Consider the following 288358-nt stretch of genomic DNA (forward strand, 5'->3'; position numbering starts at 1 on the left):
TGGTCTCTGCAGGCAGTTATGTGTCCACTGCTGTTACACTGATAAACCCTAACCTATGCACTGATCTATCTCTAGAGCCTAACCATGCATAGGGATGTTTTTGGGTTTTTATTTACACTGCACAGAAAATTAGGTATTTGCTAATTTTCATCAAAGTTAGTGGAAGAAAGATATTTAGTAATATATTTGAGAACGGCACCAAAAAGATTAAATTGAGTTATGTTCAAATTGCATATTGTCAGGTGGCATGATAAATCTTACAGATAATTTATCATAAAAGAACTATCTGTCCCTATCCTATTATATTTTCAAGTACTAAACAAAAAGTATACAAGATGCTTCCCATACAGTACTTTTATTCAGGAAACTCAAAGCAACAAACATTGTTATCGCCTCCAATACCCCATCAATAGTAATCTGATTTATAGTTTTGTCAATGTAAAACCCACCGGTAATTATTCTTTGTCCAACAGTAGTTTTATCAGATAATTCTGACTAGTCTGGAAGCAGAGGCAGACTTTATATATCAACAAAGCCAAGATTTACCTCTTATATTCAGGTCAATGGAGTGTATCAAGCAATCAAATGTTACTCTCATTAAACACCAATATTGTGAAAGGTTTTTATATAAAGCTCAGTAAACTACAATATGAACACACTTGAGTGTGGTATAGTGTACCATAAAGGTAACTTGATAAATAAAACTTCAATTTTACGCCACCGTATTTAAAGAAAGATGGAAAGACAATTGTAATTTAAACTATGAAAATAACATTTTATTATTAAACATTCAAGTGGTGAAATATTACACACCAAATCCCCCCCCCAAAAAAACCCTGGAACTTTTTTTGCCCTTACGAAATCTTAGAAGATACATTATTGTTTGCATGGTAACAATAGGCTTCACTTTTAGTCCTTTAATATGTAGCTATTTGTTATATGTCTTTAGATTGATCATCATCCTCAAGTTTTCTGATTTCATTTTTCAAGCAGTTGATCGTTTCACGGCTTGCTTTTAATCTTTCTTTAAGTTCAGCAATCTCAAAACTGGTTTTCTTCTTGGCAGCTTCCAGCTTCTCCCTGGTTTTTACTTCTACATTGGCAACTGAAAGCAAGAAAGACATATGCAGCGTTTTGCTAAGCCAGGAGAATTCCAAAGCACAGCTGAATAATTAGAAAACATAATGAACTCTGTTTAATCTACTGTATATTGTTTAGAATCTAATAAATTAAAACAGGCTAGATGGGCATTTAAGTGTGAACTTCTTTGCATGTGTTTGACCAGCTTGATTTCCAAGACACAATTTGCTCCAGAGGGTAGGACCAGAACCAATGAGACTTCCTGATGGTACGAACTGTTTGCCAATATAGCAGACTGCCTTTGAAAATAGGGCACTCTCCTTCGTTAGACATTTTTAAGCATTGGCTGGGTGGCCTATCAGGGACGCTGCAGTGTGGCATTCTTCTGTAGCAAAGGGTTGGTTGGGGGCACTGTTATACAGTGGTTCCGCTCCTTTCTCTGGGGCCGTGTCCAGAAAGTGGTGTTTGGGGATGAGTGTTCAGACTCCTGGGCTCTCACTTGTGGGGTGCCTCAGGGTTCCGTCCTCTCCCCCATGCTTTTTAATATCTATATGAAGCAGCTGGGAGAGATCATCAGGGGGTCTGGGCTGGGTGTTCATCAGTATGCAGATGACACCCAACTCTACCTCTCGTTTAAATCAGAACCAGTGAAGGCGGTGAATGCCTGGAGGCGGTTGGAGGATGGATGGCGGCTAACAGATTGGGGTTGAATCCTGACAAGACAGAAGTACTGTTTTGGGGGGACAGGGGGCGGGTGGGTGTGGGGGACTCCCTGGTCCTGAATGGGGTAACTGTGCCCCTGAAGGACCCGGTGCACAGCCTGGGAGTCATTTAGGACTCACAGCTGTCCATGGAGGCACAGGTTAATTCTGTGTCCAGGGCAGCTGTCTACCAGCTCCATCTGGTACACAGGCTGAGATTCTACCTGCCTGCAGACTGTCTCGTCAGAGTGGTGCATGCTCTAGTTATCTCCCACTTGGACTACTGCAATGCGCTCTACGTGGGACTACCATTGAAAGTGACCCGGAAACTGCAATTAATCCAGAATGCGGCAACTAGACTGGTGACTAGGAGTGGCCACCGGGACCATATAGCATCGGTCCTGAAAGACCTACATTGGCTCCCAGTACATATCCGAGCACAATTCAAAGTGTTGGTGTTGACCTTTAAAGCCCTAAACCCTTGACTCATGTAAGGAGTTTCGGTGGTTGCTCATGAGAAATCAGCCAAATGCAGGACTTCTAAACACTAAGTTCTTTATTGTGCAGATATTTACAGTGGAGCTAAAATAAAGACGTCCAGTTCATCCCTCTGCAGAGTCCGGGAATGTCCGTTTCTGGTTCTTTGCCCAACATAAAAGGCGCGTGATCCTGAACCCCCGCCTACCCCCTCTACGTCCTTCCTCCCTGCTAAAACAGGGTGACGGAAAGGGTCCCTCTCCCCCTCTTCCCGCTTGGCGCAGAGGCTCTCCATCCCTGCCACAGCCCCTGCGCCCACTTCCTGCCTCCAACTCCCCATCCCCACTGGAAGAGTGATCGCTTCCTCCACTGGGGGAAGATGACGAGCTGCTCAGCGGAGACGGGGGTTCCCGATACTGGAAAAAGCCCCGGGACCACTTCCAGCCCCAGCGAGGGCGGTTTCCTGACAGCCCAGTATACCTGAAGGAGCATCTCCACCTCCATCGTTCAGCCTGAGATCCAGCACCAAGTGCCTTCTGGCAGTTCCCTCATTGCAAGAAGTGAGGTTACAGGGAACCAGACAGAGGGCCTTTTTGGTAGTGGTGCCCACCCTGTGGAACACCCTTCCATCAGATGTCAAAGAGATAAACAACTACCTGACATTTAGAAGTCATCTATTTAGAAGACATATTTAAAGAATCTAGAATTTGTATACTGTTAACAAGACTCTTTTTTACTTGTGGGTAGGAGAAACCACGTGCTTTTTAAGTGCTGTAATTCTGCTTTGAGGGCTTACTTATATTGCATTTCAAAATTCCTAGTATACACAGCTAAGCCATTTACATTTACTGCTTTATATCTGCACTGATAGCAACAGTAAGAATCAGATTTCTTTTTTTAAGGGAACTGGTCACTATATATTATCCACCATAATAGATAAATAAACATTTCTTTCAAAATATACTTCATGTAAAAGATATAGACAACAGTTCACAAAACACAATTTCATGTAAAGTTCGTAGAAAATTCACACCTATTAGCACTTACACTCTGTTTCATGCTTATAAGCACCAAGTGTTAACTGACGAGATGTAGTCAGCAGCTGTTGCATCATGGCAGTAGGATCCTGAAAGATCTAATGAAATAATAATAATAACTTTAATATATCAGCTACAATGGATCATTTCCCCAAAATACTTTTATTTTCTTACCATCTCATCATAAAATTCAGAAACCACAGTTTTCTTCCCCAGGATTGCATTAGTGTCAGACTGAAACAGTTTCAGCAAGTGATACAGAGTCACCTGTGCAAGACAAAAATAATAAAAATAACCTGCACAACTGTTATTATTTTAACTGTCTACATTCCAGAGTCATAGTGGCCAGTACAAAAGGAGCATTCATTCCAAGTAAGAAGAATTTACCATACTGATTGAGATCTAATTAATTCAACTCATTTTTTAAAAACCCAACAGTATTTTCCTCACATATAATGCTTTTCACGTCAGTTCTCAAAATATTTGCTGCTCTTACTCTGACCTAGTATAAGGCACTGGATAGGTAAAACAACAGTATTTAGAAAACTAGAGTTCTTTACAAACCAATTAAGTGTATATATACAGATATTGCTTAGCACAAAAATTAGGGATGGCACTAATTCTTACACACTGGGCTATTTTCCCTTTAACAGTGGCTTAAAATACAGAATTTCCGTAGGTCCCATTTCTCTCATCATAGGTCAAACTGCACATACTATAAGCAACTTTTAAAAGACAAAGGAATCTTTCCCAATGGACTGCTAATGCCTAGTCAAACTGAAACAGAATTTGGCTTCTTCAGAATAACCAGATATTAAAAGTAGGTCTTTGCTATTCATGCTAATATGAATACTCACAGGTCTTTCATTAGGATCAATAAAAAATATCTTGATGATGATTTCAAATTCACCCCAGCCTGTTTCAGTGATTTCATAAGGTGGCTTAGTTACAACTAAAAGAGACAAAAAAGTAACATAAGCCACTTCTTCTTTGAAAACTATTTCATATGTTGTGTCAACTAATTTTTTTAAGTCATACCTCTTAATGGATTACCATAGCTTTCATGTAACTTAAACTGGATTTTCTTTACATATGCAGACATATCCTGGAACAAATACAGCCAACCATTACTTATACATTCAATAATATATTTTACAGTGTTTCATTGTTCTCTTCTAGCCCCCTTACCGCTTACCACAGAATTACTTATGAGTATTAGCAGTGTTTAAGCTGCTGATTCTTGTAACATTTGTGAGACCTCTAATCTGATTTCCCCCAAGATGCTTTCTGAAGCATGCCATGAGTCTATTTACTGAAAAGTTAAGCACATTCCACACACAATTCAGACAGCAGTCAAATACCCTATTTCTTTAGACTGCAATCTTTCCAAAGGTATTCCTTATATTTGTTCCTATGTAGTCACATTTTTTAAATTTTACTGTAGAGTTCCTTATATTGAAAGCTGCATACATAGTTATCCTAGTTTGATATCTAAAACATGAGCAGTATTTAAGAGATCAGGATTGGACAGAAAACAATTAGAATTCGCACAGGTGTACACATATGTTATATACCGTTATCCAAGAATGATTCTGTTTACCTCATTTCTGTAAGGCTTAACATAAACTGTCCACTGATGTGTGTGTCCATCTTCTTCTCGTTTCTTCCCAAAATAGCGCGCAACATTTCCATAAACAATAGGCTTCACAATAGTAACACCCTTAAAGTGAGAAAAAGAGGCATAACAATGTTTTTCAGAAATCTGCTTAAGATAAAAACTTACTTTCTAGATAAACTAATCTTTCCTGCATTATCTACCAAAATATATACTCTGAGAGTGACAGTAATAATGTCACTGGTTTTTGTTCCAACAAATTCAATGTGCCTAAGTTTAAATATAAAATATTCATTTCTTTCTCAATTTCCAAATTCACTATAATGTTGATGAGGAACCAATTTGGTGGTAGGGGCAAAAATTACCCCCCCCCTCTAAAATATACATAAAGTTTTTGCTAAGCAGATCTGGCTTGGGCTCCCTTCAACACCTGGATGGAAGACTGACTGGGAACATGAACACACACACACACGAAAACTGCCTTGAGCATCATGATGAAAGAAAAGATAGGCGTAAGCCAACAAACAATAGTGTTATGGATAAAGACTCAAAACACAATGTGTGTGGTCCAATCCTACACACACTTAGCCAATTAACTGATTTACAGCCTTCTGAATGACTAAATAACTGCACCCAATTAATGAGACACACAAACACAAAAGAAAGATGAAGAAATTCACATCTAGTTATTTAGTCAGCTATGTTGGGACCAGGATTATTTTTGATTGCTCAGAGATTCCACAGAAGAGGGGCAACCGGACCATGTGAGTACAGGGAAGGAGGTTTCTAACATATTTACAGCAATTCCAGCATTGCAGGGGGTTTGACTAGATGACCCTTGGGGGTCCCTTCCAAATCTACAATTCTATGACTCGCTGGAGACTGAATTTGTGAGGCAGCTGAAGGAACTAGCAAGGAAGTTCTGGCCTGTGAGAAACCAACAACTGTTTGCTTTTGTAATCCATTCTAGGTCAGGAGCTGCAGAGTGGCAATTATTGGAACATTAAGATAACTAAGCGGAAAACTTAAGATACACACTTTTGTAACCATCACATCAGTGTCTATTTTAGTATATTTTAAGGATATGCTGCAAGCTGCCTCGAGAACGTTGGATAGTAGGCAGAGTACCAATATGCAAATTTTTTAAAAGCCCCTTAAAAACAATGCCGTATGTGCATGAGGTGCCTAAAAATGCGACTATTTCTTCAAATCAATTTAACTCATGTGCAGATTTATACCAGTTTGATCAATTGGTCCTAGTTGATGAAACCTAGGTCTCTGGAAGGGAGGGAGGGAGGGGAGGAAGGAAAGAAAGAAAGGTTTGCAATACTTTTGACCAAATTAGAATTTTACAAAGATACATCAAACATAAATAATAAAAAACAAGATTCCAAGGAATCTCCTGGACTTCCATTCTCCCCTTTGTGGGTCCTATCATTAATCCTTTCCTCCTGCATCTTTTATGGTAATCCAAGTCCTTTACCTCTTCCCGAATTTAACCTTAAACTACAAGTGATATTCCAATCCTACTAACGATTGTTTGCAAAGGTCTTTAAGGTATGTTATAAATTTCCCCCTTAGAAGCCATTATTTAATGGGGGACATACACACAGACCCGAGGCATAGAAATCCAGAATGTTATTTTAACGACGCTAGTGAAGAGTAACAGGCAAGTGGGATGGATGGGAATATGCAACAAGAGGAGGCAAGTCCAGAAGCACAGAAAAGCGGCGCTGCCTTGGACCAGTCGTTCTCTGCAGCCTTCCTCTTGTCTATTGTGACGGACACCAAGAGAACCTTCGCATCACCTGGCCTCTTTTTAACTGGCGGCACCGAATCGAACTCGGGACCTTCTGCACGCAAAGCAAGCGCTCTGCACACGAAAGGATCTCTGCCCCCTTGGGAACCCGACAGGGCTTCGGAACCTCCCTGTCACTCAAAAGTAACCGTTAGGGAGGCGCAACGGTTTCGAATCCGAGCGCACCGAGCTGGCCCCGCCTCAGCCTCCTCCTCCCCGCTCCCGGCGCCTAGCGGCGTTCGGCTCCTACCTTCACTCTTCCCCCGGAGTCAGGCCCGAACTCAGCCATTCTCTTGAACATATTGCACCGGGGGGGGAGGGGGAGGGAAGGCTTCCTCACGCCGCTGTCGAGCAGCGAGGCCGAGCTAGTAGGGCCTGGCCTCCGCCACCCGCCAGTTCGCCTCTGGCGGCAGAGAGAAGAACGCGGCTCGCAACGGCTCGCGGCGCCCTCGAGCCGCTCTCGGAGGCACCCATTCACCTCCCCTCGGCGGCCGCTCCGCGCTCAACAACAACTTCCGGGTGAGGAGAGGAGCTCGAGGGGGAGGCCGTGTGGTTTCTGCGGAGCCGGCGCCCTCCTGCCTAGGCCTCGTGACCCGGAGGTGAAACGCCGGGTAGGCGGGCGGGACTACAGTAAATCGCTGCTTTCTGAAACCGCAGCCTAAAGGAGCGGTTCTTGGTCTGGCCGGGTGTGTGGCAAGTGCAAATTAAAAAATATATATGAATTGCTAAGCCTTGTGCTTATTGGGGCGGCTTGCTTCAAAGCACACTTCTCCCCAATGGATGTGCAAAACTGTTTTCTCTTTTGGCTCCCACGTATTAACACAAAATAATGCGGGCACTTTTTTTTTTTAACCAGAAACTTGCGACGAGCTTGGGCTGCCCGCACCGCTGTGTTGGGGAGCCAGAGATATCCAGTCCTGAGCATGCTCATTCAGCAATAAAGCTCTATATAACGGTGCTTGCGCCGAGTTAAGTGTGTATCAGACGAGGGGTGGGTGGGGAGAAGAGGTTCAAATGCTAATAATTCATCAGTTTTGAGTGATGTTGGGCCTCGATGACTCTCAGCCTCATTTCCTTCAGAAGCAGATAGGAAGAACGGGAGAACCTCCTTTATTGTCCAGAACGTCCTCGAGGAAGGATGTACAGTAACAATAACATAACTAACGTCTTAGTCATGTCGAGGCATCCTGCAGCTTTCCGATGGCTGCAAGATGTAGCGCTGTGCCAAGTGAAGAAGATTTCCTAAACCATGATATTGCGTACTAGTGCAAGGTTATAGTCCCTTACATGGTTTACCTTATTAATACCGTGCCCTTTCCGCAGGAAGCATGCTCAATTGATACTTGGCTGAATTGGTAGCTAGACAGCTTGACTTACTACTAAATCTTGGCAGTGTAGGTGCTGGATGGCTGTCTTGCCTCGGTAACGGACTGGACAAGAGCCAACAAAATGAAGCTCAATCCAGAGAAGACTGAAGCATTGCCGGTGGGTGGTTCCTTAGACTAGATGGATGGGACGTTGCCTGCTCTTTATGGGGTTACACTCCTTCTAAAGGAGCAGGTAACGGTAACCCTTTACCTTTAAGGGATCCCAAGGGTCATTGTCTATCCCACTAATTGTGGTGCTCAATTGTGGTATACCCAGCTTCCTCAGAAAGTTCAACTGGTGCTACCCTGAGATGAAGAGTATAACTAATTATGCTAGTGCTCAGCTACTGACAGCATTTGATAGCTGCACAGGGTAGTAGGATTTATCTCATGCATTTTCTCTTAAGTGCACTTTGGTTATCTAAATTTCCCCTATTAGATATATCAATGCTCTTAAAACCTAATGAGACTGCAAGGACTGCCTACCCCCACATTTGCGATGATACACATAGCTCAAGACGTTAACAAAAAAACCACCTTTAAAAACCACCTATTTTTGTTTCCTAGCACTATCATTGCCGGTAGCCTGGAGGAAATTCTTCACCAAATTGTTAGCTGCTCTTAGTCTCCTATATGCCTATCTTTTAAAAAAAATACTATTTGTAGTTTTGGTAATAGAATTCTATTCCTTTCATGTGTACAAATAAAGTCATTTTGTTATGCCATCTAGACCTATGTAATATTCGTTTCTATTATTTTTTATGTCAAATCTACAGGAGTGATGCAACACATTTACTACTCTGTTTACCTAATGGAAGGTGAACATGTAATGTATATGTGTTTTATTTTTATTTTTATAAATTTTCTATCAACTTGTTCTAAGTGTTTGGTAAGTTGCTTAGGTCTTTGTTGATTTAGTATATATTACTAACAGGTGAGGCTTTCCCATTCTAGCAGTTACGGGTAAATTAAAACTTGCTAAACTTCTAGTAATTGATGGTTGTTTGTGATTACAGCAGTGTTACAAAAAATTGCAGCAAATTTGTTAACTTCACACAACTCTTTTAGAGGGGCAGGTATGCACACAGAATAGCAGTCAAGTTGGCTGTTTCTATACAGCAGCAGAAACTGAAGACTAAAAACTGTCACTAATATCGTATTTACCCGAAAATAAGACACTGTCTTATATTTATTTTTCCTCAAGAAGACACACTATGGCTTATTTTCAGGGGATGTCTTATTACATCAGTATGGTACAGCAATCTACATTTATTCAAATATAGTTAAGTCATCGTCTTCTGGAACATCGTCGTAACTCTCCAAACCCGGAATTCCATGCCCTTCTTAACCGCTCCGCGTCAGTACGCTGCATAGCCACGCCTATCCAGCGCCGTCTTAAGGGCGCTGCTGGCGGGGCTGGAGCTATTGCTGGGAGGCGCTGCGTCCAGCCTCACCTCTTCCTTGGCGCCCTCCAGAACTGCACCTATCACTATGTCTTATTTTCAGGGTATTGCTTATATTACGCAAATGCTTAGAAATCCTGCTACGGCTTATTTTATAGGTATGTAATTTTCAGGGAAACACGGTAGGTACCATAACCTGCTATTGTTTCCATTTTCTCTCTCAAGCTACTTTGTTCAACAGGTCATTTTTCATTTCAAGTAAAAACTGCTTCATATTTCACAACCACAATCTTATTAAATAAAAAAGGTAAAGGACCCCTGACAGTTAAGTCCAGTCGCGAACAACTCTGGGGTTGCAGCGCTCATCTCGCTTTACTGGCTCAGGGAGCCGGCGTTTGTCTGCAAACAGTTTTTCCAGGTCATGTGGCCAGCATGACTAAGCCGCTTCTGGCAAAACCAGCGCAGCTCATGGAAACGGCGTTTACTTTCCCGCCAGACCGGTACCTATTTATCTACTTGCACTTTGACGTACTTTCGAACTGCTAGGTTGGCAGGAGCTGCAACCGAACAACTGGAGCTCAGCCTATTTGCGGGGATTCGAACCACCGACCTTCTGATTGGCAAGCCCTAGGCTCAGTGGTTTAGACCACAGCGCCACCTGCGTCCCTTATTAAATACTGGACACTTTAATTACATATACTTTGCATAAACATAATACAAGGCAGACAAGCTTTCATAAAAATGCACTTTATTTTTCTTCAATACAAGCTAACTTCTTTTGCAGTTTAAAGACCAATAAATGGTTGGACAGCAAATTCCTAATAGTTGCCTAAAGACTGGAAGGAAAGGTGATTTAATTTAAGATATATGGAAGTGAAAATAATTTTGACAAGCCGAAGTTTGAGATGGAGTTGGCATTTTTAAAAATAAAAAAAATCACATATACTAATGTGAAAGGACACCCTCTTCTTACCTTCTGAAGACATTTGAGTGTCCAGAAATGCAACACTACCAAGATGTTCTTTGAGCCTTCAGGCATTAGAAAGCCACTGCCCATTAAAAAAAGAATGGTTTGCTTGTACACCAATAAACCTAAAACCTGTAATGTAAGCAACTGTTTACAAACTATAGCAAATGGTATTATTCTTTATTTGCAAGTACACATTTGGGCAAAACTTAATGTAGTGAAACCCAACCAAAATCATGTAAAAATCTTTAAAGGAACATAGTTGTTCCACAGGCACTATGGAAAATAAAACACTGACAAAAATGGAATTTTAAATCTTGTTTTAAATGCAATACACTTGCAATGACTAAACGTAAACCACTGTATTACATTTATAAAATCATTCAGAAAAAACCTATGTGAAATTCATCTCCAAAGAAGTGTGTACAACATGCTACTCCCAGTGGTGACTCGGGTTAGTATTTTATCTGAAGGTTTTGAAAATGATGCTTAGCATGTTCAAGTACTGAAGTGAAAAACTAACATAGTGTCAGAAAACTCATCCATTTAATGCTGCTTGTATAAGACGAGATTACAGATGTGCCCAGATGTGCTCAACCAAACCTTTAGTGCTAGATCCTCCTCCATTCCAGCCAAGTAGAATTTGGATGCTGAATAGGCTTTTGGATACAAGGGGTGTCTCTAACACCAGTCATACTCAAAGATTCATTGACATCAATTAACATTACTGATTTTTGGTCCATTAATTTGCAATGGGCCTACTCTGAGTAGAGCTTAGGTTGGATACAACACAAAGTTTCTCAGCTGACAGAAACTAGATCACCTGATGATGGTTGACCAAACCTGGTTTTCAACTGGATATTGAGCCAAAAAGGCTTGAAAGCTAAGCTATTTTAAAAGTACACAGTACATTGTTATGGGCAGTGGCGTTCTTTTTGTTTCAAGTTAAAAGTTGACAACTACAAAGAGAGAGAGAGCAGCTTGAAATGAAATTCATGGATTCTAGGATATGTATGTGATTGCTCCTGTATGTGTATAAAATTATAAGGAGCACTAAAGTCCAATATATAAAATACTCCTAACACGTTAAAGCATCTTGCTTGTTTCCTCCCTTCTAAAAATCAGGTTTTTAATAATGTTCTTATTTTTTTAAAAAAACTCCAGTCTTTTCTACAAACTTGTTTCTCAGACTACTAAAAACTATGAATATTTCAAACATTAGAAAATTGTAAATTTTACAGAGGATGTTTAATGCTATAACTTTTTAAAGCTGCATTTTAAGGCTATATGTTCTCTGCATCATTATATACCTACCAAGTAAACGGTGTGACTAAGATCCTATATATAAAACTTGGAAAAGTTTGCTTAAACTGTACATGAGTGAAAAATGAAACCTTGTCCAATATTTACATGGATTTTTTAACTGAAGTCAATCAATACACAGGACATTTAAAGCTTGCCTTTCAGGTTCTTGGAGAAAGCACTCAAATATACAACTAAATAGACAGAGAAGAATCAAAAGTTATTTTGGCTTGCAGCGCCAGTTGTAATTTCTAGTTAGTATCAGAAATAGCAACTTCTGCAACACTGCACAACATTGCAAACTTATATTACAATACCACTGTGGGCAGATGTCAGCACAACTATCCAGGAGGAGGCCACCAGTCAGATAATTTATTTTAAAATAGCCATTAATGCTATCACTTTTATCTATTAAAGCCTATATACAGATTATTAAGTACCTCCTGAAGTTTACTTACATTTTCTTAACAGAAACAGATTTAATACAACCACTAAAGCCCACTGTAGTAGCAACCAAGACACTACTCAGATTTTAGTTTACTATCTGGTAGCTATTTACAATATTATTTCATTGGGAGCACTGTATCAGGCTGGAGATAAATGCACAAACTTCTTTCTAGAGATTATCACAAGTAAAATGCTTTCACTTTTTTTGTCTAAACGTCTTTGGACTCCTTTTTTAAAAAATTACTGAGAAAACTGAGAAGAGTTCTTGAGAAAACAAGTTTTACTCACAAGACAACTACCATGACTCTTTACTACTTACACAATTTAAATGTTCAGCCTACACATATCAAAAAGTTATTAAAATCATTCATGGTTTGATTTTTGGCAGCTCCATTGCCAGCAATGGAAATCACTATAGGAGAAAATGTAAGACAATGAATACACAACAGTATCTCCAGGGTTCATACAGAAAACTAAATTATGACTTTAAATTATTTTAATTTTGGTTACTGAATATTTGAAATTACTACCGGTACTCAAATAGCATTTGCACACCTAACTTACCTGTTTTTCCTCCATCCTGAGCCATTTCCAGTACAATTTAATCCAGATTGTCTGCCCACATCCCAGCTAGTTAAAAGCAAAACTACATTGGATTTCTTAGGGTTGGAACAACCACCCCAATATGGACATACAATTGCAAGGTATTGCAGCAACATCTAATTTCCTGATTATCTGGAGTTATCCATAGACAGACCTCACATTCATCCCTGCACAAAGCAAACAACCCCAATGTATACATTATCAGGTTTCGTAGGACTAAAAAGTCATGCAAATAAGAAATCCCTGATATTTTGCTTCATTTCACTTTGATTTCTGAACCACCCCCTTCTGTATATAATCAAACCCTAGAGTAAAATGAATTTAGGTGTTATTGTCAGATAAACAGTTGTGTAAAACATTGTGGGTTCAAAATAATATTTCAAAGTAAGCCCAACATCTCACATAAGAAACGTGGTAAATTAGGAAATCTATTAACAAAGCATGAATGGACGATAAGAAAATTTTCAGCGTACAAAATGGCTAATAGTTAAAATAACCATATTAAACACAATTTAAACAATATTGGCCAAGAAAGAGTAAATCAGCTGCATTGACCTGAACTGTGCAAATGACAAGCAGATTCTTTGAACTATATAAATCTTTAGTTGTATTGGGATACAGCCTTTGAGACGATAACTTGAGTGCTTCCATGTTTAGTAAGACACAAACTGTGATTTCATACATGTCTCTAAGGTCTGACTGATACACTGTGTCTTTGTTATACAGTTAAAATATTTTATATGTACACCTAAATAAGTAAAGCGGGAATGTGATGAACATGTTTGTAAACACATCTATTACACAAGTGCACTGGCTAGGAAATTGGGATTGGTCACGGTTCTGTTAAGGGTATGTTTGATGGTAAACTTGAGTTTGATTTAAAACATGTAAAGTGGTCTTCATTTAATTTAATATCCAAGTATTCGTATATCACAAGTAATTTAACTGAGTATTACATGTCATAATGTTTCAAATATGTAAGGTTTTTTTTTAACTAAATCAAGGGTTTCTACACAATCTGGGGAATTATTTGATCAACAAACCTTTAAAACTATAACTGAAATAATTAGAAAGTAGGCAGGAACTAGCAAAATTTTTAAAAGTAAACAGTCCACAATCAAGCAACATGTGGTAAACCTATGAATAAAATCTGCTCTCTTTAGTTTGTGGAGTGCATTAGATCACAATCTATTTGTTAGGGCAAATTATTACACTATTAGTTATACAAGGAACACGTATGCATTTTCTTTTTATGGACAGGAAATTTTGTTGCTCAAAAAAGCTTATTTGAAATCTTGATTATTATTTTTAAGGAGAAACATTTTCTTCAGTTACTTAACTGGCATATATATCTACTGTATATTATGGCGTATAAGACTACTTTTTAATCCAGGAAAATCTTCTCAAAAGTCGGGGGTCAGCTTATACACAGGGTAGAGAATCTGTGGTCGAGTATATCTCAAACTCTATATTTTAACTGGCAAAGTTGGGGGTCATCTTATACGCCCAGTCGTCTTATACGCCGGAAAATACGGTAGGTACAGAATGACTAGTGCTCTAGAGGCAGGACACAGCATTAGCACTAAAAACTGTAAATTATTGCAGCATTATTTAAAAGTGGCCAATTGTATGCTTGAAGAAAGTATTGAATGTTGCATATTGCAACAGACAGGCTTCAGTAAACCAGAATTCAACTTCAGACTTCATATTCTTTAAAGAAAGTTCAGTCTATTTGAATTATTACAGAAAGTTAATCTACAGTTTTTACAGTTTTGCGCACCGCTTTCAGCAAATTCACAAGCCATCTATGCAAAAAAGCTACAAATTAAAATGAAATGTAACCATTATTCTAGTATCAATATCAAGTGTTTGACAACTGCTAATCAATCAGCAAATACAACAAGTTGATGCATATGCAAAAAATATGCTATGTTTTGTTAGAGACATTGTTATAACACCATTAAATATTGCTGAACACAAGACGCTCCCTGAGGTGTAAACATCAAATAACTTGGAACAGCTTTACACATCAGCCCCATTAAACAGTTTATTACAACACTACATCTATTGTAATCAGATTGGTGCTCTTTACAGACATTATCATTTGAACATTTAAACAAGAACTACTATAAAAACAAGCATTTACTAGACATTTTTCAATTTGCTTGCACATTTTAATTGTCGAATGTATATAACCAGTAATAAAGTTGCAAAAAGCTATACGTTTTAAATCACACAGGTTCCTTCAAATAAAACAGCTAAGCAACATAAAAAGGTAAGAGAGCTACTGGTTACCATGTATGCAGATTTGCCTTATTCAGATCTATTCCTGTTCATTTTATCCATGAATCTTTACAGGCTCTGTTCGATCACAAGAAGCAAACTGCTGGACAAGCCTCTTTCCGTGAAGTTAAGTTTCTTGTCTGGTGAGGTGTTCCTCTTCCTTCAGCTGTAATGTGTCAAAATTTGTGATGTAGATTTTGCTACGTCCCACAGCAAACAAAAAATGTTGTTTTAACTATACATACACAAATCGTGCACCAATTTCAGCATAATGGAAATGTAAATAAGGAGACCGCTGCTACTTGCTTGAAAATAATCTAAACTACAGCTTTCAAGAAAGTAGTCCAAAGATTTACAGCAATGTAGAAAAATCATTGGCAGCATTCAGATGTCATGCTAAATCATTAGTTCAGTATGACATGAAAGTGTCTAGGTGAGCCTTAGACATGCATTTCTCCACTGGGAATAATAGTTCAGAAGAGTTCACTTCCACTTTTACTTAACCAGTTTTGCCATTTCACCCTAACACACTTAACTTCAATTGTTTCACATTGGCTCCTTTAAAAAAAGCCAATGGAAAACCATAGTTTGTCAGTTTGGATAGAATGGCAAACTGTGCTGAGCAAAAGTGGAAACCTTTACATTTTCCCTTCTGACCGTGAGATAGGGATGGGGGGGGGTTTATGCATGGACCTGAGGCTTGCCTAGATTTATTCACATCACACTGAAGTGTGGTTTAGTATGGCACCCAAGTACAGCCATTGATAACTACAGAAAATGTTCCATTTTACAAAACTAGTAAAGAAGAACATTTCCTCTGCTCAAAAATTAGAAAAAACAAAGGATAGTGCTTTGGAAGAGACACTGATGAAGTTTTCATGGGATGCAAGCTACAGTAAAATCAGTGGCCAGGATCCAAAAAGCTATTTTAGGCAAACCCAAGGGCTTGTTTATACATTCTTTTTATATATATAAAAAAACCACTTTGAGCTGCAGACCTCATGCTGTAACACAAACATTTTTGAAATCTCCCTGTTTCCAAAGAAACTTGCCCCACTGCACAGAGTGAAGGGATGGTGATGTGGAGGCAGGAATCCAAGTTCAAAGCCACCTTTCAGAGTTCTTTGGATCCTGGCCAATGAGATTAAAGGAAGCTCCACACTTTCTAATATTGACATTACTGCTGCATATACTACCACCATTACTCGTAGAAAACAAAGTACAGTTGTGCCTTGGTTTTTAAACATAATGCGTTCCGGAAGTCCGTTCAACTTCCGAAATGTTCGGAAACCAGGCACGGCTTCCGATAGGCTGCAGGAGCGTTCTGCAGCCAATCAGAAATCGCACCGAAAATTTGGCTTCCAAGGCAAAGTTCGCAAACTGGAACAGCTACTTCCAGGTTTGCGACGTTCGAGTTCCAAGTTGTTTGTGAACTAAGCTGTTCAAAAACCATGGTACGACTGTATGGCTAGGATAACATACCTGCATCTCCGATTACCCATATCTGTGCATCAGAGAACCCTAGTTCAATCAGGGTTTCTTTAGATGCAGGTTAAGTCATACATACTGGAAAGCAAGTAGTACCTACAGCAGGCATGCCTGCAGAGCCTTCCTTAAGAACATGATGCCAAAGATACAGTTAAATTGCTGAGGAGGGGGAAACAGTTACCTATTAAAAGCCATCACATTGAAAAATCAGAACTACTTATGTAAAAACCACAGTAAATATATAATAGCTCATATATGCACAAACATTACTTGGATAACTTTAAACACACATTTTCCATTCCCAACTTTATTTAGAAGCTAGCTCCACTAATTTCAATGGTGCTTACACCCAAGTAAGAGTGCAGCCTTAAACTCTACGCACTCTTCCTCAGCAGTAAGTCATGCTGAACCCAATGGAACATACTTCCAAGAAATGGGTTTAGGATGATGCAAAACTTTTAATAACTACAAAGCAGTAGGTTATTTTTCAGTGGTTCACATCTATTTCCAAAGCTTTTAAAATAGCTTAAAATCAAATTTGCAAAGAAGCACATCAATAAGTCATTTCAATCAGGCATATTAATATATTCAGAACATACAGCAGTATGCAGCTGTCATAAGGTCACCCTTAGTAAAAAACAAACAAAATGTATTTAGATTAGAAACAAATTTATGATAATAATGAGAATTTCAGAAGTTTTCCTCTTACCACATACTGTTTTTAATAAAGTCTAGGCTATATAACTAATCAATATGGAGAATTGGGATATTTATTTAGTTTCTCATGTATTCAGTACTAAGTATTCTGCTTTTTGACATAACCAAATTCTTAGTTCTTTTAAAGCTGGCTTTTAATAATAAGGTGCATCATACTGTGCTTCAGTAGTAGCCAACTGAAAAACAAGCACATCAGTTTCAGAAGAGTGAAATGACAGCTGCAAAACTGCATATTAGGATTTCCTACTCTTGCAACACTCTTATATTCTATTGGTATTAAGTGTCTATACTGCTTCTAAAGGAATTCTGAACAGGAAAAAAGGATTTCATTGTTGTACCATAATGTGCTATGTGTCTGTAGCAGTTTTCATTTGAGACAGTAAAAACATTTTTTAAATGACTGCCAATACAAGAAATTTTAGGTTTCATTACGTGGAAAGTATCTTAGGGATTATCATGAATTGATACACATTCTGTTCTTTAAAAGTATTTTAACATATATAGATTAGTGAAGACTTACTGAATTCCATTGCAGTAATCTATAATATCTACACCCAAATGAATGGTATAATACAAAATAGGCTACAAGCATAAATTATTTTTGCAGTGATTTAGACAAGGAGTTTATAGCTTTACATAAATATTGCTATTCAGTGAAGTTGTTCTAGTTTTCTGTTCAAATTATAAAAAAGCACCAACAACTTGATTTTAATATGAGTTTTGTAGGAAACCAGGCTCCTTTCTTCACAAAGTATTGTCTCTTGTCAAAAATCAAATTATAAATTTGAATTATATAACATTTTACTTGACGTTTTAATTGGGTGAATGTGTTCACAAGGTAACTTTTTCTCTGCTGCGATATGCAGATAGAAGCTGTAAAAGCAATAACCTTTTTTGCTATTCAAAGGGATGTGCAATTAACATCACTAAACAGCAATAAAACCCTAGCTACCCAAGCAATCCTTATTACTAAATCACCTCAGTGAAGATATAAAAATAAGCTTGGTTTAGGAACTGGAAATATGATAACATGCACATCCTCACCCCTCCCAGCCAATTCTTTGTCTTACATCAATTCCCCCCTCACAGTAATCTACGTTAGCAATGACCATTTGTAACACCAAACCTAGGTAAATGAATCATCCTTGTGCTCCAAAAGTCACCTGAGAACACTGATTAAATTAGGTTGTCAAAAATGAGTTGAAGAGCGTCCCCTGCACTGGCAACAATCTCGGTCTATAGGCCAAATATAGAGAAGAGGCAGGGGAAAATTCATGCAAGGTGAGGGACACTGATGGCCCACACACAACCCCTAAACCTAGTTTATTTTTATATCTGCAGGAGAATGAATTTCCCTTTTACCTTATTCACTAAGTTCAAAGTCCATAGCTGTAAACTGAACTTCATACAAATGAGACTAACATTCATATTATAACACAAGAACTTAGGGTTGTATCCAATGCTACACCAGCGGCGTTCTGCTGGCACAATGGAACTTCTACTTCTCCTCAACCCCCAATCTGCTCTGGTGGGTCCCCTAACTCTAAAGATTTGAGTTTGAGGGTGGGTGGGTGGGTATGGAGGGGACAGGTTAAAAAGAGAGACTTTGTTGTACGACAGAAGTCCATTGCACCAACAGAGCTGCAGCGCCCGACACAAATCTTATTTTTCAATCATACACTGACGCAACAACTTGAAATTGCAAGTCAATATTCTGTGACTCTTTAGGTTTGCACTTTTATTTACAACAAGCTATTTTTATAATAACTAGTCTTTCATATTTTGGCATCTCTCCCCCTGCAACTATTGTGCTTAATATGTGTATCAATCTAACCTTAACACTCAACAGCATTTTAGGGGTGTGTGGGGAAATGCATTCAACCATTTCCCCAGCTGCTTAAGCTTTCATAAAACCATATCTTATTATTCAATTTATTAACTAGGCACAGCAAAAAAAATATTAACTAGGCACAGTAAAAACTATCAATTTAGTGTTGTGTGTTCCAAGTGAAAAAATGCGCTAATCTGCCTAATAAATTTGGATCACAGTTCTGAAGCTACTTCCAATTAACTCTAGTAACAGGAATTTTGCAGATTTGTAGCATTACAATACATTTAGTCAGGAATGCACATTATTTAAACCCTTAGTAGTGACAACCCAGTTCAATGCACACAAATACTCTCATTAAGGGTTTGCTATAAAAGCTACTTTCCCTTTTGCACATGTCACAATTTTGTTATAGTCTACTTTATATATATATGTTCACACTGAGGCATGACAAAGACTAGTAGAACTCAGACTGCAACAAGTAAAATGGCAAATACACAAGTTTCTTTGTTAAAAAAAACAAAAACACAATTTGTTCTCAAACCACAATAAACAAGAGTTTCAGGCCAGTTCACTTCCCAAATAAGGTTTCCCAACAACTTCAATACCCTGCCATTACAATAATTAAGCCGCTTCAAACCAAAAAGGATTGAGGGTCTTCAATACATCTTCTTGTACATCTACTGAACAAAGTAATTTGTACTAACTAACGATTATGAAAAACAGACAAATGAGGAATCTGGATTTTCATGAAGCCCATAACACAAATTTAACAGCAAATTTTAACATGTTGGGGATTATGCACTATACCAGTATGCACTTATTTATTTCACAATTAACACTAAAAACTTGTCCGAATTGGTAGATGGTTTTACCTGCATAATGCATTATTTACTGTGCAAATGTAATTTGTAACCTATGAGCTCCAAATAGCAGCAGTGCAATCAATACTATAAATAAATGTGTTACGGCAAAAATGACGGTTAACCATATGGCCTCTTACAATGAGTTTCAAAAAACAATGAGTTTCAAATACAAATAGCAACATGTATTTTAGTAATGAAGATTATTAAAACCATGGAAAACATTCTGGATTATAACAGGGAGAATGAGAAACGTAGCCCTTGCTGTTTTGTCACTTTGCAAATAAACCTTCCTAACCTTTTTAGAATAAGCACTGCCTCTTTAAAAAGGGGTAGCAATATCGACTAGTCCAGCAGTGGTGCCCATCTATATAAAAGTAGGACTTACTAGTCTCATGAACAGAAAGTAATTAACTTCCTAATAATATTGTTGCATTCATTTGATACACAACATATAATTGCCCTATTTCAATGCCTTAATGTGTATAGATTGCATAGTGCAAAGTGGGACTGGAGTGGTTTTTGACAGATTTGACCTATGGGCTTAGATTTCATACCTGCATAATGTCCAATGAGTGGATGGAAGGTGGTCTCAGGAAAGGTAAACCATGTTCACAAAGACTACATATTTTTAACACACATCACAGGGTGTGAACAGGAGCATTCACTCAATAACCTCTCATGAACACAGACTTGTAACAATATTTTTTCAGTATTCTTACTACACATATAAAATACAGCTTGTGAACACACTTAAAAAAGAACAACAAATCACTTTTTATACAAACCAGCCTCTTGGTTGGCACACTAAAACAACTCTTAGCATTTGAAGAGTTTGCTTATGGTGGTTTGAGAACAGAATACAGAAAAGTGTTATGTCAAAAAAGGGGCTCAAACTCAACATACAGGTCAATCAACATTAGGGTACTTCATTCTTTTTCAATTCCATACCAATCTACTTTGACTTTAAAAACTTTAATAACCACAAATTAACAAATAGTATGTAGCATTTAGACTTCTAAAAACTGACAGTTTAGCTAATGTATTATTTTATTCACATCAGAGCCTAAGATCAATCATTATGAATTTCCTACAGAAGAGCACTTGCTTAGGATAAAGCATGAGATCAGTATGTACCTTATCACATGTGATTATTTAGTTTTCATGTCTGAAGCAGTCCTGAGATTGTCACTGTTCTATCGCTACACATTCAACCTTTGCTGCTAACGTTTGCTCTAAATATGACCCAACACAAACATGTTCATGATCTGCTTGTGGTTTGCACATAAGTTGCCGAAATTTCTAGCAGATCAGTACAAGAAAATAGGTACATCTGAAAATATTCACAATTTTCTTGTACTTTTATATTGACATTATACAAAAGACGTAACAAAAAATGATAGTTTCATGAACACGTTCAAAATAACCCAGTAGCTAGAAATATGTTGTCAATTCACACATCATGAAGTATAAGCATATTAAAGGAAGAGAAACCCCACTACGGGGTCATTCAGTGCACCATTCAATAACCATCAAACAAGAAGGATGGAATGGTACATCTGATTTCAGAGATTCAACTCATCTCTATGAATATACTAAGTGCGGGTGACAATGGATTGGATCCAAAATATTGTGAGGGAAAACAACATGCATTTGCACTGTTCCATGGACTTTCTTGCAAAAGAACTAATGTAAAACTTCTCACAGTGCTCTGCCTCCATGTATGAGGGATTGTGATACAACGTAAGAAACAGTAATAAAGAAAGAAGGCAGGAGAGCACTGAGCTCTAGGAGTTCTTCAGAGTGCTTGCACTAATGGAGAAGCTTCTCTAGATTTGGGCTCACTTCTCACAATTCCTAAACAAATCCCTCTCTGTGCACAGGGAAGAGCACCGGATCCAACCCAATGTGACTGATCAAAATATCTGACTGTTCCACTACAGATAAAATTTAGTGAATTGCTACAAATATTCAATAATTCTACTTCAGGTTGGATTTGGAGAAATGTGTAAATAGTGGGGCTGGTGGAAGATGACCTCTCCACCCTCTGCCACCCCCCACCCCAGCCAGTTGTAGGATATTATGCAATGGAATAGGTTGTGGCGTGGGGGGCAAAGTGGAAAATGGGAGCCCAGTAATCTGGGCAGAAGTAACCTTCATAAGCAAGAGCTCCCACTTACAAAGTCATCTCTGCCTGTTTTTCAGACATTCCTTCTTTGGTCCCAGCTTGTCATGCTAGAACTCACCCCATTCAGTGATGACCCGTGACCCCTTCCCACAAGGGGTGGGCCGGAAGCTTCCACCAGCTATGATACATGGACATTTCTCTGGATTCAACCTTTCATAAACTACCTTCACATCATTCACCAATTCAACAAATAATAAGGAGGAAAGCTGTGTCATTCTGCTGCTGGAAGCACAGTATATCTACTTAAATCTTTAGTCACTAGAGAACACATAAAATAGTTCATAAGATTATAGCAATAAAGTGACTGGCCTGCACAACAGTCTAGTCTAGTTTTAAAGGGGCATAGATGTGGATAAAAATAAAATTATGATTTTTAAATTCTCACCTTTACCCTTCCAATGTTATAAAAGTATAATCATTAAGACAGTGTAATGAAATTTTAGATGAATATACAAATTGGAATGGAAAGTCGTATTTCTCACATTAGTGAAAAATAAACCTTATAAGCTTAACCGTGTGTGTGTTTGTGTGTGTCTATAAAGTAAATTAAGCTAACTGTTCTATGGTCACCTCAGAATATGACTGTTTCCTCAACTTTCTTTATATTAATTTTGCACCATATAGCACAGATTGTACAAGTACAATAAGTACATGAAATTTAAAACTTTGCCCAAAATAAACATCTACAAGAGTACACAGATTTTACTTTACAGAAACAAAAGACCATTTTAAGGAACAGATTTTTTTTATAGTGATGTGATTAAAACACAACACTTCATTTAAATCGTATCTCCTTTTAGCAGACATTTAGCATCCCAATTCCTTTTCAAATCAAACTCAAATACTGTTTATTTTGTTATGGGACAAATTTGACTTATATCCATGTGTGTAGCGTACGAATACACAAACATGAAAATGCAGCTATTCTAAAACAAAACCCAACACTGCTTTAGGGTTTTAAACATTCCATGGTTCTTCAATCACCCTCATAATACCCTAGTATTCATGCAAATTAATTCCTCCAGAGTTAAAAGATTGGGACATCAAATTTTATGCTTAGAAATGATGGTGTGTACTGGTCTGTGATGTTAATTTCATATTTCTGGCACTTTCTAAACATGTAACACACTCTTTTGGTTTAAGTGTTTGAGATAAGAACTCCCACCATCAAACTGAAGATTCCCATTGTTACCATATGGGCAAAGTCATCACTGATTATTACCAAAGAAAATGTATTCTGTCTTAACAGTAACATCAAGAGTTAATGAGAAAAGATTGGATGTGCTATAAATTGTATAACTGAAAAGTTTATATACAATAGTAACTTCAGCTTCATGCTAGTTATAAAACTCAAAGGACACAAAATATTTTAGACCAATTATAAAACTTATTCAAAACTATTATGTTTTCCTTTTAACTGACACCTAGGCCAGGATACAAAGCTATACTTTAGAAGCCTAATGGAATGGGCAGGCCAGTGGGATTTTTGGTTTTCTTTTAAAAGCAAACCACCCATACCATAAAAAGGGCTTGCCATATCACATTAGGAGGCTGCTATAACAAAGAAATTCAAAGCTACTCCCCCTTGGAAATGCATAATTAGTAGTATTTTCCTTTGAATCTTGGTACTAGGCTTTCCAATAAAAAAATACAAAACAGCTAGAACTTCATTCAATATCTATTAATTTGAATATGCAACTGTATAACCTGCATTCTGGAAACCACAGTTAAGAGGAACAGGAAACCCTAGCATAACAGCCACACCTAAAGGTCTGAACACTTGTGGGTTTGATGTATATTGTGGGCAACTGAAAATGGGCTATGATCCATGTGTTAAATAATCCATAAAGTTGATATATATAGGAATTTAGGTACCGATTACACGATTTGTGTAATCTTATTTCCTCTGACTATGATTAATATAAAACAAAGGCCAAATGCTTGGATTAAATCAATTTAAAATAGACTTGTGGCCTAACTTTGTGATTCTGTTTCAAATAATGCAGCACCTCATAGGACTATATACGTCCTGCGAAAATTTTCGTCTAGCGGGTTTTTCATCTAGCGAAGCGGCAATGACAGCTGCGCTTTCGCTAGACGGAAAAAAAAAGACGAAAAATTTTCGTCTTGCGAGGCAACCCCATAGATTTTTTCGTCTAGCGGGGCAGCCTCCCGCTAGACGAATGCCTTCATCTAGCGAGTTTTTCGTCTAGCGAGGCATTCGTCTAGCGGGGCACCACTGTACTAGACTCCACTATCAGTGCAATGTCACAACATGTTGCACTACAATAGTGGCAGCAATTTACCCCAGTCACTGGTGCCATCAAAAACCTTCCCAGTGGCCACCTTTGGCATGTTGTTACCATGCAAAGATATATGTAGGCAAGACCACTCTGCTAAATGGTACCCCAAAGCCTGCAAGAAAGTTCATATAAATTTGAACTACTAAATGTAATGAGTACCAGACTGCCATTAACAGAGAAAATCACACGAACACATTTCACACACCAGAAGGTATTTCTGCAGTTAGCAAAGGGAGGGAGAGAGAAAAGAAATGACAAGGTATTAACACTTACCTGAATATAACATCACTATCAGGAAAGTGTCCAATATAACATACCATAAACCTTTATTCTACAAAAGTATATAAAGTTTTTTAAAGCCTCATTAAAAGATAAATATACCTACCTCTTAACGATGGCGATACTCTCGTTCTCTATCGCGCTCTCTGTCGCGGTCTCTATCGCGATCACGATGTCTCTCACGTTCACGGCTTCTTTCCCGGTAATAATCATCATGACGATCTCTGCTACGAGATTTGTGGCGCCGGCTCTTCTCTCTTGACCTGCTGTGGTCTCTCTCTCTTGATCGCTCACGTCTTCTAAAAGGAATTACTTCATTAATTCTCTCAAATTGCAACATTTTGCTGCAATAAACACAACACACTACAGTGGTGCCCCGCTAGACGAAAATAATTCGTTCTGCGAGTATTTTCGTCTAGCGGGTTTTTCGTCTAGCGAAGCGGCAATGTAACCGCGGTTTTCGCTAGACAAAAAAAAAAAAAAAGACGAACAATTTTCGTCTTGCGAGGCAGCCCCATAGACTTTTTCATCTTGCGGGGCAGCCTCCTGCTAGATGAATGCCTTCGTCTAGCGAGTTTTTCGTCTAGCGAGGCATTTGTCTAGTGGGGCATCACTGTATTTGTTTACTTCCTTGGGTATGAAGAACCCTGTCTCAATACAAAGAAAGTTAGATGAACTATGGCAATTAGGTTCATTGTGATGTTATCATCAAGTAATAGTTCTGCTGCTAATGATGTTTATATGATTTCATGACTTTTATTCTATTTTTGTCTTTTAAATCTTGAAGCTACGTTAGGAGCCTTTGCACAGCCAAAAGGCAGGACAGAAAATTCCTTTAATGATAGTGTGGTACAGGTGTCCAGAATTGAAATTTATTCCATTCCAAGTCCAGCTGATGCTCAAGATAATGGAATTTCTATGCTTTTTCTACTCTTAACTTTCCTACCAGCTATTGTAATTGGAGTCCCTCCTTGATAAAAGTCACTTTAAGAACTTATGCTTTTTTCAACAGTTTAATTAGGTTTTAAGATACTGTGAAATTTTTCAACTGTGGTTTCATTAGAAACTAACCTTCCAATTACATCTGCATTTTCCTATGAAATTAAGCTTTACAAAAACTAGAGCTACACAGCATGTTAATTATTTTAAGTGATATCCAAGTCACACACTGAATAGACCCACTAAAATCCATAGACTTAAGTACATTGCATGATTTAAATAGGTCCATTCCCTAATATAGCCCCACAACTCTTATCTGGAACTTTATTCAAAACTTGCCCCCATTTTTATACAAAAGGTTTACCTTGACCCAGAACCATAAGACTTGGACTCAATTCCATGGAGGCAATCTTGCAGAGAGCTAATAAGTACTTTGCAACGATCATCAGCAGATACTTTAGACTGTTTAATTAATGAAATTGCAGTCACCAAGGTTTCTATAGCACTTCCATACTCCGCTGAAAATTGATAAAACAATGTGAATGAACAGTTAAATTAATTCTTAACATCAGAATATCCCTTCCCATTGTCCAGCCTTCTTGAACTGTTCAAACATAGATTGTTCCACTTCATACTGACCTGGTCCGCACATTACAATAAGCCACAGTTTAAAAACAAACTATGGCTTAATGTGAACAAGTAGTGTGAGAGTTCATACCATTCAAAAGTTCCCATGACACTCTTCCCCTACTTCCCCAGCTGCCATGCCACAGACAAAACAAACTAGACTCTTTTGACTTGTCACATTGCCTAAACTTGGGCTCATGATTTGCTTCTCTGAATCAACTACAAGCAACATGACAAACCAAACACTTGCTTGTTCATCTGTAGTGCAGTAGCAGCAAAAATGGAAAAGAGGAATGCCACAGGAACTTTTGAGCAGCATGTACCAGCATGCTTCTTGTTCATATTGAACCAGTTTCAAACAATGGTTTAATGTGATGGGTGAGCTAGACTACTATAGCAGGAGGCTAATATGACTGAGTAGTCCTCCATACAGTATGTGTCCCTCTACATTAGAAAAAATAGATATAATGGAAATGTGTTCTTGCTCTAGCATTTTCATGATATACTACTTTTCTCTGTGTAATTCGTTTTTTGGTAGGGGAGCATTTAATTATGCAGGCCCCACATTCAGTCGGAAGTGGTATAAACCACACATTTACTGCTGTTTCAAGGATCTAGGCACATGCTCTATATTAGACCTTTCCAATTCCAAAAGCAAGTGCTCAGGTGGCATTCATAACTAAAGTAAGTTACAATAATGTCAATAATCAGCAAAAGAAAGCAAAGCTACAAAGCAGCTATAGAAAAATAGCCAATAAAGTTAAGAAAAGTATTATTTTAAGCAACAGATAGTTAAAAGCATGCTGAAAGGGTAAAATTTTAGTTGATGGCAGAACACTAAGATAAGGGACAGGAATTAACGTCCAATGGCAATGAATTCACTTTCTGGGTGCCACAACAGAAAAAGGCCGGTCATGTGCTCCCAAACCTGTATTTTAAAAAGTGAAAACACACAGAAGGGCCTCATCAGATTATTTTAGTAGATAGGCATATGTATGTATGTATGCAGAGACAGTCCTAGATATAACATCAGATGATCATAAAGAAAATATACTGACCAGCACTTGCATCTGATACAGCTCTTGAAATGGCACTGCTAGAGATAGCTCTGTTTCTATTCATGATTTCTTCAAATTCTGCTTCACTTAAAGGCGTCCTTGCAGCATCTATTTCTCTGCAAACACACACAAGTTCAAAACATTTACCTCCAGCGAGTTAGGGAAGTACAACTGTTTTAACAATTCTAGTATGCAATTTTAAGCAAAACAACAAATCAGAGGAAGCTTTTTCTAAACCAAGTTATTTACAATGCAAAACCTGCAGGCTAGAGAGGAAAAAGTAGACTACCACAGCAGCAACAACTCTGTTATTAGTGTGAAATGTCAGATAATCTACTTATGTTCTGCTTTCCATCTTCAGAAAGCTCCAACAGATAGTTACAAATCTGTCAAGCATGTATATGTATCACTGAGGCAGAGATCTGTAGCCTGCTCAAATCAGTAAATGAGTCTTTCAAAGAGTTCTGTCCTCGACATATACTCTATTATCTGTCACAGTGAACATAATGAATAAATGTTGCCAAGCATTAAGAATGCTCTGTTCTCTAAAGATATTCATGCTTTTAACACAAGCATAATGATGTGCCAGTTGTTAACTATTTACTTAACTAAGGTTGGTGACAGAAATACTTATTCTGCTTATGCCCCCTTGAACTCTGCAACATCTGCCAGTCTCTGCTTTAAACAGAACATCTGGAGAATGACAACAAGACTAGAGAAGGCCTTTCTCCTCCTACAGGCACCTCTACTATGCCTCAGGATGTACCACCCAACTTCCTCCTCCAGCTTCTTTGTAGCACACACTAATCTAGATAATGTAATATATTTGACTGAAGCTAGAAAGGAAGTCATGCCTTAGGATGCGATTTTAATCTTTGCTGGTGGTAACCAGTTGCTGTTCACCTGCTGATGGAAGACATCTGCCAGATGAATGGGAAGGAAATTAATTATCAGCCAGTCTTCAATTCCCCAAACCTCTGGAGAAGATGGGGAGGCGGCAGCAGCTCTAAGGAGTGAGGAGGAATTGCCAAAAGTTGCTTCTCTTCCTATTCTGCTGATGAATACCTCCCATTGGCAGGGGAACACCAACTGGACTATGTTCTCCATATTCCTTCCAGCACTACAAAATTATATGGCTTTACGTGCTTTTAAGAAATGTTTTCTTGCGAGTGTTAGTTCTTTTGGTAGAAAGAAAATGCAGAATGATAAGCAATGCTATCCTCTTAAGAGCAAGAAGTGGATCAAGATCCTATAGCTGATTTAGCATAAGAGGAAATGTCTAAAAATTCATACCTCCCTGCGTTTTGAGTATTATTTTTCGTTTGTCTCCAATACAATGGCATATGTAATTGTTCTCTTATGGGCATGTTATTTCCAGTGAAACGCCTATGATATATAATTGACAATTTAAATATAGTTATGGATTGTAGTTGAGATCATCATGAAAATATTGGACATTATGTGCAGAGATTCTACTTCTGCTTTCAACCCCCTCAGCCCTCCCTTGTTTATTAGAGTATTATCTTGATATACAAAATATTAAAAAGTTTGGTTTTATAAACTATGGGTTCTCAGCATAGTCTTCCAAGTTATTATGCCAAATGCTCTGAATTTCTAAAAAGCTGAATGATAACATTTTAAATTTTAGACAGTAATTCCATGAACCAATTAACAAAGCTAGAAACAATGTTCTCAAGTAAAAGACTAGGAAGGTTATTTGACAACAAATTATCCCAACAAAGCCTCTGTTATATGCCACAACATGCAAGTAGATTCTTATATATCACAATCTATAAACGTCTAAAAATGTGGTATAACATGAACATAAGACAAACAGCAACAAAGGGAAATTAGCAGCAAAGGGTAAGCAAACAGGAGTTTATTATGTAAGTCTGGAAAAGAAAAGGTGGATATAGACAACTGATACAACAGCTGACATAAGGTCATCATGGGATTTCTAAGCATTTAACCATAGTGATAACTTGCAAGTTGAGTGAAGACACAGAATTTAACTATCTCCTGAATAAAACTTGATCAACAATTGGGGGAGGGGTTCCTCTTTCAGTTAAAAAACAACTCAATGATTCCTCATATTGTCTGCCATCTGATATGGTTGTCTGAATCCATCAGAGTAGTCATACAAAGATTACTCTAGGTCACTGGAGTTGCAAGGAAGATGTAGGTTAAGCAGAAAGTAAAGCAGGACATCTCAAGCTGACACAGAGTGTTTTCTTATTAGAGACCAAAAATTGTTCATTTAAAAGAACATACATTTATATTAATATTTACACCGTGATTTACTTTAAAGGAACTAAATTGCAACTTTCAGCTGGTGAAGAAAACTTGAGTAGCTGAACATTAAAAAGTTAATTACACACACACACACACACACACAAGTAAGGGGAGCTTACAAATGTAGCATTTGTTTAAAAACATAAAAGAAGCCACCAATGAAAACAAAATAAAACAAATACTATACATAGCTGATGGAAATGAGGAAGGTCTAAGTACTGTTTTTAATACACTGGTTCTCAAACTGTGCAGTCACCCACACCCCTTGGAAGTTCACAAAAGACCTGCAGGGGAGAACATAGGATTGGATCTGAAGCCTTCTTTCCTTTGTCAGCCAAGATGTTGGTAGGTTAAATATCCTTTAGCAAAGGATACACTCTGCACTGGATTTGTGGGCATTTTTTGCACAAGCTGCTTTGTTCCAATGATGCTTTCCTGGGGTGTAGTTTTAGGATGTACAATCATATAGTCGTACCTTGGAAGTCGAACAGAATCCGTTCCGGAAGTCTCTTCGACTTCCAAAACGTTCAGACACCAAAGCGCACTTCTGATTGGCTGCAGGAAGCTCCTGCAGCCAATCGGAAGCCACAGAAGGCCTGTTGGATGTTCGGGTTCCAAAGAACGTTTGCAAACTGGAACACTCACTTCCGGGTTTGCCAAGGCATTCGGGATCCAAGGTTGTTCTATTCTGGTTTCTAACGACTGGGTTAGATCAGTTCTCCACTTCACAAATCTTTGCATGCAGCAGCAAGCTATATACACCACAGCAATCAATTATCTCTATGCAGTCTATTGTGGAACTGATGCTTTTGGGGCCCCTAGAAAGCATGCATTCTTAAGAGGGGAGCCAAGCTCAAAATGTTTAAGAAACTTTGGTTTAATGTCACCCCCACATTTGAGAAACACTTTTCTGATGTAACCTTACTTCCTTGAAGGAAATCAAGCCTCCTTATTAAGACTCTTTGAGAGTTTCTAAAGAGGAATAAAGATGCTATCAATGAGGAAAGTAACTCACCTGCCTGGTGGACCATAATCACCTCTATCATAAGGTGGAGGTCGGCCATATGGGTCTGAAGGTGGTGGGCCACGGCTGTCTGATGTAGGTATGCCACTGTTGGCTGGCGGGGGGAAGAAAGCTGGATTCACATGTGGAGCTGGTGGGGGAGCACCTGGTGGAGGCCCAGGTAAGTGAGGAGGAGGAGCCAATGTCAGGGGTGGCCCTAGCGGACCAGGTGGACGAGGGGGGAAAGGACCTGGAGGTGGAGGAGGGCCCTGTTGTGGGGGTGGAGGACCTGGTGGAGGACCATAGCCTGGAACTGGAGGTGGAGGGCCAGGGGGAAGTGGACCCAGTGGAGGTTGACCAAAGGGTTGCCCTGGAAAAAGAACTGGAGGAGGGGGACGGTCACCACGATTAGGGGGACCCGTTAGTGGAGGAGGTAGAACCTGGCCAGGTGGAGGAGGACCTGGAGGGCCTGGAGGGCCTAGGGGTGGACGTGGAGGTGTCTGTCCAGCTAAATGGGAAAGAAGAAAGAAAGAATAATGCCTTCTACTACTTCTAATAAAACTTTCTCCAAATTTACAGAATCATTTGTAAAAAGCATTGAGGAAGCTTACTGACATATGGATATGAATATTAAATATAAATGTAATAACAATCCACATGTTATCAAATAATCTGGCAATTCTCTTGGTGGAAAGGTAAGAAGTATCATTTACCCCAGCTACTTGCATTTCACACCACGCCAACACTAAAAACTACCATAGGTTTCCAATGTTTTACAATAAAGCTTATAACTTTTGAGTATAGACTCTGGGGAGAGAGGGACTAATGAAAATGTGCAATATTGCAGCAACAATTATCAACAGGACTAACACTATACACTTGTGGTTCTGTTTTATTATAGTGCTCTTTTATACTGTGTGTGTTTTAACTTAAGTTTTTTTAATTCAGTATAGAATGTATGTCAATATAAAATAATCCTACTGTCCAGAAAACAAAGTGCAATAACTGGCAAATCAAATTTCACTATCTTCAACTATACATAAAGGCAGCAATGTGTAACACAAAACATTTTACCTGGAAAAGGTGGTGGGGGTCCTCCTGGTCCAGCTGGTCCAGGAAATCTATCTCCTCCTGGAAGGGCACCTGGAAAACGACCCCTCCCTCTGTTACTTGGTGGAAACGATGCCCGTGAACTGCCTCCAGGAGGACCAGCTTTGCCTTCACCAGACATCTGGCCTGACTGTGTAGCTGAAAGAAGAAAACAATATACAACACTTGGTTTATTTTTATGCTGTTTTTATAATTTATTATATTTATGCTTTCATTAGCTAGTTTGAATAGGTCCAGGATTCACCAGTTACATGATGCTTTATCAATGTGATGTTTCAAATGTATAGGAACTCAAATTACCTAGCTTCATTCATGTTTTTATCACTAAAAAAAAAGTACTACAGAAAGTAAGATCCATGTCTTTCTACAATATTCTAAAAAAGTCTACAGAATCTGTAGTTTGAGCAGTGTTATTTCATTTCAGTAAACCAAGCTTTAGTCAGCAGATTCTTAGCACTTAATAGCCAAATACGAACACATCCACAATTGCAAAATGGTATTTTTCCTTCCAAAACACGCTCTTTCACTTCACTTTGAGTAGCTAGGAGCAACACTTACTTTTTCTGGACTGCAGTTCAAATTGACTCAGAAACTGCTTATTACAAGGAGTAACAACAGGATTTTGACCATGCAATTCTCGTTTAGGCAACAGATCCATTAGTTTTTTGGAAGATGCCTCAGATCCCACACCTACAAGAGCAAACCTGGGGGGGAAATAGATGGGGGAATTATGTATGGTGGTGGTAGGGCCATGAGAAAGTGTCACTCAACTGAAATGTTTTACAATAATTTTAGAAGACTTAAGAGTCAGTATTTGATTCAACAATTATCTAATTCCCCCACCCCCATATAAGCCAACTGTAATAGGCTACCATACATTTTAATTTACTGTGAAGTGTAACCCTCATTTACTATTAGCAAGACACCCCAAACCTTCTAGCACACCAGCTTTCATTTTTGTCACTTAAGCCTGCTTTCATGCAGTATTCAGAACCAGTTGCTTCACCAATTCCTTTTCTTGACCAACACAGTCTCAACTTCCTTTATGGTCTGTCCAGTTAAAGTCACCACTCCTCCCTTAAATCTTGTTCTAGTCCTGTCCCATCTTCTTAAGCTACATTCTCTCAAGCAACAAAACAGTGTCCTGTATAGCCTGTCACACTGTAGAACAGAAATGGGAATGATGTTGAATTTAAACAAAATTCTTACCCCTTAGACTGGCCATTAGCTCGGTTTTCAAAAAATTTTATCTCCAAAATATCATTTACACCAAGTGAATGAACTGCTTCAGTTAAATCTTCATCTGTGGTCCACTGGAAAATATTCATAATTGAAATCTCATTTTTGAACATAATAGCAAAAACAAAACATATAAGCAAAGCCCACACCCAAAAAACCATTCATGATCACTTTTCCACTGTACCATTCAAGCGAACAGATAATACAGCAGGCGCTAACTGCATCAGATGCATACGATATAAAAGCATTTTTAAGCTAAATTGGTTTGACTTATTGTTTTCTAAAGTTACAGGAATGATTCCTAATGCCCAGTGATATAATTCAGCAAATTATGTTTAAAATAAGCAAAGAATTTGTTAATTTACATATACTTTAAGAAGCAATGATTTGATTAAGCAACTCAAAAGTCCACTTTACAGTCATTACCTATAGCAAAACAGGAAGGGTCACAGCTCAGTGGTAGAGAATATGCATGCAAAACTTTCAGGTAGCACAGGGAAACCTGTCTATCTGAAGCCTTTGAGGGCTGCACCTAGTCCAGACAATAGTGAACTAGGTAGGTCAATGGTCTGAGTTAATGCATTTTCTTACAATTCCTATGGCAGCAATAAGTAGCGGAACACTTACCCAAGTAAGATTCCCAATGTACAATGCAATTCTCTTTCCTGTATACGTGTAGACAACATTTGGTGCTGATCCTTTGCCTACATCATCTCCAACAGATGGTGGGAGAGAGTCCATATAATCACGATCCTCTGGAGCATCGCCGTTATTGGCAGATGGAGAGATGACGTCGTCATACAGATCTATTTGATCATGACCACCATACTCAGCCTCCTAGAAGACAGAGGTCATGAATGTCATACTTTCAGTTCATTTTTTCTGGAGAGGCTTGAATAGAACTTGATTTATTTAATTAATGGTATTTATATACCATACCTTCATAATATTTATGTAGTATATATTACATTTAAAAAAACAGCAAAATGTTCAATAATTAAAAATACCAATTAACAAATAATATAAGTAAAATATTAATTAACAAAGAGTGAAAACTACATTTCCAGTGTTTAAAAAACACAGCACCATGAAGCTAGAGGTAATTGAGTCTCAACAAAACAGTACTAAACCAAAAGAATTAAATGTATGAATCCAATGAATCTCCTACTCATCACAATAACCAAGATAGCCTAATAGAATTGCTCAAAAAATTACACAGAATTTTAGAGTTCATTACACATGTCAAAGAGGCCATTGCATTAAAAGGTGTTAATTACTAAAGCACCACTGTTATCTTTTACTCATTTTCCACAGGCTCAATGTGGCTTACACCAATTTCATCAAATATCTTTCTCTGGCCTCCAGAGGGCTCAATCTGAGAAACAGGATGATTTTCCCCTAAGTTTTTTGGGGTTTTTAAGTAGATTTAAACTTTGGCAGAAGACTTGAAGGGGTCATCCTCTGCCAATGGCTTACTAACTCAAAAAATATTCACCAGTTTGCTCTTTTGCTCACAGCGGAAAAGTACAGTGGTACCATTTTTTCTCCCAAATATATGAGGAAACAGCGAGCGCACCCACCTGCACACCCACACACCTTCTCTTTCCCTGCCTCCCTTGCTGGAGAGATCTCAACCCAGTCCCTTCTACAGCACCCCAGGTGCGTCTTCTGGTACAGCTGGCTCACGCAGCACCAAATGACAAGCCTCTTTTGGTGCCATGCTGCCCCGCAAGCCAGCTGATTGTCACTGCATGGCAGCAGCCACTCAATGGAGATGTTAGTCACCAAACCTGGACCAGCCACTCCTCTCTCATGTTCCCAGTGCAAGTTTTCTGTCTCCTTCAATTCAGAGACTACCACATCTTTAATGCAAGTACAGCCAGGTCCAGCCAGACATGTGTTCTCCATGGCTCAGTTCCATTATCTCCCATACAAATTTTGCAACAGTAACTACATTATTGCAGAAAACAATTATATTAAATTTCATTTTTAAAAAATCTATACTCAAGACACCATGACCTTTAAAAATAGAGTCCCTGATAATACTATCATTAGGCTTAGATAAGAAAAATGAAGTGTCAAATAAATAACAGGTTCCACAAATGTAACCAAGAAAAAACTGAGTATTTTATACCAAAGATGTGCATACAGTAAAGAACACCATTATCGTAAACCATTATTGTCATAACTACTTTCAAATTCTTGGTGAACTGCAGTTTGCTAAGTGTGATGAGACAGATAACACAGAGACCTATTATGTCTGCAATAGTGTATATGAGAAGTGTAGATGCTACAACAAATGCAAATGTGTAGTGCACTTCAAAAACAATGTTCAATTTGCATTTCAATTTAGACGGCCAGATTATGTTACCTGACGATGACACATGAATATAGCATCTACACTGAGCAACAAATAAACATACACCTCCTGCACAGATTTTTTGGGGGGTGGGAGAACAATTTATATGTATCTCCACATTACCATATGTCCATTAAAAAAGCTATGTAACCCTTTCTTTACAGAATTAAAGACAGTGAGACCACAAAGTTGAGCTTCCTATGTGATGGCGCCTACACCATGAAATGCTTTCCACATAATTTTTTTTGCTCGTCTCTCCTTGCTTTGGTCTTCTGCCACCAAGTAAAACTGGCTTTTTCAAAGTGCATTTCTTGGTGCCTGAACGGATTAATTTTCAACTACTATATTGCTTTTAGTTAGCCAATGAAGTTTTAGCTGGCTGAGTTTGTACAGTTTTTTATTAATATTTTATACATCGTTATTTTGATTTAAATTATGTACTACAAATGATTGACAGCACAGAATGTATTACCAAATTAAAAAGAGAAAAATAGAATTGCAGTACTATACACTTCTAGAACTTCTAAAAGGGTGTTTCATCACCTCACATATAAACAGTGTCATAAATTGACAATAAATATAAATTTTTACATTTTTAAAAGAAGTGAAGCCCTGTCTCCTCCAGCACATCATTTTTACATTTAATAAAGCCCTCCAGGAGTTTGGGAGCCAAGGTCAGGTGTGAGGATCCAGAAGCATTCACAAGTAGTAGAAACTCCCCAATTCAGACATTTGCCCTCCAATTCATGAAAGACTTTAACCTGTGTACTGATATCATACTGGAGGGATCAGACTTTTCAGTGTTCCCTTGCTTCTCACATATGCTTCTACATGAGGAGTCTGAACACATAAATAAGGCCAAGGACTCCAATCAAATGGAGTATGTCAGTTCCACAAACTCAGAACACTAGTTCACCTACACTCCCTTCAGGTCTTCAGTACATATAGGAGGGGGAAGGAACAGGTGCACTTGCTCTATGACCCACCACCTGGGTTGTATGTTTCCATCACCAACTCCATGAGTTGGATGGGGATTGACTGATGTAGGGAGCCTCCTGTCCCCACAGAAGCTTCTTGCACATTTTAGAACTCTGGATTTTCCAGGGTTCTAAATAACACAAGAATCCTCAAGGAGGACAGCAGGCCCCTCACTTTGAACTGAGCAACTGGAATGCGAATAGGGGGCAGACCTAGCACATTCATCCATGTAGTGCCCCTCCCTTTACTAAACACAACTACAGTACCTGTAACAAACATGAAAAGATCAGCCTTTGAATGCAGATACTCAAGTTACTTTCCCCCTTTCCCCTTTAGTACAATTAGTTTCACCAGTTAACTTTTTTAATTCATCGCCACCAGAAACGAAAACTAAAAAGAGTTTGAAACATCATTGAATTATGGGATAAAACAAAGAATATGCTTTTAATAGAAGGCACAAGAACTACCGTACTCCAAAAGAAATAGCATAGAAATGCATTCTAGGAACACTTCCTTGCTCAATGTGGGTCTTTTCAAAATCTCCACAATACTCTTTTGAGACTACATAAGAGAATAAGGACAAAAATGGGTTAACCGATGACAACGCAGCATGGTAGAAGCTAAACCAAACCTTTCAGCATCAAATAGCTAGGTGCTTCTCCACACTGATTGGCAAAACAGTTACGGGACAGAAACAATTCTCTACTTTTTTGTCTTTCTACCCTATTTCTCAGACTTCACAGGAATAAAAGCTTCTGCCATTTTCTAAGCTTGTAAAAAAAAACATACCCATATAGCCTTCAACAGCCTGTGCAAACCGAGCCATTAAATGTTGAAAACGCAACGTTTGCAGCAGGGTGAGCTGCCGTCTGCCGTACCGTCACGCGTGTTCATCAGGAAACTGAAAAGAGGCGCGAAGGGAGGCTGTGCTGCGAAGCACCTTTCGAGGGAACTGCTTCCCATCTCCCTCGGCTTCTCGTAAGCCTCATCTCCGGCGCTCCGACCGAGCCTTCCCGAAGGACGGTAAACATCTTGTCACGCCTCCCCATCGCAGCCTCCTCCTGGGGGAAGCGGCTGCTGCCTGTGTTGGAGCCGCTGGGCCCCATGCTCCCTCCTCCTCCTCCTCCTCCTCCCGAGGGGGGAAAGTGGGCAACAACCAACAGCGCTGCAGGAGGCCCCGTCTCATTGTTTTCCAGCGCCTGAGGCCTCGCAGGGAAAGGAGAGCAGGCGGGAGAGGAGGCGGCGGCGACGACGCGCATTCAAAGCTAGGCCGCGCCCCCTACCTCGGCCCTTCTCTTCTTCCACACGAGCTTTCCCCCCCCCTCCCGCCCACTCACGAGAGCGCCAGGCGGGAAAGCGGCAGAGGCCTCTCGGCGAGCGTCGCAGACAACAATGGCGGCGGCTTCCCTCCGCTCGGCCGAGGCCTGCAGCGAGCACAGCCAGTCAGAGCCTCCCTCTCTCTTCCTCACAGCCCAGCCAGGCCCCCCCCGCCGGCCTTCTCCTCGGCCCCGGCCCCCCGGAGCCTCTCTACCTGGTTGAATTCCTCTCCCACATCGGCGTAGATATCTATGTGGTCCACGCCGTCCGCCATATTCCGCCTCTCCGCCTCCTCCTCCCCGCCTCCCCGCCGCGGCCGAAAGCCCCGCCCGGCTCTACAGCTGCCGCAGCCTACCGCCGCCACAGAGGAGGGGGCTTAGCGCAGGGAGCGACGTGAGACGTCACTTCCGGACGCGAACCCGCGGAAACTTCCGGCTGGTAAACTTCCGCGCACTAGACGCGCGTCCACCCTCGCTGCCACGCCCACTGTGGGGGCGGGGCCTGCTTGGGTCGTGAAAACCCATCCAGAGCAAACGAGGGGCTATATTCCCCCACTCTTCTGATTCGTCAGCGGTTGAAAACAAAGCTGGTGGGGAGGGGAACTCCTATACGGTGCCCAGTCGTGGAGCTGGAGTTGCCAATATATATATATAATTTTTTAAATAAAAGAAATAAAATTAGGCAGACACAAAAGTCAGACCGTTGGCCACCTTGCTCAGTAGACTCTGCAATGGCTGGCCGTTTGCAAACAGGAGTGTTTCACAGACCTACCTGGAATGAACCCGGGACTTTCTGCTTGCGGAGCATGTGCTGTTGGCCCTTCCCTTATTTCCCAGTTGGAGATTTGCTGGAGCAAATTGGAGGCAGTGTTAGAGCAGACCATGCAACGTTCGGAGGAGTCAGCTGCTGGATCAGACCTCCCTGTTAGCACACGGAAGAGAAAGAGAAGGCGCATTTGCAGAAAACTCTTTGCTTTCTTGTTCGAGAACTGCGACTCCTGAGTGCCTTCGCCCCTGCTGCAAGTCCCATGCACAGGCAGCAGGAGGAACCAGGAGTGTGCGACAGGGACTGGCAGCAAGAGGGAGGGACAAACATTATAATGATGATCGGGGACATTTGAGATCCCAGTGACAGCGGGAAGCCAGTGCTGCTGATAGGATTCAAAGGCCCACAAATACATATTAATGATATATTAAAACTCTAGTCTCCGGAGGATATAGAAGAACTAACACGAGATCCCAGGGACAGCAAACTGTAAAGGGCATTTGTCCCATCCCTGTGTTACAACTCAATACAAGCATGTGTATGTATTTACTTCAATGTCTGCTTATAAATATAAAGGAAGCTAAAGGACAATGATCCATCTTCCCGTTTTTCCAATCAGACAAGGCTTCCCTGGGGAAGGAGGGGAAGGACTCTGTGTTGTAAGTCTGCATTGTACCCAGAGAAATGATGCTGGGACCCTGGCTGGAGCAAGGGGTTGTATCCAGCGAAATCCTCCTATTAGAGAAAAAGGACTTCAGCTTGTGCAACAATATTTCCTCTCCCAGCATACCCTGTTTGGGGAGTTGCTCCATCCCTCTGGAGGCATGCAGAAAGAGGCAGTTCCATTGCACAAGTAGAAATCCCACTGCTAAAAGGATGACTTAATTGGGTACAACCCAATGTGACGTTACATGTTTACTTAGAGGTCCCATTCTCTGATAGGGCTTACTCCCACATAAGTGTGTATCGGATTCCATACTGGTAGCCCAGCCCTCTATATGCTTACTTGTAAAAATAAGTCTCGTCTCACCCACCTGTCAAAGTGGAGGACTCTAGATCCAGCCCACCAGCTCCCCACCACTACTTTACCTTGTGCAATGCACCGCCTAAAATTATTCTCCATCTTTGCTAATATAAGGACTGTAAGGCATACCTTTACTTGTGCTCTGTCCCTGAGGCAGCAATCCTAATCCCACTTCTTTGGGAGTAAATTCATTTCAATTCAACATGAATTATTTCTGAGTAGATATGGTTAGGACTGTGCTGTTACACACAAGACCTGCTTGTTATTAGAGATAGATTCAACCAGCTGTTGACTTTTTTATCCATAGAATCAGTAGTTTCTTTTTCCAAATAGTTTTTGGTACAACCTGAATTTGTGTGTGTGTTAAGTACAGCCTTGTCTATCATAAGTAAGAAGCAGGCTCCGTTAAGAATTATAACTGTGTCTCAGATGGACTGTAGAAAAATCCAGAGACCATACATCAGGGGTCCCCAAAGTAAGGCCCATGGGCCAGATGCAGCCCAATTGCCTTCTAAACGTGGCCCGCAGACGGTCCAGGAATCAGCATGTTTTTACATGAGTAGAATGTGTCCTTTTATTTAAAATGCATCTCTGGGTTATTTGTGGGGCATAGGAATTCGTTCATTATTTTTTTCCCCTTCAAAATATAGTCCGGCCCCCCACAAAATCTGAGAGACAGTGGACCGGCCCCCTGCTGAAAAAGTTTGCTGACCCCTGCCATACATAGTTTAAAGAAATTGAAGGGAATGGTTTTAAAAAAAGAAAAACTCTGTAAAATGGTCATACACTGTTGCCACAGTAGATGTCACTAAAGCTAAAGTAACATTAACCAACTTCAAAACTAATATTACAATTCCTTCCTCCAGATCATAAAGTATGAAATCTCTAGTTCTGCCAGATTAGACCAGATGTCCAGATGACCAGATGTCTAGTCAGAACTCTACTCTCACAGTGGCCAACTAGATGCCTTTGGGAAACCCACAAACAGGATTTGAGCACAACACCACCCTCCCTCCTTGTTTCCCCCCAGTAACTTGTATTATAGGCATACTGCTTCCAACACTTTCAGTAGTAGCCATTAATAGCTTCATCCTCCATATATTTACCGTATCTAACCTGCTTTTAAAGCTATACAAATTGGTAGTCATCACTGCGTATTTTCTTCACCTGTGGGGCAGAGCCTGCAAACATCAAGATCTGCAGGTCCAAAAAGGGCAAAACACAATAACTGGACCTCCATAATAATTAAATTAGGCTGCAAAGTTAATTTTGAGCCCCTTTGCGAGTTGTATCTCCATACAATTCCATAGAGTTTGAACTGCCAGAATGCTTCAGTTGTTACTTGTGTTAGCAGCTTGGACAACCTGTCCTAAAGTTAATACAGAAGTTCATTTAAGGTTAGCAGTTTAACAGGTTACATTAATTTATTTGGGCAAATATACAGGAGCTTTTGCTCACTCCATATTCCCTTCTTGTGGTACAATAAGCTATAATGAGTTTGTGGGGGAAAAACAACCTGTAAGACCAGGGGCGTAGCAAGGGGGGGCTGTCTGCCCCAGGTTCCATAATGGGGTGACAAATTATCAAGGAACAATTACTGTCTTACTAGGGCGGTTCATAAAAAAAAAAACTTTTTTTTTTTTAAAAAATGCCTGCTCCAAATGTCTTATCTTACTATACTAGGGATTATATAGCTATATATGAAATTTCATGCATATTGGTTAATATCTTGACCCTCCTCCACCAAAATAGGTGTTTACTCACTTCCGGCGGCGACGCAATCGCCGGGTGGTCGAGGGCTGCTTCGGGTCCGAAGCGCCCTGTCCATCCCGGGGGTTAGGAGCCCCGCTACCGCAAAGCGGGGCTCCGGTTGGGGTGCGGGAAGAGCGTCCCGCACCCTGGGCTCCCCGGCAGCGCCCGCGGAGGCTCCGAACCCTTCCCTCGCTCCCCCTGTAAGGGGGGAGTGGGGGTGAAGGGACAACGGAGCCGGGCTTCGGGGACATGCCCCAACCGGGATGCAAATGCGGCGACAAAGCCCGCGGTGAGCGTCTAAGTTCTACCTTTGAAGAATGGAGCTAAAGGAACCCGGTGGTTGTGAGTAAAGAATCTGATTAGAAATCGTGTTTTTGGAACGATCCGGGGGGAAGGAGAAAGGCAGCCTGCCTCCCTCCCTTCGAGCTTAAGAATCTAACCAATTTGAATGATTACTGCTACAGAACTGGCTACAATGTACTTAAAATTGACACATGAGATTGGCAAACTCTTTTTTCGGGAAACTAACTAGAGGAAAATATCTCCATTTAAAGTTGCGGTATTTGCGCTCCAGCTCAGGAAAATGGCGACGAACAAAGAGGGGAGTAGAAACATAACACCTACTTCCTCCTCCTCTGCCAGTATGCTGGGTTTCGTCCTTGAACTGGTATTGAACTCTGGACTAACGGATGAACAGAGACTCACTGCCTTGAAGGTGGAACTGCTTTATAGAAAAGTCAAAGTCTTGTGTGGGGGTCTGAAAGGGAACCAATTGCCCACAGAGGAGGCTTTTAAAACTTTTGACACTTTGGAAGAAAGCCTTGCCAAGGAGCTGAGAGGGTGGATGGAAAGATGGAGAGAAATGAGTGAGCTACTTCGGAGAAGAAATTCGCTTTTTGGGGGTGGCAGCCCCAAGGCGACGTCAAGATTTCTTATATCCAGTCCCCGAGGTGTGAGCTCGGGGGCCAGGGACAAAGAATTAAGGTATTTACAAGAAGAAAAGGAATGTTACAAAGAACCGAAGAAGCTGAGAGATGATGAGATGGACACCTCTGAACTCGTGGCAAGGAGAGGTTTGGACTGTGCCTGGATCTGTGGACGTTTGGAGAGGGAAGCTACATGGAAGTTCAGTGCTGATGCCACCAGGAGAAGAATAATGGACAGAGGGGGTGTGGGGTGAAGCATTAAGTAAAACTTAAAGTAGCCTGATATGGTAAATTGAAATCGGAGGGTGAATACTGTCAACAATATTTTGTTATACTCTTTATTTGAACATGAAAGGAGATATTTCAAGTTTTTATGTTATTAGCAGCAATCTTAAGGATAGAAGAGATAGATTTGATGCGAATGATTTGTGAAGATCTGTGAGGTGGAGTATAAGTAAAGTGAATTTAAGTGGATTAAGTTTATGGAATAAGAGGAGTAAGATTAAGATGTAGATTAAGATAAGAAATCGATAAGTATAAATGAAGAAGAATTATGACGAGGTATCATTATGACGATGCATTCTTAGTAAAATGTTGAAGATATAATTGAATGTAACTATATAACTGAATTTAATTTCTTTTTTCTTTTTTTAGGAGAAATGGTTATAAAATAGATTAAGGATATAAATTCGAAGGTGAAAAGGCAGGGGAAGTCAATGGTCAAGATATGGAAATAGAAATTTTTTTTTTCTTTTTCTTTTAGAAGGATGCAATAAGAAAACTTGACATTGTTTGTATTTGTTTTATTTGTTTTGCATTTGTTTAATTGTAGGTGTGGGTGTGGGTATATGTTGTTATAGAAAAATGCCAATAAATTCTTATAAAAAAAAAAAAAAGGTGTTTACTTGGCTGTTTTCCTATGTCGTGAAGGCTGAAATTTCAGTTCAGTGGAGCACTTACTGTTCCCAACCCTAACCCTGGGGAAAGCCATCTAATTAGACTTTAATTTGATTTTGAGATGTTTTTAGGAGGTAATTTAATTATTGTTTGATTTTATACCAATGTTATGTATCTGATGTTAGCCACCCTGAGCCCAACTTCGGCCGGGGAGGGCGGGATATAAATAAAAGTTTATTATTATTATTATTATTATTATTATTATTATTACTACTACTACTACTACTACTACTACTACTTGTTATTATTCCTTTGTAAGAAAATATGAAATAATGTAAAACTATTTTTGCAGGGAGGGGGAATCAATGGGGGGGGGTGACAAGAAATTTTACGCACCGGGTACCACCTGACCTTCCTACACCTCTGTGTAATACAATATGTCCAAGACTTCCTCAGTTTTCCAAAGGACAAAAAAGACCCCTTCCAAAACAGATGGCACTTAGGCCTCACCAAATGTATTGTTTTTAAGTTTGAATGCCAAGATTAAGTGTTCATTAAAACAACTGGCTGGTTTTGCGCATTGCCACATGGCAGTTGCTCTTCTTCTTGTTTCCAGCTTTAGGGAATTTGTTATTTTGTACATACTCAGGCCAAAATAAAATACTCTGAAATATGAAATATTCATTTGAATACACATGCACTAAAAGGAGATGGAGGAAATTTGGACTGCCCCACACACTGATTTGTTTTAAACAAAAATAGCTTTTTAAAAAGTTACAGATACATTACAAAAACGAGACAGATCAATATTAGACAGGAATACACTTAGCCAGCTGCACAAATATAAGATGGAGAACACCTAACTTGGCCATAGTTTTGCATTCAGGGTGAACAGCTTGGAGTATTCTATGCAGATTACAATGTACGATCTACTCTAATTTCTGCCTGGCAGATATGAGGAATTACGAGCTGTGAATTAGTGTTGCCATGGACAGATGGAAATGTGAGAGAGCAGAATGAGAAGGCCTTATATCACATCCCTGGAATCTCTAGTGAAGGGGTATCAGGTAAAAGGGGTGGGACCTGGGAGGACCTTTTTGCTTGACAGCTACTGTCACAACTCACTTTCTGTTGTTTTCTGTTGTTTTTTTACTGGGCCAAATGTTTAATATAATTCTATAAAGCTGCTCACCAGCAGGCAAAAAAAAACAAAAAACCCTAATAGAATGTAAAACCTTATGCTGGATTCACAGTTATTTCTCAACTTAATTCTTACACAGACTACAGTAGGGAAGAACTTCTGCATGAACCAGAACCAATTGGCTAACTACCGGTAATTCTAGAAAGGAAATGCTAGTCTTGGTATACCAGTAGGGATAAATCACCACTTCTTTTATGAAGGCAGGGTGCCAGCCTTTCTTAAGCCAACAATTGAGAGGCTGTTGCAGAAGAACAGACATTTTCAAAAATATGATGGCTCAAAACTGTTTTGGCTCTAGTCCTGTAGTGTTTGGAAAGTGTATTGACAAGGTTGCTAGGAGAAAAATGAAGAAGCCATGAACTGTGAAACAGAAGGGAAGTTTCCCCTCGAGAAGAGGGAAGGAATAGTTCAAAAGGGTCCGGTTAAACAGTTAATGAAATGTAAGGGTAGGCAGTATGTCACCCCAACACAACAGAGTGCCTTTTATAAGTGAATCAGTGGGGCATTGTCTGATGGTGACAGTATCACTACTTTCCAAAACACCATGAATGGTCTTCCCCAAAAGATATGAGAAATATCAACACCCTGTGTTGGCATAATCATGGAGCATTACAATATAGTTTATGATAGTACAGTCCAGCAGAACAATTCTATACTTGCATTGCTCCAGGACTGGAGATGTTCCGCAACTACACTAGTGGAACAGCCTCTGCACCCAATGCATGCTCAGCCCACATGTTATTGGGGCCCACATCATGTTGGTGGGACACTGTCCAGACCTCTTGGCCCTGATACGAAACTTCACAACCTCAAGACTTGGGAAAAGAGAGACCATGACTGCTCTGTGGCCCAGCTCTCCTGTCAGTGTGGGTCTAAGAAAACACTTACTCTGTCACTACAGAAGCAGATCAAGGCTGGTGAAGAGGGCGAGATTGATGTGCTTCACCTGTATCCATCTGCCTGTTTCCAACTGCTGCCTCACTGTTTCTTTTGAAGCCCTGAAGCATGTAAACCAGCCCTCCTTAGATGCCTGTACAGGTATATGCAAGGTGAAAGATTGCCTAAACTGACACAAACATCATTCCTTGCTGTCATGGGAATGGACGTACAGTAGTTCAGTTATCATGTTAATTCAGCTCAAGGATGTCCTAACCAGAAAGACTTGGATCGTGGGCCTTTTTTTGCAGTGGCTCCCCGTTTGTGGACCGGCACCCTCAATATTCTGCGGCCTGCAGTGGGTATTGCTGGGCCTCCCTCCAGCTGTGACAGATTCTGGCCTGTCTCCCTGTGGCCATGGCAGGCCTTGTGGCCGGCCACATGACATCACTTGCATGTCGTGCGTGTGACATGACATGTCACAAAATTGGGCGGAACCCAGCACCTGTGCTCCCCAGGGAAGCTCACCTGGCAAAAATGTTCATTAACCAGGCCTTTGGCTTATTAACATTTTATATTCCTTTTAAATGTGTTTGTGGGAGGGGGCATTATTGCTTTGCTTTGTTTTTGTTTTTATTACATCTCTTATGTTTTCATTTTTAACTTTTATGCTGTCAACTGCCCTAAGACCTTCAGACAAAGAGCAGCATGCAAATTTAAATAATAAATAAATACAGGATATAAATTGAATAATAATTAAAAAAAAAAAACAAGAAAAATGTTACATTTTTAAAGCAAAATAACTACATGTTTCAGTAGAGGGCACACAACCCTGGCCCCCTAAAAAAGAGGTGCTGAGTGAGTAAATTATTTTGTCTTAATGGTTTGTTAGGACAACACAAACATCTATCGTGAGAAAAAAAACATTGTCAATAGACGCCATCTGTGTCATTCTTCATGTACACATTGGTTCCGAGAAGTAGATGTTTTCCAGCTTACTTTTCATGATTTCCGTACTATCATTTTCCCAGGGGGATTTGTCTCCTATTTGCAAGATTAATTGTTTATGTGGACTTTCCCAGGGTCCCTTTCCCTTTATTCCTCTCTCACTCCATCCCTATATAATATGAATCTCTGAAGCCCAAGAGAACCTTAGCCAAATCAGCATTCCATCTCTGCCCCGTTTCCTCCAAGCAGCAGAAATGGAAAAAGTTAAGCTAGAAATGGTTCTTGTAAAAAGAAAGAAAGAAAGAAAGAAAGAAAGAAAGAAGGCATTGTTTCTTAAGCAAGACCTGTGACTTTAGGATAGTGTCATCGTCCCCAACTATATCACTATGAAAAACTTGTGGTATTGTAGGCATTTAGTGCCCATCTATATTTTATGATCATTTATTTCTATAATATGATGCAGTATCTTTATTTGGTGTAGGCATTTATTTGGTATGTAGACTATTGTTTCAATAGCCTGTGATGGTGCTGGGCCTTAAGAAGAAATCAAACATCAGCATGAATCATAGCAGGTGGCACGGCAGTTAACTAAATAAACAGGATTGATAGACATTTGCAAATACACTACAGCACTATCCTAACCATGCCTACTTGGAAGTACAGTACCGGTAATTCCTATTTGGTTCAGCGGAGCAATGGAGTAGGGTTAGTACTGCAGCCTGTGCATTTACCATGGGCAGGATTCAGGTAACGTGCCCCACCAGCAGAAGCCCATGCAAGGGCTTCCTGCTAGTGCAATGTGGCTTTCCCATTCCTTGCACCCGCCTAAATTGACTCTGGAAAGGGTCAGATTATTCTGTCAGGCAAGCAGAAATGCTTGGGCTGACTGAGGGAGCCGCTTAGTGCTATGCTGAATTCCTCTCCATCCATTTGAATTAGTCCACAGAAACTAGAAGTGAGATGAGTCACTGTAACAGAGACTGGCCGTGAGAAGCGGTATAATACCGCCAACTAGTGGCCAAAAGGAAAAGTTCTATTATTGATGTATATTCAAAGTTAAGAGTTAAGGGGATTCTGTGCTCTGTAAATTGGGGGAGAACTAAAGACCTCATGGATGAGTAGGAGGGGGGGAAATGTTAAGAGGTGTAAGAGTGGAAGGTCTGTTATTTGATATACGAGTGAAGTGATATTGAAGTGAATATTTTCTAGCTGTCAGGGTTGGGAGGGAATTGGTTCTATCTTGGCTCTGAATTCATAGGGGGGAATCTAGTAGACCGGCTATACCAAAGGACTTTAAGGTAATGTCTAATGCTAATAAGAAGACTTCAGTCTCTGCAGTGGCGGGAGTGACAACAAGCACCAACAGAAGAAGCTCGACCCCGGAACTGAATCTAAATATGGAAATGAAGGAGTTAATAATGGGGCTGAAAAAAGACATTTTTGATTTAAAGAAGGAGATGAATGATAATGCTAAAACCATTGATCAAAAATTGGACGGTATGGGGTCAAAAATCGATGAAAATGCTAAGATGGTGGTAGAGATTACAGGAAAGATGAATGAATTGGTGCAAAAAAATTCAGAGATTACCAAAACAGTGCAGGAACTGAAGGGGAAAACAGTTAATTTGGAGGAGGGGGCAAAAAAGATTCAGAAAGAAAATAAGGAAAGAAAGGTGGAGATAGACAAGGTTAAGAAGGATCTAGAAGAGATGAAGGAGACACATGAGGCGGTGCTAGATGCTATCTCAATGATCGAGATGCACAGGAGGGAGAGGACCTTGAGACTAAGGGCTATCCCAGAGGAACCTAACGAACAGATCGAACGTAAAATAATTACAGAGCTGGCCAAATGGCTCGAAATAGAGGAACCAGAGGTGGCTCACAATATAGAAAAAGTTTACAGAATAAGATCAAGTCATGCAAAGAAGAATAACTGGCCAGGGGATTGCTTGGTCTCTTTTGTTTCAATGGAGATGAGAGATAAGATCCTCCAAAGGAGCAGCAAAAAAAGGCTTAAAATAAATGGAACTGACATTATTATCCATAAGATCGTACCCCCGAGACTACTCAGAAAACGCGATAAATATAAACCATTGGTTGAGGCCTTAAGAGAAAGATCTATAGCGCACAGATGGGAGTTCCCTGAGGGGATCTCCTTCTATTTTAAGGGGAAAAGAAGGAGATTTACGACATGGGCAGAGGCAGATAAATTTAGAAGAACGTATAAAGAGGAGTTGGGAGGGAAAAAACATCTAGGGAAGGGAGCGGAGAATGCTGGGTCCCAATTGGAAGAGGAGGAAGGTTAGTAGTGTGAAGTAGAAGTAAACTATTGAATACTGTAAATATCCTTATAACTCTCTTTTTCTTCTGTTCCATACTTACAGATAAATAAAAATATAATAAACAAATAAATAAATAAGAGATTACTTGGAAAATCTACCCCAAAGCTGATTATTAAAATTGATAATGGATTTGAAAACACTGACTTGGAATGTAAATGGGCTAAACGAAAAATCCAAGAGAAATAAGATAGAACACATATTATATAAACAGAAATGTGATTTAATATGTTTGCAAGAAACTCATGTCGCGCAAAGACATATCAGAATCTTAGTTAACAAAAAGTTGGGAATGGAATTTGCATCATCAGATGAAAGTAAAAAAAGAGGGGTTGTGATCTATGCAAAAGCACAATTAGATCCGAAGATGCTATATAAAGACACAGCAGGTAGAATCGTAATCATCAAGATAACAGCTCAAGGAGAGAATCTAATTGTGGTAGGTGTATATGCCCCAAATGAGAAAAAGATGGAATTTTTCCAATCCTTGGAAGAAGTCTTAATGGACTATATAGGAGAAAAGATTATACTAATGGGAGACCTTAATGGGGTGGTCGCCCCGGAATGGGACAGGACCCCAAGGGTAAGTAGAAAAAAGCAAATAAAATTACCAAGCACCTTTTTCTCCTTGGTAGAAACATTAAGTCTGGAAGATGCCTGGAGAAGCCAAAATCCTCTTAAAAAAGAATTTACGTACTTTTCTTTCCCGAATAATACAGCTGGGAGAATAGATTCTATCTGGTTATCTAAAGAACTAATATCTAAAATATATAAGACAGACATCCAACCAAAAACATTATCGGACCATAGTGCGGTCATGGTATGGCTTAAAGGAGAGAGGAAAAGAATAACTAGATGGAGACTTAATGAAAAACTGCTAAAAGATGAAAAAATTGTGGAAAAGGCGAAGGCAACTTTAAAAGAGTATTTTGAGCTAAATTCCAAAAGTGATATAGATGCGAACGTGGTATGGGACGCAGGAAAAGCGGTAATCAGAGGCTTTTTCATCCAACAAAATGCCTACCAAAAGAAGCAGAGGGAGAAGAAAATACAAGATCTAGTGGAAGATTTAAAGAAGAGAGAAAGGGAGCTTAATCAGAAAGCAGAAGATGAAGAAATAAAAAGAAATATAAAAATACTGCAATCGCAGTATTCTATGTTAATTAATGAAGAAATAGAGTGGAAAGTGACACTTATGAAACAGAAGAATTTTGAACAGGCTAATAAATCAGGAAAGCTTCTGGCATGGCAGTTAAAAAAGAGAGAAGATCAAAGAATAATTAATAGGATAAAATTGGAAGATCAAACTATAGTTAACCCCAAAGAAATCCAAAAAAGCTTTGTGAATTTTTATAAGGATTTGTATAGGGAAGGAGAAGAAACATTGGAAGATATTAGAAATTATTTAAACCAGGCTGATATACAAAAAATCTCAGACGATCAAAGAAATATATTAAACAGCCCAATTACGATGTGTGAAATTCAGAATGCAATTAACAGTGCCAAAAGTGGGAAATCGCCGGGACCAGATGGTCTATCGGCGGTCTACTATAAATACTTGGAAGATGTGGTGGCGACTCCACTCAAAAATATTATGAACAACATTATAAATGGGGGGAACATCCCAGATACGTGGAGGGAGAGTTATATTACTTTAGTCCCGAAACAGGGAACGGATCACCAAATAATATCCAACTTCAGACCGATATCACTCCTTAACAATGATTATAAGCTATTTGCCTATATATTGGCTGAAAGAACTAAGAAGATTCTTCAGAAAATTATTCACAAAGATCAAGCAGGATTTCTCCCCGGAAGGCAAATTCGAAATAACATGAGAATCATAATAAACTTGCTGGAATATTTGGATACCAGAATAGATAAATCCGCTGCCTTCATGGCAGTGGATGCGGAAAAAGCTTTCGATAATTTGTCATGGAAGTTTATGATACATACGGTACAACAAATGGGAATGGGGACCAATTACTGCAATGGTATCAGTGCAATCTATAGGAAGCAAAAAGCTAAAATTATTATAAATGGCGACATCTCCCAGGAGTGCGAGATTAGTAAAGGGACAAGGCAGGGATGCCCATTATCACCATTGATATTTATATTGACCATGGAAGTACTTAATAACCAAATAAGAAAAGATAAGAATATCAAAGGAATTCAATTGGGGAGGAACTGTTACAAATTAAAGGCCTTTGCGGACGATTTGATAGTAACCACGGAAGATCCAAAAGAGAGCCTGGTAAGAACTTTGGACGTCATGCAAGAATTCGGCAGAGTTTCTGGTTTCAAACTGAATCATAATAAAACTAAACTATTAGTGAAAAATATATCAACAAAGGAGAGGGATAAAATCGCACAGGTAACGCAACTCACAAAATGCGAAGGAGATCGTGAAAGATACAGGAAATTAAATGCAGATTTCCAAAGAATAGGAAGGAGAGACAAGAGGGCCTTTCTAAACGAGCAATGCAAAGAAATAGAGGAAAATAACAGAATGGGAAAAACCAGAGATTTATTCAAGAAAATTGGAGATATGAAAGGAACATTTCGTACAAAGATTACCACAATTAAGGACAAAAGTGGAAAGGACCTAACAGAAGCAGAAGACATCAAGAAGAGGTGGCAAGAATACACAGAGGAATTATACCAGAAAGATATGGAGGTCTCATACACCCCAGGTAATGTGGTTGCTGACCTTGAGCCAGACATCCTGGAGAGTGAAGTCAAATGGGCCTTAGAAAGCCTTGCTAACAACAAGGCCAGTGGAAGTGATGATATTCCAGCTGAACTATTTAAAATTTTAAAAGAGGATGCTGTTAAGGTGCTACACTCAATATGCCAGCAAGTTTGGAAAACTCAGCAGTGGCCAGAGGATTGGAGAAGATCAGTCTACATCCCAATCCCAAAGAAGGGCAGTGCCAAAGAATGCTCCAACTACCGCACAATTGCACTCATTTCACACGCTAGCAAGGTTATGCTTAAAATTCTACAAGGCAGGCTTAACCAGTATGTGGACCGAGAACTCCCAGAAGTGCAAGCTGGATTTCGAAGGGGCAGAGGAACCAGAGACCAAATTGCAAACATGCGCTGGATTATGGAGAAAGCCAGAGAGTTCCAGAAAAATATCTACTTCTGCTTCATTGACTATGCAAAAGCATTTGACTGTGTCGACCACAGCAAACTATGGCAAGTTCTTAAAGAAATGGGAGTGCCAGATCACCTCATTTGTCTCCTGAGAAATCTCTATGTGGGACAAGAAGCTACAGTTAGAACTGGATATGGAACAACTGATTGGTTCAAAATTGGGAAAGGAGTACGACAAGGCTGTATATTGTCTCCCTGCTTATTTAACTTATATGCAGAATTCATCATGCGAAAGGCTGGACTGGATGAATCCCCAACCGGAATTAAGATTGCCGGAAAAAATATCAACAACCTCAGATATGCTGATGATACTACCTTGATGGCAGAAAGTGAGGAAGAATTAAAGAACCTTTTAATGAGGGTGAAAGAAGAGAGTGCAAAATATGGTCTGAAGCTCAACATCAAAAAAACTAAGCTCATGGCCACTGGTCCAATCACCTCCTGGCAAATAGAAGGGGAAGAAATGGAGGCAGTGAGAGATTTCACTTTCTTGGGTTCCATGATCACTGCAGATGGTGACAGCAGTCACGAAATTAGAAGACGCCTGCTTCTTGGGAGAAAAGCAATGACAAACCTAGACAGCATCTTAAAAAGCAAAGACATCACCTTGCCAACAAAGGTCCGTATAGTTAAAGCTATGGTTTTCCCAGTAGTAATGTATGGAAGTGAGAGCTGGACCATAAAGAAGGCTGATCGCCGTAGAATTGATGCTTTTGAATTATGGTGCTGGAGGAGACTCTTGAGAGTCCCATGGACTGCAAGAAGATCAAACCTATCCATTCTCAAAGAAATCAGCCCTGAGTACTCACTAGAAGGACAGATCCTGAAGTTGAGGCTCCAGTACTTTGGTCACCTCATGAGAAGAGAAGAATCCCTAGAAAAGACCCTGATGTTGGGAAAGATGGAGGGCACAAGGAGAAGGGGACGACAGAGGATGAGATGGTTGGACAGTGTTCTCGAAGCTACTAACATGAGTTTGGCCAAACTGCGAGAGGCAGTGAAGGATAGGTGTGCCTGGCGTGCTCTGGTCCATGGGGTCACGAAGAGTCGGACACGACTGAACGACTGAACAACAACAACAACAACAACGCAACTCAAAATATACCCTAAAATTAAGTATCTGGGAATATGGCTAACGAATAAAAACATCAACCTCTTTGAAGACAACTATAAGAGCTGTTGGCAAGGGATTAAAAAAGATTTATTATTATGGAATAAATTGAAACTCTCACTTTTGGGAAGGATAGCGGCAATTAAATTAAATATCCTGCCTAAGCTGCTTTTTCTATTCCAGACCATCCCAGTAATTGGGAAAACAACTTGTCTAGAGGAATGGCAGAAGGAATTATCAAAATTTGTGTGGGCGGGCAAGAGGCCAAGGATAAAACACAGAGTCTTAATAGATAGGAAAGATCGGGGTGGATTTGGTCTCCCCGATCTAAAACTATATTACGAGGCTGTATGTATGGTATGGCTAAAGGAGTGGTTTATTCTCAACGATAACGAATTGTTAGATATAGAAGGCCACGACCTAAGGTTCGGCTGGCATGCGTATTTACAGTACGGTAAATCTGCTGTGCATAAAAACTTTACAAGTCACATCTTTAGGAACGCGCTATATAAAACCTGGGAGAAATACAAAAGAATACTAGAACCTAAGACCCCAAAATGGATATCACCCTTAGAGGCAAAAGCAGTTAAAAGAACAAATACGAAAGCCAGCTGGCTTACATACAACTCGCTAATAATAAAAGATAAAGGAGAGATTAGGTTAAGAGAATATGAGGAAATAAAAGATCAACTGGGCGGGTGGCTGGATTATCATCAATTACACGGAGTCTTTCAACAGGACAAAAAGGTAGGATTCCCCAGTGAACCAACAAAGCTAGAGGTGGAGGTAATAAACAACAACTACAAGATAATTTTGAAAAGTTACCAGCTTTTATTAGAGTGGGAAGTAATGGAGGAGACAGTTAAAAACTTTATGGTAAGATGGGCTCAAGATATTGGACGGCCTATTATGATGAGCGAATGGGAACATCTATGGAAGGTTAATATGAACTTTACAGTCTCGTCAAGTATAAAAGAAAACATGATGAAAGTTCAACATAGATGGTACCTAACACCTTTAAGATTGTCAAAGATATATAAAGGAGTTACTAGCGCATGTTGGAGATGTGGGGAGAGTAATGGAGGTATGTTCCATATGTGGTGGGCATGCCAGAAAATAAAAGCGTTTTGGGGACTGATCCACGATGAACTCAAAAAAATATTAGGAATTAATTTCCAAAAAAAACCAGAAATTATGTTACTAAGTATAATGGACAAAGAAATACCAAAGAACCTGAGAGAGGTCTTCCTGTATGCTACAGCGGCTGCCAGAATCCTAATTGCTGGGAGGTGGAAGGAACAAGAGGTGCCTACAATTTCAGAATGGCAAAGTAAATTGCAGGAATTAGCAGAAATGGCCCAGATAACAAACAATATGAGAGGAAGATCAAAGCAGAATTTTCAAGAAAGTTGGGTTAGATATACGGCGTACGTTAAGAAATACAGCAGGGGGCAGATACAAATGATTGCTTTTCAATAACCTTGGTAAAATGGAAGGGAAGAAAAAGGGAGGGTTAGGAATTTAAAATTCGGTACTGGTAGATAACGTAGTGTTGCAGAATGGATATAAAGAGAGATAAACATATGGGCTACACTCGTAAATGAGAGTTAGTCATGCGGACGGGTTCGACAGGAAGTCAAAGGGGGGTGGGCCTTTTTTTTATACTTTTCTTCATTTTTTAATCTATTCTTTTCTTTTTGTTTATTGGTGTGTGTGTGGTTTTTTTTCCTTTTTTTCTTTTTTTTCCTCCTTTTCCTTTTCCTTTTTTTTTTTTTTTTACACTTAGCCTTACATATGGGTTTGTAAATAACATAATACGCTGGGTTTGATGGAGATAAATAAAAGGATGACTGAGTTTAATTGATAAACATCGAGAACAGTAATCAAAATGATAGAGGCTAATTTATTTGAGATGTACAAGGCCTTTTCCTTTATATATAAACAGAATGTATTTGTTATATTTGTATTGGTGTATGAACATTGTAATGTAAAGCTATGTCATATGATGCAATAAAGTTAAAAACTAAAAAAAAAAAAAAGAAAGAAACTAGAAGTGAGAAGTTATTTTGTAGGTAACTAAAGTTTGCACCAGAGATGCCACGATCTGTTTATAATTGGAGCACCATGTCCCATCAGTTATACTGGCATGTTAGTTTTGTTTTAATTGGCGAGTGTAACCAGTGGAACATTCTCATGGATAGAATGTAAAAAAGAACAGTTCTATCCTTAATGTAGGCTCATTGCTGGGATAGGATTGCACATAAACTTCCTTTCCCACAATGCTTGTATCCTTTTGCTTTGTTCTTTTCTGCTGAGCTATTAGCCCGGTCACAGGGCTGCTACTGATGAGATCTTTTTTTAATACAGATTTTTAGAAGTATACTGAGCTTTTCACCACGTCTGGCGCCTTAAAACACAGAATATACACAATTCTGAACATAAATTAAAACATTGGAGAATAAAACTTTAGAATACCATTCATGTCACGAGGGCCTGAATTGAAACCATTTTTAACCTGAACTTGGAAACTTAATCAGTGAAACTTGCACTGCACACTTCCTCGAGCCCAGCTGGTAGTCGGGTCCGAAGAGGAAGTCAGGATCACAAGACAAGACAAATGAGGCTGTACAAAGGGCAAGCCAGAAAGCCAGATCACACCAGAGCCTGTAAAGACCTCATTGCTTGAGCAACGCTCAGCAGGAATAATTTACTCCTGGTGTCCCCTCAAAGACATGCCTGTGGGCAAAATGGGCGGACTTCAAAGTACCGTGTGGGGAGTTTGAAAGGCCCATGCTGGTAGGAGAGAGAATCAGTTTCCACTGGATATTTTTTCTTCCACTTTAACAGCTGTTTTGATGGAAAGTGCTTCCCCCTCCTGGAGCAAGGGACACTTGGTGGGAGTGTGCCTTTCTCCAGCAGAGGATCCACAAGGAGCTCACTTTAAGCTTCTGGTTGTTCCTTTGAAGCCCCGTCCTTACCTGCCACACACCTGATATTACATAATCATGTCAGGTGTGGGGTGGGTGGACTTACGAACAGAGTGCCTATAAATAGAGGAGTCCGACAAGGCTGTATATTGGCTCCACTTCTTTTTAACTTGTATATAAGCGACATGAGAAAACCCCTAGCTGAGTCAACTGCCAATATCCATGCCCCCCGCCTCGCGGACTATCGATGCCCACTACTCTTATATGCAGATGATGCAGTAATTCTTTCGTACTCCCGAGTTGGTCTAAATAGAGCACTGAAGACCTTTGCTTCCTACTGTCAATCTAACCATCTAGTCATTAATCATTCCAAAACTAAAATAATGATTTTATCCAGAAGTCAGAAACAATATACTTGGAAGCTTGATGGAGTGGTCGTGGAACAAGTCACCAAGTTCCAATACTTAGGCATACTTTTTCAACAAAACATGAAATGGATAGCGCAGATTCAGTATCTTCTTAATAAAGCGAAAGCCCTGATGTTTGCACTGCTCCAATTCTACTTCACGGATGGTGCCCTACATGTGCCCTCGGGGTGCATAAATTGAGAATAGTTACCACGCCATGTTATGCGGTGCCACTTTGGGCTACCTTGGCAAATTTCTCCTGTCTGGAATCCCTCCAAAGCCAGTTCCTCCGGCGTCTCCTGAAAGTTCCCACCTGTGTGAGTAATGAGGCCATACGTGTGGAATTGAGGATGTCTTCCTTGGAGACACTTCTGTGGAAACGTGTTTTTATCTATTGGTTAACACTTTGGCACAGATTACCTAATTATTATCTAGCCCAATGCCTATGGCGAGATGAGTTCACTAGCCCTTGGGCTGGTAAGATCCATGCCAAACTATCGCTTATTGGAATCTCGCCTCTAGAAATTATGAATTATGATCTCACTATAGCAAAAAAAATTATTACCCAAAGATTGGACGACATAGAGATGCAACGTAATTTTATGCTTGTTGGGGGGACATGCTCACCGCGACACCTGGGCATTGTTCCCTCATTGCAAGTGCCAGCTTATTTAACATCTCTCTCTATTGCTAGCCACCACTTTGCTTTTATTAAAGCACGTTTTAATGTCTTCCCCTCAAATGTCCTTTTTCATAGATTTTCTAAGGGCCAAGTCTTGGATTTATATGCCTGTGATAACCGCTCGATTGAAACCCTACATCACTTGGTGTTTATTTGCCCTCTATATTGTGCTGCCTGAAAGAATTTATTGCTTCCACTAATTCAAAAACTGCCGGGGTATTTGGAAGAGTCTCATCTTGCTCTTTTGTTGCAAGAATCTGATACGATTGTAACTCTACAAACGGCAAATTTTTTAACCTCAGTAGTGACACTCAAGAGACGCAATGGATTGTTTATACACAACTTGACATTTTTAAATTTCCATTATAATTTATTTAATTTGTATATATTTTAACCTATTTTGTTGTTAGTAATTGTAAATCAGAATGTGCTTGTTTTCTCTGTTCTTGTTTGTGATGTCTATGGCTTAAAGCCGAAATAAAATAAACGAAACCAGGTGGACATGGTTTGGCCAAAATGTTCTTGCAGGTCAAATGAAGAGGCGTGGCAGGCCAAATTTTGTCCACTGGCCTGAAGTTCCCTACCTCTGGGATAGATTATGAGACCTGCTGGTATCATATTCAGTAGCACTGCCCAGCGGACGAGATATCAGGTGTCCAATTGTTATTTATATATGCAACAGGTACATAAAGGAGTGCTAGTCTTTCATCAAAATTGCTGAAAGCACCAGAGTCTGACAAGATCAGAAGCCCCAAGTTATCTCTTTCCCATCCTCTATCTCCAGATGATGTCCTCGTCTTCCATAGGCCCACCCCACACATTTGTGTTTGCCCACACATAAAATGAAACCCTACATTTTTAACTAAGCCCATGCACCTAAACTTACACTGCTCTGGGGACACCTGGCAATCATCTTCTGTTTATCAGGTAAGTGTGCTGGAATCAGCATGTGGTGTGGTAGATTACCTTGTCTTCCCCATCCTGACCACAAGATTAGTTAATCAGATGACCAGCTTCAAGCTGCTAGTTGAGACTTAGCAGCACTGCATTATTTTTCTAGAACAAAATGTAGGAACACTGCACATTTGTCCTACTGCTCTATGCATTCTTTGTAATTCAGCTAGAGTGTGATTGGTTAGGCTATCTTTGTGAGTCATGCACACAGCTCCAAGCATGTATGCTTGCCTTAACTCATCCCTGCATGACATGATAGTGATCCATCATTCCAAACACTAGAAAAATATTTTAATACCAGATATTTTCAGTAGGAAGTCATTTTTAATTGCTACCCTAGCTGCAGCAAAGGGTTGCGAAATATACAAGTTGATTTTTCACAGCTGGATTAAAATGAAGTTTCTTCTTCAATTAGAGGGATCTCAGTATAATCCTTTCTGCTATTTTGAGTGGTATCGGGGCAATAATATGTTATGCTATGCTGTATCTGTTTGCTCCTCATTGTCTTGCACTAATCTGTGTGCGTTTCTCCTACTAAGTATACACTGCAATGGAATTTATGATAGCCTGATCCCTCCTATGAGTTCAGTTTTAGAGGAATGAATGGAAAAAACCAAACGGCGCCGCTTTCCATAGTATATCAAGGGCATTTATTGAGTAAATGAAAAATTGTGTCTACACACCCTACCTTCTGTTGCTATTTTCCAGCTGGCCATCATCATGCAATAGTAGCACATTGGGAAGCAGAGTCAATGGACTGTGAATTCTGCCTGGTAAACCTGTTCCTTAGGCAAGCTGATGAAATGGAGCTGAGGGACCTCTGGAAAAAAAAGCAGAAGACCAAGTAAAGCCAGAAGGAACTCCCATCAGCCCAGCAAGAAAGGTAATGGGTGATGGTGTAAGTGTAAGAGGTGCTCTTTACATGAAGGATGGTGACCAATCTACCGGTACTTTATTCAGAACAAACCCTTAGTACACATAAGGCATAAGGAAAGCCCACCAGAAATCTCTATCTTCAGTGGCCTCAGGGCTCCCGGGCTTATAAAACCTTAACTAGAACTGCTCCAGGCTCTGGTGAGAAGGAACACATAATGCATAGACTAGTACTTCAGATGGGTTTGTAGTTCAACAACATCTGCAGGGCCACAAGTTCTCCATCTCTGTCTTCACAGTCTCGGGGGATCAGATGCTTTGGAGCAGAGGATAAAGGGGGCCTAATAAGATTAAAATGGCACTGTAAGCATAGAATATTTTTTTTTAAAAAAAAGCCACTTGTACCCCACTATAAACAATTACCCGAAAATGCCAACGCAAAGGAAAATAGAGTTTGCAGGCTGTGCTGCTGAGTTAAGGGAGATGGGTGATGGGGTGTCAGTCTCTAGGTGTGTCCTAGAGGCTGGTGGATCATCATTCCCAGGACCCAGCATGCTCCTCCTTTCCGGAAACAGCACCAGCTGTCAGTGGCACCCACTGGGAAAGCTGCTGCATGAATGGGATGTGCTGGGAAGGAAGGGAAGCAGAGCACATACCGGTACCACGTTGAGTTTTCCGACAGCTGACAACGTGGGAGCACTGCTCCCACAGCTGGCCTCTGGCCTCCACCTGTAGGTTCTCCATTGATTCCCTCTACCAACTGAGCGAAGGGGCTTTCTCGTTCCTTCTCCAGGCACCTGGCTGTATATGTTGGCCTGGTTCTTAGTGGGGCACTGCCTACATATTTAAGTGGAAACTAGGAGCTTGTGGGTCTTCCCTTATTTAATGTGGTTTCCTCCCTGGCTACCTGGTTGTACAGAGTTCAGTGTGTGTTCTAGGTTCTGTTACAACATGGGGGAATTCTCTGGTTGCCATGAGTTCACCAGTGTGTTCTCTGCCTGGGTGATATGAGGACATCATCGGTGCACAATGTTATGAGTGGTAAGTGGTGCAGGAGTTACCATGGACATTGCGAGCATGACCCTTGTCGCTGCTACAACACCTCTCCTTTCTTCTGGTATGGTTTTGTTTTCTACTTTGTTGTTATATGTGTGTAGGATTGTGTCTATGTTATGCCACAGAAGGCTGATATAGATGTGGAATAGCATCCAGTGGCAAGATGTCAGGGACTGGCTGGTTGAGGAAGAGTGGTGGGAACTGCCTGGACAAGAGTCCCCTGGGGAGGACACAGAAGAAGACGACTTAGATCCTGGTGGTGGGACACTGGAGAGCAGTCTGCAGAAGGCATGAGCTGAGAGGTGCTAGAAGCAGGAGGTTTGAGCCATCAAGGGAGGTCCAGAGAAGGATGTCCTTCCAAGGCAGGGTTAGAGGCTGAGAGTCACAGTGTGAGCGCAGACTCGGATAGAGAGGAGTCAGAGGCTACCCTTGCTACATAGCAGCAGAACAGTCTGTCTTGCTGGCTCTCCTCCCCCTCTGATACTCCACTCAAGGAGAGTCCTGCACATTGCTGAGCAATGGGCTAGACAGGCCCAGAAGAGGAGCCCACTCTCTTGGTGCAGTCTTCCTTTGCTTTGGAGGGGTCCAGAGTGAGAGTCTAGAGGGGGGAAGGGCGGGGCTAGTGGTCAGTTTCAGCAACGTCTCAGCTGGGTTAAGACAAACCAGAGGACTCTACTGTGTTGTTATTTTCTGTTAATAAAAAGCTAATTGCATTCTGTGTCTTCTGTGCTTCCCTGCCCTGTGGCTGACCTGGGCTCGCTTGACACAGAGCAGGACTGTATGTTCTACAACTTCCCTCACTCACAGCTACTCTCATTTTCTTATTCATCACATGGGGACAGAGATTCAACTTCAAACACAGAGATTCTTTGGGTAATAAAAGTACTTATTTTGCTAAATCCATACCTTGGCAACCTCTAGTTTGTTGGAAATTAGCCTCATATTTCCAAGTTGTAGGGCTTAGAGTATTCATGGCAGGTATTAACAACAGTAGCATGCGATCTTATCTCAATGTTCTAAATGCATTCTAATTCTCACATGTGTTCTAATCTACAACCTTATTAAAAAATGAAAGGCACTCCCCATCTGATAACTCTTGTATAAAAAAAAATTAAGTAAGGGTTAACCTTAATGTTTCGTACACAATGCATTGTGGACTAGATACTTCATACTGGGGAATATGAACATCTGAACATTTAGTGTGCACCTTTTAAAAGCGCCTTGATATGTGTGTGACATGTAGATAAATTATTCATCCCACTACTCTTTCTCAAGTATGAGTAATGGTTCATTGACTTAGCAAACAATCAGTGAGACTTATTTTCTGCTAGGATGCCTATATCAAATGCTGGCCCACAAATGGCTGTCGGACGATGGAGCAAGCTTGTTTTCTTCTGCTCCAAAAGCTAGGACCTGAACCAATAAATTCAAGTTACCAAAAAAAAGACATTCGGACTAAGCATCAGGGAGAACTTTCTGACAGCCAAAGTTGTTCACCAGTGGAACATACTCCCCCTGAGAGGTGGTGGACTCTTCTTCCTTGAAGGTTTTTAAGCTGAGGTTGGATGGCCATTTGTCTTATATGATTTGGTTGAGACTAGACAACCCTCAGCTCTACAGTTCCTAGGATTCATCTCCAAGAGAGAAACCTTTATTGAGGTAGTTTATTGCATGGTGGTGGATAGCTTAATGAAAATGTCAACCCAGTATAAGGCTGTTGGAATTTGCATTCCCCCCCCCCCCCCCGTGTTGGGGATCATTTAAAATTAAACTGCCAATATCACATTGCCCTTATACAAATGGTGTGACCACATTTAATAATTTGCAGAGTTCTGGTCTTTGTTGTGCCCCAAAAGGGATACTGGAGAGCTGGAGAAAGTGCTGAAAGGTGCAAACAACACGATAAAGGGCCTGAGCAAAAGGGACTGTGAAGGATATGCTGTTTGGGGCTATTTTAGCTTAGAAAATGATTGAGTAAGGAGGGCAATGATAAGAGGTTGATGGTGCGGGGAAAGTGGTAATATGGAAGTTTATCTCTCACACAATACTAGAACACTGAGGTCCAGTGCCGAGGGCCTTCTGGCCTGGCGGTTCCCTCACTGCGAGAAGCCAAGTTACAGGGAACCAGGCAGAGGGCCTTCTCGGTAGTGGCACCCGCCCTGTGGAACACCCTCCCACCAGATGTCAAAGAGAAAAACAACTACCAGACTTTTAGAAGACATCTGAAACTAGCCATGTTTAAGGAAGCTTTTAATGTTTAATAGATTATTGTATTTTAACATTCTGTTGGAAGCCGCCCAGAGTGGCTGGGGAAACCCAGCCAGATGGGCGGGGTATAAATTATTACTATTACTATTATTATTATTATTATTATTATACCCTGCAGTCAGCCAATGAAGCTGAACGGTTAGAGATTCAAGACAGGCAAAAGGAAGCCCTTGCAGCAAATAGTTAAACAAAGGAACTCACTGCCTCAAGATATGGTGATGGCCTCCAACCTGGACAGCTTCCAAAGCTTTCATGATAAAACAAATTCATTCATTGCTATTTATGGCAAACTAGACAGGAGGGCTGTGCTGTAGTTAGTGCCTCCTGCAACATCACAGCCTTGGAATGTCTGTTGCTGAGGAAGGCGATTGCGAGAGCACACACCATCCCATGCGTGTTCGGATTGTAGGCATCTGACCAGCTTTTTGGGGACATGGTGATGACGGACATTTTGATCCAGAGGGCTTTTCTTACGCTCTGCCATCTTTCATGTGAATACTAATAAAAAGGTATCAAGGGGAGGGGGACACACGAATTTGGCCCTGCTTGGTTTTTGCTGCAGCGCAATCGGTGGTGGAATGTGTTTGTGACTAGTGGTGGAGCTGGGCAGCTCAGTTTGTTAGAATCATACGACGGTCGCGGGTTCGATCCCTGCATGGAACAACTGCATGATATCCCTGCATTGCAGGGAGTTGGACTAGATGATCCGGATTCCGGAGGGTCCCCCTTCCAATTCTATGATCCACATTAGAGAAGAAGCGCGCCAATCCCCGGCGGCGGGGCGTGATTCAACTCTGTCGCTTTGGGAGTGTGCCGGGGTGGTCTCCCTGGAGGCCTTTCCGGCACCTGCACACGTAGCAACTTGCCCGCCGCGATCCTTTCCGCCCGGAGGTTGCCAACTTACCTGCCCGCCGGGTGCACGGCTGGTCGGAGCTTGATAAGGACACCTTGGGAGAGAGGGGCGGGTCCCTTCTCATGCTTACTGGCTGCCTCCGGCGTCACTCAACGAGCCCGGGGCGGGGCTCGCGCGGAGGGGTTGGCCCAGCGCCTCTTCAGGAACGCCCGGAGCAGCGCTCGGGCTCAGTTTGCGCTCAGAAGCGGCGCGAGCAGCAGCTAGAAGCGTGGGTGGCGGCAACAGCAAAGCGCGCGACGAGTCCCGTCGGAGCTCCGAGGAGGGAAGCGCCTTTGCTGTTGCTTCTGAGGTAAAGGAGGCGCTGCGGGCAATTTGCGCCTCTCTGGCACCAAGTGCCACTTTTGCCTCCAGCGCTGAGGAGAGGAGGAGGAGGAGAAGGCAAGGAGCTCCACTGCCGCCCTGGGCTCTCTTATATACCCTCTTCGCCTCCCTCTCTTCGCACTGCCCTGACTTGCTCGCTCCTCTTGCTTCTTTCCAGGAGATGGGCACCCTCAGCCTCGTGCTCCTGCTCCCTTTGGTGGCCGCGCTGGACTTCAACTACCACCACACGAAGGAGCTGGAAGCTTTCCTGAAGGCTGTGCAGAAGGACCACAGCAACATCGCTCACTTATATAGCATTGGCAAGTCGGTGCAAGGTACGGCTCCTGCTTCTCTCGCCCTCCCCCCCCCAAGGTGCCAAGGGTGGGATGGGGGGTGGGAGAGAAGTATTAACTGCCAGTCTCCCCTAAAAGTACAGGTTGGTGGGCTGAAATGACAGTGGGACTTAGCGGCACACGCCAGTGGCTTCTTCCGACAGAGTGCGCCACGCCCAAACCCCCGTGATATCTCAACAGTGGGGTTTTCGGCAGGACCTATCCAAGATCAACCTTTTCTAGTCAGAGTCACCAATTTGTTTCTATACGCTCGAATGCAGTATATTCTCATCATTTCTCTGAATGAACAGTCTGGCATTCAAACTGTTTTGGAGGGGTTGGGGGATATTTATGCCATTTAACCCATAACTGGAATGATTAACTACTTGAAATGCACTTTGCAATACATGGGCAATACCCAGAAGCTATTTTTAAAAGATACAAGTTCCACTTTAAACCCACCCCCCAGGACCCTTCTACATTATTATTATGCAATCAATATGCAATTGGTACTGATTTGTTTAGAGAGGGATCCAGATATCTTTTCTGCAGCTAGCACATTTTGCTGTGAGGGGAAACAACACTTTCAGAATGCTCAAATTACATTTTCCTTGGCTAGTGGCTATTGTTAATTTATCCTACTAGAAAACTTGCCTATTATAATTCAACATACTATTTGGAATTATGTTGTATGATTGCTGACTAGTACCTGTCCTATGATATCAATAGCTGGTAAGTGGCACCTTCTCTCTCCATGCTATTCTATGAAATTTCAAAATAGCAATTGCTTTGTTGTTGTTCAGTCGTTCAGTCGTGTCCGACTCTTCTTGACCCCATGGACCAGAGCACGCCAGGCACGCCTATCCTTCACTGCCTCTCGCAGTTTGGCCAAACTCATGTTAGTAGCTTCGAGAACACTGTCCAACCATCTCATCCTCTGTCGTCCCCTTCTCCTTGTGCCCTCCATCTTTCCCAACATCAGGGTCTTTTCTAGGGAGTCTTCTCTTCTCATGAGGTGGCCAAAGTACTGGAGCCTCAACTTCAGGATCTGTCCTTCTAGTGAGCACTCAGGGCTGATTTCTTTGAGAATAGATAGGTTTGATCTTCTTGCAGTCCATGGGACTCTCAAGAGTCTCCTCCAGCACCATAATTCAAAAGCATCAATTCTACGGCGATCAGCCTTCCTTATGGTCCAGCTCTCACTTCCGTACATTACTACTGGGAAAACCATAGCTTTAACTATACGGACCTTTGTCGGCAAGGTGATGTCTTTGCTTTTTAAGATGCTATCTAGGTTTGTCATTGCTTTTCTCCCAAGAAGCAGGCGTCTTCTAATTTCGTGACTGCTGTCACCATCTGCAGTGATCATGGAACCCAAGAAAGTGAAATCTCTCACTGCCTCCATTTCTTCCCCTTCTATTTGCCAGGAGGTGATGGGACCAGTGGCCATGATCTTAGTGTTTTTGATGTTGAGCTTCAGACCATATTTTGCGCTCTCTTCTTTCACCCTCATTAAAAGGTTCTTTAATTCTTCCTCACTTTCTGCCATCAAGGTAGTATCATCAGCATATCTGAGGTTGTTGATATTTTTTCCGGCAATCTTAATTCCGGCTTGGGATTCATCCAGTCCAGCCTTTCGCATGATGAATTCTGCATATAAGTTAAATAAGCAGGGAGACAATATACAGCCTTGTCGTACTCCTTTCCCAATTTTGAACCAATCAGTTGTTCCATATCCAGTTCTAACTGTAGCTTCTTGTCCCACATAGAGATTTCTCAGGAGACAAATGAGGTGATCCGGCACTCCCATTTCTTTAAGAACTTGCCATAGTTTGCTGTGGTCGACACAGTCAAATGCTTTTGCATAGTCAATGAAGCAGAAGTAGATGTTTTTCTGGAACTCTCTAGCTTTCTCCATAATCCAGCGCATGTTCGCAATTTGGTCTCTGGTTCCTCTGCCCCTTCGAAATCCAGCTTGCACTTCTGGGAGTTCTCGGTCCACATACTGCTTAAGCCTGCCTTGTAGAATTTTAAGCATAACCTTGCTAGCGTGTGAAATGAGTGCAATTGTGCGGTAGTTGGAGCATTCTTTGGCACTGCCCTTCTTTGGGATTGGGATGTAGACTGACCTTCTCCAGTCCTCTGGCCACTGCTGAGTTTTCCAAACTTGCTGGCATATTGAGTGCAGCACCTTAACAGCATCCTCTTTTAAAATTTTAAATAGTTCAGCTGGAATATCATCACTTCCACTGGCCTTGTTGTTAGCAAGGCTTTCTAAGGCCCATTTGACTTCACTCTCCAGGATGTCTGGCTCAAGGTCAGCAACCACATTACCTGGGGTGTATGAGACCTCCATATCTTTCTGGTATAATTCCTCTGTATATTCTTGCCACCTCTTCTTGATGTCTTCTGCTTCTGTTAGGTCCTTTCCACTTTTGTCCTTAATTGTGGTAATCTTTGTACGAAATGTTCCTTTCATATCTCCAATTTTCTTGAACAAATCTCTGGTTTTTCCCATTCTGTTATTTTCCTCTATTTCTTTGCATTGCTGGTTTAGAAAGGCCCTCTTGTCTCTCCTTGCTATTCTTTGGAAATCTGCATTCAATTTCCTGTATCTTTCACGATCTCCCTCGTATTTTGCTTGTCTTCTCTCCCCCGCTATTTGTAAGGCCTCATTGGACAGCCACTTTGCTTTCTTGCATTTCTTTTTCATTGGGATGGTTTTCGTTGCAGTCTCCTGTATAATGTTACGAGCCTCCATCCACAGTTCTTCAGGTACTCTATCCACCAAATCTAAATCCTTGAACCTGTTCTTCACTTCAACTGTGTATTCATAAGGAATTGGATTTAGATTGAATCTTACTGGCCCAGTGGTTTTTCCTACTTTCTTCAGTTTAAGCTGGAATTTTGCTATAAGAAGCTGATGATCTGAGCCACAGTCAGCTCCAGGTCTTGTTTTTGCTGAGTGTATAGAGCTTCTCCATCTTTGGCTGCAGAGAATATAATCAATCTGATTTCGATGTTGCCCATCTGGTGATGTCCATGTGTAGAGTCGTCTCTTGTGTTGTTGGAAAAGAGTGTTTGTGATGACCAGCTTGTTCTCTTGACAGAACTCTATTAGCCTTTGCCCTGCTTCATTTTGATCTCCAAGGCCAAACTTGCCAGTTGTTCCTTTTATCTCTTGACTCCCTACTTTAGCATTCCAATCCCCTATAATGAGAAGAACATCCTTCTTTGGTGTCATTTCTATAAGGTGTTGTAAGTCTTCATAGAATTGGTCAATTTCAGTTTCTTCAGCACCGGTAGTTGGTGCATAAACTTGGATTACTGTGATGTTAAGAGGTCTGCCTTGGATTCGTATCGAGATCATTCTATCATTTTTGAAACTGCATCCCAGTACAGCTTTCGCCACTCTTTTGTTGACTATGAGGGCCACTCCATTTCTTTTACGGGATTCCTGCCCACAGTAGTAGATATGATAGTCATCCGAACTGAATTCGCCCATTCCTGTCCATTTTAGTTCACTAAGCAATTGCTTAGGTTTAGGTAAATACTTGTTCTGAAGCCAGTTGCTTCTAGATGTTCTGTTTGAGTATGGTACAGCTCACATACTCTTTTGAGAGAGAAGGCAGAAACTACGTGGTAACTACCTCCACTTAAGCATTCCATCTTAATACTTGTTAAGACGTACATTTCAATCAACATGGCATAAATTAACTGGAGTAATCACATTTACTACCCTAGCAAACAGATGCATAAAGATCAAGCCACACATTATGCTGGGAGAACCAGAGCTGATATTTCTCTGTGTGTGTTTGTGTTTTTCTTCTTCTTCCTGAAATGCAAACAGGGAACCTGCATTCCCGGCACCCACCCTTACTAAAACAGAACAGATGAAAGGATTAAACCCTATAACCTAGGCTACTGCTCTGAACAAATTTGTAGCCCCACACTATGGAATAGAAAGACAGGATATTACCGGTAAATCATGGGCCTCCTAGTGTGGTGTGTTGTTTGTCCTCTAGATGTAGATTAGCTTTAGGTGGGACAGCATAATTATGAGATTGTGAACAGGTGTCAGTGCCGGTTTTATTCAAAATTTGGATAATTATTCATTACAATACACAAGAAGTTTGCCAACAACTGCTCACTGACAGGTAATTACCGGTATTTTTTATTTAATGAGTTGTAAATTTTATCTCAGCAAATAAACTGCTGTCTACAGTTAATACATGGTGACTTAAAAAAAACCACACTATCTAAATTGACCTCTACATAAACCAATGAGTTCTGGCAGGCGGAGTACTCTGTCTGTTTGTTGCGCCATAGGAAAACCCATTTAGGACCAAGTTATTTGTACTTGTGCAAATTTATGCCATGCTCCAAGTGTCATAGTGAAATTAATACCAAATAGTTTTTCCTTGCCTAATGAATGACAGTTATTCTAAGAGAAACAGCATAAAGTTACATTCTTGAGAAGTGCATCATCTGTCCACATAATCCTGTTTAATCTGGGTTTGCTAGGAATAATCTGTAATTGCATGCACGGAGGCTTCTCAACAGGAAGAACCGGCTACTGTGATTTTATCATTTTGGGTAGAAAATGTTAAAGGGAAATATGCACAGTGTCTTATTTTGTAACTGTTTAGAAGAACAATTGAATAATAATAATATTCTTTTATTGTTTATACCCTGCCCACCTGGCTGAGTTTCCCCAGCCATTCTGGGCGGCTCCCAACAGAATATTAAAAACACAGTAAAACATCAAACATTAAAAATTTCCCTAAACAGGGCTGTCTTCAGATGTCTTCTAAAAGTCAGAGCGTTGTTTATTCCTTGGCATCAGATGGGAGGGCGTTCCACAGGGCGGACGCCACTACCTTGAAGGCCATCTGCCTGGTTCCCTGTAACCTCACTTCTCACAGTGAGGGAACGCCAAAAGGCCCTCAGAGCTGGACCTCGGTGTCCAGGCTGAACGATGGGAGTTTGAGACGCTCCTTCAGGTATACTGGGCTGTGGGCTGAGGCTGTTCAGGGCTTTAGAGGTCAGCACCAACACTTTGAATTGTGCTTGGAAACATAGTGAGAGCCAATGGGGCATCTTGCTTCCCAGTTGAATAAAGCACTGTAGTGTAGCATTTTACTTTCTCCTGTTTTGTCATTCGGTTGTATGGTGGAGGCCAACCTTCCCCCTGAGCCCTGGGCAGTGGGCACTCGAGCTTCCTTTGCCACCTTCTTTGCATCCCTATTGCACTTCCTGGATCCGTTCCTTCTCCTCTGCCCATAGTCATGAGGTATTTTGATGTGTGCATGCCTAAACAAAACCTTGAATCCTGTACACATATTAAGAGCAAACTCATTTTCTATGTATTTCTGCTTTTGGAGACAAAGCAGCAGCATCCACTCAAGAGCAAGTTTTCAGCGGGCTGTGGAGATCCTAAGGTTTCAGTAATACAAAAAAATATTTAGCAAAACAGGGCTAAACATGCTTAGTGTTCACAGTATGCTGACTAACTGTTGTGGGGGTGGAAAGCCAGGGGGAGTGAGAAATAGGTTCTATTAAACAGAAATTTTATGAAAATGCATGGCAGGTTGAATCCTTGAACACTCAAAAAGAGTACTCCACATTGCAATAGTTTCAGGTCTCAGTTGTAGTTCATTCAATAAAGAAAATGTGAGTTAAGTTTCCTGCATAGCTGATCACGTTCTACTTCTCTTCCCCTCCCCACCTTTTACACCTTAATTTTAATTGCATTTACTTGGAATGAACAACCATGGAAACTGATGGGTCGTAGTTCCAAATTGATGTGGCTGGAATTAAGCTGCGACTCAGGTGAGCCTTGCTAAAACAACTTGCACACCTAGCTGGACCCTGTAGTAGGGTGGGGGAGGGATGTAAGCTAGGTGGGATTGCACCTCTAATGTTTTGGTGCCCATAAATATTCATCACACACCCATTTGCTTTGAGAAACAGTACATTGCTTTTACCCCTCATATCAGCTCAAGAAACCATTACAATCTGACCCAGATAACTAACTCTTCAAGAGTGCTGTCTGTGTCTCTGCTAAGTACAGGGTGTTGTCTGGCTGCATTAACTGTTTCACGATGAAGTGTCATTTCAGCATCTCTGTTATTGCTGAATTTATATGCGTGATTTACGAAGATTGCATTTTATTACTACTGCCGTGCCCTTGGTATGGAATGAGCAGAGAAGCAGGCATAATTTAAAACATTACAAGGGTTCCTCCTATAGCCTGGCTAGCTTCCTTTTTCCCATTAAAGGGAATTGCGGAAATGGTACTTTTGGTTGTTACATTTGTACCCTGTCTTTCCACCAAATGCTACTAAAATAATAATATAAATATTGGATTAACAAGAGTTCATGCATTTTAGTACTCGAGTGTTGAAGACGAATTTTAATATGTTCAGTTTTGATCATGGAACATCATTACAAGGCAATACTTCCTTACTATTCTTCTATTATCTTGTGCAAGGTACTATCAGTACAATGCACTGAAAGCATGTTTTGTGTGGATGTGTCCCAAAATCAATAATGGGGGGGGGGGGAGTACCTTTATTAGAACCAACCAAAACATCACAAAATCATGAGCAAACTTCCAGGTTATTCAGATCCCTTCATCAGGCTGGATCAGATCTGCAAAATACTAGGCGGGAGACATAATATTCCCAGGACTTGGTAAAAAAAGAAAAGTGAGTGTTGAATCCAACAAAGTTATTGCTATGATAGAAGGGACTTTCGCTCATCCAACAGAATTTCCCCTTCAACTGCTCTCCCTCCCCCTCAAAATCCCTGCCAGTGCTACAGAGGAGTATGGGAAATCCCGAGCAGATTTGGGGAAGGGGAGAGAGGGAAAGTTTTGTTGTGCGAGCTAAATTTATTCTGTATATATGGCACATATACACTCATGTTTCTCTTGAAAAGGCGAGGGGGTAGACTGTCCACTCCTCTCTGCAGCAGTATGTAAGCCTTTAAAAAAAAAAAAGTTATTTTTCCAGCTTTGAATAATATTCTGTCTGGAGCACTGGGGATTACACATCTTCAAAAGAAGGGCCAAAGGGCTTTTCCACATCTCAAAGCTTTCTCTTCCCGTTCCATTTGTGCATCCAGAGCACTGCTAACTTGAAATTGGTTGGCTATTAGTTAAGAAACCAAGCCTATACAAGTTCTAATTGCTGGGCATAGGTGCTGTGTTTGAATGTTGAAAACCCATCTCTCTTACCAAGAGCCATAAGGATGCAAAACAGAGAGAGGGACTTGCATGACTACATAGCGAAGGTTTACTTCCTTGGCTTAGCAGGCACTAACATATTTGTGAACATCCTTAACTGGCCATATTCCTTCCATACTAGCCGGGGAGTTAAGTCCCATGGAATTCAGTGGGACTTATATCTTAGAAGACATGCATGGAATTGTTCTATAAATTGGGCTAAGATTGGGCAAGCTTTTTAAATCTAAACCTGATCATGAAAATTGCATAGAGTTTTAATATAGAAAATGCCCAAGCAGATCCACACTCTGGGACTGAAGATCTGTGTCAAACTTTCTCAGCCGGCACCTTCTGTGTCACACTTTTCAATGCCTGCTAAAAGCTTTTCCATTCCAGGAAGCTTATGCAGGCAATTAAGAGTACTTTCCCCACAATGGTCTTTTGATGTTTGCTTTTAATTTCCTTTTGCTTCTAACTTTTTATGATGCTATTGTTTGGTTTTTATGTTTTTATATTGTAAACTGCTGTGACACATTTTTATGATACAGCGGTATGTAATTTTTTTTTCTTTTTAAAAATGAATACATATAATTACTGCTGTCTTTGGAAGCAGGCAGAGTACATTCGCTTAAGAATCTTCACCGCTCTCTGCAAGATATTTTAAAACGTCTGCTGGCTTAATAGGTACAAAATGAGCCAGCAAAGTAAAAAAAAAGTTGGCAATATGTTTACTCATGCATAAATTTCTGACTTAGCCCAGGAATCTTCTGTAAATCAGAGGAAATAAATGTTGTTTTTGAAAACAACTTTTGATTTATGTACAACTGTAGCCTAGTTGTAAGGAATCAGGGGGTTGTTTCACTGCCCACAGCATCCCTTTACCACCTCCATCCTGGAGCCTATGTTTAGTTACCAGTGGCTAAAGTCTCTCTCTCTCTCTCTCTCTCTCTCTGTGTGTGTGTGTGTGTGTATATATATATATATAGAGAGAGAGAGAGTTATAGAACATTATGCTATTTTCCCTTTTCATAACAGATTGGTTCTTCTTCCCCTGTTATCTTTGTAACTGCTTTGAGGTCTTTTATTGACCAAGCAGTACATACCGGTAGGGGAAGGTAAAGGGACTCCTGACCGTTAGGTCCAGTCACGGACAACTCTGGGGTTGCGGCGCTCATCTCGCTTTATTGGCCGAGGGAGCAGGCATACAGCTTCCGGGTCATGTGGCCAGCATGACTAAGCCGCTTCTGGCGAACCAGAGCAGCGCACGGAAACGCCGTTTACCTTCCCGCCGGAGCAGTACCTATTTATCTACTTGCACTTTGACGTGCTTTCGAACTGCTAGGTGGGCAGGAGCAGGGACTGAGCAACGGGAGTTCACCCCGTTGCCTGGATTCGAACCGCCAACCTTCTGATCGCCAAGCCCTAAGCTCTGTGGTTTAACCCCAGCGCCACCCACAGTACATACATTTTGTAAAATGAACAAATGGTTAAATAAATCTGTAATGGAAGAAAAACTCCCATTGACACCAAGTGGGAGCTTTCCTTTGGCTGCAAATAGCAGTTGTGGAGGTTAGGTTGGTTTCAGGGATGCAAGCTGCTTCTTTGCAGCTTGTTCCTTTGCTGACACCATCATTTCCCCAGCCCCCTCCGTTTCCCCTCTTGTGACAGGAACAACTTTTGCCTGTTTTGCATAAGGGTTTTCTGCCCTATTGAGTCAAACAAAGGCAGTGTGACAAACCTTTTTTAAGGTGTAGGAAGGAATTGAGAGCAGAGCACATGGGGCGGTGAGGTTTAATCTTTCATATCCCAGTTGCAATTCCAACAAAAATCTCCTCCCACATTCCTCTTAGGGCTTGTCAGGGGGAATCTCCCTTTGCTTAACATTTTTCTAAAACTCATAGCCACATGGATGGGCAGGGGGATTGTGGTAGTGGGGAGTTTAAATCTTCAGTTTCACACAGACACTGCAGTTCTGATTAAACTACCGGTAACCATGCCCTGCTCTTATTATTTATTTAAACCCTAATGTTCTTTCTAATTACAAGTTTAGCATGGCGTCTACCTTAGCGTTTATAGCACGTTAGCCAATTATTATATGTCTTTCTCTCTCTCTCATGTCAGCAAGCTTCTAGTACTGATATAAATGACTGTCACTCCTCAGTAACCTTTCTGGAAGTATCTTAGATTTCAGGTCACTGTGTATGTTATGGTAGTTTCACTTACAAAAACAACCTTATCCTTATTACCACTCCTGAGTCCGTTTGTTTCCTTAGCACAACAAAATCCTCTTTTGGTGATAAGGACTACATAGATATTGAAAGAGGTAAACTTGCATAGCAAACTTAAGTAAATAAGTAAACATGCATCACATTAGGGTAGATGTTGCCATAAAGGGATGAAGAGTATTCTGGAGACTCTCAAGCTGATTTGCAGACAGTTTCATTGTGACGTTGTTGTAAGAATATTAAGGTCTTTTATTTATATATAATAATTTTTATTAATGTACCAAACAAAAAAGGCCACATGTCTGAAGCAGCAGGCCTGACACCATTTTTTGACTCCCAGCTGACCAGGCGTTTTCTCTGCCAGGAGGGAGGAGGTGAGCAGCCCTCTGCCTGAGTGCCAGATGATGGGCCATTTCCCTCACAAAGGACAGCCATTAGCCTCGCATTAGCCCTACCAGCCAGGGCAGGAAACCTTTTGTTTTGCAGAAATGTGTGTCTGGGAGGGGTCAAGGAGGGATGGCAACAGGTGTGAGAATTCTCAGGTTACCTCCTCTGACCCTCCCAATTTGTGATGTAATTCTGATGTATGTATGATGTATGGAGGGGTGGTCTTGAGCTGGAGGGGGGCAATTTCAAAAGTCTATATAGGAGCTTGCGCTCCATTGTTCGAGGTCTTTTTGCCTACAAAAACACCCTGTTGCAACAGCGATAATAAAGACTTTGCTTCTCAGTCTTCTCTGGTTGGCCTCTGTTATATTCTCCTACCGATGGAGAACCTAAAAGGGCTCTTGTATACCCCATAAGGGAATAAGGGCAGATTTTTTCTTATATCAACGTGAAAGGTTGGTGATAAAAACTAATAAGTAGCTGACTGGTTAGGAAAGTTACATCTCTACCAAATACACTAATGACTACTGAAACATTCTCACTACACAAAGAGTGGCCTGTTGTTCCTTTCAGTTATAGACAGAACTTAATGCTAGATCAACATTGCTATTTTCAGTGCTTTCATTTCCCAGAGGAATAAAAGCAAAGTTTGTCCTGATGTCTGAAAGAACATCATGTTTAGATGTCTCACTCCTTCTAGCTTAATATATACAAAATGAGCCAACAGAGGGGGGGAAAAGTTGGTAATATGTTTACTCATACATAAATTTCTGACTTAGCCAAGGAATCTTCTGTAAATCGAGGGAAGTAGATGGTGGTTTTTGTTTGTTTGTTTGTTCACATAGCCTGTATGTGAACTTTTTAAAATCAACAGTAATACTTTATTTACTGAAAACTGCTAAAGAACGCAGCATTCACACGGGCTCCGGATCCTGTCAGAAGGCAATCACAAAAGTTTAAATATAAACAGTGCAATAATCTTATATATCTATGTGCCCTCAAAATTAAGTCTCATTTGTTTCATTTGGGCTTACTCCTTCCCCTATATGTGAGTTCAGAATTGCAGCCTAACTGTCTGATACAACCAAGTGAAGCTTAATATTATTTAGCTAAGTGTTTTGGCTTCCTCTGTCAGCAAAATGTAACACAATCCAATGCATGTTTACTCTAATGTATACAATGGGTCATACTCCCAGTTACGCATGTGTAGGACTGGAGCCAGAGAGAGAGAGAGAGAGTCAAAATACATGTTATTTAATTCACACATTTTATAAAATAGTCACTTTTTGGGAGGTGGGAGACAGCCACATGGCCCTGTTTGGGAATGTGCTCCTGATCTGGGCCTCTTACTAGTTTGTTGCTGCTATTTTCCAGCTGCTGTTTGCCCCCAGAGGTGTTGTTTGCTCCCAAAGGCACAGTTTTCTGCAAAAGCAGCTAGGCAAGTGTATTGGTCAGCAGTTGGGTAGCAATTACTAAGTGGGAAATTACCAAGAAAGCCCAGACAGTCACATTTGATTTCAAAAGAGGAAACTTGGAAAAAAATATATGAAAGGGATAGGCTGAAATTGAGAGTCGGGATATTCAGATCCAGGGATAGCTACCATGACACCCTCCAAATGTTGCTGGACTCCCAACTCCCATCAGTCCTACTATAATGCTGGGAGTTGTAGTTCAGTAACGTGGGGAGCAGCATATTGGCTACCCCCGGTCAAATCTCTTCAGGGTGCTTAGAGGTTATTTATAATATAATATTGTATTGTATTGTATTTAAAGCTCAAATAAAATATTTGCTATGTTCAGCAAAGGTACAAATAACAGAATAGCAGTGTGGATCATGCGGAGAGTCAGACTAAGAAATGCAATGCTTCTTTTAGTAGAAAGTGGAACTTTTACTCAAATGGGGGGGGGAGGAAGAGAGACTCTTGCAAAACAAATGTAAGTTGCCAATAAAACTAAAAATAGAAAATGAGGACGTGTTGCTAAAAACATCAATACACCAAACCCTACATATATTAAGTAAAATGGAAACATTGTCACTCCACCCCACCTATCTCCCCATCCCGCCCACCTCTTTCCCCCTTTTCTTCCTAATGTCTCAACAAACGAAACTGATTTCTGTAATAAACAAAATCTGCTCTTATTCCCTTATGGGGTATACAAGAGCCCTTGTAGAGTCCTTTACAGGTTCTCCATTGGTAGGAGTAAAATAACAGAGGCCAACCAGAGAATATTTAGAAGCAAAGCAGCTGGTAAACTTGATCTTTATTAAGGCTGTTACAACAGGGTGTTTGCCCCACACACAGGAGAATAGTGGAAAAGACCTAGAACAAAGGAGCACCTGGCCTTATATAGAAAATTGAAATTGCCCACACTGGAGTTCAAGACCACCCCCAGAATCATCACACATACATCACAGAAGAAGGCAGTCTCAAACAGATTTCAACAGAAATCTGAGTGCCCTTGTTTACTTTCTGCCTGCCAGTTTACCTGGCAATGCCTTCTCTGATTGCCCTTCCGGGTATGTGTGGCCATTCCTTTGAAATGGTAATCATTTTAATTTTCTCACCCCCTCCTTCCTTGCAGAAACATTTTGTCAGTTTGGGGGTGAAAATTGGTTTCAGGGCTGTTTCCTTGTGCTACTTCACACATGTGGCCCATACACTTGTGTACGTGTCTGCTTGGTACATTAATGAACAATTCACACACACACATATGACCTTAATTTATTTCATTTGTAAAAATATTACATGGAAAAAATACGAGAGAGACATTGCACATACCTTTGTAAATCAAGAAAATCTTCAATAAAAATACTTTAAAATAATAATACAGTGGTACCTTGGTTGTTGAACAAATTGGCTCCCGAACAACACAAACCTGGAAGTGAGTGTTCTGGTTTGCGAACGTTTTTTGGAAGCTGAACAACTTCTGCAGCTTCCGATTGAGTTCAGGAAGCTCCTGCAGCCAATCGGAAGCCATGCCTTGGTTTCCGAACCGTTCCAGGAGTCGAATGGACTCCTGGAACAGATTAAGTTTGACAACCAAGGTACCACTGTACATCAGAAGCAGAAACAAGACAGGGAGGCGGTTGCACTATTAGATGGAAAAGGTGAAAAAACGATTAAGGAACAAGGATTGGTAGGTTCCAGAGATGAAATTCTTGTTACTGATCTATGTAAGATTTTTGATAAATACCCACACCAAAACCACTTTCTATGAAGAGAGAGACTGAAGAACGAAGGTGACAAAAGATAAAGTCAAGGACTGGTTGACAATGAAATCAATGAGACACCAGACCTAGAGCTCGTATGGGAAATTAAGCATTTTCTACAAATATGTTAAAGGCAAAGGGACCTCTGACCGTTAGGTCCAGTCGCAGATGACTCTGGGGTTGCGGCGCTCATCTCGCTTTACTGGCCAAGGAATCCGGCGTTTGTCTGCAGACAGCTTCCAGATCATGTGGCCAGCATGACTAAGCTGCTTCTGGCGAACCAGAGCAGCGCACGGAAACGCCATTTACCTTTCCACCAGAGCAGTACCTATTTATCTACTTGCACTTTGACGTGCTTTCGAGCTGCTAGGTGGGCAGGAGCAGGGACCGAGCAATGGGAGCTCACCTCGTCGTGGGGATTCAAACTGCCAACCTTCTGATCAGCAAGCCCTAGGCTCTGTGGTTTAACCCACAGCGCCACCCATGTCCCAAATAAGTAACAAATAAGTTACTTTCCATTAAATCTCCTTGCTGGAGCATTCACACATTACGGTAAATCATTCAAAGTTTACTGTTCAGTGTGACTGTGCAGGTTCATTCGTCCCCTAGTGGAAACCACAGACCATTGTGTGAAGCCAAGGTTTACTCATGGCTTCTTGATCACGGTTTGTTCCAATGAAGCAAACTATAATCCTTGGTTTGGACATTAAACTATGTGGTTCGTCGCACCGAGTAGAGCAAAGCAGGAGTGATTTCCATGTTTGCACTAAAGCATTAACTATGATTTATCATGAAGTATGAATGCGGTTGGTGTAACAGCATTTTTCTTAATGTTATATTGTGGGACCTAGGAAATCAGCCTAACCTCTTGGTGTAAAGCATTATGAAACCAATAATTACACCCAAAAAAAGAAATGTTACTGAGGTAGAAACAGCATGGCTTCTGCAAAGGGAAGTCCTGCATCATCAAGGTTTTAGAATTTTTTAATGGGTGGCAGCAAATGTATACAGTAGTTAATCTGATATAATTTATGAGACAATGGAGTGCGCCTCCAGAGGTGAAGTCAAACCATTGCATTAGCAGCACTGAAGTGGCCAACCTGGGGCGCTGACCTGGGCAGAGTGTATGGAGGTCCTGGGCAGCCCAGACTGCCTCAGTCTGCCTCGTAGTTTGACCCTGTAGTTGCCTTTAGCTAAATTTGGTTTTCCAGTTTCAGACCAGAAATTCATGCCAGTATTTGTTTGTTAAGAAAGTCAATTCTCGTGCCTTATATGCTATTCTGTTGCTTTTTAGTAAGCTCCTTTTTTTTTTTTGCTTTACTTTCCCCCCATTATTCCTTTGCAGCTGATTTCCTGTTGATACATATTTTTAAGTCTTCTTCTATTAAATAAGTCTTTGTTTGTAGAAGTGGGTTAAGCTTTTAAGACTAAGGAAACATTTCTGACAGTTTTTATTTAATAATATTGTTTACATTTTATTTTTGGCTTAAGCTAAAAAAGCAATGTTTGGGTTGCAATTCTGTACATAGTTACCCATACTTGAAACACAACAATTGCACCAAAAAATTCCATGGTGAATTGCAGCCCAACTGCTTATCAGTCAGGAGACCCCGTGCCTATTATTCTAGGAAGTTTCTTTTTTTTTTGACGGGGGGATTCAATTGAGCCAAAGGAGATATAGCCCTTCATTTGTTTACTTTGCATTATTTTGCCATGGTATATATATATAAAAATTTCTTTTCACTTAAAGGTAGAGACCTGTGGGTTCTTGCTCTGGGAAGGTTTCCAACCCAACATAGGATTGGCATACCAGAGTTCAACTATGTTGCTAATATGCATGGGGATGAGGTACGTCTACTACTTCAATTGTTGTGGTTTCCTTTACAGCATTGTTTGCCAGATATCTTGGAAGCAGCTGAGATCAGATACTCATGGAAGTCTTACTTAAGTTTTTGCCAAATTGCTAGAGATGCATTTATAAAGTCTGGTAACATTTCTCTCTCTCTCTCTAGGGATTCAGAATCAAAGGATGGAAGTGTCATGGGGGAATCGAAGTGTGTGTGTGTGTTTGTGTGTGTGTGATGTGATAAATATTATCAAAGGGCCTGTCACACGTAATATTTAGAAGATCCATCTGTTTCGATCATTCCTCAAGACTTGGTTTTAGACTTTCTTTACCTCAGTTGATAACAGCTGAAGAAAGCAATAGTGGAGAGAATGATACATATGATCCTCCTGGTGAATTTCCTAGGACCCCTAGGAAACAAACAAATGACAGAAAAAGTCATAATCTGACTTACTTTGTGAATTTTTGGAAGCCTTCACTAATAATTCGAAAGAGCATACCAAACAATAATTGTCCTGCTAAGTTCTCCAAGGCTAGTTTTATCTTGTTGCCAAAGCTGAATTCTGATTACATCAATATTGTCGAGACAGCGTCTCAAATGGCAACATGAAAAGAATGATACATTATGAAAATAATGTGTTAATAGTAATTGGAGCTTTTTTGTAATGGTAGTCACGGGTGCAGATTACTATCACCTCTCTCTCTTTGCTGCCTGTGGCTTGGAACCATTGTGTGCTAGCATTTATCAAGATATTAGTACTGGCACCTCGTTTTTTTATATAAAAAGAGCATTAATTGTACTTGGATATTATGTGTGCAGGCCTTCTGTAGTATGATTACAGTAACAGCCAGTGTTTCCTCTATTTTAACCTGGAGTGGACTGATGCTTTTCTCTTCTCATTCTTTTCTACTTTTAACTCCTTTTCTCTTCAGATGTATTTCTTTCCTTTACCTTGATGATAAACAACACCATTTCCCATCTTCTACCTCTGGTGAAATTGGTGCACTTTGGTAAAGGGGAATAATGTATAAACTATTTGGATCAATGGGTTCCTTTCTAATCCCATATTTATGTCTCTGAGGTGTTTCTTGTCCCTTGCAGGGGAAGGGACACAAGGTTTTCAAACTTTTTGTGTAAATGGACACCTAAGGCCAATTAAGAGGGAGAGAAAGAGGTGCTCTGTTCCCCTTTCCTATTTTTCAAGATGTGTTTCTGTGTGTGTTACTAATAGTGTGAGGCTGAATTAAAAGAAATAATGGGTGGCATTCAGCTAAGTTTTACTGAGAGTAGATCTACTGAAATTAATAAACATGACTAAATTAGATTCCTTAATTTCAATAGGTCTACTCTGAGGAAAACTTAGTAGAATACCACCCAATGTAATGATTTCTTGTGACATCACTCAGCTCCAGTCGTTCCTTAAAAGTTTATTTGAACTATCATGCATTGACTTCGTTGGCAATTTTTATTTTAGAAAGGTCAAACTTTTAAGTGGGGTGGATTATTCTATTTTGTAAGTAATCCTGGAGTTTTTCTGTGCTTTGATCCATTTGAATAATAATTTATTTATAAAAGACATATCTAATCCTTAGAGGAATTCCTATAGAAGATAATTATTTTAATCCAATGAAAATATCTCTCAAAGCATCACAATAATAATGAATAGCACGGGTAAAACTAGGGTTGCCATATTTCAAATCGTGAAAATCCAGACTTTTTGGCAAAGTTGATTAAAAGATTTTTTTTTAGTTTGGGAAAAAGTTGTTGAGCTTTTTGGGCAAAATAGCTTCTTTTAAAAATGCTTTTAAAGAGCTATTTTTTATGGGAAAACATGAGTTGTCATACAGTGGTACCTCGCTAGATGAATGCCTCGCTAGACGAAAGGCATTCGCTAGCAAAAGGGTGCTTCACAAGATGAAGTTTCCTATGGCCGCAACTCGCAAAACGATAACGTTTTGTGGGTTTTTTTCCTTTCGTAAAGCCGCGCTTCCTCCGACCGTGCTTCGCAAAACGAAATTTCCGCTATACGATAGCACTCCCGGAACGAATTAATTTTGTCTTGCGAGGCACCAGTGTACGTCTGGATTTTCCTGGACATTTGACCAATTTCCACCCGGACACTGCTGCTTCCCAGATATCCAGGAAAATCCTGACGTATTTGGGCATGGGAGACAATGGTTTCTTTGGGCAAATTTTTAAACAAAATTCTTAAAAACATTAGGGGAAAATATTGACAGATTCCTATCTACACTCTGAAGTGCAGCGTGTATATATTTTGCCAGTGCAGTAAGGAATAATTGTGGAATGTCTAGGATTGGCTGCGGGGGAGAGAGAGGTTAAGCATTTTAGCCACACAATGGTTCCTTTCTCTGTCCTCAGTTCATTCTCAAGTTTCAGCCTCAATTCAAGAGGCCTGACTGAAGCGATACATTTTGCAGGTAGAAAAAGCGTTAACAGTCACACAGTGCTAATACTGGAAGGTAAAGCAGAATATTTTGCATACTGTACAAGCAGTTGGTTCCTCAAGTAAGGAATGTGGAAGGGACGGGGAAAGAAGGATCGAGAGCTGGCCTGGCAGCACTAATAAATCCATAAAAATGATAACCAGGAAGCCCTTTTCTAGTGTTTTCTAGGCCTTCACCAGGTTTCCACCATGATCCAAACAAGCGCTGACAGAGCTTTCCCAGTGGAACATCTTGGCATTTGTGTTTTGCTTTTTAACTTTCCATAACCATCTGTAGAACTCAAGTACTTACCGTATGTGGCTTGTCTGATTGCTGTCGCTTCTCAACCCCACAGATTTATCAGCTGGGGTATTTGGCCACTTCATTCATTTTGGGAGCGAACCAGTCCACATGGCATGCTCCGGACTTTGTCCATCAAGATTATTGATTGATTGATTGATTGAATTTATATACCACCCCTATACCCGCAGGTCTCAGGGTGGTTCACAAAATCAAATCAAAATATAAAACCACAAAATACATAATCAAAATAACGACAACAACCCAATAACACCCACCCCCCTAGAGATCCTCAGGTGTGCAGGAATTCCACACATACCGTATTTTTCAGTCTATAAGATGCCTCCTATTTTTGGGGACTCAGATTTAAGAAAATGGGGGGAGATGGCCCCATGTATAAGACACCCCCTACTTTTTGACATTATTTTTTAGGAAGAAACCGAGTCTTATAGATGGAAAAATACAGTACATCACATGCACAGAGAGTTCTATCCTGTTGGATGCCTAAAGGTTTTGGACTCTCTTTATGCAATAGCGAGGACTAAAAACATTTATATATAATATGTATGTATGTCTAAATGCTCAATACTGGTTTATTATATGGATGTGATATCACCTATACAGCTAACGTCATATGCTGCTAGCCAGGGAAAGCTTCGTAATAAGGGGACTATGTCTTACTGAGGATACTAGGAAGGCAAAGAGCAGTTACCGTGGTTGCCTGCTTCTGGCAATTCACTCTTCACAGGTTGAGGGATGATAGCCTTTAAGGAGCTTGCAGGTTGCAGAGAAGAAGATAAAAGAGACTGGCTAGCTCAGGGTAAGAGGTTGAGGATGTGAATTTATACAGGTAGGTGCCACAATAACGGAAAACAACCTGCTGCTGTAACAAAATGCTGTCTTAATATGGATTGCAGCCCCTTCTCCTCCAAGGCACACTTCTCTTTCATCCAGAACCGGGAAAAGGAGAACCCAGCGTGTAAATCATTGTGTACTCCAAACAACAAATTCTAGTCGGGTTGAAAATATATTAAGGACAATCTCTTTCTTGACAGCAGTAAAGTAATAGCATTGTTCTAAATTTTTGCTGATGGGGAGAGGCCTGACTGTGCTAACAAAGAAGCATTATTTTTAGCAGCGCTTGACAGTGCCAATATGAGCATGGCTTTTTTTAAGCAAGCAAACAAAACCACATATGACCCATATCAGGGTGGTTGGGTTGGGGGGAACAACAGGAAGAAGCTTTTTGGGAAGTGTTTGCCTGTCTGCTGTGAGATATTTATTTATTTATTTATTTATTTATTTATTATGCAGTGATAACATTCAATTTGCATTACTGAAGAGCTTACCAAAGGCTAATTTTATTACTTGGTGGTGTGTGGTTTTAATTAATTCCATAACATGAAACTTGTGTAAAACTATAATTTAGTTCTATGCAAATTGAACAATGCCATATTATGGCATGGGTGAAGTAGGCTAACCTTATTTTCCATTTTAAATGTGAAAAATGAAGTGGAAAGGAAGGTAAGCCAAATAGTGCGTTAGACACCCCCACCCCCAATTCAATAGACATGGATATCTTCTCCCGTTACAATTAAGGGAGTGGAAAGAGGGACCAAGGAGCCATCAGATCCACTCACCACCCCAGGGCAGGACCATCCACCCTACTTTCCCACACAGAGTACGCTATGCAATTCACACCACCCTGCATTCTGAGGGAAGAGAAAGTGCACTGCAAAGCCAGTAGTTTCAGATAAGGATTTCACCTGATGCCAGGTGATTGACAGAGGCCTGTGGGGTTTGGTGTGGGTGGTAAGGCACCCTAGTTCAGAAAGGTTCCCCAGTCCTAGTCTCGCCATTCATCAAATACGAAGTTATTGATTTCCTTGTGCTAATGCTCACTTCTGTACTTTCCTCATGTGTGGGGCCTGGCTTTTCATTAATTCCTACCCCATCCTCCCCCCCCCAGTGATTTAGTATGTTGAATACTTTAATTGCTGTTTTATGGCTTAGCCAAGTTTAGTTGCTGCTGTTTCTGTTGATGTTATTTTACCTTTGAATGTTTATTGCATAGTTTTACTCTTTTCGCTGTGTGTGTGTGTGTGTGTGTGTTGCTCTGTGAGCTTATGCTAAAGGGTAATTATGAACAGATACCTGCCAACCTTTCTTTTCATCCTCCTTTAAGGACTCATGTCTTCTCTTGCATTTCCCTCTTGATGAGGCACTGCTTCCTTTGAATAATTTTTATTGTCAGCTAATTGTAGTGTAGGTTTAATTGTAAACCCTTTAGTTATGCCTAGCAAAGTTTTCCTTATTCTGCCTATCTCGTTCTTTTTCCTTTTAGATTGTGAGCACTGCAAGCAGTAACCCGTGCATTTTATTCATATGCAGCACATAGTATATGTTTGGTGCTTTAATAAATAACTATTGCTGCTGTTGCTGCTGATCCCCACAACATCTCACATTATTTCCTTGAAGTTGCAGTTTGACACAGAACAACTGCTTCAGGAGCAACTAGGAATTAGGTCCCTACTTTATCATTCATGTGTGAATACAACTACAATGTTCCTCAGCTGAAGTGGGATCATGATGGTACCAACAGGACAAAAATGACTTGTATCTAACAAACTTTATAATTGGGCTTGGAAAAATTGGCTGCAAGGGGAGCCTGTTTTCAAGCATAATTGCTGTGCATGGTGGACATTTTTCAGAGGAGATGAGCTTCTCTTCCCTCTGTGCTTTAACTCTCCTGCTGACACCAGTGATTAGAATTGCAAAAAAGTAATTGGAAAAAAGCCTTTCATAATTAAATGTTAACTAGAATATGCTCATCGTCGCTTAGGAAAGGTGTCAGAGATCCCGCGGTAGGAAAAAACCTAGAACATCTCCCTTTGTTTTTTTGTGCACCGTGGAATGTGACAAGATGCATATTGAAGAGCTATGGTGACATTTATAAGTGGATAGGGTGGTGATGTTCTGTTTTTGCAATAGAACTATTTTTAACGATACAACATTATGTCATTGCTATCCTATTTAAAATGTTGAGACGGAAGCAAACATCCATTGAACTATGTATTATTCTATTATGTCTCTGAGTGCCTACTTTACTGGCTTGCTTGGGCCTGCCCAGCACTGGCATTCAGCATTTGGAAGGTTTACCAGTTCCGCTCCATGGTAATAGACAGAACGGGGCATTTTTAGCAAGTGATATCAAAGTGACCCTTTGCCCCCTCCCATCACCTTTCCCTCTCTTGTCTCATTTCTGCTTTTGTCTCCATCCTTTGGCCTAACATAGCTTTGGTTACAAACTTGGATGATGCCTTACTAAGGGGCTGCTTCCTCAAAGTGTGCACATATAATTCACTAGCTGAGTTGGTTGTCTTATCATCCTGCCAGGTGGTAAATAAAGTTGTTTCCAGTTACACATAGGTGTGTGTGGAAACTCTTGCCTGAATCTACCTTTGGTCTTTTAGTAGGATTCAGTCATTAGGGAATCAGAGAGTCATTTAATTCAGAGAGGCTATGACATGCTTATTAAACTTTTGCCACATTCTCTTTTTTATTTTCCTGCTGAAGTTTCCCTTCCTTTTAGGCAGAGCAACTTCTGAAATGTGTCCCATTTCATTAAAGATCTGATTAAAGGTCGTTCTGTTTTGGTCATGAGAAATATTGAACGAAGTAGAGCTATGTATTTACAAAGCCATTCCAGCTCCGTTAACTAGAAAATGAAAATAAAAATACACACTCTTTCCCCTTGCCTCTCTGTCCCAGAAGCCAGATCTCATCTGGCAGTAGCTAAAGTGCTGAACTTGTAGGAAGTCCACAGCATTCCAAACTTGTTGGACACTTTATCATGCAAGATAGTTTGCATTGTAACAACACAATGTCTGCAGTATAGACAAAAGAGAATAGAATGTGCTGCTTTAAGGAACATCTAGGGTACATAGCAATACTTTATGATAATTATCTGTGAAGTCCCCAAGAGTGGAAAATAATTATGCTCTTAAATTTGTAGGCAGTAATCTCAAACTGATGTCCTCCACCTGCTTTGGGACTACAGCTCCAGTAAGCTCCAGCTACCCGGTACCATGACCAATGGTCAGGGGTGATGGCTGTTGTGGTATAAAACCTCTGAAGGGCACCAGGCTGGGGAAGGCTAGGCTATAACATCTAATTCTCAGGCTTGTAGTCCTTGCTGAAAACTGCTGCTTACTGACTGTGATAGGGCCAGCTCACACTGTGAAAATGTTTCCATTCAATGTGTTTTGGTTGTCTGTTGCCATATGTGTGCATATGATTGTGTGGGGGAATGTAAACGAATACAGCTACAGGGATTTTTCCACTCACTGGTGCTTTTCTCCAGCTGCAGTGATTGGGAGGGAAAACTCATTGTTCGCTAGCTGTGCCTGTGTCTGTGTCCTGTCTGGTTCACTTTCCACATGGATAGCATTGCTTGGGCAACGGGCATTTTTGCTGGAGCTGGTTTTCAGTGGGAAGCCCCACCCAGGCCCCAAAATGCACCAAAGCATTCACTGGCACAGTTTTTGCTCAAGCCATAAGAAAAGTATTGCTGTGTTTTTCTTGGCTGTTTGATTTCTGGGGGAAATATATTTTAGCCCAATTCATGTTGGCCATCATATTCTGCTTGCTATTTTAAGGAACACGGTGCTTTGTATTAGGTCTGCATTATGTATTATCTTTGTACCTCAGGCAAACTAAGACCTGTCCTGCTCCTTATTGTCCATTGCATTTAAAACACACACAACTCTGTGCTTCTTAAAACAGGTAGTCGGGAGGGAGTTGCTGCTCCATCTTATAGACTTTTTGGTAACCAGTGATCAACGTGATCCGGTCATTACAAAACTCTTTGACAGCACCCGAATACACATCCTGCCTTCGATGAACCCTGACGGATTTGAATCAGTAATAAATGCCAGCTGTGATCCTTTTATTGGCAGGTGAGAACAGAGCGAAAATTGTTATGGGAGCACCTTAGGGTTTGCTTTCAGTATGTTTCAGAACCCCACATTACATTTGCCCAAAGGCTTTTACCTTCTGTTCCTGGTTGCAGGACCTCAAGCTCCAAGGTGTCTTGAATCTGGGTCCTTCTAAGAATGGGGGGTGAGGAACCATTTCTTTATTTCTCCTCTCCTCCTTCTTCTTCCCCGTTAAAGAAAATAAAATGTTGAAAGAAAGAGAAAGAGAAAGAAAGAAGACAGCAAAAAACACAAGGATATATATAGTACACTAAATATACCGTATTGGCCCAAATATAAGCTGCACCCGAATATAAGTCGCACCTTTGAAATTGGAGGAGGGGGGAGAAAAAAAGGGGGGAACCCAAATATAAGCTGCTCCATTCCTCGCTGCTCCTGGCTACGTACTGGGGGTGGGGGCATGCTACGTTGTCGGCGGCCTTTCCCTTCCTCGCTCTCTCCCTTCCTCGCCTTGGAGAGGATGGGGAACTACACGCAGGGCAGGCACCGCTTTGCTGCGCTCCTGGCACTGTTTGCCCTGCGCTCCTGGCTGCACACGTAAGGTTGCGAATATAAGCCTCACTTTAAACTTTTCACGGTTGGAATTTGGGGGAAAGTGAGGCTTATATTCAGGCCAATACGATAATAAGTTATATTTCCATACATTATAACTATACAGCTTTTAGAGGGCATCTGAAGGGAGCCCTGTATGAGGAAGTTTTTAATGTTTGATGTTTTATTATGTTTTTAAGTGTGTTGGAAACCACCCAGGGTGGCTGAGGCAACCCAGCCAGATGGGTGTGGTATAAATAATAAAAATTGTTGTTGTTAGGCTGCATTTTCATATCTTCAGGTGGTCTAGTGGCATGGGTGCTACAAACGCTACCTTGCACTGCAGGGGTGTTTGAGTAGCATGTGGGGTGGTTGTTTAATTCAAACTCTGCTTACTCAACCACCTTTCCCAATCCTTGAAAAGTATGGCTAGAGGTTATAGCTGTTTTAGTTTCTGTATCAGCACTTCATTCATTCTTTCAACTGGACCAGATGATTGAGGATAATGAGGACTATGAGGTATCCATTGGATATTCCATTCATTAGTCCACCTGTTAAGCGACGCCAATAATTAATTAATTAATCCTGCAACTGCACTATTGCTGGTGGTCACTCAGCTTTCAGCTGGCCCACATCCTGCTGATACTTTTTTCCTGGAGCACAAACAGTAAATCAAGACAACAAAGCAAGCAAACAAACAGACAAAAAAATTCTGACAAGGTGTTCAAATAAACGAAAAGGAAGAATTGTACAAACGATTAGCCATCTCCTTGAAATACAAGATTCTTCTGCAGTAGGCTTCCCGTACGCAAGGGTGGGGAGATCTTTCAGCCTGAAGGCCACTGGTGAAAGAGACAGAGGCAAAAACAGGCAGAACAACATATGAAATGTTTACCTTTGTACAGTAGGCTAGTCTACATCTATCCTCCATTTAGGTAAGCAAAAGGCATTAGTAGGATTCAAAGATACAAAAAGTTTGAGAACCCTTGCCATAGGCAGCTTAAAACTATGTCTGAATAGCCAACAGTATTCTAGGGCCCTACTAAAAGAGGCTCTAAACAGACAGATTGCAACCAAACACTTGCAATCCTAAACTCACTTGTTTGAAAGTATGTTCTAGATGACAGCCCAATATTTTTTTTTATCCCTCTTAAGATTCAATGCTAATCAGAAAGATCTGAACAGGAACTTCCCGGATGCCTTTATCCAAAATACTTATGACATCCAGCCAGAGACTGAAGCTATAATGAACTGGTTAAAGAATGAAAGGTTTGTCCTCTCTGCTAATCTGCATGGTGGATCACTGGTTGCAAGTTACCCTTTCGATAATGGCAATTCAGGTAAGCTATTGCTTGAGTGTAGGGTCACTAAAACCTATTGGCAACCCATAACTGATGTTGCACGATGTACATGCAAAGGCAGGTCTTCAATTCTGTCTATGATACAAAGTATTTGAAGCATTTGATCTCGATCATATAGACCTAGTTTGAACTCTCATCAGCCCCAGCCAGCATAGCCAATAGTCAAGGTTGATTATATACCGGCAGCAGTGGCGGAGTAAGCGTCCGCGGTACCCGGGGCGGCAAAGGAAACGCCCGGGGCGGGCGCGTGACATCACATTGTGACGTCATGACGCTCCGCCCCCAGGGCGGTTCCGGGGGTGCCGGCGCCGCTTCTGCAGCCCTCTTTTAAGCCGAAGAGCTCGCTTTTAGCTCTCCGGCTCAAAAGGAGGCTGTGGAAGCGGCGATCCGATGACAGAGTGCGCCTGCGCGTGTAGCGCACTCCGTTGTTCGGGCCGTGCGCTGCCGCTCCCATGTTGACGGAGGAGTGGCAGCGCGTTGAATGGTGGGAGGGGCTGGCCTCTTGTCCCCCCACGTGCCGCGTTCGCTCCGTTGCCCCAGGAGCAGCAGCACCGCACACAACCGTGCGCTGCTGCTCCCGGGGGACGTAGCCAGCGCAGCGCGTGCGGGCTGACAAGCGCCGGCCCCTCCTGCCACTCCCCACGCTGCCGGTCACTCGCCGGAGCAGCAGCGCTGCACGGACGGGGTGCTCCCTCGGCCGGGTGCTCTGTTGCTCCTGGGGTGACGGAGGGAGCGGCAGCGCTTGGTAATGCGGGAGGGGCTGCCGCTTGTCACCCCCCATGCGCCGCCGCTCGCTCCGGTCGCCCCGGGAGCAACAGCGCACGGCCGAGGGAGCACCCCATCCCGTGCAGCGCTGCTGCTTCCCGGGTTGACCGGCGTTGCCTGGTGAGTGGCGGGAGGGGCGCCGCTTGTCGCCCCCACCCGCCGCTTGTCGCCCCCAACCCCGCCGCTTGTGGCCCCTGTCGCCCGGGGCGTACCGCCCCCACCGCACCCCCTAGCGACGCCCCTGACCGCAGTATATTCAAAACAGGAATTCATAACATGGAGTCCTACTCGTAGCACCGGCCAACACTCCCACAGACTTCCAGCCAAGCCACAACAGGCACAGTTGCAGTGGTACTTGCTTACACTGCCTTTGATCTAGTCTAGAGGGAATTTGCTGTGCCAGTAATGTAAGTTTGAAAATGTGGCAAGCTATACATGCGACTGATAGTGGTGGGGGTGGCCCGTCCTGCTTTGCACCTGAGATGTCGTGGAACTCCTCACAAGATCTCACCAGAAACCACCACCACAGCTTCTTCTCACTTCTCTGGTAGTGGGCAGAACTCACTGTGGGATTCCACCACTCGAGGCAGCTGCCTCAGTTGCCTCATGGGTGAGCCAGCCCACATTTTTTTAGCAATCCTTGCACTGGGAAGGATTTCTAGCGGCAGAAATTGCCTATGCTTGTATGATGCAAGCTATACTTACTATTTGTGATATGTTGGTGCAGAAACCCAGGGAAAACGCAATCTATACTGTAACCAATTTCCACTAGTGGTTACTTTCTTTCCACAGTTACTGTTAATTTTCTGGATGAGAGCCGAACTGTGGATAATGATGTTTTCAAGCACCTGGCAAGAACATATCCGAGAAACATGCACGATGCATAAAGGGGAATGCGTGTAACTCTGCAGAATACTTCCCAGATGGTATTACAAATGGATATCAGTGGTACATGCTTTATGGTAAGAAATTCCCCTGTTGTTCTCTAAGCTCTCCCTCTTTTTTTGTATATTCTACACTGCGTACACAGGTATAAAAACAACGAATCATTTAAAACAGTAAAAATCCACAAAGCAATAAAAAATACTGCAGCAATCCAGTGCAAAGCAATGCATAATACATTGCAATCAAACACAGTGAACACCTGCAAGATCAGTAGGCCATGGTGGGGAGACAGGATCCAAATGACAAGCCAAATCCTGAGCTCTTCCACTCCCCTTTCCCGGCCATTTTGACCCACTTGTCATTATCACAGTGTCAGGTGGTCCAACAGAGCTTGCTGAAAGTGCTGCTTAACCAATGGGAGCTTAGTGGCAAGCCCTGTTTTGGGGCAAGATTGGGACACTATGGAGTTCCCTTTGGAACTTGGTAGTGCCGCTGATCCTGTGGGGGCCTGCTGTAACTGCCATCAGATGGTCAGTGCTTACAAGGCCTTGTTTGCCAAGGAGGAATCAGGAGCACATTAAGAGCTCCTGGTTGTTCTTTGCAGCCGTTTCCTTACCTGCCCCACACCTAATCTCTGGTTAGGCCCTCGGCTAGACCCGATTTTGCCCATGAGCAGGGGATTCCCCACTACTTTTTGGACCAATTTCCTGGCAAAAATCCGAAATTCCGAAGTTCTTCAGTCTTAAGGTAGATGATGGGGGGTGGGTGGATTGAAGTGATATGAGGTGCCAAGTGACATTTGCATTCCAAAGTGGGTGCCCAACACACTTACAGGCATTGAAAGTGTTTGCTTGTATTGATGTGTGTGTGTGTGTTGTGTCTGTGTGTCTGTGTGTGTAAGTGGCTTGGGGGTGTGCAGAATAAATTTTATGAGGATTGTGCCTATTGTGTGCATAAGTTGGATAACTCAGGAAAGTAATCCTACATTGTAGTTGATTTGCCACTCAAGCAGACAAAAAATGTCCTACCCATATGCCTTTTGCAGTCTTCTTGTTGGAAAAGTGAGCAGAAAGGTGTTTCCTTTCCTTCTTACTTCATTGACATGAGCTTTTAAGCTGCATGCAGCTGTGTAATGAGGGTAGGAGACACAGAAAAACTGGGGGCAGCCTACTGCCAGTGTAATAATAATGGCTTAAGACAGTGGCTTTCAGCCAGTGTGCCGTGGCACCCTGGGGTGCCTTGAATGATGCTCAGGGGTGCTGCGAGCAACACTGGCCTCAGACCCTTTCCTTCCCTCCCTTCCTTGGATGCTGTCTCACGTTTCTGCCTCCCAAAGGCTTGCATAACTGTTTGTTGCAGCAGCCCTGGCTGTGAGCTGCCCGGGCAAATGGTGCCTCTGGGGCTGGCCAGGGGGTGCTTACCAGGCCACTGTGAGGCAGTATGAGGAGGCACCTCTCTTTGGGGTGGGTGTGGGGGCAGCTCAGAGACTAGGGGCAGCAGCTGTAGCTGCATGGAGGACCCCCAAGGAGAGGGAAGAGGAGAGGAGGCTGAAGGAATGCTCCACAAGGGATAGTGTTTGAAAAAGGATGAGAGGCTTCCAGCTCTGCAGGCAAGGGGTGACATAAGTGGGCTCCTGAACCCCACAGGGATGCCACAGAAAGAATGTAGCTGCATCAAGGGAGCTGTGGACTCAAAAATGTTGAAAACCTCTGACTTAAGAGAAAACTGTCCATGCCTAGTCATTTGCCACTGGCAGATTCTACAGGACAGTCTAGGGAGGAAGAAGCAGTGGGCAGCTGTAGCAGATCAACAAGCCGAAGTGGCAGTGGTGGCGGCTGGAGGACTGGAACAATGCTGACAAGCTGTTTGCTGCTCTCATGCCAAGCATGAGAGCTTCCTGGGGACATTTGAACCAAGGCTGATGAGTTGAGGCACCTGGCAAAGGAGTTTAGGACAGTATTTAAAATGCTAACTTTTTCTTAATGGCATGTAAACTGTGCATTTAAATACATACTCTAGGTGGGATGCAGGATTATAGCTACATCTGGGGACAGTGCTTTGACATTACTCTGGAAGTATCGTGTTGTAAATTTCCACAAAAAGATGAGCTTCCATCCTTCTGGAATGACAATAAAAATGCTTTTGAATACATTAAACAAGTTCATCTAGGTAAGATGGCTCTACTCAGTTTTCTTCTATCATAGCTAATACTCTGGTTTGCATGTTGTGGAGTAAGTTCATTAATGAAAGAACAATGAAGAAAACATCTCTGATAAATACTGTATTGTTTACTGTAAAAAGGAGTTTCTGCAGATCTGCACGCAAGCGCTTTAGCGTTCTAATTAGTATGGTAATTGCTCAGGAAGGGGTCTAAAAGTAAAGGATTTCTGAGAATGTGTTGCCAGAAAGCGACTGGAAAGGTTTCAGTTCTGTTTCGGAGAACAAAGCGATTTTACACAGTGAAAATACTATGAGGATTGGTAGCGTTCAAGGAAGAGAGAAAGGAGTCAGTGACTCTACTCATCAACTAGGGGACAGATGGGGAACCTGTGGCTCTCTGAATATAGTTAGGCTACAGCTCAAGTACTGAGCTACTTGGGCTAATGGGAAACAGCGACCAGAGTGAAAACAGATCAAACTGATGTGTACCAGGATTTGCAAAATCGAATTGAAACACAGCTGTTTTTTTAAAGCATGTTATGTGTACATACCTTTAGTGTTACGGAAGAGTACCCTCCAGTGGCAATGTTCACGCATGATCCCCATTAACATGAGCAGGAAACCATGTTTGCATGCTATGTAGTAAAGCAACACTGCCCTCCCATGGATTGCCAGGGGCAAAACTTTTAAGCAGGCTAAAACATCAAGTTCACTTCCAGACATGGCCTGTTCATTGAGCATTTGTTCTGCTTTGTTTCCAGAGGAGGTCATATGAACTCACATCAAGCATTTCTCAGTCACTCTCCTTATTTAATTTATACTAATTGTTTTGTCGTGCAGATCCAGTTTAATTGTCCAAATTGGGTTTGCCACAGTGTGATTGAATCCCACCCACAAAAGAGCAACAGCCTGGAATCAGCCTAATTCTGCTAATCCTAATATTCCGAATAAGGTTCTACCCTCCTACAAAACAAGTTCCCTTAATTTAAAACTAGGTTTTCTCTTCTGGCAGTGGTGGCTAACTTCAAAAAGGTTATTAGTATTATTGCAATTTAAAAACATACAGATCACCATCATATTTTCTTCTTCTTTAATGTACAAAACATACGAATTCTATTCATCTATCTAATCTCATTTCACTAATACAATAGTCGACTTCCTCCTACCCCTATTACAGCTTCATTTCTTTTCATTTCATTATCTTTCTACTGCGTTCAAACATGTTTTCATTCTTTTCCTTATAAATTATATTCCTCTTCTTTTTTCTAATTCCATTTTGTGAAAACAAATTTATACACACCCAAATATTGCTTTGAGAACCATATTTACACAGATAATTTTTAAAACAATCCCATTCTTTTTTATTTTTGTATTTGAGTGGTTCTTATTACTTCTATCTATTTGGCCATTTCCACATATTCACATAATTTCATTTGCCACTCTTCCTTCGTTGGCACCCGTTCTCCTTTCTAGTATTTGGCAATTAGAACTCTAGCTGCTGTGGTTGCATACAGAAACACTCTTTCAGTTTCTTTTGAGATGTTTATGGTCATGATGCCCAGTAAGAAGGCCTGTGGCTTTTTAATAAATGTTTGTTTGAGCGTTTTCTTTAGCTCTTCATAGACCCATGTCCCAATTTTTTAAAATTTGGGGACAGGTCCACCATGTGGTGGCAGGTGGTGCTGTGGTCTAAACCACAGAGCCTAGGGCTTGTCGATCAGGTCAGCGGTTCGTATCCCCACGACGGGGTGAGCTCCCGTTGCTGGTCCCTGCTCCTGCCAACCTAGCAGTTTGAAAGCACGTCAAAGTGCAAGTAGATAAATAGGTACCGCTCTGGCAGGAAGGTAAACAGCATTTCCGTGCGCTGCTCTGGTTCGCCAGAAGCAGCTTAGTCATGCTGGCCACATGACCCGGAAGCTGTATGCCGGCTCCCTCGGCCAGTAAAGCGAGATGAGCACAACCCGAGTCGTTCGTGACTGGACCTAACAGTCAGGGGTCCCTTTACCTTTACCACCACATGTAGAATAAAGTTCCTTCTTTTTGTTTACATCGCCATGTGTCCTTGTTTTTATATATTTTAGCCAATTTGCATGGGTTATATACCACTGGTATATCATCTTCGTAAAATTTTCCTTTTATTAAATAACAAGCTGTGAAATTTGTCTATTTTCCATTAATATTGGATAGCCAAAGCCTTGTGCCAATTTTACCTCCTTCACTTCATCTTTAAGTTGCCAACCTAATAATAATCTGTTTTTGATATTTTCCTATTTATTAATTATTTCTCTATTTTCAATGTTTCTCAAATCCATTTTTTTGTCTGATTTGAAGATTTCCTTCAATTGATAATACTGTAGCCAAGCCAATCCTACTTCAAGAATTTTTGTTATTACATTTTTTTACTGTTCCTGTGGTCCCTACTTTGATGCCAAGTTTTTTGTGCTCCTCCCATTTACACATTAAAAAAGTGACCATACACACATTGATATGCTCTCTGCAGGGGATTGATTGTGGATCAACACAGCCCTTGGCCCATAAAAGGTTAAGTGCCCTTCTGTTGTTGTGTTTTGAGTCTGTACATTTCCCCCATACCTTCAATTTACAAATTTAAGAAATTGGGATAGTCAAGTTTTCCTAATAAACAACAAAAAATATCCTATCCAGTATAAGCAGTAGATAGTTAGAGCAACGGGGTGATCTCCCGTTGCTCGGTCCCTGCTCCTGCCCACCTAACAGTTCGAAAGCATGTCAAAGTGCAAGTAGATAAATAGGTACTGCTCCAGCTGGAAGGTAAATGATGATTCTGTGCACTGCTCTGGTTCGCCAGAAGTGGCTGTCATGCTGGCCACATGACCCGGAAGATGTACGCCGGCTCCCCTGGCCAGTAAAGCAAGATGAGTGCCGCAACCCCAGTCATCCATGACTGGACCTAATGGTCAGGGGTACCTTTATCTTTACTTCAGTGCTCCATACGTGCATTGCCATGGCTTTTGTCCAGAACTTCAGTGGAATTGTAGAGGCATGTGCTGGTCTTGTTCTAGACTTCTAAGGAAGAATAGTGATTTTTGCCTCCACTCAAGAAAAGTGTTTTGGTTCTATGTAAATTTGTTGAGGAAGGGCAAGTTTCCCCCCTCTTATCTACACAATAAAAATCAAAACATCAGCCAAACATTTCTTCTCTTGGAGAATGTGCAAGTGTTTAAACACGTTACTATAGAATGCATTCGGTGACAAAGGGCTGTTACTAGATTGCGAGTGGCTGTGCCATTTGGTCCTGTTGCTGTACTTCCTTGGCAGAAAACTACATTTCTAGTTACATGCCAAAAACGAAAAGAAATTGCTTCTTCCTCTTTTGACTTCTTTCTTGCCATAGGTGTAAAAGGTCGTGTTTTGGATGAGAATGATGAAGCTGTTCCAGGTGTGATAGTGGAAGCTGTTGGAAGGAGACACATATGTCCTTACAGAACCAATGAAAATGGAGAATATTATCTTCTCCTCCTGCCTGGCACCTATACAATTAATGTAAGTCATCTTGTCTTAGACCTGCAAGTTGCTGTTCTGCTAAACATGGCCAAAATCCCTAGACAATTATGCATAAAGAGCTTCTGTGCTCTTGTGAGGGTGGGCTTGTTTTTCCTTCTGGTGCTAGTCCCCTTACACCTCAACTGAAAACTGCAGCATTTTAGACCCCCAGAATATGTGATTAAGATTGAACAGGACTGCTGTGTTGATATGTCAAAACAGACTTCTCTGCAATGGAATTCTAGGCTCCATAACAGATTCAGCAAACACATGTCCAAAGGTCAATTTATGAATTAAAAAGATAATGCCATCCTTCCAAAAGCTTACCTTAGTGTTTAAGGGAGTGACTTGCTTACACTCGCACAGAGATCCTTTCCATACTTATATTAAGAGAGAAGAAATTTTATATATTCAGATTCCACTGTGAAATTAAAATGGTCTACATATTGACAAACCAAACTTTTTTTTCTAACTTTATTGGTCTTTAGGCAACAGCACCTGGCTCTAGCTCATTGCTACAGAAACTGCATATACCAGATGGCAGAGGAAAGTTCAGTGCCCTCACGTATGACTTTGTTGTCCCCGATTTAAAGACCAGACCGGAGCCTGCTTCATGCCCCACAGAGCCACTTTATTCTTCAGATTATCAGAAAAACCTATCTGCGACACTGAAGCCTGCTATTACCTCCTTGGTTTTAATTAATACCTTTTATGCAGTGTTGAGATGAAACTTTTATGTGCATACACGCACACATATTCAAATGGACTGGACAATCAAAAATTGGCTATTTCAGTGTAATGTAATAAAGTACTGTATTACATAAAGTATACATTTCTTAGAGAGAAAACTAAATGTGTTTTGTGCTTGCACAAAAATATGCAATGGAATTTGATTATTACAACTCACCTTCCAGCAATTATGCTAATTTTTATTATGACATTTATGAACCACTTGGTTTTAGTGTGTAAATTTTGATTCTACCAGTGGACTAAGCTACCTTTTTCCAATTGGCACCTCATAAAAATGCATGAAAGCCTCCTAATGAGGATACTAGATGAGTACCATGAGGTTGCAACCCTAAACACAAGGGGGGGGGAGAGAGCCCTACTGGACCTAACTTCTGAGTACAGCTGGGTGGACTCTGTGTTTGGTTATAATTACAAAACTCCCATGCATGTTTATTCTGCCGTTACTAAAGCAACATAGGGGGGACCAGTGGCCCCTCCAGGTGTTAACTTCCTTCAGCTCCAGCCAGTACTCCGCTATGAACAGGGTATCAATTTTCAGCAATTTACTAAAAAGATACAATACTGGTATTCAGTGTTATGGCAGCCGAAGTTGGAGAAATCTCATGTGCAAAACATTTGTAATAGTGTTTTGGAGGCCCTCCTGATGATAAAGAAGAGGAGGAGTTTGGATTTGATATCTCACTTTATCACTATCCAAACAAGTGGCTAACATTCTCCTTTCCCTTCCTCCCCAACAACAAACACTCTGTGAGGTGAGTGAGGCTGAGAGAGATCATGACCCATTCCTGCCCCTATACAAGGGGACACAGTGCATAAAAATAAGGAACCAAAGTAAGCAAACTGCTATGCTCAAGTCCTGCTTGGCTGCTGACCAGAGTGGGACCTTTGGTGTAATCCAGCAGGCTCATGTCCTTAACATAAAATACAAAATGTTTTGATCGCATGATTTAAATACAGAAGGTAACAAGCCAGAGCCAGAGAAAGCAAACCAGCAAGATTTACTGAAAACGGGGGATTTGTTTAATTCAAATTTTGTACATTTATTGCACCGAATTTCAATATTTTATGTTTTGCTCAAATGAACTAAACCCATTACACTGGAAAAAATGGAATGTTGTCTCTCGCCAACGAGACTAAGAATATACATTTAAAAATCTGCTCTTTGACCAAGTTTTCACATAATATTTGAGGATGAAAACAAAATTTAATTTCAGTTTAACAGACTTTAAACCTTTAGCAGAGAAATGCAGATATGGTGGCTATGATTCAAATAACCCCTTTAAACACTCTTCACTGGAATTTGCACACTAGCTATTATTTTCCATCATCCAGGGAATACTGATTTCCCCCATTAAAAAACACTTCTAATGCTCTGTGTTGCAGGCCTGGCAAAAGGGTGTAGGCTTCCAGAAAGGGAAACTGGTGATTTAGTGCTGAAAATCTGTTAACTCTTCATTTAAAATGCTGCTTTCTACCTGGCCCCAGAGCAAATTCATTCCTCCTGCCGTAACCACGTATGTGCAAACATTGGCATTAACACTAACAAAGCTGCACTGGCACAACCTGCCACCCCAAACTGCAAGTGATTGAACAGTCTTCATATACACAAATGGAGGAAAAAATGTATGAAGACAAAGCAATAAAAGGGGAATGAAACTAGGTTAATTTGTATTCTCGAAAACTTAAGTAAAATATTTATTTTAAAAAAGAGACACTAACCAGGCTTCCATCTACCTTGGATTCAAACCATGCTTGAGAGAGAAATAGGTTCTGTTTCTGCTAATAACCACTTAAAGTGCAATGGATTCCAGAGAGGAGGCGAAAGAAATACCCCCAGTCCCACAGCTTGCTTCTGATCCCTTAACCAGAGTTAAGATATTATCAGTGTAGTATCTGCAGTGGCCCAAGACCAAGAGTCTCTCTGCACAGGGTTTGCCCTACAGCCTTTTGACTAAAATCATTTTTCTGTAAATGCAAGATGTATATAGTCTTAAAGCATGGTTGAAAAGACAGCGGAAGCTAGTACACTTTTTAAAAAAATGCTGTAATTTCAATCTCTTTTCTGAATAAAGAGTGCAATTTTTAGAAACAGAAGATTTGGACAGCAAGAATAAGACTAAAAAGATCTCACCACAAACACTAAATCCGTTCATTTGTTGCCATGCTTCCATACATCACTTTGCTTGGGCTAATTGTTTGCTACTGGGGCTAAAAAGGAGGTTGTGAACATTACAATTAAACCCATCAGTTTCAGTGCAATGTTAAGTCTCTTGTAGGAAAATCCTGTGATGAAGGTATAAAAACTTTTGTAAACTTTCAATATTTTTTGTACAAAATTTTATTTTAGGGCTGTAGGAATTCTTGAAGCAATTCTGCTTGTACTGTATCTCAGCTAGCAAAAATAAGTTAACAGGATCCTCTCAATTGGCTGCCTGCAGACCAAACAAGGCTTGTTCCGCTTCTTTAACTTTTTTGCACATGTGAAACATGACAGGAGGGTCCTGTCCTTCCGTGCACTATGCAACCATTTTTGGGCCGAGTTTGGCATATGACACAGGGCTCCGCACCAGTAAGGGGTAAAACTGAATCAGTGCTTTCTTCTTTGATTTCAGCCTCTTCGTTCTCAGGTTCTTCTTGGCTTCCACAAAGCATACTGCTAGATGTAGATGGCTGAGAATAGTCCTCACTTTTCTGAGATTCAGAGCTCTGTTCTGAGTCTTCCTTCACTTCATCATCTTCAGGTGTTTTCCCTTTCTTACAGTCAGGAACATCAAAGCCCTCTGCAGGATCCAGTGGTGTGTCAATTTCAATTTTGCCCTCTACAGACTTTTCGGTCTTCTTCTCAGGAAGCCAGTCTTCCTGAAGAGCCCAGCATTTTGGGCAATGGCGTGGAAGAGGCGGGTTCATTTTATTGCACTTGGAGCATTTCCAATAATCCTGTAGTCAATTAGACATGAAAAAGTTAAGCTACCATTTACCAAAATAAAAAAAAGCAAAGATCAACCATTTTCCTCCTCTGCACAGTCAAGAAACATTGGTGATATCAGATTAAGACATACTGAAATCAGTGGGCTTAGGTCCACTGATTTTAGCAGCTCTACTTCAAGTATTACGAATACCGGATATCATCTGCAGATATTACTACACCCACTGGGGAGGAGGAAGGATGCTCAAGATAGGAAGAATGGGCTGCAATACCACTAGCCTTCAGCATCATATAAATAAGTGTCAATTGTGCAGACTGTGGGCTAGCAGGTCTATCAGTTAATGTTGCTCAACAGAGGAACAGTTGCACTAGCAGAAAATTGTTTTGAAAGATGTGCAACGAAGTTACCAGCAACTTGCTTATAAATAGTTTTGTGCAACAACATTCCATTGGTGCAAACCATTTTACTTGTGCTATGCTATACTGCTAAGCGACTTAGCGCTACAGTCAAATCTCGGGTCCCAAATGCCAAAAAAACCGGAAGTAAATGCTCTTTTTTCGAATTTTTTCTGGAAGCAAAACGTCCAACGCAGCTTTTGCTTGAGTGCAGAAAGCTCCTGCAACCAATCGGAAGCCGTGCCTTGGTTGTCAAACATTTCAGAAGCCAAACGGGCTTCTGGAACAATTACGTTCGACAACAGAGGTTTGACTGTAGTACATTGCATAAAACCCTTTGTCTAGCTGGCATCTACTGGGGAAAAGTTGCATGACTAATTGGCTCTTGTGCATTGCCTGGTCAAATCTGACCTTCTATCTCATTGGCATGACACCCATAACTTTTAAGAGATCAACAGTCTATTCCTACTGTCCAACACACCCAGTATTCCCAATGTTGGCTGCTTTGATCTGCTATTTTACTGTTTTTTGCTTTGGACGTACCCATTTTCTAGCATAGCCTACCCACTAAAGCAACCTTTCCCAACCTTACCGTCCAAAACATCTGGAATGCACAACTCCTATCAGCCTCAGCCAGCATGACCATGCGGTCTGTGGCTAATGGGAATTGTAGTCAAACATCCAGAGCTCACCTGGTTGGGGAATGTTGCTCTAGCAACATAAAAAACTAATTTAAAAAGCTGCAATTTACTCTAAATGAAGAAGTTACTTACACCTGATGAAATTTCAGGATCATCATCAAATGAATCCACATCACTGTCTTCAGTCTCATATATAGTTACCTCATACATCTGATGTAAGAAAATGTTTAGAGATTCCAATTACACAAATATGCAAGGTGTTAGCACTCCAAAAAAACAACAACAAATTGCACTGGTGTTAACATTGTATTTCTCTTCCATGAATTACTGAAGTATGATGCAACTGGTTCCAACACTGCAAAAGATCACTGTGGTCCTCTCTACCATTAAAATCACTTGACTCATGACTGGCTTCAATATGTATTGGGACTGTACTCATTTGATTCCAACCATACTTGAAAGTTGTGTTAAATGGAATCTGCCTGGAATACAGACAATACTATATCAACAGGTCAACATAATTTACCCTGTTGAGAAATTATGCAACTTTTTTTTGGGAAAAAACAATCAACAGTAAAAACTGGAGGGAAAGAAGACGATGGTATGAAAAACTGTCAGAAAGCTTAACAAGGACTTCAAGTCAGTCTCTATAATCATCTTTTTAAAAAACCATTTATCAGATAACTATTTGTGCTTCCCAGAAACTTTTAGGAACTATAACTGTTAGGGGTAGGAAACTTATAAAAAAAACCCATAAAGCATATTTGGAGAAGGTCCACAGGACAGTGGCAGACAGCACATACCGGTATTTTGATTCAATCCCAGTTAAATGGATGTCATTGGAAAGGTTTTGTTCTAAGATAAGAGTGGCTGCCAGCCTGAGTCAAGTATTCATAGATTTTCTTCACTACCATTCCAATTAACTTTAATTCTCCTACCTCATCTCGTAAGCTCGGATTCTTCTTCATTGGTACTGTAGTTTTCTGAACAGATAGATTCAACCTCAAACTCAACACTGAATTGATCTGAAACAGAATCCTCATCCAGCCAGCTGTCATGATCCTGGAAGAGGCCAAGGTGTAATAATGTCATTTTAGTCAAGTTTGTAACTAGAACTAACAGTAATGAAATTAATGGCTTTGAATTCCATAGATAGCTACCTATTTCTGTAAAATACATTAATGCAGTAACCATGGAAATAAGGGAAGAGCTGCTTGAAGTAACAGAAATAAACCTGTGTCAATATGGTGAGACTAATAAATTGCAGCAAAATTATGTGTGACTGGTTTGCATTTTCCAACCAGACTAGTTTGTTACCAGTCAGAGATGAACGAGCTGAGGCAGAATTCCAGTGAAAGCAAAGCTGACCTTTTACAGTCATACCTTGGGTTGTGAACGCGATCCGTGTGGGAGGCACGTTCGCAACCCGCAGCGTTCAGAGCCTGAAGCGCCGCATCTGTGCACGCACGACGTGATTTGGCACTTCTACGCATGGCATCATTTTGCACTTCTGCACATGCGCCAAAACCTGGAAGTAACCCGTTCCAATACTTCCGGGTTTGGTGCGATCCGCAACCTGAAAACATCCAACCCGCAGCGTTCGTAACCCGAGGTATGACTGTATTATCTGTTGCAACAGATCTTTCTCTCCCGTCCCCACCCCTTGTCAGGAGGTGAAGGACCCAGAACAAGGAAAAACCCATCTTTTTAAAGGTTTGCATTTTTGGCATGGGGGAGGACACCCTCTTCTGCAAATGTCAGGGTCACCTGGGATAAGTGTCATGATTACATCACATACTAGGTGGAGTCAGGCAGACTGGGGTGTGAAATGCCTGAAAATCAGCATGTTTCACACAGTTCCAGACAGCGTTTACACAAAGTATTGACACTGAAAATAGAGCTTGGGGTAGTCAACATGATAACAGCAGTGCTCAGCAGGATCCGGAGATTGATTTTATGTAGAGTATCTGAGCAAACAGGGCAACCTTCTAGGGCGACTAACACTTTGCAGATTCTGGGAGCTTCCCTGATGGGCATCCTGCCAACATGAATGACCCTACGCTTCGGAGATTATGGAAGACCCGAAAATTCTCACAATGCAATATAACACACACACACACACATACACTAGGCTCAAGAAAAAACATTTACAAGTGATCTTATACATAGTTCCATAGAGAAATTCAGGTTTTCCTTGTCTAAACAGGCTAGAGTGAAAATATCTGGCTTAAATGTTGCAAGAAAGGTGAGGGCATGTGTAGGATGGTGCTTTGAGTCGACGTAAGGATATACTTATTTAATGTGCATCCTGGAGAAGTGGCAGGGCACACAACAATGTATAGAGAGGGGAAAAGAGGGATATGTAATGGGCATTTTTCTGGTAATAATCCTTCCTTTGGGAGCATGGTAAGCTTTTCCTATGATGAGATACAAATCACTTCATGTTAATAGCTGTCCAAATATGAACAGATTCTGACAACCAAAAATATGTACCACCACAAGTTAAATGTTTTGCTGCAATGACTATCTCCTGCAGCACAGTAAAAAAACATTATCAATGGGGTTTGAGAGAGAGCAAGCAGGAGCATGGGCCTCTGCATGAAGAGGTGAAACTGGAATACTGGTTTACATGAACAGGCTGGTACAGTGGGACATTGTAAGTTATGTGTCTCAATTCACCCAGGCAGTTACCAAGTGATTTTAAGCTTTCAAGTTAGATCCATATATTTGCTTTGACTAGGGTATTATACATTTCTGAAAACTTAGAGCTCATTCTGTTTTAACATTTACTAAGCACCAGTAGATTAAGATACTGAGAACAATCAGCTCAGGCTGCTCCCACTAAGTATTCAAGCACTAATTCTGCTACATAATTGGAAGAAGGTCATCCATACGGGAAAAGTTCAAACTTTAATAGCCAGCATTTCAGACAAACTATCTTTTCTGATGCTGTTATTTCTGTTCAGCAGAATTTGGTTTCATCACTGAAAATTGTCATAACCATTATCAAATGGAAACTATTCAGGCTGTGATGAAAACATATTGGGCGTGGGTGCAAATAGTTTTCAGTAGTTGTTCAAGTATTCTAGACAGCTCAGCACATAAAAAACCCATTAATGGACCTTACTATTTCAGAATACTTCAGATGACTGAATGCTTCCTGTATTTTCTGGGGTTTTTTGTTTTTTTTGGCAGGGGGAGGGAGGGGGAGAATAGCAAATTGCAGAAGCGTAGCCTAGAGAACTTCTCTCTGGCATACTACATTCTGTATACATGGGGACAATTCTACGGTGCACTGGAAGGGTAGGTGAAAAAGAGGGCAGGGCTCCAGCTTGTTTAATTACTGCGCAGAAGAGGTAATTTCAGCAGGTAATTTTCATGACAAGCTATAACTTCTGAATTTCACTCTTCCGCACAACTATGAAATGTGCAGGAGCACTGTCCTCTATTTCATCTGGTGATACAATTTTAAGACACAATGAGCACCTAAAAAAATTGGGGGAGATTTCATGAAAGTCCATTACTACTTACCGGACTTGATGAAGAGCCTGTGGAACTGCTGATGTTGCTAAGATCACAAGATAAACCGCTTACTACACACCATGAAAGACTTTCATCAAATGTAAGGGAAATGCTTTCTGATCTATGCCGTTTCAGTCTTTCATTCTTATCTTCTAAAGGACTTTCTTCTGCAGGATTAAAAAAAAACCCAACCTCTTAGCAAATACTTCTACAAGTTTTGCAGTTCCAGATTTTGGAATGGGATTTCTTGGTTCAGTCTCTCTCTCTCCCCCTGCTTTCTGCCATGTTATCCTAAAGCATCCAAAAGTATTGATGCCCCTAAGACTTCTCACTGCAATAGTATAATTTTTATCACTCCACATTTACCGTATAGTGTTAAGAAGCTTGCACAGAAGCCACTGGCATTCCAATGTAACAAGCACAGCAATTATATAGCACAATCACATACATATCTACTCAGAAATCATTTAATTCAATGGTGCTTACACTGAGGTGAGTACAGGACTGCAGCTGTAAAGATGCAGAGGAAATCTTACATTTCAGGTGTTAGAAGAGATAATATTTAGATAAGTGAGGTCCATATTCTCAGTACTGTACAGCACACTTGCTTTAAATAACTTTCTCAGTCTCAGGTCACATTTGGAAAATGCAAATAATCACTTCCTCTACAATGCTATTATGGCAAATGCAAATAACTATAATGCACACAAGTACTGTTATGAATATTTCAAAAGGCTGAAGTAAAATGACAAGCAACTTAAATACAAACAGCTAACATTAAAAGCACTTGTGGGCAAGATGATTTCAGTTTTCACAAGTTTCTTGGGTGATAAACTTAGCTGAAATAAGGATTATATCCCCACACAAGCTAGGGAAAAACAGGAATCCAGAAGTGTTTTTTGCCCACAATGACATCCAGTTATAAGTACGCAGTTATATGTCTAAAGGACGGTAAGCTATGACAAGTTATCACCCAGCACATTGGAGTGAGATATGCAAAACAGAAGGTGTGGAACTTTGGCCATGGCTCGAAGGGTTGCTGTACTGGGATAGTCAAATAATCGCTTCCACCGAGACACCGGGAAACCAACCCTCAAACTTGAAGCAGCAAAAAGTCACTCTTCTCACAAACATTTAATTTTTTGTGTTCTATCACTGACGAGTTTTGGATACCTGAGCTACTAGCTACTATAAGCACTGAAAGAGATAAAGCAGAAGGCTGTGCTCACCTGTTTCACTGTGTGTTCTTCTCCTAGAAGAACTGGCTTCACTGATTTCTTGCACCGATTCCTGTTTAATTAAAAACAAACAAATAAGCCAAACACTTCAGAGATATCTTTAATCTTTACTGTTCCAGATGTTACACTTGAAAGTGTGGAAATAAAGAATGTAACGTGTAATTAAAATTACCTTTATAGTATTTCCATTTTCTACTTGCCACCTGGAGTGATTCACAGATGTGTTAAAATTACCAGAACCTTCAAAAAGAAATGCATATTGGAAGTCACCAAAAAGCGACAGCAGGAGGCTCAAATACACATTTCAGAACAAACGGATTAATACATTGCAATTCCATAAATACTTTATTCCTGAATTAGGATTTTGAGCAATTTGTATGTATTGGAGTTATTGCACACAACACACGAACTGCAAAATAAATAAATAAATAAATGTAATAGCCTATAAGACAAATCAATGAGGCTGATATTGCCTTACAAGAGTTAATCCTCAAATTCAAGATCCTTTCTATGTTCATTTAAAAACTGAAGCCAACTAGAACAAATTTTTGAGAGATTTGGGGATAGAAAAGGATTACAACTGGGGATCACACTTATATTTTGTATGATTTGTGCATACGATTCACAAATGACAACAACGGCATGGTGGCAAGCAGGTGCATTCTAGAGGACTGGATTCATCCAGACATTTTGATCTTTTCAGGACCTTATTTGTGGTATTTTAATGAGTGGAATACTAGTTCTATTTTCAGCCCACATATGGGTGGGTCAGCTTTCTTACTAGCCACTTATTCATCACCTAACTGTTCCTATTTATAATTCTTTGGGAAAGCCCAGCAGATAGGTACCCCAATCCAAACAATCCACTTTAGGTGGGGCAGTACAAACTCCCAGCTGTTCCTCTTATAGATTGTTGGCTCTAGTTTTTTGCCCACACTGACATCCAGTTATAAGTATGCAGCTATATGGTAAGTATGCAGCTAAAGGATGGTAAGCTATGACAAGTTATCACCCAGCACATTGGAGTGAGATATGCAAAACAGAAGGTGTGGAACTTTCGCCATGGCTCGAAGGGCTGCTGTACTGGGATTGCCAAATCATCACTTCCACCGAGACACCGGGAAACCAACCCTCAAGATTGAAGCAGCAAAAAGCCACTCTTCTCAAAAACATTTAACTTTTTGTGTTCTATCACTGACGAGTTTTGGGTACCTAAGCTACTATAAGCACTGAAACCGATAAAGCAGAAGGCTGTGCTCACCTGTTTCACTGTGTGTTCTTCTAGAAGAACTGGCTTCACTGGATTCTTGCACTGATTCCTGTTTAATTAAAAACAAACAAATAAGCCAAACCCTTCAGAGGTATCTTTAATCTTTACTATTCCAGATGTTACACCTGAAAGTGTGGAAATAAAGAATGTAACGTGTAATTAAAATTACCTTTGTGGTATTTCCATTTTCTACTTGCCACCTGGAGTGATTCACAGATGTGTTAAAATTACCAGAGCCTTCAAAAAGAAATGCATATTGGAAGTCACCAAAAAGCGACAGCAGGAGGCTCAAATACACATTTACGAACAGATTAATACATTGCAATTCCATAAATACAGATTGCTCAAAATCCTAATTAGCCTATAAGACAAATCAATGAAGCTGATATTGCCTTACAAGAATTAATCCTCAAATTCAAGATCCTTTCTATGTTCATCGTTTAAAAACTGAAGCCAACTAGAACAAAATTTGAGAGATTTGAGTATAGAAAAGGATTACAACTGGGGATCACATTTATATTTTGTATGATTTGTGCATATGATTCACAAATGACAACAACTGCAAGGTGGCAAGCAGGTGCATTCTAGAGGACTGGGTTCATCCAGACATTTGGATCTGTTCAGGACCTTATTTATGGTATTTTAATGCTTCCAGCGTTTTCAGCTGTACTCAATTGTTTTCCATATAGTTTCAGTTACAGCTGAAACAATAATCCACACCAGTTAAAACTGGTGAAGGATATATGGATTATCCCAGTTACAAGTAGGTAGCCGTGTTGGTCTACCATAGTCAAAACAAAATAAAAAATAAAAAAATCCTTCCAGTAGCACCTTAGAGACCAACTAAGTTTGTTTTTTTATGAGCTTTCGTGTGCAATTATGGATTATCCCATTTACTATTTATTTGTTTTCCATCATGGAACCCAGGGCAGCATACATGCAGTTCTTGGGTAGTTACCAACCCAGACACTATCCAAAAACTGACCTGCTTAGCTTCCTCAAGGTGATGTCAAACCACCCTAATCAACCTTACTGTACAACTTAACTTAGAATTATCATGTCCTTCCCTCATCTAGGATAAAGAATAGCATCATTATAGCAAACTAGCTTACCTTGCTGACTGACTGCTGTCAGGTTTTTAGAAATCATCAAACGTAGTTGCCTTTAAAAAAAAAAGTTAAAGTTTAAAGGATATGAACTAGATATTTATATGGTTTCGCCATCTTGGTTTTTTAAAAAATGGACCCACCCCATACCTAATAGCAGTTCAAATTATGTGATCTTTCCCCCATCAATTACCTAATTTGTATATTAGCCTCTGTTAAAATACAGAGGGTCATTTTATATCAAGTGATCCAATTTTTTTACCCCATGTCTTCCAATTTTCTTAATATGTTGTACACTTGTTGAATGCTCAAGTTTAAATCTAAAATTTAAATGAAATGAAATACTAACAATAATTATTTCCAAGTGTTACTTCTATCATGCAACAGCAAGCTATCACTCTGCTTTGGAACACATTTTTAAAAGAAAAGCTTGACTAGCTTTTCAGATACCTTTTATTGAATAATTTTCTAAACAAATGCCTGAAGTAACTGATATTATAGATTGTTTATTCTGTTATTTTACTCTAAGAAGACCCATTTATCCTAAATAGAACTCAAAAAGGCAGGCATGTAAAAATTTTTTTCTTAATGTGATCCTATTGAGATCCCAAGATGAAATTTTGCAGGTAGCTCTTAGAAATATTAACTAATCAATACATTTTTGGGAATTTTTTAATCATATTATTTTTAATCACTTTTAAAAAAAATTAATGTTGTAACTTAACTTTAAAATCTAAAGCCCATCATGTGACATGTTAAAGCCAAATAAGTTCTGAAGAGATTGGTATTTTTATTTTTGAAATATCTCAATTCTGGACTGTTTTTAAGGTTTTTGTGTAGTCTGGTGGCAAGGCCAAAATTGTCAAATTTTTGAAATTTACAACCCTCATAACTCAAACATAGGATGAAATAAAAAAAATTAAAATTTTAGATTTAAACTTAGTTGAGATCATTCAACAAATGTACAAAATATTAAGAAAACTGGAAGACATGAGGTAAAAACCTGGATCATTTGATACTGATTGAATCTTAAAGGGCTAGAGCCTTTCAAAAATAAAGCATTACAAAGGCTTTGCTTACTTTACATCAATGCTTTCCTCCTTTTGTTCAGACTACTGAGATTGTTGGAGAGTAGATGCTTAGAGTCATAATTCATTAACATAAGTAGTTCTCCAAACCAAAATTAAACACAAAAGTTAATTACGTATGGAGACAACACAGTTTAAGTGGGATTCAGGTCTAAGAAATAAAGGCACAGAACTGGACATCCCAGTCACCAGGCAACTCAAAGGAGCATCTAAAGGAGGAATAAGCATTCTCCAAAAGATCTTAGATACAACAGGGCTGTTTCAATATGTAGGCCTGGTTCACACATCATGGTAAGCCAAACTGAGAACAAACCTTGGCTATAGATAGTGGTTAAGGAGAGCACTCGGTGTGTTGGGGTGGAGGGTAGAAAACTGATTATCTGGCATGTAAGAATGTGCCAGTAAGATAACACATGTGCTCAGCATTTAATACCAGGCTGCAAAAATATTTTTACCTGCATTCTTTTATAGAAAAACTCTGTACTCCAAAGATATCACCCAGAAGATCATTTGCACAGTGGACCATATGTTGCTGCTTTTCATCATACAAACGTTTAGACATAATATATTGACCAATATAGAACATTACCTGTAAGAGTAAACATAAAACAATGCACTTTTTTGTAATACAAGATCAACTAGCACACTTCCTACTTGAACTCAAGAGGTATTACTATACACATTTTAACTAAAATTGCACGTAGCACAAGCCGTAGCACAATCAAGAATTAGAACCTAAGGTTAAGTTATGTAGGTAAAAAGGCAGAATTGAGAATAACCTACAGAGATAAACTTTTATTTAGCTTTTAAGCATTTTGTTTAATTGCAGTTTCATTTTTATATGAATTTCTATTGATTGTTGCAAGTTACATATTAAGTTTCACAACAATATTCTCTGCTCTCTGCAATAACCGTAACTTACCTCCTTCATAGTAAAAGTCTCCTTTTCTGCACCAGCAAGCTTCAGAAGTTGCAGCAGCAACGGCTTGGGTTTAACCTGGAAACATAAAAAGATGCAGCTCGATTCAAACGGTTGTTGTAAACAAAATCTGCCCTTATTCCCTTATGGGGTACACAAGAGCCCTTATAGAGTCCTTTGTAGGTTCTCCATTGGTAGGAGAAAATAACAGAGGCCAACCAGAGAATATTGAGAAGCAAAGCAGCTAGTAAGCCTAATCATTATTAAAGCTGTTGCAACAGGGTGCTCCCCTCACACACAGGAGAGCGGAGGAGGACCCAGAATAAAGGTGTCCCTCCCCTTAATAGAAATATAATTTATATATATAAATTGTCCGCCCTGGAGTCCAAGAACACCCCCAAATACATCATACCTACATCACAGAAAAGGTGGTTTACAACATAAATCTGAATGCATTGTTTATGTCCTGTCTGGTAAATCACCTGATTGCCTTATCTGATTGCCTTTTCTGGTAGTCTGGCCATCCCTTGAGATGGTAATCACTTAACAGAGAAACTTTTGGTCAGTTTGGGAGTCAAAATGGTTTCTTCCTATGCTGCTGCAGACATGTGGTTTATATTTATGTAAATGTTTGCTTGGTAAATTTATGAACATTTATATATATATAAGACCTTAAATTTTTGTATTACACGGTTATGTTCCTGTTCAAATTTTTTTTTTGGGGGGGGGGGGAAGAGGCGGTAGCACCATAGCAAAACAAAACAAAACGAAAAAAACCACAGTGGAAGAGGCAAGTCATTTAAATGAAACGGGTTTGCGTGGTCCTAGCAGGTTTCCTGCAAACCCAAAAATCTAACATTTGCAAAAGAGTCCCCAGGGCAAAGGCTCCCCCGAATACTGACCAACTTCTCCGGACGCGTTTGGCTGCTGCCCGATGTGCCCTCCATGGGCTGGTCGGTAGTAGAGGCCATCTTATTCGTATTGCACGTTTCCCTGTGAGGATTAGAAGGAAGAAACTTCGGTTAGGTTCAGCAGTTACGGATTTATGTGTCATCGTCCCCCGATGGTGTCCCCACCAACAAGCGGAGCCGTAGAAAGCCCTCCGGTCGCCCGTCGCAGCGAAAAGGCCTCGCCTTGGGTCGAGTATGAAGAGCGTCGCCTACCGGCCGGCCTACCGCTTTACCCGGTACAAGTCCGGGCTTTGCTCCCCTTGCTGGCCGCGGCCCGACATGCCCGAACATGACTCGCAAGATCAACACTGAGTCAGGCGGGAGGGGAGCCCCGACGCCGCCATTGGATCCTCCCCCCCCCACATAAACAGATACACAAACTGCCCTTTCCCTCCCTCTCCGTACCTCAACGAGTCCCCCTCAGGAAGGGCCCTCGCCTCAGTTCTCCCCAAGGCAGGCTCCGCTTCACCCAGCCACCCACCCGCAGGGAAAGGCACACGTCTACCTCAACAGCCGAGGAGGCCGAATTCCACGCCAAAGGCCGCCATTTCAGACCCGACAACACGGCCATGCCCTGCCTGGGTTTTGCCGCGGCACACGAGCAACTAGTCTTGTGGCGGCGTCTCTCGAGCGCCCCCCGCGGCCCTGCCTGCCCCTGCAGCCGGTTCTTTGCACCAGTGGCGCGCTTCGCGGGGCGCGTTTCCTGCAGTGTTTCGGGGGGCGTTTTTCTTCTCGGTAGGGTGCGTGTTGAAGCGGGCCTCAGTCGGCCTATTCAGAAGGAACTGTCGAGTACATTGTCCGTGAAATGCCGCCGCGGCTTTGTCTTTCAAGGAGCCTGACTGTCCCGACGAGCGGGCAGGCGGCTGAGGCGGGTTCCTCCTTGGCGCCACCCCAGGAAGGAGCGGGGCGCCTCGCGGGAAGGGAGGGTGGCGACGAGGTGCTTCGGCTGCAAGGCTGCCTCCTCACCGCCACGCTGCGCTTATACCCGAGACAGTAAGTGGCTGTACAGTACTTCACTTGTAGTGACGGTGTGTGTGGAGATTCAAAGTCCTGGGGTTTTGCCCCCCCCCCCCCCATAACTGTGTTTGGGACTCCGCTACGCAGGTGAGACTCCTCTTCTGATCTATCTTCTCATCTGTGTCCCACATCACACCATTTAAAGTGACACATGCAGCCGCATATGCGCCAGAGTCATATATACACACACACGCTCAAATCCTCAACCTGATTCTCTGTGTTTTCTGTTACCAGAAAAATGCCCATTGCATGCCCCCCCCACTTTCTGTCTCTATACATCTTGTTTTGTGCCGCCCTGCGTCCCACATGTCCCCAGGATGCACATAAAGGAAGTGCGCCCTTATGTCGCCCCAAAGCACCACACTGCTATGCTCTCCAGGGAATCCACCTTGCTCCCCCTTCGTTTGCCTGGTTCTAATGGAGGCATGGACCCCCCCCCCAACCTTTCTTCATCATTTAAGCTAGATACTTTCACTCTAGCCTATTAAAAACAAGGGAAAGTTTAATTTCCCTACAGAACAATGTATAGAATTGTTTAATAAATGTCTAATTCTCGCTTTTGGAACTTACTGGTGTAATAAGAATTTTAAGGTCTTCTTGTTGTTGTTCAGTCGTTCAGTCATGTCCAACTCTTTGTGACCCCATGGACCAGAGCACGCCAGGCACGCCTATCCTTCACTGCCTCCCGCAGTTTGGCCAAACTCATGTTAGTAGCTTCGAGAACACTGTCCAACCACCTCATCCTCTGTCGTCCCCTTCTCCTTGTGCCCTCCATCTTTCCCAACATCAGGGTCTTTTCTAGGGAATCTTCTCTTCTCATGAGGTGGCCAAAGTACTGGAGCCTCAACTTCAGGATCTGCCCTTCCAGTGAGCACTCAGGGCTGATTTCTTTAAATATGGATAGGTTTGATCTTGTTGCAGTCCATGGGACTCTCAAGAGTCTCCTCCAGCACCATAATTCAAAAGCATCAATTCTTCGGCCATCAGCCTTCTTTGTGGTCTTATATAATAATAAATATATTATAAGGTCTTATATATATAATAAATGTTCACAAGTGAACAAGCAAACAAGGCCACATGTCTGAAGCAGCACAGGAAGACAGGCCTGACACCATTTTGACTCCCAGTTGACCAAGTGTTTCTCTGCAAGGAGGGAGGTGAGGAAATCTTCCCATTGTCTCAGGAACAAAGGGGGGGTTGCCCCTCCAGCTACTCAGCAGCCCTCTGCCTGAGTGATAATCCCTGGCATTCTGATACCTGAGTGCCAGACAGGTAGCCATTCCAGAAATATCGAACCCAGATGATGACAAAAGACTGTGATTAACTTGGCTGGGAAACAGGGAAATGTAAATATCTCTTTTGTTTCACTTGATGGGTGGTAACAAAATAAAAAATTAAAAAATCCTTCCAGTAGCACCTTAGAGACCAACTAAGTTTGTTCTTGGTATGAGCTTTCGTGTGCATGCACACTTCTTCAGATACACTGAAACAGAACTAGGTGGAGGGCAAGAGGAGGCAGGGGGCAGGGTCCAGGATGCTCAGATTACTGCCACCAGACCTCCCCTTTCATGATGTAACCATGATGTTTCTGGGGGTGGTCTTGGACTCCAGGGTGGGAAATTTAAATGTCTATCTATACTGTCTATTCTGACCCATTGAGCCAGTCTCAACTATGGGCAAGTGTTCTTCTAACCTCTGCCCTTTCCCCAAGCAGCCCTTCAGATTTTATCAAGTTGGAAAAACTAGCTTACTTTTGAAATAGGATTTTAAAGGAGGAAGTTGGAAGGGGGGCAACAAATTATATTGCTTCTGCAAACAGAATGCTGAAGGCTATAGCTTGTGAAAGGAGTCACAAGGTCTTCAAAAAAAAAAGTGCTGTCCCAGCTAAGTCACACACCAGGCTAAACGGCATTTCAGAAATTATTAAGATGTTTTTGCTTTTAAAAAAACCCCAGCAGTCATGTTGTCAATGAGGAAGTTAGCTTTCTGAACACATTGGCTTCTTGTAGAAACAAGACATGAAAATAAAGTCAGTGAATTGAGAGAGAAATGGTAATTACTTAAGCAGTTACCCACCAATTCTATTGAAGTCCTAGACAAAAGTTACCACTACAACTACTAAAGTTGCTTGTAACATAATGAACACTCATTTTGGACTACCTCCAGTGGAAAACCACCATGGTGACCCAGTGTGCTTGCTTTAGTGTTGCCCTAAGTGCACACAGTACCCAAGCATAACCCATGCAAACTCTTGAGTCAATGTCATGCATAATGGATTGTGCAATTTTCAACTGTTTGTACAGGCAAAAGGATAGCAATAGGGGGCAAAGGTATTGTTTGCGAGTAAAAAAGTAAGAGGCAAAGGACCCCTGGATGGTTAAGTCCAGTCAGAGGCGACTATGGGGTTGTGGTGCTCATCTCACTTTCAGGCCAAGGGAGCCAGTGTTTGTCCACAGACAGCTTTCCGGGTCATGACTAAACCGCTTCTGGCGCAATGGAATACCATGACAGAAACCAGAGTGCACGAAAATTAGGTAATTTTTGTTGGAAGCCGCCTAGAGTGGCTGGGGTATAAATAAATTATTATTATATTATTATTATTAACGAAACAAGTTACTGGCAAGGTTGATTAAACAGCTGAGTTTCACAAGGGATCCATGAAGAAAGTCTAGACAAATTTCCCGAACAAAGCTGAAGACATAAACGTAAGATACATTAGGAGCACGCTCTGTTCTAATAAGTGCATCAAGTAGGTAAGGTAAAATAGTGGAAAAGTACCACATATTTAATTGTGTGTGAAATCATGTCATTTCTACTGAGATCGGATTCCAAATATTTATTGTGTCTTATAACATCAGGCTCAATTCACTTGGATTCACAACCCATCATGGGCTTTGACCCATGTTAGATGGGGATTTAGTTCCCTAATTCTTAATTTCTGAAGCAAATTCCAGAGATTTCCCCACGACTCATTTCACCACCTCGCTCCCCATGCTTACTGTTTTTATACCTCATTGAACCACTCCTCCAATCCACTCTCTAACCTGGGAAATACACACTAACTCACCTTTCACAATACCCAGCAGTGAAGGAAAGAGAATAATGAAGTTAGCTGGACATAGCAACAGGAGAGGTAATCATCTCCGTCTTTGGAAGTCTAAGCTTCATAACCTCAGGACAGCTCAGAGGGCATTTAACACTATTTGTGGCCATGAATCATTTCGTAATTTTCAACAGGGAAAATGTGCAATGTGCCTTAAGTGTATTTTCTGCCTCATACATTCTAAACATTTGCACCAGGCAGTAAGACATTAAGGAATGTAGGTTGCTTCTGTTTTTATGAAAGAGGCCTGTGTGTCTGTAAGACAGAGATCTGATTCAACAGGAAAGCGTAGTGCCTCTACTATTTATAGTTAACGTTCAACCAAAGAAAGTGCAGTACAGAGCTGAGATGTACAACAGTTTTGATAAAGATTGGAAAGACATGTCAATTTTGCACTAGTGGAATGGTTAGAAATCTGTTTATGGCAAAGTGAGCATATGACTCACTTCTCATTCTATGATTATGAAAAATATATATGGGAACATCAGATATAGAATTGCAGAAGTGCACGTAATATTAGTTTTGCATTGTAGGGGCAGCAACCTTTAACAATACTGTTCTCTTAAATGAAAGCACTGTAATAAAAAAAAAATCTGCCCTTATTCCCTTATGGGGTACACAAGAGCCCTTGTAGCGTCCTTTGCTGGTTCTCCATTGGTAGGAGTAAATAACAGGGGCCAACCAGAGAATATTTAGAAGCAAAGCAGCTAGTAAGCTTGATCTTTATTAAGGCTGTTACAACAGGGTGTTTGCCCCACAAAGGAGCGCCTCCCTTTATATAGATATTTGGAATTGCCCACACTGTCGTTCAAGACACCCCCAGAAACATGATAAACATGTCACAGAAGGAGTGTAACCCAAGACCCCCCCCCGATACATCATACCTACATCACAGAAAAAGGCAGTCTCCAACAGGTTGATTTTCTCCTGCCTGCCAGTTTATATGATAATGCCATACCTGATTGCCTTTCCTGGGTAGCCCCATTCCTTTGAGATGGTGAATACTTAGTTCCTGAATCTCTTACGCATACAGTGGTACCTCGCAAGAGAAATGCCTCGCTAGACGAAAAACTCGCAAGGCGAAAGGCATTCGCTAACGAAAGGGTGACTCACAAGACGAATTTCCCTATGGCCGCGACTCGCAAAACAAAAACGCTTTGCGATTCCCCCGTCAAACCGCGCTTCTTCCAACTGTGCTTCGCAAGACGAAATTTCTGCTGTACGACAGCACTCGCAGAACGAATTAATTTCATCTTGCGTGGCACCACTGTATTGATAGCGTGCTCAGCTTAACAGATACTTGCCAGACTGTATTTACAGGGAGGTATAAGTCCCAAAGAGAATTGGGAAGCTTTTCCTATAGTCTTCTCTCCTTGCAGAGAAATACTTGGTCAGCTGGGAGTCAAAATGGTGCTGCTTCAGACATGTGGCCCATACATTCATGTACATGTTTGCTTGGTACACTTACGAACAATTATTATAATAATATATAAGACCTTAACAGCACCACCACCATAGCCATAGCTCTTAAATCTTAAAAGGGAGACAAATTATACTGCTTCAAAGAAAGTCCTTAGGCAAGGCTAATAATTAAGAACTGTTTTATTCAATCAGCAAAACCAAGAATTTAAATAAAACCTCTCTTCATTCTCACTACAGAATGCGTACATTTGGGTCCTTAAATAGTTTGTGCATTTCATTTACATTTTCTGCCACTGAGAAGACCAACTCCAGCGTTCAGTGCCATTTGTACCTTATACATTCTTATTGTACACTGTGTTTACAGTAATATCCTACAACTTCAAACCATGTTACAGCTGAATGAGAAAGAGAGTGTAACCATTTTATGCTACCTTTTCAGACATAGAATTGACTTGCAGGAACATTATACCTCTTGAATCCACGTTGATAGAGGCTACTTTGTGTCTTTATACTGTAAAGGCATCTGAATTAGTCTTTTGTTTTTAATTAAACAGATCCTTGTGGTATTTATCTTTCAGAAAAGCTTGTGCACAGCACAAAATTAGTGCAAAATTGTTTTGTCAGTGCATACATTGGAATACGCACTTCAAGTTCATGCTGTTCTGAACATATTTTTCTGCAGCCTATTTTTAACGCTAATTACAGATATTTAAGAAAGTAACTAATTTTGTCAAGTATCTAAAGCTGTTGGACATGAAATGAAATGGTCTAGCAAAATACAGGAAACCCCCCCCCCCCGGTATATTAGGCTACTAAAGGGTTTGGGTTACAAACACAACCAAAACATTTGAGAACTGAATAATCATTGAACACTGGCCCTTTTCTGAGGTGGTTGTTTCTACATTGTATTGCTCAAATCACTGAAAGAATTTGGGATCTAAGATCTGCCACATACCGGTAGTTGTGAAGGGACACCTTTAGCAAAAGAAATTAGTATACAGTTCATTTTACAGGAGTTGCAGGATTCTGTTATTTGTTCTTGCTCATATCTTCCTAAAACTACATAGACAGAAATAAAATACAGGCAGCATATGAAGTTCTGCTTTTGATCATACAAGGCATTTTTTTCAAACAAACCAACAAACAGCATTTTAATGTATTTATCAAATGAACTTTGTAGCTTGTGAGGCAAAAACTATACACCCTTTCAAAGCAAATTTCTTTTTGGAATCAGAGTCTTCTAGTTTTACATCTCAGGCTTACAGCTTCAGTCTTTTTATCAGAACTAGCAGCTATTCATAACAGTGGAACAAAGGCATGCAGCAACCCCTGGGGCTTGTTCCTTCTATGGAGTTATTCCTTGTATGAAGTAACAAATGACCAGGCTATTCAGATAGATTGCAAGGACCTTTGGACAGAAATTAGTCTGTTTCTTTTTTATTAAGTGTAACATCATATTTTATTGTTCCATAAGTGAACAGCTCTGCTGGCATATTGAAAAATATGAACTTACTGCTCAGACATTTTATTAAATGGTTACGGTATATAAAAAATGTAGTTTGGTTTAGACAGCAACTAACTACTATGGATGCTTTATTTTCCTTTCCATAAATTTCCCCCCTCCTGGAGTGCTTTACCACCTGACTTTAAAATTTTGCAGAAATCTTTGTTTGTCAGTTAAGACATAATCTGCAAAAGTCTGGAAGCATCCCCATCTTCCTGTTTAACCCCGTGTAGTTCCATTATAAGAGGCTGGAGCAGATTGAATCCCTTAATTATGTAAAGGGACCTGTAGGATCTTAAGTGCCACCCTACTAGCTCCCCCCCCAAGCAAATCCTCCTACTGCTTAATTGTCAACATTGTTAACTTTACCCTGGGTTAATCTTAACCAGCAGTTGAAACCCAAAAACTGAAACTGATTAAAATCATGGTTATTTACCAAATGCTGCTTGGCATTAGGCATGGTTAACCCTGGTACAGATGCAATTCTTAATCATGCTTAAAGCTTGGGGATGGATAGGGGGGCATTACACAAACTTGGGAGAAGTACACAAGCTCAGTTCAGGAACAGGTAATACTATATCCATACTGGCCCAAGGAATCTGCCCTCTTCTATGAAAAAATTTGGGACATTAAAGGTGGCCATGAAGAAAAGCATTTCAGATTACAGGAGCCAGCCCTGCAGCCAGTTACATTTTTTTAAGAGTTTAGAAATCTGATCATGCTGCAAAGGATCAGACTGTTTTAGGTGTCTTAATAATACTAGAATACCGTAATTTTGCTTAACTGTAAATGAAGAAAATGTAATTCTCAGAAACAAATGCTTTCTATTGGATTGTTAAAAATAAATTATGCATGATTATGTTATACAATATTTCATTCAAAAAATAAAGAATACAAGAAAAAACAAATTTTGATTTTCCATTCTTTACCAGATCAAGAAGATACAACGTTCATTTGACTTCACATTATCAGCAGACAGCTTCCTTTCTAGAAATGGTAATACTGACATAATCAAAAGGGCAGAATGAATTCCTTTGGCAATTAATGTCACATCTAACTTGATGAGTCCATTTGGTATGAAATAGTTGAGTTCTCTTAGAATTGCCACTTTAATTATGAACCATATTTTTAAATATAGAAATCACTTAATAGAATAGAAAAAACACCATAGGCCAAGATTGTAGAAGCTGAGTTTTTGTAGTGCTTGGTTTTTTAAAAACTGATCCTTTATATAAAAACAACAGAAATGCACTTCCTTAACAGCAACAGGGCGCATCTATTTCCTTATTTTGCTTGTTTCAAAACTAATGCATATTAAAAGGACTCATTAACCATTCATATCAGTACTTGTTCTATGGACGCTGAACCAGCTTGCTCTTGCCCTCTTCTTGCTCACTAAGTTTGAAGTGGGTATAAGCTAAAATTCCAAACAATGTGCATGTAATCCCAAGGCCTTGATTAATTGATAAAGGGTCCTTAAATAAGAGGTACCCTCCCATGAGGGTGATGCAGAATTTGAAGTGTCCGAACATATTATAGCTATGCAGATCTGTTAAGGAGCATATACTTGTCAAATGTAAAACTTCCAAGTTCATTTATCCACTTAATTGTAAGTGGATACAATCCTGTGGCAAGTTTGGCTGCTTAAACCCTACTGCAGTCAATAGGCTTAATAAACAGCCTAAAAGTGCACAAGGTTGCAGCCCATGCCTGCTCCCTAGGTATCCCCATCACTTGCTTAACCCAACTTCTGATTATTTTGTTTCTATACCTCTTAATAGATCAAAAATATTTGTAAGTGGTGTACAGCACACTGAAACAACAACAGGCAACTTAAACAAGCCTGAGTTTTTACTCAGGGTCCAGACAAACTCAGCTCACCCACAAAAGTTTCACAAGAAGAAGAGTTTCTGAAAACAGCAAACATCACCCTAATCTCTCACTCTAGACTTTCTTTTATGGGCAGGTCCAAGGTGGATGGGACTTCCTCAGGTTGCCCACAGCAGTGTCCCATTCAGCTGCACTCTCCACACTCAGTTCCAGCTACAGCAGTTTGGCGAGTTTCCCAGGGGGTCCAAAGAATGGGAAAGGGGCTCCCCTCCACTCACAGATCTTTCTTCACCCTTTCCTCTCCCCCTCTAGCTGCTTTTTGGGTTTTTAGCTACATCTCAGCTACTATAATCAACACTTTTATGCTATATGTATAGCAGATCATTATCTACAAACTGTTTAATTACTATGAAATGATAAATGCATATCCAAGCACCTGAGCACTGAAAAAATGTGCTAGTAGAATTCAATGCAACTGCTTTCTGGGCACAATTTAAGGGGTTGGTTTTTACCTATAAATCAGACTGTTCCATCATGCTGGCCACTTCTGCCTCCAGTTAAAATGGATCTCAAGCAGCAGAGCTGGGGGGACCAGTCTGAAATACTGGAGGATGCTGCCAGTCAGAACAGACAATGCTGGACTTACATGGGCCAATAGTCTGACCTGGTATAAAAAGCCTTCTTATGGCTGGTGGGTTGGAGGATTCCCCATAGCAACTTTTGTGACCAGTGAGGGGTACAGACAGGAGAGGGTAGAGTAACAGTTACATTCCCCCACCATAGCTGAAGTAGCAGGACCGTGGGTTACAAGCCACTGCATTTTTGCAGTCTTGTAATCAGAACAAAACATGTTCATTATTAGTTGGCTGGCACCCTAATTTCTTTATTAAATATACCAGTGTGAATACTGAATAAATATTTTTTTTTCAACTGAAAGTGAGAAATAGGACCAAAAAAGAGAAAAGGATACGTGACTGGTGAAGTATTCCCAATGATCCAGTAAATAGATAAGTTCACCATAAAGGCTATGATTCCAGACAGCAGCACCATAAACTGTGGGTAAGTGACACACAAAACAAAACAAAACAAAACAAAACATGAGCACTGCAACATGTTTCAAGACATCGCTACATTAAAACATTTGAACAGCTGTACGACATAATACAGTATAGCAAATTCACAATCACATAAGCAAATATGGATTGTAAATGAACAAAACCCATACTAGTTTGCAAAGCAGTGTTCTTTCTGGAAGTGGATTGAACAGTTACTACAGGAAGCATGAATTCTCTCTGACCCTGGCAGACACGTTTGGGCCTTGATTGGGCCAGAAGCCCCAATGCCATTTGTTCACTCCCAATAATTCCACATTAACATAATGGATTCTTATGTTGTTGGCATATACATTGTACGGATGGACTTTATTTGAAAGCATATTCCTACTGGAACCTGTGAAAGGACTTTCTCTATTAAGGCACCTAGCCTATGAAACTCCCTGCCTCAGGAGATCCGTTGTGTTCCCTGTGTGAGGGAATATTATTATTTAAATTTGTGTATTGCCCTTCATTTGAAGATCACAGGGCTGTTCACAACATAAAAATACAAAATGAGAATACATAATCAAAGAAAAACCAATAACCCCCCTCCCACAAACACTTAAAAGGCAATAATGTTAATCAGCCAAAGACCTGGCGCCTAAAGATATGTAATGAAGATACCTGATGAGCCTCCCATGGGGGGTGCAAGTTAAAGATCTTTTTGTTCTAAGAGACTTAAGGCTCCTCTATTAGAATGTACCAGTACTTCACCCATTTCCTGTTCCTGATTTTGTCTACAGCTTCCATGTCAGCTTTTGTTTTAAGTTTGTTTTTTAAATGCTGATGTTAGCTACCTTGGGAGTTTCAATTGTTTTATGTCACTGCTGGGGAAGGTTTTATTTTTTTATACTGATTTTTATTATTACAGAATTGTACTGTATTTTGAATTACTGTTTGCTTGTATTTATTTTTCAAGCTGCCTAGAGAATCTTATGAATGGGCAACCACCTAAAATAAATAAATAAATATAAATAAATATAATTTAAGTGGAATATTAATTTTATTTTTTTTAAAGTTTTTGTTAAGTTTTTTTTTCTTTGAAGAGTCTGACATACCTGTTCCCAAGGAGGATAGAACCATCAACTTAGTAGCCTTATTACTAGAGAGCAGAATGCAGTTCTATCCTATGTTTACTCAGAAGTAAACTCCCATTATATATGGTACAATTCCCTCCAAGTAAATTGATATAGGATTACAATATGAGATGGGCAGAGTAATACTAACCAGGCAGATACACTAGGGGCACATATGCTGGCATATCTTCTGTGTAAATCAAGCCCCACTGCTTCTGCCCAAGAGGTCTGTGGCCGGGGCAGGGTAAACATTATTTTATTGCCCTTCCATCAACTCCTATACAGTAAATTTAATTACACCTGTATTTTGGGTGGTATAAGCTGCACTGGCCCCTATGGGCTTTAGAGTTCATGAGTAGCTCTGCGAAGCTTGGGACGCTCCCCCACCCTCTATTTGAAGTGGATGCTCTAGAAATTATATTTGGCTAAGCGGTTTCTACTTTGAGCACCACTGTTACTATGGATTGTCATGCTGAAGATACTACTCAAATGTGCAGGCTCAAAGTTTAACTTTTTTTTTAAAAAAGGCAGATGCAAAACAAAGGCTTACCACAGCAGAAAGTGTCCAGGGACCAAATATTCCACCATCGCCAAATACTGGTTCAAAGAAGGGAACGACACACAACAGCATGCCACAAGACATGGGAGCTTGATAGTACAGCAACTGCATAGAGTTTACCTGTAGCTCATGTTGCTTCGCTCCTACCCACTAAAATCAAGAAAAATACATTAATAACCTGTGACATCTAAGTGTTATAGGAATCTTTTAGCGCCTTCTACAAAAAAGGTAACGTAGATATATACATGAACAAAAATCTATGCGTACATTAGAAGATAGCTAAGTCCAATTTAGCCAAATTTGGGAGGAAAGCTGAAACATTTGGAACTTCAATGGGTTTTCCTTTACCCAGGCTTAAATGACACACGGTTTGGGTTTCTGAGAGATTCAGCATAGATTTAGATCATCAAGAAAAAAATGCCATGTTTAACTACGGAGTCAAATGACTTTGTGAACAAGCATTAATTTTAAACTGGTGGTTATAACAAAAGATACTTCATATAATTTATTTTTTTAATCTTGCAGTACACAGAAACTGCAAAATTGTAGCTGCTTAGACAGCAGAAAACTCTCTGTTTAGATCTCTTCATATGCAATGATATGAATCAAGATTATGTGCTTGGAGGCCAAGACTTCCTAAATAAGGACTTCTAAGTACCGGTAAGCTTGCTAACATGGATGGGCTCCGATTTTAATTTATTCATGTATATACTTGCTTAGTGCCAAAATAGGCTTCTAATTAGTTTGCAAAGTATAAAAACTATTTATACAAACACACACAATTAAATACAAAAGAAAATAATTCAATGAAAACTTCACAGCAATTAAAACAGGTGTCTTGGGTCAAGAGACCAAGGGGATGCCTGTGCACCTTCAAAAGTTAGCAGAACACTAACACAGATGGAACCTCTTGTATTTCAGCATAGAGTGTATTCTATAACACTGGTGCCACTAGTGGAAAAACCCACCTCAGGCAGCAGCACAAACTATCAGGCCAGGACAAGATTAACCAGTTTTCCATTTGTTGATTTTAAAGCTGTTACTGGGCAATGGTGGGGTAGTCTGTCTCAGGTAACCTGATCCAGGAGTTGTTCAGGGTTTATATTCAATGCACCTAAATTGTTGTTGCCTGTACAAGACCAGAACAGAGACTCCTTCCTTTTAGAAAAAAAAAGCAACCTAAATTCAAGTATCCCCTCTCTCATTCCCATTGTGTCTGGTACCCCTTTTGGACTCTTAATCCTAGCCAGTTTATTCAGAAGTTAACCCACACTGGTTATTTGCAGGGGCGCGCTAGGGGGGGGCGCTGGGGGCGGTACGCCCCAGGGGCGACAGGGGCCACAAGCGGCGGGTGGGGGCGACAAGCGGCGCCCTCCCGCCACTCCCCAGGCAACGCCGGTCACCCCGGGAGCAGCAGCGCTGCACGGATGGTGTGCTCCCTCGGCCGTGCGCTGTTGCTCCTGGGGCGACCGGAGCGAGCGGCGGCGCATGGGGGTGACAAGCGGCAGCCCCTCCCGCCATTCCCAAGCGCTGCCGCTCCCTCCGTCACCCCAGGAGCAACAGCGCACGGCCGAGGGAGCACCCCGTCCGTGCAGCGCTGCTGCTCCCGGGGTGACCGGCAGCGTGGGGAGTGGCAGGAGGGGCCGGCGCTTGTCAGCCCCACGCGCTGCCGCTGGCTCCGTCCCCCCGGGAGCAGCAGCGCACGGTGTGTGCGGTGCTGCTGCTCCTGGGGCAACGGAGCGAACGGCGGCACATGGGGGTGACAAGAGGCAGCCCCTCCCACCATTCTCACGCGCTGCCGCTCCCTCCGTCACCCTGGGAGCGGCAGCGCACGGCCCGACGACGGAGTGCGCCTGCGCGCGCAGGCGCACTCTGTCATCGGATCGCCGCTTCCACAGCCTCCTTTTGAGCCGGAGAGCTTAAAAGCGAGCTCTTCGGCTTAAAGAGGCTGCAGAAGCGGCGCCGGCACCCCCGGAAACGCCCTGGGGGCGGAGCGTCATGACGTCACAATGTGATGTCACGACGCCCCGCCCCCGGGGCGTTTCCTTTGCCGCCCCGGGTACCGCGGAGCCTTACTCCGCCACTGGTTATTTGGCCTTCTTCCCAAGTAAGTAGGTTTAGGGCTATAAGCTCCATATATCACTTATAACACCTAACTTCAGACATTTCCCCATACTATTTTTTACATAGAAAAGTAGCCCTTTAAATCAATGTGTTTGAGAGATGGCCATGACTGAGTTTTATGAGACTTTAAGCGTGAAAGTGTTAATATGTGGGTTTGTTTAAATCCAGATTTCACTTTGAAAAATATTGCATATTTAACCCCAACATAATGTAGCTACATAATACCACATTTGCCTACTGCTTGCAGACAAATAGTTTGGTGTCAATGCCACTGTTCATATTTTACAGTTGTCAAGAGTGGTAAGTGTACAACAATATATAGTGGAGTACCTGCCATCTGAGATAGACATAAAAAGGTAGAAGATTTAGGAGTGTTACATCAAGACAGTTATTATTTTGCATCAAAAAATTGCATATGATAAAAGGTCATTTTTTTACTTACCACTTGATAAAGAGATGTAACTAAAACACCGAGGGAAGCAAATACCATGCCAAGAAAGTTAAATTTCACATCATAATAGGAATTTAGAAAAACACCTAAAGTAATAGGAATCTGTAAAGGAAAGGGAAAAGAATATTACATGTTCTATGCATTTGCTGCCCACACAATTCAACAGGACAAAACTTTTCTTATCTACAAGTCTCAAAGTCCAAATTTCAGCCGTCACGTCCAGAGATGCTGTATCAATATATACGGTAATTTGATGGAAGAAAAAGACCACCAATAAAAGTAAATGCTAATGAAACTTGCCCAATGCTCTGAGTAGGCGATGCATTTTTAGTGGTAACTGCTTTCGTTACCACTAAAACTGCATCTCCTACTCAGTACATTGGGCAAGTTTCTGGTGAGGTAAAAGATTTTCTTCAAAAAAACAGCCTAAAAGACCACTGTTTTGCACAAGTGCTGTAGCAATTGCATTACATGCAGGCTCACAAATATATTGGCTATGATACATCTGCTGAAATAAACACATATTATCTAAAATTCAAGTGTAATTTTTGTTTCAATGGTATTATTTTTTGCTCTTATGGAAGTTTATGCAAATTCAACCCACATATTAATTTACTATAACCCAAACAATTAAGATTTATTTAATCAGGGAACAGCCCTAATTGGGGAGCTTAATATGCTTTCTAGTTTTTTTTATGCCTCTATTGTATGGCTTTTATCTTTTCTGTGTTGTAAACTGCTCCGATGTTTTGTGCTTTAGCGGCATATAAGGATTGAAAATGCAGACAACTCACTACAGTACTTCCTATTCTTTCTTATCTCATATACTTCACAACCTCAGCTGTCCACCTTCTCCATGAGCTTCAGAGGACCAGCATGCTTTTGAAAAAGGGAAGGGTCACCCCTTATTTAACAGGACTGGACCAAGAAGGCATTTGCCTTCACGTAACATCACTTCCCTGCATTAGAAACGGGCAAACCGATTCTTTCACTCAGAACCAGCGAGCAGGGCCGTTTGCGCCAGGCCCCCTTATTCGGCAGCAAGCCTACCTGGGGCAAACGCGGTAATAAAAGAAAGGGCCTCTGAGCTTGTGCAGAGTGAACTAACGGCCTTCATAAACCTAGTAAAGAAAAAGGCGGGAGAGGCTTCCGGTATTTTTTCTGCCTTTCCCTTCAGAAGCCAAAGCTCTTTTTTGTGCGCAGGGGTGCCAACTTGAATTAGATTATGGGGGGGCAGGTAAGCCCCACCCCACCCCACTATCACATGATCACTATTTCAATAGCAATACCTATTAAATTGGGGGGGGGCAGGCTCAAATATTTCATTGGGTGGGAGACGAAGACCCCTCGGCCCCTAAGAGTTGGCTCAAAGTGTTTGAGGGCAGCGATAGCCTGGACGAGCGAGAGCGACTGGCTTCCCTTTCCCTCCCCCCGGGCCTGAGGAAAGGGTTTCGGGGCCGCTCTGCTGGTGCGCAATGGCCCCCTCCCGCCTTTCCTTCCTCGCCCTCTCGCTCCCGCCCTTCTCCTCACCAGGGTGAGCTTGATGCGGGCGGGGAAAGTCTTTCCGTAAGCCACGCTCTGGATGAGGACGATGACCGGCGTGGTCATGGCCTTGGCAAGGATGGTAGGTGCCGATGGTGTTGTTCTGCAGGGACAGGTTGGTGAACACCACGAATCCGCAGAAGCTGAGCGCCAGGGGCAGCACCTGGCGGGGCCGCAGGGCTCTTCGGGGAGAAGATGCCCAGCGCCTGGCACACGTACAGCCCCAGCCAGGTGACGGCGAAGTGCACCAGCGTCAGCGTCAGGTTGGGGAAGCCCATCCGCACATACAGCCACTTGTTCAGGAACACGATGCAGATGGACGCCGCCAAGTTCACCAGCAGACCCGCCGCCAGGCGGCCCCGCTCCAACGCCGGGCCCATGCTGCCGGCGGCCTCCGGGCCCAGCTCCTCGTCCGCAACCGGCGAGGCAGCAGCAGTAGCCACCGCTCCTGGGTGGGTAGGCGGCGGCGGCAGCAGCAGCACTGGCCGCCGCCGCCACCACTACCACCGCCAACTACCGGGCCACGTGGCCCGGCGTAGGATCTTCCGGGGCCAACAGGCCGGCGGCTCCGCCCTGGCAAAAAAGCAGCTCGCCTCACGGCGGCCCTCTTCCCCTCAGACACTCTCGCGGAGAGGAGTCCCGCCCCTCTGGCAGGCTTAGCGGAGAAGAGCCTCCGCCTCTCCCTCCGTAAGAACAGAAACAAATCCTTACCTTTCCCTTTAGCTCGGGAGAAAGGGGGCGCCTGTGCCGAATTGCGAACCCGCCTCGAGAAATTCGAGCGGGACCGTTATCGCCTGAGGTGAGCTCGCGCGTTCGAACGTTTCGAGCGCCACTCCCTTAAACGGCTGTTTAACGGCCACGCGCTGCAGAAGGCGCCTTAACGCAGCCCTGTTGTGCCGCAGTTGCTGGCTCTCGGCCGAACGAGTTAACGGGACTACTGAAAAGCGTAGGGCTGGGGGGGGGGGGGCAACGGAAAAGTAACGGCTCCGTCCCCGTTTGACAGCGTAGCCAGCAAAGGTGGTGCATGGCTCAAACTGTTTTAAGATGTATTTATTTTATAGCGGCCTTCCAGATTCCCACCCCTCCAAACTCCCATCCGTCCTGACCATTGGCATGGTGGGAGTTGGATGTCCAAAAGAAGCTGGAGAGTCCCAAGCTGAGAGGTTGCTTCAGAATCTTCCAGCTCCAGGCAACGGGGTAAGAGACAAAATACTGGAGCGTTTGCATGGGCTGAATTGCCAGAAACAATTTGGAAGGGCACAGGTCCTTATCAGGCCTTAAATGTATATATAATATATATATTTACCCATACTTAAATAGGTCTGACTTTTTGTTCCAAACTGGTAGGTACTCAACTACTCAAGGTCATTATTAGAGGGATTACTTAGAGCCTTATTTGCCCCTACGGGTTCCCATTGTTGCGCCCGGTGAGGAAAACATGGAAGCAGAAAAACACCTGAGGCTGCTGGCTTCAGAGAGAAAGATTTATTATTCTGCATGCAGAGGTACTTGCTGTGTTCAGACAGCTAAGCAGTACAAAAAAGTCAATTTTCAGACAGTTATTATAGACAGTTCTCTGGCTCTCTTCCCACCCCAGAAAACTTCCTCTTGTCCATATAAGAAACATTTCTGTTGTACATATAAGGCAAAATGACATTTAGCCAGAGTTGGTTCATGCACACTCCAGCAAGGCCATCCTATCTCTTGACCTAAACAACAGTTCCTCTCTGCAAGGACAGTTACTCTCTGTGTAAGGTCTACTGTTATCTCCAGACACTTAGTCATCATTTGCCAGTGCAATGCAGATCAGAGTTCACAGCTTTACAGAGCAGTTTCATACAGAAAGGCTTAACAGAGGCACTTTTATACTTCTAGACTAACAATACATTCAGGTAAATATATACAGGTTAGCTAATTAACTCCTTCCATACTGAAGAAATACCAAAATTTGAAGGTGAGCTAAGGCCCGCCTCATACATTTGATACTTTTGGCTTACAACAATACAAGTTGTCTGCATAAATATACACACTCGCTGGCACTTACCAGTCATTTTGTGTTTATAATGAGACATGTAGGCATGAAGGTTTGTGAACTAAAAAAACAATAGGTTTTTTTGTCTACAATAGATTTTGTCATATCCTTATCCCTGTCTGGAGGAAAATGTATAAACATAACAATATTCTAGCAGAGTCCACATTGTTTACATTGTCAAATGGAATTGTTTGCCTGTAGTTGCTCAGTTGATGGCAGAAAGTGAGGAGGAATTAAATAACCTTTTAATGAGGGTGAAAGAGGAGAGCGTAAATATGGTCTGAAGCTCAACATCAAAAAAACTAAGATCATGGCCACTGGTCCCATCACCTCCTGGCAAATAGAAGGGGAAGAAATGGAGGCAGTGAGAGATTTCACTTTCTTGGGCTCCATGATCACTGCAGATGGTGACAGCAGTCACGAAATTAAAAGACGCCTGCTTCCTGGGAGGAAAGCAATGACAAACCTAGACAGCATCTTAAAAAGCAGAGACATCACCTTGCCAACAAAGCTCCATATAGTTAAAGCTATGGTTTTCCCAGTAGTAATGTATGGAAGTGAGAGCTGGACCATAAAGAAGGCTGATCGCCGAAGAATTGATGCTTTTGAATTATGGTGCTGGAGGAGACTCTTGAGAGTCCCATGGACTGCAAAAAGATCAAAGTTATCTGTCCTTAAAGAAATCAGCCCTAAGTGCTCACTGGAAGGACAGATCCTGAAGTTGAGGCTCCAGTACTTTGGCCATCTCATGAGAAGACTCCCTAGAAAAGACCCTGATGTTGGGAAAGATGGATGGCACAAGGAGAAGGGGACGACAGAGGATGAGATGGTTGGACAGTGTTCTCGAAGCAACTAGCATGAGTTTGACCAAACTGCGGGAGGCAGTGAAAGATAGGCGTGCCTGGCGTGCTCTGGTCCATGGTGTCACGAAGAGTCGGACACGACTGAACAACGACAACAAGTTGCTCAGTTGGTAGAGCATGAGATTCCTAATCTCAGGGTCATGGGTTCGAGCCCAACACTGGGCAAAAGGATTCCTGCGTTGTAGGTTGGATTAGATGACTCTTAGGGTCCCTTCCAACCCCACAGTTCTATGAATCTATGAATTAACAGTGTGAGGAGGTGTGTTAATCTGAATTTATATGGTTTATCTCTGTAGATCATGGCATAAGTATAAGATTAACATAGTTCTAATATGACATGAGACCTTCCATAATGAGTTTTGGTGACCATGGAACAAGTCTGAGTCAAACTCCCTGCTGAAAGGCATTCAGGAGTATCTGACTTAAGGATTAACACTTGCAAATTTAGTTGTCAAGTACAGGATACTCAATGAGATTGTGGACAAAGATGGTCAGGTTCAAATAATGGTTTACTATCAAATGTCACCCTTTTGTTAAGCAAACAGGATGGCCAGTGTCAGGGTTGCACCAGACAAGTAGGAGTGGTGGCAAGCCCCCCCCCCCCCAGGTGAAGCAGCAACCACGGAAGAGTCCGGAGAAATGGAGGGATTCTTACCTGAAGAAGACTGGTGGCAACACTCCTCAGAAGAGGAAGAAGCAGATAGGGAAGAGGGAACGCCAGAACAGGAGGAGGAAGAAGTTGAGCCAGAATCAGGCTCTTGTGAGGAGGAGCAGGCAGGAGCAATTGGAGGCAGTTGCAGCTAGTAAAAGGCGTGGTGACGAGCTGGCTACTTAAGGAAGGCCGGCTGCTTCCCTTGCCAGCACCTGCAACTGCTGTGCTGAAGTGTGTGGTTGTGCCTGCTCATCCTGCTCCTGATTCTGTGTACATGACTTCTGCTGGTTTCTGACCCGGACTGCTCCTGGATTTGGCTTCTCTTGATCCCCAGTACTGGCACCTGACTTCGGCTGTTCTTGACTGATCCGTTGAACCTAGGCTCCGTCTGCCGGCTTCGGCGTGCCATAACAGCCAGTTTAAACCATTTCTCACCAATTATGGAAATTGTAGGAACCACTCATTTCACAGCCCCCTCCCTTCCCCACCTGCAGCAAATGGACCACCACACCACACCCCCAAAAGGCGCTCCAGGGGCAGGGCCTAAGGACTGAGCAACTTCAGGATCTTGACAGCACTAGGCCAAAGTGCTATGCCAGCTCCAAGCTGGTGTGACTGCCTCCTCACCTTCTTTCCCAGCTAGCATGCTCAGCAGGGCTGCCAATGTGGTGCTCCAAGCTCCAGTAAGCCCCACTGGGGAGTGGTGTGAACTAGGGTTGCACCCTAAAATTTCAATCTGTCCTTGCAATGGATTATGGGTACTTTTTCTTGATAATCAGAAATTCTGTCAAGTAAGTAAGGTAAAGGGACCCCTGACCATTAGGTCCAGTCTTGTCTGACTCTGGGGTTGCGACGCTCACCTCGCATTACTGGCTGAGGGAGCCGGCGTACAGCTTCTGGGTCATGTGGCCAGCATGACAAAGCCGCTTCTAGCAGCGCACGGAAACGCAGTTTACCTTCCCGCCGGAGCGGTACCTATTTATCTACTTGTACTTTGACGTGCTTTCGAACTGCTAGGTGGGCAGGAGCTGGGACTGAGCAACGGGAGCTCACCCCGTCGGGGGAATTTGAACCGCCGACCTTCTGATCAGCAAGTCCTAGGCTGTGGTTTAACCCACAGCGCCACCCGCATCAAGTAAGTAGCCCGACACTAAGGCTGGAATCCCAGTGATGCTTGTATCCTAAGCATCCATTGTTTTAAGCAGCAGTGTTTTATATAAACACATGTATATATCTGGAACGCTTCACTCTCACTTGAAAATCACACAAGGCCTTTGGTTGTCAGACTGAATATGGTAGAAAGGACTTCTGTTCTGAGAAAAGGTGCACAGGCAACATTATTTTACCTGGAAGACAGTAAGCTGTACGTGAACATCTGTCAAGGTTCAACCATGTGATCTAGCAAATAAGAGGCATCTATTTATAGTGCATTTTGCACATTTCATAGTAAACCAAACAGTCATTTCTAATTTTATTGGTAAAATACAAATGTCAAAACGGTTTGTCATTTTACATACATAGAAAGTAATTTTGCTAGTGTCAATGCACTGCAACATCTTTAAAACAAAAATTCTATGCCAAACTTTGTGGATTGAATCACAAAGTATGAGAACCTTGACACTGCAACATCTTTAAAACAAAAATTCTATGCCAAACTGTGGGTTGAATCACAAAGTATGAGAACCTTTGGACCCAACCTTACATTTACTTGTGCCACCATTCAACATTATTTTTATAACCTAGAATGGTGGAACTAAGACTGGATTTCATATCCAAGAGGATCAAGACCTTGATCCAAAAGCATGAGGGAAGACTCCCTTAGCTTCTGCAGCAGCTTCTGAAGTTCATCCTTAGAAAATACCTGAAGAAGAAAAGAATAACTTAAGGGTATAGATACAGATACCTCTGTAAGCATTTATTATATGAGAAAAAGGTTAAACAGTCTAAGTACGGGAAAGAGTGATGGTATTTTATTTACAATAATCCTAAAACATGGGGCTGAGAATTTTAATTGAATTTGGTTCAGGAATGCTTTTTTAAAAGATACCGTCCAAAAAATATACAACCCCCCCCCCCCCACCTGTGCATTCCCTGCCTAAAAAGTTGGCTTTCTCGGGGGGGGAAATCATTAAATTACCGGTACGTAGTCATAAGGACTGTTCACTCTCATGGGCGCTATACTGACCAGGACTGTCTGTTCCTTTATTCTGTTAGTGTACTAGTGTCCTGCATTATTCCAATTTATCTTGGAAGTTGTAAAAGAAAGCCCCAAAATAAACATACAGTGTTGTATCCAATACTGCACCAGCAGGGTTCTATTAGTGGTATAAGACTTAGGTTGCCCTGCACACCCTCCAGATTTGCTCCTAAAGGTCAACCAACTCTTCACAGCTAATTTTGAGGGCATGCAAGTATCTGGAGAGGAAGTTCTGTTATGTGCACCTAAGCTCCTTGTGCCAGCAGAGCTGCAATGTTGGATGTGTACCACACTCAATTTCTTCCCAGAAATTTTAAACACTATTTGATAGACTGACTAATGTATTGTGTGCTTTGGAATTTGACAAATACAGGCAATAAGACAAAAGTGCTTGTTACAGCGTGGATTCTTTCAGCTAAATAGGCAAGCAGAGTATTTAAAACTTAAAGCAAATGAACTTACCATGTATAGTTTATGTCGATCTGATGAAATCAAGTCAGCAAGCCTTAGGTCTTCCTGATACTGTCTTGTGCTATGCAATACAGTATGAAGGAGGAAGCACATCATTGGCAAACAGAGTTTTCGCAGCATGATCATCTGATGGGTACGCTCAGGGTCATCTTCAGCACCCTTGGTAAGAAAGTGGAATAGTCTTAACCAGAAGTGTCACATTCAGTTTTAACCAACTCTACTCTAGTGTTTTAACAATCATATGGAAGGAAACTCAAAATTGAAACATCATAATGCTAAATCCTGCACCAACACAACCATCATGGGGGTTATCAGTGGCAACTAGTCATGAAGATTATATTATCTCCAGTATCAATGGCAGTATGCCTCTGAATACCAGTTGCTGGGAGTCACAACCAGGACAGTGCTGTTGCGTTCATGTCCTGCTTGTGGGCTTCCCACAGGTAGATATTTGGTCACTGAGATAACAGAACATTGGATGAGATAGGCCTTTGGTCTGACCCAACAGGGCTCTTCATATATTCTTAGGATGCTGACCTCCAAAAACTAGCCAAATTAGAAGATACTGCAATAAGTCAAATTTACAATTTCAGTAAAGTATTTCAGTATAGCATTTTAAAATAGTTGTCATCTTGCAGTTAGTTCTTAAATGTTAAATATTCCTAGGTTTTCCATGAACAAGCATTACCAAATCAGCAATCAATCCATAGGTAAATGAAAACTAAGCAACAGCACTGCAGCATGTTAGCCTGGGAAGCAATACTGCTAGCCTATTACTGGGTAGGGTCAGCTTCACAGTCTACTTTAAATATGTATGGATTACCTCTCTGACATCAACCATCCATCCTCCATCAACAAACAGTAAGACATTGTACATTTTTTCTTTCACATCAGCTGTAAGGGCATCCAGGAGACCTTTCCAAATACCATAGTCCATCTGAAAAAGAAAAGTCTAAGTGAATCTTTCAAATCTTGTTAACACACATTGTTGCTTCACCACAATGTATTGCATGCTTTTCCATTAATTTAAGAATAAGCTCAGAGTGGGAGTGTTACAGCACAGGTTGTTCCAGACAAGAGTAAGTGGTGCAGCTGACATTCTACTACACTGCAGTTTTAACAGTTTGCCTCTCTTCTGCAAAAGAGCAGCAGATTGCTGATTATTTAACTGCAGTTGTCAATGTGCAGTTAAATTTGCCAATGAAGTGGAACCCAGAGTTTTGTCTTACCCGCTTGTTATTATGAACTGGGTCTATCCAGAAATCTACAATTAGATGACTTCCATCAGTCCTAGCTGGTACAGCCGATCATTCAAGGTTGATATGAGTTATCATCCAACATCTGGAGGGCATCACATATGTGATCTTGCTAGCACAGGGTTAGCCAATTGGCAAGATGGATGGATGGGGGAATTTTACTTTTCCTTTCTATTTACCTCATATTTCTTCTCTTTAAGTTCATAGGCAACTTCTTCAGTGAAACTTGCTTGTAAAAGCTGACCAGGCTTCTGTGGCACCGAGTTCATGTGTTTAAACCATTCATTGAAGGCTTCATGGGCTTCCTAAATTGGTTTGGAAATGTATAGTCATTTTCATGTAGGTAAGTGTACACAGGTAGATGTAGTAATGGGTTTGTTGACATCCTGATCCTTGACAGACTACTATTAAATATGCATTTGAAGACCACTGATTTAGAGAAGATGGGGCCCGGCTCTAGAATATTAGTTTTTTTTTTTAATGGGTCCATATGCTTGAATAGAGTGTATTCCTCTCATGTCTTAGTAAGATTAGCCCACACTCAACAAATCTGATTAGGAGGCAGGTCCTCTAGGTACCTCTTTTTTGGACCTAAGTCACAGTCTTACCAGGTAAGCTCTAATACATAAATGCTCTCTAATAGCGTTGTCATCTTCAGCTGGAAGTGGACTATCCATTCCTTGCTCTTCCCATTGATTGTATATTTCTGCTATAGAGTCTTGTGGAATCTTTATAAACACATCCTTGGCTGCTTCATGTTTCTTTGATGCTGTATTTAAAGAGTATCAGTAAGTCATTTTCAGATTCATTATACTTCCTTAATATTTTCTCTAGTTTCAAACTGATGGCTAATATTGTAGTACCTAAGAATTTCCTCATTATAGCATTGCTTTGTTTAAGTGCTTCAGCCCTCTGAGCAGGATTGAATACCAGCCAGTCAATTACATCAATCTTCAGCTGATCTTCCTAGAAAAAAAAGTTCTCTATTCAGTATATATAGTAAACAAATTTACTAGTTAGCTTTTGAGGATACAAAACAAATTAAAGACAGTGGTCACAATCTAGAGAACTACATGACTAGCTTAGCATGGCAAGCAGAGCACTAGACCTATGCTTCTCTAACAGCAGATTTCCATCATTGCGACAAAATGCATTTAAATCTTCAGTGTTTCAAGAACAATTTGTGACTAAGGCATGGGTATTACCGTTCCAAGAAAAAGAGGAAGCTTTGTTTGACTTTCAAACACTCCTTAGTATGGCCAAAATACCTCTCTGGGTGGTAACCACAGATTTTTCAATATAAACTCCAATATAAAGTTACTTTCATAGTAACTTTTCCATGGATGTCTATTAAAATTTTTACTTTTAAACAGTGGAAGTGTTTGAAAAATTAGCAGTTCACTATTATCCAGCCTCACCCACAGTTCATTGGAACATAAAAATTGGGTTATGCATCAGTAATCTTGTGAGAAATAATGTTTAAGTACTGGTGAAAAACCGTACAAATGTGTATTTTGGTGGACAGCATAAATTACAAGTAAACGCTCTCAAGAACTGCAACATGATAAAAGAATCCCAATTCTCCCCTTTTACCATAGCTGTGGTCTGAATCCCTGTCAATACTAATACTGTGAGCAGTACTTGGCACATACTGCTGTCAACAGAATTCAAGGGATACAATTTATTTTAGAATTATGAGTATCTCTTCCACAGCTGTTGATTCCCCCCCCCCACATCTTCTCTATTTGGGGAAAAAGTGTTAAGAAACACAGTTGGCACCACGGTTCACCTCTGTTGTGCCTGTATCTATTGCAAGATCATGATGAGTGAACTCGCTAGCATCTTTCTTGCGAATATTTTCAACAACCGTTTTAGTGATAGTTGCAACTTCCAGACCTATGTTTAAATAGAAAAATATACAACAGTTAGATATGAGGAAACAGGAGGAATTTATAGGAGGAACTTTGGGTTTTAAATAAATGTCACCAAAAGAAAAAAGAAGAGCACATCCACTGAGCAGGAGTACCAATAAAGATACATCAGCAATATTGATAAATATGCTCAGTTCGGTTAGATTGGTATTTTTCAAGAACAAAGGGTTGTAGAAAATGGAGGTGAAGATTTCAAAGCAGGGCACAGTCTCTCTTTAAAAAATTAAAACAAGTTTATGGGTGCTACAAAACTAAATCCAATGCTAAACAAATTTAAGGTTATTATTTATAGTTTTGTATTCAACTAACTGTTACTCAGATTGGACCCGTGACTAACTTAGGTGTATTGATTTCATTTTGTCTACCCGGAGTTAGTTGAATACAATCGGTAGTATATACAACGAAAGAAATACTGAAACTTGGACACAGCTGCTTAATAATACTTGCCCACTTAGAAGATGTAATTAAATGTTCCCTAGGAAAAGTGAATACCACTCCTAAATAAATATTTCACAAAATTTCTTACCTGCCTCCTTTGCTAACTCTAGGCAACGGTGGCGTTGTTCTGTCTCCATGACATCTTCCAAGAACGCAGCATACTGAGCAATAGCTACATCCTGAGGCAAGTGGCTGACATAAAAGGCTATAAGATCTGTGTGCTTCTCACATATTAACCACTGCAGCATAAAAATAAATTTGTTTTATTGCACTGCCCAATTTATATTTCATTTGTGCACACGCGCACACACAAGAGAAAATCAGAATAACTTATCTCTACATGTTTTTAAAAACTGATAATGCTTTTTTTCTTTCAACAGTTATTCCAATGACACTCTGCAGTTACGAAGACCATCCATAAGCTATTTGTACAAACAATGGTCATCCTTGTGAAGGTGTGTTAAAAATAGCCAAAATATTTCAGCTAACAATTTGCTATTTGTGTTTCCATTTTAAGAAATGACAACTGTTCTAGTAATTTTAGAGCTTATTGTAGATGATATATTGCATCTAAAGACTTACCTGAATGTAAGTTTTCAAAACGTCCACTGATACTTCCTCCTGAATGGAAAAAGTTATTAGGTTTAATAACATTACTTAAGAATGTCAATTAAAATTCCAAGTCACTGTTACCTTTCTATACTATCTGAAAATCGCTAGTTACATCCAGTTCTCTTTAAGACACATGACTGAGTCTAGATTGCAAACAAACGAGTTACAGTTGAGCATTGTCAGATGTCAGGCATTCCATAACGGGTGACACTATTCTTACCATGTGATATTTGATTTTCAGTCATTCTATATTAATACCTCTGGGAAATAGAATAGTGTTATGTATTGAGTTGAATAGGATCCAAAATGCAACAGTCTGATTGGTCCTAGAATAAGAGGATCCAGAATGCAGCAGTCTGATTGGTCTGCAGGAGCCACCCAATCCAGCTCCAAGTGGAAGTGTATCCACAACCTGATTGGCATACAGGAGTATCCCAGAATTAGCCAATCACGTGGGGCCCATTGTGTAAATAATGTATACAAAGCAGACATTTTGGGGGAACTTCCATTCCTTGCTACTATGAGCTGAATAAAGAGCATGAAATCCACACTTGACTCCGAGTATATTTCAAATAGCTTTGCAGCGTCAGCAAAAACTGAAAATTTGTTACATTACAACTGGAATTTTGTTGTATTAACCTTGCACGTTTCAGGGATAGACAGAAAATGAAGACTATGAGGATATTGAAGTTAACTCACAGACAAGAAAGGCTTTAGTTCTTTTATGGTATTTACTTGTACAAAAGAACCTGATTTTCCCTTAATCAGGTTACTCCCACTGTAGAGGTACAGATATTGTTTGCTTACATAGAACTACAGTTCGTAAGACTACATATTTTTAATTAAACTAGCATTACATTCAGAATATGGCATGCTTCTTTTTACTACTAGCAAAATGGGGAGGGGAAGAAGCCACTAAAGAATCACTAGCAAAAAGTTTCCCTTCCAATCTAGCTCTTAAACCCAGCTTGGTAGCTGGAGAAAAAGAATGATTAGGTTGCACAAGTGAAAGGCGAGGAAACACCAGTTCTTTCCTATATTCCAGGCACCATTACAAGAACTTACTTTAGTCTGCAGTCCCAAAGTGCGGAAAAATAAAATGAGATGTGTCATGAACCGAAGCAGGTGCCCTGGGAGCACATTTCTGTCTTTGGAGAGCCATTTGTTAAATTCTTCCATCAAACCTGAGAAAATAAGTTTCAATTCACTTTACCACTAATAAACAGATTGGGGGGGGGGGGGCTTGCTGTGCTTTACTTTAAATGGATAGTGTAAATCAGGGGTCGCCAACCTTTTTGGACCTGCAGGCACATCTTAAATTTTGAGAAAGTGGTGTGGGCACTAATCATAAAACAGCTGCCACTGGGGCATAGCATAACACAAAATTAGTGAAAGTTCAGTTATTGCTGGAAAAAACATAAATCAAATTTACCATCCACATCTCCCAGGATAATGAACTTCTGAATCACATGATAATGTTCTTGATGCTCTTCCAAAACTCTCTGAAAAGCAGTTTATAATTTGTGAAGACATACCATATAACCATAAAGATTCAGACAATAAAAGAGGAAGTACTTCTTTGCAGAACACATGGTTAAATCTTTATTTTATTCACCTCCATTTTAAATATAAACAAGGTAAAATAGAAAAGAAATACAAAAAAGTAAAAAACAAAGCAATACAGAATAAAAAAGAAAAGCAGGGAGAAGATGATGATCTATTGGTAAGTTGCTGAAATAACTTTCATCCTATTTTTAGAAAATATGAACATTAAGTTCTTTTCAACCAGAATGGATGTACAGGAGGCGACCATTTTGTGCACATCTGATTGACGAGTGACCGCTGACCGGTTTCGGCACTGGAATGGGGTGGGGTGGGCTTATGCACGATTGCTGACAAGCGCAATGACCCAGAACACAACCTCCGCGCAAACAAGGAATTGCCTGTATTCTGAAGTTCAGGTACATCCAATATGCATGAGTAATCCACAAGCAGTAGCCAAAAAAAAAACAGATTACTAGGGAAACATTTTCCTGAGACTTAGGTAACTTTCATAGTACAGAAATGCCTGCAGTCTTTTGGGCTTGAATTATACTATTAACTAACTATGTTTATGTTATAGGATTATATTAACTAATTAGGATTAAGGCTGCACTCCCATATCTATTTACTAGGAAGCAAGCCCCACTGAAGACAGAAAGTTACTTCTGAGTAAACATATACAGGACTGCCTTGTAAAAGTGTGCAATAAAAGAAAAAAAGTTTTCTCTCTTCTGATTAAGATTCAAAATTACCTTTTTATCTGTTGCTTGAAGTTCTTCAAACACCTTTTCTAAAGTCCAGCTTCAAAATATAAAGGAAAAAAAATACATTCAAACACGTAAGTAAAACTGCAGTTAACAGCAATTAATCCAATATTACATAATGGCTAATTAAGTAACAAATAATAACTTACTTTGTTTCTAAATACTCTCTGGGGAGGTCTTCTGTTTCCTCTGTGGTCATCACTGATGAACGGATTTCCTGTTCAACAAGTGTGTCCACCATGATCCTGAAATGTGCCCAAACTGTATCTTCCCAGGTGTCACAAACTGGAAGAAGCTTTAGGTTTGCAAAGGAAAATCGAGAGAGAGCCAAAGTTAATAGTTCTGGAATAAGCATATTAACAAAAGATGTGAGCTATCCTGGCCGCATTCACATTTCAATGTAAGCCACTGCTTGTCGTATCGCAATGCACGTGTGCTAGTCTCAACTTATGTTATTTATCTCTATATGAAATCATTAATAATGCTAAGAATAGGAAATCCAAAAGAACTGTACACTGGTACCTCAACTTAACGAAATTAATCCGTTCCGAAGGCGCGCTTGTAAGTCAAAATCTTTGTAAGTTGAAGGCGCCATCTCGGAATGGGGGGGGGGAATTTGGAAGTCGAAAAAAGCACATTCAAATTTTCGTAAGTCGAGGTATCGTGCCGCCGCTTTACCTTCGCAAGTCGAAAATTTTGGAAGCGGCCATTTTTTCGCTTCCAGAGGTCATTCAGAAGTTGAAAAATAAAGAAGTCGAGTCGCTCGTAAGTCAAGGTACCACTGTATTTAAAAAGTCATCAAAATGTTAACAGTTTTTGAGCACAAATAAAGGCTAGCCTAGCTTGTTTGCCTGCTACTGCAAGCAAGCACAAACTTAGCTGAGCACCATCTTCTGGTGTAAAAGGAAGAAATCTACCCTATTTGTGAAGCCATGAAAGACCCAAAAGCACACTATACTTTTGAGTTTCCCAGTCACAACAGCCTGTGTGTTGGCCATTCTCCATCTATTCTACTAAGCTGTCTCAACAAGATAGTATTTTATATATATATATATATATATCAATCATACCTGTTTGAGGTTTCCACTGAGTGCTGCATAGATTGCTCTCTCGTATTTGTCAAACTGCTCCTAAAATTGTTCAAAAATATTTGTGATCATTTTATGTTTATAGGTATTTAAGAAATGTACTAAACACTAATTCACTCAATCATGATACTCAGTATCTTCTGAAAGGTTCAGGGAACAGTTAGTAATATAGTATTAGTTAGTTAATGAAATACATCAGCCACCACTACCAGTATACCTAATTCAGCACCTAATACAGGAACCATTAACTTCAATGGGTTTACTCTGAGTAGGACTAGCATTGGCTACCACTCCCTGTCTCCAGTTCCTTATTTGTTAATAAATTAATAATTTCTATTAATATCAATTGATTAGCTACTGCATAAAATACTATTTACCTTCAGGTCTGTTTAAGCCATGCTAATGATATGGTTAGAAATTTAGTGGCAATAGACTATATACAGCAACAGTAATACTTCTGCCAATGAAATAGAATAGGAAGCAATTTTCAGTTATTCATCCTTCAGCTGCCACAAAACTGCCCAGATCTGCTCCAGAGGGTTGTGGTAACACCCAGAACAGTTTTAGGGAGATGTGGGCGACTGCAGAGGGAATAGCTAAAAATTGCTTCCCTTTCTGTTCAGCTGAGAGACTCTGTCAGATACAATTCAATATGTACGGAAAGTCAATGACAGAATTCCCCCCCCTTAAACAGAATCTATTACAACTACATGCTTCTTACCTTTTCTGCCAGTCTCCAGCAGCTTAGTTTCCAAATGCATCTGTATGGATTCCCTTCTACAGGTTCCAGCTCTGTTCCTATGTGTAGAAAGTAATTTTATATGTGGTTAATTCAGCAACTTAGGAGAACTGTACTGTCCAGCAAAGGTCCACTTTCAGTTTCTCTGAAACTTTCCTCAAAGAGCAGTCAAGATGCTGAAGGCTACCTAATCTGATGAGCAAAGCAGTTTCACTATCCTACTACAGCTACGTTCACGTAAGAACAAAGGGTACATCTAAATGAGAATGCTGATAGAGAAGCAATGCTGGTAATGAATCGTGTGCATGGGCTCTATTAGATAGTTTACTACAGGGTCCTCAAGCCTTTCAACTGGTGACAAGAGCAAGCCAGCAGTTCAAGTTGGAGTTAACTCGTTTCTTAGCAAGAACACAATCTGCACAGACTTGGCAGTGTATCAATACTAAAGAGCACAGCAGCTCATCCCTGGTAGGTCTTCTTCCCATAGATCAGCTGACAAGACAGAAAGTCCCTGCCTCTCCAGAGTTTTTCCCAAGCAAATGGAGACTGTGCTGTGTTAAGCCAACCTCATCAGTTTCTGACATCTCCCAATCTTCTCCATCTGACCACTCATTGTTGTTCCATCACACATTTGGGTACTTATGTGATTCCTCCTCCTATCACACCCTCAATTTAATAGATAACCTATTGGGTTGATCAAGCTATAGTTTGATGTTACATTGGAACTGGCAGATAGGGCTGAATTAGTCCTTTAAACAAGGACTATAATTCCTGTTTTGCAGTCCTGTTTCAAGGGCCTCACTCAAACTACAATTTGGATATAACTGCAAACAATGGTTTGGCTCAAACCAGGAGGTTATCTATTTAGTCAAGAGTGCAAGGGAACAAGAAACACAGCATTCATTACAGGGCTCATTATAGCTCCCTCCAAACCACGATTTAAAAGATGAAAAACAAGAAGTCTGAACGCAGCCTGCTCCAGGATGTCAAGATCTACCTGCTGTTATGCATATTCAATCCAAGATATCTGGACCCTTATTCCAAAGAAAGTACCTAGGCAGGCATTATAGCTAAGATTTTATAAGCTTATCCTATCCTATTGTTGCTAGATGGACCCTAACCACTTCATCAAATTTTCACTAAATTTGATGGTGTGCATCCTCAGATGGTTCCAGAATAAATCTTTGAAAAGATAGGTAAAATGAACAAATGTGCACACAGGACCATGCATCTTTTTTCAAGTTTTTGTTTGTTTCATTTAAGTACCTCCATTCACATTAGGATCATGGTACAGCTTCCACCCTTCAAGCGTTGCAGCTCTCCAAGCCTGTCCACATCTTTTGCACAATCGTTGGGCCTACAAAGTAAGCAAAGGAAGTGGGCCAGTTTTGAGAGAAACACATTTATTGTATTTTCCCATGTAAGACACCCCAATGTAAAGCAACCCCTATTTTTTTAAAGCCAAAATAAAGTTGTTTAGTTTTTTGGTGGGGTGGGGGAGGTCAGTTTCGCCACTCACCCGCCTGCCACTGCCAATCGCTTGCCACAGCCTCTGCCGATTGCACACCTCGCCACAGCTGCCAATTGCCTCCTTGCCACGCCACAGCCACCAATCTCCTGCCCAGTTGCCGCAGCCACAGCCAATCACCAGCAGGCCTTGCTGCAGCCACCAATCACCTGCCCAATCGTCACTGCCAATCTCCTGCTTGCTGCTGCCATTAATTGCACATCCCCCCTCTGCATTCACTATCCGTGTATAAGACAACACCCAATTTGTGACTTTTTTTTTTTAATCAAAAAGCATCGTCTTATACATGGAAAAATACAGTGTATTCCACTCATGTTAAAATCACATGACATGCAAGGACCGAATTATTGTGACGATGATACTACTAATAATAATGCTGTAGTGCATCTCCAGTCCCCTGAATGAGTGCTCCTGTTCAGGGTTCCAGCCACCCTAGATCAGGAACCTTGAAGTGCTCTTTAGGGCTTAGAAGGATAGTTCAAACAAACCAGGATCAAACATGGCTTCAGATCTTGTTTTGCTAACCTACACTTAGAATAAACCAGTTTCCTAAATTAAGGTGTAATAGGAAACTGAGATCAATTCAAAGTTAAAACTAGAAACTTTCAATCTCCTTCGTGTATAAAGGGTGATGTGGGGAACTCAAGTTCTATGGCTTTTCTTATAAAAGAGATTTTATGTGTGTGTGTGTGTGTGTGTAGAACTTTATAAAGCCAATTTCAGCATTCAAGCAAACAAGCATGTGAAGATAATTAAATCTTTTTGCTACTTTTGTTTGTGATTCTACTCTCAAACTTAATAGCATAATCCATAATTATTTTCTCAGTTATGTAGTTTATGGCACTTAATAGCATTTTATGGACCAAAGATCTATGTACAAATGTGCCCATTCTGCAGAGGTTTCACTAGATGCAATGCAAGCATTTATAAACTGTATGTGTGCATGTTCTGTCCCCACTACACTGTCTGGTGACACATGTAGCTTGACAGGCAGGTAAACCCCTCTGTCCTTTATAAAAGAGACTGTTTCAGCAATCTAACTTTATTTAAAAGACAAAGATCGGGTAAAACAATGATGCGATACCATCGGTGGAAAACATGTAACAGAAATCCCTCAGGCTCTCTCACCAAATGGAACCTCCCTCCCCTCATACACCTCTGTCAGCAACTGCCAGCAACTGCCATCCGTTGCAACATTCTTTCTGGCCAGTAGGTGGAGCTGCATCAATAAACGTACAATAGCAATAATATACAACTTAATATGTGCCGAAGGCACAACAGTGCATGTGCATGCATGTGTATCCAATGACTTACACACACCTTTCCCCACCCCTTTAAGTAAATGGAAATACATTTCTTTTACCTCATCCGTCATCCCAGCTCTAATGAGTGTGAAAAGGAACTTAAGCAACCGTGCATCATCTTCCCGATCCAAATCATCAAGTGGCATTTTCTGCCTTATCGGAGCATCTGGGTCCTAAATAGAAAAACTGTACTGATTCTTTTGAATTGCAAAAGCACATTTCTCCCTGCATATTGCTTTTAAGCTAAGTCATTGAAAAGGACAGTAGGTTCCTGTTGGAGGCTGTTCTGTTTCCCATTTCCAGAGGGACAACAGTGTTAGTCTCTGCCGGCAAAAACAACAAAGACCGCTACATTTACTATGGCATAAGCTTTCATGAGCTACTACATTTCATAAGATGCAGAGATTTGTATTAAAACATTATAGGCTACCTTGACTTGCTACATTTCTGGGTTCTCAGCCAGAGTATATCTACTCTTGTTTTGGTTTTATTAATTAATTGCCTAACTCTGCATAAAATAGTTGCACAGTAAAATCTCATACAAGAAGGAGACACAGGGTGGACCATAGTTTGATAAAGTAGGGCAGTATATCTCCATTTAAAAAATATCTACCCTGAATACTGATGAATTTTCATCAAACAGAGAAAACTGCTAATTGTTCAATTAGGGGAGAGGAACCTCTGGAATGTGGGCCAATCCTGGCCCACCAATCCTGGTCTAATTTGGCCTACAAGACCATTTCCTCCAAACCAAGCCCAACCGCACATCTGCTGTCATTCCTGGTGACCTCAACTGATGGGCAGGAGGACAGGATTTAATCCTGCATTGCCTGCAAGATCCGTTGCACAGCCAAGGGAGCAGGATTTAAACCATGCTCATCAGTGGAATGGAGATTCCTGTGCAAAACCACCATTTCAAGCAGCTCTTACCCGCAAGCTACTTCAAATAGGTTTTTGGAAAGGCCTGAAGACAGCCAAATGATCAAACAGAAGTGCAGGGGCTGTCTCAATGTCTTTTACAAGATTCCCTGCTTCTCCTTCATATTGGAAGCTTAAAAGGGAGGTGTGGGGAGACTTGGAATCTCATCCTGCTACCCTTTTAAGTCTGAGATCAGGGAATGGGGCAGGGGGGACTTGCAAAGCAAATATGGCCAACAAGTAAGATCCTGATATCAAGGATCTAAAAAGATTCCCCATCCCTGATTTAAGGTCTGAATTAGTAAACTGCACTTACTAATTCAGTCACTAGTGGCCTTGAGCTCCCAGAGAAAGTGTTTAATTGTCGCTGCTTCAAGATGTGCAGAGTATTCTCCCTGAAAACCCAAGGCATATCATTACTTCATCAGCAATACATACTAAAGTAAAATATTCTATTGTCAACACTATACAGTGGTGCCTCGCAAGACGAAATTAATTCGTTCCGCAAGACTCTTCGTCTTGCGGAAATTTCGTCTTGCGAGGCACCTTTTCCCATAGGAACGCATTAAAATTTAATTAATGCGTTCCTATGGGGGAAAAAGTCCGGGGGCCCCTCCCGACCGGCACCGGAGCCAAGCCAAGCCGCGTTTTAAGACTGCAGTGAGCGAACAGCAGCGCTGCTGTTCGCTCGCTTCAGTCTTAAAACGCAGCTCCGCGGCTCCGGGAGGGAGGGAGGGGGCCGTGGGATGATGCCCGACATCGGGCATGATGCCACGGCCCCCTCCCGACCGGCACCGGAGCTCCGCGGTGCTGTGTTTTAAGACTGCAGCGATCGCTGCAGTCTTAAAACGCAGCTCCGCGGCTCCGGGAGGGAGGGAGAGGGCCGTGGGATGATGCCCGACATCGGGCACGATCCCACGGCCCCCTCCCGACCGGCACCGGAGCTCCGCGGTGCTGTGTTTTAAGACTGCAGCAATCGCTGCAGTCTTAAAACGCAGCTCCGCGGCTCCGGGAGGGAGGGAGGGGGCCGTTGCATCATGCCCGACATCGGGCACGATCCCACGGCCCCCTCCCGACCGGCACCGGAGCTCCGCGGTGCTGTGTTTTAAGACTGCAGCAATCGCTGCAGTCTTAAAACGCAGCTCCGCGGCTCCGGGAGGGAGGGAGAGGGCCGTGGGATGATGCCCGACATCGGGCACGATCCCACGGCCCCCTCCCGACCGGCACCGGAGCTCCGCGGTGCTGTGTTTTAAGACTGCAGCAATCGCTGCAGTCTTAAAACGCAGCTCCGCGGCTCCGGGAGGGAGGGAGGGGGCCGTGGCATCATGCCCGACATCGGGCACGATCCCACGGCCCCCTCCCGACCGGCACCGGAGCTCCGCGGTGCTGTGTTTTAAGACTGCAGCAATCGCTGCAGTCTTAAAACGCAGCTCCGCGGCTCCGGGAGGGAGGGAGAGGGCCGTGGGATGATGCCCGACATCGGGCACGATCCCACGGCCCCCTCCCGACCGGCACCGGAGCTCCGCGGTGCTGTGTTTTAAGACTGCAGCGATCGCTGCAGTCTTAAAACGCAGCTCCGCGGCTCCGGGAGGGAGGGAGGGGGCCGCGGCATCATGCCCGACATCGGGCATGATGCCACGGCCCCCTCCCGACCGGCACCGGAGCTCCGCGGTGCTGTGTTTTAAGACTGCAGCGATCGCTGCAGTCTTAAAACGCAGCTCCGCGGCTCCGGGAGGGAGGGAGAGGGCCGTGGGATGATGCCCGACATTGGGCACGATCCCACGGCCCCCTCCCGACCGGCACCGGAGCTCCGCGGTGCTGTGTTTTAAGACTGCAGCAATCGCTGCAGTCTTAAAACGCAGCTCCGCGGCTCCGGGAGGGAGGGAGGGGGCCGTGGCATCATGCCCGACATCGGGCACGATCCCACGGCCCCCTCCCGACCGGCACCGGAGCTCCGCGGTGCTGTGTTTTAAGACTGCAGCAATCGCTGCAGTCTTAAAACGCAGCTCCGCGGCTCCGGGAGGGAGGGAGAGGGCCGTGGGATGATGCCCGACATCGGGCACGATCCCACGGCCCCCTCCCGACCGGCACCGGAGCTCCGCGGTGCTGTGTTTTAAGACTGCAGCGATCGCTGCAGTCTTAAAACGCAGCTCCGCGGCTCCGGGAGGGAGGGAGGGGGCCGCGGCATCATGCCCGACATCGGGCATGATGCCACGGCCCCCTCCCGACCGGCACCGGAGCTCCGCGGTGCTGTGTTTTAAGACTGCAGCGATCGCTGCAGTCTTAAAACGCAGCTCCGCGGCTCCGGGAGGGAGGGAGGGGGCCGTGGCATCATGCCCGACATCGGGCATGATGCCACGGCCCCCTCCCGACCGGCACCGGAGCTCCGCGGTGCTGTGTTTTAAGACTGCAGCGATCGCTGCAGTCTTAAAACGCAGCTCCGCGGCTCCGGGAGGGAGGGAGAGGGCCGTGGGATGATGCCCGACATTGGGCACGATCCCACGGCCCCCTCCCGACCGGCACCGGAGCTCCGCGCCGCCGAGTTTTAAGACTGCAACAATCGTTGCAGTCTTAAAACGCAGCGGCAGGGCTCCGGGAAGGAGGGAGAGGGCCGTGGGATGATGCCCGACATTGGGCACGATCCCACGGCCCCCTCCCGACCGGCACCGGAGCTCCGCGCCGCCGAGTTTTAAGACTGCAACGATCGTTGCAGTCTTAAAACGCAGCGGCAGGGCTCCGGGAAGGAGGGAGAGGGCCGTGGGATGATGCCCGACATTGGGCACGATCCCACGGCCCCCTCCCGACCGGCACCGGAGCTCCGCGCCGCCGAGTTTTAAGACTGCAACGATCGTTGCAGTCTTAAAACGCAGCGGCGGGGCTCCGGGAAGGAGGGAGAGGGCCGTGGGATGATGCCCGACATTGGGCACGATCCCACGGCCCCCTCCCGACCGGCACCGGAGCTCCGCGCCGCCGAGTTTTAAGACTGCAACGATCGTTGCAGTCTTAAAACGCAGCGGCAGGGCTCCGGGAAGGAGGGAGAGGGCCGTGGGATGATGCCCGACATTGGGCACGATCCCACGGCCCCCTCCCGACCGGCACCGGAGCTCCGCGCCGCCGAGTTTTAAGACTGCAACGATCGTTGCAGTCTTAAAACGCAGCGGCGGGGCTCCGGGAAGGAGGGAGAGGGCCGTGGGATGATGCCCGACATTGGGCACGATCCCACGGCCCCCTCCCGACCGGCAGCGGAGCTTACCTTTTCGCTGCGGTCGGGAGGGATGTTGTCCGCCTCTGCCATTTTGGATCGACTGCGCATGCACAGTCGATCCAAAATGGCGGGCGCGGACATCACCCCTCCCGACCAGAGCGAAAAGGTAAGCCAGCTTACAGTGGTACCTCGCCAGACGAATTCGTCTTGCGAAAAACAGGCATAGACGAATTCGTCTTGCGAGTCAACTAAAAACTCGCAAAACCCTTTCGTTTTGCGAGTTTTTCGTCTAGCGAGGCATTCGTCTTGCGGGGTACCACTGTAATGCATTAAGGTTCTTTAACAAATTATATTTAATTAATTAGTCCTGATTTTTTTTTTTTTTAAAAAAATTAACTGAGCTTTTTAAATTACAGCTGGTGAAAGTTGATGGAATGTTTCAGCAGCTCTGTCTTCAGCAATTCTGTGGTGTAAGAATAATGTATAGCATAATTTTTATAAACCTTTATGAGTTTAATAGATTTGCTAATACCTACCATATTTAAAATAAATTAAAGCCCAATATAAATAACAATTTTATATAAAAAGTTTATTCACCATGCTTTTTAGGAATCATCACAACACTGATATAGTACAAAAATGCAGTATTTCTATGTCTCTAATATTTAAAGAGGGACCCAGGTGGCGCTGTGGGTTAAACCACAGTCTAGGGCTTGCTGATCAGAAGGTCGGCGGTTCGAATCCCTGCCACGGGGTGAGCTCCCGTTGCTCGGTCCCAGCTCCTGCCCACCTAGCAGTTCGAAAGCACATCAAAGTGCAAGTAGATAAATAGGGACCGCTCCAGCGGGAAGGTAAACGGCGTTTCCGTGCGCTGCTCTGGTTCGCCAGAAGCAGCTTTGTCATGCTGGCCACATGACCCGGAAGCTGTCTGCGGACAAACGCCGGCTCCCTTGGCCTATAAAGCGAGATGAGCGCCGCAACCCCAGAGTCGGACACGACTGGACCTGATGGTCAGGGGTCCCTTTACCTTTACCTTTAATATTTAAAGAACAGGGATTGTGGTCATGTAATAATTGCAAAAAATATATATTCTTGAATCAATTGCTTGAGATGTTTATGTAGAATATAGTATAAAAAACGAGCAGCATGCAAATATCAAGAGTGATCAGTAGTTGGTCAATAACTTACCAATATACAGACTTTGCATAAAATTCAATATTATCAGAGAAGTCTCCAACTTCATCCTTGGCAATGCTCTCTAGCCAGTCTACCACCAACTGAAAATTAAACTAAACTTAACAATAATGTAAAACAAGACTTTCCCCCAATTTCCACTTTGATTATGGGGTAGAGAATGATGCATCATACCAACACTTTGCAGGGTCTAAATTCTATGGCATTTACTCCCAAAGATGTAGTCATAGGATTGCAACCTCTATCAAATGCTACCCTTTTAAGCGTTTCTCAGAGCAACAAAAAGTTTTCTTGCAACACATATGGGAAGTATCCCATTGGTGTTAAGGAGACTTGTTCCTAAGTACAGTGGAATCTTGGTTCTCGAACACCTTGGTACTCAAACATATTGGCTCCCGAACGCAAAAAACCTGGAATTAAGTGTTCCGGTTTTTGAATGTTTTTCAGAAGCCGAGCGTCCAATGTGGCTGTTGGCTATCATTTCTGGGGTGTCTGTGCCAATCGAAACAGTGCCTTAGTTTTCGAACGTTTCGGAAGTCAAACGGATTTCCGGAACAGATTACATTTGAGAACCAAGGTAGCACTGTAAATGTATCTTTGATATATAGAGGTATATATTTAAATAACATATACAGGTATATATTTAAAAAACAAGACAATCAGTTCTGACCTCTTGCAAGGGGAATGTGTTCTCCCTTGTTGGCTTGCTGAACAAGGAGAGAAAAGTGGGCGGGCCCTTTTCTGATGCCCTAACCACCACTGGCATGTCCCCCCCCCCCGCAACAAATTACTCCCACCCAAGGGAATGGAGTGCTTGTAAGAAAGCACGTTCCACATCCTTACTTTGTGTCATACCTGGCTTTGTCGAACCAAAGCATCTCTCTGGAACAGACTGTTTATAATGGTCTTTTCACTAGCATTTATAGCCTAGGGAAGAACAAAACTTATGCTCAAATGACTGAAGCATGATTCATGATCAAAAACTATTTTCTATTTGAAACTCTTTGAACACTTCAACCATATCTGACAATTATATATGCTTAACTGATCGCTAAACAATGCGGGTGCTTAATAGGATTTCCCTCCCTTCCACAACAAATATTGTTAAAGCTGATCCACATCAACTATGCTTTGTGAAACTAATAATAAAGGTAAAGGGACCCCTGACCATGGAAATGCCGTTTACCTTCCCACCGGAGCGGTACCTATGTATCTACTTGCACTTTTTGGGGTGCTTTTGAGCTGTTAGGTTGGCAGGAGCTGGGGCCGAGCAACGGGAGCTCATCCTGTCATGGGGATTCGAACTGCCGACCTTCTGATCGGCAAGCCCTAGGCTCTGTGGTTTAACCCACAGCGCCACCCGCTAATAATAAACTAATAATACAATATGCTTTTATTAGTTCTGTAGTTTTTATCTCTATTACGTATTTTTAACAATGTAATACTAGGGTAAAAAGCAATGTGGGTAAGTTGTCCCTTAGTAGAAAAAGACTGTGACAAAACTTACTGCAAGGTCAAACATGGTTTCTTCTTCTAGAGCAGACTGTATCCTATCCCTGGATTTAAAGCAAAGAGAGAGAAAACAATACTGAGGATTAGCATTGCATATTATTTCTTAGTTACATATATCTCATTGAAATCCACAAGTACACATAGGGCACAATTCATACACAATGCCTTGGAGGGTCTGAAGACCCTATATCCCCTTGACCCCACTGGCACAGATACAGTGATAAGCAAATTGCAAGGTCTGTGTGTACCTGCCATATCCCCATCCTGGTCTCCCTCCTTGTACCTTACAACTTGTATGTGCTCAATGTTCTACTGAGGATTTTAAAGAGTTCCTATTGAGGATGCTGTTATAGTGCAGTTAGATTTATTTTTTTAATATTGGACAATATCCAAGGTTAGTCATACTCAGAGTAGGGACACTGAAATAAATGGACTTTAAGTCCATTTATTTCAATGACTCTACTCCCAGTATGACTATATCACCCACTGTATTTGGACATATTCCAAAGTAAGTGACATTGTGTCATTCATTCAACTGCCACATCCTATATTGGTTTGCTAATGTCTGCCAAGCACACTTTAACTAACCTAATCACTGGCGGCTTAGGTGGCTGACTTTTTTCAGTTACAGCTGGTTCACCAGCTAGAACCCCTCGATCAGCACACCGGCTGTGGAAGTCTAAGGATACTCATGCAAAATATTGCAGGAACTCAGATGGCCCTGTGAGATATTGCGAGAGTATCTCAAACCTGGCATGCTGGGCAGGCCTTTTCCCCTCAAGCAAGGCTGAGAGCAGACTTGGCACAAAAAGAGATTTTATGCGCTGTCTTGCTTGGATTTCACTTCTGCAATTTCAGCCAGTCAGCCTTCAACCACATATGGCTGAAATCACACAAGTTAAATGTATATTAGGTGTGATTGTACTGCAAAGTAAATTTAAGCGTTGAGGGGAAAAAACACAAGCAGGCTTTCAGGAGAATTACCTGTAAATTGAGGATAATAGTCTCCAAGTTACCATCTCTTGCTTGAGAAGCCACAACACACTGGCAGTTTTTGAAAATTTCTGCTGCCCAGGAGTAGCTCGGTACACTATTTTTTGAAGAATGTTTACCTGGTATTTAAAAAACAAATCAACAGTTGGGTTATATCATCTGGTAACGGGATTAACGCAACCAAAGGCAGTTAAACAAATGTTGTAGTTAGGGACTAATACAATGTGCTTATTGCTAAAGATGTTCAAATCTTCATCTTCAGCTACAAATCCCAAACAATTACATGAAACTAATAAATTTGTAGCTTTATACAAAATTTGTCTATACAGAAGCTATTTTTGAGAGCTCTCTGTACGAACTACAGGCACTCTCAACAGTAACCCTCTTTTCATATATACGGCAGTGACATTGCCTGTACTAAAGGTAAAGGGACTCCTGACAGTTAAGTCCAGTCGCAGATGACTCTGGAGTTGCAGCGCTCATCTCGCTTTACAGGCCGAGGGAGCCGGCATACAGCTTCCAGGTCATGTGGCCAGCATGACTAAGCCGCTTCTGGCGAAACCAGAGCAGCGCACGGAAACGCCGTTTACCTTCCCGCCAGAGCAGTACCTATTTATCTACTTGCACTTTGATGCGCTTTCGAACTGCTAGGTTGGCAGGAGCAGGGACCAAGCAATGGGAGCTCACCCTGTTGCGGGGATTCGAACCGCCGAACTTCTGACCGGCAAGCCCTAGGCTCTGTGGTTTAGACCACAGTGCCACAGCACATCCGAACAGTGCCTGTACTACTCTATGCTTATTCACTGAGGGAAAATGATTTTGGTTAAGCAAGTAATGAATACATAAAGGGACATAACAATATACCTGGTTATTGCAAGTATCTTCATACTCATCTACAAGTTCAAAAATGGTAGTGGAAGTGTGTTTTAAAAGGGAATGTAGAAAATCAGAGTACATACTCCTCGTTGCTAGAAGAAGAAATGTGTTAATTAGAATTGCCTACTTTAGAACAAGTCTAGCTTGTAACAAGTTCACCTTTATTATATTTTAACACTTGTAGTGCCTATGTTTTGTACATATATTAAAATATATAAAACAAGATTTTTAAAATAGCTGTACAATAAGCACAATGTTTCAAAGCACATTTTACAACACATTCTCCTTTGCAGATGTTCTTTAGAACAATAAAATGGAAGTATTAATGGGGTGAAACTGACATAATCTAAGCATTCCTTAAAGCAGTGGTGGGGAACCTCAGCTCCCACCATCCCTGACCATTGACCATGCTGGCTGAGGCTGATGGGAGCTGAGAGTATAGCAACACCTGGAGAGTCACAGGTTCTTCGTCTCTGACTTAAAGGGGGGAAAGTCAAACATTTAGACACAGGAAAAGAAATGTAGCTAAATAAATTCTCAGCACTACAATTCTGAAATCATGCGCCAAAACCCCAGAACTGTACAAAAACAACATCAGGCCTGTGGAAATGTACAATGTGGTTTAACCAACTTCATAAGATGTACATATTTTATATATGACACAGTTAGCGTAATAGTTATTATGGCTGTCCCCGGCCATGGTACTGTTCTTCCAAGATTATGATCTACTTAGAATCATGGAATTGTAGAGTTGGAAGGAACCCCTAGGATTATCTAGTCCAACACCCTGCAATGCAGAAATCTTTTGTCCAACATGAGGCTTGAACCCATGACCCTGAGATTAAGAGTCTCATATTCTACCAGCTGAGCTATCCCTTGGATGGGATGAAGAAAAACTAGACCAGGTACTTATCCTACAACAGAATACCTTATGCATTTAACAACAGGCATCAATGCCCTAACAGATAGTAAAGGCAAAAAGTGAGCTCTCACCTGCTTCCCCAGGATCATCCTCTTTCAACAGAACAGCACTCTTAGTGATATCTTCTGTAGCACTGTACTCTAAATTTGTGAACATGATTGAATGTGGAGGGGAGAGTGCAGTTGTCCAATCATTTTCATGTAACTAAAACACACAATGATACACAGAATAAAAACCCTATTAATATCATTGCATTGTGTATCAATGATCTGACATTGTGATTGCTTATGTACATTTTTCTTCAGAAAGTAGTTCCAGCAAAATTGATGGCCTATTGCAACACAGGAGGTTGAAGTTGATTAATATGGATTTCCCTTCAATTTCAGATTTCAATGTCAGCCATCTACTACTTATGGTGAAGTCCAATCCCCCTTTGCATTGAACCATGTGTGCTAACAGGGCAGAAGCAACCCTCAACTCAGCCCCATCAGCCTCTACCAGCCTTTGCCTGCAGTGATGCCAGCATCACTCTGCCACTGAAGAGCTCCTTATTCCACTTGCCAAGTGTGTGACTGGGTGAAATTGCTACCAGCCATGTTCCTTGCCAGTGGATAGCTCCAGGACAGCTCAGTTAAGCCCTGCCAGCCAGCACCAAGAGTTTTGATTGCAGACTTAGTCAACAGCAAAAGAGACAATAATCACCATTGTAGATATTACAGTTTTCATGAAAATGTACTCTGGTTGAAATAGGGATGGGATGATTGACTATAGGTGGTGATGATTCTTTTTTCCTTAAAAGAAAGGAGTCACCTGTAATCTTGTGTCTTGCTCCAACAAGGGAGTTTTACAAAACTGCATCCTACTGGTACATGACTCTCCTATGCATCCCTGGATTTCCTAATGATGTGAGATGAGGGAGAAAAGTTCCTTCTAGCCATTCAGTCTTCTACCCATCTAAACACTGCATATTATCCTTAAAAGGTGTGCTGTCAAGGCAAGTTTTTATGACATACAAAATTACAGCAAATTATCAAGATGGTGAGAACCCAGCTTTCAGTAGCAGTATATCATTATCTCCATCTTCCATCTATCTGAGGGCTGAAAACTTCTTACCTTAAAAGACTGACTAGATTTTGCAGCGTTCAGTGTGACAGCAGGGGAGACAGTGATAGACTAGCCCAAAAGCAGTAGCCAGTGCAACAAGCCTCTGATATCATAATCACATAATAGGGAGCAGTAGCCTCAGTAACAGTAGCTAGAGCAACAAACCAGTGATGTCACAATGATACAACAGGGAACATTTTTGTCTTTCTAGTTTCTGGACACATTGAAGTACTGTATATCTAAGAACTTAAAATAACCAATCTTAGCTGCTCTTCTCATCACTCCTTCTAATAACAAACTCAGATGAGTGAATGCTGATGGTCAGAGCTGAAACAGGGGCACTGAGAAACAAAAGGCATCAGCATGTTTAGACCGAGTCCCAAGATTTGATAAAGTACAACTTAAAAAAAACAACACTAAAGTGGCCAGTCCAATGAGGAGTGAGCATGTTCAGTAGTCACAGAATATAGTGTATCAATTGGGAAATAAAAATGGAAGTTGCGGGATGAAAATTCCGTTCCCAGGAATGGATAAAACCCTTAACAAGCACACATTTGTTAGGAGAGTAGACATTTCTCTCCTAAGCATACTATATTATTTTTTATTCTCTTGACTGGAACTCTAGTTACATCTTCACAGGTACCTCACTTTAGAAAGGACAAAAAAGAAAAATATTAACCTGCAACTTTATGTACACTACTTAGGAGAACACCTCACTGAATACAGTGGGATTTACTTCTGAATAAACATGCATAGGATTTCATAGACTCAGAACTGTAGAATTGGAATAATAGAATTTGGCTGTTAAATGTAGCAAAAGTACCCTTTGATAGGTGAAAGACTCAGTAGCCTACACTCTAAATGCTGCTCATTTGTACTTTGCATGTTCTTACCATTGACACATTTCCAAGGTGCCCAGGAGTATGCACAAGATAAGGAGATTTTCCTCCTGTGCCCATGACGGTAGACATATTCAGCTGATTCATGGAACTCCGGCTCTGTGGAGTAACTGGAGAAAAACTGTTTTCAATTATTTTTTTAACAGGAACAGGAGCAAGACATGGCGAGAGGTGGGGTAGCCCCTTGCTGGAACTAATACACTATTCAACTCAACAGAGAGATGAAATAATGAATAAAACTTCACCCTCCTACAGCAAACTAGTATCATGCTTAGTACTTAATGCTATTTTAAATAATTTTAACTAAACTATTTAGGAGTGAAAAGAATAGTGGATGTAAACACTCAGAAGTCTAGTAAATTTAAAGTACTAAAGTGTACATCAAATAAGATCTTACAGGAGTGTGAAATCCGCCCCAGTCCTGGAGTCCTGGGGACTGTCAGTCCTCTTGTTGTCATGCCACTTGAACTGTCATCCAGAGAAGCAAGGACTAAGAAAATAGATTCAAGCTAAGAAAATAAGCTTCAAAGTTCTGTCTCAAGTTTGCAGGTTTCCCTGGCCATCTTAAAGTATAAGCTCTGGTAAACAGACAGTCTATGTCATTATTCCTTCAAATTCCAACTTTCCCAGGAAGCCTATTGCTTAAGTGCAGGTTTTTTTACAAACGCAAATTGAATCAGGTGGAGGATATGCTGACAATTAACAGGATCAGAACAAGAATATGTGGTTAAATGTTACCTTTTCCACTCCTGCTGCAGTTCTGAGAAATATCTCATTTTCTGAAGCTGATATTCGCTTTGGGTGTAAATTTTAATACCTTCAAATCTTAAAGTGTTTTTCACCTGGTCTTACTACATATTTGTCACAAAAAAGTAACAAATCATGCAGCAAAATAATGGTCAAAACCATATTAAATTATATGACTATGTGTAACAGAAAATAAATTAGAAGTTACTCTGCACTGCCCTGAATTAACCTTTCTTTATATATAAAGGACACTATCACTTAAAGAGATAATGTCTAGCTCCCAAACCATATGAGTATGCTTTTAAGTTAAGACCAAAGGAAAAGGATACTAGAAACTTTTTTTTTAGAACTCTGCTTCCGAACTGGCCGAGTTGCTTCTTGTGGAGTAGGCATATTCTGAAAATCATTCCTGAAAAGAATACAAAACTACTGAAATTATCAACATCTAATGTTATTTTATTTTAATTATTTCTAAATAATAAAAGTTTAAAGTGAACCTAAAATTTCATATTATAATTCGAAAAAAGAGACACTTCCAAAAATAATTAAACAAAATTGTTTTACAATGCATGTGTGAGATCTGAAACTTTACATCTAATAAAGAAATATCCTCAACAGAAAAATTCTAGCAATCAGCTAATTATAATAATCTTCAACAGAACCAGATGCTGAAAAGAAGACTCTACTAGCACATTAGATAATTTCTGCCATCTTTGGACATTTAGGGGTGCATCAGTATACACCAATCTCGGTATTCACCTAGGTACTTTTCCTATACGGTTTACTAGCATTCTTTTCCCAATAGCTGCCAACCAAATGCCTCTGGAGGCTCATAAGCTGGGCATGAAGATGGTTTTCGCTGTTATTTTCCATATTTTCATGTATTCAGAGACATACAATACATTTGTATCTCTTTTTTAAAAAAGCAGTCTTTAGGTTGTGGGCTTCACTGCACCTTGCAGCAATTAATTAATTATGTGTTTTGTGAAGAATGCAACATGGTTTTGTGACACTGCTCAAAAAAATATGTTTTTCCTTTTCTCTCTGCAAACATGGGAAATTGTGGGGAGGAAGAAAAACAATTTGAAGCACGGAAAAACGTTGCCTCCTATCAAACGAATGGCTAATTTTTGGAGGGGAAATAATTTTTGAGATTTAGACCCCACCTCTCTACCTTGAACTAATTTTGTGGTGTCTCTTCTCCGTCTAGTCCAGCACCGTAGCAATAGCAGCCAAATGTCTCTGTGAAGTTTGCAACACAGAACGGTAGGAAGTCAGCTCCAGCATCTGATACTCAGATGGCCAGGAGTCTCCATTTAACTTGGTCTGTGAAGTTAAGGATAGGTGGTGGGAGTTTGCCTTGGTAAAATGTGCTTAAGTGTCATGACAGAATTTGGTTACTGTATTTTGCATCTTCAACCTAAATGTATGGTCCCAGGGTAGGTTACAAAAGACACAAGGTCATAACATAACACATTATGTCACATTACATTAATATCATAACGTAATGTAATATAACACAAACTAAAAGCAACAGTCCACTCAATCACAGTAAAGCTCAAATTGACTTTGAGTAAAACACATAATTTGGCCAGACACCTAAATGATACCAACAAGACTGCCAGGCAGACCTGCCTAAGGAAGGCAAGGAGCCACCACTGAAATGGTCTAGTCATCTACCTGCAGCACTTCAGAAAGTAGGACAGCCAGAGAAAGCTTCCAACATTTCAAGCACCTTGATGGAGGGGAAAGCAGCCCAAGAGATATGGGGGGGGGGGGGAGTTCGTCCTAAATCATGGAGGTTTAGTGGGGTTTCTAACAACCTGACTTTGCGGGATCCCCTAATCCTAAGCGCCCCACCTTAAAACCACGAAATAAGCATATGCGAAGGGATGAAAGTGGAACTGTGGGACTCATTGCCACAGGACTTGGTGGTTGACCATTAGCTTGGAGCGCTTTCAAGAGGGGTTTAGGCAGCTTCATAGAGAACAAGGCTATCAGAGGGAGACGGCTATATTTATGTCGTCTCCAGGACATAAAGGGCAGCTCAGGGAGGCTGTCCAATACTGCCCTCATGTCCACTGTGGGAAACAGGAGAGCTGGGCTGGGCTGGCCGGTCCGCTGCCTGGCAACCTTCCGAGCGCCTATCAGCTGGCGCGCGAGGTCCAGCTAACGGCTCGCTCTCCCTCCCACACATCCAACGGCCAACGGACGCGCACGCGGACAAAGCCCACGCTCGCTGCAGGCTGCCCCCTCCTGCTTCAGGAAGTGCCCGCGCGAGCGCACCGGCTGCACCAGGCAGAGAGAAGACTTCTCGCCTAGCCTCGCCTCGCCCGTTCCTCTCCCCTCGTCCCCTCGCGTACTCTGTCAAAAGAGCCGGCTTGTCCATCTCGGAGGCGCGCGGCAGGCGGGCCCAGCGCCGGTAGCCGCTTCTTGAGGCTTCCCGCTCCCCGGAATCTGGTGACCCGGAGCAGGAAGTGGAAGAGTCAAGGCAATGAAAGCGGAGGTGGGCCGCGGAGGGGCGGGATTTGTGGCAACGCCTGTCTTGAGGCGAGAAGCCGCTTGAGTCCCACACGGACCTACATGTTTCAAGGCAGAGAAGCCAAAGGGCATGGGAAGCCTGGCCTGCGGGGGCCGTCGCTTGGACCTCTTCGTACAGAGAGGCAAGAACTCTTCAAAATTTCTGTAACGGCCAACACAGACAGGCTCCTGGGCAGGAAGAGTGCCGCCTGCCGCTTGGGAGGACCATTCCCATATAAACCCATTTCCCGACGGCAGGCGCTGAGCGGATACCCATGTATGGTTTGGGACCGCAGAACTCGGCAAAAGCCACGGAACTTTGGCATTATAATTTCGGATATATTAAAAGGACGAGGATGCAGAACGGATCCTTTCATTACATTTTACCACGGAAGTGACGGACTTTAAATCAGCGGCTGGGCACTCTCGCGGAGAAAAAGAAATGGGTGTCTTGAGGTTTTTATTGGTTTTATAATAGCATCCATAGCTCTTATAAGTCTAGAGCAGGGTTTCCCAAACTTGGGTGTCTAGCTTTTTTGGACTACAACTCCCACCATTCCTTGCTAGCAGGACCCGTGGTCAGGGATGATGGGAATTATAGTAAAAAACAACTACTAGAGACCAAAGTTTGGGAAACACTGGTCTAGTTAGGAAGAAAGGGCTTCCAAGTATAGCTCAAGCTACTTCCTTACTGTCCTCGAAAGGCCTGGTAAGCTACCTTTGTAACGGTACATAACTATTTCACTGGTAGCTTCTCCTCACTATGGGCCTAGAAGAAAGGCCCCTGCAATTGTATTCTGCCTTCTGTGTAGCTACTAAAAGCATGGAAAGAGTCCTGTCTTCTAGTACATTGGTCTAGACCTGCTAACCTTTGCTGAACTCCCCCCACCCCTCTATTCTGAACAAAAACGCGGTGTCAAAGAAAAATCAATTTCCTTTATTAGCATTGAAATTAGGTTTACAGGTAAAGCGTCCGAAATACCCACCCATTACAATTAAATTGGCAAGAGATTAAACAGTTCTCTTACAGAGCAAGAACTGGGAAGACATGTTGCAGGGAGAGTAGGGTAGGCTAGCTAATGGGTTTACACTAAAATGCATTTTAACAGTTGCTAGTGTAGCAGTAGGGCTGGTCATTCATGGAACTGTTCTTTCAAATACAAATCCAACACACACCACCCAGACAGAAAAGACAACCCGGCAAGTGGAAATGCTAGGAGATAGAGGGTCACCTCACATTGAAAGCTTCTGCCTTGACAAGGAGACACCACCACATACAGGGCTGCTTCTGCCAATGCGAGCCCCCCACCCCACAGCAGTACAAATGTCCTTTAAGATATCCTGACAGTGATAATCCTAACTCTATACACAGATGTTGAACTGCAGATCCAATGAGCATGGGTAAGTTAGAAATAAACTAGGCACAGAAGCCAGTAATAATACAAAAGGAGAAACTCTTCCCCACAAAGCATGAACTTACCGGTACTAGTTTTGGAAGTCAGCTTTTACTCAAGAAGCAATATTCTACAGAATGTGAACATTAAGGCAGCTGAAGCAGCGTGCACAAATATTGCTACCTATCCGGCACTATGAGGAAGACCATGGTGACAGATAGGAAGTATTTGTATTGTGAAAGTTTAAGATTGCTCCTGAAGGAACATGAATTCTGAAATGCCTTGAGCTGTAATAAAACCTCTTATGCTGGCACTTTCAAGAACAAGTTTCTCCTATTGCATTCTTCTTGGAGATGTTTGCTTCAGATTTGCTGTGCCAAGGGAGACAGAAAGTACATAATCATGAAAGACAAGTAGCTAGTAATACCTTGCCAAAAACCTAATCCTGTGAACTAGGATAAGCATTAGAAATACAGAACTATACTGAGTTTGAAAAGTGATGTTACACAGTATGTATTAACCTGGAAATACTAACTTTTTAAAGAGTGAGCAATGAATTTGAGGGGAGGGTTATGATTAACTGCAATTATCAAAACACAGCCAGTTATTTAAAAAGACACAGGCAGTTTGGTGTTTATTTTTTTAAAAAACACCACCACCACCACCATGGTGAGTTATGAGTTTGGTTCCCACTGAAGACTCATATTTGAAAACCCAGGAGGAACATTTTTGGGCCATGAATACATACTGTATCTTAAGCTGCAGGAAGGCTGTATGAGTCTTTCCTGCAACTTTAAGGTACGTGCACATACACGTTTAGGGTTGCTTAATGTTACAGCCTGTACTGTTCTGCAAATGAACAGATGTGAGAAAATAAAGGATGAGATATGAATAAAACAATCCTATCCAAAAGCTGTGACAAAAAGCATAATATATACGATTGTTTGGCACTATCTTTTATACTGTACAGAAAAGTCATGCACAATCTCTTAGGAAATGCTGTAGCTGCAGAACCAAGACTAATGCATTTTGGTGTAGTCATCCTTTCCCATATGAATGCAGTTAACCGGCTACGTTTCTCTGTTGGCTCATTTTCTACCTAAAATCCAGTGATGGTGAGAAAAAAGCCCAGCTGCTTCAAAATTGGCAGAGCTCTGCAAAAGCCCTATTTGGAGCATGGGAGGACTAGAACTGGCAAGAGATTTCTCCTACACAGGGCTATGTACAAGGCTGCTTTGTACAGTAGTCCTGCCTGTCCAGACTACCAATAAGTACAGCAGCACACACAAGTTATACTCACCCACGAACAGTGCCAGAACTTACCAGTGAAACAGACTTCTTTCCAACTAAAGGATGTTAATGAGCATTTTTCAGTATAGTTAAGATTCAGTTCTCAAAGACAGCCAAGGTTGCAAGAAACTACCAACCAAGCAGTAACCCAGGCCATAGTATCAATTATTGCCTGTGCTACCTGCTTCACATTTATCAAAAAATGAAAGGCTTTATAAAAAAACAAACCTTTTGCCAAGTCACCTGCATGCAGCTGGTTTCTTTAGCTAAGATTAGAAAAAATCCCAATACTGTACTGTGATTCAGCATTCTGAAATACAGTTCCTGCCCCAGTAACTTCAGGTTCTTGTGACTGGACTTCAGTAGCCAAGATAAAACAAATACCCAACTCATAGTTGGTCAACTTGCGCTGTCCATATTTTTGCAAACTACAGCAAGCATCTGGGGAACCTTGCCTGTACATTTCAGATACCCTATGCTTCCATGTGTTTGTGGCTCAATTAACCTGGTGTTTTTTACTTGAGAACAAGCAGACTACATAGGATTCTTTATGCATAGCCAATAATAGTTTTGAATTATCTAGAAACAAGCAGCTTGTAAGACTACTCCATTTGTGCATCTGATGTCTTTCAGGCTTCAAAGTATTTGTAAACTTAACATAATTCTAGGTTTGGCTATACCAGTACCCTCTTGGGACAAAGAAGGTTGGTAAAAATAATCCCACTCTCTTTTTCCTTCTATCACATTTCTTAGCAAAGATACTCAGCAACGGAGGCTGACCTAACTCTGGAATGTTTCCACTGAAACCAGTAAATTATGGCAACATTAGTGGTCAGAGCACATCCATGATTATTTAGGAGAATGTGTTAGTCGTCTGACTTGTATAGGATGGACAAACAATGATTCCTTGGGGTTTCAAATTCTAATTGCCAAACACACATTTTAACACATTACTGATCTCACTGAAACATTACACAAAACATTCAATTACAGGTAGTTGTAATGCAAGCCCTTGCATGGCAATCCAAATTTATTGAACTACTGATGCTAAGTCATACAAAATTGCACCACTTTTAATTAAGGCTTTTAGTTTACATTTGGCCACCTCAAAGCAGTTGTAACATTAGGTTGGTCAATTTAAATACTGTGGCTCCCTGTTGGATTTTACACGCAATCTTTACACCCAAACGTTAATGCATACAAAGCAACAAGGCATTGTTAAATAAATCTGCAAAAAGGTAATTACTGCAACTTAGGCCCTGGGACCAATTACACATGATTAAAATTACTTCCCACATTCACATCCACAGTACTCGTCCACCATTTAACATCTCAACCAAAACGTTACACATGTAAAACAATCACTAACAGGCAAAAGTACTAAACCTGTATATTTGGTATTGCAAATACACTTATGCATGAGCAAGCAAGGGAATTCACAGTGAGAATCTACAGCTGCAGAAGCCAAAATGATTTACAAAAAATTGTTAAATCATTAAAAAATTGTTTTAAAATATACACTTCTTGTTGTAGACCCCCACTGTACACACAACTATAAACATTGTTCCCTATGTAAACAAGGAAAAGGAAACATACAATAAAAGGTTGAAAAATCTGGACATTTCCTTCCCAACAGATATTAAAGGCAATGTCTTTAGACAGACATTATACTGAAAGGACTCATTTTAAAGACTAGATCACTGTCTCCACAGGTTTTTTATCCTAAAATTAAAAAACTATATAGCTGTTGAGTTAATCAAAGCGCTTTTGTACAATACAATGATGATCCTGTATTTTTCTTTTAAAAAAGTTACAATAAGCTACAAATACCGATGAAGCAAAGTTATCTGGAGTAGTCTATATAGGAGCTCTTTGGACTTTCTTTTATTACGCTAAAATAGTGGTGCTTTTCGGATTTACATTATTGTACTCTCCAATAGGAAGTATGGGGTTTGTTGCAGTATACAGTACAGTTTTCATACATGTACAACATTGGTGGATGAACAATGTCTCTTATCAGTAATACTGGATGTAGGCTCTGGTTTTACCAGTTGCATACATTTAGATTATTTATAAGTAAAAATCTCTCGTGACACTGGAAAGTGATTAGAATGTGCAAACTGATGTAGTAGCTGTCATCCATTTCACAAAGGGTACCACCACAGGAAAGTCCATTTTAAGATGTTGGTAGGTTTAATAAAGTTGGAATGCTGGCACTGTTGTAGTCAGCAACAGTTCTTCAGACCTGGAACATAAAGAGAAACAGAGATTAACACTCAGATAGTATTTAAGCAATGAAAGAGAATCACTGTATTGAAAAAAGATGTTCTGTGCATTAAATGTTTCAGTTGCATTAACATTTGTTTCGTATTTCAGAAGTTCAATTCCAACTACCCCCAAGTGAAATTCTGCTCTCAGAACAGGATTTTTCCACCTCTTTCCTACTGCAGCCCCTGAAAAGCTGCTCCTGAGGTCCAAGAGAAGTGTCACAGTAGGCTGCAGCAATAAGCAATAGCCAAAAAAGTCAGATCCCCCACAACATTGGCAGAAGTACCTTTTACTTGCACAAGGCTATGTCTGAATCCCAAGCCATTAACTTTGAATTTTTGACCCATCCTATAAAGAGCTGGCAATCCTTCATGCATATTCAAGTGCACATGGATGCAGATATAGTGTTATAATTTAAAACCAGATTGAAATGATCAAAAGCATCTCAGCATGGTGAATGTGAAGAAATCAATTAATCATTTAAAAATGCAGCACTACTTGTTGCGGCTTTCAGTGTGGCAAGACTTTGCTTCCTCTTACCTGGCTCAGTGCTACAGTACACACATATATTAAAGTAGCTGACAAGATGACTTTTTGCGTGCTTTCCCAGGTACTGGAGTTTTTCTGTTAATTTGTCGCACAAGGTCGTAGAAGATCTGTGAACACAAAGTTTGCTTCATATATTCAATGTTTTTCGAGTGGGATCATTTTCAGGCTTTATAGCTTTTAAACATGACATTTAAATACCACTGCAGATATCTGCTGCCACAGACAAAATTCTGATGTGTAGCACTTATATTCTGCCTTCCAGAGTTCTTAAAATTAACAACTGCTACTTTCCCCAGTTTTTCCCCTCAGAAGTGCAAATCATGTAAATAAGACCATGATTCCTTTCAAGGGGGTTGACAGACAAGACTGAGGTTGCAATCCTAAACACTTTCTAGCACCACTGAAGACCCCTTATTTCCAAGAAATGCACACAATACGCTTGGATTTTAAGGAAAGCTTTTCTTTACATACAATTCAGCATGAATATTTGGGGACCAATTTCCTTCTATGTTAAGCAAAAGAATCCTGCAAATATTTTGGGCCAGTTTTGTACATCAGCAGTAGGGAAGACAGTTTCAAAGGGAAAATCAGGAGCCTTAAGTGTGCTCTCAATTGTTCTTTGGCAAGCAATGCTGACCAAAGCCCCACTTACACCAAGCCCACCAGAGAAATGCAGCCATTGCTTGCATAGTTTGAAATCAAACCACTTGAGCAAAGGAAGTAAAGTTTAAAATCACTGATAAGCTGCAGAGACAAAAGAAAACACAATGGAGATAGTGACATCATGTAATTGACAGGTGAACAAAGAGCTGATAATAGTGGAGGTGTGGGTTTAGGATAAACAAAGTAAAATTAAATGTGTAAAATTATTTCTTTACCTCATTAACATTTATTTTTGATTTTGCAGATGACTCTAAGAATGCACAGTTATTCCATTGCCTTGCTAAATTCTGTCCTTGTTCCTTTCCCACAACTCTTTCATCTTCCAAATCACACTTGTTGCCAACCAGAATCATTGGTACCTAAAATGATAAACATTAAGTAAAGATTTAAAATGTAAATTAAATAACTACTACCGTGAAAAGTTAAATAATTTTCGATACTAATCAGTCACACTCTGAAAGTTATATCTGAAGTCTTGATTGAAAATTGGATTCTTACACAATCAAACTAGAGGTAATGCATTTAAAATGCATCATATCATTAAAGTAGTTTTAAAACATCAACATTTGAGAATGAAGCCACTAGTAGCTTAGATTTGGAGTTCTCAAATCCAAGTTATACAGCACTGCACTTCTGTACTTGAATCTACATTTCATTTTAACATAACATTTAGGGCTGTCATATTATCTAGTAAAATAATCCACTGTCTTTGTATGATTCACCACTTTCTGAACCTAAAAGAGCAACTTATTCTAATGAGATAATTGGAATCTGAGACAGAGCAATATGGCACAATATAGTAATGCAGTAAAGCAAAGCACCAGCTTCTTTTGAATCCAACCAGCAGTGTTCTACCTTCTGGCTCCAAATTAACATCACAGACAGTACTCATTGTTTTGTAATGTTTTAAAATGGCCAGCTGCACACACGTCTCTACTTAATCAAGGAACTGAATATCCAAGCATTGTTTATGTTTTCAAATGAAATATGAATCCTGATAGTCTCGGCCTGTGTGCTTATTTTATCTTCCAAAGTCCCATTTTAAATAATAAAGTCCCACTTAAAGAATATCCTTTATATTTCTGATTCTTGCTAATTCTATATTTAAAGCCTTGCTATTGAATTTGTGCTAGTTCAATTACATTTTTGTACAGTAGTCATAAAAGTAGCAGATGATCTTCTGTTGAGTGGCCACATATCAATGAAAGAGACAACAGGAATTCCATTTTCACCCAAGGCAAGTTACTATGCATACATCTGATCATGTCCTTACTGTAGAACACTGGCTATAGAAGAGCCATAGGCTGTGCTTCTAAAGAGAACTTCCACTGGCCATTTGCAAACAATGCTTAGGAAGACTGCTTACATCATCAGTGTCTTTGACTCGAAGAATCTGTTCTCTTAGATCCTGCAAATCATTAAATGTGGACTGTGCTGTGATGGAATATACTAAAGCAAACCCTTGACCATTTTTCATGTAGAGGTCTCTCATGGCTGTAAACTGTTCCTGTAAAATACAATGACAGAAACGGAGAACTCAGAACAGTTATCTGACAAATGCAGCCTGACTTATGAGGACTGATCACATGGCAATTCCCCCCCCCCAAAAAAGCATGAGTTTACTTTTCCTATCCTGTTTATTCTAAACAGGAGCTGGCTGGCTTTCTGGACACGTAAAGTTATCAGTTGACACTTACTCAAAAGAAGCTGGAAGCATTGTGTCAAGAATTACAGATTTACAGAAAAAAGGCATCAGTCTAAGAAGCAGATGGATTAAAGACACTGTAAATTAGTAGTGAAACTTCAGAGTTCCAGCTATCTTTAGTCAGTTAACCATTTTTTCCATCTTTTCCCGTTCTTTTCAGGCAGCACCTTACTCTATACCAGCAGTGGGGAACCTCCATCCCATGGACTAATTAGGACCAGGTCTCCCCATTTGGCTTGTGAGGCACCCACCTGCCCTACACCTGCCCTACATCATATATGACACCAGGTCTGGAGCAGGTAAACACTCAGCTGTGCTAAAAGGGGCTTTGCAGCTGATCAGTGGCACTTGTAAAGCCCTGTGCACAGAGGCGCTGATGATCAGCTTATCATCAGGGCTTGTATATCTGTGTAATATACCCAGTTTTGCTGTTAGTCATAGTTTTCCAAAGCCCTGTGCAATGTTCTTTGCAAGTGTCACATTGGGGCTTGTAAAGCACTGAGCCTTTTCCTGTATGGTTTTTGACACCAGGTGACTGACAGGTAGGCAACCCCAATTTTCAGTTTTTAAAACAGCCTTGTCCTCCTAAAAATTATTGGTATAATGAAGGGATCCAACGTTAGTCAAGTTGGGTAGTCGGAATGGATACAGAACAAAATCAAATATATAATCAAAGTTGTATTTAACTTTGTGGTGACTAGAGAGCAAATATTCATGTGCACTGCTCTTTAGGCATGTTTAAATTGGTGGGTGGTACATGGCTTAAGTCATACTCAGAGTAGACCCATTGGAATCAATACACAAGTTTGCCATTCTTGGTAGGATACCACCTCAATTGTTTATAGTTTCAGTGCCTTCATTTCCCCCGTTAAATAATGTAAGGGGGAGGGAGATATTATTTAGTATTTTAAAAATCCCAAGTACATTTCTGAATTTATTTACAACATTTCTGTCCTGCTCTTCAGCTGAAAAGAAGTTCACAGACCAGACCAACTAACAAATATCAGAATTAAGTCCCTGTGCTTGGGATTACAATCTCAAAAGGCATACCACAAAGAGATACGGGTTTCAGAAAAGAGAAGGGAAAAAACAGGTCTGAATTACAATTGGTATTTGCTTGCATAATAATTAAATCACATGAAATACACCTTCTTGCTTTCCCCCCCTTAGTCAAATATTTTCACTGAACTACTTTGGGCTACCGCAAACACTTTGAGATATTTACACAGCATGTAATATATGGCACCCCTCAGGAAACATAACAATATAAGACAAATAGATATGGTTACTCTGATTTTTATTTAGGACAGCAGAATATTTTCTGGGAAACCCACAGCACTGCTTCATATGTGGTGTCAGAACTGACAGACTATCTTAAGAATGATATTGGGAAGGTGGTGGAAAGCTGAGTGAAAAATACCAACTCAGTGAAGAGCTGCACTATAAAAGGCATAGGAAGCGACTGAAAATAAAGCTTGCACCTTCTGCAGAACTATGGTGCAGCCACGTTTTTTTGTGTGTATGTTTTTGGGAGGGAGTCACAGGGTGGATCCAAAGATTGGTGTACTGTTTCTCCTTATATGCAAGGTATAATTAGTACAGGTTTGAGTATGCAGATCGGTTGCTCTACATGTACAAGCTTCATACCACAAGCTTAAGTGTGCCTGCTGGAAAACAATTTTTAAACAGATGCCAAACACCAAGATGCTGAATTGATTGTGTGTGAGCATTTAATACCTTTCAAACATGTACAGAAAACTAACCCTCTATCATTTTAAAATTCAATGCTCATTTCCTCCACCACCACCACCACCACTGATATTACCCCTTCTACTTACCAATAATGTCACTTGTATAGTTTTCTCAAATAGGTTGGGGAAGAGCAGCAATTTATTTGTAACTTAGCAAAAAAAGACGGTGACATGCTGACTGTTGTCAAGAGACCCTGATAAAAACTTAGTTCTGTAGCTCAATCTTTTTTTAAAAAAAATTCATGGATAACATACACACTCTTAAATTAACAAAAATGAAAACAATCATATACTAATAGTCTTATGCATGTTTACAGAAATTAACTGGAATGGCTTGTTCTGTAGCTCCATCTATTGCTCTGTAAACACTTTCATTTGTAAAAGTTGACGTATAGTAGTTTTACAGTTAGTCTTATTTTTACATACCGTTCCTGCTGTGTCTAAGATTTCAAGCATACATTGTTGTGCATCTACTTCAACTTGCTGTCAAAAAAGAAGACACAATTTTGTACTGAAGTATAAACAGTAAGACTTCAAATACTCATTAACTTGCCTTTACAAGTTATACCCACAATGCACAAGATTATTTCCCTTACCATAGTCAAAGCAGTTGGCAGGCTGAAAGAGAGTTTGAGAGTTTATAATAAAATAGCAAAATAGATATGTTAATTTTGCTTGGTCGGGGTTTATTTTGTAGCAAGAACTGCACACTAAATTCGAGCAGAGGGGAAGGCTAAAGCAGAGGAAGAACAAGATGACAGCGAGAAAGTGTTACCATTTAAGGACATTTTGAAAAAAGAAGTCCATTTTTCCTAATACCAAATACCCCAATCTACCACTCCCAACAACCCCAGCCAGAATATCCGATGGTTAGGGGTTATGGGAGTTTTATTCGAAAACAGTTGGAGGACACCAAGTTGTAAAATGCTCAAGTAATGTGCTACAATGCAGGTAAAATGCATGCCTTTTAGAGCTCAAGGCATCTACTGTTGCCATTAACACCATATAATTGTGTTTATATGGTTTATTCTTATGTTTTATTTACATCCCACCACATTTTTCCTTTTGGAAAACTCAGAGCACTTCCTGACCTCTCCCATTCTGGTAGTGAACAAGTCCACCCTCACTTAGCTTCATGAAACATCACTGGGTACTTTCAGATCATTCACAGAAAGTTGGTAGTTTTTTGTCACTATGGTATGTTGTGGACAGTTGCTTTATGATCTTTGTTCAAAAGTGCTCAGTGCTCAAAACAGAGCCCAGTAGCCTTCATGACACAAGCTAACCAAGCTGCCCTACTTTTACTTTTTGACTGCCGGAAGCTAGGTCAAGCTTCTTTCCATCTTGAAAAGGACCTATTCCAATCTGACTAGAAATGCCTTCTCAAGTTGGGTTGGGTTGTAACTTAGCCACATCAAAAAACAAAGCAGGTAACTTTCACTGTTGTGAAACAACATCCACAGCTTGTCTCAACCAAGTACATTTGGGTGGTAGGATACTGTTTTCAATAACACAAAATATGCTATTCACTTAAATGTATACTACAACTTAAAATAATGTGCATACCTTTCGGTAGGAGTCTTCTATCGTAGGATCATACTTTTCAACAAATATTCCTTGAACAAACTGTACAGTCTACAACAAAAACAGCATTTTATATATACATACCTTTTAATGCAATTTTTATAAATATTCCTATTAAAAGGAACATTTAAACTGCAAACAGTTCATTACACATTATATTAAGTTTCTTCAGAACACTGACATATCAATTTAAAGGTTAAGAGCCAGCATTAGTTTTGAACTTTGCTTCAGAGAAACTGTTCAGCCTTGAACAATGAAGGTGCTACTAAACTCAGTTGCACTATAAATCACATCAGCCACTATTAATTGATTCAGACAATGCCACAGTGTCTGTCCGTTTCTCCCTTATAAGGTGCTTAAATCCGTTTCTCTCTTTTTCTTTACTACCACATATTGAAGACAGGAAGCCTTCAAGGCAGCTGAACTTAATCTTATTGCATCTGAGTGACATCTGCACCCTCTCTGCATACGTATCTGATGGCATGAGGCTTTTTTATATTGAAAGTGCAATGGGACTTCCCATTCTTCTCCTCTGGCTCTGCAGTCCCCAGATCTTCTCTAAAGAGTTGGAAGACCTTCTGGAGTTTAGGACGAGTGCAAAGGGAAGGGGAAGAAGTGAAAATGTGCTCATGCAATTTTGGATATCACCCTCCACACTCTGCTTTCCTACAAAAAATAGAATAAAGACTAGCATAGGGTTTCTTTAACTGACATTTACCATTCAGCAATGTCTGATCTGAATATCCAAACCCCATGCTGAGACACATTCAAAAGGTCACCAGATTTTGAGTGACTTCCTCAGTGTCTCCCAATTTTTGAGGCATTTGCCAGCCTAATTTTAGACAGTGAAAATTCAGAATTGATTGAGGCAGATGATCTCACACCCCTAGTAAAATCTCTTTACTGGTGAGAGAGGTAGTTTGGGGTCTTTTTTTCCTTTTTTGTTTTTTAAAGCAAAATAATGAAACAAAAAGGTTATACAAATTCTTGTCATGATGAAGTGACAATAAGTTGTATTACCTTTTATAAATGATTGAAGTAACTCAAATGACTAAATTTTTAAAAAATGAATCCAAATTTTAGGCCCAAATAAGGTGCTACAGATAGATAAGAAGAGCATCTTTTAAAACATTCTACCTGTTAACTTTTCAAATTCATGTTTAAGCATTAGTATAATTTATTGGAAGCTGACCATTGACCTATTTTTCAAATATTGTTCAACTGAGATTCAAAAATAAATGAAAATTTTGGGGGTTTCCACACCAACCACTTCTACTTCCAAGTCCAGCTTCCCAACATTGACAATTTTTACTTAGCATTAATTTTTTTCTTAAAGCAAAATGAACAGCTTTCCAACCCTCAATAAACACAATTTTTACTTAGCATTAATTTTTTTCTTAAAGCAAAATGAACAGCTTTCCAACCCTCAATAAACACAAATGGGGCACTCCATTGACTGAACTACAGGTAGAGAGGTTAAAAACAGATAAATAAAATTGGTGTAGAACATATGTTCATATTATACACCTGAAATGCTTTCCAGCTGCCTATAACGTATTGGTTTGTTAGAATGTTTAATAGAGAGACTGATGCTTGCAGCAGGAAAACAGTGCTTTTCTTGGATTGCTTGCCAGGATCTGGAATCCTATGACTTAATACTAAACACATGCTTCACACACAACAAAACTGGACTCGGGCACATCACAGTGCACAGAAGTCACCTGAAACATCCAGACACCTCTTACTGGGAGTTTCAGATGAAATATACAAGTTTTATATGCTTAGACATAGTCATAAGAGGCCAAAAATATCACTTACCAAAGCAGACTTTCCAACACCTCCTGAACCAAGAACCACTAGCTTATATTCACGCATGGTGAAAGTGTTGAGTCACCGTCTTAATACCTATAAGAAAAAAAAAACCAATCTGTTACACTGAGCTGCATATGGTACAAGTTTGGCTTATCACTTTTATATTCTATTAGTACAGAATACAGAGTGTTTATACTATTGCACTAAAACTTCAAACAAGCAAAAAGTACAGATAGCTTGTTTTTAAATGGTAAAAAAAAATCTATGTGATAGGCAGTCTGAAAAGTATGTTGGAAGAAGTTTAGCAAATATCGTCAAATAAATAGTCACTTATCCACTGCAGGTAATATATCTAGCAAAGTGTCCTGATACAACTATAAAGTCAGTGGCAGTTGATATACCCTTTTGTGTAACCTTACGAGTCTTTGATCATGTCTTACTATTAAAATAAAATGTTACAAATACTGATTTTACCTGGGAATTTTTTCCAGGAAAAAACAAGTACCGGTATCAATAAATGCAGCACCATAAAAACAGCAGCAGCATAGCATCTGTAAAGAAAATCATTTTAACCCAATGCTAGGGGGTGTTAAGAGGAATGGTGCCAGACAGATCTTTCTGAGGAGGGAATTCTAAAGATGGGATACCCTGACCCCCCCCCCAAAAAAAAAGTCTTATACCCAGTTGCCACCAGACAAAACTCCAAAGTCAAGGACACAGGGACAGGCCTCTAAAGGTGATGATAATGTACAGGCAATTAACATATAGGAGCAAGCCATTCTTTAGAATGTTTGAGTGAAATGGCAAAGAAATCAGCATGCTTCACATGGCTTACTCCACTAAAGCAGCTGGCCAGGTTTAGGGTGTAGAAAAGTCCAAAAAGAGGGTGGGGGGATAGGCCACCACAATAATAGGGGTAGGGTGGGGGAGATATAGTGGCCTAAATCTGAAATATAATGGGAAGGATCCTACAGGAGTTGGGAAGACGAGAAAAGAAGAGGCTAGGGCTGGTTGATATATCAACATATTGTCCAAAACCAATTTGAAGTCCATATCATGATGTTGGTTCATAATTTTTGACTTGGCAATATATGGCGAATCATGATGTGTATTTGTGCTATGCAAAAATCACAATGTGGAGAAACTGTGAAGCCAGCAGAGAGAGAAAGCATGCAGGTCCTTTTTCAGTAGATACTGAGGGAAAAGTTCCCCCAAAGTCCTGGCCGCCCTCAATTGCTTGCTCACTCTTTCTCACTGCAGCAGACAGAGTAGAGGAGGAAGCCCAGCAAGAGCAAGTCAGGAAGGGTAGGTGCAGCCCATGCAGGAGGCAGCAGTGACTTTACTCTAGAGTCGTGTGGGGAGTCATTTCCACTCCCGCACCCTCAGAGCCATTCAGCTGACCCATGCTGTGGCGCAAGCGGTGACAGTTCACTTGGGCAGCAGGCAGCAATTTTAAGCTCAAGTCTCAGTCACATACATCATGACAAGACTTCTGAAATTGCTCACAAACAGACCATTCCCTATCATGGAACGTGTCTAATGCCTAGCTTCGAACACAGCAGCAGACATCATGGCTTTTCATTACCAAAAGGCTACACTCAAGTCAGTCAAGCATAGGAAGTCTAGCAGCAGCAGCAGCAGCTACAACAACAAAACAGTTGAGGGTGGCATTAGGGGGTTAGAAAAAAACAACCTCCTAAATCAGGACCCATATACCTATTGCGCTGAAAATAGCCAAATGCAAAGCTGAAGTTCTAGAAATAAGAGTTCTTCCTTATTAGATTTGCAAAACCAAGTATATATACAAGTATATAACAAGAGTTATGCAAACAAAATTTTGATGTGTGTGCATATGAGAAATATCCATATCTAATGCTTCAGACTAGTTCAACAGTATCATAAGTTCAGCAGTTCCACCAACTGAATTGCACAACATACACTGCCCTAGCCTCAAATGCAACTGAAAGCACCCAAGGAGCATGTGACAGAAGAGTGTGTGGGAAACTGATTGACAGCAGGGGCATAGAATGGAAAGTTGGATGAAGTTAAAGCAGGGTAGGAGGAAACATTTTTGCCTCTGGGAACCAGATTCTTATCAAGATTGGCTTTGTGTGCCAAAGTTGATAGGTGGGCACCAACCTATCAATAATATGGTGTCATTATGCCACCACGATTGACAGGTGGGCAGAACCGCTCACTTGTCAACATCCCTCCAATGGTTTTGCAAGTCTCCCCATGCCTCTCATTTAAACCCAATGTCAGGGTTTCCTGGCTTAATGCTAAAAAGCAGCTTTTGAAACAGCCTCCATGCCTTCCTGTGATGTGCACCCACCAGCTACATGCCTTTCAGTGATGGAACTCTGAGCAGGGCTTCCAACAATTACCACAGAAAACAGGAAGATATATCTGGAAGATGGTCCTTTAAAAATCCTTGTTTAAAGCAATTTAGTGCTTTGAAAATGTGGGTTACAGCACATGTGCCTCATTTGAATACATAAGTATATGAACTAGATAGAAGAAGAGGACTCATCAACATTCTGTTTTCATTACAACACTTACTCAGATTCTTCATCAAGTGTTCTGACAAGAACTAAAAGTTTCTTTGACCTATAGGTCAAAGAAAATATTTTGCATGTGTGCCTAAAAACACAAATGCCACAGTTGCGTAATTCTGTGTCTATACATTCTTGAATCAAGTGAAACTTCAAGTCTTGGGAACAAAAGTGCTCTCATCACTAAGTAGCCTTTTCATCCACATCCATTATCTACTGGGCAACATACTTTCTCTCCTTGCTTTGTGATCTTTTCACTACTAAAGTACAAAGCAATAGGAATGTGCTTAGGTTACATAGAACACTGGGGTGGGGGTGGGGGGAGAGAGACTGGTGAAGCTGTCAGGGAGAATGTAGTCAAGCTAACCTTGCTCAACACACTGAATTTAGCTTTGGGCTTCACATTTAACAACATTAGTAGAAGAGTCTGTACAGGGTAAAAGTTATTCATGAGGTTAGAAAGATAATACAGTTCCAGACTGGTTCTCACAAAAGTGAAATTTAACTGATAGTTGAAATTTGCTGGTGTGAACCCATAAACAGGAATACCGGTATTCTGGAACAGCTTACAACAGTTAAAAAAGATCTGACAGTTAACAATTCATTAAGTCATTGTCAAACATGTGTTTTATACATGAAACCATTTTTGGAAATAAGTTATAACCCAACTTCCTTTCTGAGAAAAGCTAAGCTAGACCAAAGTGACAGATTAGCAATAATTAGGCCTTCCTGTTGTGCAAGTTCCACCGAAGTAGTGGAAGACATCACATTATTTACTACGACCTTAGCAGAACAATTTGAGCATTCATCCTAGTAAAATTGAAAGCAGCACAGACCTTAAAAAAAGTGGATCATTTGCTAATATGGGTCTTTTTTACTAGACAAGGTGAGCAGGCTTAGTATTATCTGCTGAAACAAATAAGTTCTAGCTCCCAGATGCAGCAAGCTACATCATTTAATTGCCACTTCCAGCTTGTGATATTGATTCCCTGCTGTGCAAAAAAGCCTTTGTGTTGGATTCCCTTGATGTGAATGGCCTTTATTGACATTAGATGATGCTCTGTCCAATTCAGGAACTCTGATGCTATCCTGTTGTGACTGAAGTATTTTGTTCTTTTATGCAGAACAATCAGATTTCACATCACTACCAAGCACTAGGAACGCCCCCCTTCAACCATGAGCTAATGAGCTTTTCCAGAAAACATGCTCCCTCTTTTTCATTTGATTACTTATTGGTCCAATAGTAAGTGTGTGTCTGCCAACTATCTAGATTAACCCTTAAACAAGAAGCCACTGCACATACATTCAAAAAACTTTTGTTTCAGAACTAGCTTATGGATAAGTTTATTTATTGGACTACATCAAAGTTTATTGCATGTAGTCTATCACATAGTGCACTATTTTTAGCCATCTCTACTCAGATAACATTTTGCTTTGTGTCAACTTTAGAGAGAAAGCAATCATAAAGCAATTGCATAACAATACCACACACAGCATATTAGTTAAGTTTTAATGTGTCCATGGAAATTCATTTTAATTTCTAACAAAAACAATCCTGGATGAGGTTTTCCAAAGCGTCAAAGCAAATATATTCATTCAAAAATTAGTATTGATTACCTTCCAATAACAGAGGCATCATTAATACAGATGTTCACAGTCAGAAGTAGAACTATATGGGTCAACAAAATTTAGCTGACTATGTAGCCAGCCAAAATTTCTTCTCACTATAACCCTGTGGGAGTTCTGCTGGTGTAAAATCCTTTTGCGCTATTTTGAGTAATTCCCTTCTCCCACTAAAGCCCTGTACAATATACATCCCATTGTTCGGGGCTCCCTGACCGAACCCTCTGAACAAAGTTTTTGGGGGCCAAGGGGCTTCAAGGGAAGGAAGGGAAAAGGAAGATTAGATCCTTACACCACAGATAAATATGTTAGTGATTCTGGGCCTGCACTCTTCCACTAGGGCCTCCCCAAATTCCTGGAGAGCATTTCCCACTCCCACCCCCCAGCAGCGGGAGAAGGTGAAGAGAAAGATCAGCTGCACAACCTGATATCCACTCATGCAGACTCTGGGTACAACCCTTAAAGCAGAGCTATGCCTTAAATATGACCCTAAGTGTGCATTGTTCCACCAAAAAATGTCACCAGAAGAGGGCAAGCATCTGATAGTGCAATGACCTGATAACTCAGTTGGTTAGAATGCGGTGCTGGTAATGCCAAGGTTGCAGGTTTGATCCCCCATAAGGGACAGCTGCACAGTCCTGTATTGCAGGGTGTTGGCCTAGATCAGGCGTGTCCAGCCAGTAGATCGTGATCTACCGGTAGATCCCGGCTGATTCTGGTAGATCACGGGACCCTTATCAATTGTGGGATTAAATAAAGTTTACTGAAAGTTAACAAATAAAAGCTGAAGAACTCTGGGCAATCCTACCCTGAAAACACTCAATAAATTTGGGCTCAACAACTCTGGGCAATCCACCCACCCCACGAACGCTCCTCCTCCCTCCAATGACAATGGGTAGATCACTGCCAGTTTTTTTATACTGGGAGTAGATCACAGTCTCTTGGGAGTTGGACATGCCTGGACTAAATGATCCTCAGGGTCCCTTCCAACTCTATGATTTTATTATCTATGATTAAAAATCAATAATTTTTAATTCACAAACTTTATACCATGTCATCTACTCTAGATGTTGTCTCCACCAATTTCAGAGCATCCAATAATTGTTCGATCACTCAGTCCTATATTGACTTCAAAGCTGTGGAATCTTCAATGTGGCATTCCTCAGGGTTCAATTTTATTTTCTATGCTGTTTAATGTTTACATGAAACCAGTGAGTGAGGTTATCCAGTTTTTGAATAAATTGTCAGCAATATGCTGGATTATTACACAGAGCTCTACTTCTCTTTTACATCTGCAGGTGTGACAGTGGATGTACCGGCCCATTGTGTTGCTTCAGTAACAAAGACAAACCAATCACAGTGAAAGGAAGAGGTCACTGCCTAGTAGCCCCCCTGGATTATCAGGTGAATTTAAGACCAGGAGTTAACAGGATGGCACAAAGCAGTTCCATATAGGGCAAACCCATTTAAACTCCTCGGGTGGAGAAGCCCTCCTTATAAAGGAAAACCACTCCATGCATATTTGCATATAAAGTAAGCTGCATGTATATGATGAAGTATGTAGATTGATTCATAGAGTTCAGCAGCTCTTAAATTCACATATAAATAATCCTATGCTTGCCCTGCATACTAGCCTTGGCCCAGTATACCTGAAGGAGCATCTCATCGTTCAGCCCGGACACTGAGGTCCAGCGCCGAGGGCCTTCTGGCAGGTTCCCTCACTGCAAGAAGCAAAGTTACAGGGAACCAGGCAGAGGGCCTTCTCAGTAGTGGCGCCTGTCCTGTGGAACACCCTCCCATCAGATGTCAAGGAAATCAACAACAATCTGACTTTTAGAAGGCAGCCCTGTTTAGGGAAGTTTTTAATGTGTGATGTTTTATCGTGTATTTAATATTGTGTTGGAAGCCAAACCCAGCCACATGGGAAGGATATAAATAAATTATTATTATTATTATTATTGCCATAGAACTCAATACTACCCTACTACCTTGTTTCTTTCTATTATCCTTCAACTATTTTAGTCTCCCTCCCACCTAATCTACACCCTTCAATGAAGTCTTTCCACTCCCAACATTCCAGTTTCTTTAAATATTATGTCATGTGTTGCCCTCCTACCTTCAACACATTGGCCCTACAAGTTCTGCTCTCTTCATTAGACTTTCTGTAACTCCTCACTCCTATTGCTAGATACTAAGTTTTTCTCATTTCCTTGGGATAGGCTATCAGTAGTCAACAACCATTTAAGACAAAAGAAAATGCCTCCACCCTGCATGTGTTATCCATTCTTAATTTTAAAAGCCTGATAAAGGTAGTGGTGAGAACCAAAGTGTGTTCTCAGTAACGACCACTTTTGAGGGCAGACACTTCTTACACACCATTCTGATTCACAAACCGGGCAAATATATTCAATTATGAAAGCTGAGTAAGTCCTGCAAATTTGCACATTTATTTGAGCTATGGAATTTGTGTTCTAGGGAGTCTGTTCTTTGATGAACAAAGAGGCAAGGCTGTGAAAACTTAAAGAGTTTGAAATCTGTGCTACAATTGCTGTTCAAGAATTGTAAGAAACACCAACATAAGAAAGCTTGCACATGCACTGTTGACCTTATAAGGTGCTCACCCTGTCTACTGCCCCAATCAAGCCCATGTCCACAAATGTTCACAAGACAATTCACCATCACCTAAGAATCATTAGTATGTTTGCATGGGTCTTGCCAAGTACTTCATGCTAAAGTCTGCTTGGCATGCTCCATCAAATGTCTCACTGACGCCCATGGTGCCAATAAGTTAAGGGGAAATAAAACCAAAATAGTATTAAAGAAAAGTCTTGCAGGAAATTTCTTACAGCTGATAACACAGAGGAGTCAAACAAAGTTAGGTTTTACTACTAGCAATCTGTCTTAGAAGAGGTTCTCCTTTACCCTGAATTTTCTGACTCTGGAAACCAGTTTGGTCAATTTTGAGACCTGTGAAAGATCTCTAAATTCTTTTTGCACTGATGACACCAATAACACCTTTAAACAGAAGACGCAGCTCAATAGCATCTTTACAATGCACTGCACCTTGGTCATACATTTACATGGACTGCTCAAGAGCAACTTACATACTGCCCAAGGGATTGGGTGGTTTACTTTGATTTAGAATATTTGCAAAGAATTGTAGCAAACAAAGGCAAAAATATGGAGGCAATGAACTCCACATTAATCTCAAAGAGGAAATGGGGAAAACTGCATTAAGAGAATAAATAAGGGGGAAATGTAAACTGCCATGTAAACTCATGGTTGGCTTGAAAACCACGGTGGAAGGATAGGATATAAAATTTGACAAATGTAATTAAGATTTGTTAAGCTGAACACCTTTTTTCTTGATATTAATATTCCATTAGCCAAGACTGGCACAGTTTAGTTGTTGCAAGAATAAAAACCAGAGAACTATTTAATTAATCATTCACATTTATAGAGTCCTTACTCAATATTATAGTTATAACTCATTATAATGTTATGGTTAACAATGAAATCAATTTGTTTTTGTAATTAACCAAAGTATTAAGCAGCATCTTTGTAGTATCTACTTAAAGTTTCTTCTTATAAAATTAATGTTTTAAAAAAATTCTGACCAGTTATTTGAAAACTTTTTCTATTGGTCCAGCAATAAATAAAGGCGAAAATCTTCTGATTATGATGTATGGAAAGGCCTTCCTTTCTTTTAGATGTGTCTTTCTTTGAACAGCTACATGCAGCCTTCTGTCAGGTTACTGATTTCTGACAAGGAAGAAAACTCCACTGTTCTCTGACTGCAGACTCACCAAGAATTTAGAAGTCTGCTATCTTAATAAACTTCCAATAGTTTCATAAATTAGAACTGTTTTTAGTATTCTGTATCACAGAGATTGTTGGAGGTTTCAATAAATGTTTTCATCTGTAAACCGTAAATACATTTACCGGTATTTAGGCAGCAATATTTCTTTATCAATTCATGGCAGCATGAACACGCTTCTTCACAATTATTTTTACTACCTAACTTTGTTCAAGGCATGTTACCTAAACAACCACCTATCTGCCATTTCTATCACATTAATCAAAGTACTAAAGATGCCTTACTGCCACCAAAAGGCCTTTCTTTAGGAAAGCTGATTTCTCTTAAGCTGAATTTTCAAGAGTTCACCATCTGAAAACAATATTTGGAACCACATGCTAAGCACAGCCACTATTATATAAACTATCCATCACTTTGTCTCCAACATAGGCACCAACACCATCTCTTCAACTTCTCAATTGTCAGGAGTTATTCGATACCATTTAGATTACAGTATTTTTTTCTATCTTCCATGTTTTAGAATTAAAAATACAACTTGAAACTGCTTCAATGCCATGCAGCCAAACACAACTTCTATGGATGTGCATATATGTGTAAAGGGGGCAAATGTATGGGAGACCTTTCTCTGTGAAGAGACCAAGTGCTGAAATGAACTGATGTTAAGGCACAAACTAGACAGGGATGGCCCATATTTGTTTATTCAAGTGTCTACCTTTTTAACTTTTCTCTAGGCCAGCTCACTTTTAATACTGAAGTTGAGATGGGAGAACACTGACCAATCATGGACAGAGGAGGAGGGTTCAGCTCTCCTCAACCACATGCCTCTTTCAATGTGAAAATTAGCCACTACTGCCAACTTTATATGTAAACAGGGAAGACACGTGAATAAAAATAGGCAACTGCCCTCACATGTAGTTTGGTCCTGTTGCATTCAATTGGTTCTGAAGTCCAAATGATAGTTTTATTTCAATGTCTTGCACAACTTGTCCTTTATGTAATGTCATGTTCTTTGCCTTGTTTTGCAAAACTGAAGTTCAAGTCATTTCTTAAGCTTGTTTCTTCTTGTTTGTTTTCTAATCATTCTTTGCAAATACAACTATACAAAAATTATCAAGATATTGAAACATGTAGCAATTACTTTCATATTGAGCCAGGTAAATCCTTTTACTAATACAGTTAACCTCTTCTTACGTCCGCCTCCGCTTGCATCCAACGTCCATGGCAAACCTGGAAGTAACCGGCGGGTTTGCCGCTGTTCACACATGCGCAGAAGCAGTGATCGCCGCCCGTGCCTGCGCACAGCGGCGCCTCTCCCAGTGACCTGTTTCAACCTCTGGATGGACCTCTGGAACAGATTATGGTCGCAGGTAGAGGTTTCACTGTACCTGATCAAAGCAAGGAATGCATACTGATGGCAATGGGTTTCAACTGGCTAAACTAGGATGCAAACTCCCACACCTAGTTCAACACTAAACTAAAGCAGTGCATGTTCTGCTCCTAGAAGTCCACCAATAAAGCTTCATACATCTAGATGACATACTAGATGTATGGCTTCAATTCTAATATTTTTCTCTGTGACTTGAAGGAACTTCCATTCACAGAAGTTCAGCACACAGAATGAGTCCTTCCAAGAGTAATTGTACTTTCTTTCCATGAATAGAACTCCTGTTAACAGAGTAAGAACTTAAGATGCAAGTCTATGTTTACAACTAAGCATTAATTTTGAAGATTAACTAGTATTGTGCAAAGTCTGCAATTTTATTCAGAAGAATAAAACAAACTTCCCACATTGGAATATTTGCTGGAGAGATATGAGGATTCAAATATTTTCTCAAGGAAAAATGGAGAAAATTGGATCTTATGGAATCCCAAGTATTTATAGAAAATCAGTATTCAAAACAACGTACCTGAAGAAAATTGATGAAAAAATATTTCACAAGCCACTATACTAGCCATTCTAAACCCATGACCCATCAATGTATTTTTTTTTGCGGGGGAAGGGGAAGGTTATCAAGGAAAAATAAAATTCACATTAGCATTTCCACTGCTATAGTTGGTGAAGCTGTTCACTGCACTCTTATAACTAAATTGTGATTTAAAGTTGTGTCCTATCAAATTCTCATGGCTCAGGAAGGATTATTGTTCACATTTACAATACTCCACGGGCTTAACTGCAAGTAACAAAAGTAAAGCAGAAACAGAATGGTCCTCCATTGCTTTTGCTAAACTTCCAGGTGTTGTTTGGTAAGTTCTTAAGGGGAAGAAGTTTCTATATTTGTGGAGTAGTCATAAAAAAGTATCTATATATCTTTGCCACTCAAAAAAGAAGAGCAGGGCTGCTCTTGACAGGACAGGCTCTTGTTTGGATATGGGGAATGAGAAAGTATTTATTATAAAACTATTAAGGGCTTTATAGAACAAAATAAAGAAGTATGCCCAGAAGGGCGCAAAAAGCAAGTGCATGAAATTTATCCCACTGACACATCCCATTTGAGAGATGTTTCCAAAGCCTCACCATTCCGAACAAGTTGAAGCATTCTAAACTAATCTTCATCTAATCTTCATTTATAATCTTGCCAAGAAGCAACCATAGTGGTCACACTACAAAAGTATAAAAAGTATGCCTTATTAGATTGAATGTCTGAGGCAGATAGAATTGGTGAAAAACAGTTCCAGGCACACCTGTATCCTTTCTGAACATGGTGCTAGTTTCAAGAGCACCTCAAGGCCACTCTCCACCTCCAATCAAATCATGGGGTTTGACAATCATTTTAGTCACATCTGGATTTAGTTTCTTAGACAGGAAGTTACTCTCAGATAGTGATATAGGACACATCAACAAAAAACTGTGCAGACATCCAGCACAGCACAAGAAAGTGAAGAGAGACTGCGTGTTAGGCAGAGATGCCACTAAAATGCAGAATAGTTAAGAAACATGGCCACCTCCTGTGGCATATTGGGTCAGGTGTTTCTGGTTATTAACCAAAAGGTTAGTGCTTGGAGCCCGGACGAGCCCCCAATAACAATGGGGGACACAATATCAACAGATACAACAAATACAACTAAGGATCTTTTACTTCGAATATTCCTAACACTAATTACAGAAACTGTTCAACTGGTCACATTATCTGGTAACTGGTCAACACAAATTAAGGCAATATGATCACTCAGTCCTCCCATTCAGTGTTCTTTTCCTTCCTTTTCTTCCATAGGCGTGCACAGGGCCAATGCTGCTGTGGCAGCAGGCCTTTGTTGCTTCTTGGCCTTTGTTGCTTCCCTGGATCTTCAGCTTCAAGGGATGTTTCAGCACACTGTGGCAGGTCCTGTCTCTACATGAGGAGTCAGACACCAGCCACTTTCACCACTGGCAGTGTTGTCATAAAGACTGTGTAGGATCTTTGCCACTTAGGTTTCAGAGTCTCTGCATAGGGATAAAACTAGCATAGCAAAGCTACATGGCATTAGGGCACCTGCTAAAAGAATAGGAGATAGTTACAGAGATTATATCTGTCCTTGGAGGGTGGTGTCTTGGGCCCCTCCAGCCTTTCTTTTGCCTCACAGATTAACCTCACAGGTATCGATATTGATCACACCTCAGTCCTCCTCCCTGTTGGAGGCAAGCTAGAATAACCCAATCAAATAAGGACAGCCTCCCATACACTCACAAGATATTACTGACCATGCCGGATCACTATCTCCTCGAAATACAATATTCTTCCGCAATAATTATCCCATAGCTCTTTGGTCTACTTCTTTGGCCCAGAATAATAATTTAGTTCATTTTTCCAATCCATGCAAACACTCTAAACTTAGAATACACACAAATATAAACAAATACACAATACAATCATACACAATATAAGCACTAGCATCCCCACAATTTCAGACCAATTTAACATAAAACTCTGCTAATGTCAGGGAACAGAAAGATACAATTTTCCCCCCAAATAAGATCCACTTCTTCAACATCACCTTCCAGACACACTACTAGAGCCATTGCAATTCTCACTATCTGGACATCCTTCAGAACATTCTCCTAGCAACTAATCCTCTCCAATATAACATTGTACAAGTGATCTAGGGTATTTGGGTATAGCTATTTTCTCCTTACTGTCTTCTCTTTTCTAATGTTCCATTTCTCCATCCCAATTATATTACCAATTCCAACAGCCACATCAAAAACTAACTTTCCCTCCTCTTCTGTTTCCTGCATCCAAGCACCAGCCATTGATCCTTAGTACCTAATTTTCTACTTACCACCTCACCAAGCCTATCAGGACCTTGTGTCCAAGAATTAACTCACCACCAACCTATTTTTGACCTTCAGGAGGACTTAAGGTGGGAACAGGGCAGTAGGGAACAAATTCTGACAGAGTTGGGTTGTCAGACAGAATAGAACTTGGCCTATTTATCTCGCTTCAGAGCCATCGGTTGGTCACTCTCATCATCTCACACATGGCGGCCAGCTTAGCAAAATTGCTAACTCCTCACAACGGTGTTTCATTTGGACAATGGAGTTGAACCCTTGATGTGCTCATTCAAATAGTGACAATTTTCAGGTTTCTTTTAGGTAACAACAAATTATGGACAGGGCAATAGGGAAAACTCCTGTCTTTTTAAAACAATCTTTGAAGGGCTTACTATATATCTACCACCTCTGAAGCAGAGCCATCTTCAGGCCTCTCTCATTGTCTCACGCTTCCATGGCAACAACCTGGCGGTCCTCTCCATGGTTTGGACAATGGATTCACCCCCCTAGATGTGCTCTGCAACCTTGGCATGAAGGGTGGTGTATTGCCTTCAATATTGTTTCCTGCTGGGCAGGGGGTTGGACTAGATGACCCTTGGGGTCCCTTCCAACTCTATGATTCTATGATTCTGTGATATGTATACCTTCACTTTATCATCAATTTTTCTTCCAATCATTCCAAAATTTCTGCCCCCTTTTCCTTCTGAGGTTCAAACTTACTCCAAATCCTAACTTACACTGTCAGGGCTACACTGTCAGTTGCTAACCATGAGCCCCTTCCCATTCTACTTCAACATTCTCTTCTCCTTCATTACACATCCCACAAACCTACATCTACATTCCCAAATAACTTTCTGCCAAGAAGCCATTTCTTCTGTTTCAAAATCTTCCCTGAAAAACTTAAAACCTGGGATATAAAATAAAACTTTTCCCCTCTAATCAACTTCTGTTGAAAACAATCAAACTGCTCAGAAGACATAATCTTCTCCCCCCCCCTTGTGGGTGGCAAATTCCCTTCCTTTGCAAGATTCACTGCTGCAAAGAGAAAAAATCCTTGCTGTTTAAACTAAGGCTTCTCTCCATTTCTGTCCATCTCCCCACTCTCATTGCTTTACCAAAGGTCAATTAAGAAACAAAATAAGACTGTACCAACTTTAAAAACAAACTAACAAACATTCCTTATTGCAAGAGCAGCCCTCCTTTCAATGCTTCAGACACACTTTTACATTCACCTTAACATTGCAGAGAAATACTTTTACAGCCCATTCTATTAAAGACACATACCTTGGCACACAAACAATTTCCAAAACACACTCACCAAACCCTGGGGTTCAAACAGATTCCTTGAAGGGACAGCAAAACAAAACAACAAATACAAATTGTGCAGCCACATATACAAGGAAAAAAACAGACTTCCCAGACTTCATTGGCAATGCAGCAAGAAATGAAACAATTTTGGGAACACAGAGTTTGGGAACACACATTTTAGGGCTGCTTTCTGCCCCACCTTTCCAGAATGAATGCAAGCCTCAAGCAGGGACCAACACACACACACACACACACACAGGCACTACAGATACAGACAAACTCACAAAAATCACACTGCACAATCACTGCAAACACAGATCTCATACAACACACACATAGTGAAGGAAAAATCATAAAATTATTACAAGTCATAAATTTTTACACAACAACAAAAATTCCAATTCCCCATCTCAGCAAGCTCAGGTTCAACCTGGGACAGTGGGACACTCCTTCCACCTAACCAGACTTTTTCTCATGCACACACTCTCCGCTTCGCTAGGGACACTGAGTTCCTGCGTCTCATTCACTCAATACATCCACTGGAGCGTCCCCACACACCATTCACCATACACAGAGTAAAATCACAGAAAAATTCTTAACCCCCTTCTCTCTCTGAAAAATTCTTAACCCCCTTCTCTCTCCTTAGAGAGGGCACCCCCCTTCTTTTCCCCCTTCCTGGCGGCCCTCCACGGCTCACTGCCAGGCTTCTGGCGGCAACTCTATTGCACACTGCCAGGCTCCGGTGGCAACTCTATTGCACACTACCGGATTTTAGCGGCGGTCCTCTACGACACACTGCCGCTGCAGGATCGATCGCATCCTGCGCTTCCCCTTCCCTGGGAAGCTGCTCCCCCTGTGGAGCTTACCTGTCCTCTGCAGATCTTACTTCCCTTCCCCCCTGCGGCCGCTTTCTCTTTCTCCCGTCGCCACGGTGCAGTTTGGCTCTCCCCCTGGGGTGAGCCAGTCCCTTCCCACAAACAGGCAGGAAGCGCGCTTGGGGCCAGCAAACGCCAGACCAGGAGAGCCTTTTCTGCTGTGCAGCGACGCCTCGGACTCCCTGTTTTCTCAATCCCGGGGAACAGCGAAGGGTTCCCGGCCAACGCACCACGTTATGGAGCCTTATTTGCCCCTACGGGTTCCCATTGTTGCGCCCGGTGAGAGAACATGGAAGTAAAAAAAACCTGAGGCTTCTGGCTTCAGAGAGAGAGAAAGATTTAATTTCTGCATGCAGAGGTACTTCGGTGTTTAGATAGCCAAGCAAGTACAAAAGTTAGTCAGTTTACCAGCAGTTCTTATACAGTTTTCCAACTCATTCCCCCCACCTTCGGAAAACTTCCTCTTGTCCATATAAGGAACATTTCCTGTTGTACATATAAGGCAAATGACATTTAGCCAGAGTTGGTTCATGCGCACTCCAGCAAGGCCATCCTATCTCTTGACCTAGACAACAGTTCCTCTCTGCAAGGACAGCTACAGTACTCTCTGCGTAAGGTCTACTGTTCTTATCTCCAGACACTTAGTAAGGCAAAGCTCGCCAGAGAGAAGTACAATGCAGATCAAAGTTCACAGCTTTACAGAGCAGTTTCATACAGAAAAGCTTAACAGGGGCACTTTTATACTTAATACATTCACTGGACTAACAATACATTCAGGTAAATATATAGGTTAGCTAATTAACCCCTTCCAGTATCTATATATCTTTGCCACTCAAAAAAGAAGAGCAGGGCTGCTCTTGACAGGACAGGCTCTTGTTTGGATATGGGGAATGAGAAAGTATTTATTATAAAACTATTAAGGGCTTTATAGAACAAAATAAAGAAGTATGCCCAGAAGGGCGCAAAAAGCAAGTGCATGAAATTTATCCCACTGACACATCCCATTTGAGAGATGTTTCCAAAGCCTCACCATTCCGAACAAGTTGAAGCATTCTAAACTAATCTTCATCTAATCTTCATTTATAATCTTGCCAAGAAGCAACCATAGTGGTCACACTACAAAAGTATAAAAAGTATGCCTTATTAGATTGAATGTCTGAGGCAGATAGAATTGGTGAAAAACAGTTCCAGGCACACCTGTATCCTTTCTGAACATGGTGCTAGTTTCAAGAGCACCTCAAGGCCACTCTCCACCTCCAATCAAATCATGGGGTTTGACAATCATTTTAGTCACATCTGGATTTAGTTTCTTAGACAGGAAGTTACTCTCAGATAGTGATATAGGACACATCAACAAAAAACTGTGCAGACATCCAGCACAGCACAAGAAAGTGAAGAGAGACTGCGTGTTAGGCAGAGATGCCACTAAAATGCAGAATAGTTAAGAAACATGGCCACCTCCTGTGGCATATTGGGTCAGGTGTTTCTGGTTATTAACCAAAAGGTTAGTGCTTGGAGCCCACTTAGGGAAGCTATGGGTAGGAATCCAATATTGTAGGTGTAGGACTGTATGACCCTTGGGGTGCCTTCCAACTCTTTATAAGAAAGAGGTGGTGGGTAGCACTGACTTCCATTTTGTGAAGTTAACTTCACTGCGTTAGCCCAGCTGGAACTGCTCTAGTTCCTCTTTACCTGAGCCTTAAGTCTATTTTAATGAAAATTAACACCCACTGACTTTAATGCAGTTGCACTAAATCTCATACTTGCTAGAAATACCACGGGGGGGGGGGAGTAGTACAGGGTGGATCCCCACACCCACCCTCAATTTCGCTCTCCTATTTGTCTCGTTTTCTGTAATGGGGGCAGATATGCAATCAATGCAGCACTCCCCCGTCAACTCTTTCCGAGCGGTCCCTCTTTCTCCTCCCCTAATATGCAAATGTGAGTTCAACAGAGCAGGGCCCGGATCTCAATTCAGATTCGGCCCGATTTGACGCGTCTGACCCCGCGTTCAAATGCCGCTTGTTCTTTTCTTCTTCTTCTTTTTTTTTTTTAGGGGGATGCGAACAGATTCTGGCAAGAGCCTGGAAAGCGGAAGAGGCCTATCTCCGTCAGGGAAACGGTCGCCCTGCTTCCCCGCTGGGGCGGATAATGGAAACAGTGAGCCGCTTCGACCCAGCAGGACTAGGCGGGGCGGCGGCTTCCAGCAGAGGCCGACGCCACGGGAGTCCGGCGGAGTTTCTTCCAGGCTACAAGCAGGGCGGGCGGGCGGGTGGTTGCTGTTGCTGCTGGCTGCTGCTGCTGCTGCCGCCGCCCTCTCCTCCTTACCGGCAGGTCCCAACTGCGGGCGGCCTTGCAAAAGGGGCTCCAACTTTCCCCTTCCGCTCTAACTTCTCCTGGGGAGGCGGCCATAAGGAAGCGAAGGGGTAGGGGGAGGGAAGAGAGAGCTGAGGCAAGAGGAGCCCGGCTTCCCCACCCCCTCTTACCGAGGGGAGCGGCTGGGCTCGGTTCCGCCTCCGCCATGTTCTCTCTCAGGAGCCTTGTCCCGCCTGCAGAGCGGAACCGCTGCCGCCTCCCCACCCCCAACACACATCCCGGCTCGCCCTCGCCGACGCCCCCCACCCCCACCCCGCTTGTGTCAGACACTAACCGCCAACCGCCAACATCCCCTCACACGTTCGGCGCCGGGCCCACTTCCCTCTCGTCTTCGTCGTCGTCGTCTCCCACCCCCCCTCCCGCACACCCCCGCCGTCATTCCCGTGGCCGCCGCCGCCTCTTACCTACCGGACGGCGCTGCCGCTCCCCGCGTCCGTCGCCGCCTCCCTGGCCGAGCCCTCGGAGTCCTCCCCGCCCGTGCGCGCGCGCACACCACACACACCCGCGCGCGCGCAGATACTCCCTCCCTCCTCGCTGCCTCTTGCCTGGGCGAGGCTTGGAGCCGCCGCCGCCGTGACGCTGCACGCCTGAGCCTCACTCTGGCTCGGTCCGGTGGTGATGAGGGGAGGGGAGGGGGGAATGACCTCTCCGCTCCGCACCCAGCGCGCACGCGCGGCCGGCCGGCTCAGTCCTGACTCCTGAAGACACTGCAGCCTCCCCCCCCCCCGCACCGCCTTATTTCCTTTCTCTTCTCCGCCTCTCCTCTCCCCCGCCCTACGACACACACACACGCATGCTGCCCCGCAACCTTACGCAGGGCCCCATCCTGCCGCAGCTCCAGCAAGCAGCCCCGAGAGAGAGAGAAGTCGTCGCCTGCAAACGCGTGGAGAAGGAGCGAGCAAGCAGCACCCCATTGCCAAGGCGCTATAGTTAGGGGTGAGGTGGGGGAAGGGGAGAGAACCTGGTTTGCAAGGAACAAGTGCGGCTGCAGGGCATTGAAGGGGGAGCAGGTTTGATCGCGCCACGTTCTCGGGCGGCGAAGAAAGGTTCTGTAAGAATAAGGCTGGCATTCTAAACATCCTTATCAGGAAGCCCCATGGAACCCAGTGCGGGGATCAGTTCCGAAGGGACATGTTTAGGACCACCAGACTGTTGCATCCTCAGTGGCCGTTCCATTCGAGACTCTTGTTAAAGGATCGCGATGTACAACGCCGGGGAGTTTTTCATGCTTAGGAAAGCCATGCTCCTTTCGCGTCCCCGCCCAGTTTTACTAACCGTGTCAGTTTTCCCCTTCTGGTATGACATTCCTTCTACAGACTCCCCAAGGGGCAGCTCTTCACGGAACTGTTGGCAAGAATAGCCCGGTTAGGCATCCATCTCAAAGCCGATGTGGGAAAAGAACTGCTTTATGTTGTTGTGAAATAATTATGTGCAGTTCGAGCAGAGTTAGTTATTGAAACGAGTAGGAAGAGGCACGCCTAACTCGACCACGAATCCAAAAAAGTAACTCATGAAGACTTAACAGCACAGCCCTAAGGGTGTTACTAAATCCTGCTGCGTCCAGTGGGACATACTGCCTGGGAAAGCATGCATAAGATTCCAACTTAAGTCCCGTTGAAAGCAAAAGGGACTTGGGCTTCAATCCTGTGCACACTTAAAGGGGGTGGGGTGAGCACTGCAGATTTCAGCTGGACTTACTTCTGGTTCTGGGTAGACATGCACAGGAGGTCTCCTTGGTCTGCTGGTTTGAATGGGATGTTGGTCACACCACTCACTCTAGGGGGATTGGGAGCACACTGTTGTGCAAAACTGGCAGGAAATTGCAGTGACAGTGACACTCCCAGGAAAGGGAGTGGGTGTGGTGGCAGAGGAAAGGCAGGCAGTTGCTGACATCAAATACAGAAAAGAAGAAAAGCAGCATTTCCCTAAAGTGGCTCTCTTATCTTTCATTGTTTATATATGATATTTTTACAGCCTGATCTTAATCAGTTGACAAAGCAATGAAATTTACTTATCTGCAAACTTGGTTAGGATAGGACTACAAATATACTGTACAAACTGATTGACATTTGTCACTAGTTTTATCTTCACCAACTACTCTGTGGCATAAGATTAATATAATCAACATATTCAGAAACTGAGACAGGTCCCAAGTTACCCAGAATGTAAATGGCTATGGACTTCAGCTCAAAATGCTCAGATGATCCTGTACTCTGGCCCATTTTCTTAAGAGAAATCGTTTTTCGTAATCCCAGCAGTCTTATCAACATAACATGATCGTACAATAAAAACTGTACAGAAATTCAGAAATAGTAATTCATCTAAAAGCACATCTTACTGTTTGAATAGTGGGTGAACATTTAATCCCAACCACTTTAAATCCCATAAAATTCCAAAAAGGCATTTGGCACATATAAATGATTAGCACTGCCTAAATTCAGTTTACCACATAAAATAGAAGTGCCTCATGATCTACTGAGATATAAAATAATTCGGCAAAACAATCCTTACATTATACTGAAATGGGAAGATATGTTGCTACTGATGTATTATGTATTTATTTATATATATATATATTTAAATGCACCAGATCTGGGGCTGGCATAAAGCTACACACATGGCCATGAATTGAAGGGACATAAAGGTACTGTATGACATCTCTGCTTCTCCTCTATGCCATCCACATCCATATTTTTTCTTATGGGCCAGCATGACTGTGTCATACCAGGGCCACTCATTCATTCATTCATTCCACTTATATCCACCTTCCTTCCATCATGTGACTTCCCTTTTAATTCTCAGCATTTCCCATAGGCTTTCAGTAGCCCAAACAATAGTATCACCAAAAAAAAAAACCCTCATTGTAATTTGTGGATTTGAGAGAACACTGGACAGTAAAGGTTCAGTCTTATGTACTCTTTCCTGGGAGTACACTCCATTGCTGTTAGTGAGTCTTACTTCTGAGTCATGTAGGTGATTACACCGTAAGGATTTCCATGGACATCCTGATTCAGTATTTACTCCCTCCCTCCTTCAATTAAGACTTCAACTTTCTGCGGGTGTTGATGAACCATTTTGTTTTAATTTTTGCATTTAATCAGTTAATGACTTCGGGGCGTGGAATGTCACTTCTGAGCCCTCAGATGCTGCTTATCTAAGGAACACTGCACCTTTCTCTAGGTGAACACTATATTAGATTAATAATAATAATTCATATGCAGGACCTCTATACATAGCATATGTTAATACCACGGACTTATACTTGGATCTGATCAGCTGTGATGAACGGCTATTTTCTCCTGTTTATGTAGTGACCAACGACAATCATTTGATAATTCATACGTACGTATCCTTACACTAAAAATGGATAGCATCTACCACATACTCAAAATCACTTAGGTGCAATGCTGGGCCCACTTAAAGCCAATGAGCTGGTCACTGCTTTAAGCCCCATTGGTTGCACTAAGATGTTTGTGATGTTAAACTCCCTAGCGTGGCCAATGAGCATGGTGCTCATTGGTGCCCTGCTTGCCAAGAGTGTGCTTGAACTTCTGGTTGTTCCTTTGCAGACACATGTCCACACCTGATATCACATAATGTTGTCAAGCGTGGGGCAGGTGGGCATGGAATGGGGGAAATGGCACAATGGCCAAATTAGGATCCCTACTGGGCCTAGTTAGGTTTGTGGACCAGAGATCCCCCTCTGCTGGTTTAAAGGCACAAGACTCCTGCCAGAAGAAAGGAGGCTAAACATACTGTAGGCTTATAGCATGAGATTATGATATTGATGTTGTGCATGTGCCATCCTTTGCCTCAGACACCATTTATGGTTTATGGACACTCAAGAAATTTAATCTAATGGCTGCTGTGTTCCCCTCGCCTTACAAATGACAGTGACTATCAGTGGTTTTCTAAAGTATTTACACAACTTGATGAAACCACAATAGTTAAATGTCAATATGTGCAGAAGGCTTAATAGCCAAGATATATTGCCTATTACTTCTGTGTATGAAGTTCACCCATAGACTGTAGAGGACATTTATTTATAACCCAGAGTGGGTTAGCTCATGCCACAGCTCCCCGTGGTACTGATAATGATATAGTAGAAGCTGTTTAATGAAAAGATGCTCCCAAAATCAAGTTTGGGAAGGTGTTTAAAAACAAACAGTTGTTGCTGTATATTCCTAGATTCAGAGAGGAAAGGAAGTTTAATTAAACTGCCCCATCAAGAAGAACTGTAATGATGAAGCATGATTAAAGTGACGTGGCAGAAACTGCAAACAGAACAGGAAGGTGAGCAGGATTGTAGAAATGTACTTTTAAACATCGCTTGCCTAAGACAGTATATTTATTGCACTGTTTAGATGGCTCAGTACTGCTATTCTGAAAATTAAAAGTGAAAAATTAGATTTTGTTTGGGAACCGGGGGTGTTTCAAAATATATTTCCCCCCATGGCATTGTAGAGCATTGTATTCTCTGTACACACTTCTTGGAGCCTCAGTATATTAGATTTCTTTCTTTCTTTCTTTACTGGCTTAGAAAATATATTGAAACAGAAGTCAAAAAGTGGAACAATGAGAAAGAAAATGGAAGTTAATTATTGTCTCTCATATGAAGGGTCAGCAGCAGCACCCAGCATCCTTGGGCAGCTGCTTTGGTGGGGACAATTTGCTTCAGCAAAGCCTACCAGAAATACCTTCTCTGGGTTCCCCACTTTGCCCAATCTCCTCCCCAGACTCACCAAGAGCAGGGCCTTCTCATGCAATTTCTTTCCCATCCAAACTTTCACCAGTTCATAGCACCTACTATGCAGGGGTTCCGCTTAATTTTTTGGGCTGTCATCCAGCTCATGACTGTCTGCAGACATTGGTCGAGTGCCTGCCCAGCTTCACCTGGTTGAGATGATAGGGAGAAATGGATGATGTCCGCATGCTGGTGACACCTCACCCCAAATTCCATGAGTACCTCTCTCAGTGGTTTCATAGAAATATTAAAAAGCATGTGAGGCAGAACCATCCGCCATGAAGCCAAGCGGACTCCCTCCACACTCCCACACCACTTCTTTCTGGAACCAGCCCCATAGGTAGAAGTGGAACCATTGTAATTCTGGGACTCCTACTTTCAATCCACTAGAGGTTCAATGGCAGTGGTTCTCAAACTCTTTGCAGTGTGGGAACCTTTTACTTTAAACAAAACTCGGTCAAACCTTTGCAGTAAATTCTTTTTCAACTTTTTTTTTAAGTGTGTCAAGCAAGGGAGAGCCAGCCAGAACAACAATTTTAAAAAGCAGCAATGCCGAGACTTTGAAAAACGGCGCTTTCATTGCCCTGATCTCATCTAATGGGAGCAGTTTCCATCACTCCTCCTCATCTAGCCAGTCCCTGACACACATTCTGGATTAGTTGTAGTTTCCCTTTAAAGGTTTCTTGGGTTACCAAATTGGTCCCTTGCCACCAAAAGTTGGAGACCCCCACTCTACACTAACCACAGTACTCCAGGATTTCAGACAGCTCAACCTGGAGATGCAAGAGATTTTATCTGGGACCTTTTCCAAACTTCTAGTTACAGGTAGGTAGCCGTGTTGGTCTGCCATAGTCGAAACAAAATAAAAAAAATCCTTCCAGTAGCACCTTAGAGATCAACTAAGTTTGTTATTGGTATGAGCTTTCGTGTGCATGCACACGAAAGCTCGTACCAAAACAAACTTTGTTGTCGTTTAGTCGTGTCCAACTCTTCGTGACCCCATGGACCAGAGCACGCCAGGCACTCCTGTCTTCCACTGCCTCCCGAAGTTTGGTCAGACTCGTGTTGGTAGCTTCGAGAACACTGTCCAACCATCTCGTCCTCTGTCGTCCCCTTCTCCTTGTGCCGTCAATCTTTCCAGCATCAGGGTCTTTTCCAGGGAGTCTTCTTTTCTCATGAGGTGGCCAAAGTATTGGAGCTTCAGCTTCAGGATCTGTCCTTCCAGTGAGCACTCAGGGCTGATTTCCCTAAGTATGGATAGGTGATCTTCTTGCAGTCCATGGGACTCTCAAGAGTCTCCTCCAGGACCATAATTCAACAAACTTAGTTGGTCTCTAAGGTGCTACTGGAAGGAATATTTTATTTTCCAAAGTGTTTGCTCCCCTTCCTGTATGGCCCAAGCATACATATGCAATTCGCATATGGAGTCCAGGGTTAATTGTTTCTGATGCACCCCCTCAATGCCTCCAGATGGCTCTCTGCCAGCAATGGAGCCAAATTAATATATCAAATCATAGCAGGATTGTGGTGCTTTAAAAGCACCCTGCTGCTATCCTAGGAAAAGAAGCTCACTCCAGTATTTTTTTTTTAAATAATCAATATGATAGGGATCTAAAAGTCGTCTTTAAAAACAGTGAAGCCAAGCAGCTTCTTTTTTAACTTATTAATGCCACTCAAAAGATGTATCAAGTTACCCAGGATTGTTAGGGTAAGCAGAATATAACAAAAGAGACTGGCAAGAGTTCTACTGCAGCAAGCTTTATTGTGCAAAGCCCAGTCTATTATTCTCAGATCATGTAGATGAATTTCTGACACAAAGCTGATGTGCCAGCCCGGCTAGATGAAGACAAAACTGGCTCTTTTTTTATTTAATAGGACCAAAGAAACTGGGATAACATTTCATGCACATCGATACCTTGAGGGAAAATATTGAACAATCTATTCATTCCAGGCAGTTGCAAGTGGGGGGGGGGCACTTCGCAAACCCAAAGCATTAGCTCATCTGCATTATTGCACATCATAGCTCAGAAGTAGTATTTTATTAGCGGATGGTCATAAACCACATTGTATAACAACCTGACTCTTGGCAAATAAACTGGGAACTGTTTGTCCCTCGCTCCTTTGAATCATCCCCACACAGTTCTTTTCATTTGTGGCATAAGCTGGTGCTACTGGTTAAAATCGGATGCATCCATTTCAGCAAAATAGCACACTCCCTGCCACCCTTTCCTGAGTGATGGGGATTTCACACTAGATGTTCCTAGTTTGGAGGAAAGAGCACCTTTGGTGTCAAAATGCCCAAATCTGTCTCTCTATGAAGGAACAAAATAGGAAATTCTTTCCAGTAGCACCTTAGAGACCAACTGAGTTTGTTCTTGGTATGAGCTTTCGTGTGCATGCATACTTCTTCAGATACTATGAAGGTTTAGTGACAAGGCTGTGGCTGCCACGAGACAATCTCTCTGCGTTACACTTCCCAAAGTGAATTGTGTGGGTTACCAGGTGGATCTGAGGGTTTTCAACAGTACTGAATGCGAGAGTCCCAGATGTCTTCAGATTGCACCTGGCATCCCTGCAACTGCAGTTCCGATCTTCCGATACGGAGGACACAAACAACCTGGCTCTATGTTTAGGGCGGCATCAGGAACCCAGGCAGCACCCCACAATTTGTGCCTCATCCATCTAAATAACACTCCAGAACACCCAGTTAACCGGAACATGTTGCCCAGCCTGCCTCAAAACTACTCATTTTCAAATTACATAGGAACATAGGAAGCGGAGTCAAACCATTGGCCATGTAGCTCAATGTAGCCTACACTGACTGGCAGCAGCTCTGTGGGATTCAGGCAGGGTTCTTCTCTCCCAGCGGCCCGCCCGCCCGTAGATGATGGGGATTGAACCTGGGACCTCAATTCTTTATTCCATTAGCATTCAGCCATAGCCCAGCAGGGTAAAAACCATACAAACAATACCAAACAGACACAGCAGAAAACATAATTCAATCAATACTGCATACCAGCGCTGGCGTAATGTGAATTACAGTGAAATAAATAATGCTAAGATTTAGATGCTAAAACCAATATCTAAAATTACTAATGGATGTGTTACAGGTAGGTAGCCGTGTTGGTCTGCCATAGTCAAAACAAAATAAAAAATAAAAAAAATTCCTTCCAGTAGCACCTTAGAAACCAACTAAGTTTGTTCTTGGTATGAGCACTTCTTCAGATAATGGATGTGTAGCATATAAGAACCTGGGGTAGCCTCTATGGATTAAGCTAAAAATAGAATAGGGGGAGTGAAGCAGGTCCAGGGCTGGGACACACTACCCTGTCAGAGGAACCCTGAGTTTCAACGCCTGCAAGATGAAAACAGCCACCCCGTGTGAAATTTGAGGATTTGCGTCCACAAGTAGAAATTTCAAACAGTCTTCCTTGAATATAATGGTGGACGGAATCAGAAGAAGGAGTTTAGGTCTTATTGGCTCGTATAGGGGCAATAGAAAAAGAAATGTGGGGAATCCTCTATCTCTTTCATTTTGCGTGGGCAAAGACGCTGAACAATAGGGATCTTAGAGTATGTGCCCTGAAGGAAGGCCGTAGGTATGGTATGGAATCGGGCCATAGAGAAAGTTCTTCTTAATTCCAGCTCCGTCAGATTGCTCAAATAGTTAGCAAGTGATCTTACAACCTTCACTTTAGGGAACCACATAGAGAGGAGGCGGGCTGTCTTGGACCGTGCCAGGTCCATAGCTTCATCTTTGGCAAGGGTCCAGTCCCGGATTTTGTCTTGATCCCATGATGACAGCGCAACAAATTCCGGCAGAGAGTAACGTGTATGGATGGTCTCCTTGCCCTTGGACCATGTGTTGCTGCGAGAAGAAGTTTTTAAAAGCCTGCTTGGCTAATAGGGAATTTGGAGCATCTGTTAATTTATTATAAAAAATAATAATCCTAATGTGGGCTCTCGCTACAATGGAGGGGAGGCCCAGTTCCGTTCTTAACTGGGCAGCTACAAAGCCCTTGGGAAGTCCTAGTATCTTTCGCGCAAAGGAGTTTTGCAGGATCTCCATTCGTCGTAATATTTTTAGGTTCCACCCCTAAATTTCAACCCTGTAGCATCGGGAGTACTTTGCTAATGTATGTTTTTCTGATTGGCGGAAGCAGATGTTCTACCACGGAGCTGTAGCCCTTCCCTGGCTTAATAATCAGTGGAGTCCCTACTATGCAATGTTTCTTTCTGGAAAAAAGATGGGGGAACTCACCACGAAGTTTGTTTGTTTGTTTATTGTGGGGCCAGTTGCAGTGCCACACCCACCCACCCTGGGCAGTGGCTAAATGTAAGATGTGATTAATAAACTCAAGCAGACCGATGATCTGGATTAAAAATGGCCACGGCTTTGTTGATTACAGATATAGATGGGTTTTTGGCTCAGGCATTGGGTGTATATCCATTCTGGGTCTCCTCTCCCCCCCCCTACACCCGGCCAACAACAACAAAAAATAATTATTTGATTTTTAAAAGGTAAGGGAACTCAGTTCACCCAAGTTCCTGCTCAAAAAAAAAACAAAAAACTTCTGCCACTTCACTGTGCATCCCTAAATGACATATTGAAAACTTACAGCAGATGTGAAAATGCAAAACTATAATCAGGAAAGAGATAAGAAGATAAAAAGAGGAAGATCAAACAGGAAAATTAACAGGAAGGCAATTCTCATTATATCTAATCTTAGATGGTACGTGAAAGGGTGCATTTTATCAAGTGAATAGTTGTGGGCATTTAATATGAATAACGTACACAACTTTTTATACCTTTATCCCTTTAAACCATTTTCTGTGTTTCTCCCCAGTGTGTCTGTAAATCTCTCTTTGTTTGTGTGTGGGGGGGGGGGTATGGCAACTGGCAGTGCGATGAAAATTTGTTTAATGCACGTAGTTCATTTGAAATAGCTAAAATACTTGATTGATTTAATTATTTACCCAGCTTGGCTTGAGAAGTAATCTACACAGAGCTCAGGTACACTAAAGTGGTATAAGTGGGAAGTTTTAGAAATTAAAAAGAGGGGATGTGGAGAAAGGTACTATTGGTGAATTTTTTTATCTTATAACAGACGGTTGGAAATAACTAGGTTGGAATAAAGAGAAGCTAGAGTGTCAGATATAGAACCAGATTTTAATATTCAGAAATTTAGGAATTAACTGGTTCCAGACTTTAGTGTGGGCTTAGATTAAAAAAAAGGAAACAAAAAGTAGCCTCATTACTCCTCTGTACCAGGGGATATATTTCCATGGCAACAACCCCAAAATTCCATAGCAACATTAATCTGGTTATTTGCCAGAAAGCCCATTTTACAAGGTAAGTAGAAATCTCAACTTTCACTCCTGCCCTTCAGTGAAACAAGAGTAAAAACTAAAACTCCCTGTGGAAATTCTCACTTCTGTAAGATGAAGGGAAGATCATTTTACAATAATGGTCATGCAATGAATGATGATGGACAAGTGGCAATGGGCAAATAGGATTGCATGTGGCCGTGTGGGGGAGAAGACCACAATTAGTGTGGGCAAGCTCACCTGGTCCGTGAATCCAATGCTGGGAGGCAGGGGTGGAGCCGGGCCACATTATCTTGGGCAGACCCTTCTGGGGGCTGATGTGTGATGCCAAAGTAGATGGATCAATGGATGTAACTGTTACCTTTGTACAGCAGGCTAAGATGCAGCCGTAGAAACATCAGAGGTTTCTGCATCTACCCACCTCTTTCCGATCAGTCAGGCAAGTGCCATTATTACAGTTAAAGGCATATCCCATCTAGACAAAAGCATTCAAGGAGGGCATGAGGGAGGGCCAGCGAGGGGTTGGGGGGATGGGATCTAGAGAGATCCCAGAGGGCCACATAGAAAGGCTAGGAGGCCCACATTTCGCTCCCAGCCCTTGAGGTTCCCCACCCTTGCTGTAAACTAGTCCTGGTCAACTGTTGCTTTTGCTACTGCCTTGCTATCTGGTCCAACCACATCCCCCCCCCCCAAGGAGAAAGTGTGATACTGCATGCTTTGCTATGCATAAGACCATGTGGCATAGACTTGTTTGGGGCTTTGTCCTTTTCTTTAATATTAAAATTTTTATAGAAAGTATTTCATTTATAAAGAAATAAAGTGATACAAAGGAAAAAAGGGGAGAAAGTGAGGGGGGAAGCAAAGATGTGTATAAGAAAGATAGAAAACAAGATACAAAAATCCAATGTAATATACTGTACCGGTACTCCCATACATTCTTATATAAACTGATATGGTGTTATTATCCTAATACAAATGTTGATGTTAACAGCCTCATGATGTTAAACTCATTCCAAATGATTTCACATTTGTCGAAACAAAGTCTACATCTATAAGCAATCTGTTTATAAGTTGCAAGTGTTGTCTCATTGTCGTTCCATTGATTGAAAGGTATCATATCTTTATTCTTCGGGGCTTTGTCCTTGACGACCTGCTCTGCACTTGCCTTGAAAATGACAACATAAAAATGGGGGAAAGGTAAAGTACCAACCCAAATGCCATGGCTTTCAATAATACATGGAGATTATGCTCCATTTGCACCGGAAATAGGAACACAACAGGTTCTAGGGGCTCTGGCTTCTTGCATCTTGCTTGAGCTCTTTCTTACTTTAGCAGAGAATGAGGAGGGGGGAAGCGCATCCATAAACTGTGAACTGCAGAGCATGCAGGGCGCTGGGAGTGATAAATGAAGTGGGTCACACCTCTCATAAGTACTGTCTGTGGCTGTCTGCAGCGTCTGACAAGCAATATGGCCTCAGTTGGCAGCCAGTACTTTTTTCAAGGTTAGGTGTTTGCTGTTAGTAGATGGGATTTTGGAACCTTAAAGCCCTGAAGTGTTCAGAGGAAGATGCACATTCAAACGACCAGCTCAGTAAAAGAATGCAATTGCCACAGAGACATCAGAAGAGCCCTGCTGCATCAGACCAAAGCCCTATCTCGACTAGAATCCTGTTTTCCACAGTGACCAACCAGATGCCTCTGGGAAACCCACAAGCAGGACTTGAAACCAACAGCTACCATCTCCTGCTGTTTCTCCCATGCTGTCTCTGATTCTGGATGAAATATGCAGCCAACAACATCATTATGACTAGTTCAGCAACGTATTGGTTCAGGTCCTGTGGCAAGCAGGGAAGAGCTGACCCAACTTCCACCATAGCCTCTGTATGTGAAACAGCCAGCAAAGATTTTATGGTTCCATTTACCATATTTCTTTATCACACACTGCCTTGAGAAATGAAGAAATAAATGACGTTGCATTCTGAGCTGATGTGTCGCCTTGCCATCATTGCAAAAGAGATGGCTCACATGTTCAAGTAACTCAATACTAAGTAGTGAAAAGTGGATTGAAATGCCTACATACTGTATGTGAACAGTGAGTCCTAAGATTACATGCAGGGTTACTTTGTTAGTGCAAATCTTTTAACATGGAACTTTGCTCCAAAGTCGGAATATTTCAGATATATTTCCTGCAATATTTATAACCCAGCCACCTAAGTGTTCGCATAGTATAACGAATGTAATATACTCTGATGTAAACTATAACCGAGACAGAGGAACAGAGTTACGGTTGCTATGGGAACCCTAATACTGAAGACACTGTAAGCACCAAGTTATATTTGAAGTATAATTTAATAGTTTGAATTACGTGGAAAGTGATATGGAATGCTAATAGTTGGAATATCAGATATGGCATTTGTAATGTTAGTGCCAATTATAGCCAGACATACTGTTTTAGTTCTTGGAGGTGTAAATATAGAAACTTGTCTAGAACTTTACTAGAAAAAGAGAGAGTTAATAATCCTGATCAAGGGAGGGCAATCTGTTCATGGGGGAAGAAGATGGAGCTTTCCCCATCCATTATTTGGTTCCAGAGATGGGGAACCTGATGGCCCTCCATATGCCCCTCATCCCTGACAATGCTGGCTGAGTCTGACCCTTCCTCTGCTCAGGTCAGATCATGATTGTTCTTCCTTCAAACCATGATCCCTGAGGTCAGCTACTTCAGCCAGAGCACAATTATGTTGGAGATGAAACCTAGGGGTTGGGGCTTGATGTTTGACATGCAGAAGATGGCTGTATGCCCGGGTTCAGTCCACGTCTTAAGCGCTTGCATGGGCTAGGTGACTAGAGCACCTTCACCGACCTTCCGATCACAGGATCATTTCTGGAGAACAGGTTCTGGTGCAGTGGACTCACGTTCTGCTCATTGTGAGCACCAGACTTAGCAGAGTAAAAACAAGCTGTGGAGGTTTTGAAGCATACCTTATTTATTTCTACCACCAGTTACTACAAATAACTAAAGGCATACATGAGAGGGGCAGTTCTCATGCAGCCATCTTATCTCTACATAGATAAGAGCGAAACACTTTCTGTGTCAGGGACAGAAGAACAGATGAGCAGTTTCCACCCCCTCCTTTTTCATAACATAAGATCAGCAGATTCTCGCAATGGGAGTGATGAAAATGCCAACAGAAGATACTGACCAGGCAAGGACAAAACTGGGGCGATGATTACTTTAATTGATTAATTGTAAGTTTTAGGCATGTGGGTGGCACTGTGGTCTAAACCACAGAACCTAGGGCTTGGCAATCAGAAGGTCGGCGGTTCGAATCCCCCCGACGGTGTGAGCTCGGTCCCTGTTCCTGCCAACCTAGCAGTTTGATAGCACGTCAAAGTGCAAGTAGATAAATAGGTACCGCTCCGGTGGGAAGGTAAACAGCGTTTCCGTGCGCTGCTCTGGCCACATGGCCTGGAAGCTGTACGCCGGCTCCCTCGGCCAGTAAAGCGAGATGAGTGCCGCAACCCCAGAGTCATCCACGACTGGACCTAACGGTCAGGGGTCCCTTTACCTTTAAGTTTTAGGCAATGAATTTATTAATTAAATTTACTTGTGTAAAAGCAATATTTCTGAACCAAGCACCATGTTTTATTTGTTTTATGTGTTGCAATAGATGTCAGCAAGGGCTTTTTATCAGCCAGAGAACTGGCACCTCTCAGGTGGGTGCCATTGCCATTATAAGAGTTCCGGCACCTCTTTTTCTAGAAAAAATAACTCCGGTGTCTGCTTAGAAGAGGCATTCCTCCTGCACATGAAAGAAGAGAAACCCCACTTTAAGGTGGTTTTGGCTTTTTATGTCATGCCTACTGCAATTCATGTCTATTGTATCCTGTTAGCACTATTATTTGTTCTTTGTGTTACAGAAGTCCAACAGGCCTCAGCTATAAGTTGGGCATACACTCCTCCAGAGGGCATCATATAAATATTTTAATATAATATTTTTTAACATCCTAATATTATTTATAATTAAATTTGAGGCTTACTACTTTGTGAGCGTGCATAGGATTGTATCTTATGTCACCCTCAATTTTTCACAAACCCCAGAGTTTCTTAACTTCAAGACAATAGATATAGGTGTGATGGTAATATTGTTCTGTAGCTCAGTTGGGGAAAAAAATATTGTGTGGGGCTTGCTATAAAAGGTTGCCATAAGGAATGCTCCTGTTCAGGGTTCCAGCCAGCCAGCCACCACCTCGTCTAGGATACCTTCATTCCCTTTCCTCTCTGCCTCAGTTTCCTTGTCCACACTTCCACTTCTTCAACATTCCATGCCTGCTGAGCATGCCATGTTCTCATTGGACTATTTTGATTCTCTCCTACCCCTCTCTTGGTCCCCCTCCCTGCAAAAAAATGTATTTTTTTTGTATTGTTGCAAACTTGTGGGTTTCCCTGAGGCAGCTGATACCTTCTTCTTTTGTGTAGGTGATGCTGTTTTGGCTACAGAAGCTCTCACAGTGCTACATTTCTTCCAGTAGCACCTTAGAGACCAACTAAGTTTGTTCTTGGTATGAGCTTTCGTGTGCATGCACACGAAAGCTCATACCAAGAACAAACTTAGTTGGTCTCTAAGGTGCTACTGGAAGGAATTTTTTATTTTATTTTGTTTTGACTATGGCAGACCAACACGGCTACCTACCTGTAACTAGGGCTACATTTGTCAAGGAACATCTGACATTAGTTGCTTTCCTAGTTTTTACTTGTTAAGCAGCAAGAGAAATATAGAAGGGGGCAGATCGTGTGGAACATGAGGATCCAGAGCAAAAGAGAAACACACCCAATCACACCAGGGTTATGCACTCATTGGGGAAACTGATAAGTATTCACAAAGCATATGCGACATGTAGTTTGACCATTAGAAACAACACGTTAGTGGGCTGGCCCTTGTGCAATGGGAGATACAGAGATGTTTGGATGCCAGATCTGCTGGACCGCTGCAACACGTGTACATCACGGCACTGCAATAATGCATCATGACACCTGGGACATTGGGAAGCAACTCGGGGTGATGCAATTGTGCACTGTGTAGTCGATTTCCAAAACACAGGTGACAGATCCCATAATTTTGCGGGCCTGGATTGGTTTCTTTCAGGAGCTCATGTTTCCTGCAGCTCCTAAATGATGTAGGGAGGGATTTTGGTTGAGTCGGAAAGCACCCTGCAATAAAGAGATAAGAGCGTTGTGCTGTAAGCATAGCAAAAATGTCCAGTCAGGTAGAGAGAGAAAATGGCATTTAGACAAGCCCCTCAGCAGCTGTTGATAGAATCTGGCCAGCCACTTGTTTTATGACTCGTGAAATCATCCACAATGGTCTCTCTTCCTCTATCTCCTGCTTATCTTAAGAGGAGTAGCAGCTAACTGAAAAGCACTTTGAGATGTTCTGCATCATGATGGGGGGGAATTGAATGAAAGATGAAATAAATATGGAAGTGGAAGTGTGCGCACGTGTGCTGGGTAATGGTTAAACTATCAGAAAGCTGGAACAGTTCTTGGCCTTATTCCCTCCTTGTGGCTACTGATGCTTGAGAATGAATATTTAGTCTGAACCACTTGAACTCTTATTTCGTTACAAAAGTGCTCTAATATCACAACTCCTTTTGCATACATTCAGGGCCAAACTACTTGTGATATTGAATGTGCCTTTGTATCCAAAATGCAAATTGCATCAACTTGGGTGGGGTGGGTGGGGTTGACATTTAAGTGGATAAGAGCAGGTGCAGAGAATGTAGCCCCTCCCCTGCTGTAGCCCTAATTTTAAAAACGGCTTCTTGGAAGCTGTTATTTGCATTGGTGGTGGGAGAGGAAATATCTCATTGGCACAGATGGAGGGGTTCCCCCCCAATGCAAATAGCAGCTTCTGAGAAGTTGTTTTTCATGGGGACTATGGCAAGGGGGGGAAAGGGTTAAATTTTCCACAGCTGTTGTGATGCACCAATGGGGAAATTTTCTCCCCATACAAGGTTCAGAGGAGGTATTTTCTTCAGGAACCCAATAGAGGGAGGGAGGTTTAAATTCCTGCTCGAAGCATGCTGTGATCCCATTAATTCTCAGTCTCCTCGACTGCTTCAATTTGACTGTTTCGAAAAAGCTGCATGTTAAATTAGTGAAGGTAACATACAAAAAAATGCATTAGGGGAATTTGCTTCGCAGAAATCTGTTATACTAGGTAAAATGTCATGCAGACATGTGCATGAGGAACTCGGAGGAACCCAAACTGACAGTTACTGCCGTCCTTTACCTCTGCCTGGATATATGTGTGTGTATGCCTGGGGATCATTGCTGGCTGTGACATTGAGGCTGGTGGAGAGGAGACCCGTTGCATTGTTGCTTATGTTGCAGTCAAAGGGCATGTGTGCTAGGGACACATTCCCATCACTGTGAAATACGGTAGACATCGGTGGCATTTCCAAAGACATCTGTTTGTGTGATTTCCTTCTCCCCTCCCAGGTTAAACATGCATTCCCTAGGCTGCATGTTCTGCTCCCACAGTGGCATTGCATATCCACCCCCAGTGTTATGTGCGTATAGGATACCTCTGCCCATCTAACTCATGCAGCAGCAAGGAAGCTTTACAGCCTTGCTAGGCTCTAATGTAAGGTGCATCTATAATTGATGAAGCCAGGAGGTAGTAACCACGGTTGCAAGGTATTTAAAATGTCTTACAACAGATGCTAAATATCTCAAGCTTGTGCTAGATAAAAAGTGCTGATTTGTGCACAAGTCATTCTCAAACTACTAAGCAAAAACCATCACAATTTGTAACCGAATGTGGTCCATATTATAAACCCAAATAAAACATTTATAATGATTTGTCTTTCAAAACAGTACTCTAGTGGCTCTAGACTCTACATCCATGACGGCAGATGACAAAAGAGTCTGTATGTTGAAAAAGAATATCATTGGGACCTACCTGAATTCCTGCTTGGCAGGGGGTTGGACTGGAGGGCCCTTGTGGTCTCTTCCAACTCTATGATTCTATGAATTGCCTAGGGTTACTTTGAACACTTATGATGTGGCTAGGCTAGTGGTTTTCAACCAGTGTTCTGTGGGGCAGCAGTAGGTGCCCTACAAGTCAAGGTGCCATTGCACCCGAAGCCAGTCAGGTTATTTTGACACCCGAGGAAGAAAACCGCCACAAGTTCCTGTCCTGCTCCCCAGAAATAAAAATACAATGGGTGGAATCCCGTGTTGCATGAGGGGACTTCCACTCACTCAGTGGGACTTCACCTTTCTCTCCTCCTCTCTACATCCCTTCATACACCCACAAAATTTGCTGCAGAGCGCCCACAACTTGTGAGCAGATTTTGTAGGCATGGGGGGAATCTGCATGGAGGAGGAGAGGAAAGCAAAGTCGCACATTTGTGACCGGACGTTGGTTCTGCTCTCACATGGACAACTTTGGGTACAACCCTATAACCGTTAAATAAATAACCAAAAACTTGCTGCCCTTTCATGATGTCCCAAATCAGCTACCTGAGAGATCCTTCCCACTCTGCCCAATGGTAGAGCTGGCCCTGCATGCATATTTGTCACTCCCACCCTTTTGCCATCATTAAGTAACACAACTCATTCCAGCCCTCAGCAACTGCAACTGTTCTGTATTTATTTTACTAAAGGGTTTATTATTATTTTTTATTATTATTATTATTATTATTATTATTATTATTATTATTATTATTATTATTGCTTGCAAATAACTTGTGGCAAAAAACCTTCATGGATTATTATTTTCATGCAGAAGTCAGAAAATAGGGCATTCTGTGGCATCAGCTGCACAGCTGACTTCTTTCTGCATATGTAGCAGCTTGCCTTGTCATCGAGTGCAGCAATGACCTAAATGATTGTAATGATGGCAGATTAGACAAGGATGCCACGTAAACTGAAAGTTCCCCAATGGTCTGGGTTAATCAGTCTTAGGGAACTACTTGCTTCATTTATGGGTGATGAAATCTGCATGAGTTTGAAAAGTGCAATCAAATCTTTGATGCATGGCAGACTTGCGGAAGAGTCCACTCAAAAGGAGAGCTGTTAACCATCATAAATCCGCATTCAGTTTGTGGTTTTGTTCAGTTTCCCCCAAAAGTTTGTACCAGTTTGCCATTCTTAACCCCCAATCCGCCTCCTGAGAAAGAATACAGAGGTTTAATCAATATTGACAACATTAAACAATCCGTTTCCCGGGATACAAAGTGGAACAAGTTGCAATTATAATGAAACAAAAGCATGCAGAGTTTAAAGAGCCAGACCAAAACAGTAGCAAAGTTCTAAAGTACTGTTATAGATTATTTTTGGAGGGGCATAAACCCTAGAAATTCATAAATGGTTGGATTTTGATTAATTGGGATATGGATGAAAGTATAAACTGCAGAGCTGTGCAAGATAGGGAATCCCTGGGCTGGCTCATGCAAACCAGCCTAGCTGGCCTAGTGAAGAGCAAATCTGTTAACATGACAAAAAGGTGTTGATGGGCCATCTGAGAGGAATCCTTTGGCCTGGGGAGACAGATGTTGCCAAAGTGATAGGGTGTGTCTTTGAAGTGATTGGAAAAGGGAATTTTTGAGCAAGATGTTCTGGGAAGAAGAAGGGAGAGACAAGACTGGGATCCATCTTGGGCAGGCTGACTGGGAAAGATGCCTTGGACTGGACGGCTGCACTACTTGGGGTGGGGTGGGGAAACAAGCCCCTCTTGAAATAATGTAAGCTCTGGACTCCCTCCATGCAGACTGAAGGTATAAATGGGCGAATAGACCATATTTCTTAAAGCTATGACAGTCTCCAAGATGCCTCAGTTCTCCAAAGGAACACAGACCCCGGGTGAGTGGCTGGAGCTACCTGAGATCTTGCTATCACTTGGCAGAGAGTGGAAGTGGCATCCAACTTTTGTAACAATACTTTTAATATGGCAGCTTCTGGCATTCTTCAGCTCATGATTCCGAATAGTGTTTGCACTATTGTGAAGAAGCAATGAAGAAATTCACACACACCCCACACTGATAATTTAATTAATCTGGAGTACTTTGATTTATTATTATTTTATTGCACTCAAGCAATCTACTCTTCCCTCCTATTTGTTGAATCTAAACCCTTGACTTCTGCTCCAAACTCCTCCCCTGATGACTCTACTAATATTCTTCTATAATGTTGGGAAAAGGTACTAGCTGCAGTATGTCCCTGCTCTTTTTGTATTGCCTTCCTTATATACTTTAATTCTTGCTCTCTAATTCTGAACTGGAGGGGGTGAGCACTAGAAGCCCCCAGCCAGAGGATCCTTAGATGATTACTTTTTTAAAAAAAAGAAAGAAAGGTGGTGTTAAATCGGCATACACTTGGTGCGTCTATTACAAACCAAAGGAGGCGTGCTCCACTTTAATTTGTTGATGCATGATGGTAAATCAAAGCAGTGTCACAACCAGCAGAGAAATTCCTTAATGAATTGGCAGTGTTTGAAGATATGAGAAGAGCACATAGAAAAAACATCAAAGCAGTCAGAATAAAAATAGCTGGGCAAGGAGGGAAAACAGCTGTTTAAGAAAAGACTTGCCATCTTGCCAAACGATCCATGAGTTTGCAAAGAATAAGTGATAATGAAGCGCAATAGATATGGCAACCATGAGAGCACATTAGTACTAGCCACAAATATGGTTATATAATAATAGATGCTCAGGAAATGACTGGAAGTTGGCTTATCTGCAGCTATATTTACTTGTCAGGGCAAATGGTTTGGGACGTGGTTATTTAAAGCAACACTTTCTGCCATGTGAACTTGCCAGGTCTTTAAGATCAACTTCAGAAGACAATCCTCCGGACAATCTAGTCTTTTCAGTGGTGGCACCCCACCCAGATTCAGAAAGCACCCAAAATATTGTCATTTATGTGCCTGGTTAAGGTTTTGAAGAATAGCTCAGTTGGTTAGAGTGTGGTGCTGATAACGCCAAAGTTGCAAGTTCGACCCCCAGCACGGAACAGCAGACTGTCTTGCCAGAGTGGTGCATGCTCTAGTTATCTCCCGCTTGGACTACTGCAATGTGCTCTATGTGGGGCTACCTTTGAAGGTGACTCGGAAACTGCAATTAATCCAGAATGCAGCAGCTAGACTGGTGACTGGGAGTGGCTGCCGAGACCATATAACACCGGCCCTGAAAGATCTTCATTGGCTCCCAGTATGTTTCTAAGCACCAGGGCCGTCTCAGGCACATCTGCTGCCATGGCGCAGCAATCCTTCCAGCGCCCCCATGCGTCCGTGGCATCTGGGGGAGAGCACAGGCAGCGCAAGCACCCGCCCACCCGTGGGGGCGGGGGGAGGCCGCCGGCGGGGCTGTGCGGCTCCCCCCGCTCGCTGCGCTCAAAGACGGGGCTGGGTGGCCAGCTCACAACCTGCCTGGGAGCAGCATGGGCGGCAGCAGCTGTGCCGCCGGCACACGAGCGCCCGCCCGCCCACCCGCCCGTGGGGGCGGGTTGGGGAGGGGGCGCCCGGTATGCCAGCGGGCTTGCGGGGGCGCCCCTGTGGGGCCGGCGCCCTGGCGGGCTGCGCCACCAGCCCCAATGGACGAGACTGAGCACAATTCAAAGTGTTGGTGCTGATCTTTAAAGCCCTAAATGGCCTCAGTCCTGTATACCTGAAGGAGCGTCTCCACCCCCATTGTCCAGCGCCAAGGGCCTTCTGGCGGTTTCCTCGCTGCGAGAAGTGACGTTACAGGGAACCAGGTAGAGGGCCTTCTTGGTAGTGGCGCCTGCCCTGTGGAACACCCTCCCAGCAGATGTCAAGGCAATAAGCAATTATTTTACTTTTAAAAGACAACTGAAGGCAGCCCTGTTTAGGGAAGTTTTTAATGTTTGATGCTATATTGTGTTTTTAATATTCGGTTGGAAGCTGCCCAGAGTGGCTTGGGAAACCCAGCCAGATAGGTGGGGTATAAATAATAAATTATTAATGTCATTATAGCTGGACTAGTTGATCCTCAGGGTCCCTTCCAATTCTACAGTTCTGTGATATTTATTGTTTATTGAAAAGTTTTCAATAATTTTACAGTAGAAGAATTTACTCCTACTTTATCCAGTTATATAGCTGGAGATACAGGAAATATGAAATTGAGCTTCCATTTCCTATGCTGTCATTCTCCTGCTTCTAATTCCTCTGGCTAGGTCACTGTTATGCGTTAAAATGTCTCTTTAACATTTCAGACTAAAAAAAAATTCATTTCTGTTTATACGTATACCAGGTTGATTTAAATTCCTACTGCTCAGTTGGCTTTATTGACTGCTGCTCTGTTTTATTTTCTTACCCATTTTAAATGGATAAACTACCTATTTTTGTAGTGTTTTCGTATTTTAATCTTAATCTTACAGTGCTATTTTGGTTATTTTTTATTGTTGGTTGCTTTGAAGACTTCGTGAAAAGCAACAGTTAAATATTTGAAACGCATAAGTACCCATAGAGAGGCTTGCCTGGGCTGCAGGAAATTATGATTCAAAGCTAGAACTCCTCTTGTGCTCTTAAAATATTCACTTTGCTTTATTTTTAACGTTAGTAGCCAGTCATAAAGTCTCGGGTGTGAATTGAGCTAAGCAGTAAACTAGAATGAAGGCATGGGCAATGGTCTTTGTTTTATGAGAAATCTCCAAGGCTGAAACACTATACACACGTACCTGGGAATATGGATAGACCAATCTGTCAATTTTAGTTTCTGTCACTTTCTCATTTTTCCAATCTTAAGTTTGTTTCTAAAAAGAAAATGAAAATTCATTAGCATTTACTACAAATTTTTCCTAATATACACATTTATTGCAAAGTAATTTCCTTTAATATACTGCATTTTTACATGTCTGGAGAGCCAAACATCAACATTTGGAGAAGTGCAAATTTTGAACGATGGCTGTGTTTTGGGTTCACATAGTATTTCAAAAGTGCAAATTCAGTAAGTTCACATTGAATTAAATTTCTCCCACATCCCTTCCTGAGGGTATGTGTGATTGAACTTGGTGGGCTTACTTCTGAGCAGTTGTGTACTGTAAATTTGCCATTTGGAACTGATGGTGGCTCTTATGAGCTAAGGACAAAAGGATTCTAGGTAAGCTTTGTTGTTGTTGTTGTTCAGTCGTGTCCGACTCTTCGTGACCCCATGGACCAGAGCACGCCAGGCACACCTGTCCTTCACTGCCTCTCACAGTTTGGCCAAACTCATGTTAGTAGCTTCGAGAACACTGTCCAACCATCTCATCCTCTGTCGTCCCCTTCTCCTTGTGCCCTCCATCTTTCCCAACATCAGGGTCTTTTCTAGGGAGTCTTCTCTTCTCATGAGGTGGCCAAAGTACTGGAGCCTCAACTTCAGGATCTGTCCTTCTAGTGAGCACTCAGATAAACTTAGGTAAACACAATTGCACATTCATTTGCAGATTTACTCCACTGGGCTGGCAGGGCAATCCTATACAAAACTATCCAGAAATACCCAATTTGGCTTACTCCCAGATAATGGGGCTTATTCCCAGGTAAGTGAATGTAAGATTACAGCATTACTCTCAGTAAGTAAGTTTAGTATTTGCAGACTAAACTATATTATTAGGATCCTGGCATAAATTTGGAGAGGAAAAAAGTATGCATGTTTACATCTTGCACTCATGCTTTGTAGCAGGGGTCAGCAACCTTTTTCAGACCATGTGGTGGGCTGGATTACCATATATATATTTTTTGGGGGGGGAAATGAATGAATTCCTATGCCCCACAAATAACCCCGAGATGCATTTTAAATAAAAGCACACATTCTACTCATGTAAAAACACCAGGCAGGCCCCACAAATAACCCAGAGATGCATTTTAAATAAAAGGACACATTCTGCTCATGTAAAAACACGCTGATTCCTGGACCATCCGCGGGCCAGAATTAGAAGGTGATTGGGCCGCATCTGGCTTAGGTTGCCTACCCCTGCTTTGTAGGGATTCATCAATAAACGTTGTATCCAATTCTACAACAAACAGTATCTTTAGTCACTGTGTCACATGAAATGCAATTACAGTATACCCCCACCTGCTAAAAAACCATTTTATCTGAAATATAGCACAGAACTTATTTTCTATGCTATATGATTACACCATGATTTTTAAGAGTAGATTCCTATTTTAATAGCAATAGCAGGTCTTTGCCTAATGTTTGTCAAATGTTTGTGCTGGAAGTCATAAACAGAGCCCAACAATGATTCACTATCAGTAATTTTCCTGCCCTTGCAAGTCATTTCACCCACGTCCTTTGCAATTCTAAGAGAAGTGTCAAGTGAGGGACTCAGCTGTAATCTCTAGCCACATGCGGAATATAATGACATGCAGTCTAAGCAACTTGTAAGGAAATGACAAGGCACATCTCCTTTGCCATATGGACTGCACAATTATCTTGAGTTGTCTATTTCAAAACCAGACTTATCTTTCAGCAAAAAGTTCCTTCTTGTTTAGGACAATTCAGGCTCTTGATAAACTTGATGGTTCAAGCAAATGGACAGGACAGAAATTTAGTGACATTCAGAAATGCAGATTCATGGCTAATTAACTTACTTGCTTAAATGATGGCAATAAATAATCTATCTTGACACAGTAAACATAGATGGGGCAAAGTGAATAAAGATGGTGCTATTCACTTGGAATATCCATACCACAGAGGTGTACTTATTTTACAAAACAATATTTGCTAGAATGTCAACCATCATAAGATAGGCGTGAGTTATAAATAATGTAGGGTTGCCATACACCCGGAATTTCCCGGACATAGCCAGAATTCTGCAGTACCTATGTCAGCAATGTCATTTTGGGCAGTTTTCCTTAAAGTAACTAAAAAACCCACAAAAAACTCAACAACTTTTGTGTCCGGATTTTCGCTTTTTGAAATACAGTGGTACCTCGGGTTAAGAACTTAATTCGTTCTGGAGGTCCGTTCTTAACCTGAAACTGTTCTTAACCTGAAGCACCACTTTAGCTAATGGGACCTCCCGCTGCCACTGCGCCGCCAGAGCACAATTTCTGTTCTTATCCTGAAGCAAAGTTATTAACCTGAAGCGTTATTTCTGGCTTAGCGGAGTATGTAACCTGAAGCGAATGTAACCTGAGGTACCACTGTATGGCAGCCCTAAATAATGAAATGTTCTTAGTCAGCCCAAATGACATATCTCTGTCATTAGAAAGGCTGCCCAATGCAGAGAAATCTCCAAATAAAAGCAGGTGTCATTGAGATCAATAGGGCTCTGTATCTGAATTTTCTCTGTTTGTGTTTCCATTAGGATTGGTTTCTTTTATCTTATTGTTTTATGAAAAAGCTTTAACAAAATCTTATGGAAAAAAAGTAAAAAGTCCTCCCAGGTCAGGGGGCATGAAACCAGCTTTGTGCAAAAGATCTCTTCTAGAAATGAACTGCTGGGGGGACGTCCATGCAGAGGGTTTTGTGTGTGGGAGAGATACCGTATGTGACAGCCTTGCGCATCTGACACCTGCAAGTCACATTGCTAGTCGAAGCAGCACAATGCAAATGGCTAGCTGCAGTGTCAAACTGAGGGCACATGCAGTGTGCAAATATCTTCAAGTGTACAGCTTGCTGGATCCAAACTTGACCTTCCTCTGACAGAAGGAGTCTTCTGATGGAAAGACCCCTTTCATCCAAAGACGCAAACGTGCATCAAATCCAATCCAGTGTGCTTATTTACTCTGCTTACTTTGTAAAATAGGGAGGGATACTCATGAACGTGATAATCTGCAAGAATCGTGCTTTGTCAAGTCCAAAACTCTGGTCAGGAAGGCTGAAGGCAGCTCACACAGTGACAGTCCTGTTCACAGAAATCTGATAAGAAAGCCATAACAAGTACTTATGATACAGTATTGCTGCCATGTCACCAAAGTGCAGGAAAATAAAACAAAGTGCGGGCTCCAAGGGCCCATGTTTCTTTAACACTCTAGTTAATACTTGGCCTTTGGCCTCTTGTTTTAAAAATCTGATCCAAAGCATGTAAAGCAACATAGGAATTCTCTGCCTGTGCCATTGCCTAATCATTTACTCTGGGTGACTCTACACCTCATTAATCAGTGCAACACATAAAGTTTAAAATGGGAGCATTCCAGATTCGTTGTGCTTTCCATCTCTCAGATTGTCATGAGCTGATAATGACTGTAGCCAAAGCTATTGGCTGAGGCAGGATCAGGTAACCTTGTGCCCTAGAACAGTAAAGTCTCAGAAGAAAATAAATTAGGGGGTTGATTAAATCACCATGAATTTTATTTTCGGTGCAGAAAATGTCAAGCAAAGCTATAGCATGCATGAGTTGTTCCAGTTTAATGGAATATTTCAACACAGTATTTCAAACTTCGTGTCCCGCCCCCCGCCCCCGTTTACTTGCATCGGAATCCTATGCCTCTAAAAGTCCCTGCATGTGCTTGTGTATGAAATAGGCTTGTTGTTGTTGTTGTTGTTGTTGTTCAGTCGTTCAGTCGTGTCCAACTCTTCGTGACCCCATGGACCAGAGCACGCCAGTCACGCCTATCCTTCACTGCCTCTCGCAGTTTAGCCAAACTCATGTTAGTAGCTTCGAGAACACTGTCCAACCATCTCATCCTCTGTCGTCCCCTTCTCCTTGTGCCCTCGATCTTTCCCAACATCAGGGTCTTTTCTAGGGAGTCTTCTCTTCTCATGAGGTGGCTAAAGTACTGGAGCCTCAACTTCAGGATCTGTCCTTCCAGTGAGCACTCAGGGCTGATTTCTTTGAGAATGGATAGGTTTGATCTTCTTGCAGTCCATGGGACTCTCAAGAGTCGCCTCCAGCACCATAATTCAAAAGCATCAATTCTTCGGCGATCAGCCTTCTTTATGGTCCAGCTCTCACTTCCGTACATCACTACTGGGAAAACCATAGCTTTAACTATACGGACCTTTGTCAGCAAGGTGATGTCTTTGCTTTTTAAGATGCTGTCTAGGTTTGTCATTGCTTTTCTCCCAAGAAGCAGGCGTCTTCTAATCTTGTGACTGTTGTCACCATCTGCAGTGATCATGGAACCCAAGAAAGTGAAATCTCTCACTGCCTCCATTTCTTCCCCTTTTATTTGCCAGGAGGTGATAAGACCAGTGGCCATGATCTTAGTTTTTTTTGATGTTGAGCTTCAGACCATATTTTGCGCTCTCCTCTTTCACCCTCATTAAAAGGTTCTTTAATTCCTCCTCACTTTCTGCCATCAAGGTAGTATCATGAAATAGGCTACTTAGCTCTTAATGCTACCACTGAAGACTTGTGCTCTCATAGATGTGTTTATTAAACAACATACAGGATGTGAAAAAGTATTTGACCCTGGCTTTGTAAATGGAACTCTGCTTGGCACCATGAGCCACAGCCATATATTATCCACATGCACAGTATCTTAAAAATGAATTATTCAGCATTATTACTTATAAATTATGCCAATCACGGAACAGTCCACTTTCCAATCCTGAAGGTTTCTCAGTGTCAGAGACAATTGCTTTCTAGAGTGATGATAACCCCTGAAATAAAGTTATAGAAATGTGTCAATTATTAATTTAAATTTAGCTGCTGGCATTAATGCTCAGGATATAATATTTCATCATCAAGCACAGTTGTGTCATATCTTGGTTCAATAAAACCTTTTTTTTTATTTCCTTTAGTGGCATGCTCTTGATTTCCCAACCACGGCTACGTGATCACAGACATTACAGCTGCATTTGATCTATGTGCTGTTTGCGTGATATATCGACAGGCAATTTTCTAAACAGCGTGCAAGAGAAAGACAATGCCATTAAAAGAAAAAATACAGCACAAAACCAATAAAACAGCAGCATAAAAGCATATATATAGAAAAGCAAGGATACAGGGGATTCAAACACACAAAATGCGGTTAGGGAAAACGTGAGCCAAAATAAGCCTTTACAAGATGTGTGAAGCAATTGATGGTGGCTGCTTCATGTATGACAGAGGGCAGGGCATTCCCATAGTGCAAGGGCAAAAGCGGGATATGCCTGTTTTTTGGTCACCACCTGATGGCATTCTGTATGGTGCAATGCCATGGGAAGAATTTCCTCAGCTTAGGGGCAGGCAATGTAGTTCCTTCCAACTATTGCTGGATTACAACTCTTGTATGCCTGATCATGGGCCATGCTGACTAAGGCTGATCGAAATGGTAGTCCAACCACATCTGGAGGGCACCAGGTCAGTTATTGTTGCCTTAGATCAGGGGTCAGCAAACTTTTTCAGTAGGGGGCCGGTCCACTGTCCCTCAGACCTTGGGGGGGGGCGGACTATATTTTGGAAAAAAATATGAACGAATTCCTATGCCCCACAAATAACCCAGAGATACATTTTTTTTTAAAAAAGCACACATTCTATTCATGTAAAAGCAACAGGCAGGCCCCACAAATAACCCAGAGATGCATTTTAAATAAAAGGACACATTCTACTCATGTAAAAACATGCTGAGTCCTGGACCGTCTGTGAGCCGGATTGAGAAGGCGATTGGGCCGCATCCGGCCCCTGGGCCTTAGTTTGGGGACCCCTGCCTTAGATTATCAACATGATACTATAGGTTTATGCATGTGATCTTTCAGGTAACCTGGTCCCTAGCTGTTAAGGGTATGATGTAAGAACAGTAGTGGGGTGTCCCTGGCACTTCCCCAGGCATTTTGGCAAACAAACAAAAATATATGTGATTTTTAATTGGATAGTGCAATTTGTGACTTTGGACCCATCAAGCCAAAATCAGGTGAATTAATTCAATCCAAACTCATGTTTTGGTCCAGCATCTTGATTTAAAATGGTGCCTGGCATCCAAATATCACTGAAAACTGCTGCACCCACTTTGGGAACCCTCATGCCAAGTTTGGCAATGGTATCTTCAAGAGGCAGCCTAACCTATGCCCCACCCAAATGGGCAAAGTCATGCCAAAATCACATTTTGGTCCACCATCTTGATTCAAAATAGTGCCCAGCTTCCAAACAGTGATGAAGAACACACCCACACCCATCTTGGGAACCCTCATGCCGAGTTTGGTGCACATATCTTGAGAGGTGGCCAAACCATGGGCAAGGTCTTGCCAAAGTCACATTTCGATCTGCCAGCCTGATTCAAAATAGCAACCAGCTTCCAAATGTCGACAAAGAGCACCTCGGAAACTTTTGTATCACTGTATAGGAGATAACCTATTTTTTGGTATGGTTGGTTTGAAAGAAAGAATCAATCTTGGTCTGTTTGGGCCTTGGGGGAGGCATCTCCGTCTCCGGGTCTCTTGTACGCTTGCCACAACCCATTTACGACCAGTTTATCAACGTCCGACAAGCGCTGGGCAGGTTAGGAGGGAGTGTAGAAGGAATCTTGTGGGGGCCGAGGAGAGGTAGGAGAAGAAAACTTTAAAAGGATACCAGACTATGATACAAACTCCAATGGCAGAGGTAAAGACCACTTATCTTGTCTTAGTTTCTCAATTTGAAAGCAGGCAGGCAGCTCTTTACCCCATTAATCCAAGCCCAGGGAGTCTCCGCTTTTTCACTCAAATGGCGACGGGTTTTCGTATGGCAACAGGGATGTGCCAGAAATTGTGAATAAAATACAGAGGATGATTAAAGCTGAATGGGGATAAGAACTGATAAAACTAGTGAAGAACTGATAGAACTGATAAAACTAATAAAACAATTAAAACCACAAAGCTGGTGTGGAGCTCAGGTCGTTGCTTCCTCTGTTGACGCCATCTTTCAGTCAACTTTTGTATCAAGTTTGGGAATGATATCTTGAGAGGAATCCAAACAGAGAGAAAATAAACAAACAGGCAGGGAAACAAACAAACAAACAAACAAACAATAGGTAAGAAGAGCCTGCAGAATCAGGCAATGGCCCATTTAGTCCAGCATCCTGTTCTCACAGTGACAAGCCAGATGTCTGTAGGAAACCCACAAGCCGAAACAGATTAACATCAAGACCTTGAACATGCAGCCTCAAACTCAGCTCCTCAAGATCTTTATCCATTTTGCAGTTTTGGGCGAAATGCTCGTTAGATATTTGAATAACATGGCCAGAGCACAATTTCATAACCATGACTTGCCTGCTAGGCCTCTTGGTCTTAAACTACTTTCAGAAGGATTAATGAATAAACACAACATTGCATAGATACATATTTGTGTTTTGATTACTGTTAAACATCAGCTTTCTTTATTTGCAGCATTGCCATTAGTGAAAGGCCTTGATGATACAAATATCTACCATATGCTAAATGTTTTCCGTTTGGGTGTCTCCCTGCAGTAATCCAAACACAATTGGTGATCCTAATGGATTCAGACTTGGCTGCAAATTCAGCCTTCCATTATGTCAAGGCCTTCTGACTTAAACCCAATTTTTTTTCTGGAAGCATGAAAATAAAAATATTCACTTGGAGGCAAATCCCATGGATTTCAACAGAGCTTACTAGCAGGAAGCTTAGGAAGGCAAATGGCAGAGAGCAGTTGTAGTAATTAAAAAACCAGAGGTGATATTGAAAGCCGCCAAAAGGTCCAGCAGAACCAACAGGGACACACTCCCCCTGTCCAGATCATAGCATAAATCAAGGTGACCAAAGCCATCTCTGTCACATAACCAAGCCTGAAACCAGATTGAAATGCAACTAATCAGTCCCTGCCACAGTCCCATACACACACTCAAACCCAGCAGACCACGGGAGAGGGCACCTGGGCAGAAAGATGCAATCATGATAGGCCACTGCAACTCTCCTGCCTCATCCCCAGAATCTAGCCTGCTGCTGTACAGAGAAACCTAAAGCTAAGAGAGATTCCCCAGTCAGCCACCCGCACCCACACTTTCATCCAGTCTGGTCTTTGTAATACAAACCAGGTCATTATGCCAGTGTTTTTCAACCACTGTTCCGCGGCACACTAGTGTGCCGTGAGATGTTGCCTGGTGTGCCGTGGGAAAAATTTGTTTATTTGATTCCTATTCAAGAGAATTACTTTATATATAGTCAATATAGGCACAGAGTTAAATTTTTTAACATTTTCTAATGGTGGTGTGCCTCGTGATTTTTTTCATGAAACAAGTGTGCCTTTGCCCAAAAAAGGTTGAAAAACACTGCATTATGCTCATCCTAGATAGGTCTGTTTTGTCATTCACCAGCTTGGCACTGAGCAGCAGCATTTTCAACCCAGGGGCACTATTTTCAAGTCTATCCGGGTTATTTGAATAGGGAAGGGGAGTATTGCAGTGCCCCCTTTGATGGTAATGGAACTGTCTCCTCCCTCCACAGCTACGTCTGCCTTTTACAACTCTGAGGGCCATTCCCTGGGTTTCAACATCTCCTCCCCCTCCTTTGGAGACACTGCCCTACCTATCTGTACCTTTACCAGTAGAAATAAGGTGCAGATTTGATCCTAGGTGCAGGCAGTCCTCCTCTGTTCTGCTGGCCCTGGCCCTGAATTGGATAAGAAGAGACTGCTTCTTTGGGAAAAGCAGGAAAGCAGTTGTGCTGAATTCAATGTGACTTGATCTGGGTGCATTCATTAATAGAAGTTGTAGGCACAGGTGAGAGTAATGTGTGGGCAGGGAAGCGACTGCAGGCCACCGATAAGCAGACTTCCATATGTGCAATGATGCACACAAAGCAATTTTGTCGGAGATTAATGATAGTGGGCTTGGGAATAGCTTTCACTGGAGCTGACCTTGATAAAGCACTTCCCTTATGTTCAGATTTATAATCATGGGTGGGCTAGTGGATCGTGTCTTTAAGAATGCCTGCTTGACATTAACCACCCAGAAGCATCAAATTTGGAAAGACTTCTTGCACATCACAGTCGGTACGTTTCTTTTATATTGAGCCAACACCTTAGCGGTTAAGAAAAGCAACAGTGAGCAGAGCTGTTTCACACAGCACCTCAGGCATGGCTATTGTGAAGTGTTTTGACAGGGGAAAAAAAATTTCCTTAGGGAAAATAAAAATAACAACAAACTCTCGCTGCTAAGGCAACAGGTTTTCTGCAAGTTACCTACACATATTAAGAGCAGCCAGAATTTATTTATTTAATTTGAAAATGGATAATATGCTTTTCAATTTAAGTAAATTAGAACAGCAGTCATAAACCCCACACACTTTGTGATTTATAATCTGGACTGGGGGTTGTAGTTAACAACATCTAGATTCTTTTTTATTTTATTTTAAGAAAACTACTGAATAGCAATAACAGTAACAATAACAATCAGTGTTTTATTTTGACCAGCAGGATAGCTAGTAAAACTTCCACATTTGAATCCCAGCATACTGTATATTTAACATTCAAACTCTGCCTGAAAAGAGAGCAACTAAATGGGACAAGAGGGTCGTCTTACTCGGAGGGATGTGTAGGGAAGCAACAGTTGGCCCAATAAAGAGGAATGTATATCTGGGAAAGGGAGCTCTCTCGGAGATCCTGTGCTAGACCATTTGGCGCTTGGAAGGTAAAAAACACTACCATGAACTTGGCTCATAAACAAACTGGTAGCCTTTCCCTGAAGAAAGGAGTCGGCATACTTAGGTCCATCTTAACTTAGGGTGGCCATATTTCAAGAAGTAAAAATCCGGACACAGATTGAGTAGGTACCTGTATAAATATAGGTACTACTACTACTACTACTACTACTACTACTACTACTACTACTATTTTGCCATGGTATACCTGCATCAGCATAATCATTTGCCCCACCTGCAACAAAAAACGTCTCTCCCATATTGGAAAACAAAATAGAAAATTCTTTCCAGTGGCACCTTAGAGACCAACTGAGTTTGTTCTTGGTATGAGCTTTCGTGTGCATGCACACTTCTTCAGAACATATTGGTCTCTGCAACCACAGAGACCATATTCTCCCATATTGGTCTCTGCAACCACAGCAGGCACTGTAACTCTACCACAGTTTGACTTTATCCCCAATGGCACACTCTTCCATTGCCTCCTGAGACAGTTGGATGCCAACCACCTTATTTTGCACCCCCTTGGATTAGTGCCCTGTGGGGGGGGGCACCTGCACCACCCTATATCCAACTCTGGGTTATAGTATTTTTGTGTGTGTGTGTGTGTGCAAGGCTTCCACTTGTTCATCTTAAATATGTTTTTGGTGGCTGCTCCACCTCATGGGTTGGGCTAGATTTATCAAAAGGCTGAGTCTGGAAAATCTCTAAAGGGGTGCGGAATAGACTCTAAGTAAAAAATTGGCAGAGCCAAACCAATTTAATAGCCAAATGTTCCTACAATGCACTACAGAAGAAAGCTTTGCGGGTAGATTTCACGACGCCAAAAAAATAATCTAAGAAGGTCACCACTCATGTTATGGTAGACCCCATATTTCTTTTTGTTTTTTGCATACACAGTATGTTTATTATTTAATCATACAATGGGACTTTGATTTGAGTACATGTGATTGCAGCATTATTTTGTGCTGTAGGGCAGTCTGCTGCAGTTTCCCCCAAATAATTCCATCCTTCAAGCTGTTTTTGACTGCCTACTTCCTACATGGCTGGAGGTCAAGGAAGTCCATTGGAAATGTTTATGAAGGAGGCTGGAATCAACCGACTGATTTCTCTATGGAGATGGAAGGCCACACACACACACGCTGCACTGCAGCTACATCTGTGCTACTAGAAATACCATATTTATTTTAATGTAATCTGAGAATAGTTGTATGTTAATGTATATCTCAAGTCAATGTGTTGATTGGTGAAAACACAATACTGTATAACATTCTGCTTGATTGTAATCCATGAAGCCGGAGTTTTGATAAGGCTGTTTGCAATTATTAATACATAATCTGGCTTCTGTGGCAAGTTTTCAAGGTCAGCAGAAATGTATTGCCTTAATGAGAACAGGGTGGTTGCAGACAAGGTGACTGCAAAATGAATAAAAACAAATAATCTAGCATTTATTATGGGCTGATTTATCTTGCAGAGATATTCACAGGCTGACATTGCTTTGTTTCTGGTTACAGAACTGAGCAACTGTCCACTGCTGTTGTTCTCACCATGGCGAAGGCTTGGGGCCAAGATTCTCAAAGACTAAAAAAAAGAGGGGGGGGGAATGTGACTTTGAACTCCTGCAGGGGTCAACTAGCTGGTTGACTTACCACCATCAAGACATATTAAGGATGCCCTTCTGGTTTCCTAGATGAGTAGTGAGATGGTAGAAGTAAGGCCTTAAGGACCACGTGTGGAAATATCCAGTTCAGGATCAGGTTCATTTAACTGTGCCAAATGTACACAATCATTGCACTGTTAGAAAAGGATCTTCAGATCTTTAATCTCAGTTGCTTTGTTTATATATTTGCTGTGCTTTCGTTGTATTAATTTACAACAGAAAATTGCTTTTGTCAAATATGCATGGTACTATGATATATACGTTTGTTGGGCTTTTAGTTTTGTTCTATTTTTTTTTTTGTAAACTGCTTGGATACTACTTTTTATATTGTGGTATGTAAGCTGTAAATTAATAAATGATGTCTACTTTGCTCACTGTTCTTTAACATTTCATGCAAAGGTAACTATTACTTTACGTTCCCACACTGTGATCTATGGACCACCTGTAGTACAAGAGTTTCATTCAGGTGCTTTGTGGCATTGTCTGTGGATTTGTGGTTGAAGCCGGGAGACAGCACATCCATCACCTTCGATATTCATATTGGTTTTTAATTGTATTTTTATTGCTTCTTTTCTTATATTGCATTTCATTGTATTGAAGTTCTGTGAAATTCAAATTGTAATACAATAAAACACAGTATCTAATAAATAAAAGAAGCAATTGAAAATACAATTAAAAATCACCCACCACAGAACATTACAATAGCTACCATACAGCAGGCAGGGGAAAAATATTAAATGGTCTGCCAAGACCCTTAGCAATTTTCAGGTGGTCCATGGGGAAAATTAAATTTTAAAATCTACTGTGCAAAACCAACATTCACTTCCATATTCTGGTGGTAACTTACAGCTGATTCACACATATATTAACATTACTTGATAAACTGAAAGCTTCCATTGAAAAGCATTGTATTTGAGATGAGGTCAGGTAAGACAAAAGCTATGTCTGTGATGGGTGGTGGCTCTTAACAGATCATCAATTGATGCTGCAGTTCATTGACTGATAGACATGCATACATTAACTCCTTCTTGGAATCAATATATGTGGCAGAAAATTTGTCCTGCTAGTGAGTTCTATGAGCATAGTTAAATATCTAATTATACAAGTCAGATAGCCTTCAACTTGTGATGCTGAAGATGTACATGTTTGCTGCTGGACGTGAAATGTGTATACTTCTGTCACGGAGAGAAAATTCAGCTAATTAAAATAATCATATGTGAGTTATGGTGCAATTTTCAGAAGGCCATATAATTCAAGGCAAGAGACAAAATATGCTACAGTGAATTGTGCTGTATGAGTTTTGCTATGCAGAAACAGAAATCAGGCACCAGAAACATTGAACCTTGATGCAATATTTTCTGAACTTATTCTGGTCTCTTTTTAAGCTGGTACCAAATACATTTACTGGCATTTATTTAAACCTGCACACACGAAACACAATGTATTTCATTAATATAAGATGGAGATAATAGCCAGGTTTCTGAAACATGGAATGAGGACATGTGAATGTTATACAACCTTATCTTAACTGTTAGATGCAGATTTTGCTGAGTGATTTTATTGTACTGAACCTTACCAGAATCTTGTCTATATGCCATTAAAGGTTTAAGAACTGAATTGCATTGCATTGCATTAATGGCCTGCCACCTACTGGCAATAGCTCATATTTTGTTCATCTCGCTGATTTAAATTGGCTAATTGCCAGTTGCTCAGTTGGGAGGGAAGAGAGCTTTTGAAGAAAGAGGGGGCCATTTCTAGTTGAACAAAAGTTCTAAATCTATGATTAAAACCAATTAGTGTATTAAACATTGCAGCCCTGTTTTAAATTTGTGTTCCATAATAGTCCATTTTCCACAGAGACAAGCACTTTGTGGACCACAGCCATTGTATTTACCATAATTAAAACTTTCACAGCAACAATATAGCTAGTAAATTTAGTTTAAAATTCAAAATTTTACCACTTTTGATTGTCACCATTTATCAGAACTGGTTTGGTTACTTAGTGCTGTTCAAGGTCTGAGTTGCAAAATTCAGGCTGTAACTCTATACAGAATTGCATGAAAGTAAATCCTGCTAAACTAAATGGGGTTTACTTCTCTGAAGGCATGCAAAGGATTGCACTAGAAATGATTATATTAATCCTTGCTAGCAGAGTTAACAATGAAGGCTATAACCTATTCACTGAAATGCCAGCTACATGCAGGGTTTTTTTTGTTTTTGTTTTGTAAGGAGAGACAATCATGATTAATATAGAGTCCTTCCCCTCCCCCACACACTTTTAAGCTACCCAGGCTATTTATTGATATGTGAGTGAAAGAGAAATATTTAACAATAGCGATAGTCAGCTCCCACCTGTGTTTTAAAAATCAATACAGCCCAACCAAGCCCAGATTTACCATCTTGGTGAACAAGGAGAGAGGAGAGAGGTTATAGTGCTGAGTCCTTTGAGATTTTTTTTTTTCATTTTTCACAAGTGTATGGCTGAATCGTGACATTCTGCCTGGTTTCCCTTGTAATGCTTTAAAAATAATGGAAGCTGATTTGAATAAAGCAAAAGACTATGCACATTGCCAACATCACTTACGCTCCAGAAACTTATTGTAACCTGTTATTTGTAGCTACCCTGTGTAATTTTACCATTGTTATGGGTAAATTCCACTTACTTGTATAAAAAGATTGTAATTACATTATGAGACATCCTGTGAATAGGTACTGGGGGAGCATGCAGGGCTGTGTGAACAGCACAATTTAATAACCCGGCCCCTGACCGAAGAATGATTGCATATTTACAGCTACAAATTGAACATATACTTATTTAATGTAGGGCAAGCAGCTGCTGTTTCACTGCAGCCAAAACTAAACATTAGTACAATAAATGGCACATCATTTATGTTCTGCTCAATTTTCCTTCTCCTCTTGAGTAATTTGCAATGCAGTCACCCTCTGCCTCTTTTCCACTGAGATGTACCGTACGGTAAATTCTACTGATGCATTACTGAATAACAGCAAGAGATCATAATTCCTAAAAAGAAGTGGCAAAGTAAAACAGCAAAATATATAGGCATCCTTTGTATTTTCCCTATAAATTTCAGTTTGCTGTATATCTAAAGCTGTGTTCTTTTTAAGTTGATGACTAAACAGATGACCAATAGATATAATTTAATTTTTGCTATTTCTAGGAAGTGGTAGCAGAGGTTACAGAATGCAGAGAGAAGAATGAACAGCCAATATGAACAGTACTTATAAAGAAAACCAACAAATATGACATATGCAATTTACTCCTTCTAACAAACAGCCTGTTTTGCGGTCGGGTTACAGACTAAGCTTATTTACTCTTAAGTAAAGATGCAGAATATTGTGCCATAAATATTCTTAGAACTGCAGATGAAGGCTGCAATACTGTACAAACTTACATAGGAGTAGGCATCATTGATAAAGCCAAAGTTGTGTAGCTGGGGAGAGCTAGGTTTAAATCCATGTTCACTCAAAATGTGTACACCTTGTGCATTTAAATCAGCCCCCTGAATCTTGGGAATTGTACATAGCTACAATTCCCAGCACCAACTACAGTTCCTAGGTTTGTGTATGCAGCCTAGGTCACCTTAGGTCAGTTACCATATCACAGTAGGGTGTGTCATTTTAGGGGGTTGAAACTTAATTTTTGCAAATTTATTCAGTGCGAGGTATTAAAAAAGTGTTTTTCGGCATGAGGAATTCAAATTGGCTATTATTTTTGTGATTGGACAACATTTAGCTTGGTAAGTCCATGTTTGATAAAGAAGCACATATACAGCTTCCACAGAATCCTAGCAATAAAATGGGTCCTTAATTTTATCTTCTGAAAATGTCAGGTAACACTAATACTAATACTAAAATAAATAAATAAAATTAATATATAACTGCTTCCCCTGAATGTGAAGACTGGCTTGGGTGGATTGAGCGGATGATACCAATAGTAGGTCCAATGGTTAAGAAGGCAGATTTTGCACATGCTGTAGGGGGAAGTGAGGGGCACATGGGGGTTGTCAACCTGGAAAGGTAGCCCATCAAGGAGAAAGAAAACTCTGCTCCTAAACCTCCACTGCCTTCCAGGATATCTTCTGGAGAAGAAAAGGCCAAGGAGTAAACCCTATACAAATCCTGGAGTCCCTAAGATGGTTGGGTGGCACCTCCTTCCAGTAACTCCTGCAGCCAAGCTGCTGCCAAATGTATTGCTGTTTTCCTTTGGACCACATCAGCAAGGCCTGGGGGGTTGGGGTATCTTGTCATCTGGGCAGCCCAGGACCTCCAAAAACACTGCCCAGACTTGCGCCCCGGGACGTCACTTCGGTGCTACGCAGCAGGTTCACTTCAGTCCCAAAAGCGAACTCCATTGCCTCTAGAGACAGACGGATGCCAACAACAAATATAACTGCAAGTACTTGGCAATCATTTTATTATTATTTCTATGCAATTTTACACACATTTCACTTACCAGAGCAAACCTAACTTAACCAAAATATCTTTTGACTGCCCAAGTCATGTTTCAACTTTTTAGCACCCTTCATTTAGGGTGTGTGTGTGTGTGTGTGTGTAAAATTCAAAATACATCCTAACCCTAACCTACCTCGCAAGGACCCGTTTTATTGCTAGGATTTTGTCTTTAATTCTGCCATCTTTCAACCGCAAGCTCTTTTCAGCTTGATTTCCATCACAAGGAAAAGGCGGAAGGGAAGGAGACAAATGTCCAGACTCCAAAAACGATCTAGTTACAAAATGCATCCTCTCTAGATGCGATAGTTACACAACACCCCCCACTCCACCCCACCCCGGCAAGATGCGCAGAGCGGGGTTTTCAAGCAACCCCGTTGCGCGAGCGAGGAAGAAGAGCAACAACTACTCCTTCCCTCTCTTGCCAAGATGCACGGGCTGAAGTCGGAGAGCTTCGAGGCTGCCAGGAAGCCCAACTGCGGGCGGAGACACCAGCGCCCGCTTCCTTTCTCGGGGCAACTTTGGTCCTCCTCCTTCGTGCGCGGAGGCAGCAGCAGGACCAGGCGAAGGGCGCAGCAGAGACCATCCCTCCGAGAGCATCTTCAAGCGGGGAGATAGATGATGGAGGCAAGCCAAGCCGGGCGCTGCGATTGGTCGGCTCCCCGCGCAGGCGCCGAGCGGGCCTGGTGGGCAAGGCCGCGGCGCTTCGCCAAGGCGACGGCTGTGTTTACAAGCGGCCGCGTCCTCCCTCTGCCCCCGTTATCACCCCGCCCCGTAACTGTCCCGGAGCTCCTCAGCCGCCCAGTTCCGTCCTCTGCTCCGTTTTAAAGCCATGCCTGTGCGCTGGAAGGTGAGACGCGGCTGCTCCTGTGGCCGCCACCTTTTCTTCTATCAGGGGCTTCTGTCCATTTGCCTCCAATGGCTTCTGCCCCTATTTGGCCCTCCCGTCAGTTTTAAGGGCCGTTTGTGGCCGCCGTAGGGTTGCATTCTGCAACAAGGCTCCTCCTGCTGCTACTGTTGCTCCCTGCTGTCACTCAAAGCTTTATGCCTGCCCTAACCCCAGCCTGGGGTTGGAGCATGCAGCAAGGGTGCCCCCGAGTGAGCGCAGGGGTGGGAGTGAGTCCGCTCCCACTGGAGCTCTGAATGGGTTAATATGGGGGCACCAGCCGGGCTGGGTTGGCATGGAAAACCTTTAGGGCTCTGGCATCTTCAGTAGTTGTGTGCCCGATGGAAATTCATTTCTGCCTGGCATGGAGGTGGGTTCGTAGATAGGGAAACTTTTACTAAGTTGGGGGTTTCATGCCGGTGATGCGATGCTTAAAACTTAAAGGTAGCAGAGCTTGCAAAAAAAGCAAAACAACGTGAGACACACATAGGTTGGATATGTATTAAACTCCCATGCAGATGACCCCCAATATGACCTGCCCTTCAAGAAAAAAGATCTCGTAAAGAGAGTGCAAGTGTACTCACAGGAATCTTTGCGGTAGAGTTAGGTTCAATGGAAGCTGTTGAAATACGGCATCAAATCACTGGTTTCCACGTTTTTGTCTTGCTTTAGGGATTGAGTGAGTACAAGAGGAACTTCAAATGGAGGAAATCGGCTCAGTCTAGGCTTTGTAGCTCTGCACCTGAGCAAAAATGCAGATGGGCTGGACTTCGATCGGATGAGCTCGGTAAGCCAAATTAGGCCTTCTGTCCTTCTATGGCTGTATAATTACCTGTACTGCTTTGTGCGTGTTAATTTTATAAAGTTTACCATAGTATAGAGATAAATTACCCCCCCCCCCGGACATCCTGCATGACAGCAGTATTATTTTCTAAGAGGAGAACAAAAAAAAACCCAAAAACTTTTTTCCAGAAAATATGGAGGCACAAAGTTGCATGTTTAAATTAAGTGACTACAGGAGAAGGACATAAATGATGATGCCTTCTGTAGCAGGGAGACATGGTTGGATGCACCTCTTTATGTATGGCAAGGCTGGGCAATCTGTTGCCTTGAGCCCAGTTTTATGTGGGTAGCAAGGGAAGTTCAGAAGTGCATAGCAGAGAGAGAGAAAAGGATGCCCTGCTCACTTTTGGCTTTGATTTTGTCACCACCAGCTGTGTTCCAGTTGATTTCAACCACTACAAAAAATCACACAGGTGTTTTTGCAGGATCTTCTAAATTAGCACTTATTTATGACGTCCATTTGCATTTTCCTTTCTCTCCTTTTCTAACTGCTTCTTAGAAATAACATAATGCTTTGAGAAGTGGAGACCTGTGTAGGATTTTCAAAATGCACAGATTTGACGTTTCCTGTTTTGCAGGAATTGCAAGAGAACCCAGTTTTATTTCTAAGAAAAGAGCGCCTTATCACAGCACACAGATTTCAAAGTCCTTTGAATGGTTTGGGGACAATAATTCGGAGAAAGATACGTCATCAGAATATGAAATCCACCGGCCACTGGAGTTGCGCACAAAAGATAGCAAAGATTATGTAAATCAGGATAATATTAAAACACCTGATGCACCCAGGCTTCCTGAAAAGGTGCATTCCAGCTCTGCAAGTTCTAGATCTGAATCGACTGTAGCTCTTGAAGAAAGCAAGATGCCACCACCCAAAACAATAGGGCATATAAACAAAAAACCACTATTTACCAAAAAGGAATTGGGAGAAAAAGACGGTGAGGTGAGACTACTTAAATTTCTTTTTGTTTTGATGTTGGAAGCAGAAGCTAAGACACAAGAGCAGCTGTTGAAGTGAATTTCTGCGTGAAATGTTTGAAAATTGCTCTTTTAAAAATTGTAGGCCTATCCTAATTATAACACATTAAGGAGTTTGGTTATGGTACTGTTGAAGCACATTTTGTCATTGATATGAATGGAAGCAAGATTTGTCTTTGAAATGTATATGTTTCAGAGATGTTTATACAATATGGTGGTATGACATTGCCTTCATCAGCTTTATCCCAGAAAATATTTACACTAATTTTAAACAGTTAATTTAAGGTTCAAACACTGTTAGAGGAAAGGAAGTTATATTTTCCCCAAGTTCATTGCCAATACTTGTTGACAGCTTAACAGAGTTTTGCAGAGGAAAGCAGGCCTGAATATTCCATGGTCAAGTAGCTTCCCTAGAAGCTCTGAGTATCAACGGCAATTTATTTGGAAAACCCCTCAAAAGTTGTCTCCAGTGCTTGCAGCAGACCAGGTAACTTTCAAGCATATAGAAAGTAGGGTTCTTATTGTAAAGTATCATCCTGTACCTGGAAGTTTTCTTAAATGTAAGCCTCACTGAATTCACAGGGGATTTCTCCAAACTTAGGTTTGTATAGGAGTTAGGTTTTCACAAAATAATATTGATATACCTTCATTGCAATTCAGGTTTACTCGGAAATGTTCCACTGTATTCAGTTGAGCTTGCTCCCAGTTTAACGTGCATAGGATTGCTGCCTTGATACACCAAACCATGGTGCACAAAATGTTACATGAGTAGTATATGATGAATCTGGGCCATTCCATTGTCACGGGTGGGACACTTGAACCATGTTTTTTGGTATTCACACATGTGTAACAATGTAAATATACATAAAAATTAACAACCAAAATTCAAACTATGTTCTTAATAAGATACTGAACATTTTATTTTATTTTTATTTTTTTATGGATATTTTTGACAATTTTATTAAATGTTAAAGTATTGTCACGGATGGGACAGAAAAAGGACATGGAGCTTGAGATAAGTTTGATTTATTGAAAAACTCTGTGAGTTGGGAGGTGAATCAATTATAAACTTAGCATATCTATTTAAATCAATGTTTATTGGTTACAACTATGCAATCAGAAATTAAGTTTAAGAAATTTAACGATACAAAATTAAGGGGAAAATGCTGTCACGGGTGGGACAATCATCAGAAAACTTTTAACTTGAACACTTCTGTGAAGACTACGTGGGTGGACTTTTGAAAAGAAGGTCCATAAACTAAACTTCTTTTGTCTGTAGCTTTAAAAAAATGGTTAGACTGCACGTTTGGAATCTTCCTCACCAAAGTCCAGCACTCATCTAGCATTCTTATCAGGCTCATTTTTCATGGAATGGCCCATCTGTATTTTAGAATCATAGAATTGTAGAGTTGGAAGGAACCCTAAGACTCATCTAGTCTACCCCCAGCAATGCAGGAATCTCAACAAACTACCCCCCATCAAGTTTGAAACCATACTGGGCCCTTCTTATCTTTGCAAATATGCTAGCAGTTTTATTTACTTTTATGTACAGTATTTTACTAGGTAGAATCCCACAGATAAGCAGTTATCATTGGGGAGCATGACTTGTGTTTACTTAGCTGGATAACAACTGAGAAGTATAGACCTCCCAATTCATTATAACCTTGTTGAGTGATCTTGGAGACTATTAAATCTCACTTGTTTCAGTGCAAGAGCTAGGCTGCAGTCCTAGCCCCCTTACCTGGATATAAGCCCTCTTTAACTCAGTGGAACTTGCTTCTGAGTAACTGGTTAGGATTGCACTGTTAATTTAGCTTTAAAGGTAAACCTCTGACCGTTAGGTCCAGTCGCGGACGACTCTGGGGTTGCGGCGCTCATCTTGCTCTATAGACTGAGGGAGCTGGTGTTTGTCCACAGACAGCTTCCGGGTCATGTGGCTAGCATGACTAAGCCGCTTCTGGCAAACCAGAGCAGCACACGGAAACACCATGAAATCAACAAATTAACATATTTAGAAATCAACAAATTAACATCTTTTCTCAACCAAAGGTTATACACAGTTCAAGTAAATCCATCCCTCCATATAAGTCTCCTGTCATTATTCCTGAAACTGAATATGAAAGGAGTTTCAAAGCTTCACCCCCTGTGAAAGAACTGAAACAGAGATGCTGTTTGGAGGAGAAAGAATGTCCTGTATCTGAACCTGTAGAAATTTCATATGGAGAAAAGGTATTACAGATTCATATTTAAGTAATTTTAAACAATTTCAAATAACTTTTGAAGTTAATACTTTGTATATATGAAGATTATCAGGATCACATTAGATTCTCAGCTGGTGACTCTGATTATATGGGGAAAGAAGTATTAAAAAATAATAACAAGGATTTTTTAATTATAAAGTGTTGTATTTTATCTTTTCATTGAACCTTTAGCAGTGGATTGATAATATTTGTGATGCCATGTTTCTGTGCAAAGTTACTGAGCGAGTACAAGAAGCCTGGAACCCCAATGTTAAGAAGGATGTAATGGCACTATGATTTTCATTTATCTACGGTGTGGAAGCTGTTTAAGCTTTTAATCACGTTCCAGTAAAGTACAAATACATATTGTTTTCCCCCCTGTGTTTTGGCTGCATAACTTACACATGCAAAGTCTCCTAACAATTAGTAAGCTCCCCCTTAGGCTGTATTCTTCTAATTACCAGTATTCCAAAGGTTTACCCATGATATACAGTGGTGCCCCGCTAGACGAAAATAATTCGTTCTGCGAAAATTTCCGTCTAGCGGGTTTTTCGTCTAGCGAAGCGGCAATGACAGCCGCGCTTTCGCTAGACAAAAAAAAAAAAAAAAAAAGACGAAAAATTTTCGTCTTGCGAGGCAGCCCCATAGACAAATTCGTCTTGCGGGGCAGCCTCCCGCTAGACAAATGCCTTCGTCTAGCGAGTTTTTCGTCTTGCGAGGCATTCGTCTAGCGGGGCACCACTGTACTAAAGTGAATTTCACTTTCCTCTTAATTAGTAGTAATAATAATAATAATAATAATAATAATATATTATTTATACCCTGCCATCTGGCTGGGTTTCCCCCGCCACTCTGGGTGGCTTCCAAAAGAATGTTAAAATACAATAATCTATTAAACATTAAAAGCTTCCCTAAACAGGGCTGCTTTCAGATGTCTCCTAAAAGTCTGGTAGTTGGTTTTCTCTTTGACATCTGGTGGGAGGGTGTTCCACAGGGCGGGTGCCACTACCGAGAAGGCCCTCTGCCTGGTTCCCTGTAACTTGGCTTCTCGCAGTGAAGGAACCGCCAGAAGGCCCTCAGCACTGGACCTCAGTGTCCGGGCAGAACGATGGGGGTGGAGACGCTCCTTCAGGTATACTGGACCGAGGCTGTTTAGGGCTTTAAAGGTCAGCACCAACACTTTGAATTGTGCTCGGAAACGTACTGGTTATCATGTATTATGTGTGTTCTTCCTTTTTGCTGCCTGTATTTTTAAATTTAATTCCATAGTAAAAAAAAAAATATATTCTTTTTTTTTAAAAAAATAAGTCTCTAAAATGCAACTTCATTAAAACAAAACAAAACAAAACACTGGGGTTGATATTACTTCTTATTTCATTTCATTTTGATGCTTTCCATATGCCAATGGGCCAAAGTTCAGTAGTGAAAGCAACTGCTTTGCGTGTTGATGGTTCTAGGTCCAATCTCTGGCGTCTTCAAGTAAAGCTGGGAAATATCCCTGTCTGAAACCCTGGAGAGATACTGCTGTTTATAAAATATTTCAACTAAGCATTCTCTCAAATAAAGATATCTGAACATTTTCACATTTCATATTTTCCGAAACTGCTGGTACATTGAGAAGTGTCCAGACTTACAATAATGTCTGATAGAAATGTAGTTTGTAGAGGCCTCTCGAAAAGTTAATAATGCGCCTCTTAAATTTTGGTTTCAGAAAAAGAAAAAGGAAACATTTTTGAAGACTGCAGAAGAGCAACCAAAGCTAAGCAAATTGGAAACAAAGCCGAAACAACATAAACAAAAACATAGGTTACTTGGCTTACATAGAAATATTAAGTAAGTATCATATGACTTACAGTTTTAGAGGGGTAGCCACATTAGTCTGGTGCAGCAAACCCAACAGCATCTTTTGGCACCTTTTAAAATCAGAATTGTAGAGTTGGAAGGGATCATGAGGGTTATCTAGTCCAACCCCCTGCAGTGCAGGAATCTTTTACCCCATTCATTTAATCTAGCATCCTATAGGAGGAAGCTAAAGATTTATCTCCAAATTGTGGCTAAATAGGATATCATAATTTTAATAGGGTGTGGTGCAGTAGCTCTATCTAAACTAAGTGAGAGATTCGCAGATGCACAGAGGACATTAGTGGCTGATTATGCCCTGAACCATCTTGATCATGGCTGAACTAAGCCAGAGGTAACAACAGCTCATCCTAGGAACCTATATTCAATAAATGAAACAATATAATAAAAGAGCAGTGCATCTTAGAATGTGCTGAGTGGTCTTTGTTCTGCTGAGTGAAGCCAATCCCTCCATATCTTCAAGGTGGACTTGAGACAGAGTGTGCCTCTTTTTACAAATGAATTGCTGCTAATAGCTCTCTTCTCCTACAGGTAATGTTTATTTCCCAGTTTTTTGCCTGGATCTATATCATACAACATTTTCTCTCACTTTAGTATTAGGGAGAAAGATTTAAAGGGGGAGGGAAGCAATGACAAAGTTTATCGGATAATTGCAAAATAGTAAATCTCTCTCCCCACCCTGTGAACTTGCTTTTCCCAGGAAAATGAACACAGAATACAGTTCAAATTTCTTGTCTCCAGCACAGTATATGTACAAAGATGGAGCCTGGTTACATATCAGGGGGAAAAAACCTGATCAGGTGAGTCATCACTTTGAGTATTTCCATCTTATTTGTGAGCAGAGAAATTGGTGGTAGTGGGAATCATTTCACTGAATTTCTCCAGGAGGAGAAGTTATGCAACAGCACCAGTGAGGTGGGGTTTCTCATTACCTGTGGCAGTGGTTTAGGGCTGAATCCAACTAAATCATTTCGCAAGGGATGCTGCTTTCACAAGTTCAGTGGAACTTCCCCTCCCTCTCCTCTCCCCATGCATCCCCTGCACTACTCCCAAAACTGCTGCAGAGGCTTGAAAGGCCCCCCCACAGCATATTTGGGGTGGGTGGGGGAGGAGAGAAAGGGGAATCCTGTTGCAGTCACGGAAGTTGTTTTGCTTGCACAGTGACTTGCTTGGATACAACCCATAGGTTCCTGACTACCATTTTGCACTGTCCAGCTCCACTGTCCTTTTGTTTAAAGTGGTACAGTATAGTCATACCTCATGTTACAAACGTGTGTTGCGTTCATCACAGGTTACGAACCCTCCGAACCCGGAAGTACCGGAATGGGTTACTTCCGGGTTCGCTCATGTGCAGACGCGTCAAATGACATCACACGCATGCGCAGAAGCGCCAAATTGCGCGGCGAGCATGTGCAGACACGGCGCTTGGGATGCGGACTGTTTATGATGCGAATGCGGCTCTGGAACGGATCCCGTTCGCATCCAGAGGTACCACTGTACTGCTTTAAATGAATAGTTCAGGTGTGGCTTCTGTGTTTAATTTTCTCCACCCTCTAACACTGGGCTTCAGGCCCCAAAGAGACACTTTGCAAATTGCTGAGTGACAGTGTGAAAATATGGTTATAAAGCCTTCCCAAGGGAGCTGTTGCCTGAAGGCAATTGCTAATGTCTTTTGTAAAGTGTATGTTTACTTTTGGTATAAATTCACCTCAAATTAGATTTCTGAAATATTAATACAGGGCAATTCATAATCACAGTAGGGATTTCTGGAGCCTATGACCTGCTGGGATAGCGAAACTTAGGTGTTCTTTGTGTTTCTTCATAATTCACCACAGGCATTCTCAATATCCATTCCCATCTCCTCCCAAGGCGCCCAGTTGCTCTGACCTTGCATCTCTTCTGCTACAGTTTTTTTTGCTTTTCAATCAATTTTTTGCAGGCAGAAAAATGGATCTTTAAAATAGCAAATTCCCAAATCTGTGTTTAGTAAAAGGGTACTAAAACTTTACAGATAGATGTTTTTTTTTTTTATAAGAATTTATTGACCTTTTTCTTATAACAACATATACCCACACCCACACCTACAATTAAACAAATACAAAACAAATACATTGATAAAACAAATACAAACAGTGTCAAGTTTTCTTGTTGCATCTTTTCTTTAAAAAGAAAATTTCTATTTCCATATCTTGACCATTGACTTCCCCTGCCCTTTCTCCTTCGAGTTCATATCCTTAATCTATTTTATAACCATTTCTCCTGAAATTCAAATTCAATTATATAGTTACACACAATTATATATTCAACATTTAACTAACAATGCATCATCGTAGTAATATCTCATCATAATTCTTCTTCCATTGAAATCTTCACCAATCATTTATATCATATCTATCTCTTCTATCCTTTAAACTGCTGCTAATAACATAATAACTCAAAATATCTCCTTTCATATTCAAACAAAAAATAAAACAGAAAGATTGTTGACAGTATTCACCCTCCGATTTCAAAATTCCATGACAGGCTACTTCAAATTTTACTTAGTGTTTCACCCCACACCCCCTCTGTCCATTATTCTTCTCCTGGTGGCCTCAACACTAAATTTCCCTGTGGCTTCCCTCTCCAAGCGTCCACAGATCCAGGCACAGTCCAAAACTCTCCTTGCCACGAGCTCCAGGATGTCCATCTCGTCGTCTCTCAGCTTCTCCGGTTCTTTGTAGCATTCCTTTTCTTCTTGTAAAAACCATAATTCTCTGTCCCTGGCCCCCGAGCTCACACCTCGGGGACTGGATATAACAAATCTTACCGTCGCCTTGGGACTGCCACCCCCAAAAGGCGAGTTTCTTCTCCGAAGTAGCTCACTCATTTCTCTCCATCTTCCCAGACACCCTCTCAGCTCTTTGGCAAGACTTTCTTCCAAAGTGTTAAAAGTTTTAAAAGCCTCCTCTGTGGGCAATTGGTTCTCTTTCAGACCCCCACACAAGACTTTGACTTTCCTGTACAACAGTTCCACCTTCAAAGCAGTGAGCCTCTGTTCGTCCGTTAGTCCAGAGTTCAGTACCAGTTCAAGGACGAAGCCCAGCATACTGGTAGAGGGGGAGGAAGTGGGTATCAAATTTCTACTCCTGCCTCTCTGTTCATCGCCATTTTCCTAAACTGGAGCGCAGATACCGCAACTTTAAATGGAGATATTTTCCACTAATTTACTTCCCAAGAAAAAAGTTTGCCAGTCTCATGTATCAATTTTAAGCACATTGTAACAGTCCTGTAGCAGCAGTTGCTCAAATTGGTTAGCTTCTTTAACTCGAAGGGAAGAAGGCAGGCTGCCTTTCTCCTTCCCCCCGGATCGTTCCAAAAGCTCGATTTCTGGTCAAATTAGTTACTCACGACCACCGGGTTCCTTTGGCTCCATTCTTCAAAGGTAGAACTAAGACGCTCACCGCGGGCTTTGTCGCCGCATTTGCATCCCGGTTGGGGCATATCCCCGTAAGCCCGGCTCCGTTGTCCCTTCACCCCCACTCCCCCTTTACAGGGGGGGCAAGGGAAGGGTTCGGAGCCTCCGTGGGCGCAGCCGGGGAGCCCAGGGTGCGGGACGCTCTTCCCGCACCCCAACCGGAGCCCCGCTTTGCGGTTGCGGGGCTCCTAACCCCCGGGATGGATCGGGCGCCTCGCAGCCGAAGCAGCCCCGACCACCCGCTATGGCGTCGCCAGCCGGAAGTCCTACAGATAGATGTCAGAAAGATCTCAAATTTCTTGATACAGGTATTTGGAGATCTCAGTGTGTGTTAATTTAAGCACAGAGTGACTTTCTCATTGATCTTTGCTATCTAGTCAGATTGTGCTGCAAATACCAGCAATCCTATTCCCTGAAATATATAAAGGTAATTTAAAAAGCATTTTAAAGCTTGCTTAGGTTGATTAATATGTTAATATACTAAGATTTTCCGTTCCTTAGATTTTGTGAGGTGGTTTATAATAATAAACATGACCGTACAGTGCCTGCAAGTAAAAGCTATGGGTTGTAGCCAACTAAATCCTACATGGAGTAGACCCATAAAAATTAATAGACCATTAATATCAGTGGGTCTTCTCTCAGAATTTAAATACAACCCTATATTTGTACTGTTTCTAACTATTAATATAATGCTAACAATTTGAATGCTTTGATATTGTAGTGGTGTTGTTGCAGAAATTATGATACACCAGTAAAAATTAGGGCTCTGTTTAATTCTGTATATTCATGGCTAACATTAACTAGCTGTACATGAAATACACGTGCAAATATTTAATCCTGCAAGTGTCAGATTGGTTACTGATAACACATAGTTTTAAATAGGGCTGTTTATTAAGGACGCCATTCAAAAAAAGCCAAAAGGAGAGTAGATTACATTCTTTGTAAACTGAACTGTAGGAGGCAGGATAACACCACGATCCCAACAGAAGGAAAGGGATCGTTTTTCATGTGAGAATGAATCTCATTTACTGTAACATAATCAAATGAGTAAATAAATGCTATTTTATTTCTGTATTACTTTCTTTAGGGTTCTCAAAACACCCTAAATACCATGTGGTATATGGAGGTTGGTTGCATCAAAGTTCTTCTTGCTTGGAGCAATTATAACATTTCTGAACCTTCAAAATGAAATACAATGTGGTATTAAGCAAATGCATAGCTGGTAGGCTTTTTGTGCTTGCTGCATAATTTATTTAACAGCTGTGCTTGGGCTTGGCTGCTTGTAATACTTGCTTACTTTAAAAACTGTATCTGCACTCTTTCCCTTTGTTACATATGCTGCTCCTTGTTGGTGCTGTGGCTGGTCATGTATTCTGTGACACACTGCTCTGTGTTGTCAGTTGTGACTATTAAATGATCAATAGTTTTAAAGAAATGTTACAAACCACAGTAAAAAAATCCAACTTTGTGAAATCTTCATACCCAGGTGAAAGAACTTCGAGAGAAAGCAGAGGGCTACAGGCGAAGGGTCCAGGGAACCCACTTTTCCAGAGATCATTTAAATCAGATTCTTTCAGCTAACAACAGGTTTTGGGATTTGTCCTCTAATTCCAGTGCTGAAGAAATCATTAGCAACAATGTCAGAGCTCTAGATCTTGCAGGGTAAGGGATTCTGTGTGGAATAAGCCGACCTGGAATATGATAGTTTAATAAATGGAATATTCATTTCACTAAATGAGTGCAATTTGTGGTTACAGCCTCTAATATTCCAATCATATCACTTTGTGCAATGATCTTGACTTCATTTAGGACTGCTCTAGAAAATGTGTGCTAAAATGGCCATTCTTGGCATGAAATTCTCCCTTTTTTCATCTCTACAATGTTATGAATGAAACATATGAATGCTTTTTGTGTATATTAATATTTTTTTGTGGCAGAAAACTTTTTAAACCAAGAAGTGAAATCAAGTTCAGTGGGGTTTATTACATAGCTATGTTATTAACAGCACAACCCTAAACATATTTATTCAGAAGTAGAATCCTTTGTTTTTAATGACAGATACTTCCATCAAAATGTGTTAAGTGATTGTAGCCTAAGTAAAATTGATTTCAAGTGCTCAGCATCTCTAGATCATGCTGGAAGTATGTGTGTGAAGACCGGTTTTCGCAGGCAGCACACCTGTGCTTCCACACAAGAACATGCTACATATGGTGGTAAGAGGGGAAATAAATCCAGCAACTGAGTGCCCCTATAGTGCCCTCCAGTTGTTGTTGGGCATCAGCTCCTATTAACCCAACCCAGTATGGTTAATAGTCAGGTATTATGGAAATTCTAGCTGAAAACACCTGAAAAGGCACCAGGTTGGGGAAGGCTGCCCTTCTGGCACTATTCAGTAGGAGGTTCAGTAGGAAGCAGCAGTCATATCCAACTCTTCTATGTCTAAGTTTGAAATTCTGCATTACATTACAGTACATACATAGGAGTTGGAATTCAAAGAGTTACTTTAGGCTCGGGCACGTCCAATGAGCTTTTGGCTTCTTTATTTAACCAATAATCCTCAGTGCCATTCTGCAAACTTGCCTTGAAAGTTATCTCAGTTTCAAGAGTTATTTCGTGTCACCTGAAGACCCCCAGAGCACCCTTGATCTTACAGAACTGGTTATGCAATTTTTTGAATACTGGCTGTAAAGGCTTTAGTTTACAAGTTTAAAACCCTAGTGGATTCCCTACAAGCTGAACTATGTGTATGTTGGTATGAAGTATAAAACTTATCAGAGTTTATATGATAGTTTTGCTTTTAATTGTATGTTTGAGTCCGATCAGTATATTTCTGAATACATAAGGGAACATCCTGAGTTCACTGCACTGCTTGCTTCCTCTTTATAAGGGTCCGTGAGAGAAAGCTCTTCCCACATCCTGAATTGCCAAAACAGTTCCAGCTGAACAACACTGGGAAATTAGGCATGTCAGATGCTGCCACTGTTCCAGTCAAACAGCGTTTGGTTTGGGACAAACCAGGCAATGATGAGCAACTGGAAAATCAGTCACCAGCATTAGAGGAAGAAGAGGGGGCGAAACGTAAGCCGGAACCGGAAGAGATTGAAGAACTGGAAGAAAACGATAAGGATGCCAATACAGATGGCCAGCAAGTGTAAATATCTAAAATTATGTTTCAAACCAACGTCATTCAGTTATGACAATTACACCCAATGTCTGTTAAGTAGGGCAATGACAGTTTCACTATGTAATGGAGAAATCAAATCGATTTACATGAATGAGGTTAGAAATTACTATTTCAGTTTGAACTAGATTTTTTTAATTTATTACTAATTAGCCACAGGAGACATTTCAAGCATTGCTATTCATTCAGAAACTGTTGGTTGTCACTTGTTGCTAATCCTGATTTGCAGGACTTAAATAAACCATGGTTTTCCTGTTTGGGTGCAGTGATGAGCTAATTAAGCATAGTACGCCAGGGGACGTTGTGGTGGGAACACATGAGTACAAGGCTTGTTTATGTAATGCCATACCATGTTTTGAAGTTGTATCAAGAAAGAGTGATTAACCTCCTCCTGCCATACATACATGGATTATTTTACTCATATTGCAAGTTGGGAATTGCTCTAAAAACCATGCTGAAAGTTACTTTCCGTGTTAGTTTTTTTTCCTCCTTATGGGAAGCAGCTGGAAAATGGCTGAAAATGCATGTCTTGGTAACATGAGAATCATGAGATAATGGTTTAGAGATATAGCTGGTGACATTCTTCAAAGCATATTAAATATGAAAGCATCATTTTTTTTTAAAAAAAAGGTATGTGCTCATTCTTTGATATTGATAAAGATCACAAATGGGAATAGTTAACAAGGTAAATCCAACTTCATTTGCTGGTATACAAATTTAACAAGGAGCATAATGACTGTTTTGTGGTGATACTAAGTTAGGACACATTCTTAAGATAGAGAAGAGCAGGAAAACTAGGTAGAAAATCAGTATTACTGGAGGTTGAAGTTGCACTAAAGATAACACTATGGGGCCATAATGGTGAAAGGGAGGAGGCTTTTTGGAAATCTGTGAGGCCAGTGAATAATGGGTGTAAGACAGCCATTAATAATTTATATTGGATAAAAAGAATGATTCTATCTATTGGACCGAACATGTAAAATTCCAAAACATTCTACCTGGAGTATTTGTGGGAACCAACCAAACCCACAGAAATGAAGATATAACTGTATATTTTGAAGGATCTCTTGTGGTTTCCATTCTGTCTTGTTTATGGCCTATATAATATGTAGAACTGGGAGAGCAAACAAAATAAGACTTTTGGATTTATTAATTATGCCCACCAATAAATTAGAGGATACATTTTTTACCATGCATATATTTGTATGTTTTGTCATATTTTTCAGAGAAGAAAACATGAATTCTCCAGGTGATAGTGCAGAGTCTTCTTTGGTATCCTCACGAGAGGGTGGCAGGCTTCCTACTCCACAGCTAAGGGCACTTGGTGGAGCCCAAAGAACACATCATGACCTTACAACACCAGCTGCTGGTAACAATTTCATGATTCTTAGATACAAATACAGCATAGAGATAGAGACATATAGATACATCCACCCACCCACCCACCCACACCCACACCCACACCCACACCCACACCCTTACCCTTAAATATAAAAAGAACACAAAGCAATTTATTTCTGTAAATTCAGCATTAACAAAAGTGTGTTCTCTCTATTCCTTTAGGAGGTGCTGTTTTAGTATCTCCTCCAAAAGTGAAGTCTTCATCCTCGCTGCACGTGAGGCAGGGGTCTTCAGAAAAGCATGCCTTGGCAAATCAAATCTCAAGGGAAGATTTGAAAAGAAAATCTAACAAGGTAAGTCACGGCAGGTGTGTGAAAAGGTAAAGAGCTACAGGTACGTTTTGCTTAGACTTTCCATTTGTTTTCACTTTCTTTGTTTTTACGTCTACTAAATAAAAATTACAAATTATCTAGTGTTATCTGTTGAAGACAGTGAAGCAGTTATGTTTTTATCAAACAAATGTCATGGAAGTAACTGGGGAAATAACAGACAATGTATTCCAATTGCTAAACATTGTACGGGCATACACTAGCCCCTGATGGAGTGTTTTAATGCATGCTTTAGACTGAAAGCACTTCCTTTCAGCCCCTCCACAGACGCTCTGAGATTTGGGGAACCCTTTTCTTTCCACTATGCTTGAGGTGTGGAAGAGGAGGCAGGGGTACTTGGCTTCCCGGCCGTCTCCTGGATCACCCAGGGTCTACCTACCTGGGACATTATAACCAATTTCATATGTGGGAGGAGAGAGAGGGGGATCTATATGAGAGGAAGCCTCCGAGGCCCCCAAATCAGCTTATGACGTTATTCCTGATCCTAATTTTTTTTTGACTAACAGTGCTATAGGCCTGTAGCTATGCAAAGCAAATGGCCTTCCCTAGACCATTGACAGCCTTTGGAAATGAGTGCCAGTGATACATTATCTGCAGGAATGGGCCAGCCTGAGATTTGTATTAGATGCTATTGAATGCAATTTCCAAAGTTTATGTGCTAAACAGGACAAGCTCAGCCTCAGTGACGGAAGCCTCTTTGAAACTAATTCACCACTGGTACCTCACTCTGGTGATACTAAGTCATAGTAAACCATCCTTATCACTTTATGGTTGGAGATGGATGCTTGGAATGAGGCTCCTACCTCCACTTATGCGATTCAATCTTTGATCATTTCTAAAATGACTAGGTAAAGGTAAAGGGACCCCTGACCATTAGGTCCAGTTGTGAACAACTCTGGGATTGCGGCACTCATCTCGCTTTACTGGCCAAGGGAGCCGGCTTCCGGGTCATGTGGCCAGCATGACTAAGCCGCTTCTGGCAAACCAGAGCAGCACACGGAAACGCCATTTACCTTCCCACCGGGGTGGTACCTACTTGTACTTCGGCGTGCTTTCGAACTGCTAGGTTGGCAGGAGCTGGGACAGAGCAACGGGAGCTCACCCTGTTGTGGGGATTTGAACCGCCGTCCTTCTGATCGGCAAACCCTAGGCTCTGTGGTTTAACCCACAGCACCACCCGCGTCCCCTAAAACGACTAACTAGATTATCTCAAAAGTAGTCCCTTCAGCTCTTTCCCCCCTCTATTTTCACTGGCCCAAAACTCCTCCATACACAGCTAATCACCTGCATTTATGCACTCATGAAACTAATTTGAGGGACTCATGTGTAGAACTGATCAGTTGAATGTGACATTCATTTAAAGTAACTTCAATGTCTGCAGCCAGACATAGCTAATTAAGTGGAAAAGGACAGTAGTTGTTCATTTCCTATGTACAGCATTGGCACAGTATTTCACAACGTGACAGGGTCTTTTTTCAACTCTGTCTTTTCAGGATGAAGAGGATACACCACTGAGTCCTTCCCCAGCTGCTGGGCTGAAAACTGTGGATCCTTTGCCCCTGAGGAAAGATCAGTGGTTCAGCCGAGATTCGTCTGGTGCAAGACGCTCTCCAGCTTCAGCATATTCACGGCAGACAACAAAAGCTACTTGCTTAAAATCAGCCAAGGATCCTTCTCTGCCCCATTGGAATCCATCATGCCGCATTCAAGGAATGCTCAGAGATCCTGAGTTTCAGCATAATGGTTGGCTTACTTTCTACCCAATCTTGCACCTTTTTTAGATAGGTTGAATGGCTTTAAATAAGAGCTTCTGGGTCTTGGCAGGAGCAGCAATAGAGACTCTTAATTTCTGTGAATCTGTACATTAAAAAATACCCAAGTATCTCCTATTACTCTGCAATGTGACCCCACACTGAAAAACCAAAACAGCCAACAGCAGATGGCTCCCTTAAGCATTTCTCAACATATTTATGTACCATCCACTGATACAAAATATTAAAGCAGTGTACAACAGTTTATATGTTGAGAGTAATGCAAGCTGAACAGCTAATGTGCCTAACAACTGGCTGTGCTGGTCCCAAGGGTAATGCAAGAGGCGAGGTCCAAGTCCAGTCCGAAGTCCAAGGAGTCAACGGGTCAGTCCGAAGTCGATGCAGGGTGCAGAGCAGGAATCCAGGCAGGGTCAGGAACAGGAACACAGGCAGGATCTGGCAAGCAGCAATGTTGCTCCCGCAACCTGGGACGGGGTCTGACCGCCCTTTTATCTCTGACGAGGTAATGGCTGGTCCTGATCCCCCGATGACTCACCGCCCTGTCTCGCCTGAAGGTAAGCACTTCTCCTGCGAGTACTCAGGTCCCTCCTTCTCTCAGCCCTGAGTCTCTGCAGCTCTGGAGATGCCGGAGGGTTACTAGACTCAGGGGCCGCCTCAGCCTCTGATGGCCCAGCTGACAGCAATGAGGTATCCTCAGCACCTGGAGCTGGTGCTTGTTGCAGGGGAACCTGAGCAGACTGAGGCTGTTCAGGATCAGGCCCCAGATTAGGTTCAGCTGATGCCTGCGGCAGAGGATCCAGTGCGGACTGAGCCTCCTCCGGTTCTGAGTCTGAGCCCGAGTCCCAGGCCATCACACCGGCTGGCATGCATACTCATCAGGCCACTTGATAGCATTGGATCCAATTTGGGCTCAAGCCTGGCACAGGGATTTTCCTGGCCCCTCCCACCTTTTGCCTCATCTGGTTTGAGCAACAGGTCTGCAAATGCATCCCTGGCCCTCCTATTCTGTTAGGCGGTGATGCCCCTGGTCAGAGTTTGGACTATGCATATAGCCTGTGTTTCTGACCTGCTAGCATCCGTTCCTAGAGCCTTGAAAAGACTACAGTGGTACCTTGGGTTAAGAACTTAATTCGTTCTGGAGGTCCGTTCTTAACCTGAAACTGTTCTTAACCTGAAGCATCACTTTAGCTAATGGGGCCTCCCACTGCCGCTGCGCTGCCAGAGCACAATTTCTGTTCTTATCCTGAAGCAAAGTTCTTAACCTGAAGCGTTATTTCTGGGTTAGCGGAGTCTGTAACCTGAAGCGTATGTAACCCGAGGTACCTCTGTATATCAGTGGAAGCAGGAGCATGCAACCCTTTCCCCAGCAGGACCTGAATTCTCTTGGAGGTGATCTGCCAGCAGTGGGGTGGGACCACAGATATTTCATGCTCTTTTTGTTCCAGCCTTCTTTTGCCTGCTGGGTAACCCTTCCTCAGCTGGTTAACTCTTCCCTCGTCTGCAATTCTGATGATGATTGACCCCATGGTTGGTATTATATTCAGGATTGTGTGAAGAACAGGGGTGGCTTACAGCTTTCCTCTTCCTGCGATCCCCACTGTTGCTGCTCAGGTGACTAGGGAACAGCTGAGAGTGGTGAAAGGAGGCTGAGCTGCAGGGAAAAAGTCAATCTTTATCTGGAGGCCTACCCCTTCCTTTTCTTCTTGACTGATCGTTGGGAGAGTATGTTGGGGGCCACAAAGGATTAGGCAGTGGGCCAGAAGCAGTCCGAGGGGTGCAGATTTCACACTTCTGAACTAGAGAAAGAAAGAAAAATGCATGTTTCTTGAAGACTATGTATACTGAGTGGAGAATGTGCATATTTCCCAGGAAGTGTAAAAGATTTGGTTGAGAGATCCGCATTCCCCAAGGCCTGTTGGAGATTGTGTATATTTACTTGGAAATGTGTACAGTTGATTCTTCATGCACAGATTTATGTGCACATTCTCAATGAAGCCTGATGAATACAGATGATGGCTGGCTGTTACGCACACTAAGCGCTCGATTTGCACCACCTCGACCTATACAAATACAATAAAACAATGCAAAATAATCATAAAAATGATTGGCTCATCTTGAAAAACTTTTGAAACAACCAAATTGGCCCGTTGGCGTAAAAAAAGCCTTCAAGAGATGTTGGAAGGATAGCTACAGGGATACCTGCTAACTAAAACAAATAGGATTGAAATGGAGGCAGTGACAAATCATGGATGAAAATAGATTATGAGATTCAGTAGACTGCCGTAGCAGCTTTCTTTTCAAACATTTCACATTGAGAGAATACAGTTGGACTACATGACCCTTGGAACCCCTACCAACTCCACATGTCTATGATTCTATGATTGTATATACAATATGGATATTTTTCTTTACATCTCAACACTAATCTGAAGGGGTTAATAGGTTGGGGGAATGCTTTGTTGACCAACATTATTGAAGAACGTTGACCGTACATTAGTACCGTATTTTTCTGTGTATAAGACGCCCCCATGTATAAGACGACCCCTATTTTTTTAAACCCAAAATTACGAAATTAAGTTGTTTAGCTTTTTTTGGGGTGGGGGTGGGGGAGGTCACTTCTGCCAATTGCTCACCCGCCTGCCTGCTACTGCTGATCACTTGCCACAGCCACTGCCGATCGCATACCTCACCGCAGCCGCCAATTGTCTGCCCGCTCACTGCCACCAACAGCCCACACACCCACTTGCAGCTGCCAATCGGTTGCCCGCCTCGCCACAGCCACCAATTGCCTGCTCAAATGCCGCTGCCACAGCCAATCGCCAGCAGGCCTTGCCACAGCCACCAATCACCCGCCCATTCGCCGCTGCCAATCTCCTGCTTGCTGCTGCCATTAATCACATGTCCCCCCCCCCCTCTGCATTCACTATCCATGTATAAGACGACACCCAAATTTTGCCTATTTTGCTGTTTCTTTTTAGGCGGTGTTGCAAGCCCCAAAAGGAGCTGGATGCAATTACCACTTCAGGAGAGAAACTATAATGATGAAGGTATTTCCCCTCTTTTATCCTTGTTAAATATAACTAGAGTCGTTAATAAATTTTAGGCATTTATTATTAATGTAGTCATTATTAATAACAATAACAACAAATAATTCTGTATTTCAGTTTCCCCTGCTTCCCCCCCCCCTCAGTAGGAACCATACAAACCCTAAACTGTGGTTAACCTTAATCATGGTCAGTAGAAACAAGCCAGCTTCATTAAGTACGGTTTGAAGTTGGCTTGTTTCAATGCACAGTATTCAATATTCATCACAGTTAAGTATTACATCCGAATAAAGCTGTTGTGTAGACCTCTGTAGCTTTACCATTCTAAGATCATAAGTACGTGGGGAAAGAATTTTAGTATGCCCTGATTTACTAACTCCATTGGTACTTGAAGACTACAAAACTTAACACCATGTCTGCTATCTGTAGTAGTCCCTTAGCAACCTTACCATCCCTTATCTGTGCATAGCATCTTAGGTTTGGTTTCTGTTAAGAGCAGTAGACTCGTAATCTGGTGAACCGGGTTCACGTCTCCGCTCCTCCACATGCAGCTGCTGGGTGACCTTGGACTAGTCACACTTCTTTGAAGTCTCTCAGCCCCACTCACCTCACAGAGTGTTTGTTGTGGGGGAGGAAGGAAAAGGAGAATGTTAGCCGCTTTGAGATTCCTTTGGGTAGTGATAAAGCGGGATATCAAGTCCAAACTCCTCCTCCTTCTCCTCCTCCTCCTCTGCATTGTTCTCTTGGGACGACAAAGCACATATTTGATCAAATGTTTTCAAACTCTACAACCTCCCTAAATGCACCTTTTAGATTTGAACTGCAAATAAGATCAAGGAAATGGTTGACTGGAATTATGATGCTAACTACCATCTAGAACCTAGGACAAGGAGAGAGTAGGGTCATTCAGGTCTCCACTGAATTTCTTAAGGCTCATTATATATCAATCTCAGATAAACAAAAAGTGGATAAATAGAGGAGACCGCAGGCTAAATCACACAATTATTTCTGAAGAAGTGTGCATGCACATGAAAGCTCATACCAAGAACAAACTTAGTTGGTCTCTAAGGTGCTACTGGAAGGAAATTTTTTTATTTTTTTATTTTGTTTTTACTATGGCAGACCAACACGGCTACCTACCTGTAACTGGAATTATTTCTGAGATGGTGAAACCTCTACAAAATAACGATGCTACATAGTTTTAAAATGGGCAACTGTTGGTGAGAAACGGCCCTCACAACCACATAAAAAGAAATACTCACAGTTTTCTTTCCACCTCTGTAGCTTGGCAGCTTTTGATGTAGGGTCATGACTTGCACACACACACAAAAACGAGGCGGAAAAATCTGTTTTCATTGGTTTTAGCACCTCTGAACTAAATGTGTGAATCATCCCTAACACTTGCCATTGAAGAGGAATTGTTTAGCTTGCAGTGCCCCATTGCACAGATTAAGACGGGAGATGCTTGGAAGTACTTGCTCAGAATTAATGGCTGCATATGCAAATATCATAGAAACACTTGCACCTTCTGAGTAAGGTCCACCTGATACTTGGCTCTTTTAGCAGCTTTCAGTAATAGCTAAGACTGAAAAGTGTGTGGGCTGTGCAAATTGCTCAGCAAAGCAACTATAAATGTTCACAGAAAGCCTCTTAAAGTCAACCAGGTCTTCAGCAATGCCCTGCAGTCTCATCACTCTTCTTGAGATGACAGATTGTTGCCAAACAGTTGCTCTGCTACTGAAAACAAATTATTAGCAGCAGAAAGACTAGTATCTGAAATTTTATCTAATTTCAAATGCACGCATTTACTGTGCAATACTTAGGTGCTGAGTCTTAAAAGGTAAAGGTACCCCTGACTGTTAGGTCCAGTTGCGGACGACTCTGGGGTTTTAGCACCTCTTCAATGGTAGTTTCAGGAAAGAAACTGTAGTGATGGAGGTAGTTTGTAATTTTTATTGCATACAGTGTTTTTGAACATTTCTCAGGCAAGCTCTTTCAGAAACTTAGTGCAGCTTTGTACCATAAAACTGACATATAACTACAAACCAGGCAGCTGCCCTTTCAACAGCTTTCCTGCTTGGTCTTTTGCGATTGTGGCAGGCAAAACTCTGACAATGTTGTATCACAAAAACAGTGACTTGGTAGAAACTCTAAATTTTGTGCAGATTTGAACAACATATGGTTCATGGGTAAGTATGTCCATCTATCATGCAGCAGGATTGCTTTACTCTCCTTATATGCAACACATAAGTTACATGGTAGCCAGAGGCGTGCAGCCTGCTGAGCAGAGCACTCAGAGTGCTCATTGGAAGCGATGCATGAATCAAGAGTGTACCTCAGAATTCTTTACAGTGTTGCAGAAGATGCTGTGGCATGCCTCTTGGCTCATGATTTGATTTCCTGGAACTGGGGTGCAAGCAATATTTTCCGCTGCAGAGTCTTCCGTAGCTTCAATCCCCTTGCGTGTGCTGTTACTACATCTGTATCTTCTTACAGCTAAGCTCACCCCACGCAGTATGGTCAAAGTGTGGCCCATGTTAACTGTCAATGAAAGTAAAATGGTATTTCCACTGGACCAAGTTTGCACCCATATGAGGAAGCATACTTTGGAATCAGAAATGTTCATTTATGCTTTTGGCCCTTTCAGAAATGAAACAAAGCACCTCTACTTTCAATACTAATAGGTTGCTCTTAAAAAGTATAATGGTGTTTTTTGTTGTTGTTTTTTTTTAAGTACCATACAGTTCAAGAAGCCCTGTGTCATAATTTTAAAAACCAATCTAAATTTGGCTTCACTATCCATATAGACTCCTAATCCCCCAGTATAGAAAATAACTATATGTTTGTTGGTAAATTTGTGTTAACCTTACAGCTCCTAAAGAGGACAATGTCCTTTTTAGTAGGTCCCTAAACATATTTTGCTTATTTTGTTACCATGCATCTGATTGGTTCCCCCCCCCCTTTGTTATGTTTACAGATGATGATGACCGATTGTCCCAGCTATCTGCTCGATCTGCTGCTTCTAGTTCACTGGCATCTCAGGTTCTAGAACGAGCACAGAGGAGAAAGGAGAACTTCTGGGGCAATATGTGATTGTGTTCAGCTGTACCCCCGAATTGTTTTGGTATTTTAATACCAATTTGTGAGAATTATTTGAGGCTGAATTCTGGTTGTTTGCACTTACCACTTTGGTTAAAGGGTCCCATTATAGGAAATGCTGGATATTCACATCCCTTTATCTTGGATAGGACAGGGATAGATGACCTGTGATCCTCTGGGAGTTTTTGCATGACATCTCCTCTCGTCCCTAGTCATTGGCCGCACTGGCTGGGACTGATGAGAGCTGAGAGTCCAGCAACATCTAGAGGTCACAGGTAAGGTACCTGCTGGCATGGGTTCTGGGAATGCACAACCTGTCTGAGATTTCAGCTCTACCTCATTTGGTCACAAATGTTTTTAGCTACAGCAGTGTCAGTTTTGTTCAAATGGCATTATAGAAGAGAAGTGTTGCCATGCTACAATGTGTTCATCTTCATCATCCATCACAAAGTGTAGATCGTCAAGTATTCCCAGTGAAGTAAGAGTAAATAACATGAAGCATGAACCCAGGTGTAGGTTGCCAGCAACCTTCATTAATTCCTGACCTCAGCATCTCTTCTGGCACTCACTGAGCCCCAAAATCCTTTAATCCCACCCATCATATTCATATAAATAATTAAGACTCCTCGTGTCAGATTCATTAGCACTGATCTTTATCCTCCAATGCAGTCTTGGCATTTATCCAAAGCTATTATGGACCTAACATGATTTTTTTTGACTTGGTTATGTCTGTGCAGGTTCCAGCAGCATTCAATGTGGCTTCCGTGGCTGCCTTGGCAATACCAACCTGAGTCAGTTTTCATTATGAGAGTGCCAAGTAAGATACAGTCACAAAAGTTACTCTCATGACCAAACACCACAGCATCCTGTTATTTTGGTTCTGTCCTCAATATACATTTTCAGGGTCACTCCCCTTCACCTGCTAGCAGTTTTATCATAAAGACGAAGCTAAATCTCAGTCCATAATACTCCAGGTAATGAATAATACTCAAGGTAATGAAGCCCATGAGCAGTATCTGAACCTAAGTGTTCTTCAACATTTCACAGAAGGAAAAGTTATTGGCAGTCTATGAGCCGGACAAAGATTTGTTGCCATCCATTCATCTAGTGGTTGTTTGAGTAGTTGTTTAAAAGTACATTTTAAACAGGCTTCTCACTTGGATTGCGACAGCCATCGGGGGCAAAGAGTTAAAGCTGTGCTGTCCCACACCAATGTCCCACCTGCAACTTATTTTTTAAAATGATTCATATAATTGCTAATTGTGTGAATAGAATAGTGCCTCGTTTGGCCCTAGTTGTATTTAAATCACAGTTGTGTTTCTCATGGTAATTTTCAGGTTTGTACACATGATCACCGTTAGCCATATTGATGACAAGATCAGTTTTAAATGTTGTATTTAGATCACCACAGTGGATTCTTTTCAAGACTCAGGGAATTGGAAAGAACTGAACTTGATGACAATGCAATGTTGTCTCGCTGTGCTATTTCAGAATTATTAGCATTGTGGAAAGATTTTAAAAGCTAAAATGGGTTTATTCTTTCACAAACTGGCCCACAGCATTTTAACATTTAACAGCACTGTTTATAAAGAAGTGATGGGGCTTTCATTATTATTTTTAATGTTAGATTTTTATGATTTAAAAAATCACTTTTTATGTGTTCTAAAATAAAAATCAAGTTGTATACCGGTATTTGTGTACGTCAGATCCTTAATTAGAAATATCCCTGTTATAACTGGAGATTTAACTTTTGCATGCTTTTACCCATAATTCTGTTTTATTACCACACTAATTGTGAAAGGTACCTCTCAAAATCCATACCATAATATTTGAATTAGTATTTTCTCTAAAAATAGCTACATTGTCAGGCTGGAGCCAGCAAGTGAGCAACAGCAGCTGCCAGACTTGGACAGCAGCCCAGGGCATGAAGGGAGAATTGTTATGGGAAGACCAGAGGGAAGTACAGGGGGGAGTTCATAGCCCAGAGAAACACAGGAGTTATCAGACAATAGCTTGTCTGAGCCAGTTTCCAAGCCTCTCAGCGTGCAGGAACACAGGAGAGGAACGGTACAAGAAAAGGGGAAAATGACATCACAGAAGCGACGGAAGAGATTTGTTTTCTCGCGTTATTTCCGGAGGAAGAGGAACAACGCTGAGGATTTAGTTGAGTCATCATCAGAGTAGCCATAAGTCATGGGGGCAGAGAGCTCTGGACAAGTGGCATGTTTTTTTCTGGAATAAAACCAACTTTTAATTGACTGTACGTGTTTGCGTCTTGCTGCCGCTACATACATGCATACTTTGAGACTTTTAAATGACTGATAACTTTTTTGCAAATTCAAAGAGTACAAAATCCAGTGGTTAACTAAATTCTTATCTGCACATTTGTCAATATGTGAATCAGGCAATTTCATACAGGAATTTGCAATTATTTAATCATCCCTGATTGTAATTCAGAAAAGACTCACTGAACAAATAAAAATTATTGTTTAAAATATGTTCAATTAAACAGAAATCTTCTGCTGAAACCATTAATCTAGTCTTTGAAACTAGTGGCAAATGATTGTTTAAAAGGAGATAAATAACAGGTGTGTGTGTGATGAACCTCGTTAACTAAAGTTGCTGATATTTGGCCAGGACCCAAACTCAGTTTTGGGAGCAAGCAAATTTAGCCCAGCCCTGATGACCTGCCCAAATGTGTGATTCATGCTAACCACCTCCTTTGAGCTAAGGATGAGGACACTGCAAACACTGAAGAATGGAAAGGTTTGCAAAACAGCAATCTTATATTGTAGTTCATGGTGAGTCTGATTCACAACCACCATGACCCTGGCTTGGAACAAGAATAGGGGGATTTCTTCCACACCTTTCACTGAGATATAGAGATGTTTGTAAAATGTCCTTCTGAGGAATGTTGGAGAGTATCAAACAAAACGAAAAGTGCTTGGTTGTGGCAAGCACATTTATAGATCCATGTATATAGTATTAGCAAGAGGAACCTAGAACTCTATAGCCAGGGCCAACAGTAGAGGCTATTTCTCTTTCTTGAAAGGAGTATCCATGGAGGCTACTGTAGTGCCCTAGAGATTGCCCACCTGTATATAGAAGCATTTGAAATTAAAAGACTCATAAAGCAGGCTATTTAGAGAGTTTCCTTCTAACGTGTGTGTGTGTGTGTGTGTGTGTGTGTGTGTGTGTGTAGGGTCTTGGTTCAATTAAGTGACTTTTCCCAATTATTGGGTGATTAAATACATTTGAATAAATAACACACAACACCTTTGTCTTTTGGGGACTTGGCTTCACTGCCTCCAAACAATGAAGCCTCTTTCTCCACAGATTTTTACCACCTAAGAGAACAAGATCTCTGAATTTTAACTTGCTTTGTTTTGTGTTGTTTATTGCTGTATAGATCATGTAAAAAGTTGTGTGCTACTGTGTGTTCAGCTTCATTATGTGGACCAAGTTCAGTGAATAAGATGCCAAAATAAAGCAGGAAGTACAGAAATGTCACTACAACTGAAGTGGCTTTTCTCAATAGTTGAATAAGTAGGTCATTAAATGGTATGGTACAACAACATGAAATCTGTTTGATTGTTATAAATGAAATGCATTGCATGAAGTATAGAATAGACTTTGGTACGACCACTGCAGCAATGTGGTCCATGAATCACCCCGGTAAAAATGAGAACATTTTTAAGTATTAGCATTTACTCTCTTCTTCCCGTTGGTACTTGCTTCTACATGAAAATTGATTTTTACAGGTTTCTGAACGTGTCACAGATTATCCATTGGTCATCTACCTTGGTATTGTCTGAACCGGGACAGCTGATGTAGTATTCTCCACATGTTGGGCTACAACTCCCATCATCCATGACCATTGGCCATTCTGGGTCAAAGTGCTAGGAGGTTTGAGACCAACTTCTACAGCCACCATGTCTATCATCTGGTCTATACTGATTGGCAGTGACTTCTCAGGGTTTCAGACGGGAGGGTTTTTTTTTTTTGTAGCGCTCCCTAGAACTTCCTTCATGCTAGGGAGGATGTGCTGTACCTTGAACTATGGCTCATTCCCACAGCAAAGCGGAAGGATACCAAATAAGCATAAAATCCTATTACATTCTGATTCTTTCTTCCCATGGGGAAGCTTCTCCCTGTGTACTGGGAGGAGGGAATAAAGGAGGGAGGCAGGAGTAGCGGGCGGTCCCTTTCCAAGGAAGAAGGAAGGCCAGAAAACCCCAGCTGAGCAGAATCATGGGCTCTAGCAGAGGCGGAATTGGGCAGTGTGACCGGTTGCACCGCACTGGGGCCTTCCAAGGCAGGAAAGGGCTTTTGTAATTTCCAGTCTGGGTGGGGAATGAGACCGTTTCACTGCCAGGACGCTGCTCTAGCCAGCATTTCTGATAGCTCACCATGCAGAGCTAGGTTCCAACTTCCAGCCCCAGCAGTTTCTGGTAGGAAGATAGCTGGCAATTTCTGGGTATTGAATTGATTATGGAGAAGCCCACAGAGCTTGCAAAAGCTAACAACTTATGCCTGCACTCGGATAAGGAGAGGGTGGTTTGTGTGTGTGTGTGTGTGTGTGTGTGTGTGTGTGTGTGTGTGTGTAGATGCAAAAGGACGGAGCAATTGGGAACAGATGGAAGAAGTGGAGGGGGGAGGGTTGTGAGTTAGTAGGTGGTTAGAGGTCCTTTGTGGGTACAAGGTTTCTTCTGCCTGTATGAGGGTACTACTGCTTGCTTCCACACACGTTATACTTTGAGGATACCAGCATGCTGGCAGTGTGCCTGTCAGAGATGCAGTTCTCCAAGTGGTTTCACTGGTTTGCCTCTTTTTTCCAGGAGATGTCCTCTTCTTCAGATGTAAAATTTGAGACAAATCACATTTATTTGCTTTGAATGGCTGTCATAGCATCCTCTCTCTCTCTCTCTCTCTCTCTCTCTCTCTCTCTCTCTCTCTCTCTCTCTCTCTCTCTCTCTCTCTCTCTCTCTCTCTCTCTCTCTCTCTTCAAAATACAGCAACCCACAGTCAATCTTCCTTCACAGCAAACTGCAGAATAGGGGGTCTACCAACAACTCTTAGCACCTTTGACAAACAACAGCTCCCAGATTCTTTGGCAAAAGCCATCACTGTTTTAATTGCTGTCGTAGTGCTTCAAATGCACGGTGCGAATGTGGTCTTGCATACAAATCAACCCTGTACATCCCTATAAGTTATGATTATTATTATTTTTGTCTCATACTGAGTGAGACCAGCTGAGCAACAATGCCTCCCTTGTGGCTGAAACTATGAAAAAACCTGCTGCCTAGGAGTGCTGCTGCGGTTTGCAAGGGAGTGCATGTTTCATGCAGGGCTAAGGGAAGCCAGTGCCACTTCCGTTGTACTCAGAACTATGGAAGAAGCTGCTGCCTAGGTTTGAGTTGCTGCCTTGGGCGAAGAAAAGTCCCTTCCCAGAGCCCAGCAGTCATTATACTTGATTTATTATATGTTCATATTGAACTGCACTCCTCAACTTGGCCTTAGCCAGGAGCATATTTTGGGCATGTGCTCTGTGGCAAAGGGAAGCCAATTTCCTACTGTATTGAGCTTCTGCATTTGCTCCTGGCTGATCATGCAAGTAGGGTAAATGCATGACATTTAGGTGCCCAGGACTGATGGCAAATAATAATAATAATAATAATAAAAAAAAAAAAATATTGTGCAGAAGAGGAAATACCAGCCTCAAAGTATCTTAGTCCTATGACTGTCATCTGATTAAACGAATTTTAGTTTTTACTGACGAATGATCCAATTGATCACATATATGTGTGCGAGTAAATGAACATTTCAAAGAAAACAGCGTTATCTCTTTGTGTTATTTGTTTTTCCTCCTCCTTTTATCTTTTTAACCAGTGTTCTGTTTGCTTTATTTCTCTGTTTTCTCTTTCTCTTGTTTTCTCTGTTTATGTTTACTATTTGGTATTGGAAACATTTTTGAAAACTTGGGATGGGTGAGAGAAGTCCTTAACCTTGGGCCGAGGAGGACACAAACAGGAAGGAAACAGTCGTTGGGAGGTGGGGCATTCACTGCGTGAAAGGCAGGGTAGAAAGGGTCTCCCAGGGTGAGAGACTGGGAGAAGAAGTAAGCTCCCAGGTGGGTGAATGGGAGTGTCTACCTCTCTGTGCATAAATGACAGGATATTTTATATACCACCTTACAGAGCAACCTAAAACCCCTTTGCAGTGGACGGGGTGGTGGGTTGGGTAGTAGCAGTAGTAGTAGTAATAATAATAATAATTTATTTATATCCCCCCTAACTGGGTTTCCCCCAGCCACTCCCAACAGAATAATAAAAACACGATAAAACATCACACATTAAAAACTTCCCTAAACAGGGTTGTCTTCAGATGTCTTCTAAAAGTCAGGTAGTTGTTTATTTCTATGACATCTGATGAGAGGTGTTCCACAGGGTGGGCGCCACTACCGAGAAAGCCCTCTGCCTGGTTCCCTGCAACCTCACTTCTCGCAGTGAGGGAACCGCCAGAAGGCCCTCGGAGCTCAGTGTCCAGGCTGAACAATGGGGGTGGAGATGCTCCTTCAGGCATACTGGGCAGAGGTGTCCCACTACTGAGCCCTGTTCCCTCCATTTGTAGAGGCAGCCAGTGGCAAGCCCTGTGGGTGCAGAATAAGAGCTACAGAGCCCAGTGTGGTGCCATATGGCTCAATGTGGGCCTCATAATTGAGCCAGCTCCTCACCTTCCACCCTGGTCTATAGCTCTATGGGTGTGTTGGTGGTGCTCTGTTAAGCCCCACTGGGTGGTGGCCAAGCTTAGGATTGGACTCTGACATTCATTTCCACCTCAACGGGGAGGAATACCTTTTCTAAGTTGCCACCCACCACCCATGATTTTCCGAAGGGTTTGTTTTTTAATTTAAAAAAAAAATATTCTAAAATTTTGCTGCCTAATTCATCAGGCGCATCATTTTGATCTATCAAACATATTTTCATCAATTAATAGAATGCATTACTGTAACTAACAGTGCACTGCATATCTACTCATAAGTAAATCTCACGGGATCCGATTAGACTTGCTCTCAAGTAAGTGTGTACAGTCTTAACTGCAGACTAAATGTTGCAACTCTATTGATGGTATTTAACACTGAGTAAATTGGCAAAAATGTATAAATCTAAATCTAGTAAGTGTTGGAAATGTAAAGAGAAAGAAGGTTCTTTTTATCATATGTGGGGGTCTTGTAGTAAGGTTAAAGCTTACTGGGAAATGATATATAATGAATGGAAAAGGATGTTTAATATAACGTTTGTAAAAATAAATAAATCCAGAAACTTTTTTGGGGGGAATTATAGGGACAGAACTACTTAAACTGTATAGAAACTTATTCATGTATGCTACTACAGTGACAAGAATGTTACTTGCCCCAAAATGGAAAGAAGCAGAAGTCCCATCAAAGGAAGAATGGATACAAAAACTCATGGAATAAGCAGAAATGGCAAAACTTACTGAAAAAATAAGAAATCAAGACAATTTTTTTTAAAATAGAAGAATGGAAATGGTTTATTGAATATTTACCGACAAATTGTAAACAGATCAGAACATTGGCAGTATTATTGTAACAAACTGCAGTTATTTAAAGTATTTAAAGTAGATGAATACAGTAAATGAACAAATTAAGTTAATTTGGATATGCAGAAGATATTAAAAATAAATTTAAGCAACCGGAGAAAGAGGGGGAAGGAAGGCAAGATTTGAAATGTTAAAATAACTGTAAAATTATTGAAATGTATAAACCTGAAAATCATAACCCCGCCCGCCCCAAATAATAAAAATGTTGCAACTCTATTTAGCTATAGCAGTAGTGGGAGACTGCCAACTGCAGCGCTTTGAACATAGAGGTGCTCAAACATTGGTAATGTATCTGATTACCTGTATGTTGTCTATATTTTGTGAATACAGGAAGCCTGCAACTTAGGCACATTTCAGTTGTGTGCATTCATCTTTAAAGTGCTTGGCTTAAAATAAAATATTAAAAAGGGGTCAGGTGTCCAGGAAATAAAGACTTTGGCAATCCCACCTGCAATTGCACCCAGTGTGTTTAGACTATACAGTACATGATTTTGCCTTCAGGTGTGATTTCTGGAAAGTAACCCCAGCGTACATTGCAGGTTTAACATTGGGAAATCTCACCCAAGAACTTAAAATGTGTCAAATTCATGCTACTAAAACCAGGTAACAACTAAAAACACAAATCAAGTTATCAGTGCTTTTTTCTTCTTCTGGGGGTATGCCGGGGTAGGCATACCCAGGGCTGGTGCTAGGGTTTTTTGCGCCCTAGGTGAAATCACCTTCTGGCGCCCCCCCCCCGCCAATCCCTAGCACCGGCCCTGCAGAGAAGCCCGATTTTGGGCTGCTCCCACCTCCCCGCCACTCTGCCACTGGTGGAGGGGGCAGAGAAGCCTGATTTCGGGCTGTTCCCCCTCCCTGCCACTCTGCCGCTGGTGGAGGGGGCGGAGAAGCCCGATTTTGGGCTGCTCCCCCTCCCCTGCCACTCTGCCGCTGGCGGAGCAGCACTGGGCGGGCAGGCTGGCCAGCGCCCCCTCCATTTTGGCACCCTAGGCAACTGCCTAGTTCGCCTAAATGGACGCACCGGCCCTGCGCATACCCCTAAACATTTCTGTAAATCTTTGTACTCTTGTCCATTTGCTGTATTTATTTGAACTATAAAATGGTGATTTTTCTTGAGTCAAAAGGAGAGTACAGTGATACCTCAGGTTACATAAACCTCGGGTTACAGACGCTTCAGGTTACAGACTCCGCTAACCTGGAAGTAGTACCTCAGGTTAAGAACTTTGCCCCAGGATGAGAATGGAAATTGCATGCCGGTGGCACGGCGGCAGCAGGAGGTCCCATTAGCTAAAGTGGTACCTCAGGTTAAGAATGGTTTCAGGTTAAGAACGGACCTCTGGAACGAATTAAGTTCGTAACCAGAGGTACCACTGTACCCCTAAATATATATTTTTTTTAAAGAAAAAGAAAAAAAAGAGCACTGCAAGTTGTTAAGCACAGACAAGTCTGTGCAAGTCCTAGAAGGTTGAAATCAAGGAGGAAGTGTTTGTGGCTTCTGGTGCACATGCTATTCCTCCGCTTCGAATCCTCTGTGTTTTATATGGGTCAGTTGTTGAGAATATCAAACCTCTCTGACTTACTAGTCAGCTAGGGAAACTCAGTGTGTAATTGTGGTTCGAAGTATTACCCCAGAGCCTGTGAGTGGGAAAAGGGTGATTTCTGAGACATTACTGGAAAGGAAAAAGGGGAAAAGAAAACCCTAAATGGGGTTGAGTACCACTTTGCTGCTTACGTGATTTTTACTACTATGCTGTGCACTCTCTCTCTCTCTCTGTAAAAAAAGAAAAGAAAAAAGAAACAAGGAGAAATCAATATTATTTCTTCACTGATGAACTCTACATTAAAAAAAAATTTTTTTTGCATTAAGCTAAAAAATATCAGATTTAACAGAAAGCTTCTTCTTTGGTTAAGCACTCGGAGGTTCTCGTGAACCTGCCATAGACATAGAGCTTAGTCACAAACACACAGATCTATAAATTCACTGAAATCAAATGGAAAATATACAGTATTTGTGTGGGTAAATGCTGAGGAATGTATCCTAATCTGGAGTAGACATCGCTGAATTGTCTTCTCAGAGCATCTTGTCAGAATCAGCTGAATTTGGATCTACTATATCAGCAGCACATGGAATTAGTTAATCCCTATGTCAACCCTGTGAGGTACCGTAGGTTAAGGGGCTGTGACTGACTCCGAGGTCACCAAGTGCTCTTCATGACTGTGTGGGGATTTGAACCCAGATCTCCCAGGTCCCAGTCCGACACCCTAACCACTACACCACCCGGGCTTCCTATAGTCTTTCTACTATGGGGCAACTCTATAAATTAAGTAGGCAAATAAATATGGGGAAAGCAAAATGTCACTTACGAGAAGGTTCTGAAATATTTACCTTGAAGCTTGCAATAGTTTTTTATTCTGGATTGTTTTATTTGATATTTATAAACCACTCTGAGTCCCCCCCCCCTTGAAATATAAAGTGGTATAGAATGAAAATCATAACCATAATAGAAAACTGGTCTACAAGGGGCTAATAGATGATTTCACTCATCTTTGTCTAGGTCGGACCACATCTGTCCCTTACATTTAAAGCATCATTATACCACAGTCACAGAATAGAAAAAGTGGATAGAGAAAAGTTTTTCTCCCTCTCTCATAAAACTATAACTTGTGGACATGCAATGAAGCAGAATGTTGGTAGATTCAGGAGAGACAAAAGAAAGTATTTTGTCACATGTGGCATAGTTGAACTATAGAATTTGCCCCCACAAAAGGCAGCGATTGCCACCAACTTGGATGGCTTTGAAAGAGGGTTAGGCAAATTCATGGAGGATAAGTCTATCAAGAGCTTTTACCAAGAACATTTGAGCTTTAAACAATGTGAATAATTTAAATAAAACATGCTCCATGCATCACAATCTCTATGGCCCTCAGGGCACAGTCAAGAACTTTGAAGCTGAAATGGATTGAGACTGCAGAATATTGACTTCCATAGCAACAGGCCGGCGTTGTACTCTTGTGGATCATGACCATGCCATGGTGGTGTGCAACATTTTCCCGTATTGGTATACAGATAAGTAAGAGCACATGCTCTGGCTGTTCTCATCTGACTCTTGAACTGTCACCACAATTGTCATATATACATAATTTTCTGTTTTACAATTTAAGGTACTCATTTTTACACCCTTAAGATATCAATGACTTCGCCTCCTTCTCTTTCTATGGTTCATTTTACATATCAAAAATCCCTGCATATTTTACAAAAACGATACCATTCAGTATTCCATTATTACATCCATCAAAACTTATTTACACTGTTGAATTTATCTTAATGCTGCCAGCGTTTTCAGCAATACACAGTTATTTCCCATATATTCAATAAAAGATTTCCAATCTTCTCTAAACGTATGTTCTTCTTGTTCTCTTATTCTATATGTTAAGTCTGCAAGCTGTGCATATTCTGTCAACTTAAGTTGCCATTTGGTTGCGACCTCACTTGTTTTCCATTTTTGGGCTAACAAAACATGGGCCACAGTAGTGGCATACATACCGTATTTTCTGGCGTATATAAGACGACCCCCAACTGGGCATATAAGTCGACCCCCAACTTTTCCAGTTAAAATATAGAGTTTGAGATATACTCGACTGCAGATTCTCCACCCGGTGTATAAGATGACCCCGACTTTTCAGAAGATTTTCCTGGATTAAAAAGTAGTCTTATACGCCAGAATATGCAGTAAATAACCTGTTTCGACACCCGGGAGTTTCAGTCTGAATTATCCTCAACAGAAAGGACTTTGGTTTTTTAGGGAAAGCACTTTTAAAACATTTTTTCCCCAATTCATTATGGATCATTTCCCAATACTCTTTTACCTCTTTACAAGCCCACCACATATGAAAGAATGTTTCCTCAACCTCTTTGCATCTCCAGCAATTATCTGATTCAGTCTTATACATCTTAGCAAGCCTACTCAGAGTTAAATGTCACTACAAATTTTGTTTAGGAAGTCAGTACAGCATCCCAACATGGGTCTACAGGTTACAAATGCATGATACACAGCTCGGCTTCACTTAAGATGTTGTTCCAATGATTTACATGTCCCTTACACTCTCCTTAGGAAGAGTGGGTGTTATGTACTGAGCTGAATCCTAGAACAATAGGATCCAGAATGCAGCAGTCTGATTGGTCTGCAGGAGCCACCCAATCCAGCTCCAGGTGGAAGTGAATCAGCGACCTGATTGGCCTGCAAGAGCAGCCAATCAGGCTCCTGGATGAAGTGAATCAGCAACCTGATTGGCCCACAGGAGTAGCCCAGAATTAGCCAATCGTGTGGGGCCCATTGTGTAAATAATGTATATATAGCAGACGTTTTGGGGAAAGATTCATTCATTGCTACTATGAGCTGAATAGAGAGCAAGAAATTCACACTTGACTCCGAGTACATTTCAGTGGGGCAAGCTAGTCATGCGGTTGACATCCTAAGGCTTGAGCCTGGGTGAGCAAATGGGTGCTCCTCCATAGAGACTGTGCATGTAAGGTTTGTTCATGTAGCACTGCCACATCCATGCCCTTGGAAACAGAAATGGAGTTGACAGAGCCAGTTCACCATTGAACTTATCCCCAGGTGCCTCCTCAAAAGAGAAAGACCCTTCACTGACAGAGGAAGGTGCATGAGCCTCCTTAATGGGCCGTGACGGTTACACCAGTGGTATCCAATAACACAGAGGTGGTACATTCTCCACACAACCTGCTCAGGCCTTCGCTAGGATCCAGATCTCCATCTCCCAAGCTGCTAGGGTCCCCAATAGGTTAGTCTCCTCATGGCATCTTGCATTCTCATCCTACAGCCTGCTGGGTCTTCTGTCAGGTCAGTCCCCCCTAATTCTCTGATCTTAAGTCCCCCCACCCCATGCCCTATGCCAATCACAACATTTAGTTGTTGCAGTGTTACATTTCACATTTTAAAAGTTTCATTGATGGATCAAACTCAATGAATAGATTCTTAATGGTAAATAGCTGGTGTGGGGATAGCTGTATGGATTGGGACCCTGGTGGTGGAGGAGGAAGGACTTTATTCTTTGGTCCCCTACCATGGTCATGATGATCCATATCAACACACAAACACACACCACCAATGCCTACTTTTTACACGCCAGTCACACATTGGTCAATTGAGTGAATGCTGTCACATTTAGTTTGACCCTATGTTGTAGCTGTGTCGGGAACAAACCCATCTTTCTGCCCCCAGCCTCATCAACAGGGGCACTTCATAAAAATTACACAGTAAAAAGGTTGTGTTTTGTGGCTTGCTTTTTTTTTTTTTGGTGTCGTGGTTAGGAAATTCTCAGAAGTGATGGTGGAAAGTAAGAGACTCGATGATGTCATTTTAACTCATCGCTACCTATCTCTCGAACAAGGTGGCAATGGGTATATATAGGGGAACCCTCAACTCCTTCACAGCACAGCAAAAACATCACAGGTAGGTAATAATTCCAAGTGCTTATATAATTATATTGCTGCATGTTGAAATGTAAGTTAGATGCATAATATAAAGCAAAACTATTTTTTTTCACTATAACGTTAATACATCTTTGTCTATCTTCATTGGGAAATTCTCCTTCTGTGTGTCTCTAGAAGGTTCAAAGACTGCAGCTGCAACTTGGCTGAACTTGCCACTTTTCTTGGAGAGTCATGAATCCACTTGAGAATGGGACCAGATGTGTCCTTGTCTGGGTCTTCTGCTGCGGTTGCCTCCCTCTCATCTTCTTGGCAAGCCCTGTGCCCTTGAAGGATGCAGTGATTCGTACTAACCACTCCTGCGAACTCATGAGAAACAACTTCCAGAAAACCTACTTCAGGAATCGTACATATACTTTAGCCAGCCAGGTAAAGCAATTGGTCTGCGTGCTGCATTTTTATCTGCTGAGCTCTCATATGCTTTGTACTGTCTTGAGATTTTCCCACTTTTGCTCCTTGACATCCTTCCATCCTGAAAGGATGCTAACCTGCCTTCAGGTATGTGCATACTTTAAGTATGTACGCCGCTTTGGGAAACCACAACCCACAGGACTATATTCAGCTGTCTATGAAGTGTAGCCTTCTAGAGCTTGTTTTAAGAGCAAAAAGCCACTCATGGTTGTCTTCTACCTATGGGACTGGCAAGTGTGGGGCTTTAAACGTTTTGTTTGATGCTCTCAGTTAGTTCTGCTTTTCGCTTCCAATCTGTTAGGTAGCTCATTGGGCCTGCTTACCTTTGCAGCTTTCACACCTACCAGGTCAACACTAACACTATAATACCTTGGCATCCTTCTCTATAGTTCCATGTCATGGGCAGCCATCTCCTCCAACTCAGTTGTGGAACTGGAGAGCTATATAGATTCAGGGAGCTGGTGTGCCACAGTGCAGAGCTTTTAAAAAAGTAGAGCCTCATCTTTCTGCTACACTCTCATTCTGTCTATCTCTCTTTTTTAAAAAGGGAAGAAACTTTGATAAGGACACAGATAACAGATTTGTTGGGCAGCATCTGTACACCAACGTCAAGGTGAGATTCCCATGTGCATTAGACAATATTTTTTATTCTCTCTTTGTACATTCCTATTCTCTTGTTGTTCAAGGTATGTACAGTAATTTCATTATCTTGTCTTTGCAGGCAAATGATCGCTGCTACCTAATGAAGAGATTAACTGATATTGTGGTGACAGATGTCCTCATGACCCTCTCTGGGGACAAATATCCCAGTGCCCAGGAAGTTGCAAGTTTCTTGGTCGATTTGAATAGGAAACTGAATGGCTGTGTAAGCGTCATCTATAGCTGTAGTCTGTCTCTGTTTCCCACCCATGATCCTCGGCTACCTTAATATTTCACCTGCTTGGATGCTTTTCCTCTAGGGAAGTGGCGAGCAGGGTTTTCAACTTGCGCCTGTGGTTAGTAGTTGGCAATATACTTCTAGGCAAGGCAAGGTAGCAAATCACCAGCACCGAAGGTGAAGGAGGAAACCTCAAATCAAAACATCCACTCTTTCTGCAGTCAAGTTCAAGACAAGCGAAAGGTGTGAAATGAAAAACCACATTGTGACTTAGCTGCATTCCTTCCTTTTCAGAAACCACTGGGAAATAAAGAACACATTGAAAGGAACCTGCAGCAGATGAAAGACAAATTACAACAGGTATGCTGCTTTTTAAAATTTGTTCTATTTTATTTATGTACCACTTGAATGAAAACAACAACAACCCTCAAAGCAGTTTATGAAAAAGATTTTTTTTTTTAAAAAATATTAATCTCCCTTTTTTGTTCATAGTTGAGTGCTAATTCAAATGTTTAGAAAAGGCATGTTTTATACAGTCTTCACAGGCTGTAGTCCCTCAGAATACATGCAGGGGAACAAGGTTTGAATATGATCCATGTTAAATGAAAGCTGCATTGTAGGGAGAGCTGTAGCGTATAGCGGAGGGATGGTCTATCTGTGGACCCCCAGATGTTGTTGGATGGCAAATCTCATCAGCTCTAGCCAGCAAGGCCAATGGTAAGAAACTCCTCCATGTCAGCCAGCCTTGCAATGTAGCTGCATTTGCTTAGCTCACATTCATATCTGTCCCCTTGAACTATGTTTTGCCGCCTGAAGGTGGAATAAAAAAAAAATGCCAGCCTTTTGAATTTCATTCAGAGGTGGAATTATCATCATCATCATCATCATCATCATCATCTGTTTAGTTCAGTATTGAATCCATTGAGGTTTGATAAGAAGAAATCTGTCAGTTTTGGTTTCTCATAGTTTCTCATTTTTTTAAAAAAAATCTTAAGTTCAGGTTCCACATGAGTGACATTTCCACTTTTTAAAAGTGCTCCTGAAAATTAACCAGCAGTTTAGTCCCTATTTCATAAAAAATACATACAATTGCATGCAATTCTTTCTCATATATGCATTTTTGTAAAGCACATTCCCCTTATATTCATATTTCCCCTAATATAATGTATTTTTGCATGCTATTTTCACCAATATATGCATTTATACCCATGATTTATCTTGGTAAAGGATGGCTGTGTTTTGGTTCACATATTGTTTGCAAATACAGTGCGAATTAGGTAGTTTTGCTTTTAGGCAGATTTGCCTTTAAATGTGTGCTAAATTGAGGTATTGTCTACTATCCGCTTCACCCAATCCCCTTAAATAAATCATTATGCAATATATAAATGAAGTAATTAATTCTTATCAGAATCTAACAGAACTCAATGGAAGATCCAAAATGACCCAAACTGGATCAATACAGTAGTACTATAGAGAGAAAATGTTCAGGCTGTTCAATGAGCATTCTTGCAGTGGGCTCCTGGGTCTTGTCTCATTCCGCTCAGGTGAATTGTCATATTAATTCCCATTTGGCCACTGTGGCTCACAGAAGGCAACTCTAGGAAAGGCATACCTGAGCAGAAGCTGATCTCATGCCTTTGTGTTCCTCCATTCACTGAATCCAGCACAAAAGAGAAAAATACCGGTACCTGTGGCATGTTAAAAACAAACCTAGGAAGGGAAGCCTCCATTGTGACTCTTTCCTGTTTAACTCTTACGCAAGAACCCCGTTGCCTATTGCACAGAACCTGTTCTACTCTGTTTCTCACACTGCTGTATCCTCCTGCAGATCTTGATTAATTCAGTGAGGCTTATGTAGAAAAACCTCTCAAGGAGTTGTGCTCTAATTCTTAGAGTACCCCCATTTTCCCCTGTGTCCGCCCCCCAAATTGTCACAACATCTTTTATAATCTATATTGTCCATTCTGATGAAGAAATTGTTTTTGCTTTGATTTTACAGTTGGGAGAAAATGGGAAAAACAAAGCAGTCGGTGAGCTTGATTTGCTGTTTGACTACCTGGAGGATGCCTGCACTGCAGCACTCAAGGCCCCCAACAAGAGCCACAAGGGCAAGAAGAAGAACAACTGAGTGGGCAATCAGGATCATTGCAGCTTCCTTCGGTGGTGGCCTCTGTGGAACAAGGACAAATGCAATGGTTTGCTTTTAAAGGCAGTAGACACAAATGTTTTTACCCATACAGAACTCAACGGAGGTATGCTTTCATGAGACACATTTTAAAGTACCAATCCAGCAGTTCTCAGACTGCTTTATCTGGATTAGTGGCAAACTTTGACAGAACATCTCTACAGAGTGAATTGAGGGCTGGCAAGTTAGCCTAATGCAAAACAAATTTACTTGAAAGGAAGGGCCAGCTCAGACATGTGATTGGAAACTCCTCTAGACCTGTCCATAAAATACAACTCACGCCAGTCAGAGTTTAGAAGTATTGTGAAATGGACGGATTTAGTACTGATTAAGGGGGGTATTGAGGGAAGGTTGGGAGATTAAGAAGTCCTTTAAAAACAAGGCCACTACTCAACTTGTGACTCTGCTGGGCCCAGAGGAGCATCTATTTTGTTACTTAGTGCCTCTGTAACAAAGACCCCAGTTTTGGTACTAGCAGAAGAACTTTTTGAGCCACCACCATCATGGGAATCAGGGCGTCAATGTTTAGATCAGCCCTCCCACAACCCAGAACCTTTCAGATGCTTTGGTCTACAACTCGTATCATAGCGACGTTGTCCATACTGGCTGCATCTGGTGGGAGTTGTATTTCAAAACATCCAGCAGGTACCAGGTTAGGGAAGTCTGATACAGACAAGCCACATGGAAGCATCTCTTCAACCTGGACCTCCTTATGAGCCTGGTGGCCCTGCATCCATTGATATGCTTGCTTTGGGATCTTTTCTTGAAAAAGCCCAGTGGTTTCAATGGAATTCATTTTCAAGTACCGTAAATTGAAATCTAGGGAAAACGTGCCAAGCACTCTGACTGAAAGTTAAGTTCTTTTTTTTACACATAAAATTAGATCTTCCGATAGCAAACTTGCTTAATTACATCTAGTTACCAGGTATCTGAAGAATCTCTCCCTTTTGTGTTTACTTCTCTCCAGAGGACAAAGTGTATTGTCTTATTTAAAAAGCATTTTAGCAAATAGTACTATTTAATTATAATTTATTTAAAATTGTATCACATAATTTATATGAGTGGAGATTTATTTATATGATGTGATATTCTGTACCATTCTAGGAAATGTTTATGAGTTAAGCTTAATGGCAGCTTTTATGTAGTAATGATGCCCTGTCAAAGTTGATCATGTCCATTTTATTTATTATGAAAATATGTATTGACTTAAAAAAGGAGTTTCACAAATGTGGTTATTAATTAAAAAGAAATAAAAACCAAGCTCAGTGATATATTTGTTTTGCTTCAGAAAATGACATGGACAAGAAATCAATAGATTCCCCCCCCAAGCCTGATGTGTAAAATCAGCATGGGACAATATGTTATGCTAGTGGTGTGTTAGTTGAAGACTCTAGAACTCTAGAATGATGTTCCATGGCCCAATTACTCCCAATTCACAACTTTCCTGTGTCTTATCATTAGAGGTTCGAGAAAGAACCTAGCTCAGTGGTCCCAGGTTCAATCCCTCACATCTCCTAGGAGGGCTGGGAATGTCTCCTCTCTGAAACCCTGAAGATCTACTGCCAACCACATAAGACAATACTGAACTTGATGGACCTGTGAGCTGACTTGGTGTGTGATAGATCCACATTTTTCTAGGGTACTTCTACACTAGGTACTTACACTGGATTGTTAGTCTTTATCCACTCACATTTAGTATGCAATGCCAGAGTTGGTGATGTGTTGCAGGAAAGTTTGGAAAGCAGATGTGAGGAATCTTTGGTTATCCAGATCTTGATGAACCACATTGGCCATGCTTGATAGAGATGATGGATGCTGTAGTTCACCAAAGGTTCCACACTCCTGCTGGAGAGGAAAGGGCTTTGCCAGTAAGAGGGAACATTCCTTACTCTTTCCCTGAAGTCAGGTGCAGGGTCAGTAGCTTAGGGGAACTGTGGGAGTGCAGAACTCTTGGATTACTTTCAGGAAAGTGGTGGAGGTAACAGAGGAGGAGGGAATTTTTCATATGGGGAACGACTTTGTATTACACCATCCCAGCACTCCCAGCTTCCAGACCTCTTTGCATGAGTTCTGTGCCCTGTTTCCTCAGATATTGTATTAGCTGTTCTTCTATTAGAGCTCCCATAATAGCCTACATCAAAAGAAACTTAAAAACAGATTCAAAAGTACAGTTCCGGTGCTGGATAAAAAACCCCCAGAGAGCAACCTTTCCCTCAGTTAACTGTGGCTTTGGGGTACACAGGGGGGGATTTGAGGGTAAAGGGTAATCCGTTCCACCCCCAGTGTCTGTTCTACTAGCAGATGGGCTTGGTTGGGTTTCACCCACAGTTTTATTCTAGTAAAATTTCTCTGCCTAAAGAAATGGAAATGAGGCTTCACCTGCAACTTTGTGAGAACCACAGCATGTCTCTATAATAAAAATGTACATTGGTACTATTTTATCAGTCTAATCCTCTGCATTTTCACATTTCATTATTATACGGTAATTCCCTTGACCTTTTACTTAATTAAAGCAGTCTCAATAACCCAATAATACTGCAGTCTCCTGTGCTATTTCTAGCCAACCCTTATGGATTAAATACATAAAGCAGAAGACTAAATAGATTATTTTATTCATATAGTGTTTGTTTGTTTAATAGAAGAAGAGAGAGAAATATACATTTTCTATTTGTTGGGCTACAAGGTACTTATAACTTGCACTAATAGCTTAAATGGGAAGCCCCTCCAATAAGGAATTCCTGTAGCTTTTAGCACAACACTGTAGCATTAGAATGATCTGTGGCAGCCCAAGGTCTCTGGGGATAGGCCTGAGAAAACATTGATAATTGAAGATTCATATTTAAGATCACAGATGTTGCTTAGGGCATTGGAGATTGGATCGCTGATTTTATATGTCATGGACTGACTGGATGAAGGGGAGTGGTGGGAGCCACCAGCTGGGTAACCCCCAAGTGAAATCCCAGAGGACAAAGGCTCAGAGCCCGGGGATTAGTGGTGGGACACTGAGGAGAGGTCAGAGGGAGAGAATTGGGAGGAAGGCCTGGATGCTGAAGGGGGAACAGGGTTTAGTGAGCAGGAAGAGCCTGTGACAGGGGGCAGTTCAGACTCCAAGGCTGAAGCAGAAAAGCGGGGGCAAGAGGCTGCCGAAGAATCCAGGGAGTCTCCCTCTTCTGCTGTGACAAGTTTCCCTCCCCCCTGGTGTTCAAGAATTGCATGATAATAAGGAGGGCAGAACAAGGACCAGAGGTGTGCAGACGCAGTTTGAGACTGCTAAGGGAAACATCTGGCAGAGAAGGAGCCTTAGAGAGTAGTGGAAGGTAGGAACCTTCACTCCTGGCAGCTGCTCCATAGGGACAAGGCCTACTTGGAAGCGTTGCTGAGGCCACTAGGCGGAGTTGTATGTTTTTTTCCTTGAAGAAAGAGTTAACTTCACTGACAACGGAGGTCTGCTTCCTTTATTGTTGACCTGCAGCGAACTCCAGCCCTGACATTCTACCTTTCAAATCCCTAAGCACTGAGAATGAATGAGTTTCTAATTTTGTTTGATAGACAGCATTAAGACAAACAGCAAAGGTAAGGATACTGACATAGAATAAATGATGCGGAAGTGCTCCCACCTTTTCACCCTAATAACTTTCTAACCTTTAATGTGTCAAATAGCCCTAGTGCTTAATGTATTGCCATTTCAGTTCTTTGTTCTTCAGATGCTGGTCCCCTCCCAGTTATCCAGGTCTGGCTATCAGTTCAGCATCTTCTGAAATCAGCTCTGGTGAAGACCAACGTACACCCACACCCACACATTCATTTAGCTTCTCTGTGGTTTCCTTATCATTCAGCAATCCTCTCATAATTTGTCATCTCAGACAGTACCATCTTCCTGTCTGGATTCCTGCTTCATGACATTCTACTGCTCCATGCTTCACAACCCACATCAGATGCATTAAAGGGACAACATCTTTCTAGGTCAGCTATTGGTGACCTACAGCAGCCTTCACCAGCCTGGGTTGTCCGGACCTGATAGAAGTTGTAGCCATAACATCTGGAAGATACTAGGCTGGCAATCTGGCAACCCTCTCACTGATCTCCTGTGAATAAAAGGGGAGCCTATATGGATGACGTTCTCGGGGGAATGTTCTAGAAAGAAAACTAGATATTTATGCTTATAAATGCCACCCTGTTGGATTTTACCACCACTTGTCTTTTGAGAGACTTTGTCTGCTTCCACTGCCTATCCCATCTATTCATCTACCCAGTTATTTTGAAGAATTTGGAAGGGCACTTGGGTGTGATTCCCTGCTGATTCGACAGCTCAGCAATGTGAAAGTGATTAGAGAGGAACCGATTACAAGCCCAGTATAAAGTTGAAGGATTGCAAAGGACTAACACCTTCACAAAATATTTGGGATGTTCAGAAACTAGATTGAATGCAAGCGATCACTCCAAGAAGGGGTTCCCTTTGGCTGACATGAATGGTGTGAAGGGGCATAGCATGCATTACATTCAAAAGCTCCTGTATGGTCCTTTGTATTTCCAGTGAAGGCGAGGGAAGGCACTCATCTGAAAGCCCAGAGAGCTGAAAGGCAAGTGATGCCACTCAAACATAGAGAACACAGCACTAGATAGACCCAAAGCCTAACATGTTGCAAGGCAGCGTCTTATTTCCAAGAGGGCTGTATAAATTGTATTCACCTCAGCATCTTATTTTCAGTGCAAGGGTTTATCATGATGCCAATACTAAACAAATGGCGCTGTTAGTTATACAAAGAAGAAAACCCACCCATTCTTGTTTATTTATAGTGAGACGCATAACAAGGATTAAATGGTGAAGCACCTACCACAAATGGCAAACTGTCACAACATTAACTTGTCACCTCCGTGTGGTGACTCTGCATGCAATTAGCAGAGGCTTTTATCCTACTCGCGGGGGGGGGGGGGATTATGTAACTTAAACTCTAATTGCAAGAGCTACTGCTCTTGAAGAAACGACATTGATTGAATAGAATGTTTTGACAAAAGGAGAGAAAATAGATTTCATTCCCTAGCTATAACAATAAGGATAATGTCCCAGCTCGATGCGATGTAGATTTGCATGGCTCAGTTGAATGCAATGGAAATGCCAGTTAAGAACAGAGGAAAGTTGGCACAGGCTCACACAGAGGGAATCAGAAATAAATATGTTTGTAATCTGACACCAATAATTTTGCATATGTCTACTAAGCCGCTCAGATCATCTGTGCACGTCTTCTAAAAAAGAAAAAAAGGTTCTACTGAGTTAAATGGGGTTTAAGCACAATGGCACAAAATAAATAATTGTGGTTATTGTTTATAAAAAAAGGATTGATTTTTTAAATGGTTTTTTTTTTTTTTAAAAAAAAAAGCAAAAAGCAAATGACCATTCTGGTAAATTGTTCCATTCCTTTTCCTGCCCACATGGCTCTGCCACACAGACAATATGGATGGAACATCATGGGATGTACATAGAAAACACACAGTAGGAAAACCAATTTCAATTCTGCATGCACATTCAAGGTGAACAATGTCCGGATAGCTTTATGTCAAGGAAATGGAACCTGCGGATACTGTTTATTTTAATTTTATTTATTTCTAATAATCACATGCCGTCTAATTACAGGAGACTCAATACAATAAAACTAAAAAAAATGAGTTAAAATTGTAAAGTCAGAGTTCAATTAAAAACCCTGCTGGAATAATTATAATAATAAAAGTCTTCCGTAAACACCTGGAAGTTCAGCAAGGACGAGGTCTTGTCAGACCTCAACTGGAAGGGAATTGAAACAACAAAACCATTTTTCTTTCTTTCCACTAGATGGCAACCTTGTAAAGTCGTTGTAAGTTTGTTTTTAAACTTCAGCAAAAGGTATCTTCTGGCCACAGGAGATGGGGCGATCCTCAATCAAGATCTCTCTCTCTCTCTTTTTGGTTAGCTTAAAGGGCTTTATGAGATTATCCATTCTACCTGCAGATTGCGAAAATGTGGGGAGAATTTCTTCTAATATACTCCACAGGTTTAAAATTTCCAGCTGTTGGGTGGGGTGAAAAAAAGAGCTCAACAAAAGGATCTTCTGAGACATTTTGGGACAGATTCAACTAGGTTTTTGTGCTAGTGGAAGCCCATTACCACAATGGACAAACTTTCCCCTTTGCATGGGAGAGGAGAGAGGAAATTGTTCTGTCTGGCAAGCAGAAATGCTTGAGTTGTTTGAATTATCACTGTAGCACAATGTTGAATTTCACCCTTCAGCTGCAGTCCATAAAAGGGAGTTGGGAGGGGGAAGAAATTTGGCTCACTTCATATTTTAATGTGGACCCCCCCTTATTTGCACTTCCCAAAACATAGGTGCAAACCAGAGCACACCTATCCTTTGAAATTCACACTTCTCCAAAATTTTCAATGCAATTGTCCAAGCAAAATACGGGTACAAAAATGCCCATATTTACAAATGGGCACAAATATTAATGAAAGAAAATAATATACCAAGATGCATTGCGTTAGGAGAAATTGTGTGCCGAAATCTGTAAACCAGGCAGAACAGCATACAAAAATGTGTATACTGGAAGAAATGTCTACTAAAATGCTGACATAATAAAACTACAAATTGATGTGGAAATGTGCTGAACTGAAATGAAGCTTGGAAATGCCAGAAACTTAGAGAAAGAGAAACTGCTGGATTCATCTGTCCCGACCTTGATGTAAGCTCCACAGAACCCAACAGGATTTGCTTCTGAGCAGATGCCTATAGGCTTATTGGTTTATTTTTGTTTTATTACATATTTGTGCTCTTTTTTGTTAATCATAATGATAATAATAACAATAACAGTACCCTGCCCATCTGACTGGGTTGCCGCAGTTATTCTGGGCAGCTTCCAACATATATAAAAACATAGCAAAACATTCAACATTAAAAAGCTTCCCTATAGAGGACTGCCTTCAGATGTCTTCCAAAGGTTATATAGTTACTCATCTCCTTGACATCTGAAGGAAGGGCATTCCACTGGGTAGGTGCCACAACCGATAAGGCCCTTTGCCTGGTTCCCTGTAACCTCACTTCTCGCTGTGAGGGAACCACCAGAAGGCCCTTGGAGCTGGACCTTAGTGTCCGGGCTGAACGATGGGGGTGGAGATGCTCCTTCAGGTATACTGGGCTGAGGCCATTTAGAGCTTTAAAGGTCAGCACCAACACTTTGATTTTAGTCTTGTGAACTGTCCTGTGATCTTTGGATAAAGGGCAGTATATTTACTATAAGGACCTTCTGTGCTTAGCATTAAATTGAAAAGCTGCTGACACTGGCACATTCTGCACCATGCCTTGTTTGACCGTGAGCTAGGGAGTGAGGGCTGTGTGTTTCAGTGCTTCTCTTCCTACCTGGGTGCCATTTCCAGCAGGTGGTGCTGGAGGACAGCTTCTCAGTCTCCAGCTATTTATGACATGGGTCCCAGAGGGATTAATCTTTTCTCCCATGCTTCTAAACACCTACATGATGAAACTGCTGAATGAGTTCATTTGGGGATTTGGAGCGAGGTGTCCTCATCAGTATGCTAATGATACCTGGATCTCTTTCTCCTTTACATCTGATTCAGGGGAGGCAGTGGAAGTGCTGAAGTGTAATGGAGGGCCAATAAACTGGAACTCGATCCTTACAAATTGGAGTTGCTGGAAGTGGCAGAAGAGCAAATTTCAAATAAGTGATGTACTTTAGTTTGTGCATCAGAATCTGTGGATTTGGAAAGTTCATATAAAATAGCGAACTGAGCAAATTTCTCGAGTTGGTAGCTTAAACTGCTCCATTTGTTACTATAGGCAGCCATGCTCAAAACTTCCAGTTTGGGCTTCTGCTGACTTTGTTAGATCAGGGACCTACTTCCAACAATCTACAAGACTTTCATTTATCTGTGGTTTCAGGGGAGGGGTGGGTGGGTTTGCACAGGCATACGCCTTTCAGCTCCCAGAAAGTTTGTCCTCAAAATCATGTAAACACACTGAGATTCCATCTACAACACAGCCTAGAGCAAAGGGGGCTGAAAGAGTCGAACAGAGAAAGATACAGAGAGTTCCGGGACAGGAACGGGAAATAGGCTGCCCCACTCTTCTTAAAGATATTGTGCAGGCAAAATTTGATTAGATGTAGCAGAAGCAATAGCTGTCTCTTTGGCAGCCCTTTGCAGGAAGGCACTCAATCTCCTCTCCCTTAGCATTCTGAATGTGTCTTGCTTTAATTTGTGGACCAAGGCTGGCCTGGCCTTCCCAAGGGCATTAACCAGGAGGGGAGGTTTCTTGTGGAAATCCCAACAGGATTCTGCAGAATATTGTTATGAGTTCTTGGGTGCCCCTTTAATCTCTGTATCCAGCAAGTGCTAAAAGCTAAATAAGCCAGGCTAGTATCCCAAGTTCAGGTGATCACCTGGGTGATCGGCCATTAAGAAAACAAAAGAAAAGTGATGGGCAGGAGCAATGGAAAAGGGGCTCTGTGCCAGGTAGCAAATGGGTGGGCCCCCTCCTCCAGCTCTTAGATAGTGAGAATGACAGAAGCAGGAGTTTAGAGTTGAAAGGTATGTGCTGTGACCTAGAGGAAAAAGAAACAGGCCGGAAAAGCAGAGAGGAAAAAAAGCCATGCTGGCTTTCTGCTTGAATCCAAGGCTGCAACTATGGGAGAAGCAGGACCTTCTTGGGCTGTCAATGCTGTGAACCCCTCCATCATGGACTCAGGTTGTAAATATGGGCAAATAAACCATAGATCATAAAGACACCACAGTCTCACTGTTCTTCATTCCCAAAAGGAACCATGAACCCCGGATAAACTCCTGGTGCCCCTGGAATCTTGCACTGCCTGGAGATTGGGATGGCATGCAACAATATTTTTTTAGCTATTTTGAAATACATTGGTTTAAATATTAGAGCAGGGGTCACAAACACAGATGAAGATGGCCCCTGCCCCCTGCAAAACTGTACACATCCCCTCAAAAATCCACATTGCATGAGAGACTGTTTACTCTTCCTTCTCAGTTCCTGTTTGCATTGGCTAAGCCTGATAGATCCCCATGGCAGCTATTTTGTGTGGGATTGTTTTATTTTTTATTTTAAAAAATCCATCTTACTTTTATTTTGTAATATTATACAATTACAGTATAATTGAATTGAATACAATTACACAATTCATCATTCTTTACAGTATAATCCTCATTGTATATAGATCTATGTGTAAATATATATTTTCCATATTTCTACCATTGTGTCTTCCCTTCACCAAAGTTCGGCTTCTTTTGTTTTTAATAACTTTTATATTATGTTATAAGTATTATTAACTAATTTCCCATTAACCATCTTTCTATTTTTACCCTTAACTTTATGAACTCAGTCAATACATGTCAATAAATTTGTTTTGTAATAATGTTTTGTCACGTATTCTGCCACACGTTCCCATTCTTTCCTAAATTTCTGATTTGATTGAAGACTAATAGCTGCTGTCAGTTTCACCAACTCTATAAACTCACAAAGCTAGATTTGCCACTCCGATATTGAGGGAACAATGTCCCCTTTCCAATTTTTAGCTTTTAGCATTCTGTAGTGGGGTTGTTTTAATATGTTTTATCACTTGCTGTATGTCACTTGGGACTCCCTGGGGAGGAAAGGCAGGTTATAAGTTTAATAAAAAAAAATAAAAAAAATATATGAAATGAAAAGTTATGTCAACTGTGGAGAAGCACTGAAAAGAATAGATGCCCACATGTGGAAGGCTAAGGGTCACTGCCTAACTTGCAAGAATATGTTTTTATCAACATTTCCTCCTTATTTCCAACAATCACTCAATATAGCCAGACTCCCCCCCCCCAAAAAAAAACTTCTGGATCTTTTCAAGATTAGCTGGCAATAACAGGAGTTATTTGTTGAAAAATTGTTAAAGGTTATGAGTCTTCTCTTTTGTTTCAATATTGCCAGTTTTTTTTTCATCTGACAGCAGTTAAGGCAATAGGAAACCTCCTTAGGCAATTGTGATGTAAGCAGAACTTTTGACTAGTGATGAGTAAGTGTTTCAGTCGCCATAGAACACACAGACTGTGATACAAGAAAGGAAATTGTGCTTGGGGTTTCCGTTGCTGAGCATGGAAGAAGATGGGTGAACACCCAGAGCTTTTTCTTTCTTTTTACCTTTCTGGAAAGCCTGGACTCTCGAAGGTGACACTTAACAGCAAAAAAATAAAAAAATAAAAAAATCTCACAACGCTATGAGTTATTTCCTGATTTCCTTCACCCCTGAAATAAAGAAAGGGGTGGTCTGTGCTTGTGAAAATAGCTCTTCGTCCTAAACCGCAGTGTCGCTGTTTCAAGAAAAATTGTCACCTGTCACAAATGCATCACTCTTTCTGCTCGGTATTCTAGGGAATGCACAGCAATTCTTTCCAAACGATGCAGAAGGGTCTAGAAACAAACCTCAAGAAGGCAACTTGCGTGCTTCGTAATTTTACGACAAACCCCGCTAATTATAAGGGAAAGTCTCTGCCAATTAAAAAAGGTCACTGTGCTTTGTCAGTGGAAAAGAAATGTGACGATGTTTTCCACTAGAAGGAAGTTTTCATTGTGTGTCATTTGATACAATGGATTCTTCTAGCGGCAAAATTCCAATGAGAGAAGAAGCATAATAATAACATCCTAGCCTCAGTGCAAGAACAAGAGGGTTAAAGCAGCCCTTAGAATAAGTCTCCTACCTTTCAGTGAGCTATGGAAAACCCAGAAGCCCTGGCTTTATGCATATTTACATTGACAGTCTGCACTTTGTAGGCCATCCTCTACCTCAGGGTTTTCCCAAACTTGGGTCTCCAGCTGTTTTGGGACTACAATTCCCATCATCCCTGACAACTGGTGCTGTTAGCTAGGGAGGAAGGGAGTTGTAGTCCAACAACCCAATTTTGAGAAATGGCGAATAATGACTAGGAGCCCGAGTATCAGGGTAAAATAGGCCACAACTTTATTTGTTACAGAAGAATAGATTTGGCATAGGCATATGCCCATTCGTCAACCAGCTGAAGTGCCAGTTGATATGCTATCAGCTGACAGAAGGGGTTGGCTGGTGCTGGGGCCCACCATGGCATGAACCACTTCCAGTGGACCCCCTTGGGCTACTGGTAGGGGGTGCTGGGCTTCTGGCAGAAAATGTTGCCTTCCAAGATCCCTTAGGGGTCTTTTGAGCACCTTTAATCAGTCTTCTGTCTGGTCTGCTCCCAGGCCCTGCTTCCGGGGCTGAGCACTTTCCTGAATGCAGGCCCTACCTCAAAATCCCAAACCAGAGCATGCAAAAATGCCTCTCAGCCACACAAGAAAACAAGAATACTGTTTCCCACCACCACCTCACTGCCTTGGTAGGGCCACAAGTTGGGTTCTACAGTAAGTTGAGGAACTGGGTTTAAAAAAAAGACCCTTTAACATGCCTGCAAGCAGTGCAATTAATGGGGCATGTAGTTAGGCCCTAAGACAATCAAGTCACTCCGTGTTATGTCAGGGTCAGCCTTATAATATGACATCAAACTTTTGCTCACCATAGCTTATTTCATTTGGCACCTTTTATTTGTTTAAAAAACATATGCCATCCTTCATCATATCAATATTTCAGCATGGTGTAGAGCACGGTTTATCCCCATACCCCAACCCCTACTCCTACGACTATCCTTTTGGAAACCCAATGGCAAGCTTGACACTGACATGCTAATCCTGGCCATGTTTGTAGTGATCTATTTATTGGGTTCACAGTATCTTGTGAGTCCCAGCACCCCATTCAGTTCAGCTGAAGGGCAGAGCGATGGAGAAGTTTGCCTTGCCTCACAAAGCATATTGTAGAGCTAGAAAACATTCAGAAAAGAGTAACCAGAATGATCGAGGGGAGCAACTGCCCTGTGACCAAGGAAAGGTTATAACATGTGGGGACTTGTCAGTTTGGAGAAAGGGCAGGATAAGAAGGGGGTTATGATAGAGATGAGTAAAGTTATACTTGGGGAACTTTAGAACTCAGAGCCATCCAATGAGTGACAAAGAATGATATATACTGCCTTGAGTGCCATGGGGAACAGGTGGTATATAAATGTGCTAATGTAAATAAATAATAATAATTATTTTATTATTTATACCCTGCCCATCTAACTGGGTTACCCCAGCCACTCTGGGTGGCTTGCAACAAATTAAAACACACCACACCACCAGACATTAAAAGATTCCTGATACAGGGCTGCCTTCAGATGTCTTCTAAAAGTCAGATAGTTGTCTATTTCCTTGACATCTGATGGGAGGGTGTTCCACAGGGCGGGCACCACTACCGAGAAGGCCCTCTGCCTGGTTCCCTGTAGCTTTGCTTCTCACAATGAGGAAACTGCCAGAAGGCCCTCGGCACTGGACCTCAGTGTCTGGACTAAACGATGGGGGTGGAGACGCTCCTTCAGGTATACTGGGCCGAGGCCGTTTAGGACTTTAAAGGTCAGCACCAACACTTTGAATTGTGTTCTGAAACATACTGTGAGCCAATGTAGGTTTTCTGGACTGGTGTTAAAAAAAGAAAAAAAGAGAAAAAATGGAGAAAACTAATTAAAAGAAAATAACACCAGGCTAGTAGCAGGCCTATGAATATTGCAGACATATTGATTATATGAATTTGTGGAAAAAACAAAAAAACAAAACAAAACAAAACAGGAAAAGGTTTAAATTACATGAGGAATAAGCCTGACACCAGGCAAAGCATTTCTTATTGTTATCATGTATTGCATTGATAATTATTTATTTATAATATTTATTTTAGCAAAGTAATTAAATTATGTATTGACAGCAGTGCAGCCATAAAACTACTAGCACATTTGCAAAGCTAAGCAGAGACTGGTATGGTTTCAAACTGGATGGGAGACAGTGTGTTGAGATGCCTGTATTGCAAGGGGTTGGATTAGATGACCCTTTGGATCCCTTTTATAATTCCATGATCTAATAATTTCATGTTAGAGGCTTTTTCTTACTTATTTTTTTTAAAATACTGCTTCTGTGGTTTGCATGAATATTGAATAAAACAGTTTTTCTAAAAATATTTTTTTTTTAAAAAGAATATTGCACTGATGCAATATCCACCTGGTGCACCATTCACTGCCCCGAGAACCCCACCTTTAAAACATTTAAAACAAAAGTTTCTAGTCCCTGTGGCTTGAAGGCAAGAGAGCAGCTGGTGAAGACATCAGAGGGCTGAGCAGGACAAGAGAGACAACCATTGCTGTGCTTAACTTCTCCTCTGTCCCTCCATAGAAAGAGGAATAAACTGAGCAAGCTGTGGCTTCCAAAAGCAACCTGTATCTCTTCCTGAGCTAGCATTTTGCCAGGTAGCTATAGCAGGGCTGGTAAGTGGGGTTGCCAGAGATTTATTGCTACCTTCTGTATTTTTACAGAAACTAGTACTTGTTGCACTTGTTGTATTTAAGGCAGCAATATAGAATAATAACAGACCGATTTTCTTCCTTGCCTCCCCACCCAATATCGTTTAAATGGTAAGCAGAAATTATCTAAAGAGTCAGCGAAGAAGATTTGTTGCCATTTGCAATGGGAGTTTCTTGCCAGGTACTTGTTCCTTCAAAGGTCTTTGCTTGGACTTTCCACCATACAAATTGTCATACTGATTAAGCAAACCAGTTTTTTAGAAGCAGAATTCATTGTGCAAACGAAGACTTAACCACCTATGAGTAGGTGAGAAATCCTGTCATCATTCAGCCCAACCACTGGTGACAGATGAGCTGAAACCAAGCCTGCGACTGAAAATTTTCTTCTGAAGAATTTCCAGCTCACCTCTGGATGTTGACTGCAAACCAGAAAATCTTCAACGGCTCTTGCTCTGAAATGAAACTAAAAGCAGGAGCATACCTAGGTGTTGGCAGGTTGGCACCCATCAAGGGCTCAGGGGGCCACAGAAATCGTACCACTCCACTCTGGCTCAAAGTGGCTAGGAGACCACTCCTCGGCTGCTCTGGGCAGCCGGGCGCGGTCCACAGGCTCCTTTAGGTGCTTTGCTGGAGGAATCCAGTCACTGGTATGAGCTGCTGCAGAAGCCCTGCAGTGACTCCTCCCCAGTCGGCCAGTGATGCTATAAGAAATGTGAGAGGAGCACCAATTGAGGCTTGGAGCCCATTATTTTCAATAGGTCTACTCTGAGTAGAACTTAGGTGGCTATTGTGGACAAGTGGAGGTCAATATTATCGACAATTGTCTGCTGCATGTACCTGTACATAAAAACATATGGAGAACCTTGTTAGATCAGGCCAAAGGCCCATCCACCCAGCATTCTGCTTCCACAGTGGCCAACCAGATGGCTCTGGGAAGCCCACAAGAAGGACTTCAGTGCAACAACATTTTTCTCAGCAACTGTGGAAGTAGAACATAGCCTTACTACTTTTTCCAATGCAAAACTGGGACGTGTGTCTTCTGGGACGTGCTCCCAGGAGAGTCATGTGACCCACGCCTTGCTCTTTCCCTGGAAAATGCATTTTTTTGTGTGTGAGCGAGATCTCATGCAGTGCCAAAAAATGCATGTTTTTTTGGGTGCCATGCAAGATCACAGCCCCCCAAAGCACTTTTTTTGGGCAAGAGCGCAGTGCATGTGTGAGATTGCGGACCCCCCAAATGGCTGTGAGATCTCGTGAGAAAAAATGGGATGCCCCGTTTGGTTAGTAGCCATTGATAGCCATATCAACTATGAATTTGTTGAATCCTCTTTTAAAGACATCCAAATGGATAGATTTGTGGGAGCAAACAGTTTAACTGTGTACTTACTGTGTGAAGAGGTACATTGTTTTGTTTAATCGGAATCTTCCAACATTAAAAACACAAGAAGAGCCTGCAGAATCAGGCCAATGGCCCTACTAATCCTGCATCCTGTTTTCACAGTGGCCAATGAGATACCTCTGAGAAGTCTGAAAGCAGGACTTGGGCGCATCAGTGATCTTTTACTTGTGGTTTCCAGCAACTGGCATTCAGAGACATACTCCTTTGTCCATCTGTATGGTTTCCTTGAATGTCCCTGAGTAAAAGGTAAAGGACCCCTGGACAGTTAAGTCCAGTCAAAGGCTCATCTCACTTTCAGGTTGAGGGAGCCGGCATTTTTTCACACACAGCTTTATAGGTCATGTGCAGGGCCACCTTACCCATAGAAGCTAGGAGTGTGGGGCACCTGGGTGTTGGGCTCTCAGGGGCACCAGGACAAGAGTCTGGGGCCTGAGAGTTAAGTCTGGGGAAGAGCCCGCCCATTGGTCGGAGCGCCATGATGGGCTCTTCTGCTGCGGGCGGCTTTGCACCAAGAGTTTGGGGGCGACTGAGCCAGCAAGACACTGAGGCGGCCAGCCGGCTGTGCCCTCTTGTGTGCCTGGGACTGGGGGGGGGCGCACGCTGGACGGATCTTTGCACCCTGGCACTGCATATGCTTAAGACAGCCCTGGTCATGTGGCCAGCATGACTAAACTGCTTCTGGCACAATGGGACACCATGACAAAAAGCAGAGTGCATGGAAATGCCGTCTACCTTCCTGCCGCAGTGGTACCTGTTTATCTACTTGCATTGGTATGCTTTCGAACTGCTAGGTTGGCAGGAGCTGGGACAGAGCAATGGTAGCTCACCCTGTCATGGGGATTCAAACCCCCACTTCCGATTGGCAAGCACAAGCTCAGTGGTTTAGACCACAGCACCACCCGCATACCATGAGTTCTAGTACACTGTACTGCACATCATGTATAACTTTAAACGCTCCTTCTTTTCCACCTACTATTATTACAATTTATTATGCAACTTTCACCCTAAGATCCCAGGGTGGGTTACAGCTATTACAACACAACATTAATATTAGAACATAACATTAAAACCAGTTTAAAAACAACTTAAAATTACAAAAATAAGGTGGGTCCTAAAAATATACATCTAAAGTGCCAAAAACCCATGGTAAAGAGGTATGAGCATTTTTATTTTAGTTAATTCATAAAATTCACACACTGCTTGATCATTCCAAAGCTCAAAGCAGTGTGAAAGATTACAGATGAAATGAATGGAAAGCACTGGACCCGTACTGCAATTATATTAGCACATTTCCTTTTTAAAGAACAGATTTACATGTGTAGTTTGATTTTGTAAAAAAGACTTCCAGGTAGCTTGAGGAATGTTAAATCATAGAATCATTTTTGCAATTATTATTATTTCAGAACCTAAGGATGAAGATAGTATACAGATGACAGTTCTTCAGAATTCATAGTGGTATCGCAGAAACATTATTGCTTTTGGCATCATGTGAACTGCAAGGTTACACTAGAAATTTGAATCTGAAATCTTTTTTCATTTTTTTATATAAATAATTTTTATTCATTTTCCAATAAAAATATTCCAATTCTTAACAAATCAAATCAAATCATATACACTATCGCCAATTATATATTTCAAATTAAATTAAATTAAATTAATTTCCAGGGACTCCCCAGGTTCTGGTTTCTAGAGGTAATGTCTTTTATTTATGTTCTGCTTTCTTGCTTATTGGTTCCAATTTCAAAATTCTAATTGTTTATCTTCATCTTATCAATCTCTGAAATCTGTTTTCAGACATGTTTAACTGTGATGGCTCAAAAAGAATCCTGGGAATGGCAGCTTTCTAGCAGAAATCTCTTTTACAATGACAAATCCCAGTATTCAGAGGAATCCATGGCAGTTACAGAAGTTTGCATTGGACTGCTATAATTGATATTACTTCAAAAGCCTCCAAAACCTATTTGATTAGGAACAATGGAGGATGATAGAAACAAATGTCCACAAAATGAACAATGGCAGTTTTAACGTATTATCTTCAATGCTCTTAAAAAAAAAAAAACTCACACAGAAACTATATTGTCTGTGTGCCACTGACTGAGATTCTTTAGGAATCTGTTGTGGAATCTATTTTATGTGCTCTTAGGTTACAATTCAGAGATGAAGATTTCAATAAGGTATTATTAGTCTAGAGAAAAGGACCAGGAAATTATATAGGATGAACAAGATGATTTCAAAAGTGGATTAATGGAAACAGAATACGATTCAGGCACACCGATCATTTGAGGACAAACAACACACATTTTTGTTCATCAGCTCGGAACAGGTTATTGATTCGTAGCTCATTGCCACTTTGTGATCCGTATGATGATGTGAGTGCCCAGAAAGCAATTTCTGGATATTTTAGTTGAAGCATTTTCAGCAGCTGGCTGTAAAGACATATTGCTATCCTTCTGCACCATAGAGGCTGGTGGAGCAACTGCTCATCTGGCTTTCCAGTGCTGTGCATCACTGCAAGGCACAGAGGAGCTTTGCGTGGCGTGGGGGCAGCAGCAGGAGTGTCAGCTTGGCTCCTCAACTGTGCCCACACCTTGCTGAGCTGCCTTGCATCAGTAACCGGCAGCAATTCATGGTGTTGGGAAGTTCGGTGTCAAGGAATGGGATTGGAGGGCAAGATGGAGGAGGAATGGTGGAGATCCCCCCATCGCTTCTCCTGACACTGCAGGAGAAGAGGAATGCAACATTGATTTGCAGCAGAGGTTTGAGGAAGGTCACAGCTCAGAGATAGAAGAATGGAAGAGTTGGGAAGTGTTAGAAGAAGGGGGGCGGAGACAGAGGCAGGGCAGCCAGCTGACACGTTGTCACTGAAGAGTATTTCTGACCCACCCCCCTTCTCCCAGAACTCATCGTTCGTTAAGAGTGCAGGAACAAAGGACTCAAAGTCAATTGTCCACGAGCGGCCACTGTAAAGGGGGGTGCTGTTGCTAGGAAGGAGGGAGCAGCTCAGTTGGAGCAACGCCATTGTCAGGGCTTGCTGCGTTCTTTTGTCTCTCGCTATTATGAATGAATAAACTCATTAAAAAGGACTCTGCCTTGTTGTTTCTGCTCTTGCTGCAACCAGGGGAGGAATAGCCTTGACACCAACTGAGCAAAATGGCTCCATTTGCCCTGCTCCTCCAGCCGCTACTGCTTCTACAAGGTGAAGTTCTGTGTGGGCTTCTGTTCCCTGTTTTGGAATCTATTTAGGAAGGATGGTGTGCTCTTGTGTACTTATTCACAGGTTGCTTAAAATCGCTCCACACAATGACTGTCTCCACTTGACCTGCTGCTCAGTGCATCACTATCTCCATCAGGCAATTTTGGCCAGCCCACCGCAGAGAGTCCTATCTTGGCACAGAGGAAAATATGGCAAAATGGTACACAGTTGTCCTGGTCCTCACTGTTGGATGAAGAACTCGAACTCCCAATCTGGTTTCTGCCAAAGGTTCCCCCCCCCCCCCATAAATCAGATCGGTACACGGGTAAGGCACAGGTTACAAGATGCAACAGGTACATGAGAGGCACATGGCTAAGCACAACTAAGGCATTGGCTAAACAAGCAATATGCCCCCCTGCATCTTCCTTTTGAAGAGTGAGGGTGGGCACAGCATTAGTGTGACAAGTGGCACTTCCCAGGGACATTTTACAAGAGATATTTCACTGCTTGGCCACAGAGCTCCTCTGGGCAGCTTAAAATGTTAAATATGTTAAAAAAGAAGAAAGAGGGAGCCCCCAGACCACCTTGTAAGTATAGTATGGACCAAATATGCTGTTGGGTCTATTGATTGTGTGGCTCATTCCACGGATCAACCGTCTGTTCCATGCATTGGTCAAAAGGGGGCAAAAAGAGGAGGTTTGCTCCAAAAGGCAGAATTCTCTCCATCACTACCTCAAACTACAGTTGGGTGAATATCTCAATTTTGGTTTCTCTCAGTTTCTCATGTTGCCAATCTTAAGTTCAGGTCTCTACATATCCACTTCTCATGAATATTCATCTATATTTTGGTGCATATTTCTCATGGTACAATTTTTGTATGCAATTTTGCCTAATGTACAGATTTTTGCAAAGCAAATTTCCCAAATAGTTCTGGTTCTAGTTGCAGAAACATGGAACATTATGTTAACTCAAAGTGCATTGTGTGGGATTCTGTCCTACTCTCATGGGACTATGTGGATAATAGATTTTCCCAGATGTCCTTAATGTATAAAATGATTTCAACAAAATATGTTTGCTCATAAAATGAGACTTCCACCCCCTCCCCCCACATTCTTCCCAGATAAGCTCCAGGGGCTTGGAGGACCCCTGAACAGAATTAGGGGGAGGATGGGGAGATAAGAGGGGGAGAATGTTTCATTGCATAAGCAGAAATCCTTGTGAAGATGGAATATTGATATAATGGACTTTGGATAGAACCCTATGATTATTATTTTTTATCATCCATAAGGCATATATGAAAGAAGTTTGATAATAATTATCTTTTTGGTATTTTCTTTTGATAATAATTATCTTTTTGGTCTTGTCTTTTGATAATAATTATCTTTTTGGTCTTGTCTTTTGATAGTAATTATCTTTTTGGTCTTGTCTTTTTATAATTATGAGTGCAGCATTAATCAAGTGACATGCCTGTCAAAACGACCAATTAACCACATGCAATTGTTTCTTTGCTTTCTGATGGTTTACAAAAAAATTGCATATCTGAGTCACTAACACATACGCTTTGCAATATTGCAACTTGAATCTGAATTTCCTGTCTTGCTCGTTCCCCCACCACAAAGTTTTAAAGCAGTTTCAGGGTACTGTGCATAGGGTTTCCTTTAAAATGGGGTGGGGGCTGATGTGGAAATTCTCCCGTGTCCTCTTGGTGGTGTGGGCATGCTTTCGAGGGATCCTTGAAGAGCTATAGGTTGGACACGTAGCTAATCATTCATCATGGGGAAGCTAGTCATTTAAAGGAAACTTTAAACACTACAATCCCACAAACCAAGCCTATTAATAAACACCAGACACGCCTCCTATCTAACACCATCTCCTGAAATGTGTGAAAAATGCATAAAAATGTTCAGCGGCCAGGTATAAATATCACCACCCAGAGTGGCTAAGATCAAACTGGAAAGTGCCGTTGACAACCAAGTTGGACAACTCCAGTGGGTCTAACATCCAAACATACAACAAAGCAGCATTTCCATTTTGAGTCAAGAACCATGGTTTGGAAGATTTGCCTGTTCCTCTTTCTGGCTATTAGTTATTCTGATGGACATGTCCCCTCTGGGCCACTTTTTGAAAACATGAAAGAACATATAAGCAAGCTGCAGAGAGAATTTGTAAGTATAACTTCTGATAATCTTATTGTCTTTTCTTCATTTGCCTATACTCTGGCTTATTTGAGGATGCCAATATTCTTGGGCAGAGAGCTAAGACCTGGTTTTACGACACTATGTGTCAAGGGCATAGTTGTGTCATTCATTTTGTAATCTTTTTGTATTTTACCGATTTTGGAGATTCTTGTAAAGTTGCAGGGAAGTTTCTCCCGTTGCCCATTCACAAGAGAATTTGAAATATCCTCCATGTTTTATAAGACCACACAATTTAGTATTAGTTATCAGCCTGACGTGTACAGCTGGTACAAATCTATGTGTGGTTTTCTTCATAATGAATCGTTCAGGAATGGGAATCGAGTAGTTGGAGTGGGCGAACACAACTGGTCACTTGCCACCTGAAACATATTTCATTCCTTCAGCCCTCACAGAACCAGCCACCTCTCCTATGACTAGCCCAACAGCTAATCACAACAGCTTTGTTAGCACAGCTTCATATCTATCGAGTGCTTTTCACTGTGACGTTAAACAATACAAAACTGAATTCCACATAGGAATGTATTGTTCTAAATATGATATTAATTATTATCATTGTTGTTGCTGCTGCTTTTATTGCTTATTTAATTTATAATGTGCCCCTCCCTATAAAGTCTCAGGCCAGGGTGCATATATCAGTGTGAGGGCTCCCACCTTCCCATTATGGATCCCAAGGGCCTTCAAAACCCCAGGGATTCTTGTGCCTTCAGGGGGACAACGACTGGTGATCTCTGCCTTGAGATGAGTTTTCCATCCTCAAATCCCTCCTGAGATCTGCTTATCTAAGCAGTTTTGATTCCCCATTAATCGCTCTTTCTTCAGTTACATCGGTCGCCTCTCCTTTCCTCCTCTTCTTGACTCACCCTTGGGGCAGCAAACTTCAGAAGTGCTGCCTTTTACTTCCTTCTAAACTGCAGTGACAAGCCTCACCCATAGCCTAGCTCTTGACTCTTTGGCTACCGCTCCTTCTTCGTACTTGCTCCCTCCTTGCTTGGAGCCCCTTGTAAATGTATTGCCTGCCATACCTTTACCCTCTGTTTGGTTGAGCATCTCTCCACAGCGGTCGATACAAGCTTGTCAGTTCTGTTATTCAAGTTTTATAATGTTATAATAGGTTTCCATTTTGTTTGAGACACGTGGTACTTAAAAAAAGAAGAAAGATTGCCAGCTTGGTGAATTTATTGCAACTGGAATATTGTTAAATGTTGTTGTTGTTGTTCAGTCATTCAGTCGTGTCCAACTCTTCTTGACCCCATGGACCAGAGCACGCCAGGCACACCTGTTAAATGTAGAAGATATTCAAGTGAAAATAACTCATGCACATTTAGTCCAACAGAATGTGTTTGTTACTCTAGGGCAGCATTCACTAACCTAACCTTCTCCAGATGTTTCAGACCACAATTTTGGAAGCCACCCAGAGTGGCTGGGGCAACTCAGTCAGATGGTCAGGGTATTACTATTATTATTATGGGAATTGTTGTCCAAAACATTTAGAAGGCATCAGGAGAGGGGAGACTGCTCCTGGGTAAAGATAGGCACAGAGTTAAATTTTTTAACATTTTCTAATGGTGGTGTGCCTCGTGATTTTTTTCATGAAACAAGTGTGCCTTTGCCCAAAAAAGGTTGAAAAACACTGATTTATATGACACTTAATTACAATAGTCTTAATTACAAGAATCTCAAAGCAGTGTACAAGTATAATAATAATAATAATAATAATAATAATAATAATAATAATAATAGTAAAGTTAAAATGGCGAAATCAGAATTTTGTTGAAATGGCTGCTGGAGTAAAATAAATCTTCAGTAGGTGCCTGAATGTACAACAGGGAGGGGGCCTGTCTAACACACTGCTTCTGTAGATAACATAGCAGCCAACTCCTAGGGGCCCAGGGGTCGTCACCCCTCCAATAAAATATTTGAGGGGGCCGGGCCTCCCAAAGTTGATAGGCATATATGCCATTCAAATGGTGTGTGCGCACCGTATCAAGTGGGTGATCATGTGTTGCCTGTGCCTCCCCCCCCCCATATTTTATTCAAGTTGGCACCCCTGGTGGGTATGAGCTGTACATCTGGGCCTCAGTCATGTGACTAAGGAGGAAAAATGCTGGAGCTGAGCCTGAATGTTCATGGCCAAGACTGAATAATGCTACATGTTTGGTTGAGACATTTGCATTTTGTATTGCAGAACACCAGTCAGCCTGATGTTGCAGAGGGTGGTGCTATTTTCAGGACTCATCTGAAGAATGCTCTATGGTCACAGGTAATTGTCTCAATTTGTGTAAATATTTGGACAGGTTTTGTACAACACCAACCGTCTGACGTGAAATGTCAGTTGCTGCCTAGCAGTTGGCCTCAGACAATTAACCCTCCACTCAACCCTCACATGGACTATATCACCGTTCCCTAACCTGGTGCCCTCCAGATGTCTTGAACTACAACTCCCAGTAGCCCCCAGATTGAGGAAGGCTAGACAATATCACCAGACAGCTTTGTAGATCAGACATAGTGTTTACATTCTCTTTCATAATGAGATAAGTAAACTAAAACTGAAAGGTGGAAATCTATCACTTTTACTGGCGTGCTTCTGGTGCTATCAGGAGAAACCCTTAAGAAGCCAGTTACAGGTAGGCAGCCGTGTTGGTCTGTCATAGTCAAAACAAGAGCTCACCACTGCTTTGGCTTTTGCCAGATGGCTGACTCAAGCTACAACAACGCTAGTGACAACAATGGCCATAAGAAAATCTGGTTGTGTGAAGGTTCTGGGGGCCTTCATTATTAACATTCAGGAGGAATTTAAGAACATTCCAGGCATTTATGCCTGAAAGATACAGTTCCTGGAAACCCTGACCTTAGTATGTCTGAATGTATGT

The 288358-nt window shown here is 41.6% G+C and overlaps 10 protein-coding genes and 2 long non-coding RNA genes across 20 annotated transcripts in view; 6 read left to right on the top strand and 6 right to left on the bottom strand.

Annotated features, from left to right (window-relative positions):
- Window positions 1–339: 339 nt before the first annotated feature.
- YEATS4 (YEATS domain containing 4) lies at window positions 340–7149 on the bottom strand. Its single transcript, XM_033162360.1, has 7 exons — window positions 6959–7149; window positions 4896–5015; window positions 4334–4400; window positions 4153–4247; window positions 3470–3562; window positions 3306–3393; window positions 340–1105 (listed from the first exon to the last, which is right to left on the bottom strand). Exons 1-7 carry the CDS (start codon window positions 7007–7009, stop codon window positions 936–938), a joined length of 684 nt encoding a protein of 227 aa, XP_033018251.1. The 5' UTR covers window positions 7010–7149; the 3' UTR covers window positions 340–935.
- Window positions 7150–14505: 7356 nt separating this feature from the next.
- Window positions 14506–38013, bottom strand: CPSF6 (cleavage and polyadenylation specific factor 6). Of its 5 annotated transcripts, none has more exons than XM_033162004.1 (11): window positions 37883–38013; window positions 33642–33851; window positions 32985–33088; window positions 32334–32479; window positions 31740–31913; window positions 30678–31173; window positions 28664–28756; window positions 27371–27486; window positions 26050–26203; window positions 24853–25042; window positions 14506–15246 (listed from the first exon to the last, which is right to left on the bottom strand). In XM_033162004.1, exons 1-10 carry the CDS (start codon window positions 37940–37942, stop codon window positions 24856–24858), a joined length of 1740 nt encoding a protein of 579 aa, XP_033017895.1. In that variant the 5' UTR covers window positions 37943–38013; the 3' UTR covers window positions 14506–15246; window positions 24853–24855. The 5 variants fall into 5 exon arrangements, with proteins under 5 accessions (XP_033017895.1, XP_033017893.1, XP_033017894.1 ...); XM_033162002.1 differs by having other exon boundaries at window positions 24853–25045; XM_033162003.1 differs by having other exon boundaries at window positions 14506–15280; window positions 24853–25045.
- A 24933-nt stretch (window positions 38014–62946) lies between these two features.
- On the top strand, window positions 62947–96021 carry CPM (carboxypeptidase M). The gene is given in 10 exon segments (XM_033162903.1): window positions 62947–63035; window positions 63225–63381; window positions 78180–78277; window positions 85806–85978; window positions 87704–87888; window positions 89467–89535; window positions 89538–89636; window positions 91579–91728; window positions 95093–95241; window positions 95730–96021. Coding segments are annotated over 9 exon segments (1317 nt in total). The 5' UTR covers window positions 62947–63035; window positions 63225–63227; the 3' UTR covers window positions 95970–96021.
- A 967-nt stretch (window positions 96022–96988) lies between these two features.
- On the bottom strand, window positions 96989–110537 carry MDM2 (MDM2 proto-oncogene). Its single transcript, XM_033162190.1, is given in 14 exon segments — window positions 96989–98490; window positions 98493–98928; window positions 100087–100213; window positions 100913–101016; window positions 103486–103643; window positions 104706–104766; window positions 104887–104954; window positions 105976–106033; window positions 106154–106221; window positions 107097–107146; window positions 108634–108767; window positions 109101–109175; window positions 110000–110090; window positions 110453–110537. Coding segments are annotated over 13 exon segments (1515 nt in total). The 5' UTR covers window positions 110069–110090; window positions 110453–110537; the 3' UTR covers window positions 96989–98383.
- A 5214-nt stretch (window positions 110538–115751) lies between these two features.
- SLC35E3 (solute carrier family 35 member E3) lies at window positions 115752–126265 on the bottom strand. Its single transcript, XM_033161872.1, is given in 7 exon segments — window positions 115752–118632; window positions 119894–119976; window positions 121644–121802; window positions 124219–124329; window positions 125758–125847; window positions 125849–125947; window positions 125949–126265. Coding segments are annotated over 7 exon segments (930 nt in total). The 5' UTR covers window positions 126150–126265; the 3' UTR covers window positions 115752–118445.
- A 4721-nt stretch (window positions 126266–130986) lies between these two features.
- Window positions 130987–158015, bottom strand: NUP107 (nucleoporin 107). 2 transcript variants are annotated; one of them, XM_033161734.1, is made up of 28 exons: window positions 157920–158015; window positions 155886–155965; window positions 155207–155299; window positions 154804–154919; window positions 152878–153010; window positions 151873–151976; window positions 151000–151127; window positions 150011–150059; window positions 149359–149430; window positions 148498–148586; window positions 144421–144499; window positions 143246–143359; window positions 141621–141711; window positions 140337–140413; window positions 139598–139657; window positions 138677–138822; window positions 138516–138564; window positions 137654–137723; window positions 137287–137405; window positions 136192–136230; window positions 135698–135848; window positions 135030–135136; window positions 134104–134206; window positions 133849–134009; window positions 133420–133545; window positions 132808–132921; window positions 131976–132143; window positions 130987–131177 (listed from the first exon to the last, which is right to left on the bottom strand). In XM_033161734.1, the coding sequence occupies exons 1-28, from the start codon at window positions 157943–157945 to the stop codon at window positions 131070–131072; spliced, it is 2772 nt and encodes a 923-aa protein (XP_033017625.1). In that variant the 5' UTR covers window positions 157946–158015; the 3' UTR covers window positions 130987–131069. The 2 variants fall into 2 exon arrangements, with proteins under 2 accessions (XP_033017625.1, XP_033017626.1); XM_033161735.1 differs by lacking the exon at window positions 157920–158015 and adding an exon at window positions 157474–157514.
- LOC117053707 lies at window positions 133447–136301 on the top strand. Its single transcript, XR_004427435.1, has 2 exons — window positions 133447–133583; window positions 135990–136301. It is a non-coding gene; the product is annotated as an uncharacterized LOC117053707 (long non-coding RNA).
- A 2100-nt stretch (window positions 158016–160115) lies between the features above and the next one.
- On the bottom strand, window positions 160116–188421 carry RAP1B (RAP1B, member of RAS oncogene family). 3 transcript variants are annotated; one of them, XM_033163241.1, is made up of 8 exons: window positions 188301–188421; window positions 171099–171185; window positions 169263–169331; window positions 168123–168179; window positions 165607–165747; window positions 164456–164599; window positions 163569–163684; window positions 161668–163005 (listed from the first exon to the last, which is right to left on the bottom strand). In XM_033163241.1, exons 2-7 carry the CDS (start codon window positions 171153–171155, stop codon window positions 163598–163600), a joined length of 555 nt encoding a protein of 184 aa, XP_033019132.1. In that variant the 5' UTR covers window positions 171156–171185; window positions 188301–188421; the 3' UTR covers window positions 161668–163005; window positions 163569–163597. The 3 variants fall into 3 exon arrangements, with proteins under 3 accessions (XP_033019134.1, XP_033019132.1, XP_033019133.1); XM_033163242.1 differs by having other exon boundaries at window positions 188297–188409; XM_033163243.1 differs by lacking the exons at window positions 171099–171185; window positions 188301–188421 and adding an exon at window positions 168293–168314 and having other exon boundaries at window positions 160116–163005.
- Window positions 188422–191026: 2605 nt separating this feature from the next.
- On the top strand, window positions 191027–192737 carry LOC117054405. The gene is made up of 3 exons (XR_004427488.1): window positions 191027–191072; window positions 192087–192185; window positions 192433–192737. It is a non-coding gene; the product is annotated as an uncharacterized LOC117054405 (long non-coding RNA).
- A 33549-nt stretch (window positions 192738–226286) lies between these two features.
- Window positions 226287–250281, top strand: MDM1 (Mdm1 nuclear protein). Of its 2 annotated transcripts, XM_033162234.1 has the most exons (15): window positions 226289–226445; window positions 227154–227268; window positions 227903–228264; window positions 228652–228786; window positions 230349–230528; window positions 232251–232372; window positions 233100–233199; window positions 236941–236979; window positions 237340–237515; window positions 238741–239004; window positions 240261–240403; window positions 240598–240728; window positions 242258–242507; window positions 245515–245583; window positions 248558–250278. In XM_033162234.1, exons 1-15 carry the CDS (start codon window positions 226428–226430, stop codon window positions 248671–248673), a joined length of 2220 nt encoding a protein of 739 aa, XP_033018125.1. In that variant the 5' UTR covers window positions 226289–226427; the 3' UTR covers window positions 248674–250278. The 2 variants fall into 2 exon arrangements, with proteins under 2 accessions (XP_033018126.1, XP_033018125.1); XM_033162235.1 differs by lacking the exon at window positions 228652–228786 and having other exon boundaries at window positions 226287–226445; window positions 240598–240730; window positions 242257–242507; window positions 248558–250281.
- An 11695-nt stretch (window positions 250282–261976) lies between these two features.
- IL22 (interleukin 22) lies at window positions 261977–265563 on the top strand. Its single transcript, XM_033163374.1, has 5 exons — window positions 261977–262180; window positions 262770–262835; window positions 262944–263087; window positions 263394–263459; window positions 265099–265563. Exons 1-5 carry the CDS (start codon window positions 261986–261988, stop codon window positions 265225–265227), a joined length of 600 nt encoding a protein of 199 aa, XP_033019265.1. The 5' UTR covers window positions 261977–261985; the 3' UTR covers window positions 265228–265563.
- A 19707-nt stretch (window positions 265564–285270) lies between these two features.
- Window positions 285271–288358, top strand: part of LOC117054308 (interferon gamma-like) — a 6873-nt gene continuing 3785 nt past the window's right edge. Inside the window, exons 1-2 of the mRNA XM_033163007.1 lie at window positions 285271–285455; window positions 287674–287748. Of these exons, the coding sequence (XP_033018898.1) occupies window positions 285336–285455; window positions 287674–287748 (195 nt within the window). The 5' untranslated portion in view covers window positions 285271–285335. The remainder of the gene's footprint in view (window positions 285456–287673; window positions 287749–288358) is intronic.

The sequence above is a fragment of the Lacerta agilis genome, chromosome 10, assembly GCF_009819535.1.
Source record: "Lacerta agilis isolate rLacAgi1 chromosome 10, rLacAgi1.pri, whole genome shotgun sequence".
Classification (NCBI taxonomy): domain Eukaryota; kingdom Metazoa; phylum Chordata; class Lepidosauria; order Squamata; family Lacertidae; genus Lacerta; species Lacerta agilis.

Bases quoted from the DNA above. Each gene is read 5' to 3' on its own strand.
- YEATS4 (XM_033162360.1), bottom strand. From the start codon at position 7,009: ATGTTCAAGAGAATGGCTGAGTTCGGGCCTGACTCCGGGGGAAGAGTG. The intron at 4,248-4,333 runs GTATGACTTAAA...TGTCTCTTTTAG, and splicing joins CTATGGTAATCCATTAAGAG to TTGTAACTAAGCCACCTTAT. The intron at 1,106-3,305 runs GTAAGTGCTAAT...TCTTGCTTTCAG, and splicing joins TTATAAGCATGAAACAGAGT to TTGCCAATGTAGAAGTAAAA.
- CPSF6 (XM_033162002.1), bottom strand. From the start codon at position 37,942: ATGGCGGACGGCGTGGACCACATAGATATCTACGCCGATGTGGGAGAG. The intron at 33,089-33,641 runs GTAAGTGTTCCG...AATATTTTCCAG, and splicing joins ACATTGGGAATCTTACTTGG to TGGACCACAGATGAAGATTT. The intron at 27,487-28,663 runs GTATGAATTTTT...GTGTGTTTGCAG, and splicing joins AATACTCAAAACGCAGGGAG to AGAAATAGATGCTGCAAGGA.
- NUP107 (XM_033161734.1), bottom strand. From the start codon at position 157,945: ATGGACAAGCCGGCTCTTTTGACAGA. The intron at 148,587-149,358 runs GTATGACACAAA...TTTAATTTTCAG, and splicing joins CTTTGGTTCGACAAAGCCAG to TTGGTGGTAGACTGGCTAGA. The intron at 138,823-139,597 runs GTATGATTGATA...GCAAACCTAAAG, and splicing joins TCAGTGGAAACCTCAAACAG to CTTCTTCCAGTTTGTGACAC.
- RAP1B (XM_033163241.1), bottom strand. From the start codon at position 171,155: ATGCGTGAATATAAGCTAGTGGTTCTTGGTTCAGGAGGTGTTGGAAAG. The intron at 169,332-171,098 runs GTAAGTGATATT...TTTTTGTTGTAG, and splicing joins GTGTTGGAAAGTCTGCTTTG to ACTGTACAGTTTGTTCAAGG. The intron at 168,180-169,262 runs GTATGCACATTA...CTTTTTTGACAG, and splicing joins TAGAAGACTCCTACCGAAAG to CAAGTTGAAGTAGATGCACA.
- MDM1 (XM_033162234.1), top strand. The intron at 228,787-230,348 runs GTAACTTTCAAG...TCTCAACCAAAG, and splicing joins CAGTGCTTGCAGCAGACCAG to GTTATACACAGTTCAAGTAA. The intron at 232,373-233,099 runs GTAAGTATCATA...TGCTTTTCCCAG, and splicing joins GGCTTACATAGAAATATTAA to GAAAATGAACACAGAATACA.
- IL22 (XM_033163374.1), top strand. From the start codon at position 261,986: ATGAATCCACTTGAGAATGGGACCAGATGTGTCCTTGTCTGGGTCTTC. The intron at 262,181-262,769 runs GTAAAGCAATTG...TTTTTTAAAAAG, and splicing joins CATATACTTTAGCCAGCCAG to GGAAGAAACTTTGATAAGGA. The intron at 263,088-263,393 runs GTAAGCGTCATC...CTTCCTTTTCAG, and splicing joins ATAGGAAACTGAATGGCTGT to AAACCACTGGGAAATAAAGA.